This window comes from Ranitomeya variabilis, chromosome 7 (genome assembly GCF_051348905.1).
Source record: "Ranitomeya variabilis isolate aRanVar5 chromosome 7, aRanVar5.hap1, whole genome shotgun sequence".
NCBI lineage: Eukaryota > Metazoa > Chordata > Amphibia > Anura > Dendrobatidae > Ranitomeya > Ranitomeya variabilis.
The window spans coordinates 23607167-23867897 of NC_135238.1; the positions used below are offsets into that span (position 1 = coordinate 23607167).

The window sequence follows — 260731 nt, forward strand, 5'->3', positions numbered from 1 at the left end:
GTGGTCATAAATCAGCCGACAAATGCTCAGAAAAAAAGAAGTTACAGGGTGTCCTGGCCGAAGGAGCTCGCTGACGGATTCTCAGTTAGCTCGTGTCGGCAGCACAGAGGCTTTGGAGGCAGAGCGGGCGACATTTGTTAATGTATGCATTGTCCTCAGAGGTGGATAATCCCTTTAAGGGGTTAATGGTGGGGAAGCCGCTCCTAATCCACGAGCCCTGGATAGATGTGCGTCATTAGGGGACGGAAATGGTGGGGGAATCTCATCCGCGCGCTGTGGAAATTGTCCTGCAGGTCGGAGGATTTCCCATAGAGTTCAATGCAGAGGTGACAATTTATAATTAAAGGGGTGGTCCGAAATACAAAGTAATTTTCCTCCTAAATCCCGATCTAGTCAATGCCATAATCTAAACTAATTTCTAATACGCTAAAATTAAAAATTCCCTGTGTTTCCCTAACTGCACTATCTGTGTTGTTTTTCTTTTACTACTTCCTTTTTGATAAAGCTTCCTTTGAGAATCCCCAGTGCATGCTGGGATACTCACACTAGGCGTCAGGGCAGAGGCTGCGCTCACTGTCACAGCCCCTGTAACGATGCATTATCATTGACACTCTGAGCAAGGATAGTCTGTGCGAGATGTGCACAATGACAGTGCGCTCTGTTGCCAGATCAATAGTAATTATTAGAGTTGAGTGAATTTGTTTGGGTCCCCTCTTTTTTGGCAATCTATAGCGCTTACCGAATAAGCTGCAGAGGGAACCTGGATACATGGAGCGCGCCGGCTGATCGGCTCCACAGCTACATGTGTCGTGGCTGTGTGACAGTCACAGCACATGCATGGAGAGCCTGTTTGTTGGTATCTCCATGCATGTGCTGTGACTGTGACACAGCCGCAACACATACAGCTGCGGAGCCGATCAACTGATCTGCCGGTGCGATCCAGGAAGCCGGGTTCCCTCTGCAGCATATTCGGCAATCGCTATAGCTTGCCGAATAAGAGGGAACCCGAGCAACTTCGCTCAACTCTAGTAATGAGTCGGCAACAGAGCGCACTGTCAGTGCAGGATGTAAGTCCTGGTTTGCAGAAAAAAAGAAAGTTAATCCCCAGCGTGAAACTTGGATAAAAGTTCAATTTATTTAGAAAAATCCATTAAAATCCTTGTTTCAAAGTGGTACAGCAAATAATGGAGTACATGATGCGACCAACGCATTTAGACCTGTTAAGGTCTTAATCACGGTTTGCAGAGTGACATCTCTTACGGGGGCGGCATTAGTCTCTGCAAGCCAGGTATTTGTTTTGCAAAGAGCACTGACCATGCGCTCTTAATTACATAAGAGAAAAGAAGCAAAAAAAAAAAAGGGATCCCTTTTAAAAATACACAAGTTTATTAATAAAATATCAAGAGTAGAGACAGGACCACATTTAAATATAAAAAACAGTGCGCTCTGTTTCTGTCCTGTTACTATGGATCTGAGCCAGCGAGAGAGCGCACTGTCATTGTGCACAGTGACAGAGAAGGGACTGGCCCAGGTTACCTGTGGATCTACAGGTGTGGAATATTGGCATAAATAAATACTCAGTATAGTCGCCTTCTGCTGCTCTTGCGGTGAAGTTTCCATGTCCGGTCTCGGTGTTCCAGACTTTTCAAGCATATATAAGGTGGTCACATTCGGGTCCGGAGACCTGTGGACAGTCAGTGCATCACTCTGCATCATAAATAGAAAAATGTGAAGAAAAGAAGTGTGTGAAGGAGGCATTTTTTTTTAAAGGGGTTGTCCAATCACGCAATATTAGTGACCTATCCTTAGGATAGGTAATCAACCTCAGATTGGTGGGGGTCCGACTGATCAGCTGTTACAAGTCCCCCCTCTTGTATGTACACATGCTCCTGTTCTCAGAGCTGATCGGTGAGTGACGGACCCCAACTGATTTCATATCCATGGATAAATCATCAATATCCTATGACAAGACAATCCCTTTAATTTTTTTTTACCTGAGGCCTATGGGAAAAGAACCTACATGCATTTAATTGTGCGCCACATTTTATAGTTTATTATCTTGCACATTAACTGACTCCCCTTTTCAGACTAATACTGCATTAACCCGTGTGAGAAATGAAAAGTTTATAAAACTTTTTGCGTGTTCTGTCCTCAGGCCTCCGGAAATAAAGTGAGCCGGCAGTCTGTGTTGTGCGGCAGCCAGAATATTGTCCTGAATGGCAAGGTGAGTGATAATGTGTTAGCCACTGCCCTCGTACCTAATCTTATATTTTCTACGGCAGTCTAAAAATCCAAATTAAGCCTGTGTGCACACGTAGCAGATTTTTCGCGGTTTTTCGCTATAAAACCGCAAAAAAAAAACGCTCACATTAAGCATCCTATTTAATAGAATGCAATCCGCATTTTTTGTGCACATGCTGCGCTGTTTTCCTGAGCGGAATCGCATTCCAGAAAAAAACGCAGCATGTTCATTAATTTTGCGGAATGGCGGGGATTCCGCACACCTAGGAATGTATTGATCTGCTTACTTCCCGCATGGGGCTATGCCCACCATGCGGGAAGTAAGCAGATCATGTGTGGCTGGTACCCAGGGTGGAGGAGAGGAGACTTTCCTCCACGGACTGGGCACCATATAATTGTTAAAAAAAAAGAATTAAAATATAAAATAGTGATATACTCACCTTCTGATGGCCCCGGAGTCTTCCCGCCTCTCAGTGGTGCACGCTACCGCTTCCGTTCCCAGGGATGCTGTGTGTGAAGGACCTGCGATGACCGTGACGTCATCGCAGGTCCTTCACACACAGCATCTATAGGAACGGAAGCCGCTGAGGAGATTGGGGGCCATCAGAAGGTGAGTATAACCATTTTTTAAATTATTTTTATTTTTAACATTCTATCTTTTACTATTGATGCTGCATAAGCAGCAGCAATAGTAAAAAGTTGGTCACAGTTGTCAAACACTATGTTTGACAAGTGTGACCAACCTGTCAATCAGTTTTCCAAGCGATGCTACAGATCGCTTGGAAAACGCTAGCATTCTGCAAGCTAATTACGCTTGCAGAACACTAGTTTTTAGCGGGAATACGCATGCCAATTCCGCATGCGATATACCCGCGGCAGGAGTTGCAGAATTGCCGCCAAAATTTCTGCTGCAATTCAGCAAAGTGTGCACTTAGCCTAAAGGGGTTGTCCTCTACTGGACAATGTCTTCTGAAGAGCGGCGCAGGTCCAGGAGCATAGTATGAATTTTTTATTTTATTTTGTCCTGCACGTTGGGGTTGTCTAGCAGTGAACGACCCCTTGAAGGGGTATTTCTTGTAATAACAAGCACTTTTGCAATTTACTGCATGTGAACATATTCAGCCGTTCATGAGATATTAACACTTTTATTTCGTATATGGTTTGTTGCCTTGGAGACCGACCACCTCTGCTATAGACAGCAGAACATGCACATTGTTTACAAGCTCTTTTTTTATTGAACTTGTAAGCACCGTTTTGAAGCTGAAGCCCGCTGTTACCTCCTAATCGCAGCCAGCTTCAGCACAGTGCTTACAAGTTAGACAGCAGCGGTGGTCGGTGTCCTAGGCAACAAGCTATAAGCAAAAGGAAAGCGTTAATATCTCAAGAACGGTTGAACATTTTAACAGGCAGTAAATTGCAAAAGTGCTTGATTTTTCAAGTGCTGTCTGACACTATCCATCTATGAAGACGGGGAAAACCGCTTTAAGGGAAGTTTCCCAAACATATGAACAGGCGACTGTTGTGTTACTAATTTTTTATGTACCGATTGCTTATAATTTAGTGGATAGAAGTAAGGAAATTACAAGAGTTTAATGGCAGCCACATTGGAAGTCAACCCACAATTAAAGGTCTTTGGTACTGACGATGAGAGCCATGTACTGCGCTCAGTTATCTGTCAGGATGCGCACACGATCAGCAGGCACCATGAATATGTCCCATTTATCAGACTAGGACAGGCACACGATACCGGCCGATCATGCACAGATCCTGAAAGGGTGAATCACTGTGCTAATTGGCCTATTCGTAAACTGTTTAGCGTGCAGTTCTTCATACCACCTGTCTACCTGGGGGCGCTGTTGCTTTAGATATAAACCGACTCTAGAAAACGTCTCTATGAGAAGCGCTGAACGTCTAGCAATCCGAGAAATGGGAGGAATGAGAACGTGGCTTTTTTCACAGTCATACTCCCAGGCCATGTGATCCCCTCGATTCCTTATTATTTGGTCACAGTCTGACCCCTCGTGAGGTGCAGGGACCATCATCGAAGAATATATTTTATCGGTGCGGTAATAAAACTGTACAGAGTCTTACCTAGTGAAGAACACTCTGGGATCTGCAGAATCAAACCTGCAGATCTGGAAGACTAAATAGAGGACTTATTGGGAAGTATATTTACAGCTGCCAGAGGGGGAAGGTGCCCGACTTAGGAATAAAGTTTGCTGAAATATCTGATATAGGCAGGAGTGTCTGACAGTCTAATGTGTATTGGAGAGTCAGATTGCTGTTGTCGGCTATCTAATATGTACGGAGGCCTTTAGTGAGGACTGCAATTCCAGCTGCCAGTGGGGAAAGGAAAGTGACAGAAGTGTTTACTGGGGACTATATTTAGAGCTGACAGAAGATGATGGAGACAGACTAGGGAGCTTACTGTGGAAATTGATTACATCTGCAAGAGGAAGAAGGAGAATGACAGTGGAACTTACTGGAGACAATTTTTTACAGCTGCCAGAGGTGGAAGGAGATAAACTAAGAAATGTAGTGGGGACTGCATTTCCAGCTTCCAGACCGTGAAGGAAACAGTCAGAAGAGATTACAGGGGCTATATTTAGAGTTGGGAGAAGGAGACAGACTAGGGAACTTACTGTGGACTGTGACTACAGCTGCAAGAGGAAGAAGGTAGCCACAAAAACCTCTCTGACATCCTTTTTGTCAGAAGCCAGGCTGTGGTCAGCCTATAAATACAAGAGTATACCCACTCAAACTAACATGATAATACGAAGAGAAAAACGAGTTTTGCCAGGTATATATATGGAAAAAGTAGTACAAAGTTTATTAACAATAATGTATAACCAAAACAATTTACACACAGAAAATAAAGTGATACATGTGCAGAGGGCAACCCAGCAAGGTGTAGAAACCCTCCAAAGAATCCCCACCCTCTCACTGCCAATCAGTTCATTAGTCTAAAGTGCACGTGCATATTAACATGGCACAGGTGGGCATGCCTATCGCCACCCTGGACCCTGACACAGACGTAATCCTAAAGTAGGGTGATAGTGAGACCATGGGGGGCTAGCAGGCACTTACCACAGGCAGGGGTATGGAGGAAAACGAGACCGGGTGTCCAAGAAAAACCTCCCTTTTTTTTTTCTTGGAGGTTTTTCTTGGACACCCGGTCTCGTTTTCCTCCATACCCCTGCCTGTGGTAAGTGCCTGCTAGCCCCCCATGGTCTCACTATCACCCTACTTTAGGATTACGTCTGTGTCAGGGTCCAGGGTGGCGATAGGCATGCCCACCTGTGCCATGTTAATATGCACGTGCACTTTAGACTAATGAACTGATTGGCAGTGAGAGGGTGGGGATTCTTTGGAGGGTTTCTACACCTTGCTGGGTTGCCCTCTGCACATGTATCACTTTATTTTCTGTGTGTAAATTGTTTTGGTTATACATTATTGTTAATAAACTTTGTACTACTTTTTCCATATATATACCTGGCAAAACTCGTTTTTCTCTTCGTATTATCAAGAGGAAGAAGGTGTATGATTAGGGAAACTATATTTACAGGAGACAGAGGGGGACGGAGATGGATGAGAGAAGTTAGTGATTACTGCATTTCCAGCCGCCATAAGGACAAGGAAACTGACTAGAGCATTTACTGAAGACTATTGACTGATTCGATGTGAAGCTGCTCCCTGATCTCCCATTTATCAGGTTTGCTCCTTGATCCAATGTATTCTTTCCTTATATCCCCTCTGCAGACAATAGTCATGAATGACTGTATTATCAGAGGAGACCTGGCAAACGTTCGAGTGGGACGACACTGCGTCATCAAAAGCCGAAGCGTGATCAGACCACCGTTCAAGAAATTCAGCAAAGGGTGAGGCACCGGTGTAATGCAGATGAGGCTTCTTTTTTTTTTTGTTTGTATGCATTTAATGAAAACCTGTAGAAAATCCTGGTCTTGGTACACGCAACCCCTACAGCAAGGTCAGACTGCTTTTAGTGCACAAACTGGTCTAATATGTCCTAGAACGGTCCCGATACTCACATTCTGTAATAGCCATCTACTCTTTTTCAGTGGGCGTTTTTTTATTCAGCATCATTCTAACAGCATTTTAGGAGCTAGAACTGCCATTCCCCACGTATTGTAGGGAGATAAAGACCCACCTCCACTTATTGCAGGGAGACAAAGACCCACCCCTGCTTATTATAGGGAGAAAAAGAGCTGCACTTGCTTATTATGAGGAGACAGAGACCCACCCCCGCTTATTGTACAGAGACAAAGACCCACCCCTGCTTATTATAGGGAGAAAAAGAGCTGCACTTGCTTATTATAAGGAGACAGAGACCCACCCCCGCTTATTGTACAGAGACAAAGACCCACCCCTGCTTATTATAGGGAGAAAAAGAGCTGCACCCGCTTATTATAAGGAGACAGAGACCCACCCCCGCTTATTATAAGGAGACAGAGACCCACCCCCGCTTATTATAAGGAAACAGAGACCCACCCCCGCTTATTGTATGGAGACAAAGGCCCACCCCTGCTTATTATAGGGAGAAAAAGAGCTGCACCCGCTTATTATAAGGAGACAGAGACCCACCTCTGCTTATTGTATGGAGACAAAGGCCCACCCCTGCTTATTATAGGGAGAAAAAGAGCTGCACCCGCTTATTATAAGGAGACAGAGACCCACCCCCGCTTATTATAAGGAAACAGAGACCCACCCCAGCTTATTGTACAGAGACAAAGACCCAACCCTGCTTGTTATAGGGAGAAAAAGAGCTGCACCCGCTTATTATAAGGAGACAGAGACCCACCCCTGCTTATTATAGGGAGAAAAGGAGCTGCACCCGCTTATTATAAGGAGACAGAGACCCACCCCTGCTTATTGTATGGAGACAAAGACCCACCCCTGCTTATAAGGAAACAGAGACCCACCCCCGCTTATTATAAGGAAACAGAGACCCACCCCCGCTTATTGTATGGAGACAAAGACCCACCCCTGCTTATTATAGGGAGAAAAAGAGCTGCACCCGCTTATTATAAGGAGACAGAGACCCTCCACCCGCTTATTGTAGCGCATCAATGACCCAATCCCACTTCCTATAATCCGTCTGGATGCCATTTATAAATAGTGATTTGCACTTTGCCATCCATTATCTCTACAGTACTGTCCCCTTTGTACAGTATGAACAGGTACAAGAGATGGGCCATCTCCCGGAGTTGTATAAGTGTTTGTATAGCCTCATGACCCCAGTTACACCAGTAATTACTGCTCGCCACCCATTAAGTGTACTGACCCTGCCTCCCCATTACATGCTGCTATACTCAGTGCTTTCTTATTGTCCCTAATTGCCCAAACAGCTTCTGCCTTTTCACTCTGTTCCATTCGCTGCCAGTGGAAAAAAAAACAATCACCTCGCGAAACGCCAATTATCACATTCACATCTAAAGAAAATTAGGTCACCGGTATAAAAAAGTCTCTTTATATGGCGGTAAAGCTGTGGCACGTAATTAGACTGAGGGCCTGAAGTGTGTGTGCCCCCAGCTATGATAGCAGCACCTTTCTTGGGCACACGTGGCGACACAAACAGCGCCGCCGCTCATGGCTTATTAAGGACATATACGATTCTGTAAGATTGGTAAATTCGGTGACTTTTTCTCTTCAGGGTGGCGTTTTTCCCCTTACACATCGGAGACCACGTCTTTATAGAAGAGGACTGCGTGGTGAATGCGGCACAGATAGGCTCCTATGTGCACATAGGCAAGAACTGCGTCATTGTAAGTAGCGCAGATTTAAAGGGAACCTGTCCGGGTATTATTAGGGATCTAGCACCCTCCAGCCACATGACACATGCATCACATTTAAAATTGTGAAAAAGTATATAGATTGTGGTTTATCACTCTCATCACATCTTGTCTTGTCTCCAGGGCCGGAGATGTGTCTTAAAGGATTGCTGCAAAATATTGGACAATACAGTCTTACCCTCCGAAACGGTGGTCCCTCCATTTACTGTGTATTCTGGCTGCCCTGGTGAGTGCAGATTGTCGAGGAGATTAGTGCTGGTTGAATGAGGTTTTGAGGGAAACTGGTTCTGTCGCTAAATGCTATTAATCTGCATATATTGGGTTAATTTGCTGGTTAATAGCGTTTCAATGCTGTCTGTCCGACACGGCTGCAAGGAGAAAATGAGGTTTATTCATCCTGGGAGCCGCCGGCTTTCAGTCTTAGAAACTGTTCCAGACCAGCTACAATCCCGGGACTTAAATTGACCGCTGGTTGTACAGCATGTCTGTACAGAGTGAGCTGTCAATCAAAGTGCTGGGACAGTAGCCACTCCGGACACGCCTTTATGACTGAAAGCCGGCGGCTCCTGGGAGGAATAAATCTCATTTTCTCTCGGTAGTCAGGCTTTCAGGCGGCATTGGAACGCTGTTAACCTGCAGATATTGGGTTAATTTGCAGGTTAATAGTGTTCCAATGCTGTCTGTCCGACGCGGCTGCAAGGAGAAAATGAGGTTTATTCCTCCTGGGAGCTGCCGGCTTTCAGTCATAGAAGCGTGTCCCACAGCAGCTACAATACGAGCACTTTGACACCTGGTTGTACAGCACGTCTGTGCAGAGTGAGCTGTCGATCAAAGTGCTGGGAATGTAGCCGCCTCTATGACTGAAAGCTGGCAGCTCCCAGGAGGAATTAATCTAATTTTCTATAGGTTTTCAGGCGGCATTGGAACACTGTTAATCTGCAGATATTGGGTTAACTTGCAGTTAATAGCGTTCCAATACCGTCTGTCCGACACTGCTGCAAGGGGAAAATGAGGTTTATTCCTTCTGGGAGCCGCCGGCTTTCAGTCATTGAAGCGTGTCCCAGGACTGCTACAATCCTGGCACTTTGACAGCCGGTTGTACAGCACGTCTATGCAGAGCGAGCTGTCAATCAAAGTGCCGGGACGGTAGTCGCACTGGAGGCGCCTCTATGATTGAAAGCTGGCGGCTCCCAGGAGGAAAATACCTCATTTTCTCTAGGTAGGCAGGCTTTTAGGCGGCATTGGAACGCAGTTAACCTGCAGATTAACCCTATGTCTGCAAGATAATAGTGTTTGGCAATGGGACCGGATCTCTTTAAGTCCCCCATACACAAAAAATAGCTGTCAATCAATGCTGTGTGAAAGGGGCCTTAAAGGGGTTGTCCAATGCCGTTTCACATTAGCGCTGATGATGTCGTACCTTCCAAGACACATGCATGATCGTCCGGTATCGGGAACGTACCCTATTCGTTAGGACACATGCATGATACCCGCCGATCGTGCATCCACCTGTACGTTTGCCTCTGATCCCCGGCCTCAGTAGTAGTAACGCCTAATAAACTGCAAACTTTTGTTGTGAACTATGATTTTGTCTTTCGGCTTTTAGGACTGTTCTCGGGAGAGCTCCCGGAGTGCACACAGGAACTCATGATCGACGTCACCAAGAGTTACTACCAAAAGTTCCTACCTCTGACACAGATTTAGAATGGATCGCCCGTCCCACCCGGCTGGTTTATTGTTTTGTTTTTTTTATTATTATTTTGTATATGTATATATTAACACGTCCCCGCCATTCCCTTTTATGTATTTATTGAAGACTTTTCTGTATCCTCTCCACTCCATGGCATCTGTCCCGCTCAGCATGGATCAGAATGGGATCCAATCAGAAAATTCAGCATTGCCGCTACCTTTCTGACAAGTAGGTGTACGAGCTGTCGGTCTGCGGGAAATCACTGACGTCACTTTGCAATAGATTAGCACTTGCCGATAAAATAAATATCCGCCTTCTGCATTGCTTCAGTTTTCCATTTCTGTCCAGTCGGATGTTCTTGACGCAGAATAGGCCTCGAAAAACAGACCCCTGTCCCTTGTGTGGTTTGCACGGGATAATGGAAGAATGATGCGCTTATTACATGTGGTCCAAATGGCCGTTTCCCAGCATAAGCAGTAGCCATTTACAATACAATGCACATTTATCCTACCCCTTTAAAGGGGTTGTCTCATCTTAAAGGGAATGTGAACAGCATTTCAAACCACCCCCAGACTATTTATATGCGCATGTAGCTCTTTCAAAGACAAGTCCAGCAATAACTTTACATGGCCAGTCCATTCCTCCATTACTGAGAAATTGGTTTTTGGATTGATACGCAGGCTGAAGAGCTATGGTAGATCTGAAGCCTCTGTCAGTCCAGCTCTATTCCCAATCAAGCACCACGTCCTCCTGCTTGACTGACGGACTCTTTGCTCCTCCAGCTTGATTGATAGCATGGAGGCTGTTAGTCAAGCTGAAAGAAGTGGTGCTGAGCAGGGAATAGAGTTGGAGTGACAGAGGCTTCAGATCTACCATAGCTCTTCAGCCTCATTTGCATATCAGTACAAACGCCAACTTATCAATAACGGAGGAATGCCCTGGCTGTCTAAAGTTGTTGCTGGCCTTGTTTTTGAAAGAGCGACATGCAGATAAAAATAGTTTTGGGGTCAAATCCTGCAGACGGAGTCCCTTTTAAATGGGTAAAATTTGCTTGTAAAAACAAAAAACTTTGTAATTTATCGCTTATTAAAAATACACTCCGTTCCCCAAAACTGGAGAGATTTTATAGTTCTCTTGTATGTTTCTTGTTGCCTATGTTACCGGCCACTTTTGCATTTTATCAGAGGTGGCCGGTTTCCAATGCAAAAAGCACCAACTTTCATACTATAGAACCTGCACAGACGCGACCATCTGGAATAATTTTCCCATCGATGTCTTCTGGATTCTATTAATCCTCTCCAGGACGTGTGCAATAAACCATGGGTGTCAGAATCCTATTTTTGGGGATTCCAGCAGAAACCTTAATGAAGAGCTCTGTGTGAGTGTGAAGCAAGCCCTAACACCGGTGAAGGTGCCGTGTACCCGGCCGGCGTGCTCGGCACTGGTAGCGTACAAATAGCAGGCGAGTAATGGCAGGTGATAATTTATGGCTTCCGAGTAATGACTTCCGTGTGTGGGTGGATTTTCACTCGCAATCACACAATGTTCTGTTTTTCATAAATGCCAGCTTTGGTTTTGCTTTTCCCTGACGGACGCAAACATGATTTATATCACAGGAAAAAAAGATGTGTGCAGGGAAAGCATCGCTTATAGATGAGGATTTTAGCTTCGTCTCCTGTTGAATATGCAAGAAGCGTGAGGATGAAATTCAGGAGTGACTGCATCCGCCGCCATCATCCCCCTTCTTTCGTCAGGCCGCGATCTGGTCCTCGCATCGTGCACCGGCTTTACCTGCTCCTTATGTCTGGTAGGGAACATTGTGGTCACCCATTGTTTTTTCTTCCTTTATAACTATGGCTCCAGTGGAGGTATGAGGCTGCCGTCACACTAGCAGTATTTGGTCAGTATTTCTCCTACGTATCATTGGGGGACACAGGACGAATGGGTGTTATGCTGCTGCCACCAGGAGGACACTAAGTTAAACACACACAAAAGATTAACTCCTCCCCTGCAGTATACACCCACGGCTGGACAATCCGGAGCCAGTTCTTACTTAGTGTCTCAGGAGGCACTTGGGTCCTCAGGACCCCACCAATTTTTCTTTTTGATTTAACGGAGAGAAGGGAGCGACAGGCAAATTTTCAGCCCTGATCTCTCCCGCACCAACAACGGGCAAGTACACGGAGCGTTCCTCCTGTATCCTTTCCCGCGACGATGGATGCCAGCCCTGGCTCACCTTTCAGTGTGGCGACGGTTCCCTAGCGTTCCGATCTCCCTCCCTCCTTTTCAGGCGACCATGGGGACTAATCATCCACCTAAGTCTCCTGGAGCCAGGGCACAGCCGGACAGATTGACAGGGCGTCCGTGCAGCCGTCCACTGCATCACCACTGTATATAGCGGTTGACACATGGCGGCAGTAGCTCTCCACCCTCTCCCTATCAAGGTGAAGGTGGATGGAGCATCGGTCCCATCGCACAAGGTAAGTGCGGGGACCGACGAGCTGGCAGCAGGGGGGGCCCCCTTACTCTCTTCCAATGCGGCTCTGCAGCCGCGGGGCAGCGTGCGGCTTTGCAGCCGCGGGGCAGCGTGCGGCTCTGCAGCCGCGGGGCAGCGTGCGGCTCTGCAGCCGCGGGGCAGCGTGCGGCTCTGCAGCCGCGGGACAGCGTGAGGCTCTGCAACCGCGGGGCAGCGTGCGGCTCTGCAGCCGCGGGGCAGCGTTATTCCTCTGTGGGGGCTCGGCGGCGCCCAGGCCCGGGCCGGACTAGCGCCCGCCTACAAGCACGCCGCCGCCCGCCCACGACACGCCCCCTCCCTGGGCGCTTCTCGCTCCCGAGAAGCGCCCTTCTCACATCTCGGCGGCCATCTTGGATCAGGAAGTGCGCTGACGGCTCTGCAGCACCGCAGCGCACAGGAGGATCTCCCTGCCAGCCACCGCAGAACTTAGGTGAGACGCACCCAATAGGATTGTCTCCCCCCCTGCCAGTACGCTCATTTAATCAGAAACATGTCACAGTCTAGGCATAAACAGACTGGAAAGACCCACTCTGTTATTTTTGCTGTGTGCACCTCCTGCAAGATATCTCTGCCCCGAGGTCACACTACCCCGCTGTGCTCCGCCTGCGAAACGCCTGCGGCACAGGATACTCCGGCCTCTGACCCGGAATGTACCGAGCCTAGTACCCCCGCATGGGCGTCCTCCCTCGCTCGCTCTGTGGCATCTTTGGAAAGGACGATACAGTCCCTCCGTGACCCGTCCCTTACTCAGGGAACTTCCACGGAGGTTGTAACGCGGTCTAAGAACCCTTCGCGGTCTAGAGGTCGTACTGTTTCTAGAAGCCCTCACTCATCCAAGAAAAGGTCCAGAGTAATGTCTCCGGTCCGTGATCAGCCCTCAAACTCAGAGAGCGATGTCTCTCGTCACTCTTCCCCGACTCATAGCAGGGAATCCCTCCTGGATGACGCATCCGACGCGTCCTGTTCTCCAGAGTATCGTCACGATCAAGAGACTCTAGATTCTCTTATAGATTCTGTTAGTCAGACGCTTCAGTTAGAGGATGAAATCCCGTCCATGGCGGCTCATCCCGTGTCATTTGGGCGAGCCACAAAGGCTCATAAATTTTTTCCTACGCACCCTCAGTTCAAGGATATTGTAGATCAACATAGAGTCCGTCCGGATAAACGTTTCTCAGGTCAGAAGGCTATGCAATCAAAGTATCCGTTCGCTCAGGACCTAACTAAGGAGTGGTCTCAGTCACCCTCCGTGGACCCGCCAGTGTCGCGGCTAGCCACCAAGGCGGTTCTATCCTCCTCCGAGGGTGCGTCCGTCAAGCATCCCACTGATAGACAAATTGACCAGATGGCTCGCTCGGCTTTTGAAGCCTCCTCGGCTTCTCTCTTTCCCTCTTTTGCCATCACGTGGGTCGCAAAAGCCATGTCCCATTGGGCAGAGTCTTTATCCTCTACGGCACTACGGGCCGACTTACCCCCAGAAATTTCACACCTGGCCACTCAGATCGCCAGAGCGGGGGACTTTGTAGTTTCCGCGTCCTTAGACGCGGCCAACTGTGCCTCACAGGCAGCGGCCAATGCTGTCACGATCCGCAGATCCCTTTGGCTCAGGGACTGGAAAGCGGACTCGGGATCCAAAAAATCCCTCACGTCTCTTCCATACCAGGGCGAACGTCTATTTGGGGATAAACTAGACAAAATAATCGCAGACTCCACAGGAGGAAAGAGCAAATTTCTTCCCCAGCAACGTACTTTTCGCCCCTTTCGCAATCAACAGGGCCGAGGCCGATATTTCCGTTTCGGCTCCAATTGGTCCAATCCCTCCTCCGCGCCACCTGGCGTCGGGAGAGGTCAGCGCAAGGACAGAGCCTCCCAGCCGTCTTACAAGCCTTCTCCCACTTGGAGAGGCAGACCCAGACAACAGGGATCCCGAGGGCCCAGACCTGGCAGGTCCCCACCTCAATGACTTTTGGCAAACACCGAAGGACACCGACAAAGTAGGCGGCCGCCTACTTTTCTTTCGGGACGCGTGGCTCTCGGTAGTTTCCGACCGATGGGTCCGCGACCTAGTGTCCTACGGTTACAGGATAGAGTTTGTCTCTCTTCCCCCGCCTCGTTTCTTCCAGTCCCCCCCTCCCAGGGCAAGGGTCGGTCAGTATTTCCAGGCTATAAGGTCGCTATGGGAAGATGGGGTCATCATCCCGGTACCTCAGAACGAGTGGTACCAAGGTTTTTATTCCAACCTTTTCATCGTACCAAAAAAGGACGGCTCAGTACGTCCAATACTAGACCTCAAACTACTCAACAGGTACGTACGCGTACATCATTTCCGTATGGAGTCCCTCCGCTCGGTGATTGCCTCTCTGGAAGAGGGCGAGTTTCTTGCATCTCTAGATGTGCAGGACGCTTATCTGCACATCCCCATCCTACCGTCTCATCAGCGGTTCCTCCGCTTCGCGGTCCAGGGACACCATTTTCAGTTTGTCGCCCTACCCTTCGGGCTTGCCACTGCCCCTCGGGTATTCACCAAGGTCATGGCAGCTGCCGTGGCCATTCTCCATGCTCGAGGTATAGTGGTGTTGCCCTACTTGGACGACATTCTCATAAAGGGTCCCTCTTTTCGGTCCTGCTCAGAAGCAGTAGATGTCACGATAAATACCTTTTTGCGCCTGGGTTGGAAGATCAATTTCAAAAAATCTTCTCCAGTCCCGGCTCAAACCATATCCTACCTGGGGATGATCCTAGATTCCTCTCGGGGTCTAGTACTTCTACCTCCGGAAAAGGTATCCACTCTGCAGAGAGAAGTCCGAAAGCTTACCCAACCTCTCCCTCACTCCCTACGTTTCTCCATGAGGGTTCTCGGCAGGATGGTGGCGGCAATGGAGGCAGTGCCCTTTGCGGTATTTCACCTCCGTCCCCTACAGCACGCCCTTCTAGCAGTATGGGACAGGAATCCTGCCTCGCTAGACCGCCGTCTCCTGCTCTCTCGATCAATCAGGCAGTCCCTCAGGTGGTGGACCAAGAGGTCCTCCCTGACTCGGGGGAAGTCCTTTCTTCCGGTGCACTGGTTGGTCGTCACAACGGACGCCAGTCTCTTCGGCTGGGGCGCTGTGTTCCGATGCCACTCGACTCAGGGTCGCTGGTCCCCGCAGGAATCCCAGCTGCCCATCAACATCCTAGAGATTCGGGCAATCCGACTGGCACTCCGCCAGTTTCAGCCGTTTCTTTCCGGCCGCGCGGTCAGAGTCCAGTCCGACAACGCCACTGCGGTAGCCTATATCAACCGGCAAGGGGGCACTCGCAGCAAGGCGGCCATGGTCGAGGTATCGCTCATTCTCCGCTGGGCCGAGACCAACCACTCCATACTATCAGCAGTTTACATCCCGGGCGTGGAAAACTGGGAAGCGGACTTTCTAAGTCGCCACAGCCTCGATCCCGGAGAGTGGTCTCTCCATCCCGCAGTCTTTCACCAGATATGCTCTCGTTGGGGGACTCCGGACGTGGACCTGATGGCATCTCGCCTCAATTGCCAGGTTCCCGTCTTCATGGCCAGGTCTCACGACCCCTCAGCCTTCGGAGCCGACGCTCTAGTCCTCTCATGGCAGGGTTTCAGACTCCCATACATTTTTCCCCCAATTCCTCTTCTGGCAAAGGTAATCAGGAAGATCAGGGCAGAACGGATTCCAGTAATTCTCATCGCCCCGGACTGGCCGCGCAGGACGTGGTACGCCGAGATGGTGCAACTGGTCTCAGACGTACCCTGGAGGCTGCCAAGTCGCGCAGACCTTCTGTCTCAAGGGCCCATTTACCACCCGAACTCAGAGGCCCTATCTTTAACGGCGTGGCCGTTGAGTCCTGGGTACTGAGGCAGAAGGGTTTGCCCCAGACGGTTATATCTACCATGCTCCGCGCACGCAAGCCTTCCTCCATGCGCATCTACCACCGCGCCTGGAAGGCTTACTTCGCCTGGTGCAGAGATCGGGGTCGGTCTCCCCTCCAATTTTCTATTCCTCACATTTTGGAATTCCTCCAATCAGGCGTAGACTTGGGCCTTGCTCTCAGCTCTCTTAAGGGCCAAATTTCTGCTCTCTCGGTTCTTTTCCAGAGAAGGATTGCAAACAAATTGCAAGTCAAGACTTTCATCCAGGGAGTTTCTCATATGGTTCCACCTTACAAGATGCCCTTGGAACCATGGGATCTGAATCTGGTCCTCTGTGCTCTTCAAGAGCCACCCTTTGAACCCTTGCAAGAAGTGTCCTTGCGGTTCTTATCGTGGAAGATTGCCTTTCTCGTGGCTGTCACGTCTATTAGACGTGTCTCTGAGCTAGCAGCCCTGTCTTGCCAACCTCCTTTCCTCGTGTTCCACCAGGACAAGGTAGTTCTACGGACATGTCCGACTTTTCTTCCGAAGGTCGTTTCCTCATTCCATCTTAATGAGGAGATTGTTCTTCCCTCACTGTGCCCTGCTCCTTCTCACCGCACGGAAAGGGCGCTCCACACTCTGGACCTAGTGAGGGGTCTCAGACGTTATGTCTCTAGAACTGCGTCTCTCCGTAGGTCAGACGCCTTGTTCGTTCTTCCGGAAGGGCCTCGGAAGGGTCTACCCGCTTCCAAGGCCTCCATTGCCAAGTGGATTCGTTCCGCCATCCAAGAGTCCTACCGTGTCAAGGGTCACGCCGCACCTCCGGGGATCAAGGCTCATTCTACCCGGTCAGTCGGCGCGTCCTGGGCCATCCGGCATCAGGCATCGGCAGCACAGGTCTGTAAGGCTGCCACATGGTCCAGCCTACATACGTTCACGAAGCACTACCATGTGCACTCTCAGGCCTCGGCAGACGCGTCCGTCGGTAGGCGAATCCTACAAGCGGCAGTGTCTCATCTGTAGCTCGTAGGCACGCACAGCATTTATAACTTCTTGTTGCCCACCCAGGGACTGCTTTGGGACGTCCCATTCGTCCTGTGTCCCCCAATGATACGTAGGAGAAAAGGAGATTTTTGTGTACTCACCGTAAAATCTCTTTCTCCGAGTCAATCATTGGGGGACACAGCACCCTCCCTGTTAGCCTAGTTTGGCTTGGTTATTCTTTTCAGTCTGTGTTTTTGACTATAACATGTTTTCTGTTTTTAACTGGTTTACTCCTACTGCTTTGTTACCGAACTGGCTCCGGATTGTCCAGCCGTGGGTGTATACTGCAGGGGAGGAGTTAATCTTTTGTGTGTGTTTAACTTAGTGTCCTCCTGGTGGCAGCAGCATAACACCCATTCGTCCTGTGTCCCCCAATGATTGACTCGGAGAAAGAGATTTTACGGTGAGTACACAAAAATCTCCTTTTTACATCAGTATTTGTAAGCCAAAACCAGGAGTGGAACAAATAGAGGAAAAGTATAATAAAAACATATGCTCCACTTCTACATTTATCACCCACTCCTGGTTTTGGCTTACAAATACTGATGTAAAATACTGACCAAATACTGATAGTGTGACGGCAGCCTGAGGAGTCATTATAATCAGGATTACAAAAACATGGCTGCTTCCTTCCAGAAATAGCGTCTCCCCCGTGCATAGGTTGTGTGCGGAATAACAACTCCGCACATTCACTTCAATAGAGCTGAGCTGCAATACCTGACACAACCCATTGGACAAGTGTGGCACTGTCTCTGATCCTTGACATCCCCTTTAAGGAGTGGCGCACCACCAGTCTTCCAATATAAGGAACAAACTGATTCCCATATCTCCTCTTCCTGTTTTTATAATGACCAACTCACTAAGCAGATCAGAGGTTTTTACATCTGATTCATTTTTTTGATGCTTTTTTTTTTTCTTTTTTTTTTCCCAAACGTTTTTGCCTTAAATGTCAAGTTTTCAGCATATTTCTCGAGGAATCTGCAACACACGAGGGACACAGATTTTTTTTTTTTTGTCCACAGCGAGGTTTTAAAAACCTTGTCTCAAATTTTTTTTTGCATAAACAGCAATGTGTTCAGTGTTTTGAGTTCCCACTTCAGGTTTTGAAAAACGACTGGTGGTAAAAGAAGAAAAAAAGTGCACGACACTTCTTCCATGCTGCTCCTTAAAGATAACAACCCAAATTTGGTGTTGTCCAATGAAAAGTCTGCAAAAAAAAAACACTTCCGGAAGAAAAACTCTTCCAAACAAATTCTTCCAAAACTTCTTCAAGAAACGAAAAACTCCAAACCAGAGAATCAATTTGCAGACACGGTGTTTCGGGGGTGTTGCCCCTCATCAGTGCAAAGTATGAGCTTTGATTTGGCTAGGTGAGAGGCTCTGGACTGGGAATAAGGGGTAACATTTCTCCTTCTGGAGAGTGACAAGCCTGGCATATCAGAGTGAGGAGACTTATGAGGCATGCATGCTCCCCTGGGAAAGTAAATTGTCTCTTCAGAGAGGACTAGAACTGCAGCGCCACCTATTGGAAGCAACGATCCTAAAAGTCAATCTCGATCAATGGACACTGAAATGGTGGCGCCGTTGAGGAATTAAACACTCCTGGGTTCCACCACAAACTCCAGGATCAGAACACCCCATAATCAGCTCAAACTTTGTATCAAACCCTTTAAGCGGAATCGATCATCATGTTTCTGACGCCTATCTGACGGCATCGCTGAGCACCTATTCTAGTTGGACCTCTGTGATGGCCACCAATCAGCAGAACAAGAAAACATTTCCCAGATACGGGGATTGTAGCTTTTTCCCACTCACCGGGAACAGTTTATGGACATTAGCGACCAGATGGGGTGAGATGGAGCTTTATAAGGGCGCAGCGAGACCTCCTATACAGCTTCCCAGGTGGGAGATAAGGCCGAGCTTACGGGAAAGGTGACGGCAGAGCAGCTCTATTTATAGGAAACTGATTATTCATGGCGATAACCCGAAATCATCTCTATTCATTATGAGATTTCTCGGCACAAACTGAGCAATGATGGATCAGATAAAACTAAGCCGGAGGCTCAGCGTAAGTGCGGGGACAGGTGACATGGAGAGAGCTTCTAAGGCTGAGCAGAAAGCGGGACTTTCTATGGTCAAGTCCTAGGATTAGATGAAAACGTGGCTGATGTGTAGGGTTTGTTTTGTATATAGTTACTAAGCATATCCACAGAAAATAATACAGACCAGGTGCAGCTGAAGACCTCAAATCTTATACTGGTATTTGGTGTACTTTTCTCAAACCTCGGTGTGAGGGATGGCACCGGAGAGATCACGCAGAATCCCACTGCTGCCACCACATGTGAAGAACTTGCCACCACGCCCAATGTCACTTTTCCGTCAGAAGGATCACGCAGTATGGTCTCCTCACTGGCACCGTGATGTTCCGCACCCCCTGGCGACATGTAAGGTCAGTTTGGCACAGTTTTACACAGACACCCCCTGGCCACACGGGACCGGGAAGTGAGGAAGGGTGGTCTACGCAGCCGCTGATGTGGCACCACACTCGCTCACAACCCTGAGAATCCCCTTTCACTAGCACCAGTCAAACAGCGCTCTGCCAAACCCGGCAGGAATGCCACCAGTTTTTTACATATAATCCTGGTACGTTAATGGGATTATATTGGGCCAGAAACCAGCCCCGGTAGCATGGAAAGTTAAAGCTGAGAACACGGACGTGTGGATCGAGATAACAGGAGCACAAGATTAAATTATATATTTAATCATCTTAAGGGCACACTAGATGATACACCATATACTCAATGGTTATCCATATGCAATGGTCAGATATGCAAATATAAATAGTGGTAGTACAATAGTATGCAGAATATAAGTCAGGTATCCGTTACCAGTCAGATGAAATACCTGGCTTATGGGAGAGGGGCTGCCACATGGGAGGCTGGTGGTCCCCTCTGGTCCTCAACTTCTCCCCACACTATCTTGTTGCGACTTCCCCAGAGAAAAGTAATAGGCCATGCTTTACTCAAGCATTTAATCCATTGGGGTCCCTGCCCCCTGGGCTGGACCTAAATCCCCTCCCCTTGCAGCTAAAAGCTCCAAAACCTAAGATGAGTCATAACTGCTTAATGAGCGATCCTAGGGAGGCGGTTTTTGTGCCATTGGATCCGGCCAGGCCGCTGCTACGTGTTGAGACCAAACATGGCTTTGCTACCTTGCTCCTACTAGCCACTCAACATTATTCCCCACCTCTGAGTGCTAGAACAGATTGAGACCCTGGAAGGCGTTCGCCCTGTTCTCAGGATCTCAGAAATATACACAATGTACAGCTAGAATGTATAGTATCTCTATAACTTCGTATAGAAGTATGTTTCTAGAATGTCCTAGAAGCTTTCTTGGTAGCTTCGATTCAGCATGACTGTAAGCAAGCCTTTGTCCTGAGCTTAGCTGGCAAAAGGTGTGAGATCTGTCACAGCCTTTTGAGGCTTGTCCAACAGCTGAGCTACGTGCCAGTTTTCTCATTGATGCATTGAGAATGCTGGACAACCTGCTGAGCCAGGTTTCTTGCCCCTGCTCCACAAAAAATCAGGAGGTTTATAATCCCATGCCAAATAGGATACCACTGATTGACATAAAATTATATTGCCAATATTCTTCACACTCGGGTTTTGCTGTAAGGCATCTGACTCCAGGAGGAGATCTTCCCCCACTCTTCTATTTGTCATAGAAGCCCCACTAAGATAAAAATAGGAGGGCTCAGGAAGAATTGTTTTCAATCAAGTATCAAGAAATCCTAAGAGAAAACGTCATGCCGCCCGTGAAGGAACTGAAACCTGGGTGTAATTGGACGTTGAAACAGGACAATGATCCCAACCGTTCCACAAAGTCCATCAAAGCTTGGTGTCAGAGGTCATGGAAGACTTTGGAGTGGCTGACTTGAACCCCATAAAAAAATCTCTGATGGGATTTGACGGTGGTTGCAGTCACAAACCGTTACTGAACTGTTTGGCCACACCAAGGGTGAGGCCAAACCTGGAGGCCATTGACCTTGAGGAATGGGCTAAAATTCCTCAGGAACCTTGGCAGGAGCTGGTGATGTATCGTGTTTACAGCAGGTTGTAACAGCCAGACGAGCTCGACACTTTTCATGAATTGGGGGAATAATTCTGAGACTGCCGTAGTCAGTAGAAAGATTATTTTGCTCTGAATTAGGAGAAACCACTTGATACCTTAGTTGGATTTAGCAATTTGCATTGTTCTTCTTTGGTTTATTGACAATTCGCAGAAAATTTGTACATTTTTCAACAAAATTGAATTTACATTGAGGGATTGAATACTTTTTACTACAACTGTATCTACTATGCATATAAATACTACAAACCATGGGCAGAGAAACTGATGCTGCGCTCTTATAGTCACGTCACTGCTGCAACCACTCACAGGCTGCAGCGGTCCCCTGACTTCTGAATGGATGAATACTGCTTCCGAAGTAGTTGCAGACCCTTGAAGCAGCCTGTGCCGGATCTGCGGGACTGCCACAGATTTTTAATTTAAGCATATTTATTTTATATATTGGACAACCCCTTTAAATTTATACAATATCCTGAGAAAATAAGTCCCAGCAAAGTGGAGTCAGGCTGAAAATACGGGACAGATGTTATGTGTGTAGTAGCAGCGTGCCACCATAAAAAAACGACAACCCAACCTCCATTCACGAGAATCGGTGCGGTTTGTTTGTATTGTGCCGTCTGTTATAAATAGGTCACTGCATTTTTTTTTATTTTATCGTGCCAGTTATAGTCATTTTTACAACAGTTTTTTTTATTACGGCCAACACCTTGTGGTGTCACGTGTACCTACTAGATATGTACACACCTGACACAAGATATAATCCTTGGGCAGGGTAAAAAAAAGATATCCCAACTGATCGATAAAGCACAGGTAGCAGAGGCGTAATATCAATAAAAAAATGTTTGGTATTAGATATACTCGTAGATGCGACAAAAATTGGTGGGGAAATAATTAATAGTAGAACATTTATTAAACCAATTAGCGGCAACACAGTGCTGCACGCTAAAAGTACAATAAAATCTATACCAATCGGGGAATTTACAAAAGAAACTGTTTCAAGGAAGAGGATAGGATTATAGAATTTGATGCCCTTGAAAATAAATTAATAAAACGTAAATACCCCAAGTGGTGCCTTGATAGGGCTCGCAAAATAGTGGATAAAAAGGAGAGGGCTGATTTGTTAATACAGAAAAATAAGAACAAAACTAATATAGACAAAAGAAAAGAAAAACCATTTGCGTGCCTTCAATTTAGCCCCCAATTTTCAGACATTAACCCCTTTCTGACCTCGGACGGGATAGTACGTCCGAGGTCAGAACCCCTGCTTTGATGCGGGCTCTGGCGGTGAGCCCGCATCAAAGCAGGGACATGTCAGCTGTTTTGAACAGCTGACATGTGCCCGCAATAGTGGCGGGTGAAATTGCGATTCACCCGCCGCTATTAACTAGTTAAATGCCGCTGTCAAACGCAGACAGCGGCATTTAACCGGCGCTTCCGGCCGGGCGGCTGGAAATGAGGCATCGCCGACCCCCGTCACATGATCGGGGGTCAGCGATGCTTCTGTATAGTAACCATAGAGGTCCGTGAGACCTCTATGGTTACTGATCCCCGGTAGCTGTGAGTGCCACCCTGTGGTCGGCGCTCATAGCACACCTGCATTTCTGCTGCATAGCAGCGATCTGATGATCGCTGCTATGTAGCAGAGGTGATCGAGTTGTGCCAGCTTCTAGCCTATTGAAGCATAGCAAAAGTAAAAAAAAATGTGAAAAAAGTAAAAAAAAATGTGAAAAAAGTATACAAGTTTAAATCACCCCCCTTTCGCCCCATTCAAAATAAATTAATTAAAAAAAAAAATTGAACCTACACATATTTGGTATCGCCGCGTTCAGAATCGCCCGATCTATCAATAAAAAAAAGCATTAACCTGATCGCTAAACGGCGTAACGAGAAAAAAAATCGAAACACCAGAATTACGTTTTTTTGGTCGCCGCGACATTGCATTAAAATGCAATAACGGGCGATCAAAAGAACGTATCTGCACCAAAATGGTATCATTAAAAACGCCAGCTCGGCACGCAAAAAATAAGCCCTCACCCGACCCCAGATCATGAAAAGTGGAGACGCTACAGGTATCGGAAAATGGCGCAATTTTTTTTTTTTAAGCAAAGTTTGGAACATTTTTTCACCACTTAGATACAAAATAACCTAGACATGTTTGGTGTCTATGAACTCGTACTGACCTGGAGAATCATAATGGCAGGTCAGCATTTAGTGAACCTAGCAAAAAAGCCAAACAAAAAACAAGTGTGGGATAGCACTTTTTTTGCAATTTCACCGCACTTGGAATTTTTTTCCCATTTTCTAGTACACGACATGGTAAAACCAATGATGTCATTCAAAAGTACAACTCGTCCCGCAAAAAATAAGCCCTCACATAGATCTCTTATTAGGTGCTAACCGCATCCCTTTCTATATCTATGTTAAAGTGACTTGTGTATAAATGCAATGCATAAGGTGCAGTAATATTATAAAATGCAGTAACGTTGTAATCCACATATAAACATGACTCCAATATCTCAGGACCAGTAATGTGTACCCAAGCGTACAAAGTTACCTATATGTGGATATCCCGTGGCGTCCGTAATCCCGCAGTTTCCCCAGCGCCCCGACGCGCGTTTCGCCCTTTCTGCTTCTTCCGGGGGCGTGTCAGTGTCGCACGCTTCTTCCCTCTTCAATGCGGTCAGCTGTATTGGCTAAATGCCGATACAGCTGACCTTGCGGTGACGGGCGGGGGACACGCTGCTGGCATAGAAACAAACCCCCCCCGCCTGCTCAGGGGCCCCATAGCGGCCGGGCAGCAGAGCAGGGAGATCGATTCTCCCTGCTTTGCCGCAGAATGTAACTATCGTCCCCCCGGTAGCTACGCTACTGACAGGCAGGATCCCCAAACTGTGACCATGATGTAGCTAATAAAATTAATGGGGCTTCCTAGGTGAGTATTAATCATTTTTATTTAATGACTGTTCAAACGAAGCACAGGCGCTCGGTGCACCCTTGGTGGGGCCAAACAGTTCAGTGCATCTTCCACCTACTTGTTTTCCATCATTTTTGCCTTCCTGTCCATTAATTGACAGGTATGTCATTAACAGAAGCATGAGCATGTGAGAGATAAATGTAAAACCAGTAGATGGGAACTGTTTTGCCACACCAAGGGTCCACCGTGCGCCTGCCCAAGCAGATTCCCTTTAAAGAGGTGGTGCACTCACTTTGGACAGTACTTTGTTGGAAAAGTATCAAGTGAATCAACTGTAATTTGACAGAAAACCTGTAGAATTTCCAGACAGTGCCTCCACTGGACAAATGAAGTACTGAAGGGTGAAGTCCTCCAGCGTGACAGACGCACTTTGTAGCCACTCTTACTACTCTGACTAATGGATAAATAAATAGAGGACCACCCTCGTGTTTAATATCCTTGTTTCCTAATTATTTTGCACGTTTTTTTAACTAAAGAATCCCTTTAAATCTGCGTTCTAGAGCATTGATTTGAGAAATATCGCCGTTTTGGTGCCTGGCCTTGACACAGTGCACACCGGGGATGGTAGGAATAGGAAACAGTTACATCACTGGACTTGTGCGCAGATCGTGACCCTGCTGCCGGCCCTGATTCACATTCATGAGCCGTGAACGATTGCGCCGGCTGCCTCTGTCGGGGAGTGTTGGGTTTCATGCACAGATGTAGCTGACGTCAGTTCCAAGTCTATGGAGAATATCTCGCCTCAATCTATCGCGTCTTTCCGAAAAAAAAAAAGAAGGGGGTACTATTTAAGGTTTGTTTATCTGTGCTGAGCATCGTATGCTACATTAATTCTGGGAAAGAAAGAAGACAATTGTAAACTACAAGGTACGTCATATAGAACCAATGGGAATAGAGAAGGGTGAATGTTGGGGGATTTCTTTACAATTGGGCTTAGATTTGTTCAGTTAATGGTGTCCGAATACAGTCCGATTTCCACAGACTGGCAGAATAGAGAAGATGGAGAATTTTTTTCCCCATCTTCTTATCTGAGAGATTCAGGTCACACTCTGATCAGAGTGTGATCTGCACAATCGGCCCGATTATCTTGGATGAGAGAAAATACGCTGGTGTGACCTTAGCTTGAAAGTGAAAAATGGGTAGGTTATTCACCTGTCCTGGCTCAGACACCCAGCTTTGTGTCCTTTCCTATCATCCAAGGCCATCTTAGGCGGCCATGTGCTGCCTGAGTATTCAGGAAGCATAGATTTGGTATGATGTTCCTTTTCTGAAATGCTGTGTTACTTCTACGCTAGATGTAATGGGACATACACCTTCCTAAAAGTCCAACTTTTGTCTCGTCAGTCCACAGAATATTCTCCTAAAAGTCTTGGGGATCATCAAGACATTTTCTGGCAAAACTGAGACGAGCCTTTATGGTCTTATTGCTCAGCAGTGGTTTTCATCTTAGAACTCTGCTATGATGGCCATTTTGCCCAGTCTCTTTCTTATGGTGCAGTCATGAACACTGACCTTTACTGAGGCAAGTGAGGCCTGCAGTTCTTTGGATGTTGTGGGGTCTTTTGTGACCTCTTGGATGAGTGGTCGCTGCTCTCTTGGGGTAATTTTGGTCGGCCGGCCACTTCTGGGAAGGTTCACCACTGTTCCATGTTTTCGACATTTGTGGATAATGGCTCTCACTTTCGTTCGCTGGAGTCCCAAAGCTTTAGAAGTGACTTTAGAACCTTTCCCAGACTGACAGATCTCAATTACTTTGTTTCTCATTTGTTCCAGAATTTCTTTGGATCGCAGTATGATGTCTAGCTTTTTAGGAACTTATGGTCTACGTCATTTTGTCAGGCAGGTTCTATTTAAGTGATTTCTTGATTGAGAAAATGTGTGGCTGTAATCAGACCTGTGTGTGGCTAGGGAATGTGAACTCAGCTTCCCAAAGATGTGATATCCCACAGTTAATTTATGTTTTAAGGGTGGGGAGGACAATCACTTTTTCAGGCAGGGCCCTGTAGGTTAGGATTTCTTTTTCCCTTAATAATAAAGACCTTCATTTATAAACTGCATTTTCTGTTATCTTTGTCTAATATTTAAATATGGTGATCTGAGACATTTAAGTGTGACAAACATGCAAAAGCATAAAAAAACAGGAAGGGGGAAAGGACTTTTTCATACATCTGTAATGTGTGACCTCAATTCCGCAGTTACAGCCAATAAATGGAATATAGGTCACCGATAAAACAGAATAACACGATGATGGACTGAGAGCAATGTGCGAATGGTACGGGGGTAATAAACCGATACCAGACCTACTGGTTAACCATTTAATTTCCGCAATTAAATACGTTCACAAAATATCTCTGGTTGGAATAAAGGCTATAGACGACTGAGCCGCCGAGGGAATGCGCAAAGGCGTTATCATAACTATGACCCATAATCAATATTATCTTATGGGAAGGACCACTCTCACTCCGCCGCTGCCCCTCGTTGGACAAGTGAGCATGTCTATTATGTCAATAGGAGGATGAAGACCCTTCTCTGTTCCCCCAGTGCACAAGCTCCATAGAGCACGGTTGGGGGTGTTTGTCATGGAAGGGCATGATTAGTTTTCTACATCTTTTGCATTATCTCCAGACGTGAACAGGTTACCATAAAAAAAACGAGTAGCACAAATTACACCTACTTAAATCAAATAAACCAGTATTGATCCTTAATGCGCATCAACGTGAGATTAGCGGCTCTATCTCTCGCAGCTTCTGTTTCCCCTCCCTCCACAAACACAGACTTGTGCCGCTGATTACATCCCCAAATACCATCAATCTCCAGCACCTGTCAGCGAGGATCATAGTAACAGTGCCCCGCACCGGGCGCCTGCCAGCTGTCTGCCGCCTGAGCATCCATTTCTCCATAATCCGTGTGCCCCGTAATATGGGCAATAAAACTCGCCCACGTTATGACTTTAACCCGTGATCCCTGGACAGAGGTGGCATAATTTTTGGGCAAAAATTAGCCAATCACTTATTACCCCATTTCAATTTGGGCTAATAAGAGGGACTAAAAACAAGCAAAGCGAGCACCAAATAGCCTCGCGATATAGCATTACGCCATGAACCAGTTGCAGGTATACGAAGCAGGCTCAGGACCTGAGCCTGCTCCATACAGGTCAGATGCCGGCTGTGTTATACAGCCAGCACCTGCCTCTAACCGCTGCTCTTTAACCACATGAATGATGCTGTGAATCTCTAACAGTGGCATTAAAGTGGCACGATCCTAGTGGGCATCTCGGCATACCGCGCGGTGCCATGGGAGCTGAGTGCTTGCTAAAAACCCCCTCTGAAACTTGTTTGTACTAATGTAAAGCCCACCCACATCGGACAGCGTGATTTTTACAATATACTGCTATAATAAACTATGGCGGTATATAGTACAAGCGATCAACCGAGCAAAAATTCAAGTCCCCTAAGGGGACTACAAAAATATTTAAAAAAGCAATAAATAAATAAATAAAAAAAAAAAATTAAATACATTAAAAAAAAAGGTTGAATCACCACTGTTTTCACCATAAAAAAAGATAAAAAATTTGATATCATAAAATTAAATATGTAAAATATAAAACTTTTTGACTCATAAGAAATAAAATCTCAAACCCTCACGTCGAAAGAAAGAAAGAAAAAAATAAGTCCTTACAGAGATTTATTATTATATATATATATATATATATATATATATATATATATATATATATATAGTGCCTTGCGAAAGTAGTCGGCCCCCTGGAACTTTTCAACCTTTTCCCACATATCATGCTTCAAACATAAAGATGCCAAATGTAAATTTTTGGTGAAGAATCAACAACAAGTGGAACACAATTGTGAAGTTGATCAAATTTATTGGTAATTTTACATTTTTGTGGAAATTCCAAAACTGAAAAGTGGGGCGTGCAATATTATTCGGCCCCTTTAACATAATACTTTGTTGCGCCACCTTTTGCTGCGATTACAAGTCACTTGGGGTTTGTCTCTGTCAGTTTTGTACATCGAGAGACTGAAATTCTTGCCCATTCTTCCTTGGCAAACAGCTCGAGCTCAGTGAGGTTTGATGGAGATCGTTTGTGAACAGCAGTTTTCAGCTCTTTCCACAGGTTCTCGATTGGATTGAGGTCTGGACTGTGACTTGGCCATTCTAACACCTGGATACGTTTATTTGTGAACCATTCCATTGTAGACTTTGCTTTATGTTTGGGATCATTGTCTTGTTGGAAGACAAATCTCCGTCCCAGTCTCAGGTCTTTTGCAGACTCCAACAGGTTTTCTTCAAGAATGGTCCTGTATTTGGCTCCATCCATCTTCCCATCAATTTTAACCATCTTCCCTGTCCCTGCTGAAGAAAAGCAGGCCCAAACCATGATGCTGCCACCGCCATGTTTGACAGTGGGGATGGTGTGTTCAGGGTGATGAGCTGTGTTGCCTTTACGCCAAACATATCGTTTGGCATTGTTGCCAAAAAGTTCGATTTTGGTTTCATCTGACCAGAGCACCTTCTTCCACATGTTTGGTGTCTCCCAGGTGGCTTGTTGCAAACTTTAAACAACACTTTTTATGGAAATCTTTGAGAAATGGCTTTCTTCTTGCCGCTCTTCCATAAAGGCCAGATTTGTGCAGTGTACGACTGATTGTTGTCCTATGGACAGACTGTCCCACCTCAGCTGTAGATCTCTGCAGGTGATCCAGAGTGATCATGGGCCTCATGGCTGCATCTCTGATCAGTCTTCTCCTTGTTTGAGATGAAAGTTTAGAGGGACGGCCTGGTCTTGGTAGATTTGCAGTGGTAGGATACTCCTTCCATTTCAATATGATCGCTTGCACAGTGCTCCTTGGGATGTGTAAAGTTTTGGAAATCATTTTGTATCCAAATCTGTCTTTAAACTTCTCCACAACAGTATCACGGACCTGCCTGTTGTGTTCCTTGGTCTTCATGATGCTCTCTGTGCTTCAAACAGAACCCTGAGACTATCACAGAGCAGGTGCATTTATACGGAGACTTGATTACACACAGGTGGATTGCATTTATCATCATTAGGCATTTAGGACAACACTGGATCATTCAGAGATCCACAATGAACTTCTGCACTGAAAGTAAAGGGGCCGAATAATATTGCACGCCCCACTTTTCAGTTATTGAATTTCCACAAAAATGGAAAATAACCAATAAATTTCGTTCAACTTCACAATTGTGTTTCACTTCTTGTTGATTCTTCACCAAAAATTTACATTTGGTATCTTTATGTTTGAAGCATGATATGTGGGAAAAGGTGGAAAAGTTCCAGGGGGCCGAATAACTTTCGCAAGGTACTGTATATACACCGTGTATATATATGACTTTTGCAAAATTATAACATAAACCATTTTTCTTGCAAAATTTTGTATATTTTTTTTAAAGCCACTTAAGTAGGAAAATAAAACTATAGAAGTTTGGTGTCGTTGGAAACGTTCTGACCTGGAGATTCAAGTTAGCAAAAAAAATTTTATAGCACAATGAAAGCTGTGAAAACAAAACCCAAAAAAGGATTTTCTTTTTTTCTCACAAATTAACCTAATTTTGACCGCAGCTTTATATGGTAAAATGAATGATGTCAGTTAAAACCCCAACTCGTTCCGCAATAATACCGAAGCCCTCGTATGGCGATGTCGGTGGAAAAAAAGTACGGCTCTGGAAGAAAACAAAACCGCTCGTCAATAATTATTAGGGTGTCCTTGTTTGCTTTGTGCAATGTTTAGGGTCCAGTCAGGTTCCTCTGATTAGCAGTGTTGTGTATGGAGTGATCACTAATACTTTCCCCACCCCCAGAACATAAGTCACCGCACATCGGACCATTAAAATGGATGTTGACTCTGTCCTCCAAGTCTGATAACATCTCCCACCTGCTGTATATTTCTGGGGAAGATGAACCATAAGGGCGCTGCAAGGGCGTCACTTCAATTTAGAAAAACCCTCGACCCTTTGTAGATTGTCAGCTCATGTGCACCGTCATCTGATACCTTAGTGCATTGCTTATATACGGTATATACTGCGTCCTATCATTGTGTAGTATTCTGTCAGTTATATTCTGCACCGATATCCTCCATCCATAATAATTAGCTGCTGTACACACGGGCTCCGTATCCTCAGCTCTCATCCTGGGAATCAATATAGATGAGAACAAAATGTAATACCGCAATAAAAACTGCTTCTATTATGTGGTCTCCTGTGTATCCTGTCATAGGATACAGGAGGCAGTATTATAGTAGTTATATTCTTGTACATAGGAGCAGTATTATAGTAGTTATATTCTTGTACATAGCGGCAGTATTATAGTAGTTATATTCTTGTACATAGGAGCAGTATTATAGTAGTTATATTCTTGTACATAGGAGCAGTATTATAGTAGTTATATTCTTGTACATAGGAAGCAGTATTACAGTAGTTATATTCTTGTACATAGGGACAGTATTATAGCAGTTATATTCTTGTACATAGGGGCAGTATTATAGTAGTTATATTCTTGTATACAGGGGAAGTATTATAGTAGTTATATTCTTGTATACAGGGGAAGTATTATAGTAGCTATATTCTTGTATACAGGGGCAGTATTATAGTAGTTATATTCTTGTACATAGGAGCAGTATTATAGTAGTTATATTCTTGTACATGGGGCAGTATTATAGTAGCTATATTCTTGTATACAGGGGCAGTATTATAGTAGTTATATTTTTGTACATAGGGGCAGTATTATAGTAGTTATATTCTTGTACATAGGAGCAGTATTATAGTAGTTATATTCTTGTACATAGGGGCAGTATTATAGTAGTTATATTTTTGTACATAGGGGCAGTATTATAGTAGTTATATTCTTGTACATAGGGGCAGTATTATAGTAGTTATATTTTTGTATACAGGGGCAGTATTATAGTAGTTATATTCTTGTACATAGGGGCAGTATTATAGTAGTTATATTTTTGTACATAGGGGCAGTATTATAGTAGTTATATTCTTGTACATAGGGGCAGTATTATAGTAGTTATATTCTTGTACATAAGAGCAGTATTATAGTAGTTATATTTTTGTATACAGGGGCAGTATTATAGTAGTTATATTCTTGTACATAGGGGCAGTATTATAGTAGTTATATTCTTGTACATAGGGGCAGTATTATAGTAGTTATATTTTTGTATACAGGGGCAGTATAAGGGTACCGTCACACTGTGCAATTTTCGTCGCTACGACGGCACGATCCGTGACGTCGCAGCGTCGCATGAGTATCGCTCCAGCGTCGTAGACTGCGGTCACACTTTGCAATCACGGCGCTGGAGCGATGCCGAGGTTCGCTGGTAACCAGGGTAAACATCGGGTTACTAAGCGCAGGGCCGCGCTTAATAACCCGATGTTTACCGTGGTTACCAGCGTAAAAGTAAAAAAAACCAAACCGTACATACTCACCATCTGATGTCCGTCAGGTCCCTTGCCGTCTGCTTCCCGCTCTGACTGAGTGCAGCCGTACAGTGAGAGCAGAGCGCAGCGGTGACGTCACCGCTGTGATCTGCTCTCACTTTCCGGCCGGCGCTCACAGTCAGAGCGGGAAGCAGACGGCAAGGGACCTGACGGACATCAGATGGTCAGTATGTACGTTTTTTTTTTTTTTACTTTTACGCTGGTAACCACGGTAAACATCGGGTTACTAAGCGCGGCCCTGCGCTTAGTAACCCGATGTTTACCCTGGTTACCAGCGAACGCATCGCTGGATCGCTGTCACACACAACGATCCAGCGATGACAGCGGGAGATCCAGCGACGAAAGAAAGTTTCAAACGATCTGCTACGACGTACGATTCTCAGCAGGGTTCCTGATCGCTGCTGCGTGTCAGACACAGCGATATCGTATGGATATCGCTGGAACGTCACGGATCGTACCGTCGTAGCGATCGTAATTGCACTGTGTGACAGTACCCTAATAGTAGTTATATTCTTGTATACAGGGGCAGTATTATACACAAAACAACAGAACGGAGTATACAAGTCCCAATACGCATTTTATTTAAAAATTGTATAATTTTATTTATATTATCAAAATATATAATTCAAACTGAGTAATCAAATATAAATACAATACATATAAATAACAGGATTAGTGGAGGAGGAAACACTATAATAGTGGCGGAGCGGATGACAACACCTATCACATCATATCACAAGGACTGCTATTGTGGGAGCCATAGTATGAAAAAAAAAAAAAAAAAAAAAAAAAGTTGCAACAGTGCAGGTTATATCACTAGCTAAAGTGCCATAGTGCCTACAGGACTCATCACCTCATATCATATAAAGCAGCTTACCCATTAGGTCTGAGATGTCTCACCACGCTCCACACACCACCCCCTTGACGCACGTTTCGCGGTCGCTTTCTCAAAAAGGGGTTTGTCAAGGGGTTTTGAGAAAGCGACCGCGAAACGTGCGTCAAGGGGGTGGTGTGTGGAGCGTGGTGAGACATCTCAGACCTAATGGGTAAGCTGCTTTATATGATATGAGGTGATGAGTCCTGTAGGCACTATGGCACTTTAGCTAGTGATATAACCTGCACTGTTGCAACTTTTTTTTTTTTTTTTTTTCATACTATGGCTCCCACAATAGCAGTCCTTGTGATATGATGTGATAGGTGTTGTCATCCGCTCCGCCACTATTATAGTGTTTCCTCCTCCACTAATCCTGTTATTTATATGTATTGTATTTATATTTGATTACTCAGTTTGAATTATATATTTTGATAATATAAATAAAATTATACAATTTTTAAATAAAATGCGTATTGGGACTTGTATACTCCGTTCTGTTGTTTTGTATTTATTGGGGAGTTTCCTAGACTGTCCTATTGTTTCGGACAGAAATATTGGGAGAGAGATAACAATCCTTGTCTCTCGGCCACGCATATGTATTAATTTTTGTGAGTTTTGTATTGGGGCAGTATTATAGTAGTTATATTCTTGTACATAGTGGGCAGTATTATAGTAGTTATATTTTTGTATACAGGGGCAGTATAATAGTAGTTATATTCTTGTACATAGGAGCAGTATTATAGTAATTATATTCTTGTACATAGGGGCAGTATTATAGTAGTTATATTTTTGTATACAGGGGCAGTATTATAGTAGTTATATTCTTGTACATAGGAGCAGTATTATAGTAGTTATATTCTTGTATACAGGGGCAGTATAATAGTAGTTATATTTTTGTATACAGGGGCAGTATTATAGTAGTTAGCATTAGGCTATTTGTTCTCTTATAAGAAACAGGTCTTGGCGTTGAATCCTTGTTTCTCAGCCTTTGGGCACCAGAGCATGGTGACTTGTATTACACTTGCTTGTTTTGTTTGCACGTGATCATTTAGCGATAAGAAGCACATCCTACAGCAACAGGATTAGCGGTACAATTACTCTTCATGCCCATGACGGCTTTTGTCTCACTCATTAAATGTTTAACTGCTTAATTACTGTGTGTCTCATTGAAAAAAAAAAATAGCCAAAACGCTTGTTTGATCCGTTGAGCATGAACGTTACCAGGTATGGAGAGAGGGGCAGGGATGGACGGTCACACCAGAAAAGTCTCCTCTGTATAGGTAATGGGGCTAGCCATATGGGGTGCAGTCACGAGTTGCCATATTACAAGGCACCAATAAGGGGACCTGTTACAAATTTTGCATTGGAGGTCAGGGGCACTTCTAGAAGCCGGAAAGACTTTGGGGGTCTCTCATACTCACTTTTTGAACCATAGGGAGAGTTTTCGAGGGATCGAGTCATGACAAATCTTTTCCAAATTTTGCTTTTTACACTTTAAACAAACCAGTTCTTACAATTTAACATAATGACCTTTTACCCAAAGCTATGACTTTATTTTGTAACAGTGGGGACCATAAACATGGAGGATTTTGTGCCCCGTGACACCGTGGAGTAATTAAACACCGGCCAGATGCTTTAATTTTCTACTGCAAACACCAGATCTGTAAATATACGAGGAGAAGGTGGAGCCGAATATTTATGGAAAAACCAACAGGATTTCAGCCAACGCTGCCAGTCCGCTGGCGGACAATGGGACAATGGAACAATGGGAAAGGGTTAATAGTGCCAAGAGGCAATTGGAAAAATGATGTTAACCCGTACTTGTCAACTCTCCCACAGGCTCCTGTGAAAAAAGGTGAGACCTTCCGGACTCCCCCCAAATCGTTCCTGCATCTAGAAGGGTAAGATTTATAACAAGTCCTCCCGTTTTGGTAGCAGGAGGGTTTTTTGGGTGCCCTCATTTTGATCTTTACTACAGACTATTGTATGTCCACTCTGGTAATGTGAGATGTGTTTTCTACCACCTACAGGTCCTTCTCAAAAAATTAGCATATAGTGTTAAATTTCATTATTTACCATAATGTAATGATTACAATTAAACTTTCATATATTATAGATTCATTATCCACCAACTGAAATTTGTCAGGTCTTTTATTGTTTTAATACTGATGATTTTGGCCTACAACTCCTGATAACCCAAAAAACCTGTCTCAATAAATTAGCATATCAAGAAAAGGTTCTCTAAACGACCTATTACCCTAATCTTCTGAATCAACTAATTAACTCTAAACACATGCAAAAGATACCTGAGGCTTTTAAAAACTCCCTGCCTGGTTCATTACTCAAAACCCCCATCATGGGTAAAGGTACCGTCACATTAAGCGACGCTGCAGCGATAGCGACAGCGATGCCGATCGCTGCAGCGTCGCTGTTTGGTCGCTGGGGAGCTGTCACACAGACCGCTCTCCAGCGACCAACTATGCCGAGGTCCCCGGGTAACCAGGGTAAACATCGGGTTGCTAAGCGCAGGGCCGCGCTTAGTAACCTGATGTTTACCATGGTTACCAGCGTAAAAGTTAAAAAAACAAACAGCACATACTCACCAGCGCGTCCCCCAGCCTCTGCTTCCTGACACTGACTGAGCTCCGGCCCTAACAGCAGAGCGGTGACGTCACCGCTGTGCTTTCACTTTCAGTTTAGGGCCGGCGCTCAGTCAGTGTCAGGAAGCAGAGGCTGGGGGACGCGCTGGTGAGTATGTGCTGTTTGTTTTTTTAACTTTTACGCTGGTAACCAGGGTAAACATCGGGTTACTAAGCGCGGCCCTGCGCTTAGTAACCCGATGTTTACCCTGGTTACCAGTGTAAAATATCGCTGGTATCCTTGCTTTTGCTGTCAAACACGGCGATACACGGCGACCTAGCGACCAAATAAAGTGCAGACCTTCTAGCAGCGACCAGCAATTTCACAGCGGGCTCCAGATCGCTGCTGCGTGTCAAATACAGCGATATCGCTAGCGAGGACGCTGCAACGTCACGGATCGCTGGCGATATCGCCTAGTGTGACGGTACCTTAAGACTAGCGACCTGACAGATGTCAAGAAGGCCATCATTGACACCCTCAAGCAAGAGGGTAAGACCCAGACAGAAATTTCTCAACAAATAGGCTGTTCCCAGAGTGCTGTATCAAGGCACCTCAATGGTAAGTCTGTTGGAAGGAAACAATGTGGCAGAAAACGCTGTACAACGAGAAGAGGTGACCGGACCCTGAGGAAGATTGTGGAGAAGGACCGATTCCAGACCTTGGGGAACCTGAGGAAGCAGTGGACTGAGTCTGGTGTGGAAACATCCAGAGCCACCGCGCACAGGCGTGTGCAGGAAATGGGCTACAGGTGCCGCATTCCCCAGGTAAAGCCACTTTTGAACCATAAACAGCGGCAGAAGCGCCTGACCTGGGCTACAGAGAAGCAGCACTGGACTGTTGCTAAGTGGTCCCAAGTACTTTTTTCTGATGAAAGCAAATTTTGCATGTCATTCGGAAATCAAGGTGCCAGAGTCTGGAGGAAGACTGGGGAGAAGGAAATGCCAAAATGCCTGAAGTCCAGTGTCAAGTACCCACAGTCAGTGATGGTGTGGGGTGCCATGTCAGCTGCTGGTGTTGGTCCACTGTGTTTCATCAAGGGCAGGGTCAATGCAGCTAGCTATCAGGAGATTTTGGAGCACTTCATGCTTCCATCGGCTGAAATGCTTTATGGAGATGAAGATTTCATTTTTCAGCACGACCTGGCACCTGCTCACAGTGCCAAAACCACTGGTAAATGGTTTACTGACCATGGTATTGTCAAGGTGAAAATATACTTTCTTATATATACCTTTGTACTTTTATACTCTTATACTGTGAAACAATAAGTTTTTCCTATCTGCTAGTTAATGCAAATGTAATTGTATTTAAAGATGGCCGCCAGGGTTCAGTTTCGTTTCTGGTTTGTGTCTGGAGGGATGATTCATTTCTTCAGAATCGAAACTCAGGAATGTGGAGAAAGGGAGGATTCACCAGAAGACGTCAGAACAAATCAGAAAGACTGGATGCTAGCTTAAACCCCGCCTAATGCACACCTTCCCCTAACACTCAATATAGTATTGTGTATTTTAGAATAAAGCCAGTTGGTGTGACCGCTGCAGACATGTGTGGATGCACGGGGCATTAACTAAGTTTGAACCAGCTACCTGTCTGATTTATTCTTATCCGGTACCAGATGCCCTGCACACATATTAATTTGGAATGACTGGTGAAGGAAGGGTAATTGTCGTATTACGACCCCGACAATTTGGCGTGACCAACGGGGGGCGTGGCCAGCGATCCGAGGCCCCCTGGACCCATGCCTGGATGTCTGTGGATGATACCCGTAGTGGCTGACCTCGAGGACTGATCACCCTCCGTACGCGGTAAGTGGCGATCATGTACATTGTATATGTCACACTTGCTAGTGTCTCAGCCGTTATTGGTTTGTCTGTAGTCTCCTTGGGTCCGGGAGGTGAATGATCGAGTGGTGAGATCAAACGTGATCCTGTGCCACGCTCTGAACCAGCAACTGAGAGACGTCGCATCCTGTGCGACCTCTGTACACCACACCTCCCTCACTGGTCATTGTACTCCGTTCAACCACCCTACCCGTGACTATTGTCTAGTAGTGAAGTGGAGTGATAAATTGAGCTAGTTGTAGATTGTGGGGCGGCTTAGAGAAGGGATAGGAGACGCAGCCTCTGTGATATTGTACCAGCTAGGTAATTAAGACGTCCCGGAGGGGGACCACCTGTATTTCTGTGGAGGGCTCTCATTAGGAGACCGCCTCCCAACGGTTTGGAATATCGTAGCAGGATAGTCTGTTAATCACTGGTGTTCAGGTTAGGGACAGAGAATATTGAGCGCGAGGCTCTTTTTCTTATACGTTGAGCGAGAGGCTCCGTGTTTTTAGAACGTCAGTGTTGAAGATCGCTGCTAGTGGCCTACTGCAGGAGGACATAGTATTCTGTGAGCCAAGCTGCGTATCTTAAAGTAGAAGTCTGTGCCCCACAAGTTAGATGAGGATGCCGTGGAAGTCAAGACAATGGTCACGGGAGGGCAAGAGACAGTCAAGAAGCTTATCTGCGAGTTGCGCGAAGCTTAAAGAACAAAGGATGAGAATAGGTTGATGGAGGGGAGGATCAGATAATGTAGAGCCCGTGTTTGGTTATAAAATGCCTGTGAACTGTGATCTTACAGATTGTAAAATGGCCGCCGTGCCACTGATGATGAAAATGTAGTCCCAGCCACCGCCCTGTAATGGCGGCGGAAAGAGCTCTCCAGAAGTGTAGGTGTGTCCTGTTTGTGTTGTGCAGAATCCAACCTGGGCGGAGACCTGCCTTGTGTGTGCGTACGGACCGTCCTTGGGGCTCCGCCCAGACCACGGAGGATTATAGGAAAGTTTTGTAGAAATTAGGTCTGAAAACTGCTGTAATTTGTGACTGTAGAAGATACGGAGCTTTGTATCAGTGCTATGTAGTGTAGGGGAGGGGCTGTGTGTGCCCCTGCGCGCAATTTTTCCCCTCGGTGCTGTGGGCTACAGAAAGGGGGGCAATGTGTTGCATTCCAAAGTTTTCTCTGTCCTTGGTTTAGTACACACTGAGAGATTTAAGTACTGTATGAAATTGAAAGTGAAATAGACCTGCCTAGTCTTAGATGAAAACTTGTAAGTAATTGAAAGATTGGTAAAAGGCACCAATATATCCTGGACTGCCGAGAAGTTCTATGGGCGTCTTATGGTAGTGTTTGAAGATCTGGGATTCTCACTGTAACAAACAGCCCATTCATACCTTTTTTGTAGTAGACCCGATATTGAGATTTCCACTCCGGATGATATATTGAAAATAGTAAAGAGTTTTTTTTTGTTTTTTTTTCAAAAGAATTTAGCCCAGCAGGAAAGACAAGGATTAAGTCACTAGCTGTAATAATTCTTGCTCGCTCACTGGCCCCCATCGCTGCAGCTGCGAGATCAGTGTTTCTTATCTCCATGTAACAGACTCCAGTTTCTGCCCCCCTCCTTTGTACATGTGAGTCCAGCTTCACACTCCAATACGCCTTTAACCCTTTATAGGAATCTAACTCCCTCCCAGCTTCCTTATGTCAATTTTCAGACCAAGAGCTTGCTTTAATCGGTGTAAATGCCAGACCCCCCTAGCCCGGAAAGGCCCCTACATCTCCTCTTCCCGTGAAACCTTCACACTTACAAGGCCAGACTTTCTAGGAATCTGAAGTTTGTTTCCCTGTCATTCACGCTACTATATCACACCTCAGGAATCCCAGGTCCTTTTCTCAGTGGGGTATGGGGACATAATTACTCACCAGATAGGAGCCATAGTGAACCCAGCTAACTCTACCCTGTCACATAGAGGTGGTTTGGCCCAACAGATAGCAAAAAAAAAGGGGGGCCCATCCATAGCCCAAGAGTGTCAGGCCTACCTTGCCACTTATGGCCCCTTGCATCCAGGAGACGCTATGTCCACCCAAAGAGGGAATCTGCCCTGTGATATAGTGTTACACACTGCAGGCCCTATATATGATTACAAGACACCCGAGCCCTGCCGTACAGTATTGCAGACTGCCTTGCAGACAGAGCTCACCTATGCAGGACATGCTACAGGTGTGCTGATTCAGCTTCATAGAGACAAATAGAGACCTGTTGCTTATTACAGCGGCCGCCTGGATACGGTGGCAAGAGGAAGTCCCTTCTGTGTTCGGCCCGTGTTGTCTGTCCAGCTGTTGCTACACAAGTCTTCAGAGATTGTTTTGGATTACCCACTGATGGTCCACACCCCACACGATGTACATAGTATCCCTAACCAAGTACAATCTAGCCACATGTCCATGGCTGGACAGCTGCGACTTCGGTGTGCTATTCTCATGCCTACTAATGTGACTTTGAAAAGGTGCACTGTCCTGAACCCCGCTACTTTTCTCCTAGTTCCCCTGGATCCAAAGGGGGGAGGAGTAGGTGACATGAAAAAGGACACTCTTTTTCTTTCTAGAATGGATCCAGAGGAACAAGATTAGGTTTCCAAACCCCATGATTGTCTAGAATTGATGTCTCAGGAAACGGTTGGTCTCTAGTGTGCCTATTCTAATGCTGATTTTGAGCTTTTTGTAGATGGATCCCGTCACCAAGATGACCGAGGATGCTACTGTACCAGATATGCTGTGGTCTCAGAACATGAGATAATCAAGGCAGAGTCAATGCCAGCTCATATGTCTGCACAAGAAGCAGAGCTCAAGGCGCTCATAGAAGCGTGCAAACTAGCAGAAGGTAAGACTGTAAACATCTACACTGATTTCATGTATGCTTTTGGCATTGCACACGGTTATGGGCCTATCTGGAGAGCCAGGGCTTTCCTGACAGCAAATGGCCACCCCTTTAAACGTGCTGAGGCAGTCCAGCAACTTATGAATGCACTACAGCTTCCCACCTAAGCAGGCATCATAAAGGTAAAGGCACATAGCAAAGGCACTGATGGACGGACAAAAGGGTAACGCACTGGCAGACCAGGCTGCGAAGAAAGCAGCAAGCACTCCTGTAGCCTCTCAAGTACATCACCTAGACACCCCACCATCTCCACTTGTGTTGAAAGACATCTTAGCCCGGTTACAAGAACAGGCAAGTAAGGAGGAGAAAAATAGGTGGCAAAAGATAGGGGCTTGCTCTGATACCGTTACCGGACTATGGGGGAGGGGTGAAAAGGTCTGCCTACCACAGGTACTGTACCCAATGATGGCACAGGTTCTGCACGGGAATGTGCACCACTCGAAGACGGCCATGTGTGACACCCTACAGAAACAATGGATTGCCCCCGGGTTTTCCACCTGCGCAGAAAGGCAGGTACAGAGCTGCATGATATGTGCCACACATAATCAGGGTAGGACAGTGAAAACCCCATCCAAACACACTCCCCGGCCCTTTAACCAATTCCAGAGACTGCAGATTGATTATATTCAGTTACCCAGGGTAGGGACGTATGAGTATGTGTTGGTCTACATTGATTTATTTTCAGGTTGGCCAGAAGCCTACCCAGTTGCCAAAGCTACGGCAAAGAAACTGATGGCTGAGATCATATGCAGGTATGGAGTTCCTGAAGTCATTGAAAGCGATCAGGGTTCCCATTTTACTGGAGAGATCATGTCAGAGGTAATGGCAGCACTGGGGGTAAGTCAAGCATTGCATACTCCATCCGCAGAGCAGTGGAAGAGTGGAGAGACTAAATGGAACTCTTAAGCTTAAAATCCAGAAGGCAATGACAGAGACTGGTAAACCATGGACAGAATGCCTTCCTCTAGCTTTGTTTTCAGTAAGATATACCCCAAACAGGAAGACAGGACTGTCCCCGTATGAGATTCTGTTTGGCAGGGGCCCCAATCTTGGATGTTTCTTTCCACAACAGTTGCAGCTCAAGTACCAGGACTTGACTAGCTATGTGCAGGCCTTACATGGACACCTTGCCAAAGTGCATTTAACTGTCTTCAGTTCTCTTCCAGACCCAGACAAGGTTCCTGGACACCATCCCTTTGTGCCAGGAGACCTGGTGTATGTGAAAAAGTTTGTGCGCAGAGATTGTCTCTAGCCGAGATTTGAAGGACTTCACACGGTGATCCTGGTTACCCCCACTGCAGTAAAACTTGAAGGAAAGAGCACCCGGATCCACGCCTCACACTGTAAAAGAGACCGAACCAGTGTTTAGTCACAGTAGTGACTGAAGGGAAATGTTGCTGTTTTTGACCTTGGGACTGGGGGCCATCCTCGCCCCTACCTCTTCGGCCCCTATTGTAGATAAGAATTCTGGCCCCACTATTCTCTGGGTAAATCTGACAGCCCCGGTGGATATCTGGCGATTTGATTTCTGTGATGTAGTCAAGTGCCTTGAGACTGAACGGATAGTAGAGGGAACTATCCAGTTTTATATGTGTGTTACCAGAAATGACAACAATAACTGTTATTATTGGACAGATGCTGCTTGGAATACGGGAGATGATTGGGGATATAAATCTAGTGAAGCCATGTTCCCAAGGATGGGACGGGTAGGAGTCTTCGTGGGAGAATGCATCTAACAGCCCTTCTGCAACCACTTAGGGGCTGTAAATGGGGTAAAAGTTGTTACCCCCCCTCCTAAATCTGGAGAACGCCCAATCTGCTGATCTGCAGACGTTTGTATTGGGAAGGAATTATAATTATGTATTTAGTGCTGGACCCCATGCGTATTTAGGCCATATACAGCTCCAGGATATTAGCTCTAGACCAACCAAGGCCCCTGTTACCAGTACACCTAAAACAGGCCCAAGTGAGCGTTTGCAAAGTGTAGTCAATAAAGTGATCCCCATTCCAGCTCTCAGTTGGCGAGAGGTTTTCTCCATAGAAACACAAACAGCCCCAAGGAAAAACCTATGGTTAGAATGGGTAAGATACAATGTAAGAGTCCAGAACATCTCTGTAGGATGTATTGCTTGTGCTGCTGCGAATACACATCTATACACGCATGTATTGCTTTTTCCTGATGACACCACTGCCTGTGTCATGAACTTGTTGAAAGGTTTGAAGTCCACTGATTGCCCAGATTATGTCCCACTAATTCATAAGGAACCTAGACTAAAGGTCCCAGGAGAAGTAACCGTATTAGCTGACAATTACACCTGCTATAATTCCCACGACACCACAGGTACACCAGTAGGGATCTTCGAGACAGGTTTCTACAAAGAGAACAGTTCTCTAGATACTGATTTGCTAATTAAACATACACAATATATGTACACCAAAGATACCTGATGAACCTACCAGAAAGAGGAGAAGTTTTGATCAGCTCCATATGAGTTATGAAGAAGATCCACTAGTATATATATTGAAGCCATTGGAGTGCCAAGGGGGGTGCCTGACCAGTTTAAAGCCCAGAACCAGATTTATGCCGGCATTGCTTCTATAATCCCACAGGTGCAGATTAATAAAAATGTTGAATGGATCAAATATATATATTACAGTGAACAAAGATTTGTCAATTATAGCTGTGATGCCTTCCAGGGTATAGTTGAGGATTTGGGCCCTAACACTTGTATGACCCGTGCTGCAACCCGACCTAAAGGTACCTTCACACGAAGCGACGCTGCAGCGATAGCGACAACGATGCCGATCGCTGCAGCGTCGCTGTTTGGTCGCTGGAGAGCTGTCACACAGACCGCTCTCCAGCGACCAACGATGCCGAGGTCCCCGGGTAACCAGGGTAAACATCGGGTTGCTAAGCGCAGGGCCGCGCTTAGTGACCCGATGTTTACCCTGGTTACCAGTGTAAAAGTAAAAAAAACAAACAGTACATACTCACCAGCGCGTCCCCCAGCGTCTGCTTCCTGACACTGACTGAGCTCCGGCCCTAACAGCACAGCGGTGACGTCACCGCTGTGCTTTCACTTTCACTTTAGGGACCGGAGCTCAGTCAGTGTGATGAAGCAGACGCTGGAGGACGCATGTGAGTATGTACTGTTTGTTTTTTTTACTTTTACGCTGGTAACCAGGGTAAACATCGGGTTACTAAGCGCGGCCCTGCGCTTAGTTACCCGATGTTTACCCTGGTTACCAGTGTAAAACATCGCTGGTATCGTTGCTTTTGCTTTCAAACACAACGATACATGGCAATCGGACGACCAAATAAAGTTCTGGACTTTATTCAGCGACCAGCGACATCACAGCAGGATTCTGATCGCTGCTGCGTGTCAAACGAAACGATATCGCTAGCGAGGACGCTGCAACGTCACGGATCGCTAGCGATGTCGTTTCGTGTGAAGGTACCTTAAGAGAATTACACTGAATCCTGTCCAGACAAGATCACATGTAGTGATATAAGAAGCTGACACAGGATTGTGGTTGGTGGATAGTGGGGACATTAACTTTTAGGAGTAGGCTGACAGTAATCCTTTTGGGAAGGAGCTGTAGACCAGCATGTCAAGTCGCCCCCACCACCAGAGAACCAACCACATCAGGTAGGGTAAGACAGATACAGGAGTATTATCCCTGGAGGCCCTCTGACCAGCTAGCTATGCAAAAACATTTGGCTGACCCTGAGAACCAACCTTTCTCATTCTACAGACAAATAATGACAATATGATGGACGTATAAATCCACCTAGGCAGGCCTAGGGAGTTGGTGAGCACAAAAATAGGTGACGTGCTAAGACGTAAATTAAGATTTTCTACAGATGTGACAAAGGAGAGAGTGTAGAGCTATACTTTGGACGGTTACAGCTGAAATGGGAAGACATGGAGTACAGTCCCATAAACCCACTTGATGTTGGAATATTGGTAAACACATTCATTGACGGTATGACCAAAGACATACGAGATGAAATATAGACAGCCAGACCTGAATGGCAAAATGTAGATCCGAAAGACCTGAAGGTTTCTAAAGAAGTTGAACAAATTAGGACAATAAGACGACGTGTCATGTATGCTGGAGCAGACACATCTTTCTTCTCCAGTTGGTTAGGTGGGATCAAGAGATTCCTTCAATAAGTTTGTTTAGTACTAATTGCCCTCCTTATAATTGGATCGATAATTTTCTGTTGTGTTATTCTTTGTACAAAAAGGTTATTGCCAAAGCAACTCCGACTGGCACCGTCCTCAATCAAGAAATAGATCCACCAGAGTACGATGGTACTGATCCAGGGGAGATCCCGAAGTACATTCCTCTCAAGAGAGTAGACAAAATCCCCCATTCTCAGATGATGCTAAGAGATTTAGTTTAGGGACAGTGGGAGAACTCCATGTGAGGTTAGTGAAGGGTTCAGCTGCCTGGAGGCCTCTCGCAAGGGGAGAGTTTCTGAGGTGTCTGGATGAAGAAATCCACCTCCCCTTTTCCCATCACATGGACAGTCTCGAAGGATCTTTCTTTAAGGGAAAAACTTAGTGTTTAGAGGGGATTGTCAAGGTGAAAATATACTTTCTTATATATACCTTTGTACTTTTATACTCTTATACTGTGAAACAATAAGTTTTTCCTATCTGCTAGTTAATGCAAATGTAATTGTATTTAAAGATGGCCGCCAGGGTTCAGTTTCGTTTCTGGTTTGTGTCTGGAGGGATGATTCATTTCTTCAGAATCGAAACTCAGGAATGTGAAGAAAGGGAGGATTCACCAGAAGACGTCAGAACAAATCAGAAAGACTGGATGCTAGCTTAAACCCCGCCTAATGCACGCCTTCCCCTAACACTCAATATAGTATTGTGTATTTTAGAATAAAGCCAGTTGGTGTGACCGCTGCAGACATGTGTGGATGCACGGGGCATTAACTAAGTTTGAACCAGCTACCTGTCTGATTTATTCTTATCCGGTACCAGATGCCCTGCACACATATTAATTTGGAATGACTGGTGAAGGAAGGGTAATTGTCGTATTACGACCCCGACAGTATTACTGTGCTCAATTGGCCTGCCAACTCTCCTGACCTGAACCCCATAGAGAATCTGTGGGATATTGTGAAGAGAAAGTTGAGAGACGCAAGACCCAACACTCTGGATGAGCTTAAGGCCGCTATTGAAGCATCCTGGGCCTCCATAACATCTCAGCAGTGTCACAGGCTGATTGCCTCCATGCCACGCCGCATTGAAGCAGTCATTTCTGCCAAAGGATTCCCGACCAAGTATTGAGTGCATAACTGAACATTATTATTTGATGGTTTTTTTGTTTGTTATTAAAAAACACTTTTATTTGATTGGACGGGTGAAATATGCTAATTTATTGAGACAGGTTTTTTGGGTTATCAGGAGTTGTAGGCCAAAATCATCAGTATTAAAACAATAAAAGACCTGACAAATTTCAGTTGGTGGATAATGAATCTATAATATATGAAAGTTTAATTGTAATCATTACATTATGGTAAATAATGAAATTTAACACTATATGCTAATTTTTTGAGAAGGACCTGTAAATGCCCACATGTACTTAAAGGGGACCTGTCATCAGGTCAAAGGTACTTAGTTTTTTTTTACTATTATTTTATTCCCCATGTTCCCCTGAGCATGTTGTTTTTTGTTTTTTTAAAATCCGCCATATAGTCCCAGAGATATGGGCCTTTTTGTTTAGTGCTAATCTTTATGGTCCTTCCTCAGGGGTGGGTACTAACGAGGAAATTATGCAGAACACGCCCTAGAGCATCTGTGAGCCACGCCCCCTCTGTAGAGACCATAAAAAGGATCACTAAATAAAAAGGCCTATATCTCTGTAACCAGTTGGCGGATTTAAAAAAAAATATAAATGGGAAACGGCAGTAATAAAAAAAAAAGAGCAAAAACGGGCCTCTTTTGACTTGGTGACAGGCCCCCTTTAAGATGCCAAAATACAAGATAATGGTTGGCTAAATGTTCATTTAGGAGATAGCTGTCTCTCCTGACTTCCCTATGGGAGAGAACTTGGCGGAGGGTTCATATGTTTTCATGGTGGAGGGAGGAGAAAGCTTTTACCTCCATTGTTAACAAAAATTTCAATTACAGTCCAACCTCAGGGGCTGGACACTCGCTAACCCTGACTACTAGACCAAATATTGATGGGGGATGTCTTATACCAGATGATCCGGGAATCGGAGCCTCGGACGACCGCTCAACCGCGCACGCCGTCCACAATTCTCGGTCACAGAATTTTTTTTTTCAGATTTTTCTTCAGGTCCTTTGACTTTCCTGCCATTGCAGTCCTGTAAGTCGCTCCCTGAACACGTCCGCCCTTATCTTGTTGTGCTCCTGTTATCGGCGGACACGCCGCTCGCTCACATGTTCTGGTGTTTTGCCGCGGGTCCATTTAGCTGCGCTTGTTGTTATTTTGATCTGCAATGAAAGGAGGAAAATGTCAGCGTAAAAGCCACAACAATCCTATCGCCGCCTGGACATCTTCCACGCTGATAAAAAGCCGCAGCGCCGAGGAGGCCAAGACTTGTATAAGACTCCTCTGCTTACAGTACACCGTGCTGCTGGCTGTATCATGGAGATTACGGCCTTGGAAGGAGACAAAAGGTGAAAATCCATGTGGTGACCTCCACCGGAGCTCCTGCTGTAGGCGGAAAGTCACTGTACAGGGCTGCGAGGCTGTGGTGTCCTCAGCGGCCTCCATCTTGTGTACTCAGGGGCGGTAACCCAAGGTGCCACAGTCTGCGGGGAGCAAACCATTGCCCCCATCCTCCACCGTCAATGGGCCTCAGTGACTGCCGGTGATCTAGATGATGAAAAAGATTACGTAAGGTAATTGAGATGAGTTTGTCATTGGATGCTGCGCTCTGCATAGGCAGCGTCTAAGATATCAAAGCGCTCAGTAAGATGAAGTGAGCTTTGTCATCTCAGTCGCTGCCTTTGCAGAGCACAACAGCTGATGACATACTCATCTGGACTGCTGCTCTCTGCATAGGCAGTCAGTGAGATAACAAAGCTCGCTTCATCTTGCTGAGAGCTTTGTTATCTCGGTTGCTGCATATGCAGAGCACAGCAGCTGATGACAAGCTCATTAGGACTGCTGCGCTCCGCATGGGCATTCACTGAGATGACAAAGCTCACTATCTTACTGAGAGCTTTGTTTTCTCGGTCGCTGCTTATGTGAAATGCATCTGAACTACTACGCTCTGCATAGACAGTGATTAAGATAACAAAGCTCACTATCTTACTGAGAGCTTTGTTATTTTGGTCGCTGCCTATGCAGAGTGAAGCAGGCGATGCGAATTTTATCGGCACAACAGCGATCTGCATAGACTGATTGAGATAACAAAGCTCACTTTATTTTACTGAGAGTTTTGTTATCTTGGTCGCTGACTATGCAGAGCACAGAAGCTGGTGTTAAATTCATTTAGACAGCTGCGCTCTGCATAGGCAGTGACAGAGATGACAAAGGCTGCACTGTGCTCTCCCACAGCTCCCTGCCTCTTCTTTTAAAAACTGTCCCTAAAAAAAAACAAAAAAACAAAACATTAACATTATAATAAACGTTAAGTGCCCGATTCATCATTTGCAGGATTTTCTGACTCTGTTTTCCGTTCTCTGCTCCAAATTCTTCAAAACGGTGCACATGGCTCATGAATTTTGCGTAAAGTAAAAAATGCTCTGTAGTTTTGTTCTTTACGTTTTTGTGTCTTTTTAAAGCAAAAAAAATAAATAAAATCACATATTTTGCAAAAATGTCTCAAAAGTTTGTGCAACAATTTCAGGTCTACGTGACATCATTCTTAGCGGGGAGGATGGATATTTGAGCAAAAATGAAGCAACTTTTTAAAAAGTTGGAGTTGATGCATCGGCCCTAAACATCCGAAGACCCCCAAATCTCAGCTACAACGGCCAACATAAAAAACAACAACAAGTGAACACGTAAAACAGGCGTAAAAATATACTGCGCTCAGATCGTGTGTTTGGTGCCCTCTGGTGGCACGGCTTGGCCTTGCAGCGCTCGCAGCCGATCACCTTTGGGTTCGTTTTTCCTGTAACTCTCAAGTACTGGAAACGACGTTTCATTGATAATTAGTGTGGATGACATTTCCCAGCAAAACTTGTAAAAAATCCACACAATTCACAGTATCTGACTCCCATTGCAATAATAAAAGTATAATTTTATTTTAATTTTTTTGACACTCATGTATTATTATGTCTGTATGGAGCTGGTGCACTGGGCACAGTCATGGGGAACAGAAAAGGGTCTTCACCAAACTGTTCCCACAAATCTGAAGCTACAATTATCCTCAATGTCTGGTGCTGGAGGACTGAGATTTCCCGTCACTGGAACTGAGGGTCCGAGGCCGCCCCCTGATAACAGCCCATAGCATTATCCTCCTCCACCGTCTGTACAGGGAGCACAATGTAGTCAGGGGGGACGTTCTCCTGGAATCACCAAACCCAGACTCCTCCATTAGACGCAGATAGAGAAGTGTGATCCGTCACTGCACAGAACACGTCTCCTCCAGAGTCCAGTGGTGGCGGCTTTACACCACTCCATCCGACGCTCGGCATTGTGCTTGGTGATGTACGGCTGCATGCTGCTGGGCCATGAAGACTTGCAGATCTGGTTATTACTATCTGGTTTTTTTTATCACAAGACGCGCACAGATCAGCGCCTGGAGACCTGGTATATAGACACTGACACACACGATGGCGGCTCGTACCCTCCCAGCTGTCACACACGGTGACCGCCTATTGTCTTTCTGTCTTCACTTTCATCATACGGTGTAAAAATAGACCTGTCTGGTCAGATTCTCCAGAAAGGTAGAAGTAACATCCCCCATCACCAGCGTCAGCGTCGCAGCCTGTTCCCTGCACCCGACATACTCCCCAATTCATGGTAAATCAAGTTATGGCCGAAAAAATTCCTTCATCCAAATAAAAAAACGAATGTAACGGGGGTTAGAAACGCGTCGGGTTTTTAATTTGAATCGATCTGATAGATTTTAATGTCTAGATCTCTATATTTGTCCTCATTGTGGTCCCTGTAGGTTCCCGCAGTGAGGATCAGACTTCATATAACTGGATAGTGACCGGTCGTCCGTGCTTTTTATTTCCCTGGATTACTGTTTATGGCAGCCCGTGGTGCACAGACTTTTAGGAAATCTCCAGCGTCCTCTTCTGTGCACCAGGGTCTGGGTGCGCCTCCTGTTGCAGCTGCGCCTCTGGGCGAGAAGGCTCCTCGGTCACCTGTAGATATCTGCAGCTTTGCTTTCGCAGCCTGCACCTCCCCACATCTTTTGTGAACACAGGAGACACGTGTATTGTGTAGAAAAAAAAAAAAAAGTGCAATAATCTTGGCACATGGCGTTCGCCCAGCCTCCCAGCCGTCTGATTGGCTGGAGCTGTGGGGACTCCGGTATAAAAGTAGGAGCTGCAGATGAGAAGGGACAGGTTGTGCGAGAAGCATCGAGACGTGCACAGCAGCCTTCCCATCCAGCGCGGCAGCCGGTTCCTGGAGATCTGTAGAGCATCCAAGTCTGCAGCACATCACCACTGAGGGTCTCCTCAACAGGTCCAGCCAAGAAGTGACCGCCATGTCCATCTCGGTGCAATCCAGCGGCACAGTGCGCCTGGTCTTCATGGGTGCTGCCGGCGTGGGCAAGACTTCCTTGATCCAGCAGTTGTTATATGACCGTTTCGAACCCCGACACCGGTGCACGGTGGAAGAGGTCTACTGCCTGGAGCCCAACGCCCTCCAATTACGCATAGAAATTGTGGACACCAGCGGCAGCTACTCCTTCCCCGCCATGCAGAAGCTTCGCATCCAACAAGGTGATGCCTTCGCCTTGGTCTTCTCGCTGGCCGACCTAGAGTCCTTCCAAGAAGTGGAGAGGCTACGAGAAGAGATCCTCCAAATCAAGGGGGAGACCGATGTACCCATCGTGGTCATTGGAAACAAGACGGACTTGTTCCCCGGCGTGGAATCAGACGCTGGGCAGCTCATGGCGCTACAGGCTGCTGCAACGGCAGAACTGGAATGGGACAGCGGCTACGTAGAGAGCTCAGCCAAGAGCAACCAAAAAGTACAGGACGTTTTTGAGGAACTCTTACGCAGGGTTAACCTGCCATGTCTACTGAGCCCTGCGCTAGAGCGACGCAGAGCCAGCGCACAGCCAGAACCCCGGAGGAAGCAACCTCGCCGGAAGCAGCAGAACTGTATCTTGTCCTAGAGGAACCCAGAACCCTAAAACTGCTGGAGAAGAATATTTAGGAGACGCTGGTCGCTCCGTAGCACATTTTGTGAGGACCACGGGACATGTCGTCTCTTCTGCATCACTGGTCACCGCTGGTGGCTCTGGTGAAGGACTCAAAGCACCAGTATATTGTGCCAACCAGAACCTGATCTGTGTTGCTGGGACTTGTGGTTTCACATCGGTTAGAGAGTCTTCGGTTGCCTTAAGGACTTGTGCACACCACCTAGGTTTTTTTTTTTTTTTTACAATTATTGGGGGGTAAATATATATATATATATTAATATTAGTATTATTTATCTCACTTTTGGTGGTCTCAATCTAAAACGTTCATGCAAAATCCTACTTCTCGGTCCCATAAAAAAAAAGTTGATGTGATCAGATTTTGTGTAATTTTTATGTAAAAAAATGCAAAAAAAGTTTTTGAAATTGTTGCAGAAAAAAAACAACAAAAACATAAATCAATGTAGTGTGTATGTTACCGTATGGGTGCCGGCGGAGACGTGGTACGATGGGCCGGGGTATAGGCTCCGGTTATTGAGGACTGTGTCAGGATTGTAAGAACTGATCAAACTGAAAAAAAAATGTAAAAAAAAATATTATTGATGTTTGTAAAGTGTAAATGTACAGATAATATTGAGAGGGAAGCGTGAAGCTCCAATCCCAATCTAACCCCCCCGCACCCCCAGAGTTACACCCCTTCTTGTCTCGGTTCTAAAAAAAAAATCATTATATTGTCTTCTGATTTATTGATTGTCCTGGGAAGAATGAAAATATTTGCAGAGTGCGGACCCAGGAGCTGATTATAGACCCGGGACGTAATGAGTCAGGCACGTTCCCTTATCGGGGCGGTGGATCGTGGAGAGTTTGTTTTTTTTGTTAGTGTTTTTGCATTTTGTGTGCAGCGTTACTCTCCCATCATCCGCTGTGACAGTGGTCAGTATGGAGGGTCACCTGTCAATCATGCCGTGCGGGGGAGGGGATGTCTGCACTTTACTGATCAGCCACCGAAAGCATCAAATGTTCTAGGAACGAGGATGAGAAATCAATAAAATATGTGAATTTCATCATTTGTGTGTTGTGTGCTCTATATAAATATATATATGATAAAACATCACTGTATTATATCTCCGAAGTATAAAAAAAGAGTAATTACTGAAGAAGCTACTATATAAGTTTCCATCTGTCCATGTACAGTGTCTCCCGGAGCAGAAGACCACCCCTCTGAGTGACTCTTTTTGCCCTGGTTAATACAGGGGTCCTAATTAGACATTTCTTCCCTCCCACCATATTACCTTCTTCATATATCCTGATACTAGAACATATATAACCCATTTCCCATCCATTTCTTGCTTCCTCGCTCTGTGTCGGTCTTCACTGTAGTTCTGGCATTCCGTTCATGAACCAGCAATGTAACACTCAGGGCAGCCATTTATGGGGACCACTGCGATCAGAGTCCTCTGTCACTGATATGGCCCGAGGCGCGGACCCCTGGAAGATGGGTCTTCACAAACCCCAGGGCCCAAGTCAGACTGTTACCTCTGTGCCCCCCTTATCTACTATCCCGACTATGGCCCTATCCTTCCCCACTGTTGGGGGGACCTAAACTGTGCACCCCAATATCTACAACCCTGACTATGGCCCTATCCTTTCCCATTATTGGGGGGACCTCTGTCTCTGCACCCCATTATATACTCCCCAGACTATGGCCATATCCTCCATCTTAGGGGGGACCTCCACCTCTGCACCCCATTATATACTCCCCAGACTATGGTCCTATCCTCCATTTTAGAGGGACCTCCACCTCTGCACCCCATTATATACTCCCCAGACTATGGCCATATCCTCCATCTTAGGGGGGACTTCCACCTCTGCACCCCATTATATACTCCCCAGACTATGGCCCTATCCTTCATCTTAGGGGGGACCTCCACCTCTGCACCCCATTACTCCCCAGACTATGGCCATATCCTTCATCTTAGGGGGATCTCCACCTCTGCACCCCATTATCTACTCCCCAGACTATGGCCCTATCCTCCATCTTAGGGGGATCTCTGTCTCTGCACCGCATTATCTACTCCCCAGACTATGGCCCTATCCTTCATCTTAGGGGGGACCTCCACCTCTGCACCCCATTACTCCCCAGACTATGTCCATATCCTTCATCTTAGGGGGATCTCCACCTCTGCACCCCATTATCTACTCCCCAGACTATGGCCCTATCCTCCATCTTAGGGGGATCTCCACCACTGCACCCCATTATCTACTCCCCAGACTATGGCCCTATCCTCCATCTTAGGGGGATCTCTGTCTCTGCACCGCATTATCTACTCCCCAGACTATGGCCCTATCCTTCATCTTAGGGGGGACCTCCACCTCTGCACCCCATTACTCCCCAGACTATGTCCATATCCTTCATCTTAGGGGGATCTCCACCTCTGCACCCCATTATATACTCCCCAGACTATGGCCATATCCTTCATCTTAGGGGGATCTCCACCTCTGCACCCCATTATATACTCCCCAGACTATGGCCCTATCTTTCATCTTAGAGGGACCTCCATCTCTGCACCCCATTATCTACTCCCCAGACTATGGTCCTATCCTCCATCTTAGGGGGACCTCCACCTCTGCACCCCATTACTCCCCAGACTATGGCCATATCCTTCATCTTAGAGGGACCTCCATCTCTGCACCCCATTATATACTCCCCAGACTATGGCCCTATCCTCCATCTTAGGGGGATCTCCACCACTGCACCCCATTATCTACTCCCCAGACTATGGCCCTATCTTTCATCTTAGAGGGACCTCCACCTCTGCACCCCATTATCTACTCCCCAGACTCTGGCCCTATCTTTCATCTTAGAGGGACCTCCATCTCTGCACCCCATTATATACTCCCCAGATTATGGCCCTATCCTCCATCTTAGGGGGACCTCTGTCTCTGCACCCCATTATCTACTCCCCAGACTATGGCCCTATCCTCCATCTTAGAGGGACCTCCACCTCTGTACCCCATTATCTACTCCCCAGACTATGGCCGAATCCTTCATCTTAGGGGGGACCTCCACCTCTACACCCCATTATCTACTCCCCAGACTATGGCCCTATCCTTCATCTTAGGTGGACCTCTGTCTCTGCACCCCATTATATACTCCCCAGACTATGGCCCTATCCTTCATCTTACAGGGACCTCCACCTCTGCACCCCATTATCTACTCCCCAGACTATGGTCCTATCCTCCATCTTAGGGGGACCTCCACCTCTGCACCCCATTACTCCCCAGACTATGGCCATATCCTTCATCTTAGAGGGACCTCCATCTCTGCACCCCATTATATACTCCCCAGACTATGGCCCTATCCTCCATCTTAGGGGGATCTCCACCACTGCACCCCATTATCTACTCCCCAGACTATGGCCCTATCTTTCATCTTAGAGGGACCTCCACCTCTGCACCCCATTATCTACTCCCCAGACTCTGGCCCTATCTTTCATCTTAGAGGGACCTCCATCTCTGCACCCCATTATATACTCCCCAGATTATGGCCCTATCCTCCATCTTAGGGGGACCTCTGTCTCTGCACCCCATTATCTACTCCCCAGACTATGGCCCTATCCTCCATCTTAGAGGGACCTCCACCTCTGCACCCCATTATCTACTCCCCAGACTATGGCCGAATCCTTCATCTTAGGGGGGACCTCCACCTCTACACCCCATTATCTACTCCCCAGACTATGGCCCTATCCTTCATCTTAGGTGGACCTCTGTCTCTGCACCCCATTATATACTCCCCAGACTATGGCCCTATCCTTCATCTTACAGGGACCTCCACCTCTGCACCCCATTATCTACCCCCCAGACTATGGCCCTATCCTTCATCTTAGGTGGACCTCTGTCTCTGCACCCCATTATCTACTCCCCAGACTATGGCCCTATCCTTCATCTTAGGTGGACCTCCACCTCTGCACCCCATTATATACTCCCCAGACTATGGCCCTATCCTTCATCTTAGGGGGACCTCCACCTCTGCACCCCATTATCTACTCCCCAGACTCTGGTCCTATCCTCCATCTAAGGGGGACCTCCACCTCTGCACCCCATTATATACTCCCCAGACTATGGCCCTATCCTCCATCTTAGGGGGACCTCTGTCTCTGCACCCTATTATCTACTCCCCAGACTATGGCCCTATCCTCCATCTTAGGGGGACCTCTACCTCTGCACCCCATTATCTAAGCCCCTTTCTATGGCCTTATCCTCCATCTTAGGGGGACCTCTACCTCTGCACCCACATTATCTAAGCCCCTTTCTATGGCCTTATCCTCCATCTTAGGGGGGACCTCTGTCTCTGCACCCCATTATCTACTCCCCAGACTATGGCCCTATCCTCCATCTTAGGGGGACCTCCACCTCTGCACCCCATTATCTACTCCCCAGACTCTGGTCCTATCCTCCATCTAAGGGGGACCTCCACCTCTGCACCCCATTATATACTCCCCAGACTATGGCCCTATCCTCCATCTTAGGGGGACCTCTGTCTCTGCACCCTATTATCTACTCCCCAGACTATGGCCCTATCCTCCATCTTAGGGGGACCTCTACCTCTGCACCCCATTATCTAAGCCCCTTTCTATGGCCTTATCCTCCATCTTAGGGGGACCTCTACCTCTGCACCCCATTATCTAAGCCCCTTTCTATGGCCTTATCCTCCATCTTAGGGGGGACCTCTGTCTCTGCACCCCATTATCTACGCCCCTGTGTTCTTACCCTCCCTGTTTGGGTGATTTCTTCCTGACGATTTCTTTTCCACGTGAGCTCCCTGTTTACTGCGCTGTGTTTTCTGGATATGGGTGAACACACGGAGAACAATGCCCGGCACAGTATGTACAAAGTGTTTACCCTCACTAAATAACCCTGTGCACCCTGATCCGCTCACATGCCGACAGTGAGACATGGACTATGTAACAAGGGTAAAACCTCACTGCACTGACGAGTACGTCCACACCACTGGGGGCGCCACCAGTGACCAGGTCAAGTCCAGACCAGTGAGGAGTTACTAACTTTCAGGGTCCTGGTGGGCTGTCGTGTGGCTGTTCATCTCCATAGGATGTGGTTGTGAAAGATGGACGAGGAGGAGCAGGGGACAGGAAAGTTAAGGCGCCCATACTCAGTTATTACTCCATACCTCCACAGTACACATGGACGCTGTGCATGATTGAGCGTGCCTGTGTTCTCAGCAGGGAGAGGGGATTAGACGTTTCTAGACAGCTATGGATAAGGAAAGATGTCAGAACTCGCAGCTTAGCCAAAGAGATGGGGAGAGAAAGCCCTAAAACACTGAATAAACTGTACAGACAGTGTGTGACAGCACAGAGAGAAGGGCTATGGCTGTGTCTGCGCTCCAGAGCAGGGGCCGGATACAGTCCTAGGAGACCTCAGAGTGTTACACACGTCTATTTTAGGGTAGATGGATTATTTGCATTTGGCTGTGCAGGTAATGAGACACGTTACTCCTCACCGATACCCTGCGGAATACAGGACGGTCCTGACTGTGGTCTATTAGTCACTGACTGCCAAGGTCCTTAATGGCATGAAACTCACAATGACATCATATGCCCAGAAACACTGAGCAAACACTAACGATTAGGAGCAGACGGAGCCCCAAGTATGGAAGTAAAACAATCAGCGATCACACGTGATGACAAAGCCACGAAGATAGCGACATCCGGAGAGCAAAGCAATATTCCAAATAAACAGTCACTAATAATCACCATATTATCTAAACGGCTTATTACACCCCGGAATGATTCATTCCTCATCCTGCTCAACACCGGACACATTTTGGGTTAAGATCTCTCATTTTACTCTCGTTTTTCCACTTATTTTATTATTATTTGATTGGTACGTGGGGTCTAATCTGTACTGAAAATAAATTGTGGTCCCCATTCTGTAATATTGTAGTTGGAGGTAGAGGGATGAAAACAGCATCTTTCTTTCTTTCTTTCTTTCTCTCTCTCTTTCTTACCTTCTTTCTTTCTCTTTCTTTCTCTCCTTTCTTTCTTTCTCTCCTTTCTTTCTTTCTCTTTCTTTCTTTCTTTCTCTCCTTTCTTTCTTTGTTTCTTTCTTTCTCTTCTGTCTTTCTTTCTCTCTCCTTTCTTTCTTTTTCTTTCTCTCCTTTCTCTTTCTTTCTTTCTCTCCTTTCTTTCCTTCTCTTTCTTTTCTTAATTTCTTTACATGTTTCCTTCTCTTTTTTCCTTCTTTCTTTTTCTCTCTTTGTTTTCCTTCTCTATTCTTTCTTTGCTTCTTTCTCCTTTTTTCCTTTTCTCTTTTTTCTTTCTTTCTTTTTTTGCTCCTTTTTTGCTTTATTTTCTCTTTCTTTCTCTCTCTTTCTTTCATTCTCTCTCTTCTTTCTTTTTTTCTATCTTTCCAGTTTTCCTACTGACTTTTTTCCTTCTGCCTTTAGTCACCACTAGAGGGAGCTTAGGAGCTTTCTATATACTGCATAAACATTGAAATAAATTATAACTGTATACAGTAACCCCTCAGGGATTTGGGGCGTAAAAACGACAAAAAAAAAAGTAGAAAAGGACACGTTCTGCAAAGGGGAATTCCAGCATGTGATATGCCATCATCAACACGGGTCAGTTTGATATTTGATAGACTCATCATGAATTGCTAACATGACCTCAGGATCTTAGGCCCATGAACCTCCATCAGGGTAAGAGGAGCAGGCAGCTGTCTAAGGCGCCACTCTTTAGAAAAATGTAAAAATGTTAAAAGTGCGCCCACCACGCCAATGCAGACACCAAAAGGACTCCTTTCTGGCCTCATTTGTGTGAATTAAGCCCTATGAGTGCATGTGGCTATGCTACGATGATTCAAGTACAACTCGATAGGGTACATAGAACCAAAACGATCCATCACCCTATAAACATCTGAATGCGAGTCACTTATTACAAAACATAAAATAGCCATCTGCATTACACATAGCGCAAAAAGTCCAACTTGTGTTTCACTATTTTGGCTTCTTCTGGGGGCGCCAACACGCCAGAAAAAGCCGACATGGTGAAACTCGAGTTTAGCATTGAATAGCTGTTTGGAAGATCAGAGAATTCGCTATAGGATTATATAGGATTCCATCTGATCCGGATTGTGTGAGTCCATCTCGGCGTGCGTCATCCAGTCCTATGGCTGCCCAGGTGTATACACCAAACATGCAGAGCTGTGCTTCTGGCTCAGTGTGCAGATCACGTTTTGGGTGGCGGCTTTGGTTGTCTTCCAGTTCCCTCTCAGCCTCACACTTATTGTCAGTCCTCTTTGCTCACCACATACTCCTCCTGGGCAAAGTCCTCAGCGTTGTTCCTTGCGGTCATTGACTCCTGACAAGTGTGCGGTGGAGCCGCTATCTGTGTGTGCTTTCTAGGTGGACCCGAACCATTGGAGTGATGGGAACCATTGAAGGTCTATGGGCCAGACGCTGGCGCCTTGTGCAAACGGTGATCCGTCCACTGTCAACAGTGCGGTCAGTGAGAGGGGGTCACTGGGGTAGCGGGAATTAGACGGATCATTTAGGAGAAGTTTAATAAACCGCATTGATGTCAGCGATGATGTTCCCACGAGTATTGGGTGAGTGACCTGAATAACCTCCATTGTGTGGAGACCCCACATCGCGGGGACGGTCCTTATCAAGAAGCTGACTCCACAAAGAGGATAAAGAGGAGCTTGTGTCCAGATGCAGCTGCTGTCTCATATAGTGCCCAAATAACGCCGTATAATGCCCAAGTAACGCCATATAGTGCCCAAATAACGCCATATAGTGCCCAAATAACGCCATATAGTGCCCAAATAACACCATATAGTGCCCAAATAACACCGTATAGTGCCCAAATAACACCGTATAGTGCCCAAATAACGCCATATGATGCCCAAATAACACCATATAGTGCCCAAATAACACCATATAGTGCTCACACCATATAGTGCCCAAATAACACCATATAGTGCCCAAATAACACCATGTAGTGCTCACACCATATAGTACCCAAATAACACCATATAGTGCCGAAATAACACCATATAGTGCCCAAATAACCCCATATAGTGCCCAAATAACACCGTATAATGCCCAAGTAACGCCATATAGTGCCCAAATAACGCCATATAGTGCCCAAATAACACCATATAGTGCCCAAATAACACCGTATAGTGCCCAAATAACGCCATATGATGCCCAAATAACACCATATAGTGCCTAAATAACACCATATAGTGCCCAAATAACACCGTATAGTGCCTAAATAACACCATATAGTGCCCAAATAACACCATATAGTGCTCACACCATATAGTGCCCAAATAACACCATATAGTGCCCAAATAACACCATATAGTGCCCAAATAACGCCATATAGTGCCCAAATAACGCCATATAGTGCCCAAATAACACCATATAGTGCCCAAATAACGCCATATAGTGCCCAAATAACACCATATAGTGCCCAAATAACACCATATAGTGCCTAAATAACACCATATAGTGCCCAAATAACGCCATATAGTGCCCAAATAACACCATATAGTGCCCAAATAACACCATATAGTGCCTAAATAACACCATATAGTGCCCAAATAACACCATATAGTGCTCACACCATATAGTGCCCAAATAACACCATATAGTGCCCAAATAACACCATATAGTGCCGAAATAACACCAAATAGTGCCCAAATAACACCATATAGTGCCTAAATAACGCCATATAGTGCCCAAATAATGCCATATAGTGCCCAAATAACACCATATAGTGCCCAAATAACACCGTATAGTGCCCAAATAACGCCATATGATGCCCAAATAACACCGTATAGTGCCCAAATAACACCGTATAGTGCCTAAATAACACCATATAGTGCCCAAATAACACCATATAGTGCTCACACCATATAGTGCCCAAATAACACCATATAGTGCCCAAATAACACCATATAGTGCCCAAATAACGCCATATAGTGCCCAAATAACGCCATATAGTGCCCAAATAACACCATATAGTGCCCAAATAACACCATATAGTGCCCAAATAACGCCATATAGTGCCCAAATAACACCATATAGTGCCCAAATAACACCATATAGTGCCTAAATAACGCCATATAGTGCCCAAATAACGCCATATAGTGCCCAAATAACACCATATAGTGCCCAAATAACACCATATAGTGCCCAAATAACACCATATAGTGCCTAAATAACACCATATAGTGCCCAAATAACACCATATAGTGCTCACACCATATAGTGCCCAAATAACACCATATAGTGCCCAAATAACACCATATAGTGCCGAAATAACACCAAATAGTGCCCAAATAACACCATATAGTGCCTAAATAACGCCATATAGTGCCCAAATAATGCCATATAGTGCCCAAATAACACCATATAGTGCCCAAATAACACCGTATAGTGCCCAAATAACGCCATATGATGCCCAAATAACACCGTATAGTGCCCAAATAACACCGTATAGTGCCTAAATAACACCATATAGTGCCCAAATAACACCGTATAGTGCCCAAATAACGCCATATGATGCCCAAATAACACCGTATAGTGCCCAAATAACACCGTATAGTGCCTAAATAACACCATATAGTGCCCAAATAACACCATATAGTGCCCAAATAACACCGTATAGTGCCCAAATAACGCCATATGATGCCCAAATAACACCGTATAGTGCCCAAATAACACCGTATAGTGCCTAAATAACACCATATAGTGCCCAAATAACACCATATAGTGCTCACACCATATAGTGCCCAAATAACACCATATAGTGCCCAAATAACACCATATAGTGCCCAAATAACGCCATATAGTGCCCAAATAACACCATATAGTGCCCAAATAACACCATATAGTGCCCAAATAACGCCATATAGTGCCCAAATAACACCATATAGTGCCCAAATAACACCATATAGTGCCTAAATAACGCCATATAGTGCCCAAATAACGCCATATAGTGCCCAAATAACACCATATAGTGCCCAAATAACACCATATAGTGCCTAAATAACACCATATAGTGCCCAAATAACACCATATAGTGCTCACACCATATAGTGCCCAAATAACACCATATAGTGCCCAAATAACACCATATAGTGCCGAAATAACACCAAATAGTGCCCAAATAACACCATATAGTGCCTAAATAACGCCATATAGTGCCCAAATAATGCCATATAGTGCCCAAATAACACCATATAGTGCCCAAATAACGCCATATAGTGCCCAAATAACGCCATATAGTGCCCAAATAACACCGTATAGTGCCCAAATAACACCGTATAGTGCCCAAATAACACCATATAGTGCCCAAATAACACCATATAGTGCCCAAATAACACCGTATAGTGCCTAAATAACACCATATAGTGCCCAAATAACACCATATACTGCTCACACCATATAGTGCCCAAATAACACCATATAGTGCTCACACCATATAGTGCTCAAATAACACCATATAGTGCCCAAATAACACCATATAGTGCCCAAATAACGCCATATAGTGCCCAAATAACACCATATAGTGCCCAAATAACACCATATAGTGCCCGAATAACGCCATATAGTGCCCAAATAACACCATATAGTGCCTAAATAACGTCATATAGTGCCCAAATAACGCCATATAGTGCCCAAATAACACCATATAGTGCCTAAATAACACCATATAGTGCCCAAATAACACCATATAGTGCTCACACCATATAGTGCCCAAATAACACCATATAGTGCCCAAATAACACCATATAGTGCCGAAATAACACCAAATAGTGCCGAAATAACACCATATAGTGCCTAAATTAGCCGGATTACTTACGGTAATGCTCTTTTAATGAGTCCATGACAGCACCCACTGGAGAGATAGGGATCCGCCCCAAGGAACAGGAAACCTACAGAGACATAAAAGGGGGCGGTCCCCCTCTCCTCCTCAGTTTAATTTCAGAGTACCCGGAGGACCGCCAGTGTTAGTCAATCATCACAATGTATCATCAGAATATAAACTTCATAGAAGTAATTACATTGGCTTTTATTAGGGAGGGATGTGACTGGGTGCTGTCATGGACTCATTAAAAGAGCATTACCGTAAGTAATCCGGCTATTTACCCTTCGCCATGACAGCACCCACTGGAGAGATTTCCAGAGACCAACACCTAGGGGGGGACCACCGTGCTGAGGATAGTCCTGCCAAAGTGTAGGTCAGAGTCAGAAGACAGGTCGAGCCTGTAGTGATTATAGAAAGTGGAAGGAGCCAACCAAGTTGCAGCCTTACATATATCTTCGATTGGCACGTTCCCTTTTTCGGCCCAGGAAGAAGCCATGGCTCTGGTGGAATGTGCTTTGATGCCCTCCGGAGGTTCTTCGTTTTTCATGGAATAGGCCAACCGGATAGCGTCTCTTATCCACCTGGATAATGTTGCTCTTGTGACTCCATATCCTTTCTTTTTGCCCTGGAAGGATATGAACAGAGCCCTACTCTGCCTCCAACTACTAGTTTTCTCAATATATTGCAAAACTACTCTCCTGACGTCTAGAGTATGGAATTTTTGTTCTTCAGGAGTAGAGGGATCTTTAAAGAAAGTAGGAAGATGTATCTCCTGTGACCTGTGGAACTTCCCTGCTACCTTAGGAAGGTATAGGGGGTCCGGTTTTAAGATTAGTCTGTCATGAAATGTGAGAAGGTAAGGTTGATCTATCGACAAGGCCTGAATGTCGCTGACTCTTCTAGCCGATGTTAAGGCTACTAAGAAGGCTGTTTTTAACGACAAGTGTTTTAAAGATGCTGTGTCTATAGGCTCAAATGGGGATTCTGTTAGAGAGTCTAAGACTAGATTTAGATCCCACGGAGCTACTCTAGGTATGTGGACAGGAGTAACTCGCTCACAGGCCGTGATGAAGCGGGATACCCATTTATTACCAGCAATATTATGGCCATAGAGGGCACCCAGAGCGGACACCTGGACCTTTAGTGTGTTAACTGACAGACCTAACTCTTTCCCTTTCTGTAGAAATTCTAGTATAGATTTTATTGGGACTTCAGAGGGGTTTGAACTAGTATGGAACTGAAGAAACTTCTTCCATACTTTGGTGTAAATTTTTGTTGTAGATGGTTTCCTGCTAAGCAGGAGTGTATCAATTAGGCCTTTTGAAAACCCCCTGGAATTTAATATCTGCCTTTCAAATTCCAGGCCGTCAGGTGGAGGCTGTCCACCTGAGGGTGGAAGAAAGGTCCCTGGGAGAGAAGGTTTGGGATTGAGGGAAGGACCCAAGGATCCGTCACCGACATCGATCGCAGGCACGAGAACCATGGTCTCTTGGGCCAGAATGGCGCTATTAGTATTATCCTGGCCTGCTCTTCCCTGATTTTCCGTATTACTTGTGGAAGCAGAATTATCGGAGGGAAAGCATACGCCAGCTTGAATTGCCAGGGTGTTTGAAGAGCATCTAGAATGTCCGGGTGATCTGCACGGGACCGAGATGCGAATTTCTGGACTTGTTTGTTTTGTTTTGTAGCGAACAGGTCTATTTGGGGTTTGCCCCATAACAATGTTATCTTGTGGAAAATGTGAGGATTGAGACACCATTCTCCTTGATGAAGAGTGTGTCGACTTAGGAAGTCCGCTTGTTGATTGTCCTCTCCTTTGATGTGGACTGCCGAGAGGGACAACAGATGCTTTTCGGCCAGGATTAAGGTACTGTTTGCGGAAGACATTAGAGCGTCTGATCTTGTGCCGCCTTGTTTGTTTAAATACGCCACTGTCGTAGTGTTGTCTGAACAGATTCGGACGTGGCTTCCTCGTAGCTGTGGGAGAAATTGACGCAGTGCATAGTTTACCGCATTCAATTCTTTTAGGTTTGATGAATATAAATCCTCATTCTTATCCCAGGTTCCCTGGCAGAATCTATCTCCCATGTGTGCGCCCCACCCGTGGGGACTAGCGTCCGTAGTTATCGTGTGGGATGGTGATATTACCCAAGGGACACCCCCCGCTAGGTTGTCTTTATTTAGCCACCATTCTAAGGAGGATAAGACTTTCTCGGATAAAGTTATTTTCGATTCAAGGTGCCCCAGAAATTTTCTCTGTTCCCGAAGTATCTGATGTTGTAATGTTCGGGTATGAAGTTGTGCCCACTGAACGGCTGGAGTACAGGAGGAGAGGGATCCTAGCAAGGACATTCCTGCTCTCAGGGACATTTGAGGTTTGTGAATGGCCGCCACAACTTTACCCTCTATAAGAGATATTTTTTCTTGGGGAAGTAGACATTTTTGCTTTATGGAATCTAGACTAAATCCCAAAAATGTCTGAAGAGAAAGTGGGGTGAGTCTGGATTTTTTATAGTTGACGATCCAGCCCAGGCTTTCTAAGGACGAGACAGTGTCAGCTAATCGTTCCGCACACTGAAGGGATGAGTTTCCTACAACTAAAAAATCATCTAAGTAGGGAATGATTAATGTGTCTCTCTGGCGAAGGTAGGCCATTACTTCTAACATTACCTTCGTGAAGATCCTGGGTGCCGTGGAGAGACCGAAGGGCATGGCTGTATACTGGAAATGATGAATCTCCCCCTCAAGAGTTACTGCCACTCTTAAGTATTTTTGATATCTACTATGGATAGGGAGATGGTAGTAGGCATCTTTTAAATCAATGCCGCCCATTCTACAATTTGGAAAAAGGAGCTTAATGGCCGATCTAATAGACTCCATTTTAAACGTATAATTTTTAATAAACGTATTGAGTTTTTTAAGATTTATAATTGTTCGAAATGAACCATCGGGTTTAGGGATTAAAAATAACGGAGAGTAGAACCCTTTACCCTCTTGTCCCTTTGGCACCCTAACTAAAACATTTTTAACTATAAGACTTCTAATTTCCAGTTCAAGGGCCTTCTGTTGCACTGGTGAGGAAAGGGCTGTTAAAATAAAGGAATCATGGGGAATTTGGAGGAATTCTATTTTCATTCCTTCCTTAATAATATTTAGCACCCAGGAACTTGACGTGATTTTTCGCCATTGGGGAAAGAAAAATTTTAACCTGCCCCCTACTGGGGTGTCTGGTGTTTCAGAATTTGTTGTCTCTACGGAAGGGGGGGCCTTTGAACATAGTGCCACCCTGTTTTCCCTCTCTTGTGGCCCATCGTGACGATCTTTCATTTTGTGTTCTTTTTCCGAACGGCCTCTTCCTAAAGGTCTTCCTATAGAAAGGAATTGAGGGGTCAGGGAAGGCTTTTTTCCTCTCTTTTGCTTTTTTGAGGATCTCGTCTAATGCTTTCCCAAACAAAAACTCACCCTCACACGGAATAGCGCAGATTTTAGCCTTTGACTGCGTATCCCCCTTCCAGCTCTTCATCCATAACGCACGTCTGGCATTATTAATTAGACCGGCTGACCTTGCTGCAAGGCGAAGAGAGTCAGCTGAAGCATCGGCCATGAATGCTGCTGCACCTCTAATTAGTGGTATCGCATCCCGCAATTTTTGTCTGGAGACCCCGTGTTCGATCTGTTGATCCAGCTGATCAATCCACACAAGCATGGATCTAGCTGTGCACGTGCTGGCAATTGATGGCTTAAATATGCCCGTGGAAGCCTCCCATGATCGTTTCAGTGACGATTCTGCCTTCCGATCTAGAGGATCAGAAAGTAGGCCCGCATCCTCGACTGGTAGGGCTGACTGTTTTGAGGTGGAGGCGACTGCAGCGTCCACCTTAGGGATTTTAGTCCATGAAATTAACTCCTCATCATTAAAGGGGTACTTCCTTTTGGAGGCTGACGGGAGAAAACCTCTCTGGTCCTGTTTCTCCCACTCCCTCTTTATCAGAGCCTTAACCGCCGGAATTACTGGGAATGCTCTTCTCTTCCTCTCCGCCAACCCTGCAAACATGATGTCTTGTGCAGTTTGGTCGTCTTTTGTATCCTCACAACCTATAGTATTCCTGATGGACTTTACTAGGTTGTCCACCCCATCAAGAGGAAAACAAGCTCGACCCTCAATGTCGGAATGTGTTGAGGAAGAGGATGACGCCTGCGAGGAGTCTGAGTGGATAACGCCTTCCTCCTCGGACTCAGAGCTGGATATAGCCTTTTCTTTCCCGGATTTTTTAGGGGGGGTACTGGCTTGTGAGATGGCCTGTAATTCCTCTCTAATTATGGCCCGTATATCTGTGACCGACATAGATGGACTCTGCATTGTTTCCGCCATACACTGATTGCAGAGTTTTTTGGGGTGGGAATCTGGGAGAGGCTCGTCACATAACGCACATTGCTTGTGCTTAGATTTCTGTCTCTTTTTGGCCTGGGAGAAGAAGACATTTGTGGAAAAGAGTGTCAGCTTTATAGGCAGAGGGGAAATCACACTCACCCAGTGAAGCTGTACGGTACCGAAATAGGAGGCTGCGACTTTCTGGATCTTGAATCCTTGGTCTCACTCCTGTGGCTGGCATCTGAGGACCTTCTGCTGGCTGGCTCACCTGCTGGGTCCACAGTCTTGCCTGGGGACGACATGTTGCATCGCCTGTGCGTTTGCAACTTCCCCCTTTTTATAGGCCAGGATCCGGTCAGTAAACTTTTTTTTTTTTTTTTTTTTTTTTTTTTACTCTGCAGCGGTGCACTGCGCATGCGCGAAACCGCGCTTTTCCCTCCACCGCTGTGTGAGTGACCCGGAAGTGCTCCTCTACTTCCGGGTCATTCTGGGGATTCTTACACCGCTCCACGCATGTGCGGCCGCCATTATCCCGGCCTGCGCTATGGAGCGGTGTACCGGCTGCCGCTGCAGCTGTGCCGCAGATCCCGGACCCTTTTACCTGGTGGTCCGCGTCTGGAGCCTGTTCAAGCCGCACCTCTGCAGCGCTGCTCCTGTGGAATCGGCGTCATCTCTCCCGGACTCAGCCATCCCACATGCCGGCCAGACGAGGGGGGAGCCGTCTAACGGAATCTCCCCCGACGCTGCATCTGGACTGCATCCCCTGCCGTTCGCGCAGAAACCGCACAGGCGGATGCTCCTAGCCCAGGTATGATTTCTGTAGTCTTCAGAGATCCTGTCCCCTGGGAACAGGAAACCTAAACTGAGGAGGAGAGGGGGACCGCCCCCTTTTATGTCTCTGTAGGTTTCCTGTTCCTTGGGGCGGATCCCTATCTCTCCAGTGGGTGCTGTCATGGCGAAGGGTAAAAATGCCATATAGTGCCCAAATAACGCCATATAGTGCCCAAATAACACCGTATAGTGCCCAAATAACGCCATATATTGCCCAAATAACGCCATATAGTGCCCAAATAACACCGTATAGTGCCCAAATAACACCGTATAGTGCCCAAATAACGCCATATAGTGCCCAAATAACACCATATAGTGCCCAAATAACGCCATATAGTGCCCAAATAACACCGTATAGTGCCCAAATAACACCATATAGTGCCGAAATAACACCAAATAGTGCCGAAATAAGGCTACTTTCACACTAGCGTTAACTGCAATACGTCGCAAATGCGTCGTTTTTGCGAAACGCCGCATCCAGCAAAAGTTTTTGCTGGATACGTTGTTTCGTCATAGAGTAACATTAGCGACGCATTTGCGACGCATTTGCGACGCATTTCCAAACGGTGAATGCGTTTGGCGGCGTTTGGGCGTATGGTAGCGGTCCGTCGGGAAAACAAAACGCTACATGTAACGTTTTTTGCTCCCGACGGTCCGCTTTTTCCGACTGCGCATGCGCAGTCGGAACTCCGCCCCCACCTCCCCGCACATCCCCGCACCTCACAATGGGGCAGCGGATGCGTGGAAAATATGCATCCGCTGCCCCCGTTGTGCGGCGGAGACCACACTAGCGTCGGGAACGTCGGCCCGACGCGCAGCGACGGGTTGTTCCCGACGCTAGTGTGAAAGTAGCCTAACACCATATAGTGCCTAAATAACGCCATATAGTGCCCAAATAACGCCATATAGTGCCCAAATAACACCGTATAGTGCCCAAATAACGCCATATATTGCCCAAATAACGCCATATAGTGCCCAAATAACACCGTATAGTGCCCAAATAACACCGTATAGTGCCCAAATAACGCCATATAGTGCCCAAATAACACCATATAGTGCCCAAATAACGCCATATAGTGCCCAAATAACACCGTATAGTGCTCAAAAACCGCGGTATAGTGCCCAAATAACGCCATATAGTGCCCAAATAACGCCATATAGTGCCCAAATAACACCGTATAGTGCCCAAATAACGCTGTATAGTGCCCAAATAACACCATATAGTGCCCAAATAATGCCATATAGTGCCCAAATAACGCCATATAGTGCCCAAATAACGCCATATAGTGCCCAAATAACACCATATAGTGCCCAAATAACACCATATAGTGCCCAAATAACACCGTATAGTGCTAAAAAACCACGGTATAGTGCCCAAATAGCGCCATATAGTGCCCAAATAACGCCATATAGTGCCCAAATAACACAGTATAGTGCCCAAATAACACCATATAGTGCTCAAGAACAGCCGTATAGTGTCCAAATAATAGTGCCATATAATGTCCAAATAACGCCATATAGTGCCAAAATAACACCATATAGTGCCCAAATAACGCCATACAGAGCCCAAATAACACCATATAGTGCCTAAATAACACCATATAGTGCCCAAATAACACCATATAGTGCTCACACCATATAGTGCCCAAATAACACCATATAGTGCCCAAATAACACAATATAGTGCCGAAATAACACCAAATAGTGCTCACACCATATAGTGCCCAAATAACACCATATAGTGCCCAAATAACGCCATATAGTGCCCAAATAACGCCATATAGTGCCCAAATAACACCATATAGTGCCTAAATAACGTCATATAGTGCCCAAATAACGCCATATAGTGCCCAAATAACACCATATAGTGCCTAAATAACACCATATAGTGCTCACACCATATAGTGCCCAAATAACACCATATAGTGCCCAAATAACACCATATAGTGCCGAAATAACACCAAATAGTGCCGAAATAACACCATATAGTGCCTAAATAACGCCATATAGTGCCCAAATAACGCCATATAGTGCCCAAATAACACCGTATAGTGCCCAAATAACGCCATATATTGCCCAAATAACGCCATATAGTGCCCAAATAACACCGTATAGTGCCCAAATAACGCCGTATAGTGCCCAAATAACACCATATAGTGCCCAAATAACGCCATATAGTGCCCAAATAACGCCATATAGTGCCCAAATAACACCATATAGTGCCAAAATAACACCATATAGTGCCCAAATAACGCCATATAGTGCCCAAATAACGCCATATAGTGCCCAAATAACACCGTATAGTGCTCAAAAACCACGGTATAGTGCCCAAATAACACCGTATAGTGCTCAAAAACCACGGTATAGTGCCCAAATAACGCCATATAGTGCCCAAATAACGCCATATAGTGCCCAAATAACACCGTATAGTGCCCAAATAACACCATATAGTGCTCAAGAACAGCCGTATAGTGTCCAAATAATAGTGCCATATAATGTCCAAGTAACGCCATATAGTGCCCAAATAACGCCATATAGTGCCCAAATAACACCGTATAGTGCTCAAAAACAGCCGTATAGTGTCCAAATAATAGTGCCATATAATGTCCAAATAACGCCATATAGTGCCAAAATAACACCATATAGTGCCCAAATAACGCCATACAGAGCCCAAATAACACCATATAGTGCCCAAATAACACCATATAGTGCCCAAATAACGCCATATAGTGCCCAAATAACACCGTATAGTGCTCAAAAACAGCCGTATAGTGTCCAAATAATAGTGCCATATAATGTCCAAATAACGCCATATAGTGCCAAAATAACCCCATATAGTGCCCAAATAACGCCATACAGAGCCCAAATAACACCATATAGTGCCCAAATAACGCCATATAGTGCCCAAATAACACTATATAGTGCCCAAATAACGCCATATAGAGCCTAAATAACACCATATAGTGCCTAAATAACGCCATATATTGCCCAAATAACGCTATATAGTGCCCAAATAACGCCATATAGTGCCCAAATAACACCATATAGTGCCTAAATAACACCATATAGTGCTCACACCATATAGTGCCCAAATAAAACCATATAGTGCCCAAATAACGCCATATAGTGCCCAAATAACACCATATAGTGCCCAAATAACGCCATATAGTGCCCAAATAACACCGTATAGTGCCCAAGTAACGCCATATAGTGCCCAAAAAACACCGTATAGTGCCCAAATAACACCATATAGTGCCCAAATAACACAATATAGTGCCCGAATAACACCATATACTGCCCAAATAACGCCAAATACTGCCCAAATAACACCATATAGTTCCCAAATAACACCGTATAGTGCTCAAATAACACCATATAGTGCCCAAATAACACCATATAGTGCCCAAATAACACAATATAGTGCCCGAATAACACCATATACTGCCCAAATAACGCCAAATACTGCCCAAATAACACCATATAGTTCCCAAATAACACCGTATAGTGCTCAAATAACGCCATATAGTGCCCAAATAATGCCATATAGTGCCCAAATAACACCATATAGTGCCAAAATAACGCCATATAGTGTACAAGGTATGCCATACAGTGGATAAAGAATAGTGTTATAGAGTACCCAAATAACAGTTCCATATAGTGCTCAAATAACAATAGCATGCAGATCCAAGCCTGATTTAAAGGTATAGTCCAAAATAGAAAACATGCCTACTTTCTTTTAAAAGCAGCGCCCCTCTTGTTCATGGCTGTGTCTGGTACTGCAGCTCAAATACATTGAAGCGAATGTGTCTGACCTGCAATACCACACACAACCTGTACACACGTGTGGCGCTGTATGTGGAGGATTTCAGCCATTATTGTTTTTTTAATCCAGACACCAGCTCTCACAGATAAGATCGGCCATGTTGGAGGAGATGGCAGTTTTGGACGCCATATTGCGGTCTGGGTACTGAGCTCGGTTCTAGCCCGTCATCCCTGTGGTAATTAGCGCAGGGGCTGTGAACACTTATCACCTTGTGACTGCTGCGCAGCTGCCGGCGCCGGGAAACATGACAACCCGAGACCAACTCCGCGACTTCTCAGCGCATCTCGTTACCTTGATTTTAATGTATGCGCTTGTTGCCGTGGTAACACGGTTACTATATCCGGACCTTTAATAAAAACTGTGCCAAAGCGAGAGGCTAAATATTATAATGTCGCCCACCGTACACACGCCCCGCCGACCCCCGGGTCATGACCTTCATTCTCATATCTGTGGCGGTGTTGCTATGGCGATTTACATACAATTATCTCATCGGAGATACTCCCATCATCCATGTGATATGCCATAAATGCCTGACAGGTGCATGACAGGAGCGGGCCCGACCTGTGGGACCCTTACTCATCACAGCGGGGGGCGTTGGCGCTTTAAGCGAGACCCTATAGAAGACAATGGGGGTGGGTGGGGGGAAGGGTCGGACATTTCTCTTGAGGTCTATGGGAAGGAAAGATGTCTGATTGCAGAGTGCAGGCTGCTGTTAATGAATGCGCTCTTCTGGTCCGTACACGATGTAAACCAGGGGAAGACATGTTAATTCAGCAGGTTTCAGAGCTGAAATCAGCTGGCATTGTCTGCATAGAGTTTACCTTCAAGATTTCAGTTTTTACACCAAAAAACTGTAAAATGGATCTGCTATGCTATGCTTGCAGTTTTAATAACAACCAGCAGAATAGTGAGTGCAGCTCTGGGGTATAATACAGGATGTAGCTCAGGATCAGTAATGTAATGTATGTACACAGTGACTGCACCAGCAGAATAGTGAGTGCAGCTCTGGGGTATAATACAGGATGTAACTCAGGATCAGTAATGTAATGTATGTATACAGTGACTGCACCAGCAGAATAGTGAGTGCAGCTCTGGGGTATAATACAGGATGTAACTCAGGATCAGTAATGTAATGTATGTACACAGTGACTGCACCAGCAGAATAGTGAGTGCAGCTCTGGAGTATAATACAGGATGTAACTCAGGATCAGTAATGTAATGTATGTACACAGTGACTGCACCAGCAGAATAGTGAGTGCAGCTCTGGGGTATAATACAGGATGTAACTCAGGATCAGTAATGTATGTACACAGTGACTGCACCAGCAGAATAGTGAGTGCAGCTCTGGAGTATAATACAGGATGTAACTCAGGATCAGTAATGTAATGTATGTACACAGTGACTGCACCAGCAGAATAGTGAGTGCAGCTCTGGAGTATAATACAGGATGTAACTCAGGATCAGTAATGTAATGTATGTATACAGTGACTGCACCAGCAGAATAGTGAGTGCAGCTCTGGGGTATAATACAGGAGGCAACTCAGGATCAGTAATGTAATGTATGTACACAGTGACTGCACCAGCAGAATAGTGAGTGCAGCTCTGGAGTATAATACATGATAATGCTGATTACCATGCATTGTGCTATTTGCGGTGTGAGGAGGGTGACGTTCCTATTTAGGTTCGCCCATCTACATTACACATGACCCCGTCACAGTTATCTCAGGGGACTAATAGATGGGGCTTGTAGGAATATTGTTATACTCGGCACTGAGACGTTCTGGGATATTCGCTGGTGTCATGGTGAATTATATAAACCACAAATAAGGGATGGGTGGAAAAATTGCTTTCTCCACACTATAATGTGATAAAATGGCCACCTCCCATGTAACAAAAGATGGGCTGTGATTATGTAAGAAGATTAGATAACACTCGCCCTATAACCAGTGTCCTCCATCTTGTGCGTCCTCATGCTTTACACTGCAGCGCTGCTTTGTGGACTGTCTACTTGACGGCAGAAGCCCATTAGGAAGGTCAGATTATTGCATGATCATTCTCATATTTTCATTCCCAGTATGGTGTAAAGCTCTGTAGTTTGTGCTCTTCACCATTGTCAGAACCTCTGCTTGCTGTCAGTGAATTCATCCATTTTTCCATGTATGTGAACCCCAGTCTGATAATCCAGAAGTCCCATTGCTGCCGGATTAAAGGGATTTTATCGTGTATTGCGAGGTGTATACTTTCATTTATTTGTAAGCACAGAAGGTGACGTTTTTCAGGTGTTTTTGTCGCCCTGATGGAGGCCTGGAGGAGTCGCCTGGAGGTGCGCCTGGTCAGGGCCGGTCGGGTGGGTCTGGGGTCCGGTGTGACGTGGGATTTGGTAATTGTTCTCAAATCGACCAAAACGGAGACACCTGCTGATTGTATAACATAAAGCGCCAAAAAAAAATCACAGACGTTCCCCTCCCCCGACTGTCGACAGGTCCGCAATGTACAATAGTGTTGACATAGCTAAACAAACCCGAGAAGAACATATTGTAAAAAGGTCTCCCCTACTATAAATACTGCAGGTGGTGTAACCGCCAAATACTAGAGCCCAGAGGGGGCCGATCACTGTGTGAGGACCCCTCATCAATATAGAGAATAGCTGCAAAAACAACAACCTCATACATTATTTAGAATAGCGCCATCATGAGCCACATAATACCGCCACATACTGTCAGAACAGTGCAATATCGCACTGAGAAGATGCCATGTAGAGCTGGGCATGGTCCAGAGTGATGGATTCTTCTTTCTCTATGGCTATGGTGTCCCAGGACTGGTCTGTGCAGTAGTCAGGGGGGCGAAGTTGCCCCATTTACCTCTTTTATACGTGCCCAGCAGTCCTTTACGTGTGCCCAACAGTCCTTACATGTGCCCAACAGTCCATACATGTGCCCAACAGTCCCTACATGTGCCCAACAATCCTTACATGTGCCCAACAGTCTTTACATGTGTCCAACAGTCCTTTACATGTGCCCAACAGTCCTTACATGTGCCCAACAGTTATTACATATGCCCAACAGTCCTTTACATGTGCCAAGCATTCCTTACATGTGCCCAACAGTCCTTACATGTGCCCAACAATCCTTACATGTGTCCAACAGTCCTTTACATGTGCCCAACAGTCCTTACATGTGCCCAACAGTCCTTTACATGTGCCCAACAGTCCCTACATGTTCCCAACAGTCCTTACATGTGCCCAACAGTCCTTTACATGTGCCCAACAGTCCTTACATGTGCCCAACAGGTCTTACATGTGCCCAACAGTCCTTTACATGTGCCCAACAGTCCTTACATGTGCCCAACAATCCTTACATGTGCCCAACAGTCCTTTACATGTGCCCAACATTCCATAGATGTGCCAAACAGTCCCTACATGTGCCCAACAATCCTTACATGTGCCCAACAGTCCTTACATGCGCCCAACAGTCCTTTACATGTGCCCAACAGTCCTTACATGTGCCCAACAGGTCTTACATGTGCCCAACAGTCCTTTACATGTACCCAACAGTCCTTTACATGTGCCCAACAGTTCTTACATGTGCCCAACAGTGCTTTACATGTGCCCAGCATTCATTACATGTGCCCAACAGTCCTTACATGTGCCCAACAATCCTTACATGTGCCCAACAGTCCTTTACATGTGCCCAACATTCCATACATGTGCCAAACAGTCCCTACATGTGCCCAACAATCCTTACATGTGCCCAACAGTCCTTACATGCGCCCAACAGTCCTTTACATGTGCCCAACAGTCCTTTACATGTGCCCAACAGTCCTTACATGTGCCCAACAGTCCTTTACATGTGCCCAACAGTCCTTTACATGTGCCCAGCATTCCTTACATGTGCCCAACAGTCCTTACATGTACCCAACAATCCTTACATGTGCCCAACAATCCTTACATGTGCCCAACTGTCCTTACATTTGCCCAACAGTCCTTACATGTGCCCAACAATCCTTACGTGTGCCCAACAGTCCTTACATGTGCCCAACAGTCCTTACATGTACCCAACAATCCTTACATGTGCCCAACAATCGTTATATGTGCCCAACTGTTCTTACATTTGCCCAACAGTCCTTACATGTGCCCAACATTTCTTACATGTTCCCAACAGTCCTTACATGTGCCCAACATTCCTTACATGTGCCCAACAGTCCTTTACATGTGCCCAACTGTCCTTACATGTGCCCAACAGTCCTTTACATGTGCCCAACATTCCTTACATGTGCCCAACAGTCCCTACCTGTGCCCAACAGTCCCTACAAGTGCCCAACAGTCTTTTACATGTGTGTAACATGCATGCAGTGTGTGTGTCAGGTAACATGCAGTGTGTGTGTGTGTGTGTGTCAGGTGTATGTGCAACATGCAGTGTGTTTCAGCACTTGGGGCCCCACTTCTCTTTTTGTCCTGCACCGTCCCTGTATTTCCCCTGTAGTGCCCCCTATGGTTGATCCTAGATATTATCTGTCCCAGAGGAGATATTTTTGCTTCTTTGCCTTCAGGTCGGAGCCTCCATGTAGTTTGGTAGAATAAGTGGAAGATTACATTAACCTTTTACTTACCCACCACATGGTCAGTCCTTTATATACTGCATTTTTCGTTTTGAAACTTTTAGAATTTTTTTTAATGCTAATTTTTTTATAGTTAATTTATTTTTTAAATTACATTTTGTTCCGGTGACGATTTTAAACTGCAAATATAATGATCACCAATCTCCCAAAATCTCTACAATGTAAAGACGACAAATAAACAGTGCCACCAGGTGGTCATATTATGGCATTTCATCTTAAAGATATTATTTACATTCATTTCAGAAAGTGAAAAGGAATGGTTAAAGGATATACGCTAGACAATTAAAGGGGTCATCCATCCATGAGGACACTTTTTTTTTTTTAACTTAAATGCATGTTGTTGGTGCTAAGAATAATTTTTGCAATTGGATTTCATTCAAAATTTTGCACCTTTTGCCTGCTATAGCCTCTGTATTGTATTGTCTGTTGCTAGTTACAAGGTGATCTAACTGACAATCCTTCAGTGAGCTTGCTAGTATTTCATTTAGGCCTCGTTTCCACCTCCATTCATCTTTTTTTCCTTTCGGCTTGGCAATGAAACGGTAAAGTAAAACTGCGAGAATAAGTCCCATACTTTGCTATGGGATCATTCACATTCATCTAGAGCATTAGCCGTCAAGCTGGATCAGAAAATGTTACATGTAGAAGCTCTGAAAAAGACAGATAAAAGAGTCAGAACGAGCTCACTGACCGAAACTCAGTTAATTAATTAATCCCAACGTAAGGCCAAAATGATCCCAGAGGTGTCATTGCCTTTTAAACTTCCTACATGGGTCATATTACCTTTTTATTATTATTCTTGGTTCACCCTTAGATAAACTTTTTTTCTAAATAAATCCCAAATTTTGGTTAACTTTTAAAACTGCTGAATACGGTAATTACTTAAAATATCTTTATAGTGGTCAAAGTTCCCAGCATAAATGTAGACATAACATTCTGGTTTCCACCACTAGAGGGAGCTGAGGAGCTTACTGCATACAGTTTATGAATGAATATGCAGAGAGCTCCCTCAAGTGGTGGCCGAAGGGGAAAAATGTTACTATCTTTTCTCTGTGCAGGAGATTTGGAGCTCTGTATGGGAAAACTCTCAGGCGCAAAATTACCACAAAATTCTGCATATAAAAAGGCCATGCTGTTAATTTGTGAAGATTTTTGCTATTATGAAATTTCTGCCACTTCCCTGAGTAATTTGCTTTTTGTTTTTTACAAATCCGCCATACGGTTCCAGAGATACGGATCTTTTTAATTTAGTACTAATTTGTATATTTCCTAAGGGGGCGTGGCTCACTATGTTTTCTGGGGGCGTGTCTTCATGCTGCTTTGGAACTCCACAGTAAAGACCCCCAAAAATTAGCTCTGCATAAAAAAGCCAATATTTCTGGCACCGTATGGCGGATTTGAAAAAAACAAAAAGCGGAATACTCAGGGGACCAGCGGAAATAAAATAAGAGTAAAAACTGGCCACTTTGGAACTTTTGAGAAATCCCCTTTAAGTTTAGAATCTTCAAATATATGGGTCATATGCTGGATCCCTCTTACTGATGATGTATCTATCAACTCCTCACATCAATAAGACATCGCGGTGGGTTTAGGACAGTAGACCTAGAGCTTTTATTACATGTATAAGCTCCTGACATTAACGTAAAAGCTGGGAGCACTGGGTCTGAAGTCTTTATGTGCCGACCCACTTTTCACCTGTCCTGGGTGGTACCGCCAGGTGATTGTCAGCCCATTTCTGGGCATGTTCTTTTCCAGGATCGCTGATAGCCTCCGTCTCGGCAGGACCTTAGATCTCTCTTTTCCAAGAATATAACATTTTTTTTGCAAATATTATTGTAAGATTGAACCTGTGAAGGAATTTCATTATGTCCCCTCCCGGGCGTAAAATCTATATATAAACATCTATGGGACAAATTTGCACTTTCATTCTTTAGGTTTTGATGATATAAATAGTTTTCTACATATAATTCAGAGGATCTGACGTTTACACTAAAAGAACAGGTTCCACCAGCCAGAAAGCGGAAGAACTGCCTGGGGTCTTAAAGGTACAGGCTACAAATTACTAGACGCTAACCTGGGGTGAGGTCATCAGGGGGGTGATGATGTCACAGAATAAGAGGGCGGGGTTTTCTAGGAATGGCTAGTGATATCACTGATACTTCCATGCTTTGAAAAGAATCCTTCCTTTGCTGTCAAGAGAGGGTAAAATCAGTCCGATGGAGGTTGTCAAACAACTTTTGAAGTTTGGGATTTTTTTTGCGTTGGGGCTAAACATCTATTTTGCATTTGGGTTTCATTACAAATTTGGCCCAGTTTGTCTTCTGTGTCGCATTCTCCATTGGTGGCTGCAGAATGAGGAAACTGAGGATCCATCAGTGAGCTCGCTATGATAGGAGAGTTTGTAACTCTTCGATCTTTTTGTTTTCCTGAGCTCATCTCTGCTGATTTATGACCACAGAACACATCAAATTTTTAATGAAACCCAATTGTAAAAATCTATTTTAGCCCCTAATGCATGAATTTAAGAAAAATATTTTAAAAAAAGTCCCTAAAGGTGGATAGATGAGTGACCCACATATATCTCTAGAACTGTCCAACATTTGCAGAAAGTCTGTGATGCTTTGGAAATAAGGGAGACTTTTGGACTTGTGGAAGGACCACGAATCCTCCGGGACCAGTGGAGAATGTAGGAGACCTCCCGGAAACGAGCAGTTTGGTGAACCTCTGTAGCAGGGGCAGCGATGTGGTGGAGACAGAAAAAAAGTTTAAAGGAGGAATGACCACTAAAAAGAATATGTGGCTATGGCAAAACAAAATTGCAGCGTTATGTCTCACCCTAGTCCTGGATTCACAACTTTACTTGCTCAATAATGCAGTATAATGTGCTCAATCCTGCTGCTTTCTAGTATGTGCTATATCTGAGCCTAGTCCTGGGTTCACAGCTTCAATGCTCAATAACGCAATATAATGTCCTGCATTCTGCGGCTTTCTAGTTTGTGTTATATCTCACCCTAGAACTGGATTGACAACTTCACTGCTCAATAATTCAGTATAATATCATCCATCCTGCTGCTTTCTAGTTTGTGTTATATCTCACCCTAGTCCTGGATTCACAGCTTCACTGCTCAATAAATCAGTATAATATCATCCATCCTGCTGCTTTATAGTATGTGTAATATCTCACCCTAGAACTGGATTCACAACTTCACTGCTCAATAATTCAGTATAATGTCCTGCATTCTGATGCTTTCTAGTATGGGTTATATCTCACCCTAGTCCTGGATTCACAGCTTCACTGCTCAACAATCCAGTATAATGTCCCCCATTCTGCTGCTTTCTAGTATGTGTTGTATCTGACCCTAGTCCTGGATTCACAGCTTCACTGCTCAATAATTCAGTATAATGTGCTCCATCCTGCTGCTTTCTAGTATGTGCTATATCTGACCCTAGTTCTGGATTCACAGCTTCACTGCTCAATGATGTAGTATAATGTCCTCCATCCTGCTGCTTTCTAGTATGTATTATCTCTCACCTGAGTTCTGGATTCAAAGCTTCAATGCTCAATAATGCGCTATAATATCCTCCATCCTGCTGCTTTCTAGTTTGTGTTAAATCTCATCCTAGTCCTGGATTCACAGTTTCACTGCTCAATAATGCAGCATAATGTCCTCCAACCTGCTGCTTTCTAGTATGTGTTATATCTCACCCTAGTTCTGGATTCACAGCTTCAATGATCAATAATGTGGTATAAATATCCTCCATCCTGCTGTTTTCTAGTTTGAGTTATATCTTATCCTAGGCCTGGATTCATAGTTCCACTGGTCAATAACGCATAATAATGTCCTCCTTGCAGCTGCTGTTTGTGTTATACTTCACTCTGGAGCTGTAATCACAGCTACACTGCTCAGAACTGCTGTATAATGTAAGTGGAACCCAGCAGGGGTGAAAACAAGTAAATCATGGTATGCACAGAAGGAAGAGCAGACCAAATATAGATGGCAAGAATCTCACTCCCAAGACACAAGTGGGTGCCTTAATGGGTCTCAGACTGGCCAAGGGAGATGATTTCAATGAAAGCCCAACGTGGAGAACAACAGAAGTCCCACAAAGCGATAAGCCATGAAGAACCTGGAAATGTGGGTGTGACACTCCAGACGTTGGTAGACACGTCTTGTCTTGGTCTGAGGTAGCTATACGATACGGCCCTGGTCCTATGTGATAGGAGGTACCGGAGGTAATGGAGTACACGATGTGCCACCGACCAGGACTGGGACATCGGATTAACTGGATCTTATCACATTGACAACATCTCAGGCCAGATAAGACCCAGGACCGGCTGCGCCTTGTGTTCTGCCATCATGGGAAAGTTTATCAAAGGAGGCAAGAAGCAGGAAACAAAACATTGATATTGTATGATCTGGCGGGAGTGTAGTAACGCCATGTGCTCCGCACTCGCTGACACATCATAGTGTGCGGAGACATTTCTGCATGGCTCCCATGTACACCGGGGCTGCAGAGGGTTCACATCCAGGGAGAAGACGTCGGAAAACACACACAGAGAGAAGAACGTCAATCCCCTGTTATTTCATCAGGAAAGCAAATATTCATGTACTCCGGAGACGCAATTGTCCTTCGCACTGTGTGCTTTTCCGATCACCCCTTTAAGAAGTCATTTTCAAGGATTTCCTTTTTTTTTTTTTTTGCATTTACCATTCTTAAAGGGGAAATTCAGTGAAATGGATATCATAGATACAAGGGAGAAGGACCCTGAAGTATGTGATCTTGGTACCACTACCGAGCTCTAAAGAGATGAAACCCCTTTGAAAATCTAACAAAAGCATTAAATGGCCACTGTCTCTTTAAGAAATTTTGCCTAAATCAATAGTACAACCAATATAAGCGTGCATATATCTTATTCAGAGAAATCTGCTTCTTTCTCCACTTAAGAGCCATTTCTTTATCTCCCTCATTCCCCTGCATTCATCACTGCTGAAATCTGTCTTGCTCAAGACTAGACAGATTACCAGCTCACTGAGGAATCAGATTACAGCTACCTATGAATGAAGATCAATATAAAGAGAGAGAAAGGCAAAGCCACACAGAGACATGTGCTGCTACTAGTAAGGATTTCATTACACTGAAGAACTGGTTTCACAGTTACATTGCACAGTACTGATGTTCTCCATGCTGCTTCTGCTGTTTTCTAGTGTAATATCTCACAGCTTCACTGCTCAGTACTGGGGTATAGTATCCGCCATTCTGCTGCTGCATTGAAGTGTTATATCTCAACACAGAGCTGGATTCACAGCTTCACTGCTTAGCACTGCTGCATAATGTCCTCCATGCTGCCGCTTTAAAGAGTTATATCTCACACCAGAGCTGGATTCACACCTTCACTACTCAGTACTGCTGTATAATGTCATCCATGCTGCCGCCGCTGCTTTAAAGTGTTACATCTCCCACCAGAGCTGCATTCACGGCTTTACTGCTCAGTACAGCTGTATAATAGTCTTCATGCTGCTGCTTTCTAGACGTTATATCTCACCCTAGGCCTGGATTCACCGTTTCACTGCTCAATAATGCAGTATAATGTCCTCCATACTGCTGCTTTCTAGTTTGTGTTATATCTCACCCTAGTCATGGATTCACAGCTTCACTGCTCAATAATGCAACATAATGTCCTCCACCCTGCTGCTTTCTTGTTTGTGTTGTCACCCTAGTCCTGGATTCACAGTTACACTGCTTAATAATGCACAGTAATGTCCTCCTTGCTGCTGCTTTCTAGTTTGTGTTATACTTCAGTCCAGGGCTGTAATCACAGCTACACTGCTCAATACTGCTGTATAATATCCTCTATGCGGCTGCGCTTCAGGAGGCAGATATGCTATATAGACACAGAAGAGCAGGCATCTCTCATGTCTATTTGTGCTGTTTATAGGAGAAATCATAACAGGTAATCAATCATCCATCCAGAGTCTGCAGAGGGGAAAACTGGTGAAAAATACAGAATCCAAGGTATATAATGGTCAGAAATAGTGTTATTCCTTATGTGCACACACAACCGCTCATTCTGAACAGTCACATGAAATGGAAGGTACAGATGATAGTTGGTTTTAAATGGTCAAAGGGGTATTTTTTGCCTTTCCACTAAATAGCTGCTAATCGCTGGATAGGAGGGGGTCCGACAGCCGGGACCCACATCGATCTCCAGCCCCAGGTATAAGGACAAGAATGGCGCGGCAGCCAGCCATCATTACATATGGATGTGTGCGAAACTTCACTTGGAAAGTAAGAATTCTGGATCTCACCTTTCACAATAAGAACGTACACGATACAGTTTTTTTTTTTTTTTGGCTGCGAACGACGAACATCACGAAAACAATGGAGCCGATCCAGGAATCGGCAGTAAATGCTGGGAAGCAAATGTCTTTGGACGCGGTACACTCCGAATTTTTAATTAAACCTGCTCAAACATTGCGCCCGGTGCCAAGTGCTCATAGACACAGGTGCATCAGCTAAAACAATGGGTGACATCAGCGGACCGCCACCAAGATGGCTGTTTGTTTTCGTGACACTATTTTATGAAATATTAAAATCCCCATATTAACATATAGATCACGGCGCACGGGCCGCGTCCACGGAGCCACGTGAGCCGTCACTCACCATAATAATCCCTGCAATGTAGACGGGCGAGAGCAGAATTAACATTCTACAACAAATCTGCCAACGTGCGAGAAATGAATCGAGCAGATGCCATTTTGCTCTTTTTTTCCCTCCTCTTGTTCCAGGATCCATAACTTTTTTTTTGTGGGATGAGTTGTGTTTTTGATTGACGCCATTCATTTTACCGCATAATGCACTGAATAAAGGGAAAAAAATTAAATGGTTGAAAAAAAAAATGCAGCTTAGCCATTGTTTTGTGTTTCGTTTCCTTTTGACATCTTTCATTGTGTAGAAAAAATGACCGGACAGCGCGATTCTTTAAGTCAGGACAAATATGGCAATTCCCAACTTTGTAGAGCTAATTTTTAAAAATATTTTAGGGATTAAAAAAAAAACTAAAGTTCGGCAAAAAAAATATTGAGTTTGTATTATTTAAATATATATATATATATACTTTTTAAAACTTTTTTTCTTGATTAATTTTTATCTTATTTTTTTAGCTCCTCTATGGGATTACAGACTGAAATAGGAAACGCAAGCTGGGCTTCATATAAGAACCAAGATGGCAGGGATGGCAGCCTACAGTAGACACCCGGTGACCATGGCAAGCCATCAGCACCTCACCATCATGTCACGATTGGCAGGAGATTAGCACCCCATAATCATGTCATGATTGGCAAGTCATCGACACCCCACCATCATGTCATGATTGGCAAGCCATTGGCACTCCACCATCGTGTCACGATTGGCAAGCCATCAGCACTCCACTATCATATCATGATTGATAAGCCATCAGCACCCCACAATCATGTCATGATTGGCAGGACATTAGCACCACATAATCATGTCATGGTGGGCAAGTCATCGACACCCCACCATCATGTCACCATTGGCAAGCTATCAGCACCCCACCATCATGTCACCATTGGCAAGCTATCAGCACCCCACCATCATGTCACGATTGGCAAGCCATCAACACCCCACCATCATGTCATGATTGGCAAGCCATCAGCACCCCACAATCATGTCACGATAGGCAAGCCATCAGCACTCCACTATCATATCATGATTGATAAGCCATCAGCACCCCACAATCATGTCACGATAGGCAAGCCATCAACACCCCACCATCATGTCACGATTGGCAAGCCATCAGCACCCCACCATCATGTCACGATTGGCAATTCATCAGCGCCCCGCGATTATGTCATGATGGGCACTGGTGTATGCATGCACTGGCAACCAGACCATTTACATGCTGCTGTCAGTGACTGGTTAAACCACTAGATCCACCAGCTTAGACACAGGCGCTGGCTGTATAACACAGCCATCATCTGCCCGGCATGAGGCAGGTTCATCTCCTAAGCTTGCCCCCACACAAGTGCACCCAGTCAGGGCCAGCTGCAGGTCTGTATGTAAGGCTCGGGCAATAGAGTCTTGTGGCCCCTTTATTCCAATAGTGGCTCTTGAATTTGGCCAGCATTTAGGAAAATCGGACGATCGGTTCCTTTAAGATTGGCCAAAAAATTACCCGAGAAAGACATTATTACAGGAAATGGCCCAGCTGTATTGTGACAGTCACTTGTAAAACATTAATCCTCGGCGCACGTGGAACTGCGGATAAGGATGAGACCCAAGGACACGACTATGGATGTAAGACGTCTAAACAAACACCGAGGACATTTAACAGCAAAGTCGAGAAGGAAGCTGGATCCCAGACACGAGATCATGACGCGCCTGTTTACTCATCATAATAAGTATTAATTACTGGCAAACTCCACACGCGCTGGTCAAAGACGAGACTGATCGGCGATGCCGGCCTTGTGGAAAGTCACAGGTTGGAGACCACTGACCTCGGCCATGATGGGTAGTTGGATATAGGCATGCCCAACCACATGGATCACCAGTCCTACCAACCATCCAATGGAGGGGTGGGCTAGAAAGTGGGAATCCATGTTAGAGGATATGTGGTGCCCAATTTCCTCTTGAGTCACTATGGCCGGTATGCCCCAAATGGTAAAGTCCTGTAATCGTCCATGTCAGGGGTCCACAACCTGTGGCCCCCAATGAGCAACTCAGTGTTGCCTTCTTGGAGAAGCTGCACGCTCAACTCTATCAATGTTCCCAGGACGACTTTGGGTTAGGTGAGGATCATTTTTTTCTCTGGGGCATTTTAAATAGACACCCAGGGGGCATTATTACCGTTTTTGGGTGGTCTCATTATTACTTTATAAGGCGTATTCAGGTAATTAGGGGGCATTATCACTTTTTTGGTTATCGCTCTGGTCTCATTATTACTTTATAAGGCGTATTCAGGTAATTAGGGGGCATTATCACTTTTTTGGTTATCGCTCTGGTCTCATTATTACTTTATGAGGGGCACTCAGGTCATTACTACTTTATAAGGGGGCATTAATACTTTTCAGGGGGCACTGAAGGAGCATTATTATTTTATACGGCAAAGGGAAAGGCTTGACAAGATGGGACATCCCCTTTAAAGGGGAAAAGGAACATAAATCATCTAGATGGGTGATAACCATACAACCACTGGGGGGGGGTACAACCACTAGGACCCCCATGGATCGTTAGAACAGTGCTCCTAAAGTCCTCAGTGTGACTGAAGTGTTACTGAGCATGTGCGACTGTTATAAGAGTGGTGGTCGCACATGCTCATTCACTACCTCTCCATTCACACAGGGGATTTCGGCACCCCCGATCTCTGCTGGACCCCCTATAATATAATAAACGATTATGGGACATCTCCTTATCCAACATTTATATCAGGAGGGAAGAGGGAAATCTCTGTTTCATCTCTGTAGACTTTTTAGGTCAAAATGAAGAATTTCAGTACAATTCATGTTCGGCACGAGCCTCGTGAGACGTTAATCTGCCCTTCATGCGCTTCTTCCGGACGGATGAGACCGAAATTAAACAACAGCTTGAAATGAAAAATGTAAAATATCTAAATAAACAGAAAGGGAAATTCTAGACGAGACGCGAGAAGGAAGCTGGATCGTAAAAATAGCAAATATTCCCTGACCTCATTAATAACGAGCATTAATTACCGCCAAAGCCTTGAGGGAGAAACTGGAGGGAGCGGGACGTAGAGTCATAGAGGGAAAGACTGGGGCCATTGTGAGAGAGCCAGATACTGATCGCGAGGGGAAGGTGCAGACATCCAGGGATTTTCCTGTTGCGCCCACTACAGGGCAGGTGTGGTATTATATGACAACTCTCCCGAGCGTTTGTGCTTTTAGGAGATTCTTACTCAAATGCTAAGATGCTTTGTAGTCAAATCGGGGCCCTAGTGACCAATCCGAAATTCTGGGGGGATGAAACGGACATGGAAGGGGAATGGTCTGTAAGCGGGGGAGGAGATTTTTTGCACTCTCTGGAACGGTTGTACATAAACTGGGGCCCCTCAGGATATGGGCCCCACAAGAGCCTTGTGGCTAGCCTGGCCCTAGAGTTTACGCAGGACATGTTGCTCATAGCTCAAGAGCTGGACTACAATACTAGACACAGTCCATGGACACAGGGGTGCTGACCCGCAGACTATACACAGCCCCTGTGGGGCCGTGAGTTGGGGGCCCCGTGTTAAATGGTTCCTGATGTTTGGATTTGACCCGTAACTACATCTTCAAGATGTGGATACATTTTAGTACATTGGTGGAGGAGAGAGCCGTCAACTTCCTGCTCCACCATTCCGCAGAGGAGTCTGAGTCTCAGCGCAGCAGGCGAAATGACATCACTAAACGGCACCTGCTGCGCAGAGTCTCAGTCCGCACACAACCTAAACCAAAGCAGTGCACCAGGGGAACTGAGCTAGAAATGGGCTTTTATTTGTTAGTCAGTATTTGTGGGGACATCATACTGTTTGTTGGGTGCTGTGGGGATCACACTGTGTGTGGGATGCTGTGGGTGCACCATACTGTGTGTTGGATGCTGTGGGGGATCATACTGTGTGTGGGATGCTGTGGGGGATCATACTGTATGTGGGATGCTGTAGGGGATCATACTGTATGTGGGATGCTGTAGGGGATCATACTGTGTGTGGGATGCTGTGGATGATCATACAGTGTGTGGGATGCTGTAGGACATCATACTGTGTGTGGGATGCTGTGGGGGATCATACTGTGTGGGGGATTCTGTGGGGGATCATACTGTGTGGGGGATCATACTGAGTGGGGGATGCTATGGGAGCACCATACTGTGTGTGGGATGCTGTGGGAGCACCATTCTGTGTACAATGCTGCAGGGGATCATACTGCGTGTGGGATGCTGTAGGGGATCATACTGTGTGTAGGATGCTGTGGGGGATCATACTGTGTGTGGGATGCTGTAGGGGATCATACAGTGTGTGGGATGCTGTAGGACATCATACTGTGTGTGGGATGCTGTGGGGGATCATACTGTGTGGGGGATTCTGTGGGGGATCATACTGTGTGGGGGATCATACTGAGTGGGGGATGCTATGGGAGCACCATACTGTGTGTGGGATGCTGTAAGGGATCATACTGTGTGTGGGATGCTGTAGGGGATCATACTGTGTGGGATGCTGTAAGGGATCATACTGTGTGGGATGCTGTGGGTCTCATACTGTGTGTGGGATGCTGTAGAGCATCATACTGTATGTGGGATGCTGTAGAGCATCATACTGTATGTGGGATGCTGTGGGGGATCATACTGTGTGTGGGATGCTGTAGAGCATCATACTGTGTGTGGGATGCTGTGGGGATCATACTGTGTGGGGAATGCTGTGGGGGATCATACTGTGTGGGGGATCATACTGAGTGGGGGATGCTATGGGAGGACCATACTGTGTGTGGGATGCTGTAATGGATCATACTGTGTGTGGGATGCTGTGGGGGATCATACTGTATGTGGGATGCTGTGGGAGATCATACTGTGTGTGGGATGCTGTGGGGATCATACTGTGTGTGGGATGCTGTGGGGATCATACTGTGTGTGGAATGCTGTGGGGCATCATACTGCATGTAGGATGCTGTGGGGGATTATACTGCATGTGGGATGCTGTGGGGATCATACTGTGTGTGGGATGCTGTGGGGGATCATACTGTATGTGGGATGCTGTGGGAGATCATACTGTGTGTGGGATGCTGTGGGGATCATACTGTGTGTGGGATGCTGTGGGGGATCATACTGTGTGTGGGATGCTGTAGGGGATCATACTGTGTGTGGGATGCTGTGGGGGATCATACTGTGTGTGGGATGCTGTAGGGGATCATACTGTGTGTGGGATGCTGTAAGCGATCATACTGTGTGGGATGCTGTGGGTCTCATACTGTGTGTGGGATGCTGTAGAGCATCATACTGTATGTGGGATGCTGTAGAGCATCATACTGTATGTGGGATGCTGTGGGGGTTCATACTGTGTGTGGGATGCTGTAGAGCATCATACTGTGTGTGGGATGCTGTGGGGATCATACTGTGTGGGGAATGCTGTGGGGGATCATACTGTGGGGGGGATCATACTGAGTGGGGGATGCTATGGCAGGACCATACTGTGTGTGGGATGCTGTAATGGATCATACTGTGTGTGGGATGCTGTGGGGGATCATACTGTATGTGGGATGCTGTGGGAGATCATACTGTGTGTGGGATGCTGTGGGGATCATACTGTGTGTGGGATGCTGTGGGGATCATACTGTGTGTGGAATGCTGTGGGGCATCATACTGCATGTAGGATGCTGTGGGGGATCATACTGCATGTGGGATGCTGTGGGGATCATACTGTGTGTGGGATGCTGTGGGGGATCATACTGTATGTGGGATGCTGTGGGAGATCATACTGTGTGTGGGATGCTGTGGGGATCATACTGTGTGTGGGATGCTGTGGGAGATCATACTGTGTGTGGGATGCTGTGGGGATCATACTGTGTGTGGGATGCTGTGGGGGATCATACTGTATGTGGGATGCTGTGGGAGATCATACTGTGTGTGGGATGCTGTGGGGATCATACTGTGTGTGGGATGCTGTGGGAGATCATACTGTATGTGGGATGCTGTGGGGGATCATACTGTATGTGGGATGCTGTAGAGCATCATACTGTATGTGGGATGCTGTGGGGATCATACTGTGTGGGGGATTCTGTGGGGGATCATACTGTGTGGGGGATCATACTGAGTGGGGGATGCTATGGGAGCACCATACTGTGTGTGGGATGCTGTAAGGGATCATACTGTGTGAGGGATGCTGTGAGGGGGCATCAGTGTGTGGATGACTTTGGGGGTATCGTACTGTGTGTGGTAGAACTTTGGGGACATCATACTGTGTTAAGAGTCACTGTGGGGGCTTCATCATTTGTTGGGGGGCATGTGGGGCATTACAATGTGCTGGTGGCTCTCTAGCAGCATCATATTGTCTTGGGGCAATGTGGGATATAATACTTCATTGGCATGGACCATGGGACCATGGAAAGGGTATAGTAGTGTAGGGTGAGAACACTTAGTAGCTTTAGTAGGGGCACAATTACTGTGCAGATGCCGCTATACTTGTTCCTCTCCCTTCAAAAATTGGAAGATACGCTCCTTTGTGATTGCACCTATGTACCGTGACTCTGCCTGCTCCGACAAATATGTTTTTATTGAGAGTGTTGACAGGAAATGGGAGAAGGCCCAATTAGGACTTTAGCTATGAGACCCCATGATTTCTATGTACGCCCCCGGTGCTGACCCTTTAAAAATGGACTCTCACCTTTATTCAGCACCAACTTTTCTGTCACTGTCTTGAGCTTTCAGAAACAATTTAAGAAAACTGGTCATGTACTAGTATGTAAAGGGGTAGCATCTTCATAGATATCACTGACATGTTTGAGCGTTCCTCGGGGGTGGTCCTGGGGGGGAGGGAAGAACTTAAAGGGGACCTGACACTTGCCATAAATATGTCATTGTTTTACCTGCTGTAAATGCCGCTTTTCTCCTTTACGCAGTGATGTTTTTCTTTTAATTCCTGCTCCGGAGATATGACTATGTATACATTTCACCACGCCCACTTGACTAAAAAGACTAGATTTATATGCAGTGAAGAAGGGGACATATCTCAGGAACGGAGCAGCGCAGGAAGAAAAGAAAAACAACGCCAGATTCAGGAGAACCGCGGCATTTACACCGGGTTAAAAAACAAACAAACATATTTATGGTGATTAGGGAACATGGAAATCATAGAGGAGGGTCTGGGGCTGGGAACAGCTCTAATTTAATTTCTACTGTGGGGCCACATTCCAATATATCAGTGAAAACACAAAGGTATTTAAAAATCGCAATAAAGACAAACAATGAAAACCATAGTAAATAAGTACGATGATATCAGTTACTCAGAAGACTTTTTGAGGAAAAAATAATCCTCTGCTAAATGCAGAATACATACAGGGATCAGCACCAAAAATGCAAAGCCGCCAAGAAGAGGTGAGCCGGGTGACAGAGATCCGGCGTGTTACTGGGTCATTAGTACAATATACTGTATATATAGACTGTATATTTGACCTGAGCAAAAAGATGGACAGGAGCCTGGTCCATCATAAGTCCGCAGCTGCCGGGCCAGTTCTCTCCGAACGTCTTCCTACCTGCGGCATTCCCGACTCCTCTACTGATTAGTAGGCCACCGACACATCATTATGTCACGGCTCAATGCACGTGCGGGCCTACTTACCATAGGGGCACCATAAATTCCAAAGATAGTAGTAAGTTGACAGGGCTCTGGTCTGGTGTCCATTTAGTTAGTTTTGCAAAAAAGCCCTATACCGAGGGTTGCCATATTTGGCTTTTGGTTTGGAGATCTTCAGATCTCTGACTTTACCTATAGTGCTATGATTTATAATACCAGAAGAGCCCTTTAAGATGAACATGTCACACTCACTGGCCAATATGGATGATTAAAGGGGATGTGTCACTTGCCATAAATATGTAATTTCTTTTACCTGGTGTAAATGCCGCTGTTCTCCTGAATCCGGCGTTGTTTTTCTTTTCTTCCTGCGCCTCTCCGTCACTGAGATATGGCCCTCTCTTCCCTGTATGTAAATGAAGTCTTGTTAGCAAAATGGGCGTGGTCTTTAGAACTTTTTTGCCCACTTGGCTAAAAAAGACTAGATTTATATACAGGGAATAGGAGGCCGTATCTCAGGAACGGAGAGGCGCAGAAACAAAAGAAAAACAACGTCGGATTCAGGAGAACAGCGCCATTTACACCAGGTAAAAGAAATTACGTATTTATGGCAAGTGACAGGTCTTCTTACGAACTCTTACTAAGCATTACAAGGATGAAGGTAATGGCTCCTTTTCCCTTGCCATCTGCCGCTGTGTGGCACCAGGTGTGGTGAAATATCAGGTGGCTGCATTGGACTACTACGCTGTGCCAGAATGAATCTAGGTCACTTGGAAAGAGATGGAAGGAGGAGATGTTTGCATCCCCAGCTAGATTGCCGTGTGCCAGCTGGTGCCTGCTCGCCTTTCAATGGCTATGTAAGGCTACGGTCACACACATGGGCGCCGGACAGGTGAGATGCCGTCATGTTGCATCCAAAAACCATGTACATTCCAGCGCATATCAAACTGATCACTTTTAATAAATTGTTTATCAATTATTGGTTGTTCAAATGAACCTACCACTTGTCACAAATATGTCATTTTTGAACCTGATGTAAATCCCTCTGTTCTCCTGAATCCGGCGATGTTTTTCTTTTGTTCCTGCACCTCTCCGTTCCTGAGATATGGCCTCTTCTTCCTGGTATAGAAATCTAGTCTTGTTAAACAAGTGGGCGTGGTCCCCATGAAGACACCCCTACTTGGCTGAAACGACTAAATTTATAGCCGGGAAAGAAGGGGCCATATCTCAGGAACAGAGAGGCGCAGGAGCATGAGGAAAACAACACTGGATTTAGGGGAAAAGCAGCATTTAGACTGGGTAAAAAAAAGTGACATATTTATGTCAAGTGACAGGTTGCATGGTTTTTGTGGACATTAACAAATAAACGTAAATTTACGATAAAATTATTAAAAAAAAAACAGAGATTGTGCTAAGAAAATAAATTTATAGTCACCTGGCTTTTATTTATTTATTTTTTTTAAACAGGAAAGATCATTAAAATAATACATTTCTGGCTGCATGAAACCACCACCAGGGGGAGCCAGATCTACATGGATTACACAGCTAGTGAAAGCTGAAAAACCACTTTGCTGTGAGCTCCCCCTAGTGGTCGATGCCAACAATTACCAGTAGAGTGTAAATGGAGGCAAGGGAATGCCAGGTCTCCATGACCGTCACTATATGCTAAAGTATCAGTCCAGATATACAATTCTGGATCCTATTAATTTCTCGATTGTAACCATATGGTCACCCAAGAATGTAACACCCCCCAGCATAAGTACAGGAATAATACTTTCATTTTTGAGGGTTTTAAAAGGTATTTTTTACTAACTGATCCCATTCTTCTTGGTCAACAAGTACAAAAAGTTTCCATTTCTCAAAACTTACCCATAAAGCAATTTCGCCCGAGGAATCAACAGGAATGTAACTTTAACTAGGAAAAGTCCTCGGGTGACTCTTCCTGGGAGGTTGAATATTTGCGCTTTGAAAAAGAGCCAATAATGACACTAAATCCATTTATCATACGCCTGTTCTCACACTGTATACAAGCTGTAAAAAGGGATGTGGTGTTCCGAGGTTCCAACACACGTGCCTCATGTATGCTACAGCAACCAGCGCTCACATATACCGCCATACAGTGTTATATTCTACCTTGGAAGTCTGTTAGCTTCAGACACTGTATCTTTTTATGCAAAAAAAAGCACCACCACTGTCTGTACCTGGTCTTGGAGCACAGACACATTGAGCTCCTTTCTCAGTTGTAGTCTGGGGGTCATGAGGTTTAGTAGTTCCTGGAAACTGTCTTGTTTAACAAGTTCAATTTAAGAAAAAAACAACTCTGCAATTCTCCTTTTTTACCACTAGGCGACCTCATGTAAAAATCCCATTGCATGGAGCTCCCTCTAGTGGCAGTTGCAGGAATTTTATCATTATACATTCTCGTGCCAGTGGATTTGGATCCCTATCTAAAACAAAACCATAATTCTGACCATAATTATAAATATATATATTAAATAAAATTAAATTATCATGAAGTGTTAACCATTTTAAGCACCATAGACCTCCAGGGATATTATATATTGTAGCAAAAAAAAAGGGAAAATCCAGCTTCCAAAAAATTTCCACATTTATTGTGAATAAAACATGAAGTCCAGTAGGATGAGTTCACATGATAATGAGTAACAGAAATTATATATTACCCATAAACACCCAGAATCCCAACATATAATGCATATGCACTGGAGCTATTAAATATCCGCCGCTAAACCCCTTTAACTCGTATAATTGAGGGGGGGCATGATTGCAAACTACATACATCCTGCTGCTTTAGGAAATAATGCGAGGTGGCAGGACGACGTACACAACGATGTGGCAATGCCAGTGTCACCCGGGCACACGCCAGTCTAGATTTTATTTTATATACACCATTCAATTCTCATAGCTCAATACTGCCCTCTGGTGGAGTTGCAGAGCATCGACACTACAAAGAATTATTACTGCTTTATAGTGTCATAAACTTTTTGTCTGTCCAATATTGTGCAAAAGTTTTAGGCAGGTATGGAAAAAATGGTGCAAAGTAAGAATGAAAAATGGAAGTGTTAAGAATAAGATGCAAAGTGAACGAACAAAAGAGAAATCGAAATCCCATCAATATTCGGTGAACGCCCGTCACCTTTATTTTTAATTTGCACTGTTTTCTCCGCACCTGCCTAAAACTTTTGCACTGTCCTGTGGCTCCAGCATATTCGGCAGCACAGGGTACGTGCATAAGGAAAATCAGCCACTATAAACCCGCAAATGCTAACATCCCCCGCGGTGTCGTATAAAGTAAAAATAATGTATACTTGGATTATTATAACGTATTGTGCTCCATAAATTGTCCTCCTCCTTCCAATGTCCTCCTCCGCCTACCCGTCATCCCTGCCCTGGACATGGGAGCACCACTATATGCCACCAGGACCACAGACATGGCAGTCAGGGTTGTGCAATGTCGTTCTACCGCCACCTAGTGGTACATTGCAAAATAAGCAAAATATGTGAACAGGATGGCGCACCTTTATCGAAAGAGGCCCAATCACTTCATCTACTCCAAGCCATAAGATATGAACTGCTCCTGTATGCTGAATGTGAAGCAATCAGATCAGGAAATTGCCAATAAAGAGTCATGTGGGCAGGGAAATATATATATAATAGCAGGAAGAATCAAGCAGTCAGGACCCAAACCCTGCCCCATCCAGGGAGCAGTTCAATTTATTGGCTGTCATGTGTTACAAGAATGGCTCCAATCCATCAGAACGGAAGACGCTCATGACCATGTTCTGGATTGTAGAGCAATAGTAAGATTGTGAGAAAGAGGTTCTTTTTATAGATTAAAGCTAAATAAATCTGGAGGAGGTGAGCTGTGACATCACCTACTGTGTATGGTGGATCCTGTGTTATCTACTGTATATAGAGGTGTTATCAGTCATTGTACAAGAGGAGGAGGTGAGCTGTGACATCACCTATTGTGAATGGTGGATCCTGTGTTATCTACTGTATATAGAGGTGTTATCAGTTATTGTACAGGAGGAGGAGGTGAGCTGTGATATCACCTATTGTGAATGGTGGATCCTGTGTTATCAGCTGTATATAGAGGTGTTATCAGTCATTGTACAGGAGGAGCAGGTGAGCTGTGACATCACCTATTGTGAATGGTGGATCCTGTGTTATCTACTGTATATAGAGGTGTTATCAGTCATTGTACAGGAGGAGGTGAGCTGTGACATCACCTATTGTGAATGGTGGATCTAGTGTTATCTACTGTATATAGAGGTGTTATCAGTCATTGTACAGGAGGAGGAGGTGAGCTGTGATATCACCTATTGTGAATGGTGGATCCTGTGTTATCAGCTGTATATAGAGGTGTTATCAGTCATTGTACAGGAGGAGCAGGTGAGCTGTGACATCACCTATTGTGAATGGTGGATCCTGTGTTATCTACTGTATATAGAGGTGTTATCAGTCATTGTACAGGAGGAGCAGGTGAGCTGTGACATCACCTACTGTGTATGGTGGATCCTGTGTTATCTACCGTATATAGAGGTGTTATCAGTCATTGTACAGGAGGAGGTGAGCTGTGACATCACCTATTGTGAATGGTGGATCCTGTGTTATCTACTGTATATAGAGGTGTTATCAGTCATTGTACAGGAGGAGGTGAGCTGTGACATCACCTATTGTGAATGGTGGATCCTGTGTTATCTACTGTATATAGAGGTGTTATCAGTTATTGTACAGGAGGAGGTGAGCTGTGACATCACCTATTGTGAATGGTGGATCCTGTGTTATCTACTGTATATAGAGGTGTTATCAGTCATTGTACAGGAGGAGGAGTAGGTGAGCTGTGACATCATCTATTGTGAATGGTGGATCCTGTGTTATCTACTGTATATAGAGGTGTTATCAGTCATTGTACAGGAGGAGGAGGTGAGCTGTGACATCACCTATTGTGAATGGTGGATCCTGTGTTATCTACTGTATATAGAGGTGTTATCAGTCATTGTACAGGAGGAGGAGGTGAGCTGTGACATCACCTATTGTGAATGGTGGATCCTGTGTTATCTACTGTATATAGAGGTGTTATCAGTCATTGTACAGGAGGAGGAGGAGGTGAGCTGTGACATCACCTATTGTGAATGGGGGATCCTGTGTTATCTACTGTATATAGAGGTGTTATCAGACATTGTACAGGAGGAGGTGAGCTGTGACATCACCTACTGTAAATGGTTGATCCTGAGTTATCTACTGTATATAGAGGTGTTAGCAGTCATTGTACAGGAGGAGGTGAGCTGCGATATCACCCAGGGCCGGACTGGCCATCGGGCAGTTCTGGCAAATGCCAGAAGGGCCGGTGCCAGTAGTGGGCCACTGAGCGCTGACTCGCCCCCTTCCCCCACCAGCGCCACCGCATTCAACTATACCGGTGTCTATGACGTCGGAACAGTTGAATGCAATGATGGAGGAGAGAGCGTTTGCTGATGCTCCCTCTCCCATCATTCCCCGCTCTGACTCTGACACTGCGGGTGTGCACGCACTCACTGTGTCCCAGGCAGTGCAGCGGCAGCCGCCGAGACAGGAGCAGCGAGCAACGCGGGCACGAGGAGAGGTAAGGGGTGTTTTTTTTTACTGGACTGTGGAGCCATTCTCGGGGAGGGGGGAGGAGAGATGCTGGCTGTGCTGTATACTACTATGTGGGCTGTGCTGTATACTACTGTGGGCTGTGCTATATACTACTATGTGGGCTGTGCTATATACTACTATGTGGGCTGTGCTATATACTACTATATGGGCTGTGCTGTATACTACTATGTGGGCTGTGCTATATACTACTACGTGGGCTGTGCTATATACTACTACGTGGGTTGTGATGTATACTGCTACGTGGGCTGTGCTGTATACTGCTACGTGGGCTGTGCTGTATACTGCTACGTGGGCTGTGCTGTATACTGCTACGTGGGCTGTGCTGTATACTGCTACGTGGGCTGTGCTTTATACTACTACGTGGGCTGTGCTGTATACTACTGTGTGGGCTGTGCTGTATACTATGTGGGCTGTCCTGTATACTACTGTGTGGGCTGTGCTGTATACTACTACGTGGGCTGTGTTATCTGCTATGCGGGTTGTGCTATATGCTATGCGGGTTGTGCTATATACTATGCGGGTTGTGCTATATACTTTGCGGGCTTTGCTATATGCTATACGGGTTGTGCTATATACTATGTGGGCTTTGCTATATACTATGCGGGTTGTGCTATATACTATGCGGGCTTTGCTATATACTATGGGGGGTATATTATATTCTATGGGGAGGCCGTGTTATATACTATGTGGCTCTGTTATATACTATTGTGGGGGTATATTATATTCTATGGGGGAGGCTGTGTTATATACTATGAGGGGTATATTATATTCTATGGGGGAGGTTGTGTTATATACTATGAGGGGCTGCATTATATTCTATGGGGGCTACATTATATATTATGGGGAGGTGGGCTGTATTATATTCTATGGGGGGCTGTATTAGATTTTATGAGGGATGATTGCATCATACTCTTTGATGGGGCTGCATTATATTCTGTGGGGAGGTGGGTTGTATTCTATTCTATTCGGGGCTACATTATATTCTATGGGGGGCTGAATTATATTTATATTCTTTGAGGGGTGATTGCATCATACTCTATGAGGGGGCTGCATTAAACTATGAGGGGGGCTGCATTATATTCTATGGGGTGGCTGCATTATACTCTGGGTTGGCTGCATTATACTCTGGGGTGGCTGCATTATATTCTGTAGGGTGGTGGCTGCACTATACTATATGTGGGCTGCATTATACTGTATTGAGGACTATGGGGAATACGTTATACTATATGAAGAACTATGGGGAGCATTATACTATAGGAAGTGAATTGTACTACATGGATTACTATGGCGGTGCATTATACTATATGGAGCACTATGAGGAGTGTATTATGCTATATGGAGGACTGAGCAGTGTATTTTAATATATGGAGGACTATAGGGAGTGTATTATACTATATGGAGGACTGTGTTGCACATTATAATATATAGAGGACTATGGGGTGTATTTTACTAAACAAGCAAAATGCGGCATATTCAGATTGTTTCTGCTGGAACAAAAACCATTGTTCTCAGCAGCACATCGCCGCTGTAAACTGTAGATGTGCTGCTGATAACATGATACTGTATGGGGATCTGTTAGTGATCTATTAGCGATTGTTCTGTCCCATCATTATTCCTCAGCTGGTGGACAGAGGCCGGGAAACAAGCGAACGACTTCAGTATTGTCGATCAAACTCATTTAGCGGCCTGAGATCAGTGCATGTAAATACAACCTAAATGCTTTTGTGTGATGTGCAATATGTTAGCATTTGGGGCCCCATTTTAAACTTTGCCTAGGGCCCCACTTTGCCTAAAACCGCCCTGCCTACAAGTAACAAAGATATTATACAGTCACCATGTGACAAGTGGGCCTGTGTAACTTCAAATGCCAGGGCTAAATATTAGTCCCAGTTTGGCCCTGACATCACCTATTGTGAATGGTGGATCCTGTGTTATCTACTGTATATAGAGGTGTTATCAGTCATTGTACAGGAGGAGGAGGTGAGCTGTGACATTAACTATTGTGAATGGTGGATCCTGTGTTATCTACTGTATATAGAGGTGTTATCAGTCATTGTACAGGAGGAGGAGGTGAGCTGTGACATTAACTATTGTGAATGGTGGATCCTGTGTTATCTACTGTATATAGAGGTGTTATCAGTCATTGTACAGGAGGAGGTGAGCTGTGACATCACCTATTGTGAATGGTGGATCCTGTGTTATCTACTGTATATAGAGGTGTTATCAGTCATTGTACAGGAGGAGGAGGTGAGCTGTGACATTAACTATTGTGAATGGTGGATCCTGTGTTATCTACTGTATATAGAGGTGTTATCAGTCATTGTACAGGAGGAGGTGAGCTGTGACATCACCTATTGTGAATGGTGGATCCTGTGTTATCTACTGTATATAGAGGTGTTATCAGTCATTGTACAGGAGGAGGTGAGCTGTGACATCACCTATTGTGAATGGTGGATCCTGTGTTATCTACTGTATATAGAGGTGTTATCAGTCATTATACAGGAGGAGGAGGTGAGCTGTGACATCACCTATTGTGAATGGAGGATCCTGTGTTATCTACTGTATATAGAGGTGTTATCAGTCATTGTACAGGAGGAGGAGGTGAGCTGTGACATCACCTATTGTGAATGGTGGATCCTGTGTTATCTACTGTATATAGAGGTGTTATCTGTCATTGTACAGGAGGAGGAGGTGAGCTGTGACATCACCTATTGTGAATGGTGGATCCTGTGTTATCTACTGTATATAGAGGTGTTATCAGTCATTGTACAGGAGGAGGAGGTGAGCTGTGACATCACCTATTGTGAATGGTGGATCCTGTGTTATCTACTGTATATAGAGGTGTTATCAGTCATTATACAGGAGGAGGTGAGCTGTGACATCACCTATTGTGAATGGAGGATCCTGTGTTATCTACTGTATATAGAGGTGTTATCAGTCATTGTACAGGAGGAGGAGGTGAGCTGTGACATCACCTATTGTGAATGGTGGATCCTGTGTTATCTACTGTATATAGAGGTGTTATCTGTCATTGTACAGGAGGAGGAGGTGAGCTGTGACATCACCTATTGTGAATGGTGGATCCTGTGTTATCTACTGTATATAGAGGTGTTATCAGTCATTGTACAGGAGGAGGAGGTGAGCTGTGACATCACCTATTGTGAATGGTGGATCCTGTGTTATCTACTGTATATAGAGGTGTTATCAGTCATTGTACAGGAGGAGGAGGTGAGCTGTGACATCACCTATTGTGAATGGTGGATCCTGTGTTATCTACTGTATATAGAGGTGTTATCTGTCATTGTACAGGAGGAGGAGGTGAGCTGTGACATCACCTATTGTGAATGGTGGATCCTGTGTTATCTACTGTATATAGAGGTGTTATCAGTCATTGTACAGGAGGAGGAGGTGAGCTGTGACATCACCTATTGTGAATGGTGGATCCTGTGTTATCTACTGTATATAGAGGTGTTATCTGTCATTGTACAGGAGGAGGAGGTGAGCTGTGACATCACCTATTGTGAATGGTGGATCCTGTGTTATCTACTGTATATAGAGGTGTTATCAGTCATTGTACAGGAGGAGGAGGTGAGCTGTGACATCACCTATTGTGAATGGTGGATCCTGTGTTATCTACTGTATATAGAGGTGTTATCAGTCATTGTACAGGAGGAGGGGGAGGTGAGCTGTGACATCTCCTATCAGGAATGGTGGATCGTACCTAGCAGAGATGCTGCTATTCCCACAGGACGTGGCCTCTCTTCCAGTCTGCTCCTAGGTGAACTATATGGGATAGCATCTGGATTCCTCACTGGCCATGGAGAACAACTTCTCATCCTCACAGATGTGGCACCTCTCTGTCTCAGCATCGGCAGCACACAGTTTTCATTTTGTGTTTTCCTTTTTTCCTTCCCTTCTTCCACGGGCCATAATTCTTTTAGTTTTCCGCTGACTGTATGAGCAGAACCATAGCTAGAGTCCGATGGGCCCTGGTTAAAAATTTGGACCTGGGCCCCCTTGTGCCTGTTGGTCAGATTTATGGGTCTTTGTGGCTGATTTCTTGAGACTGTCCCATGATGCTACACAAAGAAGCAGTGTGTTTCAGGTGTCCAAACACCTGACATCATCATATGGGCAGTCCAGATTATGGTGATACAAAAGTAGTTTTTCTTATTATTTGACCTTGTTCACACTACCGTACTTCTTGTCCTAGTGCTATTATTGTTATTCAGCTGCGCAGATGAGCAATTTTTTTCCACGGACCGAATCTGCGTGTGAAAAGTAACTGCAGACATGAACCTCAAGCCTGGACAACCCCTTTAAGGAATAAACATGTAGTTGAATGTTGTGGCCATATCAGCAAAGAGAAAAAAAATACATGCATAAAATACAAAAATGAAAAAAAAAAAATTTAAATAAATATAAATTATTATATGATAAAAATAAATAAAATACAAAAATGCATAAAATACACAGATATTTGCATTAAGGCAAAAGTATGACGGGACCCACATCACGGAGCAATGAACAGTCGTGTCTGCTGCCATCAGCTCTTCTGCTCTCATTATCACCCTCTGTGAGTGGGAGGACGGTACGTGTGCACATGACGTCTTTTTCAGGAGGCCAAAACCCATCAAGTTTTTCAAGAGAAAAACACTTAGGAAACACCCGTGTTTTTTTTTTTTGTTTTTTTACTGGAACAATTTTTTAGTTTTTTTTGGTTTGTTGTTTTGCTGTTTTCTTTTATATCGCTTTTTCAATGGTTTTTTTAGCGTTTTTTTCCAGCATTTTTGCGGTGTCTTTTACACTGGCATTTACAAGTCGTTTTTATTTTTTTCAAGCAAGATCGCTGGCAAAGCGCCCCAAAATACGCCCAGGTGTCTGCTGAGCCTCCCTAATAACTTCTATTAAAGGGTAACCGTCATTTTCATTTTGATTTCATAATATAATAGAAATGAGGAAAAGAATAAACTTTGTCATATATCTTATCGGAGAGATTTGCCTCCTTCTCTACCAAAACTGATCAGTCCTGAAGCGCTGCTTTGTATAGCGCAGGCGATCGCAGGTTCAAGTCCCCTAACAACTACAATAAAAAGTGAAAAAAAAGTTTTTCAAAATCTGAAAAAACAACAAAACATAATAGTTCAAATCCCCCTCCCCTTTGGCCCCATTAAAAATAAAATAATAATAAAAAAATACACATAATTGGTATCGATGAGTTCAGAAATGTCCGATCTATCAAAATATAAAATAAATTAATCAGTAAACGGCATAACAAGAAAAAAAAATCAAATCTCCAGAATAATAATAATATTTATTATTATGTTTTTTGGCTGCCCCACATTCCAATAAAATGATATAAGGGGCGATCAAAACATTGTATTTAACCCAAAAGGGTATCAGAAAAAACATCCACTCGGTGCGAAAAATAAGCCCTCACCCGGCCCCAGATCCCGAAAAATGAAAACGGGGACAAAGGCAAAATTTATTTTTTACAAATTTTCGAATTTGTTTTCACCACCTAAATTAAAAAAAGCAAAAAACTATACAGATGTGCGGTGTCTGCGTACTTGTATTTTACGCACCAAGTACGCTGAGTAAAATATGCGGCAAAAACGCCGCGTGTGAACATGTCCGTACCCCGCGTGTGAACATGTCCGTACCCGCGAGTGAACATGTCCGTACCCCCGCGTGTGAACATGTCCGTACCCCGCGTGTGAACATGTCCGTACCCCGCGTGTGAACATGTCCGTAGCCACGCGTGTGAACATGTCCGTACCCCGCTTGTGAACATGTCCGTACCCCGCGTGTGAACATGTCCGTACCCCGCGTGTGAACATGTCTGTACCCCGCTTGTGAACATGTCCGTACCACCGTGTGAGAACATGTCCGTACCCCCGCGTGTGAATATGTCCGTACCACCGTGTGAGAACATGTCCGTACCCCGCGTGTGAACATGTCCGTACCTCCGCGTGTGAACATGTCCGTACCCCGCGTGTGAACATGTCCGTAGCCACGCGTGTGAACATGTCCGTACCCCGCTTGTGAACATGTCCGTACCCCGCGTGTGAACATGTCTGTACCCCGCTTGTGAACATGTCCGTACCACCGTGTGAGAACATGTCCGTACCCCCGCGTGTGAATATGTCCGTACCACCGTGTGAGAACATGTCCGTACCCCGCGTGTGAACATGTCCGTACCTCCGCGTGTGAACATGTCCGTACCCCGCGTGTGAACATGTCCGTACCCCGCGTGTGAACATGTCCGTACCCCGCGTGTGAACATGTCCGTACCCCCGCGTGTGAACATGTCCGTACCCCGCGTGTGAACATGTCCGTACCCCGCGTGTGAACATGTCCGTACCCCCGCGTGTGAACATGTCCGTACCCCGCGTGTGAACATGACCGTATCCCCGCGTGTTAACATGTCCATACCCCTGCGTGTGAACATGTCCGTACCCCGCGTGTGAACATGTCCGTACCCCGCGTGTGAACATGTCCGTACCCCGCGTGTGAACATGTCCGTACCACCGTGTGAGAACATGTCCGTACCACCGTGTGAGAACATGTCCGTACCCCCGCGTGTGAATATGTCCGTACCACCGCGTATGAACATGTCTGTACCCTGCGTGTGAACATGTCCGTACCACCGCGTGTGAACACGTCCGTACCCCGCGAACCAGGAGAGGGGGAGAGAGATGCGATATTATCAGGTATGTATGGGGGGCTCTGCTGACAGTGTTACTTTGGGGGAACACTGCCGGCGTTAGCCCCCTGCTACTATTAATGGGCTGCGCTGCCGGTGACATTATTGAGGGGGGTTCTCAGTGGGGGGCAATATCGTATATGGTGGCACAAAGTATTATAGAAAAGGAAGGTTGCTGCCGGTATCATTTATTGGGGGTAACTTCATCTTGGGGGGCATTTTGATGCTGTCAGTTTCATTTACTGACTTATTTATGGGGTCACTCTGCGGGTAATTTTATTTATGGGGGCCTTTTGTTATCTGCATTATGGGGGGACCGCTGATATAATAGATCATTGGGGGAGGGGTGACTTTCTTATTTATGGGGACACTCTTACGATAATTTTATTCACTGGGGGGCATTTATAAGGGAGACACTGATCCCAGCAAATTAACCCCTCAGATTCAGCTGTCAGTCACAACAGCAGCGTTTATGCGCTTGGAAATGGGGGCAAGTGCCCCCCCGACACCCATCGTCGCCCCACAAAGCCTGATTGTGGGCTGATGAGGGCATTATCATGGCAGGGGGCTACTGAAGACCCCTGTGTCTGCCATGTGTTCTCTCCATAGGATATCAGTCTTTTACTATTGCAGTATAATGCAGGAGCGATCGCAGGTTCAATTCCCTCCAGGGGGAGAAGGGAAAATGTCAAAAATAAGATGAATGAATGAAAAATGTGGGTTTTTCCCCCCTCTGGAGGATAAATATCTATTTATTGATCGGTCCCCGTGCGCCCCTCACGCTGCCGCAGACCCCGAGCCGCCGCCGCCTCCTCCTCGCCCGATCACTATGGCTCTTGGCTCTGCGGCACGATTTTGTCCGTTGATCCGCATGACAGTTACTAATAAAGCTTGTTGAAGCTTCCCCCCCCCCCCCCGTCCTTTTAAATCTCCAGCCTCCCATGATGCTCTGCGGCAGGCGGCTTTGGAATTTAAATCCTACCAGCCAATGGGGAGAGCACATTCCGCTTCAAAACCAACGGCGGCTGCAGGGCCGGGAGCAGAGGGCTTAAAGGGCCGGGAGGAGACGCACGTACAGCCGGTCAGCAGCGCCGCGGTATCCCGGAGGTTCCGTACGGTACTCACCGTAGTCATGGCTCAGGTGGACGGCAAGGCGGCGGCACAGCAGGCGGCAGCGAAGCCCCCGGGGGCGTCCTCGGTGAAGGAGATCCCCGAGATCCTGGTGGATCCCCGCACCCGGCGCCGCTACCTCCGCGGCCGCTTCCTCGGGAAGGGAGGTTTCGCCAAGTGCTATGAGATCACGGACCTGGGGAACCGGGAGGTTTACGCCGGGAAGATCGTGCCCAAGACCATGCTGCTGAAGCCGCACCAGAAGGACAAGATGACCATGGAGATCGCCATCCAGCGCAGCCTGGCGCACCGGCATGTGGTCGGCTTCCACGGCTTCTTCGAGGACAACGACTTCGTCTACGTGGTGCTGGAGCTCTGCAGGCGGAGGGTAGGAGAGGGACTACAGATCCCAGCACGCCCAACTGACACTGGCGGCTCTAGGAGGGGCCTAGTAGGGTGGGAACTACAGATCCCAGCATTCCCAACTGACACTGGCAGCTCTAGGAGGGGCCTAGTAGGATGGGAACTACAGATCCCAGCATGCGCAACTGACACTGGCGCTCTAGGAGGGCCCTAGTAGGATGGGGGACTACAGATCCCAGCATGTCCAACTGACACTGGCAGCTCTACGAGGGGCCTAGTAGGATGGGGGACTACAGATCCCAGCACGCCCAACTGACACTGGCAGCTCTAGGAGGGGCCTAGTAGGATGGGGACTACAGATCCCAGCATGCCCAACTGACACTGGCGGCTTTAGGAGGGACCTAGTAGGATGGGGGACTACAGATCCCAGCAGGCCCTCACTATCTAATAGGAGGGAACTACAGATCCCAGCAGGCCCTCACTATCTAATAGGAGGGAACTACAGATCCCAGCAGGCCCACACTATCCCCCTAGTAGGATGGGGGACTACAGATCCCAGCAGGCCCTCACTATCTAATAGGAGGGAACTACAGATCCCAGCAGGCCCTCACTATCTAATAGGAGGGAACTACAGATCCCAGCAGGCCCACACTATCCCCCTAGTAGGATGGGGGACTACAGATCCCAGCAGGCCCTCACTATCTAATAGGAGGGGACTACAGATCCCAGCAGGCCCTCACTATCTAATAGGAGGGGACTACAGATCCCAGCAGGGCTAACTGATCCTTTCCCATCTGCACTTTCTCAGCTCCCTCTATGGGATCACTGCTTGTTAATGTCGTTGGGTTGCCAGGGCTGCGTGATTGACAGGTTGGTGCTAAGAAGCGATGTAGCAGCTCCGGGCCCTGTGCAGGGAGAGGTCACGTGCTATATGGGGGGGGGGTGTTGGTTCTGGAACTTAGAATCTCCGGATCCAGTTCTTGGCCTCAGGCTCCATAACAGTCCACATACCGAGGAGCTGCCCTCTGCTGCCACCTGGTGGCCGCTGTCTTGTACTGCATCCCTGGACCGTTTGTGCTTTATTTCTCTTCCTCCTGGCAGCAGGGACACTTCTGCTGTGGAGTCTAGAATATTGTTTTTCCAAGGTAGATTATAAAATCTACAACTTTTTTTTTTTTTTTTTTATTTAACTCTCCTATTCAGTAACTAAAGTTGAAGTGCAGGTGATCAGTGCATGCTGGGAGTTGTAGTGTTCATTTCCACTGACCTTGAGATTTGACTTCTGTATATATTATGTTTTCTTTTCAGTCCTTACTGGAATTGCACAAGAGGAGGAAAGCGGTGACGGAGCCGGAGGCGCGCTACTACCTGCGGCAGACGATCCAGGGCTGCCAGTACCTGCACAGCAATAAGGTCATCCACAGAGACCTGAAGCTCGGGAATCTCTTTCTGAATGACGACATGGAGGTCAAAATAGGTAACGGGACTGCTGCATCCTTGTCTGCCAGGAGGAGTTATCCAGGGATGTGATCTCCAGCCTCTGCGGCAGTTTCACAACTACAAATCCCAGCCAGTCTGGAGGCCAAGGCATGCTGGGACTTGTGTCCCTTCAGCTACCAGAGACCCCTGCTGCGTAGAGGGGATAACTCAAATTTAGAAATATCGCTAACCCCACTGTACGTGTAGCGGGCTTGCTGGGATCGTTAGTGATTGACACCCATTTACCTTTTCAGGTGACTTCGGATTGGCTACCAAAGTGGAATTTGATGGGGAGCGAAAGAAAACCCTTTGTGGGACCCCCAATTACATTGCACCAGAGGTTTTGGGCAAGAAAGGGCACAGTTTTGAAGTGGACATCTGGTCCTTAGGATGCATCATGTAAGTTCCAGCAATTCCTTGAGTCATTAGGAGTAGACTGGGAGTTATACTCCAGGGGTCTGTCTGCATTTGGCTACTAAACAATGCGGCATTGGAGCCGTGGGTGGCAAGTACCCTGGCACCAAACTGCCTGATGGTTTACATATAGGTGGTGTCGCCACCTTGTGGCTAGTGGTAGCGTTACACTTGGATCTGCAGGTTGGTAAAGGCTGGCACACTGTATATACGGCTGTGATTAGATCTCTGTATCTCCCTCAGGTACACGCTGCTGGTTGGTAAACCTCCCTTTGAAACGGCGTGCCTAAAGGAAACTTACTTGAGGATTAAAAAGAATGAATATTCTATTCCAAAGGTAAGAATGGCAGCCGGGGTGTTTGCGCTGTACGTTGGCTGTCAGCATTGTGCTGCGGTCTGGTATGTTGGCAGCGCCAGGTTCTGTCGAGCAAAGTTTGAGAGCTCTGGGCAGAGGGTCCTCCAGCAATAATGGGGATGCATCATCCTGCTATGGAGATCTGTGTGAATATCGCCATGTATTCCAAGTGTTCGGTTCTACAACCTCTCTATAGGGGAGGATAAAGGGCTAGTCACATCTCGGACATTTATGGTGTCATCCTTATCGCAAAAGAGGTTTGGTCTCAGGTTTCGGGCTCTTCATTGACCTCTATGGGACTTATGTAAGGAGAAAAAGGGCTTTAGGTGTTCCTTTTATCAGTCACTAGGGAGTGTTGGGCATACACGGCTACTCTTGATGGGGCCCTGTGCTAAATGCATATGAGGCTGACATCTGGCGCCCATATTGATCAGACCTTTACTGAATATTCCATAAATATCTGAGATGGGAGTACCCTTTTAAGCATTTTTCTGTTGACATCCCTAACAGATGGATTTACATGAGTGTTCTGAACAGATGAGTGGGGATATTTAGTGGCAGGGCCCTAGTCCAGCGGGCCACACCAGTAGTCTGAGGACATGGGACTGGAGCCCTGAAAAACGTCCTCTCCTTAAGTGGGGTCGCCTCTTTGGGCTAGTGGGGTCGCCTCTTTGGGCTAGTGGGGTCGCCTCTTTGGGCTAGTGGGGTCGCCTCTTTGGGCTAGTGGGGTCGCCTCTTTGGGCTAGTGGGGTCGCCTCTTTGGGCTAGTGGGGTCGCCTCTTTGGGCTAGTGGGTCGCCTCTTTGGGCTAGTGGGTCGCCTCTTTGCACCTACTAATCAGAAGTCTCCAGAGAATTTGCCAGCACTGACTTAGTGGCTGGACCAGGATCCTGCAAATCAATCTGCTTCTCTAGTTAGGACCAGAGTCAGGTTCTTCACAAGACCTCCCTTTGTGTGGGTAGAATTGACACCTTTTGTATTTCCTCCCCCCCAGCACATTAACCCAGTCGCTGCTGCCCTCATCCAGAAAATGCTGCGCTCGGACCCCAACACCAGACCCACAATAGACGAGCTGCTGACCGATGAGTTCTTCACCAGCGGTCACATTCCCAACCGCCTGCCCACCACCTGCTTGACTGTAGCCCCTCGGTTCTCCATAGCACCTAGTACCATCGACCCAAGCTTCAGGAAACCACTTACTGCTATAAATAAGGGTGAGTCCCCATCACAGCAGATCAATAATGTACATGCGTTCCATTGATTAACGCTCGGTGTCCGGTTCTAGGCCAGGACTCTCCCATGGTAGAGAAACCTGCACCTACCAAGGATGAGGAGATGGTGCCATCGGAGTTTATGGAGCCCGCTGACTGCTACCTGTCTGATATGATGCAGCAGCTCAACAGCGTCAATGCTGCCAAACCATCAGAAAAGGCTCTGGTTCGTCAAGGTAAGATGCTCCACATGGACAATGAATGTATATATTTGGCAATCGGGAGGCAAATGGGGACCAAATGTGATCTTTCATATTGCAGAGGAAGCCGAGGATCCAGCTTGCAATCCCATCTTCTGGGTCAGTAAATGGGTGGATTACTCTGACAAGTATGGCTTGGGTATGTAACCCTCCGCAGCTCGCCCCACCATTGTGTCCAGTCACGCCGGATTATATAATGACCCCCATTTTCTTCCCTCCCCCCAGGTTACCAGCTCTGTGATAACAGTGTTGGGGTCCTCTTCAATGACTCCACCCGGCTGATAATGTACAATGATGGCGACAGCTTACAGTACATAGAAAGGAATAATTCCGAGTCTTACCTGAATGTGCGCTCCTACCCGTCCACCCTAACCAAGAAGGTAAGCCTATGTTATAGCAGTGATTTACAATGGTGGCCTTCTCTGTTGGACCAACGCTGGAAGCTTTGGTTAGATGAGTCCAGTTGTCCCGGCATCGGATAAGCCACCATTGTATCTCCAGATTGGATAGCCCAATGTCAGCATTTGGAAGCTTCTCGGTAAAGCCTGGCCGGGCGATGACGCTTGCACCGATCGGGCTTCTAATAATGCAGGAATGGTTTCTATTTTTGGATCCTGAACCTGAAACTCATTGCAGATCACACTACTGAAATACTTCCGAAACTACATGAGCGAGCATCTCCTTAAAGCTGGCGGCAACATCATCCCCCGAGAGGGAGATGAGCTCGCTCGCCTTCCCTTCTTGAGAACGTGGTTCCGGACAAGAAGCGCCATTATCCTTCACCTTAGTAACGGGACAGTCCAGATCAACTTCTTCCAGGTAAAGAGGGGGAGGGTATGTAGTCAGATGAGCCAGAATAAGGGTCACCCAATGTTGTACCCTGGTGGGCATCTCTAGGATATGCAATAGTTCTGATCATTGGGTGTCTAAATCTGTGAACATGGGGACCAAGATGGTCTTTGGTGACAAGACCATTCTCACGGGGGGAACTGACTACTTCCAATTAACAAGCCCAGGACCTTGTGTTAAACTTTTGCCCACCATGTTGATTCTTGAGCAGCATTGCACCCACTTGGCACACTGTCAGATATTGATTGCAAAAATTGTCGCCCCCTGCAATCTGGGAAATGGTGGCCCTAAAATCACGGTGTTGAAAGCCATTGACTGTTTGTCTCCTCTTCCAGGACCACACAAAGCTCATCTTGTGCCCCCTCATGGCTGCTGTCTCCTACATTGATGAGAAGCGGGAGTTCCACACATACAAGCTGAGCCTGATAGAAGAATTCGGCTGCTGCAAAGAACTGGCGAGCCGGCTCCGTTATGCCCGCACCATGGTGGAGAAACTGCAGAACACGAAGTCTGGAGCCGCCGTACATGTCAAAGCCCCGGCATAGCTGGTCTACAGAAACATGGATGCCGTCTCCTCTGCTAGACCACAGGCGTCTCCTGTATTCTAGTGGGAGGTAACAGACTTTGGGGGTTTTTCTTTTAATCCAGACTGGAGAAGTGCCAAGTCCCTTATTAAACTCGTCTAACTTGCCACCCGCCTCATTGCCAGTGCAGAGGGCGACTTATGTGCCGGGTGGTATCCTGACTCTTTCCTGTCCGTCACTTCTCAATGTTGTCAGGTTTTAATGTAAAATAACAAATTTATAACTTTTGTATATTAATATCAGATTAAAGGTCTTTGTATACGTACGCAGCTCCTCGCCTCGTATCTCGTAAGTCTTGACTTGTACTTGAAACTTTTCAGGTGCCACCTAGGACAAAGTGTGCACTATATGGGCATGTTGAGCCTCATTCAAGTGGGTGTCAAGTGCCCACCACCCCCCAGCCATCAATTGCTCGATTTATGGAGCCACGTAGAGTTCTGTGCTCATTTGGCTCTCCTAAAATGGCAGAGGGGTACAGCCTCAATTTTTAGCCCATAAACTATGCCAGGGGCATCACTTACAAATGGGTCATTGATGGTCTCTGCACCCAGCCCCCCTACTGAGCTAAAATGTGAGAAATCAAGTTGTGAAACTTTCCAAAAGTTTATGGTGGGGAAGGTCTGTGCATGTATACTTCCTACCGGAGGGGTGCAGCCACAGCGTACAAGGTTGGTTCTTCACACAATGTCAGATTGGCTGGGAACATGACGGGTTCTCCAGTGTCTGCCCATGTTTTTTTGTTTTTCCCATCCTCCCCATCACTCAATCTTTGATGCAGTATGGGACAGGTAGCCTTGCCTGCTGTGAATGTTGTGGCCTCATAGAGCTAGTCATAATGTTGGTGGCATGATGAGCTGTAGGCTTATTCTCCCTATAAACCGTCATTTCGATATGGAAATCTCCTGACAAAGCCCAATGTGGCGAAACTCCATGTTTATCTTTAGAGCATCGATATGTCCCAAGATATTAAAACACTTTTTAGATGAGAAGGAAAAGCCCTAATAATAATTCACTTTCTATTCCATTGCAGCTTGGCACATAGTATCCTGCAAAATAACAATGTGTTCCATTAGTGTGAATTGGCAATTTTGCAATTTGGTACAGAAATGTGTTTTTTTTTTTTTTTTTTTTCTCTCCTAAATCTTGGTCTTGAACTGACTTGAATGTGACTAGTTTGTTGTGCTCGGGTACACGGTATCTCAGCTGCTCGAGTGACATCTTCGAATTCCCACAGCTGCATGTATCACGACTGTTGGCCACAAAACATGGGGTTTGTCGGGCAATCCCTGCATGGGTTGTGGTTGTGGGAACTCTTAACGTGTCACTCAAGCAGCTGCAATACTCGGTGCAAACTCTACTAACGGAACAGTTGCGCTCCTGAGTAGTCACTACATATTTTGGGGACGCCGATCATGTTGACTTGTGGCAGGGATTGTCAACTAGTTTCAGGTTTGACTGGTGTTTGCCTTAAAGGATCTTCTCGGTGAGTGACCACAATGTTACTCTGGTTTGTCCTCCCTACCCCCTAAATTTTTTATTTTTTTTCTTCATCCCAGCATGTTTATGTAATATTGCATTGTGTAGAATGGTTATTGATGGATTGTTTTGATATATAAATAAACTTGTCACATTTGCCTCATCTTGGTGGTTTTTTTTTTTTTTGTTTTCTCTGCTAGTTTGATTCTTAGTATTAGTAGATTTGAAGCTTTTGCTCTGGGTCAGTCAATTTTGCTAGCAGAACGCGCGTCGTGGTCCTGCTTGCCTTTTAAGACTACAGACTTGCTGGCCGGTCTCCTGTCTAAAAACGGACATCCTCAGGCAGACTTCACTGTCAGGTTTTTTTGGATCAGGAGACCCACAGCCGGTCCATAAAATCACTTACCGAAACACTCCTAGATTTCTATGTACTGGGAAAAGAACTGGCAATGTCCCTACTTGGAGGCTATCAAGTTTTCTGCCCACTTCATACTAATGCAGTAACAACTTTATTCCAAAGCTTGGTACAAAAACAAATCAATTTTTTTATTTTCAAAGCAGGTTTTAAGTGATAAGTCATAATAGCACATAGTTCAGTTTCTTTTTCTAAAATGAATATATACAGTACCCAGCAAATATAAAATAAATTACTTAAAAAAAGTTTCTTAATCTTTCAGGGGAAAAATAAAATTTTATGGTTTTGAGAAAGTAATTTCACCTTCTTAAAATATCAAACTCTGCAGAGAAGGAAGGTAGGATATCAATTGAGAGGCAATCCAGCGGATTTGGCAAAAATGGCCGTGCATATAGGCCTGTGGTTTGCTCCATCTGGATCAATCCCTCTAAATGGCAAATTTTGGCAATCGCTGAGTGCAATAGTTAAGTCTCTGATCGGCTGTTAATGGGTGTCCTCCAATAATGCCTTTAGTGCCAGGTTCTCATGGTGGCATCTTTGGGTTGCACCAACCTGGATAATGATCCCATAAGATGACCCTTCCTTTTGCACTGTTGTATTATGGGTATTCTCAGCATGGTACTACAACTCCCAGCATGGTTTGTTGGTAGTTGTAATTTCAGAACAGTTCAAGTGTTAAATGGTTGAAGACCTCCAGTGATCAAGGGATGTGTGATGAGACCCCTTAGCTGGGTCTGATCAGTAAGGACACCTCTTGGGTTCACACATTATCTAAAAGCCAAGTTTCTGATAAAACAACGGTGCAGCTATTCTGGCAGTGCAAGTGACTGTATAGAAACAGCGGTCCTGATGAATCAAGTGCCAGCAATAATCCCGGCATCATCGATGTCCTGGTTCCCAGTGATAATAATGGAGGAACGGTCTCTCGTGTGCACACTGTTCCAGAGCCCGATGTGTATGTAGGAGCAGAAGTGGGAAACGGGATGTAAAGTAAGCCACAAACTCCTCGGGGATGGAGCCGAGGGTCTCCTGGACGTCAGCCGGCAGCTCGTGATAATGATGTTTCTGGGGGAGGAGAAGCCAATATTAACCACATCGCTAAAGACCTTTTATTCTACATGAAATTGCTTAAAAATACATCTACCGTTTTGTGTATACAGATCCATGTGGACTGATCCTGCAATTAGACTCCTTCCTGTGGCACAGTTCTCACATTCAGGACAGGGTGTGCTTATTTTGGGGGAAATCATTCACACCCCCAAGTAAATATTATCTGGGGGCTACGGTTTGTGTTTTCTTTAAAAGGGGCACTCTAGTTTCAGCAAATAAGATGTATTCTACATCTTCTGTAGAATACAGAATATTCTGTATAAAAACTACAATTTTCTGATGCACTTTTCATCATGCTTTGGAAAATGTTTCCTTGTAGTCATTAAATGGAATTCTCTAAGGGATTATTGCACCAATGCCGCCTCTACACAAGGGATAATAAGTGTTCTGACCGACATTAATCCGACTTCTGGAACGTGGATCGACCATGAAAAAGGAGTTACTGTGCATGAAATGCTAGCTCTCAGGTGTGATCACTGCTCTATTCACTGTCCATAGGAGTGGAGAACACAAGGGGTTCTGCAGCTCCCATAGAAGTGATGGTCACATAGGAGCACACTAGGACCCCATTCTTAGGCTATGTGCACACGCTGCGGATCCGCAGCGTTTCCCATGCATTTACAGTATAATGTAAACCTATGGGAAACGAAATCCGCAGTGCACATGCTGTGGAAAAAAACGCACGGAAACGCAGCGGTTTACATTCCGCAGCATGTCAATTCTTTCTGCGGATTCCGCTGCGGGTTTACACCTGCTCCAATAGAAAACTGCAGCAGTTTTGACCTGCGGTTTTCCCAAATCCCCTGCGGAAAAATCCGCAGTCCTCCACAATACGTGTGCACATACCCTTATGGTTAGTGGGGGTCCCTAGCACTGTTCCTGTGAATGCTGCCGGTGGCATTAAAGCCATGCTCAGAAATGGGCAGTTTCAGGGAAGGTTGGTGGCGTGGTGGGGGGGGCTACAGCGTCCCCTCAACTACAAACGTACTATTACACTGTTACCTTACGATTTACACAGAGTCTGCTGCGACGTGATCTACCTTGTTTCTCATCGCTCGGAGTAAATCTCGTACGGAGTTTCCACGATATGAACGGAATTTCCTCAAGTCTAGAAATGTAAAATAAGAAAATGTAGAAAAAAAACTCCCATTAAATGCACAGGACAGGTGCACCAACATGCCAGTTACTTTTTTTGGACTATATGATGCACAATTCTGCTAAGAATTCCCATATATTCCATAATTCCGGGGGGCCTGGCAGACCGCCTCTTGTTCGCACTCTGTCTAATCATTAAAGGGGTATGCCCATGTCCAAGACCCTATCCCCATATGCAGTAGGTGTAATAACAATAATGCCTTGCTACCCAATGTGGAGTAATGTTAGGCTGAGGACAGCCGTGATGTTACCTGTCTGTAGAGGAACGGATATGTGTAATCGCCAATTGACCCGGACGACACAGCGAGCATTGCCCTCCAGGCAGACGATCAGGGGGCTCTCCTGGGGCTCCTTCTCAATGCGGTCACTGACATCCTAAAAAACAAAAAAAACGCACTGTTACTGTTTGTCACTAATATTCAAGTAAAACTGTATATTATTTTGCATGATATATATTTATTAACGTCATATTTAGGGGTCAGAGTTTCATGATTAGATGGAAGAAAATATATATTTTGTGATAGGTTGTGGAAATGGGACTGCACTCAGATGTCATCCGAGTGCAGTCTCATGTTTCCTACTCACTCATTGACTTGCATGGCTTAGTGAATCAGAATATCAGATCAAACTCGTGTGTAAAAGATTCTGTCTGATTAAAAAAAAAAAAAAAATCAGACGTATGCATAGCACCACTTCAGTCCGTGTGCAATTCGATGTTTTGACGGATCAGACTTGGGACAGCGAATATGCTCATCTGCACATCCCCCAAGGATAGGCCATCATTATAGACAACCCCTATAACGATACATCTCTCTCCCTGCCGCCTCTCAGACCTGGAAAAATTGCAGCTGTTTCTCAGGGGCCCAGAAGAACGGATGTCTCAAAACGCGCGGTGCTGAGGGCCGGAGATTTGGGTCACCGCTGATCATGCCTTCAATCAAGTCCTTCGCTACCACGTTGTCTGCAGAAACGAAATCGGGCAGGTGCACAGTTAGTAACTATAGAAGGTCCAGGTACCAAATATATTGATTCGCATGGATAAATCCAATAGTTAAAGAAGTATTCCCATCTCCAAGGTCCTATCCCAATACGTAGTAGGTGTATTAATAATAATATTAGCAAATACCTCCAATTAAAAATGTAGTATAGTTCTTCTGATTCGCTATATCTCTTTCCTAATGTGCAGGCATTGCAGCAGCTTAGGTATCCATGGTTACAACCACTCATATAGTAACCATGGATACCTAAACTACTTCAATGCCCTGTACATGGGGAACGTGACATAGCTTATCAGAAGAACTATACTAGATTTCTAATTGGAGGTATTTGCTAATATTATTATTATTACACCTACTAGATATTGGGATCTGATCTTGGAGATGGGAATACCCCCTAAAGGCTACATGTGCACTTGGTTCCTTTGCTCAAGATCCCAGTATCCAGATACATGGCGGCTTCTTACCGTACGTCTCCTCCTGGAGCTGCGGCAGGCTGTACGACCCATTTAATATGTTGCTTTGTCTTCTCAAGTTGTCTCCAAATGGATGCTGTCCACTTGCCAGGACATAGTAAAAGACACAACCAGCAGAGAAAATGTCCACCGCTGCTGTCTGAGAACACAGAACAAACCTTTCTGAGACTGCTCAGCCACGATCCATTACCAGATCCATCCTCAGGGATCACTTACTGGATTTTGCGTCCTTCCGTCACGTAGAACCTCCGGAGCGATCCAGCCCTCGGTCCCGGGGATTCCTGAGCGCAGGCTGAAGCTGTTCCTTCCCACTCCCAGCTTCTTACAGAGCCCAAAGTCGGAAATGACGGCCCTCTGTCTGCCCTGGGCATTGGGCAAGGAGATGAGGATATTACACGGCTTGAGATCTCGGTGCACTGCAAAGAGACCGACAAAATACTCCACATTGGACAAAGCTATTCGTGAAGTCATGGCGCTATAATATTGCATTATTATGTAGGCATTATATCGATCTGTTATATGCATATTGTGGTGCCATTATTTGTCCACTTGATATTATGTATCTGTACCTTTAAGGCTTAGGCTCCACCCACTAATAATCGCACCATAAGCCACACCCCTTTTTGTAAATCCGTAACGATATAAGTTATAGAAACCCAATACTTCTCACCAATATTGAGAGAGTGCAGGTGGGCGAGTCCAGACATAGTTTGATGAAGAAGGGTCACATGATCTAGGCCGAGTCGTGGAAAAGCCAAATTCTCCACATACTGCGGGGAAAAAAAATGTTGATAATAGATGTTATCCAAGTCTTTCATCAGCCAGCCACCATTTTTATTTTGTTCTCCCTTACATTTTAAGTTTGGATGGGATGGATACATACTTACACGGTTTCTGGAAAGAGACCGGGAGCCAGTACTATCTATAACTACACCACGTACAGAAAGAGACAGGGAGGCAGTACTATCTATAACTACACCACGTACAGAAAGAGACAGGGAGGCAGTACTATCTGTACCTACACCATGTACACAAAGAGACAGGGAGGCAGTACTATCTGTACCTACACCACGTACAGAAAGAGACAGGGAGGCAGTACTATCTGTACCTACACCATGTACACAAAGAGACAGGGAGGCAGTACTATCTGTACCTACACCACGTACAGAAAGAGACAGGGAGGCAGTACTATCTGTACCTACACCACGTACAGAAAGAGACAGGGAGGCAGTACTATCTGTACCTACACCACGTACAGAAAGAGACAGGAAGGTAGTACTATCTGTACCTACACCATATACAGAAAGAGACAGGGAGGCAGTACTATCTATAACTACACCATGTACAGAAAGAGACAGGGAGGCAGTACTATCTGTACCTACACCACGTACAGAAAGAGACAGGAAGGTAGTACTATCTGTACCTACACCATATACAGAAAGAGACAGGGAGGCAGTACTATCTATAACTACACCATGTACAGAAAGAGACAGGAAGGTAGTACTATCTGTACCTACACCATATACAGAAAGAGACAGGGAGCCAACTACACCACGTACAGAAAGAGACAGGAAGGTAGTATTATCTATACCCAAAACCATGTACAGAATGAGACAGGGAGGCAGTACTATCTGTACCTACACCATATACAGAATGAGACAGGGAGGCAGTACTATCTATACCTAAAACATACAGAGAGAGACAGGGAGGCAGTACTATCTATAACTAACACCATGTACAGAAAGAGACAGGGAGGCAGTATTATCTATAACTAACACCATGTACAGAAAGAGACAGGGAGGCAGTACTATCTATAACTACACCATGTACAGAAAGAGACAGGGAGGCAGTACTATCTGTACCTACACCATATACAGAAAGAGACAGGGAGGCAGTACTATCTGTACATACACCATATACAGAAAGAGACAGGGAGCCAACTACACCACGTACAGAAAGAGACAGGAAGGTAGTATTATCTATACCCAAAACCATGTACAGAATGAGACAGGGAGGCAGTACTATCTATACCTAAAACATACAGAGAGAGACAGGGAGGCAGTACTATCTATAACTACACCACGTACAGAAAGAGACAGGGAGGCAGTACTATCTGTACCTACACCACGTACAGAAAGAGACAGGAAGGTAGTACTATCTGTACCTACACCATATACAGAAAGAGACAGGGAGGCAGTACTATCTATAACTACACCATGTACAGAAAGAGACAGGAAGGTAGTATTATCTATACCCAAAACCATGTACAGAATGAGACAGGGAGGCAGTACTATCTATACCTAAAACATACAGAGAGAGACAGGGAGGCAGTACTATCTATAACTAACACCATGTACAGAAAGAGACAGGGAGGCAGTATTATCTATAACTAACACCATGTACAGAAAGAGACAGGGAGGCAGTACTATCTATAACTACACCATATACAGAAAGAGACAGGGAGGCAGTACTATCTGTACCTACACCATATACAGAAAGAGACAGGGAGGCAGTACTATCTGTACATACACCATATACAGAAAGAGACAGGGAGGCAGTACTATCTGTACATACACCATATACAGAAAGAGACAGGGAGGCAGTACTATCTGTACATACACCATATACAGAAAGAGACAGGGAGGCAGTACTATCTATAACTACACCATGTACAGAAAGAGACAGGGAGGCAGTACTATCTGTACCTACACCATGTACAGAAAGAGACAGGGAGGCAGTACTATCTGTACATACACCATATACAGAAAGAGACAGGGAGGCAGTACTATCTATAACTACACCATGTACAGAAAGAGACAGGGAGGCAGTACTATCTATAACTACACCATATACAGAAAGAGACAGGGAGGCAGTACTATCTGTACCTACACCATATACAGAAAGAGACAGGGAGGCAGTACTATCTGTACCTACACCATATACAGAAAGAGACAGGGAGGCAGTACTATCTGTACCTACACCATATACAGAAAGACAGGGAGGCAGTACTATCTGTACATACACCATGTACAGAAAGAGACAGGGAGGCAGTACTATCTATAACTACACCATGTACAGAAAGAGACAGGGAGGCAGTACTATCTGTACCTACACCATATACAGAAAGAGACAGGGAGGCAGTACTATCTGCACCTACACCATATACAGAAAGAGACAGGGAGGCAGTACTATCTATAACTACACCATGTACAGAAAGAGACAGGGAGGCAGTACTATCTATAACTACACCATGTACAGAAAGAGACAGGGAGGCAGTACTATCTGCACCTACACCATATACAGAAAGAGACAGGAAGGCAGTACTATCTGCACCTACACCATATACAGAAAGAGACAGGGAGGCAGTACTATCTATAACTAACACCATGTACAGAAAGAGACAGGGAGGCAGTATTATCTATAACTAACACCATGTACAGAAAGAGACAGGGAGGCAGTACTATCTATAACTACACCATGTACAGAAAGAGACAGGGAGGCAGTACTATCTGTACCTACACCATATACAGAAAGAGACAGGGAGGCAGTACTATCTGTACATACACCATATACAGAAAGAGACAGGGAGGCAGTACTATCTATAACTACACCATGTACAGAAAGAGACAGGGAGGCAGTACTATCTATAACTACACCATGTACAGAAAGAGACAGGGAGGCAGTACTATCTATAACTACACCATGTACAGAAAGAGACAGGGAGGCAGTACTATCTATAACTACACCATGTACAGAAAGAGACAGGGAGGCAGTACTATCTGCACCTACACCATATACAGAAAGAGACAGGAAGGCAGTACTATCTATAACTACACCATGTACAGAAAGAGACAGGGAGGCAGTACTATCTATAACTACACCATGTACAGAAAGAGACAGGGAGGCAGTACTATCTATAACTACACCATGTACAGAAAGAGACAGGGAGGCAGTACTATCTGCACCTACACCATATACAGAAAGAGACAGGAAGGCAGTACTATCTGCACCTACACCATATACAGAAAGAGACAGGGAGGCAGTACTATCTATAACTACACCATGTACAGAAAGAGACAGGGAGGCAGTACTATCTGCACCTACACCATATACAGAAAGAGACAGGAAGGCAGTACTATCTGCACCTACACCATATACAGAAAGAGACAGGGAGGCAGTACTATCTGTACGTACACCATGTACAGAAAGAGACAGGGAGGTAGTATTATCTATAACTAACACCATGTACAGAAAGAGACAGGGAGGCAGTACTATCTGTACCTAAAATATACAGAGAGAGACAGGGAGGCAGTACTATCTGTACCTGTCAGTGCTCAGACCAAACGCATTGCTGCAAAGGTTACAGGGGTGGGAAAGGGGGGGGGGGGGTAAATCAGTCTGTCAGCGCTCAGACCATACACAGTGCTGCAGAAGTTACAGGGGTAAGGAGTCCGCCTGTCAGTCCTTGGACCATAAGTAGCACACTGCATCAAATTAAATTAGTCGGCATGGCTGTCGTCCCAGAAGAAAGCCTCTTCCAAAGATTATGCACAAGAAAGATCGCAAACAATTTACCAAAGACAAGCAGACTAAGGATATGGATTACTGGAACTCTGTCCTGTGGTCTGATGAGACAAAAATAAACTTATTTGGTTCAGATGGTGTCAAGCGTGTGTTGCAGCAATCAGGTGAGGAGTACAAAGACAAGTGTGTCCTGCCTACAGTCAAACATGGTGGTGGAGTATCATGGTTTGGGGATGCATAAGTGCTGATGGCTATAGTTCATTGAAGGAACCATGAATGCCACCATGTACTGGGATGGAACATCTTGAAGAGCATGATCCCCTCCCTCCTGAAACTGGGCCGCAGGACAATATTCCAACATAACGACTCACACACCTCCAAAACCACCACTACCTTGCTAAAGAAACGGAGGGTAAAAGTGCTGGACTGGACAAACATGTCTCCATACCTAGAACCTATTGAGCATCTGTGGGGCATCCTCAAAAGGAAGGAGGGGGAGCAAGGTCTCCAACATCCACCAGCTCCATGATGTCGTCATGGAGGAGTGGAAGAGGATTCCAGGGGCCACTGGTTAAGCTTTAGTCACCTCCGTGCCCAAAAGAGTTAAGGAAGTGCTTGAAAATAATGGTGGCCGCACAAAATATTGACACTTCGGGCACGATTTGGCCATTTTTACTTAGGGGTGTACTCTCTTTTGTTGCCTGTAGGTTAGACATTAATGGCTGTGTGCCGAGTTATTTAGAGAACACCAAATTCACACTGTTATACAAGCTGCACACTGACTACTGTACAGTGAATACAAGTGTCAGATCTTTGGAATTGTCCCATGAAAAGATATAAAAAAATATTTATCACAAAAGTGAGTCCACCGCTCACATTTTTGCATACTGTGCATCATTTATAGTGAGGGATGAGAGAGAGAGAAAGAGAGAGATTATTTTAATTATGGTTTGTCAAACCACAGAAGGTGGTCCGCAGGTGCTTGCCGTGCCTACCCTGTGGTGGTCCTCTCACCTCCTGCAGGGTGGCGGCGCACAGCTCCAGGGCAATGTAGTAAAACAGCCGGTCGCTCTCTGTACAGTAATAGCGGATCACATTGGGGTGCTCGTCAGACTCTCGCAATAATTGCACCTCCCGATCGGCCAGCATAAAACTCTCGGGCAGGATTCTTTTCACAGCCACTGATCGTCCATCAAATCTGCCCCTATAAGAAAACAAACCTTATCAGTAAAGTGGATATGAGCAAGTGGAGGAGGGGGAGATCATAACAGATCAGTCAGAGCCAGCGGGGATCCTGTAAAAATATCCATAAAGGGGCACAGTGTTCAACTGCGCACTTCTGTCTCTTCATTTCAGCAATCAGTGGGGCTCTCGGACCCCAGACACCCACTAATAAAAACTTTAGAGATGTCACTATGACACGTCAAAAGTTTCTGAAACTGTAGGTGAACTTTAAACAATATGGAATCCGTACTTATATATTGCAACAATATTATTGGAAAGTCGCAGGACTTTACGCCAGGTTAATACATTGATTGATTTCTACTCACCTAAACACAAATGTTCCTCCAGCTCCATGACCCAAAACTTCTTTGGGAAAAAAGGAAATTTTACCGACTTCTATTTCCTCTTCATTGAATGCTGCAAGTGGAGAAAAAAAAAGTGAACAAGTCAAGGTGACTATAAGCTGTTAATTACACATGACGTGGAAATACAGAAACATGAGCATCAGGTAGAAAAACGAGCCTCTAGTAGAAAAAAAAACAAACAAGAAAAAAAACAAAACACAAATCGGGACTCTGGTAGCAAAGCAGATCTCAACTAGAAATAAAAAAACAGGCCTCAAGAAGCAAAGCAGGCCTCAAGTAGGAACAAAAACAGGCCTCAAGAAGCAAAGCAGGCCTCAAGTAGGAACAAAAACAGGCCTCAGGAAGCAAAGCAGGCCTTAAGTAGGAACAAACAGGCCTCAAGAAGCAAAGCAGGCCTTAAGTAGGAACAAAAACAGGCCTCAAGAAGCAAAGCAGGCCTTAAGTAGGAACAAAAACAGGCCTCAGGAAGCAAAGCAGGCCTTAAGTAGGAACAAAAACAGGCCTCAGGAAGCAAAGCAGGCCTTAAGTAGGAACAAACAGGCCTCAAGAAGCAAAGCAGGCCTTAAGTAGGAACAAAAACAGGCCTCAAGAAGCAAAGCAGGCCTTAAGTAGGAACAAAAACAGGCCTCAGGAAGCAAAGCAGGCCTCAAGTAGGAACAAAAACAGGCCTCAGGAAGCAAAGCAGGCCTTAAGTAGGAACAAACAGGCCTCAAGAAGCAAAGCAGGCCTTAAGTAGGAACAAAAACAGGCCTCAAGAAGCAAAGCAGGCCTTAAGTAGGAACAAAAACAGGCCTCAGGAAGCAAAGCAGGCCTTAAGTAGGAACAAAAACAGGCCTCAGGAAGCAAAGCAGGCCTTAAGTAGGAACAAAAACAGGCCTCAAGCAAAGCAGGCCTTAAGTAGGAACAAACAGGCCTCAAGAAGCAAAGCAGGCCTTAAGTAGGAACAAAAACAGGCCTCAAGAAGCAAAGCAGGCCTTAAGTAGGAACAAAAACAGGCCTCAGGAAGCAAAGCAGGCCTTAAGTAGGAACAAAAACAGGCCTCAGGAAGCAAAGCAGGCCTTAAGTAGGAACAAAAACAGGCCTCAGGAAGCAAAGCAGGCCTTAAGTAGGAACAAACAGGCCTCAAGCAAAGCAGGCCTTAAGTAGGAACAAACAGGCCTCAAGAAGCAAAGCAGGCCTTAAGTAGGAACAAAAACAGGCCTCAAGAAGCAAAGCAGGCCTTAAGTAGGAACAAACAGGCCTCAAGAAGCAAAGCAGGCCTTAAGTAGGAACAAAAACAGGCCTCAGGAAGCAAAGCAGGCCTTAAGTAGGAACAAACAGGCCTCAAGAAGCAAAGCAGGCCTTAAAGGGAACCTGTCACCTGAATTTGGCGGGACCAGTTTTGGGTCATATGGGCGGGGTTTTTGGGTGTCTGATTCACCCTTTCCTTACCCGCTGGCTGCATGCTGGCCGCAATATTGGATTGAAGTTCATTCTCTGACCTCCGGAGTACACGCCAGCATAAGGCAATATTGCCTTGCGCAGGCATGTACTCCGGAGGACAGAGAATGAACTTCAATCCAATATTGCGGCCAGCATGCAGCCAGCGGGTAAGGAAAGGGTGAATCAAACACCCGAAAACCCCACCCATATGACCCAAAATCGGTCCCGCCAAATTCAGGTGACAGGTTCCCTTTAAGTAGGAACAAACAGTCCTCAAGAAGCAAAGCAGGCCTTAAGTAGGAACAAACAGGCCTCAAGAAGCAAAGCAGGCCTTAAGTAGGAACAAACAGGCCTCAAGAAGCAAAGCAGGCCTTAAAGGGACCTTCATCAGTCACAGTTGATAAATGTGAGGGAGCGAGTGGACCCACAGAATTGCTGATTGTGGAATGAAATCACACTTGTGACTAGCGGTGGATTCCACGTCCCACACAGGCACTGCACTTACATCCTGATGTTTTTAGGTAATATCGCTTCATTTGGGGCTATACTGCCCACATACAGGCAGCGCTCACACACAAGTGTGATTTCATTCCACAATCAGCAATTCTGTGGGTCCACTCGCTCCCTCACATTTATCAACTGTGACTGATGAAGGGCCGGATGTGGGACCGAAACATTTCTGTTATTTTGTGGACACCATTAAATCACCTGTCTTACGTTAAGTTGAGTGCCGAGTTTTTGCTATAAACTACGGTGTGGCAACCTACTCTGGCACCTCTTTACGGCTGTGCACACGTCTACTTTTTCAGGAAGCAAAGCAGGCCTCGGGTAGCAAAAAAAAAACAAACAAAAAAACAAAACAAAACAGGGCTCGGGTAGCAAAGCAGGCCTCAAGTAGGGAAAAAAAAAAAATGCAAAAATCAGGTCTCGGGTAGCAAAGTACGTCTCGGGAAGCAAGGAACGCCTCGTTGCCCGTATCAACCAATCACCACAAGACTTTCATTTTACATGAGCAGTTAACTAAATGAAAGCTGTACTGTGATTGGTTGCTAGTAGCAACAAGGCCTATTTCCATCTGTAAGTTTTGATAAATGAATTATGGCTGCTACATGGTTTATTTTAAGATTTGTTTCCTGCTGACAAAAAGTGGAGAACCCAGCCTTCTATGTGTGATAAATCCGGCGCACGCATGTCCCACCAAAGTTACGACCCCTCCCTGTACAATAACGACAGCAAATACACTATACGCATAGTAATATACGATTGATGCTGGGGTAGATTTCCTTACACTCTGTGTTCTGCTGTCCCTCTGTTATTCCTCCTGGAACTATAATAATAAATTGCCACGTGTGAGTTACCATTCCTCTTCTCAGTAGGTTATGGTCAGCACAGTATCCTTCTGTAGGGGGTGCACTCAATTCATTCATTGAATTCCAGGAGGAATAACGGAGGAATATCTGCTTCATTCACCTTCTGGCTCACTATTGCTCCATCTCTTTGTGCCATTGGCCTGGCCATATTCCTGCTCTCGGCTCCTCCGCTTGCCGCTCCCGGAGCTTTGTTCTCCTGCGGACACGTTGCCGTCTGGAGCCGCCATTTGCTGCTGATGCTGGATCTGCTGAAGCTTCTCCTCGAGCTGCTGCTGTAATTCCTGTTGCTGCCTGCGCTGCTGTTCCCACATCTGAAAAGTACGGATACCATTATCATCCCTTCATTGCACACATATACTCCAACCTGCTGTGTGGAACTACAGCTCCCAGCATGCCCTGATGGCCTTGGACTGGGAGATGTAGCATCACTGACATCATAGGTTGGAAACCATTGTCCTATAGTAAAAGTCCAGTTTCTACAAGGGACCTGCATCCAAATGGCTGATAACAGAGAACAATAGACTGCATCCAAGCCGCTTACCTTGGGAAAAGTGAACCCAAAGAGCACCCATCCTCCAAGGAGCAGCGTGATGATACCAGTGACCAGCAGATGTGTTATTGTAGAGTCGGGAAGGACAATGCCCGATTCTTCTGTGGTCGTTTCCACTTTTATCCGCCCTTCTGTGTCGCCCTGAGGGGATTCTCCTTGATTTTGAGGGGTCAGAAACTGCGGAGAGATAAGACGATGGGTGACATGACAAACATGTCTCAAAAGAAAAAAAATGCAAATTGTCTCTTCAGAGAGGAAGAGGACTTGAACTCTAGCGCCACCTATTGGAAGTAGCAATCCTACAAGTCAATATCGACCCTTTAACGACCCGTGGCATAGGACTTAAGATAAAAGCCAAAGCAGAATCTCAATTTGCAGACACAGTGTTTCAGCGTATTGCCCCTCATCAGTGCAGAACATGCATGGCGTAAAAGTCTCCTTAGTCTGACATTCCAGGCCTAGCTTGTCACTCTCAGCAAGGAGGAGCATTACCCCTTAGATGCCGGTTTTAAGCCTCTCCCCTAGCCAAATCAGATCTCATACTTTGCACTGACGAGGGGTAATACCACAAAACACTGTCTGAAAATTGAGATTCTGTTTTGGCTTTTATGCTAAATCATATGGCAAGGCTCGTTAAACGGTCGATATTCACTTTTAGGATTGCTACTTCCAATAGGTGGCGCTAGAGTTCTAATTCTCTTCCTCTCTGAAGAGGCAATTTGCATATTTAATTTCCCAGAGGAGCATGCACGGTGTATAAGTCTCATTACTCTGACACACCAGCCCTGGCTTGTTATTCTGTGCAAGGAGAAACATTACCCCTTAGATCACCCCCCAAAAAATGAAAAGAAAATTCACCTGCTGATCCCCCTCAGTACAGCTCCCAAGTCCCCCACCTTTCTTTGTATCGCCTCTTCTGGTGGGCAACATCACCGATTGTCTGCAGCAGTCACATAGCAACTTTGCCACAAAAGAAGTGTCGGAGACTGGTGGTGGACATAGGGGGCAGTACAGAGAGTAATGGACAGGTGTTTTTTTTTTTTTTGTTTTTTTTTGGGGGGGGGGAAGGGGAATGCTGGGGCAAAGCAAAAATGGACCATACAACCCCTTTAACAGATGGACTACCAATGTTCTGGAATACACTCACATCGTCAAATAGGGTCCTAGGTGTAGGTCCACGAATGATCGTCTCTGTGTCCCTCCTCAAGGTCTCTGGAAACGCTCGGAGCATGGTTGTGTGAACAACATGAGGAACTTCATGATGTCCTTGGTGGAAAGAATGAGATATTTTATTAGGAAGGTTTGATTAAAAAGTTTGTATAAGGTCAGTAGAGACTAATATCTACAAATATGGGGAAAACGTCTGTGCAGGCTTCGGGATAAGCATAGGAGGGTGCCCATGCTTTATGTAAAGGAGCGAAATGGAGAATAGTGCTGCCCTAAAAAGTATGAAAATAATACTGCTATACAATGACTATATACTACTTCCATAGTGTGCATATATAATAGTGCCATACTGGGAACACATAACTGTAATACCACCCTTATGTAGTGTTCATGTAATAAATGTTCACATCTGCCCATACCCCCTTCCTTTACCTATAAGTAGCCATTGATTTGCAGACACTATGCTCCCAAGTGGGTACTTGACATCTGTGGTGGGCGTTACATCAAACTCCGTAGATTCTTTCAAGGTGACATCCTTTGTGGTGGGACCATCTATCCTGGCCAGAGTGATTCCCCGTGGCTAGCAGTTATACCAAGATATGATATATTACAAATAAGAATAGTAAAAGAAAAATGTAAAAAATAATTCAACGTACATAAAAAATGTAAATACAAACTTTCAATGGAAGCCCCATGACAACACTTACTAGCTTTTTGTTGGCAGTGATCAATTTTATGATAGGGACAATGTGGAATCACATCAATGCCTACATCTTATGTGTTATATATTCATTTAGATGAATTTAAATCCATGCAAGTTTAACTCAGTAGAAACCATTGTGACTCTAAAGACCCTGGTCCTGCCATGGGCACGAACTATAGTCCTGAAATTCACAAACACAACACATTTACTACTGCACGTAACTCATATTATATCAGTGACAATCTTGCAGGTCAATCATTTGAATGCTGGATGGATAAATATTTTAGATGTACACGTTTCTGGACCAGGGTTTGTACCCATAGAGGTACCCCCAGGTGAAGAATAAATGCACAATAAATTGCCACACTGTGACAGACCTACACTTACACAATAATAAGACTTGTACTTACCATGAGAAGCCGGAATTGTTTTCATAAGTATATGACAACTGAATATAACTTTATCCTTGTACATTATAACCCATAATGCAACAGATATCAACATATCTTACAAATAAAGTGCATGGAAAATATTCTTACCACTACAGAAACTCCCTCATGGATCAGTGATGTGGAAGCATAGAATCCACTATCGTGCTTCCCCACGTACAGAGACGGCCTGTAAAAAAAATAAGTGCCCAAATGTTAATCCAGTTCATACAATGTAAGCAAAAAGGAGCTACTGGAACCACCATTGATTAGCTGTGGGAGAACCAAGCAGTTTTTGTTCAGTTTCCCTGCAGCACCCCCACAGGTGAAATTAAGCATTACGTGACGCATAGAAATTAATAGGCCCTTCATACAGTGGCATTTTGTGCCGAGTCCTCCAGACAGATCAAAGTTCTCAAGCAGAGGTCTACCTGCTGCACACCCTCAGTAGGTGTGAGTACTTACAGCAGATGGGTCTTGGTGCTGCTCAGCTCCTGCACCGCCTGGTAGTTCCATTTGAGAAGACGCATGTCCTGGGAATTAAATGTCAAGTAACGGAGAGTTTCCAGTGCAACATTCAGATGCGGGATTCGTCTCAAGCTGTCCTGGTGCCACATGAAAAGTCCGACTACTGGGGAACCATAACTCTGCATCCATAACACTTCTCCACTCCCCTGGTCGGCAGTCACCAGCATCCCATCTCCAGTGGAGGCAAAGTGAGCCATCTCTATAGTAAAAAAGCAAAACCCCCAATCAGTGAATTTCCAGCTCTTCAGAGACTACAACTTGCAGCACGCTGAGAGTTGTAGGTTTTTTTTTAGAAGCTGGAGATTCACCTTGATGTATATGGTACTCACTGTATTCGTAGCTGTCATCACAAGGAGGAGCAGAGTAGTCATGGAAGGTGGCGTTCCAGCGCAGTTCCCGGGATTTTGTATCAAACATCGTGATCATGTACTCTGCACGGTAAATATTGATGGTTTTCATCAAAAAAATGTTAAGCAGTATGACACAGCAAGCAGCAGTATGTGTAAATTTGGTGTAGGCGTTTGGGTGGGGTCTTAAAATTAAAAGTTAGGAGACTTTATAACAAACTTTTTTTTTTTATAAATATTTCACATTTTTCAAAATCTTTGAAAAATGGGATAGGAAAGTTCCTTGTTTGAATGAAGCGACAATGAAGATGCTCCACCACTGCGCCATTCATTTCTATGGGACCGATGGAAAGGGCGGAGGTCACGCCTGGTCACTCACAAAGAAGACTTTGCTACCCCTGTTCTTGGAACTGATCAGAGACCCTGCCATCATGTCCTCAGCGAGAATGTGCATAGGTGATACAAGTATTTAGTAGGAAAACCCCTCTAATATATATATGACATAAATCTGCAAAACTCACGTGTCCGTCCTATGTACAGGAGTGGACTGGAAGGACACAACCCATCAGACGAGTCCGTGGACAGCGTGGTCTGCTTTTCTCCTGACTTTGGATCCAACACAAACCAGGAATCCTGTTTCTTCCCTGGTCAGAATCAATTGTAAATGGATACATAATGATGACCAATATCAACCACCAATATGGCCCTAAATGTGTCAGGACATTGCTGGTATACATTGCACAGATGCATATACCTGGCTGGTATTACCTGTATACAGGATTCCATCAGAGCTACGGCAAGGAGAGGACTGGACTAGTTCCTGGATGGTGAATGGTAATTTCTATGGAATATGGAAACACAAAAGTCACTGACACAATAAAATCCCCTCTACCTTAGTAGGATGTTTGTAGGATCTTTATCAATACTGGCCTCAACCCATAGCTAAATGTTCAATTAAAATTGTATTTAGGACCACAGAATATTCCCTCATCTTTCTATACTCTTGTTAAGCTGTAAGTCTGTAAGAAACCATTGTGACTCTAAAGATACTGGTCCTGCTATGGGCACCAACCATAGTCCAAAAATTCCAATTGCAAGAAGTTTACTAGTGCAAGTAACAAGCATCATAGCAGTGCTAATCTAGCAGGTGTCTTTGGCATGATGTGTGGGTAAATATTTGGAGGCAAAACCTTCTGGACCAGAGATAGTGCCCATAGCGGTGCCCTTCAACTGAATAAACACACAATTGTCACATTTTGACAGATATATCATTACACACCAATAAAACTTATACTTACCATGAGACCCTCCTTATTCCTTCCCCCCAAAATGTACAAGCTGCCATCGCTGGGGTCTGGTAGAAAGGCTGGTCTATAAGACAGATTACATCTTGATTAGTTATCATGTGACTTGTTGGCAATTGAGGGGCTATAATGTTAAAATGCAATATAACATCCATCCTGTCATGCAATACTAGTAAGGCAAAAACCTCTGATACTGTGTATATCTCAGACTATGGAGAAAGGTAAAAGGGAAACAAGAGTCGTGTGACTGTTGGACTTACTCTGACACATAGAGCGGTACTTGAATCACAGGATCTGAAAGAGAAGGGGTGGGTCAGACATCATTAGAAAGGGCTTAACATACAGATTTCTACACTAATGGCACAACAGAAGATAGCATCAAATACGACAGGTCCCCCTCCGAGGAGCGCTCACTGCAGGGGGATTTATACAAATAGCTCCATCTAGTGGTGAATATAAACATAACCTTCTAATTTAATCTGTACATTCACCCTATTCAAGTGAATAGGAGCTATGCTGCCGCTGCCATTGGCAGAGCTAATAACAGCTCATCATTGGGGGCACCAGGTGTCGGGCCCCCACAAATGAAAACCGCTCCTTATGTATCCAGCATTTGTCCAACTCTGGGATTTTTTTTTTACTGAAGTACGAGCATTTGGGGGTAAAAATAATAATTTTTGCACTTGGGTTTCATTAAAAATGTTGCACCAGTTTGCTTTGTTTTCCTGCATGTTTACCTTTGATGTGGTCTGTGGTCATAAATCAGCTGAGGAATCAGCAAAAGACAGATAAAAGTTACAAACTCTTCAGGAAGACTGTCGGAACGAGCTCGCTGACGGATTCTCAGTTAACTCATTCTGCAGCCAGCAATAGACAATGCAGCTCAGAGGATACAAAAGGCAAACGGTGCAGGGTTTTTAAAAGTTCTCAATTGAAAAAAAAAATATATATATATATATATATATATATACACACACACAAGTTGTGCAACGCCTTAAAGTACATTTATGCCATCCCAGCTGCAGTCAGTCAAGATAAGCAGTTGCACCCTTCGTTGGCTGCGGCTATGGATACACAGAGTCGGGAAACCATGGAGCTGTTCAGGAGAAGCTGAGGAGGCAGTGACCGTCGCTGTGGTGAATGGAGGCGACGCATTGTGTGTATTGTTCTCCTGACAACACAATGGAGGAGGCGGTGAGACAGCAACAGTGTGCAGACATCCAAGAATGAATGGGCCAATGGGGCTCATCCACACAGAGCAGCACAATATAAGGGAATGGGACTAGGCTGCAGTACCAGACACCACCACACTTGTCTATGGGGCGCTGTGCAGAGGCTCCTTTAGCCTGCTGACTAGAGGGGTCTCACCACATAATAATAGCCTGTATCATAAGGCTTATACAGAGTATGTCTGTACTGTATACAGGAAGACCCTTTTAGGTTTTGATGCATAAACGTCTGTGAAAACCAATAGTAAGACGTTATTTACCCCCAGATGACTCACCGTCTGTTAAGGTCCACAGGACATCGCCGGACTTCTTACTCACTGCATGAAATTTCCCATCCAGAGTAGAAACAAAGAGCATAGATTCCGGCAGTGAGACTGATGGTCCGCCATCACACTGCAGGACAAAACATCACTTAGTGGGTGAATATAGGCTAGTGAGCGCAGCTCTGGAGTATAATACAGGATGTAACTCAGGATCAGTAATGTAATGTTTGTATACAGTGACTGCACCAGCAGAATAGTGAGTGCAGCTCTGGAGTATAATACAGGAGGTAACTCAGGATCAGTAATGTAATGTATGTACACAGTGATTGCACCAGCAGAATAGTGAGTGCAGCTCTGGGGTATAATACAGGAGGTAACTCAGGATCAGTAATGTAATGTATGTACACAGTGACTGCACCAGCAGAATAGTGAGTGCGGCTCTGGGGTATAATACAGGATGTAACTCAGGATCAGTAATGTATGTATACAGTGACTGCACCAGCAGAATAGTGAGTGCAGCTCTGGGGCATAATACAGGATGTAACTCAGGATTAGTAATGAAATGTATGTACACAGTGACTGCACCAGCAGAATAGTGAGTGCAGCTCTGGGGTATAATACAGGAGGTAACTCAGGATCAGTAATGTAATGTATGTACACAGTGACTGCACCAGCAGAATAGTGAGTGCAGCTCTGGGGTATAATACCGGATGTAACTCAGGATCAGTAATGTAATGTATGTACACAGTGACTGCACCAGCAGAATAGTGAGTGCAGCTCTGGGGTATAATACAGGAGGTAACTCAGGATCAGTAATGTAATGTATGTACACAGTGACTGCACCAGCAGAATAGTGAGTGCAGCTCTGGAGTATAATACAGGATGTAACTCAGGATCAGTAATGTAATGTATGTACACAGTGACTGCACCAGCAGAATAGTGAGTGCAGCTCTGGGGTATAATACAGGATGTAACTCAGATTCAGTAATGTAATGTATGTACACAGTGACTGCACCAGCAGAATAGTGAGTGCAGCTCTGGGGTATAATACAGGAGGTGGATCAGTAATGTAATGTATGTACACAGTGACTGCACCAGCAGAATAGTGAGTGCAGCTCTGGGGTATAATACAGGAGGTAACTCAGGATCAGTAATGTAATGTATGTACACAGTGACTGCACCAGCAGAATAGTGAGCACAGCTCTGGAGTATAATACAGGATGTAACTCAGGATCAGTAATGTAATGTATGTACACAGTGACTGCACCAGCAGAATAGTGAGTGCAGCTCTGGAGTATAATACAGGAGGTAACTCAGGATCAGTAATGTAATGTATGTACACAGTGACTGCACCAGCAGAATAGTGAGTGCCGCTCTGGGGTATAATACAGGATGTAACTCAGGATCAGTAATGTAATGTATGTACACAGTGACTGCACCAGCAGAATAGTGAGTGCAGCTCTGGGGTATAATACAGGAGGTAACTCAGGATCAGTAATTTAATGTATGTACACAGTGACTGCACCAGCAGAATAGTGAGTGCAGCTCTGGAGTATAATACAGGATGTAACTCAGGATCAGTAATGTATGTACACAGTGACTGCACCAGCAGAATAGTGAGTGCAGCTCTGGAGTATAATACAGGATGTAACTCAGGATCAGTAATGTATGTACACAGTGACTGCACCAGCAGAATAGTGAGTGCAGCTCTGGAGTATAATACAGGATGTAACTCAGGATCAGTAATGTAATGTATGTACACAGTGACTGCATCAGCAGAATAGTGAGTGCAGCTCCGGAGTATAATACAGGATGTAACTCAGGATCAGTAATATAATGTATGTACACAGTGACTGCACCAGCAGAATAGTGAGTGCAGCTCTGGAGGATAATACAGGATGTAACTCAGGATCAGTAATGTAATGTATGTACACAGTGACTGCACCAGCAGAATAGTGAGCGCAGCTCTGGAGTATAATACAGGATGTAACTCAGGATCAGTAATGTAATGTATGTACACAGTGACTGCACCAGCAGAATAGTGCGTGCAGCTCCGGAGTATAATACAGGATGTAACTCAGGATCAGTAATGTAATGTATGTACACAGTGACTGCACCAGCAGAATAGTGAGTGCAGCTCCGGAGTATAATACAGGATGTAACTCAGGATCAGTAATGTAATGTATGTACACAGTGACTGCACGAGCAGAATAGTGAGTGCAGCTCTGGAGTATAATATAGGATGTAACTCAGGATCAGTAATGTATGTACACAGTGACTGCACCAGCAGAATAGTGAGTGCAGCTCTGGGGTATAATACAGGAGGTAACTCAGGATCAGTAATGTAATGTATGTACATAGTGACTGCACCAGCAGAATAGTGAGTGCAGCTCTGGAGTATAATACAGGATGTAACTCAGGATCAGTAATGTAATGTATGTACATAGTGACTGCACCAGCAGAATAGTGAGTGCTGCTCTGGGGTATAATACAGGATGTAACTCAGGATCAGTAATGTAATGTATGTACACAGTGACTGCACCAGCAGAATAGTGAGTGCAGCTCTGGAGTATAATACATGATATCATTTTCATGACAACTCCAGGCACCCATCTAACACCACCAGGAGGGCACCTGAACCCAACACTACTGCTGCCGTCTTTACATATTAACGCTCGGTTTCTGGAGGACATTCCTTAGTGCCCTTCCCAGACACTTACTCGTTGGGAGCTGTGTTATAAGTCTGCCGCCCGCTCCCTGCCCACCTGTAGGACACACCTTATGCACAGGGAGCAGAGCTACAACCGCTCCCCGATCTGAAAACATGGAAAACGTTTTCTACCCCCCGGGCTCTAGGTTACACACTATCTGCATTGCCAACTGTGCCCCTTGTAATGATCAGGGAGGACTCGCCCCACTGTCTGCTCTATGGGGCGGTGGGATGAGCTGGCGTATACAGTGCCGGCTGCTCACCTGCCCGTTGTAATGTTTGCACAATGGGTGGATTAATCCAGGCGCCCGAAACAAAGGAGAAGTCACATGATGGAAGGCGACAAGCGAGAAACTGGACGGGTGCAACACACATGACTGACAACATGGTGAAAGCATGAACAGCGTGAGCCCCGAAGCCCCCGCCAGGAGGGACAGTCAGCGACTCGGTCCAGTCCATTCTCCAGGAAAAGCCACAATTGCTCCATCGTTAAGCAGCGTTCACACACAGCGATAATGCTGCAGCTTTTGACACACAGCAGCCTGCAGGGAAACAGGGGAGCTGTGCTTATAAGCTGCAGGTGTGAACACTGCCCTTAGGCCGGGCATCCAAATATTGCAGTCATATTTTTCCCGCTTTTTTTTTTTTTCATGTGAATGCATGAAAAACTCATTCCCACTGTGTATTTAGAGATTTTGGGGAACGGTGAGTGGTTTTTCTTCCAAAAAAATAAAAAATAAAAGCATGTAAAAAAAAAAAATTTTAAAAAATAAAATTTGTGCTTTTAAGTGCAGAATCCGTACACAATACTTGTTTTTTTTTCCAAGCCTTTTTAACTCGTGTTCAATAAATGCATCAGGTCAAAGCTTTGGCATTTATTCCATACAAAAAATTAAATAAATAAAATCGCTGGAAAAAAGTTCATTTTTGGCAAGGTTTTAGCAATGTAAATTTACAAAAAAAAACTACCTACTAATGCCCCCCGAAAGGATAATAAAAAAAAGCGCCAAATCTACACATAAATCCACATGGATTTCAGCCAGAAAAATACACATCAAAAACCACTGTGGGAACATAAACGTTTTAGACATGACCTTGGCACAGATTCTGCACCAAATTCCGCATAGAAAATAAGTCGATTCAAATCTGCGAGTAACAAGTTCTCCATTCACTTGGATGAGAAACCGCGGCTGTAGTGCAGCTCACTTATGTCCACATGGGTTTTAAACGCCTTTTTAAAAAAAAAAAAAAAAAAAAAGTGTCGCGTCATCTCCTTTTTGCGTTTTCCTTGCGTAAATCTTGTAAACGTTTTTTGGGGGGGTTAAGATTTTGCAGCAGAAAAGTGTAAAAATAAATAACAAAAAAAAAAATATATATATATATATATATATATACACACACATGCACACACACCTCTTTGCTGCTACTCCTGTGACTTAAAAAAAAACAAACAAAAAAAAAAAAAAAAACCGTCAGAGACCTCAATGAAAAGAAAAGTGTTTTTCCTGGTCCGTACAGCTCTGGTCTGGCGGAAGGTTTCCCGACTCCATCTTACAGCCTCATATGTGTCTACAAGGCAGTGAGGTCGGGAGACTCTCCGTCAGACTGTGACAAACGCCCGTCTGAGCCAACTGCAATACCAGAACCAACCTCAGGATAAAAGTGGCGCTGTTTCAGATTGTAATACATGTTTTCTAGTCTGTAGAACTCTAGATCCTGGCTGTATGTACAGACAGTGGTGTAGGTGGAGTTCCCCTTTAAGGAAGGCTTTATTCCACTAGGTCACATCATATACACCTGTTACTGACGGGAGCAAATATTGATTTGGGCAGGAGCGTTTCCATGAGGGAACCGGATCCTATTTGTATTAGACGGGAATTAGTGGCGCGATGGACGATACAGCGCTGTGGAGTAAAACAATAGGACGGCATATAGGATGGGGGGGGCTACTACCGACATTAAAGGTCATTCATTATATGACGGTATGTAATCAATGACGCCGATCCCCTATGTACGGTCTATGTCACTTCCTATAAGTTTTCCGGATCTCTGCTTGCGGTCAGTGAATAGGAACCGTCATTGTTTTCAGCCCCTGCCATGTGCTGGACACACAGGTGAGAGGCTGTGGGAACTCTGCGAACCCCGCACCTGAGTGTCCAGCACACGACCGGACAGGAGACAAAGGGGTTAAACAAGTCCCCACCAACATCAATCTCTGGGCCGCCAAACGGGCAGGAAAGGGACAGGTGAAGTATCATCCCTCTACCTGCAACCGTGTTTTGGTGGAACTACAGATCCCAGCAATTATATAGATGCAGAACTACAGATCCCAGCAATTATATAGATGCAGAACTACAGATCCCAGCATTTATATAAAAAACTACAGATCCCAGCGATTATATAAAGAACTACAGATCCCAGCAATTATATAGATGCAGAACTACAGATCCCAGCAATTATATAGATGCAGAACTACAGATCCCAGCAATTATATAGATGCAGAACTACAGATCCCAGCATTTATATAAAAAACTACAGATCCCAGCGATTATATAAAGAACTACAGATCCCAGCGATTATATAAAGAACTACAGATCCCAGCAATTATATAGATGCAGAACTACAGATCCCAGCAACTATATAAAAAACTACAGATCCCAGAGATTATATAGATACAGAACTACAGATCCCAGCAATTGTTTAGTTGTAGACCCAACACTGTCAGTATAAGGCAGGTGTTACTGCTTTTGAAACTACAGGTCCCAGCATGTCCTTTCCTGATAACCATGCTGGGAGTTGTGATTTCGCCCCTCAGATGCCCAGTGTCCCAGATGTCAGTAACCCACCTGTAGGACCCGTGTGAGGCACAAGCCCAGTGCCAGCCACAGAGCAGGGAGCATCCTGGTGGGGGGTCTCTGGGGGTCTTGTCATCCTCTTCTTCAGTAGACGCCGCCTGCGGGGCAGTGGGTGAGTCAGAGCCCCTCCTCCATCGCCGGTGCAGTGTGTGCGGTGCGGGGGGTGCAGTGTGTGCGGTGCAGTGTGTGCGGTGCAGTGCGGGGGGTGCAGTGCGGGGCGCAGCTGTCAGTTTCCGGGTGTCAGGCGGATCCAGGACAGTGGGACACAATAATACTTCTCCACCTGCAAAAGTCCAGAGGATTCCCCTCCTACGTCACTGCGCGCCCTGCCCAATCACAGAAGCCCACACATTATTTTTAACCAATGACGATACGAAGAGGGCGTATCCGAACAAACCCGGAAGTTAGACTTCGTGTTGTTGGTGGACACGTGGAGGTGAGAGGAAAGGGGAAGCGGTCGGATCGGTCACTGTCTGCTGCGTTATCGGCACAATCACATCGTGTGTGAACAGTGCGGTGCAAAATTCCTAAAGGTAAAAGGTACCTTTAGGCAGCTGCTGCAAAAGTGCTGCAAAGTGAGATTTAAAAATAATAGAAATGTTTATTTTTCGCAATAAAATATAAAGACCTTGTACCCCGAGCCTGGACAACCCCTTTAATGGGAAACTTGTACACCCCTAAAACCATTTCTATGACTGTAGGACCCCAAAATGCTGCTCCAGCAGCTAGAAATCCCATTTAGGCTTTGTGCAGATTTTTCCGCACCATTTTTGAAAAATCTGCATGTAAAACGCACTGTGTTTTACCTGCGGATTTCCTGTGGTTTTTTTGTGCGGATTCCACCTGCGGTTTTACACCTGCAGATTCCTATTGTGGAGCAGGCGTAAAACGCTGTGGAATCCGCACAAAGAATTGACATGCTGCAGAAAATACAACGCTGCGTTTCCGCGCTGGTTTTTCCGCAGCATGTGCACTGTGGATTTGGTTTTCCATAGGTTTACATGGTACTGTGCACAGCATGGAAAACTGCTGCAGATCCGCAGCATGTGCACATAGCCTTAGGAGTTCTGTAGATGTGTCCGGAGGTGCATTGGAGGGTGACGATGCACTTACAGCTCCTCAGCTTCACACTGTATTCCCTGCTGTGTATCAGAGCCAATGAGCTGTCATCCAGTGGAGAGAGGCGCCAGGCCGGGCATCCAGTGGAGAGAGGTCAGGGCTGGCATCCAGAGGAGAGAGGCGCCAGGCATCCAGCAGAGAGAAGTGCCAGGCTGGGCATCCAACAGAGGCCGGGCATCCAGCGGAGAGAGGCGCCAGGCCGGGCATCCAGCGGAGAGAGGCGCCAGGCCGGGCATCCAGTGGAGAGGTCAGGGCTGGCATCCAGAGGAGAGAGGCGCCAGGCATCCAGCAGAGAGAAGTGCCAGGCTGGGCATCCAACAGAGGCCGGGCATCCAGCGGAGAGAGGCGCCAGGCCGGGCATCCAGCGGAGAGAGGCGCCAAGCTGGGCATCCAGCGGAGAGAGGCGCCAGGCCAGGCATCCAGCGGAGAGAGGCGCCAGGCCAGGCATCCAGCAGAGAGAAGCGCCAGGCTGGGCATCCAACAGAGGCCGGGCATCCAGCGGAGAGAGGCGCCAGGCTGGGCATCCAGCAGAGAGAGGTGCCAGGTTGAGGATCCAGCAGAGGCCGGGCATCCAGCGGAGAGAGGTACCAGGCCGGGCGTCCAGCAGAGAGAAGCGCCAGGCTGGGCATCCAACAGAGGCCGGGCATCCAGCGGAGAGAGGTGCCAGGCTGGGCATCCAGCAGAGAGAGGTGCCAGGTTGAGGATCCAGCAGAGGCCAGGCATCCAGCGGAGAGAAGCGCCAGGCCGGGCGTCCAGCGGAGAGAGGTGCCAGGTTGAGGATCCAGCAGAGGCCGGGCATCCAGCGGAGAGAGGCGCCAGGCATCCAGCAGAGAGAAGTGCCGGGCTGGGCATCCAGCTGAGGCCGGGCATCCAGCAGAGGCCAGGCATCCAGCGGAGAGAGTCACCAGGCCGGGCATCCAGCAGAGAGAAGCGCCAGGCTGGGCATCCAGCAGAGGCCGGGCACCCAGCGGAGAGAGGCCCCAGGCCGGGCATCCAGCGGAGAGAGGCGCCAGGCCAGGCATCCAGCAGAGAGAAGCGCCAGGCTGGGCATCCAACAGAGGCTGGGCATCCAACAGAGGCCGGGCATCCAGCGGAGAGAGGCGCCAGGCCGGACATCCAGCAGAGAGAAGCGCCAGGCTGGGCATCCAACAGAGGCCGGACATCCAGCGGAGAGAGGCGCCAGGCCGGGTATCCAGCGGAGAGGGGTGCCAGGCTGGGCACCCAGAGGAGAGAGGCGCCAGGCCGGGCATCCAGCAGAGAGAAGCGCCAGGCTGGGTATCCAGCAGAGGCCGGGCATCCAGCAGAGAGAGGCGCCAGGCTGGGCACCCAGCGGAGAGAGGCGCCAGGCCAGGCACCCAGCGGAGAGAGGCACCAGGCCAGGCACCCAGCGGAGAGAGGCGCCAGGCCGGGCATCCAGCAGAGAGAAGCGCCAGGCTGGGCATCCAGCATAGGCCGGGCATCCAGCATAGGCCGGGCATCCAGCATAGGCCGGGCATCCAGCGGAGAGAGGCGCCAGGCCGGGCATCCAGCGGAGAGAAGTGCCAGGCTGGGCATGCAGCGGAGGCCGAGGAGCTGTAAGTGCATCGTCTCCCCCCCCCAAAGCACCTCCACACACACAAGCTGGAATAAGTCTATACATCTAAATTCATATATATATTTTTTTTTCTTGGCAACCTAACCTTTAAAATGAGTTTTCCTGTACTTTTTGCTTGCTGAACTTAATCTTCTTAAAGGGATATGCTCAAGTTTGAAAGTTATGCCCCTGATCAATGGAACAATAAAATAGGGGATAACTTTCCAATTTCTGGGGGTCTGACGACAATTCAGAGCTGAAGTTCAGTCTCAGTAGAGCGATGGTTGATTCTGTGCACTGCCGCTCTATTCATTCTAATAGGGCTGCTGATCACCAGCCGAGCGCAGAACTCAGCAATCTCCGGCGCTCCCATTAAGAGTGAATGGAGCTGCACAATCAACCAACGCTTTATTGAGCCGGAGCTACAGCTCGGAATCGCTGTGGGGTCACACTAGTCGGACCCCCAGCAATGGGAACATGCCGTTGGAATGGAGCTATGGCTGCCCATGCTTGTCACCGCTCCATCCATTGTTAATGGGACTGCTGGAAATAAACGGAGCGCCCCCTCTGGCCAGACCATAAACAATGACTATATTAACTATAGGTGCTACAGAAACATCATCTCTGGCCTTTATTTGTATTTCCTCGGTCAGTGGAGCCGATCCCAGAAGAAACTAATTACCCTATTTACACAAGTCTCAGGTTACAAATAGGATCTTTTGTAAGAAAGTGAAGGTAACCGGATCCTGCAGGCGACACTCCCTGGAGTAATGGTCGGGTACACGACATCCTGGTTGGTGCCGCTGACTTCTAGATTTCCATTGTTCTCTAGACATCGTATTGATTTTCTTCCCAGGTTTACTTTGAGATTTATTATTTTATTTATTTAATTTTTTTTTTTTTTTTTTTAAACCCTCATCATAAGCCGGCTTCACTATAAAGTTCGACAGAAACACAGACAAGATTAATCACAGCCGCTCTAGAGAAAATGTGAAATTCTATAATTTTCTTTCGGAATGATCACAATTAAAAATGATACAAAATAATCTATTCACAGACATCATTAATTAAAAGAGGAATCTGCATCGGGGTCGATAATATAAGACGTAAAAACAGAAATACGGGAATGATAGTGGGTAAATCAGTAGTATGAGGACGAGGGTTATCGCTTACGTTTATTGGCTCATTCAGACTTTAGCGACTTTTCTCGTACGAGTAAAATCACTTTGCGTTTCATCAGAGTTTTATTAATTTTTCTCGGATGGAAGGTACGAGTGAAGTGTGGAAAACACGGCTTGCACACGTACGGAGGTGTGAATGAGCCCTAACACAGAAGTATGGGGTGATAACGCTCAGACTAATCATAAGGGATCAGGAAGAATAATAATGATGATGAACTTGTAAAAGGAAAAAAAAATAATCCGCTCCTGAGCTCGGTGCAAAATCCGTTTCAGCGCTTAAGTTAGGAAAGGTCAGTCTGGAATGCACTATCTAATGTAACGGAAATCGCACAGATTTTTTTTTGTACAATGGCACCTTATGGGTGATGTGTCCTTACACTGTGACATATATCGGGAGCGTACGCCTCAAAGACAACGTGCACAGAGCCTTAATCCAGCGCTGAATCACACCTCAGTCAATAAATGATTTCCCTTATTATCAGATTTCTTATTTTTTCCAGTCGCAAGGAAACATATGCACGTCCAACCACATAAAAAAAACTGTGAGGGTTTCACCATAATTTGAGAATATTGAAACATTATGTTAAAATTTACAAAAAAGAAAAAAAAACAAAACAAAACTGAGTATCATTTTTAAAGAAAAGTTTTGGACCTAGTTTTTAAAGGGGTTGTCCACTCGGATAACCCCTTTCTCAATCCGTAGGTTCCCCCCCTTTGGAATAACAACACCTATACTCCCCTCCGGTGTCAGCGCTGTTCCAGCAGTGTCGGTGTTGTCTCTCCCGGCGATCGTGTATCACATACATCCAGAGGAATAGAGGGAGCAGCAGCGCTCACTTCCTCCAGATATAAGAGATTTGTCTGAAGGCGGGAAGAATGAATCGGACGCTGATTGTTACGCAACTGCCAGGAGAGACAGCATCAACACTGCTGGAAAGGCGCCAGCACCGGAGGAGAGTATAGGGGTTATTTTAAAAGGGGGAAACATACGGATTGAGAAGGGGGTCACCAAGTCGTGGACAACCCCTTGAAGTTATGCCCTATCGGAAGGATAAGGCTGTGCTACTGATCCAAGAAGGTCTGACCTCTGCAGTCCCTGGATGGAGTGGGAATCCAGAATGCGCACCTCCGCTCCACTCACTGTACATGGGACTGCCGAAGATAGAGCGCTGTACCTGACGATCCTATAGAGAATGAATGGAGCGAAGCTGCCTGTGCCCGGCTTTGATTTAGAAGCCCGGTTTACAGGACTGATGGGGGGTCCCAATGCTTTGGACTGGGAGGATCGCTCTCGTGAATGCTGGTTTGCCGGTTATTTGCATGTATAAATTGACTTTTACAAGATCCCGGTTACAATGTCCATCTCATAAAATAAGGGGGTGTCTAAACTTAGCTGGAGCTTAAATATTCTGTGGCACTTCCGAACCCTTCACTTTGGCGTACATGTCACCCTCGTACACATACAGCTCCCCATCCTGCCGTGTCGGCTCTGCATAGCTGCCATCTTCTAATATTTAGGATAGCAAAAGTCTTTATGACAAAAAAAAATAAAACTTTTTAGAAACTTTCTCCCTGACCTTTGCAGAACTATTACCCTTTCATGTACAGGCCTGTACATCAGGTAATGCTGACTAAGCTGCAATACCAGATACAGCCCATAATACAAGAAAGGCGCCGTCTGTGGAAAAACAGCAGGTTGTGTTCTTCTGCTCACAAGCAGAGAGGTATTACCATTCTGATCACCAGAACTTGCGGCGGTTTTGTCTGAAAACAAGAAAATTTAGCAAGAGGGTTGGCACGTTCCTTTGCAGATTTTTCTGTTGGGTCCCTGCAAGAGAGGTTTTCTGATTTAAAAAACACTATTCCTCAGGTCTTTTAAAAAAAAAAGTCACCCTCCCCTGGTCCAGCACTGAATCTCAGTCACTGCTCCGTGTCTGTTATTGTCTGCAGTACTGCCGATGACACCGCTGCAGCCAGTCAGCAAGTCTGAGCAGCTTGTGCAGGCTACTCAAGCAGAGCCGCTGAGCTCACTGATTGGCTGCAGCGCGGCCGATGTGTTGTCAGTGCGGGCAGCGGTGGAGACTTGGTGCTGGACCCGAGGAGGGCGAGTAAAGCACAGGTCGTTTTTTAAAATCATATCGCAGTCGGGGGAGAGAGGTTTTCTGAAAACGGAGGTCCTTTAAGAGACGCCATGGTGTACGGCAACACTGATGTTACATAGCTATTGCTGTTTATTCTTCTTCTGTTTCCAGGGGTAGATCACTTCTCCAAAGAACAGTTTTTTGCATAAGGAACCCCAGGAATCTTTGGGGTAGCATCTCCTTGATGGCAGCCGGTACGTCTCCAGCACCTGCCCATATGGTAATGGGTTGATCTATGGTAAAGACAGAACAAGATAAAAGAAATAATGTGATTTATACCCACAGCTGTCAAATGTTTTAGGGCTTGTTACATAGTTACATAGTTATTAAGGTTGAAAGAAGACTGTAAGTCCATCTAGTTCAACCCATAGCCTAACCTAACATGCCCTAACATGTTGATCCAGGGGAAGGCAAAAAAACCCCATGTGGCAAAGAGTAACTCCACCATGGGGAAAAAAATTCCTTCCCGACTCCACATACGGCAATCAGACTAGTTCCCTGGATCAACGCCTTATCAAGGAATCTAGTGTATATACCCTGTAACATTATACTTTTCCAGAAAGGTATCCAGTCCCCTCTTAAATTTAATTAATGAATCACTCATTACAACATCATACGGCAGAGAGTTCCATAGTCTCACTGCTCTTACAGTAAAGAATCCGCGTCTGTTATTATGCTTAAACCTTCTTTCCTCCAGACGTAGAGGATGCCCCCTTGTCCCTGTCTCAGGTCTATGATTAAAAAGATCATCAGAAAGGTCTTTGTACTGTCCCCTCATATATTTATACATTAACATAAGATCACCCCTTAGTCTTCGTTTTTCCAAACTAAATAGCCCCAAGTGTAATAACCTATCTTGGTATTGCAGACCCCTCAGTCCTCTAATAACCTTGGTCGCTCTTCTCTGCACCCGCTCCAGTTCAGCTATGTCTTTCTTATACACCGGAGACCAGAACTGTGCACAGTATTCTAAGTGTGGTCGAACTAGTGACTTGTATAGAAGTAAAATTATGTTCTCCTCATGAGCATCTATGCCTCTTTTAATACATCCCATTATTTTATTTGCCTTTGTAGCAGCTGCCTGACACTGGCCACTGAATATGAGTTTGTCATCCACCCATACACCCAGGTCTTTTTCATTGACGGTTTTGCCCAGAGTTTTAGAATTAAGCACATAGTTATACATCTTATTACTTCTACCCAATCACACGATCCTTTTTTCACTGCGGATTTTTCATGTCCTTTTTTGGGAAAATCCGCAGTGAAAACCGCGGTGCTTTTCACCGCGGATTTGTGTCCTTTTTCTACTGCGGATTCCACTGCGGGTTTCCAACTGCAGTTTCCTATTGGTGCTGTTGGAAACCCGCAGCGGAATCCGCAGAAAGAATTGACATGGTACTTCTTTTTTTCTGCAGGCAAATCCGCGCGGATTTGCCTGTGGAAAAAAGGATCGTCAGCACAGCGGGTTTTGTTTTCCATTGGGTTACATTGTACTGTAACCTGCATGGAAAAAGGATGCGGATCCGCAGCTGCAATTCCGCTGCGGATCCGCAGCAAAAACCGCACCGTGTGAACATAGCCTAAGGCCATGTTCATGGTCAGAATTTTACATCAGTATTTGTAAGCCAAAAGCAGGAGCAGGTGAAAAATACTATTTGTGGGGAACATATGACATTTTGATTGCTTATTTCATTGCAATTATTTATTTAAGTTCAGAGACTGAAAACTAGCAATTCTGTCGTTTCAAATGTTTTTTTCTGGACATCACAGAAATATATATATATATATATATATATATATATATATATATATATATATATATATATATATATATATATATATATATATATATATATATATATATATATATATATATATATATATATATATTTTATATCTCCCCAAGGTCTAAAAAAAAAAAAGAAAACCAAAACCCTCTGATTGTTCCATCGCTTATTCTATATGCTGTAATAACAAAATATTGCAGTGTTTAGCAAAATTGCAGTTGCTCTATGAAGGCCAGTCAATAGCTCAGTTTCACAGGAGAATAAACATGGCAGTTACGGGGGCGTTCAGCAGGCTCCTGGCTGCCATGGTATCCCATCGGTTCCCCAAAATCGCACTCTATGCGAAATGGCAATGATGTAATTAAAATGTCGATGTCAGAGATTGATAGAGGGTATTTCAATGGTGAAAATGCAGCGATCTGAGCTAGCTCTGGTTGCTGCAGTTACAATCAGATGCCGGCTGTCTAATACAGCCGCCATCTGATTGGTATGAAGCCACCAATATACTTTGTGTGTGTGTGTTAGTGCAGGGAAGATCTAACAGAGGCCACGTAGTGCCGGACATAAAATGTCCAAGTTTACCTGCATCAGTAATCTAAGAGGTTTTCCACTTTTTTGCTCCAACATCTGGAATTTTACACCGGCTGAAAGAGGCAAGAGAGCGGCGTCAGTACCGTCGGCCGACCGCACAGTGCGCATTGTATACTGGAGCTAAAAACGTACCGGCTAATCTGTATGATCGACAGAGGCGCAGCAATAGTGCATAGAAGGGGATGGTGCTCAGGAGGTCTATGGTCATCTGGATCACGCCCTGCACCACGATTATGATGAGCCGCAACTGATAGGAGAACAAAGCAAGAAATATCATGTATCCTGCAGTAAAGAAGTGGAGGTGGGGATGATGTGTCACCAGGACAGGTATGATCTCTGTATAATATAGTACTGTATGCAAATCTACACCCCCCTACCCTCAAATGTTAATCAGGGGGCTAGGCGAGGAAAACCGGGCCACTTGTACGAAGGCTTGTGGAGCTCAACTTCTACACAGTTACGGAGTGGCGCTCCTCTTTTCTTTTTTTGCACTGTAGTTTTATGACTCCGTCACTTCCTTCTTACAATGAGATAACTTCTCACCAGTCACTAAACCACCAGCACCGGTAATATACTGGTTTATGAGCGGTGACTGGGCTCTCCAACTTCCCGTTTAGGAGGCCCCGTGCGGATCTTTGTCACAGGGCAGACTCTTTGCTGAACCACAGCATCCAGCACATACATACATACGTCAGCACTAAATGACTGCTCAAACAAAGCATCGGCGCTTGGTGCACCCTTGATGTGGCCAGAAAGTTCAGTGCAGCTTCCCACCTATCTCTGTCTTTCTTTTGCTCCTCAAAAGACAGAGCTGTCAATCAAGAAAAAGAAGGGCGGAGATAAGATGGAGAACAAGTAGATGGGAAGCTGCACTGAACTATTTGGCCACATGAAGGGTGCACCGAGCATAGAGTGTCTGTGCTTTGTTTGAACAGTTATTTTGTGCTGACAGAAGCCCTTTAAAAGTGATCTCCACCTTCCACCTCCATGTCACGGTAGAAGTCATACCCATCTTACAGTTATCCCGTTCCAATTGCTCCTGGTTCCCCCACCAGTCTCTGCGCTATCTGCTCCAGTGATGCCGACGTGGCATGGTGACCGCTGCAGCCAGTTACTGTCATGGCACATCGTCCCAGGTAGTACAGGGACCAGTGGAAGCATCAGAATAAGTGCAGCGGTGGGGAATCAGGTAAATACTACCGTACTTTATTCAGTTATTATTTAAATGGGACGTCTAACCTAATATTTTTCACGGGGCGCAAGAAAATTAAAAAAAAAATAATAATTCTGTGCCCGCTTCATGTATGCAGTGTGCACATCCATTGTACGTGTATTGTGGAAATCGGGGCCCTCCGGCCGACCCCGGGAATTAACTTGGATTTCTGATGACTAGTTTGCTGAACGATATAAAACATTTTTCCTATTATTAATAAATGCATTTTCAGTTCCCGTCAGGCCACCAATGTAGAGGATGGCATCACTGTGTTAGTATGTGTAAACGGGCTCAGTGCCACCCATGACGCTGCCAGCTCCATAGACATCTATTTACTTATGTTCAATCAGGCTTTACAAATCTAATATTTACATATCTGTTTAATGTCAGGACGCTTCCCGTGATCAGGAGATATATGAATTTCTGTCCGCAACTGTTAGCCACAAGACATGCAGGGACTGCCTATCGAACAGTGGCGAGGCATGCAGCCACGGGGATTCTAACACATTTTTCGAGCACGCTGAAGTCACTCAGCACCCGAGCATGCTCATATAACACCTTATCCGAGAATGTTCACTCATCACTAATAAGTAGCATCATGTTAATGGGTTTCCCATCATGTGTAAAGAGGTACAGGGAAGGGAGAGAGGATGTCACCAGTACTGATAAGGCATGGCAGTGTAGGTGGTCACCTTCCTCTGGCGTTGAGAGTTTCTACTATCCTAACTTAAAGGGAACCTGTCACCCCCCCAGGCGTTTGTAACTAAAAGAGCCACCTTGTGCAGCACTAATGCTGCATTCTGACAAGGTGGCTCTTTTAGTTCTTGTTCCTGGCACTGCAGAAATAATAGTTTTTGAAATTTGTCCCTCATACCGTGAAATCGTCCCGGGGGCAGGTCTTTCCCCCATAAAACAGACGCACCACAGCCGTCACTCATGGCCTCTGCGCGCCGGGCGCCGCCTCCTCTTCCTTCATTAGCGACACCTGCGCAGTTATTTTTTTCGGGCATGCGCAGTTGCGCTGCCCTCTGAACTTACAGTACAGGCGCTGGGGACACCAATGAAGGAAGAGGAGGCGGCACGCAGAGGCCATGATTGACGGCTGTGAGGCGTCTGGATTAGGGGGGAAAGACCTGATCCCGTGGCAATTTCAAGGTATGAGGGACAAATTTCAAAAGCGATTCATTCAGCAGCGCCAGGGACCCGAACTAAAAGAGCCACCTTGTCAGAATGCAGCATTAGTACTGCACAAAGGTGGCTCTTTTAGTTACAAACACCTGGGGGGGGGGGGGGGTCACAGGTTCCCTTTAAGGATTACTGGGGGTCTGACAACTGGGACCCCTATGATTCCATTCATCTCCTATGGCCTATGGGGCTGCTGGAGTTAGATGAGCGCTGTACTCGCATAGGGTGAAATTCGCGGCAAACTCCAGACTTGACATGTGGATTTTGCAGCAGAATCACATCACGATTTAAGGCTGAATTTTTCATCCACATCTAAACTTGACCTTAGAATTCATTCTGAACACCCTGTCGTTTTGGAGACAATACCTGTAGTTACTGACTGGCCAGTGATCAGTACGTACCAGAGTAAAGACGAGGTAATAAAGAGCTGTGGTCGGCAGTAGAAAGAGCAGGATTGTGAACAGCAGGGTCCCAAGAAACAACTACAGGAAAAAAATATATGTATAAATAATACACTACTCAAAAAAATAAAGGGAACACAAACAACAGAATATAACTCCAAGTGAATCAAACTTCTGTGAAATCAAACTGTCCACTTAGGAAGGAACACTGTTTGACAATCCATTTCACAACATGCTGTTGTGCAAATGGAATAGACAACAGATGGAAATTATTGGCAATTATCAAGACCCCCTCAATAAAGGAGTGGCTCTGCAGGTGGGGGCCACAGACCACATCTCAGTACCAATGCTTTCTGGCTGATGTTTTGGTCACTTTTGAATGCTGGTTGTGCTTTCACACTCGTGGTAGCATGAGATGGACTCTACAACCCACACAAGTGGCCCAGGTAGTGCAGATCATCCAGGATGGCACATCAATGCGAGCCGTGGCAAGAAGGTTTGCTGTTTCTGTCAGCGTAGTGTCCAGAGGCTGGAGGCGCTACCAGGAGGCAGGGCAGTACACCTGGAGATGTGGAGGGGCAGTAGGAGGGCAACAACCCAGCAGCAGGATCGTTACCTCCGCCTTTGTACAAGGAGGAACAGGAGGAGCACTGCCAGAGCCCTGCAAAATGACCTCCAGCAGGCCACAAATGTGCATGTGTCTGCACAAAGGGTTAGAAACCGACTCCATGAGGATGGTCTGAGGGCTATATATTATATGTAATAATAAACGGATATTTCCATCTCATATCTCTAGGATATATCATCACTTTATGATTAACGGGACTCCAACCTCTGGGACCACCCCTGAATGAAGGGGCCACAGCATAGTTCTTCCTTTATACAGGGGTATATCCCGGCTACTCTCTGCACCGTGGCTCCATTCAAGTGAACAGAGCGGCTGCAGTTCCCTGCACAGATGAGGTCATTCATTGTGAAGGAAAATCTGGGAATCAGTGGGGGTGCTAACGGTGGGACGGCCACCCATATCCTACGTCATTACTTACCGAGATGGGAAAAAATATATATATATCAGTACTTGATATATTACCAACCAGAGAAGAGCACGGTCTATGCACTATGATCCGAGTTCTCTATGCTCTTTGCTTAGGGAAATCAAATGTCCCGAGTTCACAAATCTATTGCTTTGATATGAGATGTCAAACATACGTTTTTCACTACAAAAATAATTCAAGCTATAACGCTCCACCGCTGTACGAGTCTTGTACCTACGTGTGGCTCTGAGCTGCCACCATTGGAGCTTATACACATGCATTGCTACACCGCCCTCTGCTGGCAGATCAGCAGTAGTGCAAGTGCATGCGCAGAATGAGTACCTGATCCAGGTCGTACGAGCAGGAGTCCACCCTCTGTCGCAGGACGTTCCACTTTTTGCCCCGAAACAGACGCCATAGAGAAGACAGGCCGTGCATCTTTAGGCAGTATAATCTGACAGAGGAGGGCAGAGCAGACAAAGGACATTTAGAAATGTCTCACGGCGCTTTAAAATGACATGCATTGGTGCAAAAACTATAGAAATGAATATGATTCAAGATGGCTGGCGACAAGCGACCATGATGGCTAAAAACAGCATGTCAGGAGGGTAACGTATCCTTTTTATTAGTGTCAGTGATGTCTTGTGGGTGGTTTTTGCTTACCTGGCCCCATATACATAAAAGCAGTATATGTGGAAGGTGAGGAGTGCAATGATATCGGACAGAATGGACAGCGCCACGGACAGCCCGAGACAGGCTGACAGTCCGATGTACCACAGGATAACCTCAATGAATGGAGACATCAGGCGGATGTAACCTGCAAGCAGTGAACTAGGGTCAGGTATGGGAGTGAGGAAGCCATGAATTACATGCTGGCTCTGTGCCATTAACACACGGGGTGAACTGGATTAGTGTGATCTGAATACGCAGTTACACGGTGGTTATAAAAAAAAAAAAAAGCCAAACCTTATAGAAAACATGCACTCAAAACCTATAAATTAAAAAAAAAAAAAAAAAAAGTGAGACAGCTGCCGTGTAATATCAGAGCTGTAAATGTCACTTACTGATCCACAGGTGGATATGATACATGAAGAATCGCCCCAAGACTTCATCCAACGCCCGGTTCATTTTCAGCCCAGCCGGAGCGCCCATCAGCCACTGCAGGAGGCCTTGCAATTCCAAAGCCACGCGCTATTGTGGGTACAGGACAAAAAAAATACAGACATAACCGATTATTACACAGGGGCGAGACCCTCCTCAAGGACTTTATGAAGACTTGACGGGGACTTACGTCTGCCACCGGCATGAGAGCATTGGCCAGCTGACCTATGCGGTTCCCCTGATAGAGCCAGGACATGAGGACGACCCCGAGTACGACATCTATAAGCAGCGACAGGACGATACTGGCCTTTCTGGAAAACAAAAAAGGAAACTGTCAGCAGAGAAATACCTGTAGCAGAGCCCGGTAAGGAGAGATGGGGGTCACAGGAGAACATGCTTATTACTTCTGTGTGGTGGATACCTCATGAACGCCGGGTGGTCCGGGGCTTTCTCCGGTCTGCTGATAACATGGAGGTTCTCCAGGCGTTTCCCCAGTTGTTCACAAGTAGAAAGTTTGTTCCACAGGAAAGAGAGGGGCTTCCCACTCAGGACCCTGCAAAAAGGAGAGGTTTCATATATGTAGACCACCCTACAGGACTGTGGGTGCATTTTAACCATTTAATGGCTCCTCTAAAGCTACTGCAATTGCTTTTGGAGCAGGTCAGTTGGCTGCTACCTGCTTCTCCTTTAGCTAAGGTAAGAAAAAAATAAAAAAAAACATGGTACACATAAAAAAAAAGCTAAAATAAATAAAAATATTTTGATATCCCAACACATAAAATAAGGGCTGTTAAAGGGGTATTCCCATCTTGTACGCTTTGGGTAGGTTCACACGGCTGATGTCTCTACACACGAGAATAATTATTCTGATCAGACCGGCATTTATTTTTCTAATAAGTGGAGAGTTGACAACCCGCTGCGCACACAATACAGGGTTATTCCCCCCCCAAAATCAAGTTATCTCCTGTCCATAGGTTAAAAGAAAACTGGCTGATTGTGGGTCCCAGCGGCTGGACACTTAGCAGAGATCCTGAGTGGAGCGGAGGTGAAAATGCGCAGCCTCTGCTCCTTTCATTGTCTGCTGGACTGCCAGAAATAGCCAAGCACTGTACTCGGCATTTCCATAGACAATGAAGGTAGTGAAGGCAGCGCATGGTACTCCAGCTCTACTCAGGAGAGGGCTGCAGAATTTTTGTGGAATAACCCTTTAATTCTACAAGCTGCCACCATTAGAAGGCGCTGTTAACACACTGTAGTTCTATGTACTGAATGCACAGTATGCTATATGCTCCCTCTACTTGATTTCTATATAAGTGATTCAATAATCCGGTTCTAAATTATAGGGCCACATCTTGGGTCCTGGATACAGAGACAAACCGTATAATAATCCCCGGCTTTTGCTCTTAGCGGAGTAGCAGGCTTAGTCCAGATGCAGACTGGGCTACAAGTGAACTACACAACACTGAGCCTTTTGCACAAGACTTTCATCAGATTGCTCAAAATTATTACCTGAGGCTACAGATGGTGGTGATCACAGCCACGAAAAATGAAAGAACAGCGCACACCGGCACAGACGCCTGCTTCATCAGCTCCACAATAATACTGGCCTCCATGCCCTCAGATTGCCAATGCGTTAACTTCACCGGCCCCTCATCGTACTTATCATTGGCAAAGAGGAGCTGGTTCTTGGCCACTGTATTAAACATGGCAGCGATCTCGGAGTGTTCAGATGCAGAGTGCAGCTCGGATAACATGACCTTCATCTGATCATAGTAGACTAACACTACGTCCTCCGAGGCGCCGTCCTCCAGTCTCTCAATCCGACAGTCCCAGAACTTGCTGGTGGACTCCCTCGCCATCCGAAGCCAGGGGCTGTGTCTGAAGATGCGGCTCAGCTCCCCCAGGAAGTTTTCCATCTTCTCATCTGCCTCTGCTTTACTATGGCTCCAGGTGCCCAGGACAGAGAGGCTCATGCCCGTCGCTCGCTCCAGCTGACTCAGGTATTCCTTCACATTGGCGGGAATGAATGGAAACTGCAGCGTGGCGAGGATGACGGCGCACCTGTGCTCTTCCAGCCAGCGTCCGATCAGGAGTCCATTCTCCGCTGCTGAGCACGAGGTCGGAAAGAAGATTTTTATAGCCATGACTGCAAGTAGACAAAAGAGGGTTATACTGTGCCTTCAACAAGAGATAACGGGGCCGTCGCCTTCCAGGATTTCCTACAAAAGGATATTCTGGCCAAAAGCAATTATCTCCTATCCAGTGATTAGATCGGAGGGGTCCAACCGTTGTCCTTCGTTCCGCCCACCACTCCAATGAAGCCCTGAGCACCACACTGCCAGCGAGGCCCCCTTCCCCGCTCTATGTGCCATGGTCCCGGGGCGGAAGCCCTTCCCCAAACGCCTTGGTCCCGGGGTCAGAAGCCCTTCCCCTCTCCGGACGCCTCGGTCCCGGGGCTGAAGCCCTTCCCCCTCCCCGGTCACCTCGGTCCCAGGGCAGAAGCTGTTCCCCTCCTCGGTCCTGGGGTCAGAGGCCCTTCCCCTCCCCGGTCGCCTCGGTCCCGGGGCAGAAGCTGTTCCTCTCCTCGGTCCCGGGGTCAGAAGCCCTTCCCCTCTCCGGACGCCTCGGTCCCGGGGCTGAAACCCTTCCCCCTCCTAGGTCGCCTCAGTCCCGGGGCTGAAGCCCTTCCCCCTCCTAGGTCGCCTCAGTCCCGGGTCTGAAGCGCTTCCCCCTCCTCGGTCGCCTCAGTCCCGGGGTGGAAGCCCTTCCCCGTCGCCGTGGTCCCAGGGCGGAAGCTCTTCCCCTCCCAGGTCGCCTTGGTCCCAGGGCAGAAGATGTTCCCAACTTCCCCTCTGCGTTCCCGGGGCAGAAGCCCTTCCCCTTCCCAGTTGCCTCGGTCCCAGGGTGGAAGCCCTTCCCCTCAGCGGTCGCCTCAGTCCCAGGGTGAAAGCCCTTCCCCCTCCCCATCGGTCCCAGGGTGGAAGCCCCTCCCCGATCGCCTCGGTCCCGAGGCAGAAGCCCTTCCCCTCCCCGGTCGCCTCGGTCCCAGGGCGGAAGCCCTTCCTCTCCCCGGTCGCCTCGGTCCCAGGGTGGAAGCCCTTCCTCTCCCCCGTCGCCTCGGTCCCAGGGCGGAAGCCCTTCCTCTCCCCGGTCGCCTCGGTCCCAGGGTGGAAGCCCTTCCTCTCCCCGGTCGCCTCGGTCCCAGGGTGGAAGCCCTTCCTCTCCCCGGTCGCCTCGGTCCCAGGGCGGAAGCCCTTCCTCTCCCCGGTTGCCTCGGTCCCAGGGCGGAAGCCCTTCCCCTCCCCGGTCGCAGGACGGAAGCCCTTCCCCTCCCCGGTCGCCTCGGTCCCAGGGCAGCTCCTCCATCAAAGTAAATGACTTTGCTTTTAAGCAGGGCACTCTCAGGGTGACCCCTATGGTACAGACTTCACCCATTCATTGATGCTTTCTGGTTTGGGTGACCCCATAAAGTGCCACATCGTCAGGGTGACCCTGTAAATGCCCCATCTAAGACTCAGACCCTAAAACCATTACATTAATAAAAAGCTTCTCCCGCCACATTTGGGGTCTGCAGCGCCACCTTATGCTGCGAGCTGAGCGTTGTCTGAATGCTCACATAGACGTGAGATGACAGCGGAGCCGCCATACCTGAAGACCATGACAGACAACCCTGCCCTGATCAGAAGTGTCTCCCAAGCAGTGGTCGAACTACAAATCCCAGCATGTAATATTACACTGATACTGCACGGCATGCTGGGAGTTGTAGTTGTTTTCTCCATTGCGCTCTAATAGACCGTAAATATCATCGTTAATGAGCGGCTCACCTGCCCGGTATAAGCAGCTCTTACATCCGTCTCATGACTGTGATCCCGCTGTAGGGGTTAATTACCCTCATCGGGAGGTCATTTTCTCCATAACCTGTCATTTAAATTCACTTCCGGCTTTCCCGACTTCCGTTACTAAGCGACGCTGTGCACTCGTGTAATGAGACCGGGAGGAACAAGTGACCGCGATATATAGTTCCTAGGTCAGTGCAGCTCAGAGGTGGCTTCCATATGTGTGGATTACTATAATGAGGGGCTGTGATAACAGAGCTCCTAATCTGGGGCATGTGCACCTCCTTATTACCACCCTATTTTAGGACTCTGCCATCACTCCTGCCCATTTCTCCTGGGTCCAATTTTATGTCATCTATTTTTTCCAGGAAAAATATTCCAACTGCGGTTAAATTGTGTTTAAAAAAACCTACTAAATATGTTTATATTATATTAAAGGGAACCTGTCACCCCGTTTTTTGAAGATGAGCTAAAAATAGCGTTAAATAGGGGCAGAGCTGGGCGTTACATTAGTGTCTTTGTGTGCCTTTATTACCCACCTATGCTGCCGAAATACCTTTGTAAAGTCGCCGTTTTCTGCTGTCAGTCACGCTGGTCTGGTCCTATGGGCGTGGTGACAGCGCTGTTTCTCCCCCAGAATCCTGCTCATCATTACGTTGGTGGCGTAGTGGTGTGCGCATGTCCAAAGAGAATATCCACTGCCCAGGAGATGAAAAACAGCGCGATCTGCGCTATTCAGCCGTTTACCGGTGGGCGCGGCCATCTTTCCTGTGGCCGCGCGTGCGCAGAGGGAGCGCTCTGCTGCCCGGGGCTTCAGGAAAATGGCCGCCGCGATCTCCATCTGCGCACGTGCGGAATCCCGCGGCCATTTTCCTGAAGCCCCGGGCAGTAGAATGCTCCATCTGCGCACGCGCGGCCACAGGAAAGATGGCCGCGCCCACCGGTAAACTGCGAATAGCGAAGACCGCGCTGTTTTTCATCTCCTGGGCAGTGGATATTCTCTTTGGAGATGCGCACACCACTACGCCACCAACGTAATGATGAGCAGGATTCTGGGGGAGAAACAGCGCTGTCACCACGCCCATAGGACCAGACCAGCGTGAGTGACAGCAGAAAACGGCGACTTTACAAAGGTATTTCAGCAGCTTAGGTAGGTAATAAAGGCACACCAAGACACTAATGTAACGCCCAGCTCTGCCCCTATTTAACGCTATTTTTAGCTCATCTTCAAAAAACGGGGTGACAGGTTCCCTTTAAAGATGGGGCAATTTGAATAATTTCTAATATTTTTTTTCTATATTTTTAATAACCTTTGTTTTATTTTCTTGTATGTATTATATGCATTGTATGTATTTATTGTTTTTATTTTGTAATGTCGGCACTCCGATATTGGAATATTGGATGTACCAGTGCGCTCGATGTTGGGAAGGGGTTCAGGTGCTGGAAAAACAATGATCACATTCGCTTGGATCTGTCCTAACTCTGTGCCCGTGCCCCATAGTGCCACTCCTGTTATTGTAGGAGTCTGCCAAAATCCCTGGACCATTGCCGGCACCTTTGGCGCGTGCCGTGGGTCTTCTAGCACCAGAAATCACCATATTCAGTTCTATGTGTGCCCTGCCCCATTGCCACAACCCCATCTATGATCTCAAGGGGGTGTACGCCTACTGAAGATATCCCATCACTGCCTAAAATATCGGATATCATTGCATTAGTAGCTTGCAGTAAGAAATAATGTATATACTGAATGCAGTGAGGTCGTATGACGGCACAGTAGAGTGATATAAAATATGGGGCTGATAATAGTGTGGAGCTAAAGCCATAATAGAGCAGTAAGTAACCTTATTACAGGCCTAACAGTATAATGACCCTTTATAGTGATTTAATACCGCACGGTGGAGTCATCTAATACTACCGAACTCCTCTACACAACGCTGAACTCCAATCTTGCAGCTTCTAACACAATGTTATAATTGGCGCTTGTAATACAAGTACAGTATACATTATATACTCACAGAAAGCACGCGGAATGTAACGGCATAACAGTCCTGGGCTACTACTGATAACAAGAAAACCGCCCTCCTTCCCGGGCTACTGAGTCACCGCCCAGAGCTGCTGATGGCAGAAAAATGTCACACTACCATATAATCATATAATAACAAATATTACTGCATTTACACCTCCTGGCAGAGAAAAGGACAAGTCCCACACACAATCCCGCGCCACAGGTTGCAAAAGCACTCAGGGAAAATGTACAGGGGCACACTAGCAGGCAGGTACCATTTACTCAGGGGGCGCTGTATCAATACTAGCCGGTGATGCCTATCTGGGTCTCTCACCGAATCCCTTTGTCAGGCCCCGTTTCGCAGCCTATGAATGTCTGTTTGGATTTGCGGGGCTCCATCATGACGGATCTTGGCACTTGAAGCCTTCCACCTTGTACTGGATTTAGGGAGGGTGGAGGTTTGCCAACTCTCCGAAGACATCTCCACTTTTTATAGACATTTTGGAAGAGTTAGCAAGTATACACTATAGAAGGGGAAAGTCTTGATGTCTGTGTTCATGGGGAACTCTGAAGTTGGCCATATACGAGGTTACTTTTGGCCGGATGATTGTGTTCGCTCTCCCGAATCCCCCATACATATGAGTGCTCAGCTCAGCAGAGCGTTCATGTATTTTGTTTTTTAACTGGGAGAGAGGAAAAAGTCGCGGAAAGACACCTCTATCAGCAGCTTACCTCCCAAAGCAAAAGGATCGGGTGCTGAAATTCCAACTCCCGGATTCTTCTCTCCTTGGACATCACTTGTCCAACTACCTGACTGGGTTCCAGGATCAGTACATGGGGGTAATCCGGTTGGCATGATTTTAGTGTCCAGGGTTGGGGTGTGTATATAAATTCCCTTTTTTTCCCTTAAAATTGCCACAAGTGTTTATGCCTGTCACTTGTATATATATAACTTATTCCCATTGGTTTATCGTAGACACAAAACATATGAAGATAAAAAAAACAAACATTTATTGCTGCACCCAATTAGTTGTAAAAATACACAAATCAGTAAAATACAAATTATATATGATAACTGAGGCTGCAAAACAGTAAATGGAAATGTAAATATGTATAAAATCAAGCAATATATTATATATAGTTTTGTATATGCAGTGTACAATGGCTCAGTATCGTTATCCAACTATTTAAAGGGAACCTGTCCGTAGGATCACCCCTCAAAGCCGTCTATATGGGCTTGTAGGTAATAGGAAGCTGAAAAAATTGATACCTTCATATCTGCGATCTGATGTCTTATTCCAGAGAAATGCAAGTTTTTCTTAATATGTAAATGAGCTGTTAAGATGTATGGGCCGGACATAGATCTCCCTGAGAATCTGCCTCCAGAGATTATTTTAAATAAACTAGTGTCAGACATGTAACAACAGACAGTCTGCTGTCCTGATCTACATGTCTCACACTGGTAATTCATACCCTTTCATTTAAAATAAGCTCTGGAGACAGATTCTTCAGGAGATCTATGTCCTGCCCATAGATCTTTGCAGCTCATTTACATATTAAGAAAAACGTGGATTTCTCAGTCATAAGATATCAGGTCGCAGATCTCAGGGTATCAGTTTATTCAGCTTCCTATGACCAACATGCCTATGTAGACGGCTTGGGAGGGTAAATCCTACTGACACCTTTCTTAGGGCTACACAGCAACATGTGTTGTGCGACATTGAGATCGTAGTGTCACAGTGTGATCTCGGACACAGAGATGCAAATGTTTCCAAATGTGTTGGATCGTTTGTTGCTGTTTGCATCTCACTTGCCATAGGCGTCAATGCAAGTTGACTTGTCCGTGATTGGACTATTCTGATATAATCACACAACAGCAAATTGTACAAATGTTTTTGATCACACACCTTGTCTGGGGACTTCTGTCACACGACACATCGATATGTAGCCCCAAAATAATGTTTGGTCACTGATAAAAGAACCCTTTTGATATCGGTGTCGTAGTGAACACGGTGGCATCTATGACGGGGCTTCTCCTGATCTACGAGGGCTGGTAGGAGCATAGAATGGTTTTGCACGATACTTATAAACTTTTATACAATTATCACCAGAGTCAGCAACATACAAGAGCCCAAAAGGGGTACATGTTATCCCTGTTGGTTTGGACAAACCCTGTGAAACTATGCAAATGGGTGACCCACTGGGTGGAAAGAGGGTGATGTTTCTATTCTGGGCATCTGCTACTAAAATGTTTCCTTCGGAATCGGAGCATATTCCTGTAGGGTTTCCAAACTCATGATGGTACGTTTTTGAAAGGGAACCAGAAAATTTAAAGTTTGATGTAAATAACTTGACATCTCCGCACTCTTCACTAACTGCAAAGCCACCCTCTGGCATCGAGCAAATGTACTGAGGCCCTTGGAGTCCTGACACTTTTTTGACTCCATGGATGCGATAGGTTCGGTCAACATGGAAAACTTGCACTTCCCCAGAAGTGTATTCTGCAACTAGCATTCGTCCAGACGAGTCCACAGCTATACCCTTTGGAGATTTGAAGTTACCACCTATTTTAATCCAAGGTGGATGTGAATTTGGACTGTAAATTCGGACTGTACCCTCAGCTATGTCTGTGACTGCTACCGCATTGAAACGAGTCACGGTAATTCCATCTGGCAGAAACAGAGTATCATCACAGCAATGGAAGGTCTGGGTGGATTTCCCGTGACTATTCAGTAAATGGATATAAGGACTGTTATCTCCACATACATAGATTGTGCTATCTGAACACCAGTGAAGAGAGGATGCTCCCCCATTTTTGGGCACCGATATTTTTTGAGTAAGTTCATCCTGGCGGAACAAGAGCAGGTTGCCGACATCTTCGAGGTCTCGGCATACTTGGGTGGTCTTTTTGGAGAGTTGCTGTACATGTGAAGGCTTCAAGAGACCAAGTCCAGGCTGAGAAGTAAGAAGAGGGACGGTTTTTTGTAGAGTGTTCTGTGAAGCTACTTGAAGACTCCTTACTGTGCGGACAAGGTCTTCCTTTTGACGTGAGAATTCTAGAGAGCTGTCCATTATTCTGAAAAAGATATAGAATTCTCTTAAAGATCAATGACTTCCAGGCCAAAGCTAGTCACAAGTTATATTCATCAATATGTAATGTTCTCACTGATCTCTACTTCTTGTGTAAGGTTCTTCCTCGATTATCAATGCACTGCCATAATTCTAAAAAAAAAAAATGTCTAAAGTCAGTAATGGCATATTTATTGCTAATTTTACTATCGTCAGTCAGTCTCCAGACTCTCAGACTCAGGGTTGCATTGGCCTGCCAGAAACCTGGAGGTGCCTTATATAGCCTAGGCTTCAACATTAAAGGGACCATCATAAGGAAGAACAAAAAAATTCAGCAGAAGACAATCACTCAGCCATATAGTCCACTTCTTTAGGGATTATTCCCAAATACCTTATTTGACCTTATTAATGATATACTATATGGACAGAAGTATGTACTTCTTCCACATTACACCTCCAGGAGCTTTTCTGACCTTCCATTCTACATCCGCAGACTTTATTATGGAGTCGGCCCCTCTGCAGATATAATGGCTCCCACTATTCTGGGTAGGATTTCTACAAGATTTTGGAGGTTTCTGTGGGAATTTTTGCTCCTTCATCCAGAAAAGCATTTGTGAGGTCAGATACTGATGTTGGGGAGAGGTAGGGCTCACAAACTCTGGTCTAGTTGTTGGATAGGGTTGAAGTCTGGGCTCTGGGTCATGTTCTTCCCATCCAACTCCCCCAACCATGTCTTTATGGATCTTGTGCATAGTCATTGGGAACAGAAAAGGGTCTTCACCAAACTGTTCCCACAAAGTTGAAGGCTACAACTAACCAAAATGTCTTCTATGCTGGAATATTAAGATTTACCATCACTGTATCTAAGGGGTCGAGGCTGAGCCTTGAAATACAAGCTCATAGCATTGTCCCTCCGGCAACAAACTGTATGGTGAGCAGAATGAAGTCAGGCGGAAAATGGCATTCACCAAACTCGTCCATCAGATGCCAAATAGAGAAGCGTGATCTGTCACTCCACACGAGCCTTGTTACCCCGGTGGCACCTATTATAGGACCACGCTTGTATTAGTGACCTCTGCACCACCAGCAGTGCCGTTACACTTTAGTAAAGTCAGACAACATGGCGGAGGCCGCATATTATACACTAATGTACAATGGGACTGAACTATAAAATTTGAATTTAATATTGGGGGGCCATATTCTCCATATGTCCTAACATTCCAATGCAATTGAATCTGATTATACTTGATGGAGGTTGGGTCTTCAGAGTCATTTCCTCTGGTGAGCTCAAGGAACACTGCTTAGACCCCAGCGATCGGGCGCGACGGTCCAGTCCCCGTTACTAAACCTTGCCGTCGGTAACTATTAGTAATCAGTAGGGGTGACAGCTTCCGGACTCCAAACTATGGCGTATTGAGAGATTCCCTTTAAACCTGTAATTCCTAGTAACTAATATCCTTCTGTAAGTAAAGATATAAAATGATTCCACTTCAGTACTTACAAGTGGTGGATAATTCAGCTCCACGTCCGCCCGTGTCCTTCTATGCGATATAAAGGCGAGTGATAAATCTGACTCCTCCAATCTAATCTAATATACTGAAGTCCCTGGATATAATGTTGTTAGAGACCAAGATTGTGTAACGGCTATTACCACGGCACTGAACAAACATGGTGGACATTAGCTCCGTGGTTTATTAGCATTCCTTCAGTCGCTCTCTGATATGAGGATATAATACTGAACGTCCCTTGAACTTTTCAGTATTGATTTACCGTTTCATTGTAGAGATCCCATACACTGCTTTACGTATTGTTTTCTTGTGCTGAGCGATCAATGGCTTCCGCTGAGAACAGCTTCTGTGTCTCTCGCTCCATGACAACACTTCTTGTTCAGATGTGTTAACATAGGAACCTTGCACCTGTTCCAGTAGTTCTCCTTGGCTTGGACAATATATGACCGCTAAGTTATAGATACAGGAGGTAGTATTCACCAGTCTTCCAACCCTTATTGTCGTATTATGTGTGGTGTATGGTACGATGGTGGCATTTTACACTCATAGCGGAGTTATTCCTTGCTGAGATTCTCATCTCAATTGTCCCTGGAAAATCTTGTTTTAGGAAGTCACAACAGATATTCCCCCAGTATCTGCTATGATGGGTCTGTTGAGTTGTCCCATACATAGTCGATCCTTCCACTGAAATCGTCATGTTTGTCCTCAATCAACAACCTGTTGGGTGGTTATTAGTGATGAGCGAGTGTACTCGTTGCTCGGGTGGTCTCCAAGTATTTTGGCGTGCTCAATTTAGTTTTTGTCAACGCAGCTGCATGATTTGCAGCTGCTAGACAGCCTGAATACATGTGGGGGTTCTATAACAACCAGGCATCCCCCACATGTATTCACAGCTATCTAGCAGCCATAAATCATGCAGCTGCGTCGACAAAAACTAAATCTCTGAGCACTCACAAATACTCGGAGACCACCCGAGCAACGAGTATACTTGCTCATCACTAGTGGCGATGGTAACATATGCTGTGGTGCGGTACACTTTTTTTGTATACCCTTTTTAAGTGTAAGAAATGCCAATGTCTTTATAACAAAGAACCAGTTATAGAACCCCCATAACAATGTGCCTGCCACAGAAGCCCCCTTAACAATGTGCCAGTTATAAGAGCCCCCAAATACATTCTGCCCCGCAATCTTTCAGATATGAAGTTATATTGAGCCATGGAACAAGTCATGTCTCAACAGGGGGATGGTTGAAGTAATATCCAGGGTCATACATGTGCCAAACATGATGCCCTTGGAAACTAGAGACTGAACAGAGACCAGTTTCCACACCCACAGTATTCATGCCAACACATTTGCTTGGATTTCATTGAACTAAACAAGTGTGAAGGGAAAAAATACCGTCTGGTGGTGATCATTAATGCCTTCACCGAATGGATAGAGGTGTTCCCTACGGCTACTCTAGATGCCATCAAGGTAGACAAAGCATTGATAAGAGACTATCCCTAAGGCCCCGTCACATTTAGGCTAGGTTCACATTGCGTTAGTGGGTGATCGCTAACGGACAGCGTTGCACGGCGAAAATGTCGCAATTAACGCCTGCAACGGGTCCGTTAGCGCACCCATTGACAGCAATGTAAATTTCGCCTGCAGCGCATCACTAGCGCGTGCCTTTTTCGGCTCGCGCTAGTGATGTGCCGTTCTTCTGTGACGCGCCTCGGACGCTGCTTGCAGCGTCCGCGGCGCGCCCGAGGTCCGCTCCCCGCTCTCGCAGATCGGGGATCTGCGAGAGCGGGGACGTTAACGCGACCCCTGAACGCGACCCCTACAAAAACATTGCGTTAGCGCAATCCGCTAGCGCTAGCGCTAAACGGATTGCCCTAACGCAATGTGAACCTAGCCTTAGCGACGCTAAAGCGATCCCGACAACGATACGACCTTTCAGGGATCGTTGCTGCGTCACTATGTGGTCGCTGGTGAGATGTCAAACAGTGAGATCGTCCCAACGACGCAGCAGCCATGCGGCGACCTGTAGCGACCTGTACAACGAAGCGACCACCAATCGGAGCAACGCAAATGCCGGTGTCGGTGTCGTCAACGAGGTCGTTGGTAAGGTGTCAAACACAGCGATGTGTGCTACCCAGCAGGACCTCAACGATCAAAAAAAGGTCCAGGCCATTCCGACACGACCAGCGATCTCACAGCAGGGGCCTGGTCGCTGCTACGTGTCAAACATAGCGAGATCGCTACTGAGGTCGCTGTTGCGTCACAAAACTTGTGACTCAGCAGCGATCTCGCTAGCGACCTCGCTTAGTGTGATGGGGGCTCTAGGTTCGGAATAGCCAAAGAGAATATATAGTGATAATGGATCACACTTTGTAAATAATGTAATATTTATGGTAGCACAAAACTTCAAAATTGAATAAAAAAAAAATTGTGCTTACCACCTTCAATCTGCATGGATAGTAGAGAGACACAATGGAATACTTACCTAAAAAAGACAATGGATGAAATGGGGAAACATTGTATCTATTGCCTACCACTGATTATCCTTAATATGCATGCAACAGCGACGACACCACCATGACTGACCATTCTGAAATGTTGTATGGCAGAAGTTGTGATTCCTCAGTTAAAAATGTTTGAGGTCAGATGTAGAAGCTGATTTTACTCCAGCTGATTGCATGGTTAAAATGCTAACTACCAAAGAAGTTTCTGTTCTAAATGTCATTCCAGGAGAACCATTGGCCAAATATACCACTGTGAAACCAGGAGACTGGGTCTTGATAAAGGTCATAAAAAGGAAAAATTGGCATCAACACCGGTGGGAAGGTCCAGACCAAGTCCTACTATCCAGATTCCACCCCCACTGCAGTTAAAATAACTAAAAAGACCTCTTGGATCCACGTCCCACTGCAAACTGGTGAAATGAGAACAGGAAGGGACAAGATAGAATTCAAAGCTAAAAGTCCTTTCAAAGGGGGCATTTGACATGGGAAGGCTTGTCTCAAACCTGGTAAAGATTACCAATCCCGGGCAAAAGAGTTGGATTTAGGATGAAGTTGGATGGAATCCTTATCTATGTCCTATATCTATTGGGAACTGTGGATCCTTCACCCAGAGTTGGGTACAGAGGATTTCGATTTTCTGACCCCTCCAACTGGGAAGGCCCTAGAAACTGGGTATGATGAAAAGAATGGATAGTTAGAATGGATAAGATAAACAGCCAAAATAAATATGACTTTATAGCTTCTGCCGATCCAAGACCTCAACTAGGGTCAGTGCCATTCCCTCTTAGTAACTCTGCTGATAATGTAGGTCTACAGCATATTGTACAACCTACAGGGTAAATGCAACCTTATCTTTGCTCTTTCCACCCATCAAAAGACTAGACATTTCATCCCATTTGGCCGCCTACCCGGGTAACTATACTTGTTTTGTGCTTCCAGGAACGGGAATCGACTATGGAAAACTTCAAAAGGACTACTGCAGCGCCCCCACCCGCCGCAGGGCCGAAGGGGTACCCGGTACCGGGCCTCTGAGTCTCTGTTCTGGGGTTGTCACGGTGGCTAGACCCGGTCCGTGGCCCTGCCTGCGCGGGGGCGTTCAGTGAATGAGTGGTGAATGGTGGTGTAGTCGTGAAGTGCCGGTCGCAGTAATAATGAGGACACCAGGTTGCAGTCTCTTTACCTCTTTACTGAAGGTCTCTGGGTCCTCAGTCCGGAATACGGTCAACCAGGCTGCGCAAGTCCGGCCGGTCCGATGGCACCTCCAGAGTTCCCTTTGCAGGTGGAAATCTGTGCCTTCCTGGTAGCGCTATGTGTTGTGGTCCTCCCCTGCTGTGCTTACGGGATAGTCCCCACAACTGTTGTGTCTGTTTCTGATGTTCCCTCACAACTCGATTAGATGATGTTCTACTAATCCGTCCCTCCCTGATGTTACGGTTGGGACGCACCCGTATGACGGGTAGGCTCGGAGCTCTTCCGGGACCCTAGAGTCGCCCCTCTCCACAGGTTGCCCCATATGTCTTCTTAGGTGATTTGGGTGAGACAGCCCGCCTATGACTGACTGTCCTGCCGTTGGTTTGAAGTATTGCCTGGAGCTATATATAGAAATACTTCCTCGGCGTTCCGGCCGCCGGTTGTGCGCCTCAGTAGGATGTTGCCTCGGTCTTACAGCACGACTCCTACTGGTATTCTCCTTCTTGCTTTGATCTCGTTTCTCACTCAGCACAATAAATCTCGCTTCTCGTCCTTTCTTAGGGCACCGCCGCTATACTGTGCAGGCACGGTCCCGTAACCTTCTTTCTCATTGCCAGGCCTCTGTCAGGGTCCCACCCCTGACAGGGACCCTACCGAATCTTCCCCCACAACACCCTCTGCCACAAGGTGTTGCCTGGTTCCAACCCAGTCAGCTTTCTCTCTAACTTCCTGCCTGACCCCCAGTTTTACCAGTATGTGAGGAGTGGCCTAATGAATAGTACCCTTAGCTCCCCCTGGTGGCCCGGCTGTGAAATGTATTGGTGTATGTGATACCTGGTCAGATGAACTCCTTCAGTGCCATCAGACGTAACATCACTCCCCTTAGTGGCAGAGCGACATTACTGCAACGACCAGGACTCTGGGGCGCTGCACTACCGCACAGAAAGAATTGACATCTCCCAACATGAAAACTACACAAATATTTGGGTAAACCAGACTACCGTGAGAGTGGACTTATGGTGGCTATGTGGTGATGGCAAGATAAGAGCCCGATTGGCTATGGAGTGTGCCATAATCCAGCTAATAATTCCTTTGCATCTGCTGTCTACAGGGAAATGGTTGTAGAAAGCCCAAATACGTTCCTGCATAGGAAAGGGGTCTCTGAAAGGATCCTTTGACTCTGGCATCTATTTGGATGGGATGACACTGGAGTGAATGGGGGGGGTGCCGAATGAGTATAAAACCCGTAATCAACAGCTGGGTGGGAGTCCATAATTTAAACTAAATCTACAATAACTAGCAGAGACTTGTTAGTTACCCAGAGATGTTATTAAAGGGACAGCTGAACAATTTGGACCCAACTCTCTGAAGGCTTGACAGAATAGGATGGCTTTAGATATGTTGTTCGTAGAGAGGGGAGAGGTCTGTAAAATGGTTGGTGGATTTTGTTGTACTTTTATTCTCAATACCACATCATCAGATGGAAGCATAATCAAAGCAAAGGGATTACCGCTACTTTCTGAAGAATTGGCTAAGAATTCTGGCTTCAACAACCCACTCACCTCCTGGATAGAGTCATGGTTTGGAAGGTGGAAGCAGTTGATATGTCCATAGCTATTGTGGCCAGTGTACTAACAGTTTGTGGGTATTGCTGCATCCCACGTACCATGGACGTCACTGCTCTCTACAGTAATATTCAGCACAATATAGGCTTCCAATGTGTAGAAGCAACAAGCAAAGAAGACAATGAAATCACCAACTTATAAAGGAACCTTCTCATCAACAGTCTAAAATTAATCTTGGAAAGCAATTATTTTTCATACAATGGTGACATTTATCACCAAAACATCGGGACCGTGATGGGCACAAAAGTAACACCGGCTTTTGCAAAAAAATTTATAGGCATTTTTAGCAAAATTTTATAACCACTAACAAATACAATGAAAACATCATTTTTTATCGCAGGTACATAGATGACATTTCTTTTTATATGGAATGGAAATTGGTTACCGTAAGTGGCAGTAATTTCTGCAAAGAAATCAACAGCAATGAATGGGACATCCAACTAACCTTAAATATTCAAAAAGAGCCCATTGAGTTCCTAGACATAGTCATCAGTCCAAGAGATCATGTCATCACCACAGACAAACTTTTTCAAAACTTATGCACACTTTAACCGTTGTAATCACAAATAAATGGCTAAAAATCATCCCTCTCAGCCAATTTAAGAATTCAAAGAAATTAGATGTGCTGCCAATTATAATTTATTTTATACGAGCATGAAAACTGTGAGTGATGACAAATGTTTTATTGAGAAATTATTGATGTTTGCACCAGGCAATGATCGGGAATGAACATTAATACAATTAATTCTTTGTGCAATCATCACATCATATAAATGATACTTTAGTCAGTTAATAATAGAACTTTACTACATTCCTTACAATTTGTATTGGATTTTTTATTTTTCTTTATTTTTATTTTTAGATTTAGATAAATGTAACACAGGTAAAAAAAATTAGGTTTATGAAACATTTTTCAACTATATTGACTGATTCTTATGCCCTGATTTTACAAAAATACTGCTATTTTTTAACCATTGCGTATAGATTTTTCACTCACAAGCTAGATGAACTAGAAAAATCTTTGCTGTGGCCAAAAATGTACAAAATATTATATATATAAAAAAGTATTGAACATTCATTCTGTAAGTTTATTGGAAATTAACCCCTTCATGACCGGAGCTTTTTTTTTTTTAGTTTTTGCGTTTTTTCGATTTTTTGCTCTCCTCCTTCTCAGAGCCATAACTTTATTATTTTTCCGTCAATATGGCCATATGAGGGCTTATTTTTGCAGCACACGTTGTACTTTAGAACGACACCATTGGTTTTAGCATGTCGTGCAGTCGAAAACAGGAAAAAATTCTAAGTGTGGTGAAAATGCAAAAAAAGTGCAATCCCACACTTGTTTTTTTTTGTTTGGCTTTGCGTTTTTTCGATTTTTTGCTCTCCTCCTTCTCAGAGCCATAACTTTATTATTTTTCCGTCAATATGGCCATATGAGGGCTTATTTTTGCAGCACACGTTGTACTTTAGAACGACACCATTGGTTTTAGCATGTCGTGCAGTCGAAAACAGGAAAAAATTCTAAGTGTGGTGAAAATGCAAAAAAAGTGCAATCCCACACTTGTTTTTTTTTGTTTGGCTTTTTTTGCTAGGTTCACTAAATGCTAAAACTGACCAGTCATTATGATTCTCCAGGTCCTTACGAGTTTATAGACACCAAACATGTCTAGGTTTTTCTTTATCTAAGTGGTGAAAAAAAATTCCAACCTTTGGTAAAAAAAAAAAAAATTGTGCAATTTTCCGATACCCGTAGAGTCTCCATTTTTCGTGATCTGGGGTTGGGTGAGGGCTTATTTTTTGTGCGCCGAGCTGACTTTTTTAGTGATACCATTTTTGTGCACATACATTCTTTTGATCGCCAATTATTGCATTTTAATGCAATGTCGCGGCGACCAAAAAAAAGCAATTCTGGCGTTTTGATTTTTTTCACACTACGCAGTTTAGCGATCAGGTTAATCCCTTTTTTTATTGATAGATTGGAGCGATTCTGAACGCGGCAATACCATATATGTCTATGTTTGATTTTATTGTTTTATTTTGAATGGGGCAAAATGGGGTGATTTAAACTTTTAGATTTTTTTCATATTTTTAATCACATTTTTTTTTTACTTTTGGCATGCTTCAATAGCATCCATGAGAGAATAGAAGCTGCCATAACTAGATAGGCTCTGCTCTATGTAGCCGAATTACCGCCCCTATGTAGCAGAATTACAATATTGCTATGAGCGCAAACCACAGGGTGGCGCTCATAGCATTCAGGCATCCACAACCATAGAGGTCTCAAGGAGACCTCTGGTTGTCATGCCGATGCACCACTGACCCCCGGTCACGTGACGGGGGTCAGCGGTGCTCGTATTTCCAGCCCGATGACCGGAAGACCGCGTTAAATGCCGCTGTCAGAGTTTGAGAGCGGCATTTAACTAGTTAATAGGCGCGGGACGATCGCGATTCTGCCAGCACCTATTGCGGGCACATGTCAGCTGTTGAAAACAGCTGACATGTCGCGGCTTTGAGGTGGGCTCACCGCCGGAGCCCACCTCAAAGCGGGGCTTCTGACGTCGGACGTACTATTCCGTCCAACGTCAGAAAGGGGTTAAATCTTGCGCCTTTTCCTTTTCTTTAAAAAACTTCTCTTGATACCTTTTCTCTTATAGAAGGCGAGTGGATCTTCTCTGTGAAGCATCAGCAGTAGTCCCCCATCATGTTCACGTTCCATCTACGTTTCTATCGACGTTCCATCTCCTTGAGATCCTGATGAAATCTTTCTCCTTGCTCTTCGCTACCAGCACCAAAGTTTTCAGGAAAGTAGCCGAAATGAGAATGTAGAAGATGTAAGTTCAAATTCATCAAACAACCCAAGGCTTTGAAACGTTTCAGCATGTTCTCCACGATGGGCTTAAATTTTGGATTTGTATTGTTACCTAGAAACTTCGTCACTACTTCTTTAACATGAATCCCAAGCCCTTTTCTCAACAGCTTTCATTCAAACACGTTTTCCTTCACGAGTTTCCAAATAGCCGAACCAACAAAAATGCCTTCCTTCAGTTTTGCTTCAGACAGTCCCTGCCACTTGGTACACAGGTAATTAAAAGTCTCTACTTCTTTCCATAGAGCTTTCACAGACTGCTTCATCGGTCCAAGTCTAATGTGGAGTGGTGGCAGGAGAACTTTAGTGGGATCAACTAAACTTTCCACAACTATGTTCTTGAGTCCAGGTTGCAAAGATGTTCTAATTGGACAACTTTTTTGACTTCAGTGATGATTCCTTTCCCATTCACAAAAAGCATGGGTACTTAGTATATCCTACTTGCTGCCCAAAGAGCAAAGAAAGGACTTTCAAATCTCCACATATTGACCATTCTTGATCCTCGTACTTAAGTTTCTTGAGAATAAAGTCTACATTCTCATACCATTCCTTCAAGAGCACAGAAAATCCTACAGGCACTGAGCATACGTACTGCCATTGTGCAGTAGCAGCTTTCACTTTTTTTTTGATGACTCAATAAAGGGTCTCTACTTGCTCACAGTGTTCAATGTAAAATGTTTCCATCAGCCGGGGAACTTCACGGCAATACACTAGAGCACCGTCTTCAGAAGAGTATGAAAGGAAGACAGGACGCCAAGCAGTGCTCCATCTACAACCTCTACAGCCTCACAGCTATCGGCCTGTGGGGGGGTCACTTGGTAGGGGCGGGGCTGCATGGAGGCGTGGGGCCAGAGTCAACCAGGAAGAAGGAAAGAAAGCAAAGAGGGAAGAAAGAAGAAGGAACAAGAGACGGAAGATGAGAGGGAGACAGACAGGAGGGAAGAGAGAGACAGGGGGGAAGAGAGACAGGAGGGAAGAGAGAGAGACAGGAGGGAAGATGAGAGACGGGAGGAGCAGGAGAGACGGGAGGGAAGAGAGAGACTGGAGGGAAGATATACAGAAGGTGAGAAAGAAAGGAAATAAGAGAGACGGCAGATGATAGAGAGCCAGTAAGAGAGACAGAGGGTAAGAGACAGACAGGCGATGAGAGACAGGAAGCAAGAGAGAGTGACATCTACATTATCTGTACTCGGAGAGTTATCACTGTGTTATCTGTGATGTTCCATTATTTGTTTGGGTTGGAGCATAGGTGGCAAAACATACCTGACCCTGAGGCTATATGCACACGTTCAGGTTTTTTCGCGATAAAAACGCTATAAGAACTCATTAAAAACGCATACATTATGCATCCTATCATTTAGGATGCATTCTGCATGTTTTGTGCACATGGTGCGTTTTTTTTCCGTGAAAAAAACGCATCGCGGTAAAAAAAAAAGCAGCATGTTCATTAATTTTGCAGATTTTCTGCGTTTTTCCCACAGTTCTATGCATTTAGAAAAAAAACGCACAAAAAAACGTGTCAAAATCGTGGTAAAAACGCATGCAGATCTCTGGCAGAAATGTGCGGTTTTTGTCCGGAAAATTTCTGCCAGAAATCCTGACGTGTGCACATAGCCTGACTCTACAAGCGCAGTTGACAGACCCTATTGCAGAGGTGGGCTTGGCTGGGAATGGGGGGGGGGGGGGCAGAGGGACAGATGCCTGCTCAGTAGGTTGTCTATCAATTGTTTAGGGCCACATGACCACATGTCGGGGCCAAATTCATCAGGGACTTCTTCCTGATCTCGGAGTTCTCGGAGCAGGTTGGGCCGCAGCCTCTTCCACATGTACTGCAAATGGAGGCTGTATACAGAAGGGCTGAGGGGCAATGTACTGCATATGGAGGCTATATATAGAGGGACTGAGCAGTGACGTACTGCAGGGTAGGATTGTATATAGAGGGGGCTGAGATGAGTAAATCATCATTCATGTCACAATCTTTTAGATGTGGCCACGCAGCAGGATGCTTCCCACTGCAGGTTGTTGAGCGCTGCTGTCAGTCAGCCAGTCATCTGGTTATGTACAGTATTTAATGAAGCAAAGTGGCTTGCTGTGCTCTGAACCTTTTGGGATGGGAATATAGCAATTGATTTAGGTAAAATGTGTGTGCGTGTTATTGTAATTTTTGGTATGGGGTGATTAAAGGGTTATTCGGCCCCAAAATGCACCTCTACTATTCTTAGAATATCGCTGGTGGTCTGACCATTGGGACCCCCACCGATCCCAAAAACGATGCTCTGCTTCACCGTCCTGAATAGAATGAAGGTGCACATGCTCAGGCTCTGGTGCACTCATCGTCCATTGGGACTGCCAGAAATAGCTGAGCTCTGTCTATGGGATTACCAACTACAAAGTGTGTAGCTGCATATTCACTCCTACACTCTATTGAGGACTGTTCCGGGACCCACCCCAGCAATCAGACTCTTAGCAATCAGCGCCCTATAGTTAGGAGATAACTTAATTTTTTAGGAATAACCCTTTAGTATACTGCAGGAGATGTGAAATCACAGAGGGAGGTGAAAGAATATCGCAGGGGGTAGGTTATAATTATGGGGGGGTGTTGATGAATTATTATGCAACATGGGGTATGTGGTTGTAAACTGAGGGAAATGGTGTATGATTAGGGGTGAGGACATGTTATAATTTGGGTGGGAGGATTATTATACTACAAGTAATTCCTGCACAAGAGTGTGAATTTATAATCGGGGGTGGGGATGGATTTATTATTATACTATGAGGGAGCGTTATTAGGTCTATGTAGTGCTGATGGGGGAGAGAGGTTCCTCAAACCGCAGTGTTTTAATAAGTCAAATTAGAAATCAAGTGTAAATTGTCTTATTGTTAGTGGCTGAAAAATGTTGTTAAAATAGTGCAGCTATTAACAAGGAGTGCACCATTTCCTATCAATTTCTGACGGATGATACATGACACCAAAGTCTAAAGGAGGGACACGCCGCTCATGTTCCAGCACTTTGGGCTTGCCATCCAGGCTAAAATTTGCCAGCTCTGCCCTATGGCTACTGTAAGTGGAATCATATTGAAGACTTGTCCCTGTTTCTGCTTTCCCCAAGCACTGGATAAAATACAAAAAAAGTGAGTGGCGATGTCACCATCGAATGTCGGCTCAGGTGCCACATGAGCTTGTAGTAAAAGAATCTATATAGATCATTCCATATGAGTTTCCCTTCAGTCTATGACTTTTACATTATTATTATTTTTACAGTTTTGAAATCCAGGCAAAAACTTGAAGAATATTAATACTGAAGCCATAATTCAGAAAGAAGAAAGTGATGTGCGGGGAGATGAGTGGCGGTGCAAAGAGGAAGTTCCTACAGGTAACCGTCCTGATAAGGAGTCTCCATGAAATAAATCAGAGAAAATTCAAATTCTCCTTATTCACCGCACTGGACAATTATGGGCTAGAGGTTTATGTTTTAGGTTTTTATGGCTGTAGATTTCCCCATTCAGCTAAAATATAGATTATATATGTAAACAACCCTGCCGGCATCACTGCATGGCCTTCCATCCCTCACCTGCCTGATACATCAACTCACTCACCCGGGCCATGTTGTGAGTTCTGTCTGCTGCCGGCTCCATGCCGTGTGCCTCATGGCTGCTTGCTCTGTGTACACTTCCTGGCTGTGTGCATAGGGGGGCGGTGAAGGCAAATCCAGATTCTTATTGAGTTTGTGTGCACCTCCCTATGGTGCGCCGGCCAATTGCCTAGAGGCCTCTGATACTTAAGCCATCCTCACCCATTGGAGGATGCCTGAGCAAACTATTTCCCTCAGTTAGTATTTGCTGCTGAGCTGCCAGGTCGTGTTCTGTTTCCTGTCTCTGAGGGCTACAATACGCAGGCCTATCTGTGTCCAGTTCCAGTATCCGTGTCTGTTCCTGTCTGAACTCTGGTCTATGTTTGTTCCTGTTGTTTCTTTGTTTGTTTGCCATTCCCACTCTGATGTGCGTACCTCTGTGTTCACTCCTCTGCTCACCACTATCCGTGGCTCTGCACTTCTCCGCTCTGCTCGCCACTACCTGTGGCTCTGCGCCTCTCTGCTCTCCACTCAGCACTCTGGTCTCGGCTCTGCACTCTGTGGCTTTGCTCTGCTCTCGGCTCCGCACTCTGTGGCTTTGCTCTGCACTCTGTGGCTTTGCTCTGCTCTCGGCTCTGCACTCTGTGGCTTGCTCTGGACTCTGAGGCTTTGCTCTGCTCTCGGCTCTGCACTCTGTGGTTCTCTCTGCTCTCGGCACTCAGTGAGAACAATTTATTGTTCAATATTCAAAAAATGGAAAAAGAGGCACAAAACAGCCACCAAAAACAAAGGAAAAAAGAGCACAATGTAGGTATGCACAGGCATACGTCATCCCCGACGTTTCGGCAACAGAATGCCTTTTTCAAGCCAAATCTGTATGAGGAGGTTTATGCAGCGTGAGAATAACCATAGCTGTAAAGCCTGCTAAATCTATGTGCCCTGGTGTCTTCCAGACATTGGCGTGATACAGGGAGCTGTAACAGACACTGCTCAGAGAGAGACGGCGGCTACAACCATCTACTTTCCCTTAAGACCGAAAGTGAGCGGCTGTAAGAGAATATAACTGATGATAGAGGAAGTTGATTGAGGCTTATTATCTTTGACTAGATGGTGGCCCGATTCTAAAGCATCGGGTATTCTAGAATATGTGTGTACATCGCGCTGTGAGTGGGGGTTAAATTCCGCGCCAATATCGCTGATTGGTCGCGGCCAGCCGAGCGCAACCAATCAGTGAAGCGTGGTTGAAATCCAGCACCAATTTACGTCCGGACTGCGATTCGCTGATTGGTCGCCGTTGGCCAGGCACGACTAATCACCAAAGCGGTGTTTAAATCCCGCGGCAATATTGCTGATTGGTGGCGGCCAGCCGCGTAGTATACAGCACAGCAACATAGTATACAGCACAGCCACATCTTTTACAGCACAGCCACATACTATATAGCACAGCCCACATAACAGACATCCACGTAGTATATAGCACAGCCACGTAGTATATAGCAGCCACTAGTATATAGCACAGCCCAGGTAATATATAGCACAGGCCACGCAGTATATAACAGGCCACGTAGTATATAACACAGCCCACGCAGTATATAACACTGCCCACGTAGTATATAGCAGCCAGGCAGTATATAATACAGCCACGTAGTATGTGGCACAGCCCACGTAACACAGACAGCCACGTAGTATATAGCAGCCACATAGTATTTAGCAGCCACGTAGTATATAGCACAGCTCACGAAATATATAGAACAGCCCATACAGTATATAACACAGACCATGTAGTATATAACACATCCCATGCAGTATATAACACTGTCCACATAGTATATAGCAGCCAGGCAGTATATAACACAGCCCACGTAATATATAGCACAGCCCACGCAGTATATAACACGCATCGGGTATTCTAGAATATGTATGTCGCGCTTAGCACAGCCACGTAGTATATAGCACAGCCACATAGTATATAGCACAGCCACGTAGTATATAACACAGCCACGTAGTATATAGCACAGCCACGTAGTATATAGCAGCCACATAGTATACTGTATAGCAGCCACATAGTATATAGCACAGCCCATGCAGTATATAACACAGGCCACGTAGTATATAACACAGCCCACGCAGTATATAACACAGCCCACGTAGTATATAGCAATGTGGGCACCATAACCCTGTTAAAAAAAAAAAATTAAAATAAAAAATAGTTATATACTCACCCTCCGTCGTCCAGCGAAGCTGTCCCGACACGCGAGATGCGGCCGCCAGTTTCCGTTCCCAGAGATGCATTGCGAAATTACCCCGATGACTTAGCGGTCTCGCGAAAGACGGTGGACGTCGGAAGGTGAGAATAGCACATTTCTTTTTTTTTTTTTTTTAAATATTTTTAACATTATATCTTTTTACTATTGATGCTGCATATGCAGCATCAAAAGTAAAAAGTTGGTCCGGGATGGGGTGACACACTGGCACTGACTGGATGGGAGTAGGGAGGGGGCACTGACTGGAGGAGAGTAGGGAGGGGCCAACTCGCAGGCCAGACTAAGCCTGTCGCTGATTGGTCGTGGCCTGTTGGCCGCGACCAATCAGCGACGCCGGATTTTTGTTACAGACAGACAGACAGAAGTACCCCTTAGATGATTATTTAGACAGATTGTGATGTAGCAATGATGGTTTCTTTCTGTTCTCTCATGCATTTTTTTTTATTGCAGAACATCCTCTATTTACACAAAGAAATGCGCTGCAGACAATAATTTTTATGCTTGTATAAAATCTGCAAAAAATTACAAATGTTTTATCCTTTGACATTTCATATTTACACTGGGGAAGGAATATTAGTACAATTGAATCTTTTTGCAATCATCACATCATGTAAATTACACTTTAGTCAGTTGTTACCTATCTTTCAATTTGTATGAAATTTTAAACTTTTTCCTAAATTTGTCATTTTCATATTTAGATGAATATGATTTTAAAGATTATTTTGTTAAAAAATTAAATCTGTTTTATTCTTGGCAGATGAGTATACCAGCAGCTCCAAAGGACATCTGATATCTTCACATTTTAAAGCAGAAGGTGGTAGCATAGCACAAGATACATATGAAGAGCATAGCAACATCTCAGATATACGCTCAGCCCTTCATATTAAAGAACTAGATCTTAATTAATCACAGACTGTTATACAAAATAAACGTCGCATAACTAGTGTGAAAGATCAAAGAGCACCCTCATGGAAGAAGCTAATTTCATGCTCAGAATGTGAGAAATGTTTTACAGATAAAAGGAATCATACTAAACATAGAAAAATTCACACAGAAGTGAAACCATTTTCTTGCTCAGAATGTGGGAAATCGGTTGCTCTGAAATCAAATCTTGTTGTAGATGAAAGATCCCACAGAGGAGAGAAACCATTTTCATGCTCAGAATGTGGGAAACGTTTTAATCATAAATCTTATCTTGTTGTACATGAGAGAATTCACACAGGAGAGAAGCCATATTTATGTTCAGAATGTGGAAAATGTTTTGCAATTAAATCTACTCTTTTTACACATCAGAGAGATCACACAGAAGATAAACCATTTTCATGTTCAGAATGTGAGAAATGTTTTGCTATGAAATCACATCTTGTTGTACACGAGAGATCCCACACAGGAGAGAAGCCATTTTCATGTTCAGAATGTGGAAATGTTTTATTAAGAAATATCATCTTGTTACACATGAGAGAAATCACACAGGGGAGAAGCCATATTTATGTTCAGAATGTGGAAAATGTTTTGCAATTAAATCTACTCTTTTTACACATCAGAGAGATCACACAGAAGATAAACCATTTTCATGTTCAGAATGTGAGAAATGTTTTGCTATGAAATCACATCTTGTTGTACACGAGAGATCCCACACAGGAGAGAAGCCATTTTCATGTTCAGAATGTGGGAAATGTTTAATTAAGAAATATCATCTTGTTACACATGAGAGAAATCACACAGGGGAGAAGCTATTTTCATGTTCCGAATGTGGAAAGTGTTTTAATTTCAAATGTCATCTTATTATACATGAAAGAATTCACACAGGAGTGAAGCCATTTTCATGCTCAGAATGTGGGAAATGTTTTACAGATAAATCATCTCTTCTAACACATGAGAGAATTCACACAGGAGAGAAGCCATATTCATGTTCAGAATGTGGGAAATGTGTTTCTAAGAAATCAGATCTTGCTAAATATGAGAGAAATCACACAGGAGAGAAGCCATTTGCATGTTCAGAATGTGGGAAATGTTTTACTGCGAAATTACAACTTGTTAGACATCAGAGAATTCACATTGGGAAGAAGCCATTTTAACCCTTTGGTAACAAAGACCAATTATTTTAAATCTGACATGTCACTTTATTGTGGTAATAACAAAGAACTTTTCATCATAAATCCCAGTTATCTAAGAATGTTTTTCCCAACACGTACAGTACAGACCAGAAGTCTGGTGGATACACAGCTGATAGTCCTATTGAACAGACTGTAAGAATTTGTATTATGGCAAGAAAAAAGCAGCTAAGTAAAGAAAAATGAGTGGCCATCATTACTTTAAGAAATGAAGGTCAGTCAGTCTGAAACATTGGGAACTTTGAAAGTGTCCCCAAGTGCAGTGGCAAAACCCATCAAGTGCTACAAAGAAACTGGCTCACATGAGGACCGCCCCAGGAAAGGAAGACCAAGAGTCACTTCTGCTTCTGAGGATAAGTTTATCCGAGTCACCAGCCTCAGAAATCGCAGGTTAACAGCAGCTCAGATTAGAGACCAGGTCAATGCCACACAGAGTTCTAGCAGCAGACACATCTCTACAACAACTGTTAAGAGGAGACTTTGTGCAGCAGGCCTTCATGGTAAAATAGCTGCTAGGAAACCACTGCTAAGGACAGGCAACAAGCAGAAAAGACTTGTTTGGGCTAAATAACACAAGGAATGGACATTAGACCAGTGGAAATCTGTGCGTTGGTCTGATGAGTCCAAATTTGAGATCTTTGGTTCCAACCACCGTGTCTTTGTGCGACGCAGAAAAGGTGAACGGATGGACTCTACATGCCTGGTTCCCACCGTGAAGCATGGAGGAGGAGGTGTGATGGTGTGGGGGTGCTTTGCTGGTGACACTGTTGGGGATTTATTAAAAATTGAAGGCATACTGAACCAGCATGGCTACCACAGCATCTTGCAGCGGCATGCTATTCCATCCGGTTTGCATTTAGTTGGACCATCATTTATTTTTCAACAGGACAATGACCCCAAACACACCTCCAGGCTGTGTAAGGGCTATTTGACCAAGAAGGAAAGTGATGGGGTGCTACGCCAGATGACCTGGCCTCCACAGTCACCAGACCTGAACCCAATCGAGGTGGTTTGGGGTGAGCTGGACCTCAGCGTGAAGGCAAAAGGGCCAACAAGTGCTAAGCATCTCTGGGAACTCCTTCAAGATTGTTGGAAGACCATTCCCGGTGACTACCTCTTGAAGCTCATCAAGAGAATGCCAAGAGTGTGCAAAGCAGTCATCAAAGCAAAAGGTGGCTACTTTGAAGAACCTAAAATATAAGAATTTTTTTCAGTTGTTTCACACTTTTTTGTTAAGTATATAATTCCACATGTGTTAATTCATAGTTTTGATGCCTTCAGTGTGAATGTACAATTTTCATAGTCATGAAAATATAGAAAAATCTTTAAATGAGAAGGTGTGTCCAAACTTTTGGTCTGTACTGTATATTATGTTAGTATTAAATTTAAATCAATGTTTCACTTTTATTCAGAAAAAATGACAAAATAAAATAGCAAAATTCAAACTTTGAATGTTTATACCCTTAATCTTAATAGACATACTACACAAAAAAAGTTAATAAGTAACATTTTCCTTATGTTTACAATGTCAAAATAATTATAGTTTTTGTCACATTAGTTAAAAGTTTAGCAGCAAGTTTTCATAATTTTTGGGCAACTTACTAAACTTATTTTAGGCACTTAAACTTTTAAGTGCCCTATAAGGCTATATATGGGAAATTCCCCTGAAGGGATATTACTTTAAAATTATCAACCCACAAAGTATACAAAACTGCTTTTAGGATGTTTGTTAACCCAAAAGGTGGTTCATAATAAATAATGGAATTATTGGAATTAAAAATTGTGAGGCTATCATGTGGGGAGGGGCGTGCATCGTAATCATACTATGGGGTTCATCATACTGTCTTGGTGGGCTGTGGGTGCCATCATCAGACTGTGTATGTGTGTGTGTGGGAGGCTGTGGGTGCAACTGTTATACTATGGGAGGCCATCACATTGTGTGTGGAGGAGCTGTGGGGGCTACAAACATACCATGTGATGGGACTGTGGGGACCACCATCAACTGTGCAGGGGCCACTATCAAACTGTGTGAGTGGACTGTGGGGATCACCATGAACTGTGTGTGGGGCTATGATCATATTGTGGGAGGTGGCTTTGATGGCCACCAGCATGTTGTATTGGGAGCTGTGAGGATATCATACTGTGTGTTGGAGGAAGTGTGTCTGATGTCGACATTTACTAAGCCCCATAACGTTTTAATTTTTTATGTCTATGGAGTTACTGTACATGATGGCTTGTTTTTTTGTGCCCCGAGATTATATTTTATTCATAACATTGTGGGGTAGATATGATGTTTCGATTGCTTATTGGATCATACTGCGTTGTTGCAGAAGCCAAAAAATCAAAACACTGGTATTTAGATTTTTCTCACATTATGGCATTTAGAGATGGATATAATCAATTTTATATTTTTATGGATCAGACTTTTACGGATTTGGAGACGCTAGATTTTTGTGTATTTTTTATTTCTCTATTTTTAATAGGAGAAAAAGTGGATTCAATTTTGTTTTATTTCTTTTTACTGTATTTTGTAGTCATCCCAAACAGAGTGATCTATTTTACGTGTTTATTTCTGTTAATTTTGCTGATTATGGCTTACAGCCAATGAAAACCCAAAAGTCATTATCTCAGTAAATTAGAATACTTTATAACACCAGCTTGAAAAATGATTTTAAAATCCGAAATGTTGGCCTACTGAAATGTATGATCAGTAAATGCACTCAATACTTGGTCGGGGCTCCTTTTGCATCAATTACTGCATCAATGCGGCGTGGCATGGAGGCGATCAGCCTGTGGCACTGCTGAGGGGTTATGGAAGCCCAGGTTGCTTTGATAGCAGCCTTCAGCTCGTCTGCATTGTTGGGTCTGGTGTCTCATCTTCCTCTTGATAATACCCCATAGATTCTCCGTAGCGTTAAGGTCAGGCGAGTTTGCTGCCAATCAAGAACAGTGATACTGTTGTTTTTACACCAGGTATTGGTACTTTTGGCCGTGTGGACAGGTGCCAAGTCCTGCTAGAGAATGCAATTGTCACCTCCATAAAGCTTGTCGGCAGAGGGAATCATGAAGTGCTCTAAAATTTCCTGGTAGACGGCTGCGCTGACTTTGGTCTTGATAAAACACAGTGGACCTACACCAGCAGATGACATGGTTCCTCAAACCATCACTGATTGTGGAGACTTCACACTAGACCGCCAGCAGCTTGGATTGTGGCCTCTCCACTCCTCCTCCAGACTCTGGGACATTGATTTCCAAATGAAATGCAAAATTTACTTTCATCTGGAAACACTTTGGACCACTGAGCAATAGTCCAGTTCTTTTTCTCCTTGGCCCAGGTAAGACGCTTCTGGCGTTGTCTATTGGTCATGAGTGGCTTGATACAAGGAATGTGACACTTGTAGCCCATGTCCTGGATATGTCTATGTATGGTGACTCTTGAAGCAATGACTCCAGCAGCAGTCCTCTCCTTGTAAATCTCCCCCAAATTCTTGAATGGCCTTTTTCTAACATTCCTATCAAGGTTATCCCGATTGCATGTGCACTTTTTCCTTCCACTCAACTTTCCATTAACCCCTTTCTGACATCGAGCATAATAGTATGCCGACGTTGGACTCCCTCCCTTTAATGTGGGCGGCGGCGCTGAGCCCACATATTTTCCAGCACATGTTAGCTGTTTTGAACAGCTGACATGTGCATCTAACAGCTGCGGGTGGAATTGTGATCCACTTGTGGCTGTTATCTAGTTAAATGCCGCTGTCAATCTCTGACAGCGACATTTAACGTGCCGGAAATCCGGCCCATCGTTGACCCCGTCACGTGATCACGTTGGTCACCGATGGGTCAGCATGACAACCCAAGGTCTCCAGCAGTTTGTCAATGCCGGATTGCCATGAGCGCCGCCCGGTGGTCGGCGCTCATAGCAAGTGAGCAAATCTGCTACATATAGGCGATCTGATAATCGTTTTTATGTAGCAAAACCGATTGGATTATGGCAGCTTCTAGCCTCCTATGGAGACTATTGAAGGATGCCAAAAGTAAAAAAAAACGTTTTTAAAAATATTAAAGAAAATGTAAAAATTTAAAAGTTCAAATCACCCCCTTTCGCCCCAATAAAAATAAAACAATAAAAAAAATCAAACATACATAATTTAGTATCACCGTATTCAGAATCAACTGATCTATCAATATAAAAAAATAATTAACCCAGTCGCTAAATGGCATAAGGAGAAAAAAGTCAATACACCAGAATTACATTTTTTTGGTCGCCGCAACATTGCATTAAAATGCAATAACAGGCGATCAAAAGAACATATCTGCACCAAAATTGTATTAAACATTAGCTCAGCATGTAAAAAATAAGCTCTCACCCAACCCAAGATCCCGAAAAATGGAGACGCTAAGGGTCCCTTTCCACTTGCGAGGAAAACGGACGCGTGCAATCCGATAAAAAATCGGATTGCACTCGGACCAATGTTAGTTAATAGGTGTCTTTTGATTTGCGATTTTTTTCTCAGCCGAAATCGGACTGAGAAAAATCTGGATCGGCTGAGAAAAAAATCGCAGCATGCTGCGTATTGCTGCGATTCTCGGACGAGACTCGCCAATGCAAGTCAATGGGTGCGAGAAAAAAATCGCACAGCACTCGCACCATGCGAGTTCTGTCCGATTTTTACGCACCGGTGTCCTTTGAAAAGCCGGTAATTCAGCGCGGTGTACAGTAAAATCACACTGACAGGTTAGAATAGAGTAGATATATACACATAGAATGTGTATATATACATATATATATGTCAGTGAGACACCTATATATGTATATTTATATTTAATGCAGCACTAGATAGCATTAAAGCCGCTAATTCAATTGCCGGCTTCTCATTTCTCCTGCACAAACCCGACAGGATATGAGACATGGTTTACATACAGTAAACCATCTCATATCCCCTTTTTTTTGCATATTCCACATTACTAATGTTAGTAGTGTGTATGTGCAAAATTTCAGCGCTGTAGCTGCTGAAATAAAGGGTTAAATGGCGGAAAAAATTGGCGTGGGCTCCCGCGCAATTTTCTCCGCCAGAGCGGTAAAGCCAGTGACTGAGGGCAGATATTAATAGCCAGGAGAGGGTCCATGGTTATTGGCCCCCCCGTGGCTAAAAACATCTGCCCCCAGCCACCCCAGAAAAGGCACATCTGGAAGATGCGCCTATTCTGGCACTTGGCCACTCTCTTCCCACTCCCTGTAGCGGTGGGATATGGGGTAATGAAGGGTTAATGCCACCTTGCTATTGTAAGGTGACATTAAGCCAGATTAATAATGGAGAGGCGTCAATTATGACACCTATCCATTATTAATCCAATTGTAGGAAAGGGTTAAAAAACACACACACACATGATTTAAAAGTAGTTTAATGAAATAAACACAGCGGTTGTTGTAATAATTTATTGTTCTCTCAATCCATCAGGAAACCCTCGCTTGGCAAAATAATAACCGCACAAGATACATACCTTCTGATGTCCGATCATGTCCCACGAGGTAATCCATCTGAAGGGGTTAACTAATATTACAGGCACGAGCTGCGATAAACCACTCACTGGTGCCTGTAATCCCCGGGTGCTGAAAGGAAAGCTGGATCTGTACTTACATTGAGTCGCGGTGAGGCGCCCTCTGGTGGATGTTCTCATAAACTGCAGCCTGGGAACTTTTTCCCACGCTCCAGGTCATATGAGGACATCCACCAGGGGGCGCATCACCGCGACTGAGGGAAATGTAGGTCAATGACCTACATTTCATTCATTCGCAGGGGAATTACAAGCACGGAGCACAGCTGCATTTAGCAGGGCTCCTGCCTGTAATATTAGTTAACCCCTTCAGATGGATTACATCGTGGGACGTGATCTGACATCTGAGGGTATGTATCTTGTGCGTTTATTATGTTGCCAAGCGAGGGTGTTCCTGATGGATTGAGAGAGCAATAAATTATTACAACAACCGCTGTCTTTATTTCATTAAACTACTTTGTAATCATGTGTGTGTGTGTTTTTTAACCCTTTCCTACAATTGGATTAATAATGGATAGGTGTCATAATTAACGCCTCTCCATTATTAATCTGGCTTAATGTCACCTTCCAATAGCAAGGTGGCATTAACCCTTCATTACCCCATATCCCACCGCTACAGGGAGTGGGAAGAGAGTGGCCAAGTGCCAGAATAGGCGCATCTTCCAGATGTGCCTTTTCTGGGGTGGCTGGGGGCAGATGTTTTTAGCCACGGGGGGGCCAATAACCATGGACCCTCTCCTGGCTATTAATATCTGCCCTCAGTCACTGGCTTTACCGCTCTGGCGGAGAAAATTGCGCGGGAGCCCACGCCAATTTTTTCCGCGAGTTAACCCTTAAATTTAATAGCTACAGCGCTGAAATTTTGCACATACACACTACTAACATTAGTAGTGTGGAATATGCAAAAAAAAGGGGGATATGAGATGGTTTACTGTATGTAAACCATGTCTCATATCCTGTCGGGTTTGGGAAGGAGAAATTAAAAGCCGGCAATTGAATTAGCGGCTTTTATGCTATCTTGCGCTGCATTAAATATAAATATACATATATAGGTGTCTCACTGACATATATATATGTATATATACCTATTATATGTGTATATATCTACTCTATTCTAACCTGTCAGTGTGATTTTACTGTACACCGCGCTGAATTGCCGGCTTTTCAAAGGACACCGGTGCGTACAAATCGGACAGTAATACGGATGTCATACGGATGATGCGATTATAAAAAACGGATGATGCGATTAAAAATCGCATTGTACTCGCATGACACTCGCATGAAAATCGCATACGTTCCATCCGTTTTTTCGGTCCAGATTACGGACCGTTTTTTATCTCGCAGGTGGAAAGGGACCCTAAGGGTATCGAAATAAAGGCGCAATTTTTTTTTCTGTTAAACTTTGGAATTTATTTTCACCACTTAAAAAAAAAGAACCTAGATATGTATGGTGTCGATGAACTCCTATTGACCTGGAGAATCATAATGGCAGGTCAGTTTTAGCATTTAGTGAACATGGTAAAAAAAAAAAAAAAAAACAACTGTGGGATTGCACTTTTTTTTGCAATTTCACAGCACTTGGATTTTTTTTCCCTCCATTTTCCAGTACATGATACGTTAAAACCAATGGTGTTGTTCAAAAATACAACTCATCTTGCAAAAAACAAGACCTCACATGACCATTTTGACCAAAAAATAAAAAAGGCTTTGAGAAGAAGGGGAGCAAAAAATGAAAATGGAAAACCAAAAATACCTCTGGTCGTTAAGGGGTAAATATGCTTGGATACAGCACTCTGTGAACAACCGGCTTCTTTAGCAATGACCTTTTGTGGCTTACCCTCCTTGTGGAGTGTGTCAAATCTATCTATCGTCCAAAAGAACGAAGGCAGCACTCCAATAGAAAAAAATAAATGTGATTTATTGGCCCATGTGCGACTTTCCGGTCCAAAGATGTTGACCTTTCTCAAGTCCACATCTTGGATCGAAACGGCGCACATGGGCCAATAAAATAACATTTAATTTTTCTATTGGAGTGCTGCCTTCGTTCTTTTGGACTATAGCATGAGGTTTGGTACATACCTGGAAGGATTTTTTGCACCCTTTGTTTTCTTTTTCCATATCTATCTAGCTATCTATAGATCTATCTATTATCTATCTATCTATTATCCATCTAGCTATAGATATATTTATTTATCTATCTAGATATAGATATATCTATCCATCTATAGATATATCTATGTATAGATAGATATATCTATAGATAGATAAATACCAAGCCCGATGTTTAGTAATAAACATAGTAAAATGGTACATAAAGAGTTAAATAAAGACACACACACAAAATCTGCGTTAGGCCGGGGTCACACTTGTGGGAAACTCGCATGAGTCTCGCTCCTCAGTACCCGACACTGCAGCCGGCACTTTGGACCGAAGCGTTCAGCTGCATAGAAATACATGCAGCCACACACTCCGCAATATGTTTAATTTATAAAAAAAATGGAAAAAAAGGCGTGGGCTCCAGCATAATTTGCTGCGCCAGAGAGGGAAAGCCAGCGACTAGGGGCCAATGTTTATAGCCTGGGAAGAGGTTAATACCCATGGACCTTTCCAGGCTATGAATATCAGCCCACAGCTGTATATTTAGCCTTTACTGGCTATTAAAAAAAGGGGGACCCCCCAAAAAATGACGTGGGGTCCCCCTATAATTAATAGCCAGAAAAGGCTATGCAGACAGCTGCGGTCCGATATTTGTAGCCTAGGAAGGGACCCTGGTTATTGCCCCCCCCTCCCGGCTACAAACACCAACACTCAGCCACCCCAGAAATGGCGCATCTGTAAGATGCACCAATTCTGCACTTAGCCTCTCTCTTCCCACTGCCCTGTAGCTGTGGCATATGGGGTAATAGGGGGTTAATGTCACCTTTGAATTGTAAGGTGACATCAAGCCGGCTTAGTAATGCAGAGGCGTAAATAAGACACCTATCCATTACTAATCCTATAGTTGTTAATGGGTTAAATACACACACACACATGCAGAATAAAGTATTTTAATGAAATAAAACACCACACAGTTTTGCCATCTTTATTTTTCTGCCAATCCATGCGATGCCTTCGATCTCGTGGAAAAAAATAAAAAATAAACCAACACAAATAGTCCCTGGTCTGACGCAGTCCATTTAATAATGATTGTCCCACGACGATCTCCCCTATAGAGCTGTCACATCAGGAGATGTAACAGCTCTATAGGCCTCCAGTGACACACTGACAGGAGACAATGGCTCCTGCAGTGTTATCACTGAGGGTTCAATGGCCTCTCGCTTTACGGCACTGCTGCGTGAGAATTTTCCCACACAGCGGTGATGCAAGTGACAGTATGAATTATACTGTACTAACAGAGGCGGAGGGATACAGTGTGGAAGGATACCTTCCGTCATTGTATCCCGGAGCCCCTGGAAAGCGGTTGTATCTGCCGATGTGGCAGCTCTCCAAGGGAGATCGTCTCTTCATGGGACACTCGTTATTAAATGGATTACATCGGATCAGGGAGTATACTATTGGTTTTTTATTTTTATTACAGGTGATCGAGGGCTTCGGGGACTAGGCGATTGGTGAGTATATACTGTATGTTGTATGTACTGTATGTCTACATGTTTGTATGTGGTTTTTTTTACACTTGAACACAGTAGCCAGATGATGGGACTACTACTCTCCCATCATTCAGCTAGCTGTCACTGTAGCAGGCATAGCCGTATGGGACTAGTAGTCCCATCGGACAATGCCTGCCTACACACAGACCCGCATGCACACACACACAGCCCCTCACACACACACAGATACACAGAAACACCCGCACACAGCTCCGCACATCTCGGCTCACACACAGTCTCCACCCACACTTTCTTCCCCCTCCTGATCTGCAGCGTTTCTTACAGGCACATCCTAAGCAAATCCACATATCTTTTTTAAACCTGTGGTTTAGCTACGGAGTGGCCTGACACAATGGAAGTCAATGGGTGCAGAAACACTGCAGATCTGCAAAAAGAATTGACATGCCGCGGAAAAAAAACACTGCGATTCCGCATGTTTTTTTCCGCAGCATGTGCACACCAAATGTCAATTTCACATAGACTAACATTTCTTGTGCACTACACTGTGAATTTGATGCAATTCCGAGTGTCCAAAAACGCTGTGGATCCGCATCGTGTGCACATAGCCTAAGGGACCATTTTAAACACTTATGAAGCCTTCGCAGGTGTTTTCTGTTAATTATTCTAATTTACTGAGATAATGACTTTTAGGGTTTTCATTGGCTGTAAGTCATAATCATCAACATAAACAGAAATAAACACTTGAAATAGATCACTCTGTTTGTAATGACTCTATAAAATATATGAGTTTCACTTTTTGTATTGAAGAACTGAAATAAATTAACTTTTTGATGATATTCTAATTTTGTGAGACTCACCTGTATATATCACGAGTACTTGTGTATCAGTATATCAGTGGTGATAGTAATATACAGTATGTACCTGACAGGGGCCCATACATTCTGATATCATCACTAATATATATACCTGACGGGGCCCACACATTCTGTATCATCACTAATATATACCTGACAGGGGCCCATACATTCTGATATCATCACTAATATATACCTGACAGGGGCCCATACATTCTGATACCATCACTAATATATACCTGACAGGAGCCCATACATTCTGATATCACTAATATATACCTGACAGGGCCCATACATTCTGATATCACTAATATATACCTGACAGGAGCCCATACATTCTGATATCACTAATATATACCTGACAGGAGCCCATACATTCTGTATCATCACTAATATATACCTGACAGGAGCCCATACATTCTGATATCATCACTAATATATACCTGACAGGGGCCCATACATTCTGATACCATCACTAATATACACCTGACAGGGGCCCATACATTCTGATATCATCACTAATATATACCTAACAGGAGCCCATACATTCTGATATCACTAATATACACCTGACAGGAGCCCATACATTCTGATATCATCACTTATATACACCTGACAGGGGCCCATACAGCCTGATATCACTAATATATACCTGACAGGAGCCCATACATTCTGATATCATCACTGATATATACCTGACAGGAGCCCATACATTCTGATATCATCACTAATATATACCTGACAGGGGCCCGTACATTCTGATATCATCACTAATATATACCTGACAGGAGCCCATACATTCTGATATCATCAGTAATATATACCTGACAGGGGCCCATACATTCTGATATCACTAATATATACCTGACAGGGGCCCATACATTCTGATATCATCAGTAATATATACCTGACAGGGGCCCATACATTCTGATATCACTAATATATACCTGACAGGAGCCCATACATTCTGATATCACTAATATATACCTGACAGGGCCCATACATTCTGATATCACTAATATACACCTGACAGGGGCCCATACATTCTGATATCATCACTTATATACACCTGACAGGGGCCCATACATTCTGATATCATCACTAATATATACCTGACAGGGGCCCATACATTCTGATATCATCAGTAATATATACCTGACAGGGGCCCATACATTCTGATATCACTAATATATACCTGACAGGAGCCCATACATTCTGATATCACTAATATACACCTGACAGGGGCCCATACATTCTGATATCATCACTTATATACACCTGACAGGGGCCCATACATTCTGATATCATCACTAATATATACCTGACAGGGGCCCATACATTCTCATATCATCACTGATATATACCTGACAGGGGCCCATACATTCTGATATCACTAATATATACCTGACAGGGGCCCATACATTCTGATACCATCACTAATATATACCTGACAGGGGCCCATACATTCTGATATCATCACTAATATATACCTGACAGGAGCCCATACATTCTGATATCATCACTAATATATACCTGACAGGGGCCCGTACATTCTGATACCATCACTAATATATACCTGACAGGAGCCCATACATTCTGATATCATCACTAATATATACCTGACAGGGGCCCGTACATTCTGATATCATCACTAATATATACCTGACAGGGGCCCGTACATTCTGATGTCATCACTGATATATACCTGACAGGGGCCCGTACATTCTGATATCACTAATATATACCTGACAGGAGCCCATACATTCTGATATCATCACTGATATATACCTGACAGGAGCCCATACATTCTGATGTCATCACTGATATATACCTGACAGGAGCCCATACATTCTGATATCATCACTAATATATACCTGACAGGAGCCCATACATTCTGATATCATCACTAATATATACCTGACAGGGGCCCGTACATTCTGATATCATCACTAATATATACCTGACAGGAGCCCGTACATTCTGATGTCATCACTGATATATACCTGACAGGGGCCCATACATTCTGATATCATCACTAATATATACCTGACAGGAGCCCATACATTCTGATATCACTAATATATACCTGACAGGAGCCCGTACATTCTGATGTCATCACTGATATATACCTGACAGGGGCCCATACATTCTGATATCATCACTAATATATACCTGACAGGGGCCCATACATTCTGATATCACTAATATATACCTGACAGGAGCCCGTACATTCTGATGTCATCACTGATATATACCTGACAGGGGCCCATACATTCTGATATCACTAATATATACCTGACAGGAGCCCGTACATTCTGATATCATCACTAATATATACCTGACAGGGGCCTGTACATTCTGATATCATCACTAATATATACCTGACAGGGGCCCATACATTCTGATATCACTAATATATACCTGACAGGGGCCCATACATTCTGATATTATCACTAATATATATACCTGACAGGAGCCCATACATTCTGTATCATCACTAATATATACCTGACAGGAGCCCATACATTCTGATATCATCACTAATATATACCTGACAGGAGCCCATACATTCTGATATCATCACTAATATATACCTGACAGGGGCCCATACATTCTGATATCATCGCTAATATATACCTGACAGGAGCCCATACATTCTGATATCATCACTAATATATACCTGACAGGAGCCCATACATTCTGTATCATCACTAATATATACCTGACAGGGGCCCATACATTCTGATACCATCACTAATATATACCTGACAGGAGCCCATACATTCTGGTATCATCACTAATATATACCTGACAGGAGCCCATACATTCTGTATCATCACTAATATATACCTGACAGGGGCCCATACATTCTGATACCATCACTAATATATACCTGACAGGAGCCCATAGATTGTGATTTCTTGACTAATATAAAACATAAGTAATGACTATAACTGTAATCACTTTATTAGTGAACCTTACACATTCTCATGTCCTCACTAATAAACATCTGCCAGGGTTCCCATACATTGTACAGACATACATCTATATCTGACAGGAGCCCGCACAGTCTTATCATTGTCAGCAGTGAAGCAGCTGCAGTGTGAGGGCTGCAGTGTAGTCAGGAGCTGCAGGAGCCCGGACATTCGGGACACAACCCTTCCTGCTAGCCGGGCCTCACTGACTGGACTACTGAAAGAGGCCCCGCCCCTTCCGGTGACATCATTCCCTCAAAAAAAAAAAAAAAAAAACATTAGTCCCTAACTGAGAAAGAAGAGGTAAGGAGAGAAGGAAGACAAGAGAGAGACCTGAGGTAAGAGAGAGACAGGAGGGGAAAGAGAGAGGAGGGAGAGAGACAAGAGGGAAGAGAGAGAGACAGGAGGGAAGAAATAGTCAGGAAGGAAGGTAGACGAGGAAAGAGAGACACAGGAGGGAAGAGACAGGAGGAGAGAGGGACAGGAGGGAAGAGAGAGACAAGAGGGAAGAGAGACGAGGGAAGAGAGAGACGAAGAAAGAGAGACGGGAGGAGAGAGAGACGGGAGGAGAGAGAGACGAGGAAAGAGAGAGACGGGAGGAGAGAGACAGGAGGGGAGAGAGAGACCGGAGGAGAGAGAGACCGGAGGAGAGAGAGACCGGAGGGGAGAGAGACAGGAGGGAAGAGAGAGACAGGAGGGAAGAGAGAGAGACAGGAGGAAAGAGACAGGAGGAAGAGACAGGAGGGAAGAGAGAGACAGGAGGGAAGAGAGACGAGGAAAGAGACAGGAGGGAAGAGAGAGAGGAGGTAAGAGAGACGAGGGAAGAGAGAGAGAAGAGGAAAGAGATAGGGAAGAGAGAGAGGAGGAGAGAGACAGGAGGGAAGAGAGAGACAAGAGGGAAGAGAGTGACGGGAGGTAAGAGAGTGACGGGAGGTAAGAGAGAGACGAGGGGAGACAGGAGGAGAGACAAGAGGGAACAGAAGAGACGAGGAAAGAGAGAGACAGGAGGTAAGAGAGAGACGGGAGGTAAGAGTGAGAGGAGGTAAAACAGAGATGGGAGGAATGAGAGACAAGAAGAGAGACAGGAGGGAAGAGAGACAGGAGGCGTGAGAGACGGGATTTTTTATCTGATTGTTCTCGTGCATTTTTCTCGCAAATGAGTCTGAGCCGTTATTCAAACAGTTTGATATTTGGGGTTGAAGTTGGTTTCTTATTCTGCCTTTTTTCTATTTTTTATAGATTTAATGCCAAAAAATACAATGATAAAATACAAATTAAAATGGTTAAATTAATTTGGGTCAGTGATCTCACAATGCAGACACACAGATAGTGATGCCCCTCATCTAACTCAGGTAACTCCAGCCTGGCCCAAATGGGTTCTGGGCATCAGATCTGGCATCCAAGTGGGCAAATTAGTCAATTTTAACTATTTGAGTAAGTAACGTGTTTTTAAGGGGTTAAATGACTTTGGGCCACTAATCTCACACCACTATTACATAGATAATCATGCCCCGCATCAAACTCAGGTCATTTCAGCCTAGCCTAAACAGGTTCTGGGCATCAGATCTGGCATCAAAATTTCATGTTTGCCCTCTTTGATGCAGGGTATCACTATCTATGTAATGATGGTGTGAGATCAGGGGTCCAAAGTCATTTAACCCCTTAAAAATACCAGATGACATCTGCAACTTTGTATTTACTCAGTTATCACTGTGCCATCTGTGGTGTTACATAGGACTGCAGGTCACATCTACATTCTCACAGTTTTCTCTGGCATATGTGGTTTTGCATAGGACTGCATGTAACATCTACTACATTATCTGGACTCCGAGAGATATCGGCAGCACGCTGATATACTGTAGATAAGCTCTGATGTGGACCAGACATGTTCTCCCCACACTACCGCTCTCTGTTCTCTAGACCACTGGTCACTTTTAGCCTGCAGTCTATAGAACAACAGGGTGATGCAGCGGCCAAGGTTCTGGTGCGGTGAAGTCATTGCATGGCTGTAATGCTTTGGTCCGTACGCGCTTTAATGAGGGTCTCATCAGAATCGTGGATTAGGAGTTTTTTATTTTAATTAAAATTTGTAGTGTGACTGGCATTATATACTACGTGTGTGGGGTGAACGGTCACTCATACATTGTAGGGGCTACTGTGGGGTCCATTATACAGCATGGCAGCTATTGTAGGGGCTACTGTGGGGTCCATTATACAGCATGGCAGCTATTGTAGGGGCTACTGTGGGGTCCATTATACAGCATGGCAGCTATTGTAGGGGCTACTGTGGGGCCCATTACACAGCATGGCAGCTATTGTAGGGGCTACTGTGGGGTCCATTATACAGCATGGCAGCTATTGTAGGGGCTACTGTGGGGTCCATTATACAGCACGGCAGCTATTGTAGGGGCTACTGTGGGGTCCATTATACAGCATGGCAGCTATTGTAGGGGCTACTGTGGGGTCCATTATACAGCATGGCAGCTATTGTAGGGGCTACTGTGGGGTCCATTATACTGCATTGCAGCTATTGTAGGGGCTACTGTGGGGTCCATTACACAGCATGGCAGCTATTGTAGGGCTACTTTGGGGTCCATTATATAGAGCGTGGCAGCTATTGTAGGGGCTACTGTGGGAGGTTCTCAAAATGTGGGGGTCATTATACAGTGTGATATACCAGAAGGAAACAGCCTTACCAACACCAGTCAGATCACAAATGCACAGGCAGGATGCAGCAGACCCCCATTATAAATGCAGGGTCAGAACATGTGCAAACTACTGATAAAAGCAGCCACTCACACACCTACCAGATTATTGAGGTGATGGCTGCCTAGTAGAAAAAATGTACACAAATGAGGCTTGAGTAGAACACCAGTCACACAGGTAGGTGTGATGCACAGTGTCCGGCTTACAGCCAATTAATGACACCCGTAATATTATGTCAGGCGGGCTGTCCAGCACTAAGGCCGACGTCACACTACCTTTGAATACGGACGAGAGCTTTGCAATAAAAAATCGCATAGCACTCTGACTAGTATTCATCTATGGGGCAGCTCACATCACTGTTTTTTTTCTTGGCCGTTTTCAGTGTGTGAGTGAAATCGCAGCATGCTGTGACTGTCACCGACACTTGGCCGAGACTCGGCTCACTCGCACCCATATAAGCCTATGGGTGCGAGGGAGACAACGAACATCACTCGGATATCATCCGAGTGATGTGCGTTATATGCTGACCCCGGCAATGGAGGAGATGGAAAAATTCATTTCTCCGCCTCCTCCGCAACTGTGCTCCGATCCACTCTATGCGAGAGGCTCGGAGCACAGACGCATGACAGGGTCATTAGCATATCACATCGGATGCAATACGCTAGTGTGACTCCAGCCTATGAGTGAACCTCACAAGGACAGACTCCCCAGTACACCCAACCAACAAAAAGGGGCCTGACTTATTCTTGCAAAAAAATGGTAAAAAGTACAATTTAAGATGAAAAAAATAATGCATATGATAAATACCGTATATACTCGAGTATAAGCCGAGATTTTCAGCCCATTTATTTTAGGCTGAAAGTGCCCCTCTCGGCTTATACTCGAGTCATTGTCCCAGGGGGTCGGGGAGGGAAGGGGAGCAGCAGCTGTCACATTATACTCACCTTCCCGGCGGGGTCTCTGCAAGTCCCTGCTTCTCAGATTGTCTCCGGCTCTGGCAGCTCTTCCTGTGTTCAGCGGTCACGTGGTACCGCTCATTAAAGTAATGAATATGGACGTGACTCCACTCCCATAGGCGTGGTGCGCATATTCATTACTTTAATGAGCGGTACCATGTGACCGCTGAACACAGGAACAAGCTGCCGGCACGTGCCGGAGACCATCCGAGAAGCAGGGGCTTGCAGTGAGACCGCGCCAGGAAGGGATGAGTACGACGGGAGGGAGAGCCATACTATATTCACCTGTCCCTGTTCCACCAACGCGCTGTCTTCCCATCCTTCCAGCTGTGACTTTCAGGTCAGAAGGAGCAATGACGTGGTTAGTGCGTGCTTTTTGCCTGAACAGTCAATGCAGAGACCCGGAAGACAGCGTCGCGCAGCTGTGGAACGGGGACAAGTGAATATCGCAAGTGCCGGGGGCCTGAGCCAGCGACGACTCCGGCACCTGGCCCCCATAGCCCGCCAGTGTCCCCGCCTGCCCAGGACCCCGCACTCGGCGCCCAGTGATGAGAGGTGAGTATGTCATTTCTATTTTTTTTAATCGCAGCAGCAGCAGCAGCATGGGGGGCATATTATGCTATGGAGCATCTTATGGGGGCCATCAACCTTTATGGAGCAGCATGTGGGGCATATTATGCTATGGAGCATCTTATGGAGGCCATCAACCTTTATGGAGCAGCATTTGGGGCATATTGTGCTATGGAGCATCTTATGGAGCCAGCATTAACCTTTGTGCAGTATTATATGGGTCATATTTTAATACGGAGCATCTTACGGGGCCATTATTAACCTTTGTGCAGCATTATATGGGGCATAGTTTTGTATGGAGCATCTTATGGGGTCCATCATGAACTTTATGGAGCATTATATGGGGCTCCTGATTCAAAATAGATATTCAAAAACATTTAACCTACTGATGTCTCAATCAATTTTACTTTTATTGGTATCTATTTTTATTTTTGAAATTTACCAGTAGCTGCTGCATTTCCCACTCCCAGTTTTTTTGTGGCAAAATTAGGGATCTCGGCTTATACTCGGGTCGGATTATAATCGAGTATATACAGTACATTAAATGAGGTATTGGTTGATATTTTGGCCAAAATAGATAAGCTCCCAACCCAATGCAGGCCTGGCTGCATCCTGCGAAAAAAAATTTCTATGTTGCTGTTTTTGAAAATAGTGTTAGGACTCGCAAGTATGAGGACACTTGATGCTGGGTTGTGAGCTTATCTATTTTTGCACCGCCCGACGGTAGGATTGGAGCACTACCAGCTGTTCCACTACTTTGTCCCAGATTTTGTCAACCCTATAAAGTAATTCCTGGTTGACTGCTATGCGCAGGAATACCGCCTCCACACCCGGTTGCTGTGCCACCCCATTTCCCTCTATCGATCTTTTCCGTGCCTTGGTCGGAGTGGGATCCTGGAGCTGGGCTGTCACAAAAGTCCCCCAAGGCACTTCCATCTCAAGATGTGTCAGAGTCTCCTCGAGCTCTCCTGCCATCCCCTCTAGGGGAAACCTGTCAGGTTCTCATTTTTTCCCTATGGGGGTGACCTCTACGGCAGGAATCCCTGTCTCAAAATCTTCGGGCTCTGCATCCGGAAAAATATTTGTCCTGGGAGGTTTAATTTAATTCTTCCACAGGGACCAGAACAGGGGCAAGTCCCTTCCAAGAACAGCCCAGTAAAGAAGGGTCTTCAGCACTCCCACCACATTTTTAACCTCTTCGCACGGAGTAAAAAATGTAACGTCCACTGTTGGATATTTGTGAAGTTCACCATGAATGCATACAACCCCAACTTTTTTCCCAGTGGGTTGTGACCTAGAGATTAATGACCCATGCACAAGTGTCACTAGGCTCTCTGAGTCCAGGAGAGCCTCGACCTCATGTCAGTTAATGCGCACCTGGCACAGATGGGGTTCACCCACTGGGACGAAAAGGATCGGCGGTGAAGACGGCCTGGGCGTACATCGATACATGGTGAGTAAACCTGCAATCCATGGTTTCAGCCATCAGGGGGCAGTTGGTAGCCACATTTCATGGCCCTTGGCATCGCCAACACTTAATAGCTGTGGCACAGCTAGTCCAAGAAACCGGTTTATGGGAAACGGGTCTCTTGTCACTCTCTCTCTGGAGTGCCCCCTCAGTACGGGCTCGGTCCCAACTGTCCCCAACAGAGGGTCGTGTCCTTTCTCCAGGGTCCTGGGCTGGCGGTGCCTCGCGTGATAAACGTAGTGGAATAGAGCCCCGTATGAAGTCCTAAGTAGCCGTATAACACTTGATCAGGCTAACCACCTGGTCTAGGGTGCCTGAATCCCCTTGGCCCACCCAGTGCTAAATAGCAACTGGCAGAGTTCTCGCCAGCCGGTCGACCACCACCCTCTCTACCATCTGGGAAGGAGTCAGGGTCTCAGGCTGGAGCCATTTTTTTACTAGCTGCAGCAAGTCATATGCCTGAGACCTGACAGGTCGGGCCTCCACGAAGGACCACTGAAACACCCATTGTGCCCGTACATAAGGGTTAAGCCCCAGTCGGGCAAAGATCTCGCTTTCTAATTTCCCATAGTTCTTGACATCCTCCCTGCTGAGGTCAAAGTAGGCCTTCTGGTCATCTACCATCATGAACAGGGCCACCACTTTAGCCCACTGGGAAATCGGCAGGTTTTTCCGCTGAGCTGTGGCTCAAACACAGTGAGGAAAGCTGCCATGTCGTCCTCAAGACACATCTTCCTCAGCGCTGACCGGACCTTGTCCCAGGCCTCAGAACGGATCGGGGTCGGTCGTGAGTGCGTCTCTCACAGGGCCGCAATTTGCTGCATTAGGAGGTTGTTCGTCTTCTGCTGGTACAACTCCATTTGTTGCTGCTGACTGAGAACCAACTGCTTCAACAGCTCCTCCATTTTATCGGCCGACCTCGGCTGCAGTGTGGCGGGCTTAATTACTGACATATAACTTGCTTTGGGTATGCCTCAGTTTATACTACCATCATTCTCCTCCATATGTAGTGCAGCAGGGTTTACACAGTGTGATAGATAGTCAGGGACCACAGAAAGTTCAGCATAAAGTGTATGTATTCCAGAAGCTCACATAAACAGGAAAACTGTATCCTCCGGTTCACAGCCAGGTCCACAAAAACAGTCCGAGTTCCAAACCGTTGCCATCGTCAGTGGCACTGCCGTGTCATCCGCTTTGAAGTCCCTGGCTCTGTGTTAGCTTCACACAGGCCTGGGTTGCACAGAGTCTCCTGATTTGCAGCTTGCAAAAACCAAAGTGACACACCCAAGAAAAATCTGAGAGTTTAAATGGGAATCATGGACTTAGAGCCACTCCCAAAATTCGGAGTGGAGGGAGCGATTTGTCCCACTACCAAACCTACAAATCCTTCCAAAAATAAAAACCCATGTTAGGTTTTCCTAAAATCTGACTTGGTCAACTACTTTGACCAAATCCACACATTTACTTTGCCTTGTAATTCACAGACGTTTTGCTGTAAAAACAATGTGCTCCAGCAGGTTTAATATGTCTATATGCATCCTGGTGGACGCATAATGGCCCTCGTGTATGATCCCCCTCACTGCCTCACAAGAATAATACAGATATTGAGAATTATATCCAGCATATAGGATGTCATACCCGCTGCTGCAGCTCCTGCTCCTGTCGGCTCTTCCCGCTGCAGCCGCCGCTCTCTGCGCCGCACCGGTTCTCTGGTTTCTCCTGCTGTCTCGCCCGCTGCTGCGGCTCCTGCTCCTGCCGGCTCTTCCCGCGGCAGTCGCCGCTCTCTGCGCCGCGCCGGTTCCCCGGTTCCTCCTCTGTTGTGAAATTGGATTCTGGGCTCCCCCGGTGGCCACTTGTGGAATTTAACTTGTGTGCATCATCCCCTCTGTTCACCTGCTCCTATCAGGATGTGGGAGTCGCTATATAACCTTGCTCCTCTGTCAGTTTCATGCCGGTCAACAATGTAATCAGTAGCCTTTCTGTGCATGTTCCTGCTACTAGACAACTCCCAGCTAAGTTGGACTTTTGTCCTTGTGTGTTTTTGCATTTTGTTCCTGTTCACAGCTGCTGTTTCGTTACTGTGTCTGGAAAGCTCTTGTGAGCGGAAATTGCCACTCTGGTGTTATGAGTTAATGCTAGAGTCTTAAAGTAATTTCTGGATGGTGTTTTGATAGGGATTTCTGCTGACCATGAAAGTGCCCTTTCTGTCTTCATGCTATCTAGTAAGCGGACCTCGATTTTGCTAAACCTATTTTCATACTACGTTTGTCATTTCATCTTAAATCACCGCCAATATATGTGGGGGCCTCTGTCTGCCTTTTGGGAAAATTTCTCTAGAGGTGAGCCAGGACTGTCTTTTCCTCTGCTAGGATTAGGTAGTTCTCCGGCTGGCGCTGGGCATCTAGGAATAAAAAAACGTAGGCATGCTACCCGGCCACTTCTAGTTGTGCGGCAGGTTTAGTTCATGGTCAGTATAGTTTCCATCTTCCAAGAGCTAGTTCTCATATATGCTGGGCTATGTTCTCTCGCCATTGAGAATCATGACACTCCTCCTGCTGTCCGGGGATTCCGGCGTGGTGTCCGCGCTTCCTCTCTCCCTGCGTCTGCCCCGCACATGCGCCTTAGGACGCGGGCGCCCGCTCCTCACTCCTCTTAACCTCTTCCACGCTTCCCCTCCCTCCAATCAGGTACCTCCCACGGCTATATCAGGCGGCTCCTCCATAACGGAGGCGCCTGATTACTATTGTGCTTCTTGTGCTCTAACTCAGGTCCTTGTGGTTCGGTCTCTTGCCCGTTCCTGTCTATTCAGCTCTTCCAGTCCTACTCCCTGGTTTTTCCCTTCCTCCATCTCCCTTGCCTTCCTTCGGTTCTCTCCACCTCCCTTCCATTTGTTTTCTGTTGCCATACCCTACCTGCCTCTCCTCGAGCCGTCCCTCTTGGCATCAGCTGTTGCGGTACTCGACCTCCTTTGGCCTGCTCCCAACTGTCCCTGTATAGGGGTAGCCCCCCGGGCCCGCTCGCCCTTGGGTGCGTCAGTACCGTGACCCAGAGGGTCCACTCTCTGTCCGTCACCTCGGACACCACAGTATAATCAGGCCATGGACCCCGCTGGTGCCTCTGCGGCAACTCAGAAAGAGTTGTTGTTCTTACGGGAGAATCAGACCCGGATCATGTCGGTCATGAAATCTATGGACTCCCGTTTGACAGCCCTGCAGACTTCTGATCCTAGTAACGCTCCACTGTTGGCTGGTCTCCAGCAGGAGCTTGCGCAGCAGCGAGATACCCAGTCCCATATCCTCACTTATATGGCGTCCATTGACGACCGTTTACTCTCTCTACAATCTACTACCGCTGCTTCAGTCTCACGCCGTGACTCAGTACCACTTCCCCCTCCTCGTTTGGGAAAGCCCCCTAGGTATAGCGGTGACCCCAAATTGTGTCGGGTTTTTTTGAACCAGTGCCGTCTTCACTTCGAGCTTCTACCACAGCAGTATCCATCAGATCGTGCTAAAGTGGCCTTCATTGTGTCTCATCTGGAGGGGGAGGCCCTAGCCTGGGTAAACCCGTTATGGGAGCGGGATGATCCGGTAGTAGCCAGCATTCAGATTTTCTTAGATACTTTTCGGAGGGTCTTTGATGAGCCAGGTCGGGTGGCTTCTACTACAGAATCCCTCTTTAACCTGCAACAAGGAAATCTCACAGTTGGGCAATATGCAATCCGCTTCCGAACTCTTTCCTCTGAGCTCGGATGGAATAACGAGGCATTGGTAGGGGCTTTTTGGAGAGGGCTTTCGTCCAAGATTAAGGACGAGCTCGCTGGCCGGGATACTCCCACTACCTTGGAGGATCTTATATCTCTGGCTACGCGTATTGATTTACGCTTCCAGGAACGCTCTCGGGAGTTAGTCAGGGAAAGGAGGCCTTTTAAAACCAATTTGGCATCCGGGTCTCCTTCTTTCAAACCCTCCGCTTTACCTGCCCCGGAGCCGATGCAGGTAGATCGTGTTAAATTGTCGGAGCAGCGACGTAAGGAGAGGTTGGCACAGGGCTTGTGTCTCTACTGCGGAGGGGTCAATCATTTCCTACGTTCCTGCCCAGAGAGGCCGGGAAACTCCTCCACCTAGGCCAGGTAAGAGAGGCCTTCCTAGGTGACCCTAACCCCTCTCTACCCTTAACCATCTCAGCTTTGATTTTCTTAGGTCGGGAGCGCAGGTCTGTGGAGGCATATGTGGACTCGGGTGCGGCTGGTAATTTCATTCGTGAGGACGTGGTGAACCAGTTTCAGATACCAGTGGTTGCTCTTGAGACTCCGCGTCAAATCTCTGCAGTAGACGGCAAACCGCTTTCTGTCCCCATTAAAATGGTGACCCTCGAGTTGGAGATGCAGATTGGAGCTCTACACCAGGAGAAGATAGCATTTTATGTTTTGCCCTACCTGTCTCATGCTCTGCTTTTGGGTTTACCCTGGCTCAGGTCGCACGAGCCAGTTCTGGATTGGCGCTCTGGGGAGATTCTCCGATGGGGGCATGGTTGTCATGAACGTTGTCTGCTGCTCGTTTCCCGTTCTGTCCACCCTCAAGCATCCGTCAACCCTCCAAATCTTCCTTCTGCCTACCTTTCGTTTGCCGATGTCTTTGATAAAAAGGATGCAGAGATCCTTCCTCCACATCGAACTTTCGACTGTCCAATCGAGCTAATCCCTGGAGTTTCTCTTCCTAAAGGAAGAACCTATCCTTTGTCTCCAGCAGAGACCACAGCCATGTCTGAGTACATCCGAGAAAATCTAGCCAAGGGTTTCATCCGAAAGTCGTCTTCCCCGGCTGGAGCCGGTTTCTTCTTCGTCCGGAAGAAAGATGGATCCCTTCGGCCTTGTATTGACTACCGGGGCCTGAATGCCATCACGGTCAAGAACAGATATCCCCTACCTCTGATCCCTGAGATTTTCGACCGTTTGAGGGGAGCCCGAATTTTTTCCAAACTAGATCTTAGAGGGGCCTATAATTTGGTCCGAATTCGCGCTGGAGACGAGTGGAAGACCGCCTTTAACACTCGAGACGGTCATTATGAATACCTAGTCATGCCTTTTGGTCTCTGTAATGCCCCAGCAGTCTTCCAGGAATTCGTGAATGAGATCTTCCGTGACTTACTGTATTCCTGTGTAGTAGTATACTTAGATGACATCCTTATTTTTTCTCCCGACTTGTCTTCCCACAGGAGAAGCGTCCGTCTGGTTCTACAACGTCTTCGGGAGAATCGTCTCTATGCGAAGATTGAGAAATGTTTATTTGAACAAACTTCCTTGCCCTTCCTGGGGTACATTATCTCTGACTTGGGGTTGAAGATGGACCCAGAGAAATTGTCTGCTGTTCTCAAGTGGCCCCGTCCCGTTGGGGTCAAGGCCATCCAACGATTTTTAGGCTTCGCAAACTACTACAGACAGTTCGTCCCGCATTTCTCTTCAGTAACTAAACCTCTTGTCGTCCTTACCCGGAAAGGAGCAAAACCAGACGTTTGGCCTCAGGAGGCTGAAGACGCCTTTCTTTCCTTGAAACGGGCCTTCGCTTCCGCTCCTGTTCTTCATCGGCCTGTAGCCAGCAGACCCTTCGTCCTCGAGGTGGACGCCTCCTCTACTGGTGCCGGGGCGGTCCTCTCTCAACGTTCTCTCTCTGGTCGTCTGGTTCCTTGTGGGTTCTTCTCAAAGTCGTTTTCTCCTGCGGAATGCAACTATTCTATTGGAGATCGAGAGTTGCTGGCTATAAAATTGGCTCTACAGGAGTGGCGCTATCTCTTGGAGGGAGCCATTCATCCCTTTGTAATTTTCACTGATCACAAGAACTTGGCCTACATTCAATCCGCTCAGAGACTCAATTCCAGGCAAGCTAGGTGGTCTTTGTTCTTTTCTCGTTTTGATTTCAAACTGCATTTTCGTCCCGGAGACAAGAACGCTAAAGCAGATGCACTCTCTCGGTCCTTGCAATCTCCCGAGACGGAGGAAGTTCCTTCTCACATCATCGATCCTGCTAAATTCATTATGGTAGCTCCTTCGAATCTCCACTCAGTTCCGCCTGGCAAAACTTTTGTCCCGTGTGACAAGAGAACAGAGGTATTACATTGGGGACATTCCTCTAAGATTGCTGGACATGTCGGTACTAAGAAGACGTTTCTTCTTCTCTCCCGATATTATTGGTGGCCATCCCTACGACAAGATGTTTCAGAGTTCGTAGCCTCCTGCATGACCTGTGCTAGAAACAAGGTACCCAGAGAACTACCTTCTGGTCTTCTACATCCTTTACCCGTTCCTGAAGCCCCTTGGCAACAGATAGCCATGGATTTTGTCACAGATTTGCCTCGCTCCTCTGGATGTACAACCATCCTTGTAGTTGTGGATCGCTTCTCCAAGATGGCCCATTTCATTCCCTTACCGGGACTACCTTCAGCTTCAGAATTGGCAAGAATTTTTTTCCTTCATATCTTCAGATTACATGGACTTCCTCTGCGAATTGTGTCCGATCGGGGGGTTCAATTTACCTCCAAGTTCTGGAGAGCTCTCTGTAAGCTCTTAGGCGTATCCCTGGATTTCTCCTCCGCCTACCATCCGCAGACCAACGGGCAAGTGGAAAGGATAAATCAAATCTTGACCTCCTATCTACGCAACTTTACCAATGCTCATCACGATGATTGGGTGTCTCTTCTCCCTTGGGCTGAGTTTGCCCATAATAATCATCCTAGTGAGGCTACTTCTAAATCTCCATTTTTTGTGGTCTCCGGTCTAAACCCGGGAGTACCCCTCCCTATGTCTTCTTCTTCGGGTGTACCTGCTGCGGATTCTCTCTCTTCTGAATTTTCTCAAATCTGGCGAGAGACAAAGGAGGCACTCGTTCGGGCCTCTGCCCAAATGAAGAGACACGCTGATAAGAGGAGAAGAGATCTTCCACCATACCGTCCTGGTGATAAAGTCTGGCTTTCTACTAAACATATCCGTTTGAAGATCCCTTCTTACAAGTTGGCTCCTCGATACATCGGCCCCTTCGAGGTTCTGGGACGTATCAACGACGTCGCTTACAAATTGAGGTTGCCGGCTTCGCTCCGAGTCCCTAATGCCTTCCATGTCTCGCTCCTGAAGCCCCTCGTCCTTAATCGGTTCTGTCCTGCACCACTTGACTCTCCTTTGCCTCTAAGCAGTGACAACGATTTCGAAGTAAGGGATATTCTGGCCATGAAGAGGATTAGAGGGAGAGTCTTCTACCTTATTGATTGGAAAGGGTTTGGTCCTGAAGAGAGGTCTTGGGAACCTAGGGAGAACGTTAATGCCCCACGGATTCTAAATAGATTCTGGGCCAGCCTCAGAGGGGGGAGTCTTAAGAGGGGGGGTACTGTCATACCCGCTGCTGCAGCTCCTGCTCCTGTCGGCTCTTCCCGCTGCAGCCGCCGCTCTCTGCGCCGCACCGGTTCTCTGGTTTCTCCTGCTGTCTCGCCCGCTGCTGCGGCTCCTGCTCCTGCCGGCTCTTCCCGCGGCAGTCGCCGCTCTCTGCGCCGCGCCGGTTCCTCCTCCTGCTGTCCGGGGATTCCGGCGTGGTGTCCGCGCTTCCTCTCTCCCTGCGTCTGCCCCGCACATGCGCCTTAGGACGCGGGTGCCCGCTCCTCACTCCTCTTAACCTCTTCCACGCTTCCCCTCCCTCCAATCAGGTACCTCCCACGGCTATATCAGGCGGCTCCTCCATAACGGAGGCGCCTGATTACTATTGTGCTTCTTGTGCTCTAACTCAGGTCCTTGTGGTTCGGTCTCTTGCCCGTTCCTGTCTATTCAGCTCTTCCAGTCCTACTCCCTGGTTTTTCCCTTCCTCCATCTCCCTTGCCTTCCTTCGGTTCTCTCCACCTCCCTTCCATTTGTTTTCTGTTGCCATACCCTACCTGCCTCTCCTCGAGCCGTCCCTCTTGGCATCAGCTGTTGCGGTACTCGACCTCCTTTGGCCTGCTCCCAACTGTCCCTGTATAGGGGTAGCCCCCCGGGCCCGCTCGCCCTTGGGTGCGTCAGTACCGTGACCCAGAGGGTCCACTCTCTGTCCGTCTCCTCGGACACCACAGTGGACAGGAGTAGTGCTACTGTACAGTCTATATATACACAGTAATACAGACACTGAGAATTATGCCCGATATACAGGACAGGGGAAGTAGTACTGGGCAGTGTATAGGTACAGAATAATACAGATATTGAACTTTGTGAAGAATACTGCAGACACAATTCCATGTCAATCATCTGTATACAATGGGCATGGAATTATAAAAAAAAATCCTTCGGCACATGCTGTGGTAACATGACACCTGGCCAGCTTCAATCAACAAAGGATTCACAACCCCATTAGCAGCTGGTATGCAACCTACAGGAAGACCCCCTGTGGATCCAAGCCATGTGGCCTTAAAGGGAGGGTGCCGTGATTTTAGTTTTTGTATTAATAATTATTGATTATACAATCAATTATTTTTTAATACAAAAGTAAATGTACCTCTTTCATACTTTTTTATTTATTCACTTTTACATTCACCACTGGAGGCCGCCATTTTCCTTAGTGTGGGTGTAAGTGTCTGCGCACGACACTTGCACACCTCACTTACGGCAGCCATGTACATAGGAGCCAACGGTCGGGCTCCGACCGCATCTCCTGCCTCTCAGCTGTGACTTGGCCACGCCCACTGAGCTGCCACGTCACAGCTGTGAGAGGAGATCGCGGCCATTTTGTTTATTTCCCTCTGCCATCGCACACACAGCTCAGTGCGTGCGATGGCAGAAGCTGCTGCCGGGAGAAGCTGCTGCCGAGGATCCAGGGTAAGTATCTGCATCGAGGAGCTGTGATTGCAGCCTGTACTTAGTATTACATTACAGGCTGCAATCACTGCCGACCTGTTTAGAGCACAGCAGGGAAATCGTCACACTGCTCTGCCCTGAACATGACTCGGCACTTCCTGGTAGAGGAAAGAAGGTAAGTACAGCGTTTTTATTTTCTTATGCATCTACCACTGCTACCAGCCCCTATATAGCACCTAGCACTGCTGCCTGCCTCTGTATACCACTGCCTGCCTGCCTCTGTATACCACTGCCTGCCTCTGTATACCACTGCCTGCCTCTGTATACCACTGCCTGCCTGCCTCTGTATACCACTGCCAGCCTGCCTCTGTATACCACTGCCTGCCTCTGTATACCACTGCCTGCCTCTGTATACCACTGCCTGCCTCTGTATACCACTGCCTGCCTCTGTATACCACTACCTGCCTCTGTATACCACTGCCTGCCTGCCTCTGTATACCACTGCCTGCCTCTGTATACCACTGCCTGCCTCTGTATACCACTGCCTGCCTCTGTATACCACTGCCTGCCTGCCTCTGTATACCACTGCCTGCCTCTGTATACCACTGCCTGCCTCTGTATACCACTGCCTGCCTCTGTATACCACTGCCTGCCTGCCTCTGTATACCACTGCCTGCCTCTGTATACCACTGCCTGCCTCTGTATACCACTGCCTGCCTGCCTCTGTATACCACTGCCTGCCTCTGTATACCACTGCCTGCCTCTGTATACCACTGCCTGCCTCTATATACACCTACCACTGCTACCTCTGTCCTGGGTAGCTAATCCTGTCCCGTGTACTGTGTCCTCAGCAGTCAGTATCACACAGGACAGGATTAGATACACGGCTCAGCAGTCGGTATCACACAGGACAGGATTAGATACACGGCTCAGCCGTCGGTATCACACAGGACAGGATTAGATACACGGCTCAGTAGTCGGTATCACACAGGACAGGATTAGATACACGGCTCAGCCGTCGGTATCACACAGGACAGGATTAGATACACGGCTCAGCAGTCAGTATCTAATCCTCTCCTATGCACTCCTCTCCCCCCCGCGTGTCTTTCCTCAATGTGGTTTATTATTTTTGTTGTGGGAGATGAGGGAGTCGAGGATTATGCATTCGGTCTGGTTTAAAAAAGATTAATAAAGGACTTTATTCTGGCCGAGTCTTTATTTACAATACAACTATAGGATTAGTAATGAATGGGTGCCTTATAGACGCCTCTCCATTACTAAGCCGTGGGCTTGATGTCACCGGACAATATGAAGGTGACATTAACCCCACAAATATGAACCCCACTTGCTACCGCTACAGGGCAAGTGGAAATTGCCAGGCAAAGCGCCAGAAAAGGCACATGTAAAATGCGGCTGAGAGCTGATGTTTTTAGCCTGGGGGGGGACAGTATCCATGGCCCCTTCCTAGGCTATTAATGTCAGCCCGCAGCTGTCTGCATAATATTTGATGGTTAATTAATTAATTATAGGGGGCCCCACATCTTTTTTTGGGGGGTGTCCCCCATTTTAATAGCCAGTAAAGGCTGCAAGTACAGTTGGGAGCGTGTGAGTGTGAGCACACCCTCCCACCCACAGACCAGTACACTGCTCTCCTGAAATACTGTGCTCCTGTCACCCTGCTCCTTCCACCATACGTCTCTCACCTCCCTAGAGCAGCACAATACCATATGGATCACGTATAATGCCGCTATATATATATATATATATATATATATATATATATATCACATAATACTCCCATAAAGACCACACATTATGCCAGGATATTATAATCTAATATATAAAGCTGAATGTGTGTGTGTGTGTATGTATGTATGTATGTATGTATGTCCGGGATTGGCATCTGAACCGTAGCAGCTACAGCCACAAAATTTTGCACAGTCACACGTCTGGACCCCGAGAGCGTCATAGGCTATGTTGTGAGGTGAAATTTTAACCCCGCGCTTTCCAATTCACCAAACAATTTTGCCCCTATCTACATAATGGGGAAAAAGTGAAAGGAAAAGTGTTGGAGGCGTCGCAGCTACAGGCACAAAATTTTGCACAGTCACACGTCTGGACCCTGAGAGCGTCAAAGCTATATTGTGAGGTGAAATTTTAACCCCGCGCTTTCCAAGTCACCAAACAATTTTGCCCCTATCTACATAATGGGGAAAAAATGAAAGGAAAAGTGTTGGAGGCAAATTAACAGCTGCCAGATGTGAACAAGGGGGACTTAAAGAATGACAGCGATGGCACCAAAGAGTATATACTGTACAGTTGCTAAGGTGGGGCCCCAACATGGGATAATCACACCACCACGGGGATATGAACACACACACAAAATGCGCCACACACTACCACGTGCTCGAACACATATACCACCCTCAGTGCACATTTCACCACACATACACCAACCTCGCCACATAAAAGTAGAAACACAAAAGTCGCCGCTCAAAACTCGCCACGCGCAAAACTCTCCACATGCAAAACTCGCCACACGTGCAAAACTCGCCACACGCAAAACTTGCACACGCAGAAAAATTGCCACACGCAGAAAAATTGCCACATGCACAAAAGTTGCAACACATGCAAAAGTTGCCTCACACAAAACTTGCACATACTCAAAAGGCACCACACATAAAACTCGCCACGCGCAAAACTCGCCATGCGCAAAACTTGCTGCACACAACTTGCTACACTAACCTGTCACATGCAACTCGACACACAAAAAGTTGCTACACGCATGTCGCCACACAAAACTCATCTCACAAAAGTCCCTACATGCATGTCGCCACACGCAACTCAACACACACAACTTGACACACGAAACTCGCCCTAAAACACACACAAGTCTGGTATCCTTCAAAAATAAAAATCTGATTAATAAGCAGACAAACTACAAGAGCAACAAATGTACCATATAGGAATCCGGCAGCTGTCAGTCACATGACCAGTCTATTATGTGTATGTGTGAGCTAATATATACTGCCAGGGGGTGGGCTTACTGTTGGCTGGGGATTTATCAGGCTGCCATTTTAGCTTACAAATACTGAGGTAAAAATACTGACCAAATAACGTGTGAACGAGGGCTAATACAGGAGGAGATGGCATACAGCTATATACTATATACAGGAGATGACACACAGGTATATACTATTTACAGGGGAGATGACACACAGGTATATACTATATACAGGAGGAGATGACACACAGATATATACTATATACAGGAGAGATGACACACAGGTATATACTATATAGAGGAGGAGATGACATACAGGTACATACTACATACAGGAGGAGATGACATACAGGTATATACTATATACAGGAGGAGATGACACACAGGTATATACTATATACAGGAGCAGATTACCTACAGGTATATAGTATATACAGGAGGAGATGACACAGGTATATGCTATGTATAGGAGGAGATGACATACAGGTATATACTATATACAGGAGATGACACACAGATATATACTATATATAGGTGAGATGACACACAGGTATATACTATATACAGGAGATTACATACAGGTATATCTAATATATAAAGCTGAATGTGTGTATGTATGTATGTGTGTATGTCCGGGATTGGCATCTGTACCGTCGCAGCTACAGCCACAAAATTTTGCACAGTCACACGTCTGGACCCCGAGAGCGTCATAGGCTATGTTGTGAGGTGAAATTTTAACCCCGCGCGTTCCAATTCACCAAACAATTTTGCTCCTATCTACATAATGGGGAAAAAGTGAAGGGAAAAGTGTTGGAGGAAAATTGACAGCTGCCAGATGTGAACAATGAGGACTTAAAGAATGAGAGCGATGGCGACAAAGAGTATATACCGTACAGTTGCTAAGGTGGGGCCCCGACATGGGATACTCACCACACACGGGGATATGAACACAAACACAAAATGCGCCACACACTACCACGTGCTTGAACACATATACCACCCTCAGCACACATTTCACCACACACACACACCAACCTCGCCACATAAAAGTCGAAACACAAAAGTCACCACTCAAAACTCGCTACATGCAAAACTCGCCATATGCAAAACTAGGCTCACGCAAAACTCGCCACACGTGCAAAACTCACCTCATGGAAAACTCACCTCATGCAAAACTTGCACACACAGAAAAATTGCCACATGTACAAAAGTTGCACCACATGCAAAAGTTGCCTCACACAAAACTTGCACATACTCAAAATGCACCACACATAAAACTCGCCACGCGCAAAACTCGCCATGCACAAATCTTGCTGCACACAACTTGCTACACTAACCTGTCACATGCAACTCAACACACAAAATGTTGCTACACGCATGTCGCCACACAAAACTCATCTCACAAAAGTCGCTACATGCATGTCGCCACACGCAACTCAACACACACAACTTGACACATAAAACTCGCCCTAAAACACACACAAGTCTGGTATTGTCCTTCAAAAATAAAAATCTGATTAATAAGCAAACTACAAGAGCAACAAATGTACCATATAGGAAATACGGCAGCTGTCAGTCACATGACCTGTCTATTATGTGTATGTGTGAGCTAATATATACTGCCAGGGGGGAGGGCTTCCTGTTGGCTGGGGATTTATCAGGCTGCCAATAGCAACCAATCACAGCTCAGCTTCTATTTTGCTACAGTTAATTAACCTGAGCTCTGATTGGTTAATATAGGCAACAAAGACATTCTCAGTATAACAAAGCTAATATATGTTGTGAAATGCTTCTATTTGCTTAGTTTTTGCCTTTTAATAATTACATTTCTATCTATTTGTTTTGTGGTTTTTGTGTGCAGAATAAATTTTTGTTAACACATTCTATTTTGCTAACAGCAGTCATTAACCCGGGCGAAGCCGGGTAGTACAGCTAGTATATATATATAATATCACACATTATGCCGCCAAGTATTGTGTGATCTATGTGACGGTATTATATGAGATCTATATGGCAATATTATGTTTGATCAGTGTTGTGGAATGATGTAAAAACTATATGACGGTGGTATATGAGAACTATATTGTGGGATTATGTGTGATCTATGTGGAAGTACTAGGTGAGAATTATATGGCGGTATTTGTGATCTATATGGTGGTATGTGAGAACTGTATGACAGTATTGTGTGATCTATTTGATAGTATTGTGCGTGATGTATATGGCGGTATTATGTGTGATCTATATGGTGGCATTATGTGAGAACACTATGGCGGTATTATGTGAGAACTCTATGGCAGTATTATCTTCAGAAAGCGGACCCATTCTATGGTGGTTCTGGCTGAGCACCTGCACGTGGGTCTGGGGTAATAGAGGGGGCAGCATGACCTCCAGTTAGGTGCAGTCAGGGCTGGTGATGCAGCTGAAGAGAGGGGTCTCATTTTTATCGTTACTATAAGGCTACATTTCCTTCCCAGCATCACCCCGGACTGCGCCTGTCGTCTCGCTTTCACACATCGCCAGGACAGGATGGAGAAGACAGGATCTGAGGAGGGGAATGGGGTCTGCATGCAAAGTCTGGCTCAGAACAGGCCATCAATCTGCAGAAATGTTTCCTGGATTTCTGTGGAGCAGACGGTCCATCCATGTGTATAAAAGACAGCGCTCTATGTGCATACAATCCCTGGCTGCTCCGCGCACTGAACATGGTGCCCCTCCATAGACCAACACACTGCTCTCCTGAAATACTCTGTGCTGCTGTCACCCTGCTCCCTCCACCACATATCTCCCAGAATCCTTGCTGTCTGCCTTCCTCGGTGACTGTCTACTTGTCAGTATAAGGCTGCGGTCCCACTATCAGTATTTGGTCAGTATTTTACCTCAGTATTTGTAAGCCAAAACCAGGAGTGGGTGATAAATACAGAAGTGGAGCATATGTTTCTATTATACTTCTCCTCTAATTGTTCCACTCCTGGTTTTGGCTTACAAATACTGAGGTAAAATACTGACCAAATACTGATAGTGTGACGGCAGCCTTACTCTGCAGTCACCAACAAAATGGCTGCTCACTGGGTTCCTGAATATCATCCTCTCATCCCTTAGCAGACACCCAGAAGGGAAGGAGAGGAGACATCACACACAGGTCAGCAGACTCCGCCCATAATTACTGCAGTGCTGTAATGTGAGCTAGTTGTACACTAGGTTTTTCTGAAATTGTAGCAGCTGCTCCCCCTAGTGTTTAAAAGTGGAAATTCCAAAACTTTTCAAATTATTTTTCATATTTTACTAAATTATAAACAAATGAAAATATTTTTTAAGAAAATTTAAACATTAATTCTTTACATTTTTACAATTGCTGTAAAAATATTTTTTTTATGGCACCTTCCCTTTAAGGTACCGTTACACTAAACGACGCTCCAGCGATATAGACAACGATCCGACCTAAACTAGATCGCTGGAGCGTCGTTGTTAGGTCGCTGTAGAGACGTCAAACACAGCAACTCCAGAACGATGCAGGAGCGATCCAGTGACGTAACGGAGACTCACTTATCGTTCACGCTCCATGTAAAACATTGCTGACATCGTTGCTTTTCCTGTCAAACACGACGATACACGCCGACCTGACGACCAAATAAAGTTCTGGACTTGTAGCTCTGACCAGCGATATCACAGCAGGATCCAGATCACTGCTGCGTGTCAAACTCAACGAGATCGCTATCCAGGACGCTGCAACGTCACGGATCGTTGTCGTTCTCGTTGGAAAGTTGTTTAGTGTGAAGGTACCTTTAGTTCTTTGTTCAGCCACCTAGGATTTCATAAAGGAGTTATTGAAATACTATACGTCCTAGCTGTATGTCGTATGTACTGTATTTCAGATATACCCAGACCAGAGCAAGCACCTGTCTGGGTCTGAAGTCATTCTAACATGCACAGGAAGGGAGCTATATAGAACAGCCACTAGCATCTAGGTAGCAAAATTGTGTTTAGTCTCTGAGTAACACAGGCATGGTCATATCCGATGGCGCCAGAACCGCTGCCCTAGGACCACCCAAAAAGGAGTTATGATCTTTCATAGATTTAGGGAGATTTATTTCCAAACCTCCAGGGGAGGAGATTTAGGTTAAGCCCAGAGGGCAGGAGGGGAGTGACCCATAGGGTTTAATGATTGAGTGCAGCATTTCCTATAGCTTTTTCTCTGGGAAGCTGTGAGGACAAGTCACACACAGAACAAACCACAAGCCTGCGGAAGCCCCTCACCCGCAAGCCAGGCCTTTCATCTAACTGGTAACTGACTATATGTTCTGTTTATACCCTTTGTCCTACCACTATTGTATTTGCATACCTGACCTTATATATGTATAACCATTGTGTATATACACTCACTGGCCACTTTATTAGGTACACCTGTCCAACTTCTTGTTAACACTTAATTTCTAATCAGCCAATCACATGGCGGCAACTCAGTGCATTTAGGCATGTAGACATGGTCAAGACAATCTCCTGCAGTTCAAACCGAGCATCAGTATGGGGAAGAAAGGTGATTTGAGTGCCTTTGAACGTGGCATGGTTGTTGGTGCCAGAAGGGCTGGTCTGAGTATTTCAGAAACTGCTGATCTACTGGGATTTTCACGCACAACCATCTCTAGGGTTTACAGAGAATGGTCCGAAAAAGAAAAAAAATCCAGTGAGCGGCAGTTCTGTGGGCGGAAATGCCTTGTTGATGCCAGAGGTCAGAGGAGAATGGGCAGACTGGTTCGAGCTGATAGAAAGGCAACAGTGACTCAAATCGCCACCCGTTACAACCAAGGTAGGCCTAAGAGCATCTCTGAACGCACAGTGCGTCGAACTTTGAGGCAGATGGGCTACAGCAGCAGAAGACCACACCGGGTACCACTCCTTTCAGCTAAGAACAGGAAACTGAGGCTACAATTTGTACAAGCTCATCGAAATTGGACAGTAGAAGATTGGAAAAACGTTGCTTGGTCTGATGAGTCTCGATTTCTGCTGCGACATTTGGATGGTAGGGTCAGAATTTGGCGTAAACAACATGAAAGCATGGATCCATCCTGCCTTGTATGGAGCATCTTTGGGATGTGCAGCCGACAAATCTGCGGCAACTGTGTGATGCCATCATGTCAATATGGACCAAAATCTCTGAGGAATGCTTCCAGCACCTTGTTGAATCTATGCCACGAAGAATTGAGGCAGTTCTGAAGGCAAAAGGGGGTCCAACCCGTTACTAGCATGGTGTACCTAATCAAGTGGCCGGTGAGTGTATAGTGTATTGTCTAGTATGCCCTTAAGGTGAATAAATATATAATTTAACCTTGGGCTGCTCTTTTATCTTCATCCACGAATCCACACATCTGCTCCTCGGCCTAATCTCACGTGCTACTGAGGGCGGCTTTCTGGTCCGATATAACCCTGTTAACGGACCAGGCGTGTATCAAAGGTGGAACTGGTGGCAGTCCTCCCGGGCTGATCAGGTTCTGTTTCACTGGGGTTGTGAAAGGGGCCTCTCAGCCTGTCAGGGTTGTGGCCAAGTGTAGTGTCACGTCAGTGACTGCGTGGGCCACCTTCTCACTCCCCGTACCTCCCTGGGCCCATCTGGACAGGAGGGGCTCTGTGTAAATCTGTGCCAAATTGACCTTACGTGTTCCTAGGGGATGCAGAATGTCACTTTGGTACAAGTGGGGAGACCTTGCCACATAATCCTGCTGATGTAATATTGACATCAGACGGGGTGACGAGGTGTGGCTCCTTCACGTTCCCTCACATAAACATGTTTTATTTCTATGGTTTTAGAATAGACCATACTGTGCTGTGTGTAATTATTAAAAAGGGACAGACAATTTCTCTAACATGACATTTATATCATAAGTGAATGACATAATATAGTGTGTACCCCAAAAATATAAAACTTCCAGACGAGTCAATCTTAATCTGATGAAAAAATTAATAATGTTAGGGCACCCGAAATGTGAAGACAAATTAATGAAGGAAATAATATTGTGTAATGTAGTGCACTTAGCGGACCCGGCTCCAGTGACCCCTGCTTCCATCACTATGCGTTGCTGTACTGACGCTGAGGGCAGCCCTGGTGATATTGGTGGTAGTGATCTCGCAATCAAATGTCGGCTCAGATGCCACTCGAGTTAGTAGTTAAGGCGTCTATATTGAACATTCCATGTGAGTTTTCCTTCTGTCTGTGACTTTACATTATTTTCACAGTTTTGAAATCCTGGGAAAATCTGCTGAGAAATCATCCTAAAGCCGTAATGGAGAAAGGAGAAAGCGATGTGCGGGGAGATGAGTGGCGGTGCAAAGAGGAAGATCTTACAGGTAACCGTCCTGATGAGGAATCAACACAAAATAAATAAGAGAAGAGTCACATTCTCCTCATTCACCAGAGTGGACAATTCTAGGCTAGATGTTTTATATTATGTGGGTTGTTTTTTTTTTTGTCCGTAGTGTCCCCAATTCAGCGAAAATTCAGATTATACATGGCGCTGTGTGTGATAACACCGGCTGTGAGTAGTAGTGTAGCATACCTATTACTCGTCACATCTAATCTGACAGGTGCCTCGCCCCCTATCAAAGTGTATAAAACGGTCTAACCCCTCCCCTCCGCAGTGTGTAACCCCTCCTCCACAGTGTGTAACCCCTCCCCTCCGCAGTGTGGAACCCCTCCCCTCCGCAGTGTGGAACCCCTCCCCTCCACAGTGTGTAACCCCTCCCCTGTTATATTTTGTAGTGTTATTAGTGTATCTATTAACATTGATAGGAGCGTTATCAAATCATTAAATTTGTTTGATAATGTTGCTAGCAATTAAATAGTTATTACTATTTTGTGTCTGTACGGCGCAATGATTTTGATAGTGACACGATCAAAATAGCTTTGATAGTCAATTAATGTCAGACTTATTACCATGTTGTGTTACACAATGAATTTGATATTGTCATATTATATATGTCTCTATCAAATGTGATTACTTGGCCTCTATTATATGATAGTATATTTCTCAATATTATGAAAAAATTACAGACATTGTATGAGTTTTAAAGATTTTATTAAAAAAAAAGTATGTATCAAACACAGCACATTTCTGCCGGATTACAGCATGATATGTAACAGCATACAGCGGTGTTGAATATAATATAATATAGTATCACTGGTATTTTACAAATTTAGAATGAAGTGTTGTCAGCATAATTTTTCCGCATCCTCAGGGTCTGTGTTAGGAGGTGATTGCCAAATAGATAACAGATACCAACAGATAAAATAACCAGAACCACAGAGGCGCCACATCCTGTCCAGATGGTGTCCAGTGATAGTATCTGATAGAGTGATGTAACATTGTCAGCTAAATCTCAATATTACATGATGGTGACAGCAGAAATTATCCAGTTCTCGCATAGAGCCAAGCATCGCTGCTTATAAAGTTACCTGTCCTTAAGGTAGTGTATGCCGGACATAAGTTATATGGAGTCTGTCAGCAGTTCCTGCAAGATGAAGGCATTGAAGCTATGGCCTGGCCCACCCGTTCCCCAGACCTGAATCTGATTGAACACATCTGGGACATCATGTCTCGCACCATCCACCAACGTCACGTTGCACCACAGAGTGTGCAGGAGTTGGCGGATCTTTTAGTCCAGGTCTGGGAGGAGATCCCTCAGGAGAACATCCGCCGCCTCATCAGGAGCATGCCCAGGCGTTGTAGGGAGATCATACAGGCATGTTGAGGCCACACACACTACTGAGCGTCATTTCCTTGTCTTGAGGCATTTCCACTGAAGTTGGATCAGCCTGTAACTTCATTTTCCACTTGGATTTTGAGCATCATTCCAACTACAGACCTCCGTGGGATATTAGTTGTGATTTACATTGATCATTTTTAGGTTTTATTGTTCTCAACACATTCCACTATGTAATGAATAAAGATTTACAACTGGAATATTTCATTCAGTGATATATAGGATGTGGGATTTTAGTGCTCCCTTTATTTTTTGAGCAGTGTATATTCTAAGTAACTTATTTGATATGCTAAACCAGTCAGAGCTTTTTTTTTAGAAAAAAAACAACAAAAACCTGTTTTAAAGTAATTGCATCATAGACACAACCAAGAGTACATTATACCAGAAAGTAGAATAATTCCTGGGGTTGTCTAATCATATATTTGCGCCAATGCTTTGACTTCCTAATTTGCGACCATACGGCTCCTCCCCCCTGCATGTAGTTGTCAGGGAGTGTGTGAGACGGACACCACCTAATAGCACTGACTCCGGAGCATTTCTCTAGACACGTGTCAGGAAATAGGAAAGTTCTGATTACTTCACTTACACATACAGAGCTCTCAGCTGCAGTTTCCTCTGCCTCCCAACACAAGGCTGGATTTCTAAGCCACTCTTTCTCTTTCTGCCTGTGTGTGTAATCCTATACATTCCCCCCCCCCCTCAAGAATTTTTATGGCTTTGTGCTGCAAACAGGTCTCCCTACACTCCTCATTCCCCCCTCCCAACTGATACTAGCTAAAACTGGTATAGAAAGCATGAGCTTCTATTGTTCTTTTAAGGTTATATATATTGGCACCGATCAGGGCTAGAGATATAAGGATTATATATTCCGGATGTCCATTGAGGGATCTATAACTCCTTGAAATCGCTAGAAGCTAAACCCAACGAGTGCAAAGAGCGAGTTTCTCCGTAAGCGGGTCGTGTAACTACGCCGTGTTTACACTTAAAAGAAATGCCCCGACGTGATGCACCTCCTGATCATTATGTCTTTCATATACGAGGTATATACATACAGCAAACTAGGCATAAAATGGTTGCCTTAACTCTAAGAAAAGGGGAGGATTCAGCCTCTAAGTGAGGTCTCCACAGGGGGAGTGCCTTGGTTTTAGGCTAGGAAATAAGTGAGTGAAGCAGCAGTCTTCACGTGTCTTTGTCCAGGGTCTAGCTACTATACAGATGCGTGCTATGTATCTAGATGTGTCCCCTCCTCCACAGCACACGTCAGTCATGAGATATGATATAACGAAATGTAAGTGTTTTTTTCAACTTTAAACCCATTTTATTTGTAATTGTACTGTACATACGATACTTGTCTTCATTCTAATATCTTTTATACCTCTGTAAACACTGCCTACTTTTTTTTTGGAGTAAAATATAAAATTACTAGCTTGTCTCCCCTTGCTCTATAATGAACTGTCAAGTCCTATGAGGTGAATTACGCTACTAATCTGGGTTGGCTCCGGACCCGTTAATAATTAAGAAATCTTAGCTGGTGCCAGCAGGATTTGTCCTGTGCAATTGAGAGGCTTTGTAGCGACTGGCGGCGTTGATAATTATTGTTCCCACCTGAGTGGGAGTAGTTATATCGCCCTCACTGCAGTGTGCCCATTTGCGAGAACAAAGTAAGGCAGCCTTTCTGGCGACTAATTATCCTAGGTGCAGTACCCGGTCCGACCTGAGGGTAAGAGGGGCGCCAGAGAGCACAAGTTCCAAACCAGAAGTGGGATATAGATAAATCCCCTTCAGAAAGAACTAGGGGCAACCAAACAACCCCGGTTCATGACAAATTGGTGTGAGTGGCGAGGAAGATAAAGGTATCCTCCCTGTGAACCGTGACAACACGATTATATGAGAGTATCCAATACTCTGTCACATGAAAGATGGGGTGCTAGTGGGCAACTTGAGGTAGTCACTGAACAATAAACATAATTTTGACGCCGTTCACTCCAGGGTATGCAGTATATTGAACTCGATTATTCATTATTCAAGAACAGTCCAGGCCACAGACATAGACATATAATTAGTGATGTTACCATAAACCTACAATTATACCTGAGGTTGGTGCCTCTCCCGAATCCTCCGTAGACATGAATGTTTGACCAAGTATTCATCTGTGCTCTATGGGGAGAGCGAAGAAACATGCTCCCATATTATCAATCAGTGTTCATCACAAGCCAATATCTGTCTGTCTAAATGGACCCTTAAAAAGTACCTGTCAGCTACAAAATAAATATTTACCTGCAGTTATAATGGTAATCTGAGAGTAAATGGCATTTAAAGCATGTTAGACAGTTTTACTGGAAGAGTGGCTGCAGGGAGAAAATGAAGTAATGTTTTCTCTTTAGCCGCTCACTTCCAGTCATTGAGGTGGTGCAGGGAGCTGTAACTGCTCAGAAAGAGGTGAATGTTACAGCCCACTGCTTCACCTGAAAGAGAAAAGGTAGTGGCTTCAAGGAGAATACAACTGATTGACATAGGAAGTTAATTGAGGCTCATTGGCTTTCATTTTGATGTAGAGATGATAGTTTGTTTCCCCTCTCTCATTCATTTTTTATTATTGCTGAACATTTTATATTTATACGAGGGATGCGCTGCCGACAGTGAACATTTGTATGCTCGTATAAAATATGCTATCGATGACGAATGTTTTATTTGTTAACATTTGATTTTTGTAGTAGACAATGATCAGGAATGAACATAAGAAAAATTGATTCTTTGTGCAATCATGACATCATGTAATTGACAATTTAATAAGTTATTAACCGTTTCACCCTGAAGGCTGTTTTCACCTTCCTGACCAGGCCAATTTTTTCAATTTCGACCAGTCACTTCATAATAGCTATGAAACGCTTCAACGGATCTCATTGATTCTGATATTTATTTCGTGACATATTGTACTTCAGGATAGTGGTAACATTTGTTCGATATTACTTTATATGCATTTATTTGTGAAAATATCGGAAATTTGGCCAAAATTTAGCAATTTTCAAACTTTGAATTTTTATGGGTTTTTTTAGGCAACGTAGCACATTTAAAATGACTTTGAGAGGCCTATTTGTCAGACAATATGCAAAAGTTACACCTTTCTACAAACAGCATCCCCCAAAACGTTCAAAACTACATTTGAGAAATTTATTACGGTAACTCTTCAGGTGCGTCCCAGAAATTGATGCAATGTGGAAGGAAAACATGAAATTTCTACTTTTACCCACAAAAATGTTACATTAGCCCCAAATTTTCATTTTCTCAAGGGTATAAGGAGAAAATGCACCACAAAATCTCTCCAGACCTGGTCATCCTCGCCAGTGAAAGTTTACTTGCTGATTTCATGGACGTGGAGTTGCTGAAATTGATGTGCTGAAGTTGGAGTTCGTTGTTGCTGCTGGAAATTGTCGTATGCTGTTTTGGGTGTATGCTTTCTTCATTATCCTATTTCCATTTGGTTTGTACATTTCTATCTTTTCCTGTATTCCTCTCTACCTTTGGTGAGTGTTCCATTTGTAAGTTGTTTTTTGTTATGCCGGTTTGTATTATGTGTTTATACACCAACATTTCTGTCCCTGGCAGCTTAGGGTATTACAGGAGAACAGTAAGGCTGGTGGCCCAAACCTCCTCACCTTTAGAGGTACCTTTGGCAGCAGGGATAGTTAGGTCTTCAGCCCTAGGGACGGTTCAGGGCCCCTTTCCCTAATCATGTTCTGTCACAGTGTGACATTTTCACAGGCCTTACTTTTTTGGATTTTGAAATGGAACCCTTCGTCAACCTTGTGAGTAGTGTTGAGCGATACCGTCCGATACTTGAAAGTATCGGTATCGGAAAGTATCGGCCGATACCGGCAAAGTATCGGATCCAATCCGATTCCGATACCCGATACCAATACAAGTCAATGGGACTCAAGTATCGGACGGTATTCCTGATGGTTCCCAGGGTCTGAAGGAGAGGAAACTCTCCTTCAGGCCCTGGGATCCATATAAATGTGTAAAAGAAAGAATTAAAATAAAAAATATCGCTATACTCACCTGTCCGACGCAGCCTGGACCTCAGCGAGGGAACCGGCAGCGTTGTTTGTTTAAAATTCGCGCTTTTACTTGGTTACGTGAAGTCCCGGCTTGTGATTGGTCAGGGCGGCCATGTTGCCGGGACGCGGACCAATCACAGCAAGCCGTGACGAAATTACGTCACGGCTTGCTGTGATTGGTCCGCGTCCCGGCAACATGGCCGCCATTAACCAATCACAAGCCGTGACGTCACGGGAGGCTGGACACGCGCGCTTTTTAAAAAGCGCGCGTGTCCAGCCTCCAGTGACGTCCCGGCTTATGATTGGTCACGGCGCCATGTTGCCGGGACGCGGACCAATCACAGCAAGCCGTGACGAAATTACGTCACGGCTTGCTGTGATTGGTCCGCGTCCCGGCAACATGGCCGCCATTAACCAAACACAAGCCGTGACGTCACGGGAGGCTGGACACGCGCGCTTTTTAAAATGGGCGCGTGTCCAGCCTCCCGTGACGTCCCGGCTTGTGATTGGTTGCGTCTCCCATGTGACTGCGACGCAACCAATCACAACGCCGGAACGTAATTTTAAAATCCTGAAGGACCTGAAATTACGTCACGGCTTGCTGTGATTGGTTGCGTCGCCCATGTGACTGCGACGCAACCAATCACAACGCCGGAACGTAATTTTAAAATCCTGAAGGACCTGAAATTACGTCACGGCTTGCTGTGATTGGTTGCGTCCCGGTCACATGGGCGGCACGCAACCAATCACAAGCCGGGACTCACGTAAAGGAAAGAAAAGCGCGAATTTTAAACAAAGAACGCTGCCGCTTCCCTCGGTAAGGTGCAGGCTGCGTCGGAGAGGTGAGTATAGCAATATTTTTTATTTTAATTCTCTCTTTTACACATTTTTACATTAATGTTGTTTCGATACCGATACCCGATATCACAAAAATATCGGATCTCGGTATCGGAATTCCGATACAGCAAGTATCGGCCGATACCCGATACTTGCAGTATCGGAATGCTCAACACTACTTGTGAGACATCTGCAGGGTTTGAGCTATCAGACCTACGGTCTAAGGTTTCTTCACACCAGATACTTGAACCGGAATCTAAAGTATCACTCCCAGATAGCTTTTTATTTTTGAGGGGGGGGGGGTCAGAATAAATTTATCGCATTCTGGTAAGCCCGTAAGCTGTATTTCATATTTTGTCCGCAGTCATCTGGGAGTGAGGTACAGAGGATGGGAATTGTTGTCTCCCTCCTTCAAGGAGACCCTCAATCTTGGGCCTTCTCACATCCGATTCATAGTCACTCCAGTTTGTGGATGGATTTTTCAGGGCTCTTTGCCTCGTTTATGATGACCCGCACCGAGTCTCCCTTGCGGAATCTAAAATAGGTAAGATCCAGCAGGGAGACCAACTGGCGGAGGAATTTTGTTTAGAATTCTGTAGATGGGCCACTGACACCCAGTGGAATGACCCCGCCCTTAGGAGTCAGTTTTGATAGTGCCTGTCTGAATGGTTAAAAAACACATCTGTGGAGTCCGTCAGATTCGTGGCCAGGAACAGAACCTTATCAAATGCTGTCCGGCGGGCTATCTGGTTAAAAAGATGGTCAGGGGATACACAATCTAAAAAAGCTGTGTTCCATTCCCTTCTCGGGTGCCAGAGTGTTTGGCCCGGTTCTAGATGATATTCTAGAGAAGCCATCTGACAAAAACATGGAGTTCCCAGAGGACAAGCCAAAACAGTACCAGCCTTTTCGTAGACCCCCAACTCTCCCGGAGGTCAGGCTACAAAGGGAAGGGAAAGTCGTGCAGGTGGAGCTACCCCAAAGGTGGTAGGGGTAAGGAGTCTATCTTTGGTTCAGGGTCAGGAAAATAATGATGCTGTGAGAGTGGGGGGATGACAAAGATCGTACTTGAAAGGTTGGCAAGAGATCTCGGAAAATCAGCATAGAGTTTACCCAGACCCCACCAGGAAGGTTCATTCTAACAAATTCCCATCTCCATTTTTCCGCTCCCCCATGTGATCCAATGTTCAGGATTTTCTAAACATTGGAGCGATAGTTCCGGTTTCCGAGGAAGAAAGGTTCAGAGGCCACTACTCCAGTCTCTTCTCTGTCAAAAAACCCTCAGGAGAAAGTCACACAATAATAAATATGAAACCCCTAAACCGCTGTGTCAGGCACAAAAAATTCCCTAGCTGGATGGCTTCCTTATGGCCAGCTTCAGGGAAGAGCTTATGCAGCGTTGTAAAACCTCAGAGCGCATGCTTTAAGATCTAGGCTGGGTGATAAATTGGAGGAAGTCGGTTCTCTCTCCAGAATCCAGGAAAAATTTCCTGGCGTTCTCCTAGACTCTCACCTATGAACATCCTTTTTACCAGCAGAGAAGGAAGCCTCAATATGGGGCAGGATCCATCAGTTTTCAGAGAGCCGTTCCATCAGAGAGGCGATGAGGATCCTGGGACTGATGACGTCCTGTATCCCCTGTGTTCGGTGGAGTCTGTTCCACACCCAGGGACTCCAGGAGGCCATTTTATCTGCCTGGGACAGACTCTAGCTATCCCCGGATACCGTAGTGCCCCTCTCCTCCTCAATTAGAAGATCTCTAGTCTGGTGGACCATTCCAGAAAACCTCCATTACCATCAATGCGTGTCAATTAGAATTGGGTGGTCATGTGGAAGGAAGATTCTTCCAGGGAACGTGGACTCCAGAAGTCTGAGCTAGGTCCTCAAATTACAGAAAACTGCACGCGGTATGGGAAGTCCTGCTCCAGGTCCAGTCCGTAGTCAAAAACAGGCATGTGAGAATCCTGTAGGACAACACGACTGTGGCCATCAGGGAGGCCCAAGACATCCCTCTCTGCAGCATCTTACAGTTACAATCTTTAGGTGGGCGGAGAAGACAGTTCTGTCTGTTTCAGCGGTTCACCTAGAGGGGTCCCAGAATCAGGTGGCAGACTTCCTAAGCAGGCAGAGGATATCACCCACAGAGTGGGAGGTGAGGGTTCCAGTGTTTCTGAAACTGATAGTGCCCGTATTGTCCATTTTCCAGGAGAGATTCCCCAAACAGCGAAGAAAGGAAGATCACAAAAACGGTGCAGAGTATGCTCCAAGAAAGGAATCCGAAAGATAATTTACCATTGTGAAATCTGCCCTGAGAAACCTGGACTTTGCATGAAGGATTGCTTCAAAGAGTACCACACATTCACAAATTAATTAAAGGGAATCTGTCACCCCCCCCCCCAGGCGTTTGTAACTAAAAGAGCCACCTTGGGCAGCACTAATGCTGCATTCTAACAAGGTGGCTCTTTTAGTTATGCTCCTTGCACACGCTGAAATAAACACTTATAAAATGTGCCCCCTCATACCGTGAAATCACCAGGGAGGCGGGCCTTTCCCCTCTAATTAGACGCAGCACAGCCGTCAGTCATGTCCCCTTGGTGCCGGGCGCCGCCTCCTCAGCCTTGTTTCAATCTGTCCCGGAGCCTGCGCTGTTATGTTATCCCTTGGGCATGCGCAGTGAGCGCTGCCCGTCTTCTGTCATCATTTGATGTCAGGCTTACTGCGCCTGTGCGGCCGCGCTGCTCGAGATCCCGCCCCGCAGTGTCTTCTGATTTATTCACACTGCGAGACTGGGATCCCTAATCACATGCCACGGCATGAGGGGGCACATTTTATAAGTGTTTATTTCAGCGTGTGCAAGGAGCATAATTAAAAGAGCTCTTTTAGTTACAAACGTCTGGGGGGGGTGACAGGTTCCTTTTAAATTTATTTTTACCCTGTTGACACAACACACTTTTATAATCTTATGTACTCAGCACAATTTACACATAACACCACATTTTAAATTCGTACTCCAGTAAAACCAAAAGCATTATAATCATTACCATAAAACGATGCCTCTAGATAAATTACTTCAGTGGTGTAGTTTCCAAAATAGGGTCAGTTGTGGGGGATTTCCACTGTTTAGGCATATCATGGGCTCTGCAAATGCAACATGACGCCCGCAGACCATTCTTTCAGGCTGGGGTCACACATGCGAGTTTTACGGACGTAAGAGCGCAGAAACTACGTCCGTAAAACTCGCATTACATACGGCACAATTATTCTCAATGGGGCTGCTCCTATTAGCCGTATATTACGGTTCAGTATTATACGGCTTTCTACGGCCGTACAAAATCGCAGCATGCTGCGTTTGTCAGCGTACTGCGCAAATAATACGCCAATGAAAGTCTATGGGGGCGCGAAAAATACGGATTCCACACGGACCTGCAGTGTGACTTGCGAGAAATACGCAGCGCTGTTAGTGAAAAGTCGGTAATTCAATTGCCGGCTTTTCATTTCTCCTGCACAAACCCGACAGGATATGAGACATGGTTTTCATACAGTAAACCATCTCATATCCCCTTTTTTGTTGCATATTCCACACTACTAATGTTAGTAGTGTGTATGTGCAAAATTTCAGCGCTGTAGCTGCTGAAATAAAGGGTTAAATGGCGGAAAAAATTGGCGTGGGCTCCCGCGCAATTTTCTCCGCCAGAGCGGTAAAGCCAGTGACTGAGGGCAGATATTAATAGCCAGGAGAGGGTCCATGGTTATTGGCCCCCCCGTGGCTAAAAACATCTGCCCCCAGCCACCCCAGAAAAGGCACATCTGGAAGATGCGCCAATTCTGGCACTTGGCCACTCTCTTCCCACTCCCTGTAGCGGTGGGATATGGGGTAATGAAGGGTTAATGCCACCTTGCTATTGTAAGGTGACATTAAGCCAGATTAATAATGGAGAGGCGTCAATTATGACACCTATCCATTATTAATCCAATTGTAGGAAAGGGTTAAAAAACACACACACACATGATTACAAAGTAGTTTAATGAAATAAACACAGCGGTTGTTGTAATAATTTATTGTTCTCCCATTCCATTTCCAGGACCTCGCTTGGCAACATAATAAACGCACAAGATACATACCTTCTGCTGTCAGATCTCGTCCCACGAAGTAATCCATCTGAAGGGGTTAACTAATATTACAGGCAGGAGCCCTGCAAATGCAGCTGTGCTCCCTGCCTGTAATCCCCAGCGAATGAATGAAATGTAGGTCATTGACCTACATTTCCTTCAGTCGCGGTGATGCGCCCCTGCTGGATGTTCTCATGAACTGCAGCCTGGGAACTTTTTCCCACGCTCCAGGTCATATGAGGACATCCACCAGGGGGCGCATCACCGCGACTGAAGGAAATGTAGGTCAATGACCTACATTTCATTCATTCCCCGGGGATTACAAGCACGGAGCACAGCTGCATTTGCAGGGCTCCTGCCTGTAATATTAGTTAACCCCTTCAGATGGATTACTTCGTGGGACGAGATCTGACAGCAGAAGGTATGTATCTTGTGCGTTTATTATGTTGCCAAGCGAGGTCCTGGAAATGGAATGGGAGAACAATAAATTATTACAACAACCGCTGTGTTTATTTCATTAAACTACTTTGTAATCATGTGTGTGTGTGTTTTTTAACCCTTTCCTACAATTGGATTAATAATGGATAGGTGTCATAATTGACGCCTCTCCATTATTAATCTGGCTTAATGTCACCTTACAACAGCAAGGTGGCATTAACCCTTCATTACCCCATATCCCACCGCTACAGGGAGTGGGAAGAGAGTGGCCAAGTGCCAGAATTGGCGCATCTTCCAGATGTGCCTTTTCTGGGGTGGCTGGGGGCAGATGTTTGTAGCCACGGGGGGGCCAATAACCATGGACCCTCTCCTGGCTATTAATATCTGCCCTCAGTCACTGGCTTTACCGCTCTGGCGGAGAAAATTGCGCGGGAGCCCACGCCAATTTTTTCCGCCATTTAACCCTTGATTTCAGCAGCTACAGCGCTGAAATTTTGCACATACACACTACTAACATTAGTAATGTGGAATATGCAAAAAAAAAGGGGATATGAGATGGTTTACTGTATGTAAACCATGTCTCATATCCTGTCGGGTTTGTGCAGGAGAAATGAAAAGCCGGCAATTGAATTAGCGGCTGTTCACAGATATCGCGCTGAATGAAATCTAAATACAGAATATATATATATGTGTCTCAATGACATATATATATATATATATACTGTATATATGTTTTCCCTAACATTTGAGCACATAAATCCATTAGATGTCGGTTTTGCAAGCCTGCGCGAAAATCTCGCAGTACGGATGCCATACGGATTACATACGGAGGATGCCATGCGCAAAATACGCTGAAACACCCTGACTACGGATCAATATTTTGGGGACATTTCTCCGTATTACGGCCGTAGTACGGACGTATAATACGTGGCGTATTTTCTTACGCCATGTGTGACCCCAGCCTCAAAGTTTGCATTCCAAAATGTCACACCTTCCCTTCCGAGCCCTGACTTGCGCCCAAACAGTGGTTTTCCCCTACATACTTGGTATGGGCGTACTCAAGAGAAATTGCACAACAACTGTTGCAGTCCATTTTCTCCTGTTACCTTTGTTAAAATAAAAAATTTTTGGCTAAAAGATAATTTTTGTGGAAAAAACGTGATTTTTTTTTTATTTTTCACTTCTCTGCGTTCTAAACATCTGAGAAGCACCTGTGGGTTCAAAGCTCTCACCACACATCTAGATAGGTTCCTTGAGGGGTCAAGTTTCCAAAATGGGGTCACTTGTGAGGGGTTTCCGCGGTTTAGGTACATTAGGGGTTCTTCGAACACAACATAGGGTCCGATCTCTATTCCGGCCAATTTTGTGTTCAAAAAGTCAGATGGTGCTCCTTCCCTTCTGAGTCCTGCCGTGTGCCCAGACCGTGGTTTTCCCTCACATATGGGGTATCTGTGAACTCAGGAGCAATTGCACAACAACTTTTGTGAACCATTTTCTCCTGTTATCCTAGTTAAAATAAAAAACAATGGGGCTGAAAGATGATTTTTGTGGAAAAGAGGTGATTTTTTAAAAAAATTTCACGGCTCTAAGTTATAAACTTCTGAGAAGTACCTGTGGGTTCAAAGTCCTCACCACACATCTAGATAGGTTCCTTGAGGGGTCTAGTTTCCAAAATGTGGTCCCTTGTGGGGGTTTCCTCTGTTTAGGCACATCATGGTCTCTCCAAATGGGACATGACGTCCGCTAATGATTCCAGGAAATTTTACATTCAAAAATTTCCACTGTTTTAGCACATCAAGGGCTCTTCGAACGCAACATTGTGTCCAATCTCAATTTCAGTCAATTTTGCTCTCAAAAAGTCAGATGGTGCTCCTTCCCTTATGAGAAAATACACCAAAGAGATCAAAACTATATCATAATCACTATATCATAATCACTGTGTGATCTAGCCTCTTAGACCTACTCTAAGCAATTGCATGCCAATTTTCCTTGTGATATATGATTATGACTATCATGGTCAGGAATAGCTATTGAGACTAAAAGGCTGGAGCGACTGCCCCAATGTATACATTCCCTATTTTGGACCAGTCCAGCAAGACTAAAGTCTCATCTGATAGATAGATCACGATATATAGTTTTCCTCAAAAGTCAGAACCTAGGGGCATCATAGACAGTTTAACTGTATGTTTGATGCATGTTGATTTATTACTATAGCTCTTTACAATAGGGGCAGGCAGGGTTTCTGAGGGACTACCGACGTTGAGCGGGGACGCCACATCGAACTTTAGGGTGCCAACCTCCGCTGGTAGGTAGTACTACAGCAAATAAGGGACCTACTATGGTCAGTATAGGATTGGCAATATACTCCACTCAATCCCTGCTTTATAATTGTCGTTTTTTGACATTCCCTCCCCTATCTAAAGAGCTTGGGAGGTGTTTTCTATAACTTTTTTTCTCATTAATTTTTGTATTATTACTCTTAGTTAAATTTGATAGGGTTTTTTGTTCTCTTTGGTGTATTTTTTCTGAATATTTACCCATTAAATATTACCTGGTTTTCCCCTTCCCTTATGAGCCCTGCTGTGCATGTAAACAGTGGTTTTCCCCCACATAAGTAGTATATGCGTACTCAGGAGAAATTGCACAACTTTTAGGGTTCATTTTCTCCAGTTACAATTGTGAAAATAAAAATATCGGGGCTAAAATATCATTTTTGTGACTAAAAAGTTAAATGTTCATTTTCCTTCCACGTTGCTTCAGTTCCTGTGAAGAATGTGAAGTTTTTAGAATGGTGTTACTTTTGGGTATTTTCTGTTATATAGACCCTTCAAAGTCACTTCAAATATAATGTGGTCCCTAAAAAAAAAATGGTGTTATAAAAATGAGAAATCGATAGTCATCTTTTAACCATTATAACTTCCTAACAAAAAAATAATAATTGTGGTGATGTAAAGTAGACATGTGGGAATTGTTACTTGTTAACTATTTTTGGTGACACCACTCTGATTTAAGGGCATAAGAATTTAAAGTTCGAAAATTGCTAAATTTTCTAACGTTTCGCCAAATTTCCTATTTTTTTTTTCAAAAATAAATGCAAATCATATCGAAGAAATTTTACCACTATCATGAAATACAATATGTTGTGAGAAAACAGTCTCAGAATTGCTAGGATCTGTTGAAGCGTTCCAGAGCTATTACCTCATAAAGTGGAAAAAAAAATGGCCTGGTCAGGAAAATGAAAGCAGGGTTCGGGATGAAGGGGTTAAATATGTATTTATAGGTGTGTATATATATATATATATATATATATATATATATATATATATATATATATATATATATATTTTTTTTTTTTTTTTTTTTTTTTTTGTTGTTTTTTTTTTTAAATGTATACCTTTTAAAAAAAAATTCTCTTAGCCCCTCTATGGGACTTTAACTTTATAAACCCTGATCTCTGTTATAATACATTGCAAAGCATCACAGCTTCAGTTATACACTGACCCAAGCGCCATAGACCTTGCTCTTACCATGCTCTTTGGAGCTTGTTGTAGCCTGGTGACCCAGATGTCATCATGACGACCCCAGTCATATCTTTTTGTGTTCTAAATGCTGCAATCAGTATCGATAGCAGCATTTAGGGGGTTAAAGTGAAAGGAGCGGCGCAGGCACTGCTCCTGGCACTTACTGCTGGGTCTCGGTTTTATGTAGAACATTGCTACATACCTTAATAGAACATTGCTGTATACCTTACAATCTGTATGGTATTTTATACTTTTACTTTTTTTTTTACATTTTTAAGTTTCAGATGTAAATTAATGTAATTTTTATGTTTATTTTGTTCTTGGCAGATGATTGGACCAACAGCTCTGCAGGAAATCTGATGTGTTCTTATTTTAAAGCAGAAGATGATGGCTTCAAACAAGAAACCTATGAAGAGCATAGCAACATCTCAGATAGACCCTCATCCCTTCATATCAAAGAACTATCATCTGATTCTTTTAAAGTACTATCTCCTAATTCAGCACAGACTTTCAAGAAAAATAAAAGAGAGCCCACAAGAAAGAAGACAATTTCATGCTCAGAATGTGAGAAATGTTTTACAAATAAAAGGAATCTTGCTACACATAGAAAAATTCACACAGGAGAGAAGCTATTTTCATGTTCAGAATGTGGCAAAAGTTTTACTAAGAAATCTCATCTTGTTACCCATGAGATTGTTCACACCGGAGAGAAGCCATTTTCATGTTCAGAATGTGGCAAATGTTTTTCTTACAAATCAGTTCTTGTTAACCATGAGAGACGTCACTCCGGAGAGAAGCCATATTCATGTTCAGAATGTGGGAAATGTTTCACAGATAAATCATCTCTTGTTACACATCAAAGAATTCATACAGGAGAGAAGCCATTTTCATGTTCAGAATGTGGGAAATGTTTTAGTGATAAATCTCATCTTATTAGCCATGAGATTGTTCACACCGGAGAGAAACCATCTTCATGTTCAGAATGTGGCAAATGTTTTACTAAGAAATCTCATCTTATTAGCCATGAGATTGTTCACACCGGAGAGAAGCCATTTTCATGTTCAGAATGTGGCAAATGTTTTACTAAGAAATCTCTTCTTATTAGACATGAGAGATGTCACACCGGTGAGAAGCCATTTTCATGTTCAGAATGTGGCAAATGTTTTACTAAGAAATCTCGTCTTATTAGCCATGTGAGACGTCACACTGGAGAGAAGCCATTTTCATGTTCAGAATGTGGCAAATGTTTTACTGAGAAATCTCATCTTGTTACCCATGAGATTGTTCACACTGGAGAGAAGCCATTTTCATGTTCAGAATGCGGCAAAAGTTTTTCTTACAAATCAGTTCTTGTTAAGCATGAGAGAAGTCACACCGGAGAGAAGCCATTTTCATGTTCAGAATGTGGCAAATGTTTTTCTTACAAATCAGTTCTTGTTAACCATGAGAGACGTCACATCGGAGAGAAGCCATATTCATGTTCAGAATGTGGGAAATGTTTCACAGATAAATCATCTCTTGTTACACATCAAAAAATTCATACAGGAGAGAAGCCATTTTCATGTTCAGAATGTGGGAAATGTTTTAGTGATAAATCTCATCTTATTATCCATGAGATTGTTCACACTGGAGTGAAGCCATTTTCATGTTCAGAATGCGGCAAAAGTTTTTCTTACAAATCAGTTCTTGTTAAGCATGAGAGACGTCACACCGGAGAGAAGCCATATTCATGTTCAGAATGTGGGAAATGTTTCACAGATAAATCATCTCTTGTTACACATCAAAGAATTCATACAGGAGAGAAGCCATTTTCATGTTCAGAATGTGGGAAATGTTTTACTGAGAAATCTCATCTTGTTACCCATGAGATTGTTCACACTGGAGAGAAGCCATTTTCATGTTCAGAATGCGGCAAAAGTTTTTCTTACAAATCAGTTCTTGTTAAGCATGAGAGAAGTCACACCGGAGAGAAGCCATTTTCATGTTCAGAATGTGGGAAATGTTTTTCTGACAAATCAGTCCTTGTTGACCATGAGAAACGTCACTCCGGAGAGAAGCCATTTTCATGTTCAGAATGTGGGAAATGTTTTACTAACAAATCTAATCTTATTAGCCATGAGAGACATCACACCGAAGAGAATCCATTTTCATGTCCAGAATGTGGGAAATGTTTTACTAAGAAATCTCATCTTGTTACCCATGAGATTGTTCACACTGGAGAGAAGCCATTTTCATGTTCAGAAGGTGGGAAATGTTTTACTAAAAAAATCACATCTTGTTAGCCATCAGAGAACTCAAAGTCGGAAGAAGCCATTTTAATCCCTTCATGACCAAGCCCAAATATGACATGTATCACGTTATTGTGGTCAAAACATTTTTTTCAACATATTAGTTTTTGCAGAATGTTTTTCATTCACATCATACTTTGTTATTAACTTTGGGTGTGGTGGGTTTCCCCTGGTTATATCCTCAAGGTAACTGTACCATTTGTATACCTATGTCCATTTAAAGGGACTCTGTCCCCTGATTTTGGCGGGCCCTGTGTTCGGTACGATGGGCGGTGTTTTCTCTTGTTTCATTCACCCCTTCCTTTCCCGCTGGCCGCACTATTTTCTCGAATGTGAGTTGGTTTCCTCCGTCGTGCACGCGTGCGCAATGCAGTCTTGCCTTGCGCACGCGCAGTATGCTTTGCCCAACTGCGGGCAAAGCCGAAAAGCATTAGTGCGCATGCGCTGCCGCACTATGTCCCGGAACACAGTGAAATACTTCCAGGACATAGTGCGGCGGTGCATGCGCACTAATGCTTTTATAGGAAGCTCAGAACCAACTGTGTTTGGATGTACGGTAATTAAAATCACAGCATGGTGAAGGGCGGGACGTTCAAGTCAGAAAAAATAGTACATAGTAGATATAGAAAAACTGACTGAACAATCATCTAGTCTGAACTGGTGCATATCCAAAAAAGTAATATAGCAAATAGATCAATGGCTGCACTCAAAATTTACTTGTGCTAAAGCAAAGAAATGTGCAATATATGAAACGTGAATAGCATAATGGCTTGTGAAATTTATGAAAAAACACATGAGATTTTTAGCACAAGATTTGGCCAAAAGTTGTGAGCCCATCCACCAATTGTCAAGGTAATCTCAAAACGGATGGGTACCTGAGCTGACTGCCTAGTGTGAACACTTACCTATGGCTAATAACATGGTAAAGCCTGCTTTTATAGGAAGCTCAGAACCAACTGTGTTTGGATGTAATTAAAATCACAGCATGGTGAAGGGCGGGACGTTCAAGTCAGAAAAAATAGTACATAGTAGATATAGAAAAACTGACTGAACAATCATCTAGTCTGAACTGGTGCATATCCAAAAAAAAGTAATATAGCAAATAGAATTTCACAAGCCATTATGCTATTCACGTTTCATATATTGCACATTTGCTTGCTTTAGCACAAGTAAATTTTGAGTGCAGCCATTGATCTATTTGCTATATTACTTTTTTTTGGATATGCACCAGTTCAGACTAGATGATTGTTCAGTCAGTTTTTCTATATCTACTATGTGCCCGCAATAGGCGCGGACTGAATCGCGATCCGCCCAACCTATTAACTAGTTAAATGCCGCTTTCAAACTCTGACAGCGGCATTTAACAAGCACTTCCGGCCATCGGACGGATGTGGACGGCGCTCATAGCAATGCTGTAATTCGGCTACATAGAGGTGATCTGAGAATTGCCTCTATGTAGCAGTGGTGATCGAGTTGTGGCAGCTTCTAGCTTCCCGGGGAGGGTATTGAGGCATGCCAAAAGTTAAAAAAAAAAAAAAAAAAAAAAAAGTGTTTAAAAATATGAAAAAAAAAAAATACATGAGTTCAAATCAAACCTCTTTCGCCCCATTCAAAATAAAACATTGAAAATAAAATCAAATATACACATATTCGGTATCGCCGCGTTCATAATCGCCCGATCTATCAATAAAAAAAAGATTAGCCTGATCGTTAAACGGCATAGCGAGAAAAAAAAAAATCAAAATGCCAGAATTACGTTTTTGTGGTCACTGCGACATTGCATTAAAATGCAATAACGGGCGATCAAAATACCGTAATGTATCTGCACAAAAGTGGTATCATTAAAAACGTTAGCTCTGTGCGCAAAAAATAAGCCCTCCCCCAACCCAGATTCCGAAAAATGGATATAGTACGGGTATTGGCAAATTGTGCCTTTTTTCCCCTTTTTTTTTTTTACAAACTTTGGAATTTTTTTTCACCACTTAGATAAAAAAGAACCTTGACATGTTTGGTGTCTATGAACTCGTAATGACCTGGAGAATTTAGTGAACCTAGCAAAAAAGACAAACAAAAAACAAGTGAGGGATTGCACGTTTTTTTCAATTTCACCACACTTGGAATTTTTTTTCCCAATGTCGAGTACATGACATACTAAAACCAATGGTGTTGTTCAAAACTACAACTCGTCCCGCAAAAAATAAGCCCTCACATGGCCATATTGATTCAAAAATAAAAAAGTTATGGCTCTGGGAAGGAGGGGAGGAAAAAACGAAAACGCAAAACCGAAAAAAGCTCCGTTCATGAAGGGGTTAATGATCTTTTGTGCACTATTTTTATGGTTGATAGTATAACACATCACATTGATATGAGAATATGGATTTAAGTGTAAGGGTGTATCTTTTTTTGTGCGGCTTTAAGCACATCCTCACACACCCCACACATTGATTGCAACTTTGCCTAAGGCCAGTCTCACACGTCCAGATAATTCCGGTACCGGAGTTATCCGTGTGTCCGTGTGCTCACGTGGCACATCAGTGTGGCACATGTGCGGCAGCCGTGTGCCGACTGAGGACCACACGGACCGTGCAGAAGACAGCGCTAGAGTTAAGCGCTGTCCCCCATGCGTGTGGTGCTGAAGCCGGCATTCATTCCATCTCCCCAGCAGCGTTCGCTGGAGAGAAGGAATGACAAATCAAGGTTTTTTGGGTTTTTTTGTGTTTAAAATAAAGTTCGTGGTCACCTCCCGCCTCCCACTCCCTGTGCGCCCGCCCGCTTGCATTAAAATACTCACCCAGATCCCGCGATGCTTCCTCTCAGCACCGGCAGCTTGTCCTGTGTGAGCGGTCACGTGTTGCCGCTCATTACAGGGATGAATATGCGGCTCCACCTCCCATAGGCACTGACATGTCTCCGTGTTTTGCAAACGGACACACGGTCCATGAAAACACGCTGACATGTGCAGAGATACATTTATTTTAATGTGTCTACGTGAGTCAGTGTCTCCGGTACGTGAGGAAACTGTCACCACACGTACCGGAGCCACAGATGTGTGAAACAGGCCTAAAACATTTGGGATTTTTATGCGTGTTTGGGTGTGCTCTCGCCTGCACTGAACAATGATGTATGATGTACCTGATCTTGTATGTGCATAATAGGATAAAACAATCATATCTTTAGGTATACACATATATACCTGTATGTGTATGAGGTTTACTGTCCGGTTATACCCACCTCTTTTTTTTTCTGTATTTGTGGCAATCACCCCATGTTTTTATCAATTTTATTATATTTTTCAATAAAGATCATTACTGTTATTTAACGCATGGCTGTGAGTAAAGTTTTTTCTTCTTTGGTGTAATACTATGTTTCTGCTTTATGGCCCTATATGCAAGATAATATTTGGTGTATTTTTGTTATTAACCCCTTAACGACTGGGGGTATTTTTGGTTTTGCATTTTAATTTTTTGCTCCCCTTCTTCCCAGAGTCTTAACTTTTTTATATTTTGGGTGAAAATGGCCATGTAAGGGCTTGTTTTTGCGAGACGAGTTGTACTTTTGAACGACACCAGTCGTTTTACTAGTGGTCGTGTACTAGAAAATGGGAAAAAAATTCCAACTGTGGTTAAATTGCAAAAAAAGTGCAATCCCACACTTGTTTTTTGTTTGGCTTTTTTACTATGTTCACTAAATGCTAAAGACGACCTGCCTTATGATTCTCCAGGTCATTCCGAGTTCATAGACATCAAAAAAAAAAAAGGCCATTTTCCGAGACCCGTAGCGTCTCCATTTTTCGGGGACTGGGACGTTTTTTATACCATTTTGATGTAAATCTGAACTTTTGATCACCCGTTATTGCATTTTATTGCAATGTTTCAGCTACCAAAAAAGCTTAATTCTGGCTTTTTGTTTTTTTTTTTTACATTCTTTTTATATATTGATAAATTGAGCGATTTATGAACGCGGTGATACCAAATATGTGTATATTTGAATTGTTTTATTTTTGCTTGATGCAGCGGTCATGTGACCGTCACGTCATATGGGGCTGTACATACCAAGTGCAGAGGAGGGGCTGGTAAGAGGCAGAGAGTTCAATCCATGTGGGGGCATATCAAAGTGGATAGCAAGTGAGTACAGATGAGAAGAAAGAGGAAAAAGAAAGAAAGAGAAAGGAGAATGTGTGTGTCATGTAGAAGAAAAATGAAAATACCAAAATAAATTGAAATTAGAATACTGTATAACATCAACGTGAAAAATTATTTTAAAATCCGAAATGTTGGCCTACTGAAATGTATGTTCATTAAATGCGCTTAATATTTGGTCGCGGCTCCTTTTGCATCGATTACTGCATCAATGCGGCGTGGCATGGAGGCGATCAGCCTGTGGCACTGCTGAGGTGTTAATGGAAGCCCAGGGTGCTTTGATAGCAGCCTTCAGCTCATCTGCATTATTGGGTCTGATGTCTCTCATCTTCCTCTTGACAATACCCAATAGATTCTCTATGGGGTTAAGGTCAGGCGAGTTTGCTGCCAATCAAGCACAGTGATACTGTTGTTTGTACACCAGGTATTGGTACTTTTGGCAGTGTGGACAGGGGCCAAGTCCTGCTGGGGAATGAAATCTCCATCTCCAAAAAGCTTGTCGGCAGAGGAAAGCATGAAGTTCTCTAAAATGTCCTGGTAGATGGCTGCGCTGACTTTGGTCTTGATAAAACACAGTGGACCTACACCAGCAGATGACATGGCTCCCCAAACCATCACTGATTGTGGAAACGTCACACTAGACCTCCAGCAGCTTGAATTGTGGCCTCTCCACTCTTCCTCCAGACTCTGGGACCTTGATTTCCAAGTGAAATGCAAAATTTACTTTAATCTGAAAACACCTTGAACCATTGAAGAAGAGTGCAGTTGTTTTTCTCTTTGGCCCAGGTAAGACGCTTCTGGAGTTGTCTATTGGTCATGAGCGGCTTGACGCAAGGAATGCGACACTTGTAGCCCATGTCCTGGATACGTCTGTGTATGGTGGCGCTTGCAGTAATGACTCCAGCAGCAGTCCACTCCTTGTGAATCTCCCCCAAATTTTTGAATGACCTTTTCTTAACAATCCTTTCCAGGCTACTGTTATCCCGCTGGCTTGTGCACCTTTTTCTACCATACTTTTTCCTTCCACTCAACTTTCCATTAATATGTTTGGATACAGCACTCTGCTAAAAAAAGCTGGCTGTTCATAATGACCTTTTGTGGTTTACCGTCCTTGTGGAGTGTGTCAATGACAGTATTCTGGACATCTGTCAGGTCAGCAGTCTTCCCCATGATTTTGGGGCTACTGAAACAGACTAAGGGACCTTTTTAAATGCTTAGGAAGTATTTCTGGGTGTTTTTTGTTAATTCTTATATTTTACTGGGATAATGATTTTTGGTGATGCAGCGTTTTTTATCCGCGCATGATGGCAAAAAATGCAGTATTTGCGCTTTTTATGCGCATGCGTTCGATATTTCCAGGAGGGCGTCTCAATGGGCATGTCTCAAAACAGTTCCTGGACATGCGCAGTCCGTAGTACGCAAGCGCATCGAACGCATGCGTACACAAGGACATGCGTACACATGGGTTCCCATAGAAAGTAATCAGTTTTTTTGATGCACTCATCCGCATGCGCATGTCTGCGCATAGTTGACAGATTTTTGACGCCTCCAAAAATGCAACATTGTGCGTTTGCCACGCTCAGCCGCACACCGTGAAAAAAAAGCATGCAAGCGCATACAAACGCATGTCCATGCGTACACCATGTTAAAGATGGGTGCGCATGACGCATGCGGATCGTACGCAGCGCGCACAGACGCAAATGTGAAACCAGCCTAAGCCATAATCATCGACATTAACAGAAATATACACTTGGAATAGATCACTGTGTTTGTAATGACTCTAGATAATACATTAGTTCCACGTTTTGTATTGAAGCACTGAACTAAATTCACTTTTGATGATATTCTAATTTTGAGAGAAGCACTTGTACATGTGTATATATAAAAATACATAATGTGAAAGACCGATGATGTGAAGGGGTGTTATTTTGTGCATAAATAAGCAATAAAAGTGCACAGTACATAAAGGTAAGGATATGAGTGCACAGAACGTGTGCAGAAATAAAAAATTATTTGAGAATAATAAAAAAAAAAGCAATTATAAAATAAATACTGAAATAAAAATCAAACAAAAAAAATGTAAAACAACATTTTTCAAACACGAAAGATCGGAGAAGCAGCGTGGCTGGCTTTATTCTTCCCTGCACTCTCCGTCAGGACCTTACACTCCACCCAGCGATCTCTCATTGACTACAGTCATCACGATTCTGCTCTTCCTCACCTCGGGCAACAGAAGCTGGAAATACAGATTTGCTGACAAGAGAGAACTGAAGGGATCCTAGGTAATAAGAAAGGATCTGCATGGGGTTATTGGTACCTAGTGGGATATTATTTCCTTTAGGACAGTTTTTGGTGGGAAAGTTTCCCGCCACAGAAGGTCTGGACTTTCCCTTTGTTGGTGGATTAGTTGTTTAAGGTAGCGACAGATAGTAAATGGGTGATGATTTGACCAATGACGTTGCTGTTGCAAGGGAATTTAGTTCAGGTAGCAACGGGCAGCGATTGGCTGATTGTTTGACCTATGAGGGTGCTGTTGCAGGGGTGTACCTACTTAGTAGACACTAGAATGTATGGGCTGCTTCCAGGTATGATGTCATTTCCGGGGGCGTGTTCTGACTTATCAAAGGCAGGAAGAGAAGCCGCCATTTGTTTCAGCCAGGGCCGGACTGGCCACTTCTGGCAAATGAAGGGCCGGTGGCAGTAGTGGGCCGCTCGCCAGCGCCGACTCACCCCCCCAGCGCCGCCGCATTCAACTATACCGGCGTCTATGATGCCGGTACAGTTGAATGCAACCAATGATGAAGGAGAGAGCGTCCGCTGTCGCTCCCTCTCCCATAATTCCCCGCTCTGCCTCTGACACTGCGGGTGTGCGATGACGTCATATCATCGCGCACCTGCTGTGTGTCGGGCGGGCAGAATGCAGCTGCCGAGGAGAGTGTTTTTTTTTTTTTTACATATATCAATGAGTGATAACTGGATTGTGGGGCTATTGGGGGGCTGTATTACATTCTATGGGGGCTGGCTGCATTACATTCTATGGGGGCTGGCTGCACTACATTCTATGGGTGCTGTGCTGCGTTACATTCTATGGGGGCTGTGCTGCATTACATTCTATGTGGGCTGGCTGCATTACATTCTATGGGGGCTGGCTGCATTACATTCTATGGGGGCTGTGCTGCATTACAATCTAAGTGGCTGGCTGCATTAGATTCTATGGGGCTGGCTGCATTACATTCTATGGGGGCTGTGCTGTATTACATTCTATGGGGGCTGGCTGCATTACATTCTATAGGGGCTGGCTGCATTACATTCTATGGGGGGCTATATTACATTCTATGAGGGCTGTGCTGTATTACATTCTATGGAGGGGCTGTATTACATTCTAAGGGGGGCTGTATTACATTCTCTGGGGGCTACATTATATTCTATGGGGGGCTGTATTATATTGTATGGGGAGGTGGGCTGTATTACATTCTATTGGGAGCTACATTATATTCTATGGTGAGCTGCATTATACTATATGAGGAGGGCTGCATTGTATTCTATGGAGGGGCTACATTATATTCTATGGGGGGCTGCATTATGCTCTATGAGGGGACTACCATATATTTTATATGCAGGGGCTGCATTATACTATATGAGGGGGCTGCATTATATTCTCTGGGGGTTACATTATACTCAGGAGGTTACAATATATTCTGTGGGGTGGCTGCATTATACTCTGGGGTGGCATCATTATACTATATCGGGGCTACATCATACTGTATCAGGAACTATGGGGAATACATTATATTATATGACGAACTATGGGGTGCATTATACTATGGGAAGTGAATTGTACTACATGGATGACAATGGCGGGGCATTATACTATAAGGAGCACTATGAGTAATGTATTATACTATTTGGAGGACTGAGGAGTATATTATACTACTTGGAGGACTGGCAGTACATTATACTATATGGAGGACTGTGGGGTGTATTATACTATATGGAGGAATTGCAGTGTATTTTAATATATGGAGGACTATGAGGAGTGTATTATACTATATGGAGGACTGAGGAGTGTATTATACTACATGAAGGACTATGAGGAGGACATTATACTATATGGAGGAGTGTATTCTACTATATGGAGGACTGAGGTGCACATTATAATATATGGAGGACTATGGGGTGTATTATACTAAACAAGCAAAATGCTGCCTATTCATCGAGTGATTGGATTGTTAATGCGGGAACAGAAATCCTTGTTCTCAGCAGCACATCGCCGGTGTAAACTGTTGTGCTGCTGATAACATGATATTGTATGGGGACAGATTGATCTAATAGTAATTGTTCTGTCCCCTTCATTCTTTCTCAGTTGGTGTATAGAGGCCGGGAAACAAGCTAACGACTTCAGTATTGTCTCGTTTAGCGGCCTGAGATCAGCACATGTAAATACAGCAGAAATGCTTCGCAGGGAGACCAGGCAAGGATGATGACAGTTGTAGTTAGCACCCGGTGCCTGGGAATAGCACTAACTCTACTGCTTTTCAAAGCCGCCAGAGCATTTAATTCTGGTATGTGTAATGATTTTTAGGGTTGATGTCAGCTGTGTAATGTCAGCTGCTATCAATCCCTGGTGTAAGTAATGGAGAGGTGTCTATCAGACACCCCCAGTACTAGCCCAGACCTGGTGAGATCCAGCGACTCTGAAGAGCGGTGACGGTAGTAACAATACCGCTCTTCACAGTCGCCGAGCTCAGCGCAAGACCCAGAATATCTAAAGAGCGGTGACGTTACTGATGTCACCGCTCTTCAGAGTCACCGGGTCTCATGCTGCACAGCGGAACCAAAAGTGGCTGTAGGCAACATTTATGGAGCATCAGAATGAGGTTCCATAGCCTTTGGTTGTCTCAATCCCTTCATTATCTACGAGATCCAGTTATGTAGGTAAAGTAGCGGCTTTTCTTGGTACTGCAACTAAAAGTAATAAATAGGACTGAGCTGTAATGCTGGATACAGCTGTAATTATATGTTATACTAGATGGTGGCCCGATTCTAACGCATCGGGTATTCTAGAATATGTATAGTAGTATATAGCACAGCCCATGCAGTATATAACACAGCCGATGTAGTATATAACACAGCCAAGTAGTATATTCCACAGCCCATGCAGTATATAACACAGCCCACGTAGTATATAGCAATGTGGGCACCATATCCCTGTTAAAGAAAATAATTAATATAAAAAATTATATACTCACCTTCCGGCGGCCCCCGGATCCAGCCCAGGTGTTTAGCGATGCTCTTTGCAACGCTCCAGTCCCAGTAATGCATTGCGGCTGTAACGGGGTCTACTGTGCTGGAGTACCTCTTTCAGTACCACCCCGTGTTTCAGGAGGTCCACTCTGCTTTGGCTGGAGTCTGAATGAAGGACGCTGGCTGGAATTGCTTGGTTACATGGGCGCATATAAAAGATCACTGCTTCTCCACGTATTTCCAGTGTGACAACACTTTACTCACAGGACACAGAATATATCACACAGATACAGAGGGCAGGCCAATTGAAAAGCGGCAGTCCAGACATACATTACAATAGCCGCAGGTGGCCGGAGCCTGCCGATATTTACTGTGGGAATTACAAAGGTGAGGGAGGTCAGAAGGGGGATATCTTGTCCCCTCTGCCCAGGGGCGCAGCCTGTGGGCTGATGCATTAGGGACATGCATCTCACATGGAACCTATTATACATACATATAACTGCACAACATATTCTGGGTGCTGGTGGGTTCCGTAACACGGCTCCCCTTTTCAGCAACGCGATCGGCATACACAGTCTGATCCTTAACGGATCGGTTTGGGGATGACCGAAGTTTATGGGGTTGGTACAAGTTCTGTTTGTCGACTTAGTCCATCGGCGTTACCGTTTTTTTTGCCGAGTCTGTGGTGGATGGTGAAGTCCAGAGGTTGTAGGGCTATACTCCACCGCAGTAATCTGGCGTTGTCTCTGGAGACCCGATTAAGCCAGACTAGGGGATTATGGTCCGTTAGGAGGGAAAACTGTCGTCCATACAAATATGGTTGCAACTTTTTGAGTGCCCATACTACCGCCAGGCACTCCTTCTCGATGGCCGCATAGCTTACTTCACGGGGCAGTAGTTTCCGACTCAGGTAAGCTACCGGGTGTTCTTGGCCGTCCGGCCCGACTTGGCTCAGTACTGCCCCCAATCCAAACATAGAAGCATCTGTGTGAACAAGGAAACGTTTAGTTGGATCGGGTGCGGCCAATACAGGGGTATTGGTGAGGGCGTCCTTTAGCTGGTGGAAGGCTTCCTCACACTCTGAGGTCCAGGTTACCTGGTGGGGTTGGTTCTTACGGGTCAGATCAGTGAGGGGCTAGGCTACTCTGCTGTAATTGGGGAAAGAATTTCCTGTAATACCCCGCTGTCCCTAGAAACGCCATGACCTGGGTTTTAGTGCATGGGGTGGGCCATTTGGCTATGGCCTCAATCTTGGCTGGTTCTGGTCACTGTTTCCCACTTCCCACCCAATGCCCTAAATACTGAACCTCTGCTTTGCCCACGTGACACTTGTTTGGGTTCAGGGTGATTCCGGCCTTGTGGATCCTGTCCAATACTGTCTCTAGGTGATTTAGATGCTCTTTCCATGTCGCGCTGTAGATGGCGATGTCATCCAGGTAGGCACAAGCATAGTCCTGGAGACAATCCAGCCGGTCAGCCAGCCTCTGGAAGATCGCCGGGGCATTCTTCATCCCGAATGGCATAACTCAAAACTGGAATAAGCCGAACAGGGTGACAAATGCTGACTTGGGAATAGCGTCAGGACTAAGGGGAATCTGCCAGTAGCCTTTGCATAGATCGATGGTGGTCAAATACTTTGCCCCCGCCAGCCGGTCTAACAACTCATCCACACGCGGCATGGGATACGCATCCGTCACCGTTTTCTCATTGAGCTTACGATAGTCTACACAAAACCATGTAGTCCCATCCTTCTTGGGCACTAACACTACAGGGGATGCCCAGGGACTATCTGACTCTTCAATGACCCCTAAACGCAACATCTCTTGTATCTCTTGTCGCATCCCTTCTCGTACAGACTCAGGGACGCGGAAGGGGGGTTGTTGCAGGGGGGTCTGATCCTGGGTCTCAACCTTGTGTTGTGCCAGGCGAGTGTACCCTGGTCTCCCTGAAAACATCCTCTGTCGCTGCCTCAACAACGCCTCCACCTGCTGTCTCTCCCAGGGACCTAGGTCTTCACCCAAGTGTACCTGGTCCCATGTTTTAGACTGAGTCCTTTCCCCTAAGACATCAGGCAAGGGAAGTCCGGCTAAATCCTCTGCTTCAGGTGCACAGATGGCCACTACCTCTTCAGGGCGCTCCCGGTAGGCCTTCAGCATATTCACGTGGAACATGCGGATAACCCTGGGGTCGTCACAATCGGCGACATTATAGGTGGTGTCGGCTATTTTCCCCACTACCTGGTAGGGCCCCTGCCATGCAGCTTGGAACTTGTTCTGCCTAGTGGGCTCTGACACCAGGACCTTCTGTCCTATTTCCAAGGTGCGTTCTCTGGCCCTCCGATCGTACCATACGCGCTGGCGCCTCTGAGCCACCTGCATGTTCCCACGTACAGCCTGGGTCAGCTCCTGTAGGTGGTCCCAGAATTCCAGCACATAGGGTACTATAGGTACCCCTTCTATGATGCCCTCCTCTTTCCAGTGTTCTAGCACTAAGTCTAGGGGTCCCCTTACCCGCCTCCCGTATACCAGTTCGAACGGGGAGAACCCTGTGGATTCTTGGGGCACCTCCCGATAGGTAAACAGGAGGTGTGGAAGAATTTCTCCCAGTCCTTGTAGGTCCTGGTAAAATTCCCAATGAGTTGTTTTAACGTCCCGTTAAAGCGTTCACACAACCCATTGGTTTGCGGGTGGTACGGGGCGCTTCTAATGAACTTTACGCCGCACAGCTTCCACAGTTGGTTGGTCACCTCTGCTGTTAGCTGGGTACCCTGGTCCGAGATAATCTCCCGAGGAAATCCAACCCGTGAGAAAACCTGGAGCAGGGCAGCCGCCACCGTCTCTGCCAGTATGTTACGTAACGCAACCGCCTCTGGATACCGTGTGGCATAATCTACCACTGTCAATATATACCTTTTCCCTGACGGACTGGGTTTGGCTAATGGCCCTATCAGATTGACCGCAACTCGGCTAAATGGTTCCTCCACAATGGGGAGGGGGCGTAATTTGGCCTTGCATCGATCTCCCCTCTTGCCAATGTGCTGGCAACTGTCACAGGTCTGGCAGTACTGACGAACATCATAGGTTACCCCCGGCCAAAAGAAGTTTTGTGTCAGACGATGCCTGGTGCGACTGATGCCAAAGTGCCCAGCCAAGGGCATATCATGAGAGATTCGCAGTAACTCCTGCCTATACTTCTTGGGAACTACCAGCTGTCGTTTTATAGTGGGGCTCGTCCCTGTGTGGTGCTGCTCTGTGATCCGGTAGAGGAGTCCCTGCTTCCATACAAACTGTTCCCCTTCCAGTACCCCTCTCCCCTCCTGTGCCTTCCCACGATATCCCTCCAATGAAGGATCCTCAAGTAACTTCTTAAATTCAGCTGGGATGGCCCAAGAAATGTGTCTGGCTATGGGAATATGTGTAGGGCTGGGATGTCTTACCTGGGCCTCCTCTGAGTGTGATTCTGCCTCCGCAGCTCGAGCTTGTCTCCGAGTGGTCACAGGATATGTCTCAGCCAGAGGGGCAACCGAGAAGGCAGACAACATGGGCCCCAAGTCATTTCCCAGCAAGACGTCTGCAGGCAAATCCTCCATCAAGCTGACCTCAACAAGGCTATTCCCGACTCCCCAGTTCAGGTGAATCCTGGCAGTGGGCAGTCGATGTATGGCTCCCCCTGCTACACGGACTGCCACTGTCCGGTCCGTCTTCTCTTGGTCCCGGACGAGATGAGGCTTCACAAGGGTCAAAGTTGCCCCGGAATCTCTTAGTCCCTGCATACGTTTCCCATTAACCCACACGACCTGTCGATGCTGTTGTCGATTATCTGCCCGGGCTGCCTGCACGGGGTCTACTTCATGCAGCACTTCCTCTATCTCTTCCACCCCCTAGTTAGTCGTGGCCCCCAATGCCGGGTCAGCTTCGCATTGGTAGTGTACAGTGTACAGCGGCCCGGCTGAAGGTAGCTGTTCCCGCCTTTGGCCACTGGGTATGCAGAGTCCGGTTGGGACATCGTCTTTGCAGGTGGCCCAGCTGATGGCAGGTGTGGCATCGCGCCCCAGGGTGACTGTGGTAGGCTGGGTTTTTAGCTGGTCCCCCTACAATCTGTGGTTTGGGGGCCTCCAGGTCCATGGGCGGACCCCTAGTGACCATCTTTGATCGGGACAACTGAGGCCTCCTGGCATCATGATGTTCATCGGCCAGACGAGCGGCCTCATCAAGAGTTATTGGCCGCCTGTCCCGAAGCCATTCCTGTGTCTCGGGAGTTAGTCCATTAAAGAATTGTTCTAACAAGAAGAGCTGGAGGACGTCCTCCTTAGTGGTTGCTTGGCTCCCTTGTACCCACTGTAGCAGTGACCACCGTAATTTACAGGCCCATTCAGCGTGGGTATCGGTTACACATTTTATAAGTCCGCTGAACTTTTGGCGGTATGCCTCTGGTGTCAGCGCATACCGGGCCAAGATCACTTATTTGATCCGCTCATAGTCCATACAGTCCTCATCAGGTACCATGCAATAGGCGTCCGCTGCCCAGCCTGTCAGCTTGCTGGCCAGAATCTGAACCCGTTCCTCCGGCTTCACTTGATGAAGGGCACACTGCCGCTCAAAGTCCTGCAGAAAGCCATCAATGTCTTCCTCTGCCTCCCCCAACTGTCGGAAGGCATTATACTGGATCTTTTTGTGGCTTACTGTTGAAGGTACCTGGGCAGAGGCCAGAGCTCCCCCTGCTCGCTGACTCTCCGCTCTGACATCTCCATCTTGGCCAGCTCCACTTTGGTCCGCTCTGCCATCTCCATCTTGGCTAGCTCTATCCTGGTCCGCTCGGCCATCTTTTCCTTCAGATCAGTACACACATCAGCCATCACCTCTCGTATGATCTCTACTGCAGGGTTTGGGCCATAGAACGCCAGTCTGTTCTTTACCTCCCTCTGGAATTCAGTCTCCTCCACATTCACATTGGGGGCGCTGCACTGTCGTGTTCCATGATGGCTGCTATCAAATCCGCTTTTTTTTTGTTGTTGCTGGCGATTAACCCTCGGGCTTCCACCAGATCTTTTAATGTAGTCCTTCTGGTTGTTGTTTTCCATTCATTCCTTTCCTTCTGTAGACGGGGTATCACATCCCGCTGTCTGCCACCAGTGTAACGGGTTCTACCGTGCTGGAATACCTCTTTCAGTACCACCCCATGTTTCAGGAGGTCCACTCTGCTTTGGCTGGAGTCTGAATGAAGGACGCTGGCTGGAATTGCTTGGTTACATGGGCGCATATAAAAGATCACTGCTTCTCCACGTATTTTCAGTGTGACAACACTTTACTCACAGGACACAGAATATATCACTCAGATACAGAGGGCGGGCCAATTGAAAAGCGGCAGGCCAGACATACATTACAATAGCCGCAGGTGGCCGGAGCCTGCCGATATTTACTGTGGGAATTACAAAGGTGGGGGAGGTCAGAAGGGGATATCTTGTCCCCTCTGCCCAGGGGCGCAGCCTGTGGGCTGATGCATTAGGGACATGCATCTCACATGGAACCTATTATACATACATATTATTATTATTATTATTATTTATTGTTATAGCGCCATTTATTCCATGGCGCTTTACAAGTGAGGAGGGGTATACATAATAAAAACAAGTACAATAATCTTGAACAATACAAGTCATAACTGGTACAGTAGGAGAGAGGAGCCTGCCCGCGAAGGCTCACAATCTACAAGGGACGGGTGAGAATACAGTAGGTGAGGATAGAGCTGATCGTGCAGCGGTTGGTTGATCGGTGGTTACTGCAGGTTGTAGGCTTGTCGGAAGAGGTGGGTCTTCAGATTCTTTTTGAAGGTTTCGATGGTGGGCGAGAGTCTGATGTGTTGTGGTAGAGGGTTCCAGAGTAGGGGTGATACGCGAGAGAAATCTTGTATACGATTGTGGGAAGAGGAGATAAGAGGGGAGTAGAGAAGGAGATCTTGTGAGGATCGGAGGTTGCGTGTAGGAAAGTACCGGGAGATGAGGTCACAGATGTAAGGAGGAGACAGGTTGTGGATGGCTTTGTACGTCATGGTTAGGGTTTTGTACTGGAGTCTCTGGGCAATGGGAAGCCAGTGAAGGGATTGACAGAGGGGAGAGGCCGGAGAATAGCGGGGGGACAGGTGGATTAGTCAGGCAGCAGAGTTTAGAATAGATTGGAGGGGTGCGAGAGTGTTTGAGGGGAAGCCACAGAGCAGGAGGTTGCAGTAGTCAAGGCGAGAGATGATGAGGGCATGGACTAGGGTTTTTGCAGATTCTTGGTTGAGGAATGAACGGATTTGTGCAATATTTTTGAGTTGAAGTCGGCAGGAAGTGGAAAGGGCTTGGATATGTGGTTTGAAGGAGAGATCAGCGTCAAGGATAACCCCGAGGCAGCGAGCTTGTGGGACTGGGGAGAGTGGGCAGCCATTTACTGTAATGGATAGGTTCATTGGGGGGGTCACTTGAGATGGGGGAAAGATGATGAATTATGTTTTGTCCATGTTAAGTTTCAGAAATCTAGCGGAGAAGAAGGATGAAATAGTGGACAGACATTGAGGGATTCTGGTTAGTAGGGAGGTGATATCTGGTCCAGAGATGTAGATCTGTGTGTCATCAGCATAGAGGTGATACTGAAAGCCATGAGATTCTATGAGCTGTGCAGCACCCCAGAGTCCTGGTTGTTGCAGTACTGTGGCTCCGCCACTATGGGGAGCTATGGTACGTCTGATTGCACTAAAGGAGTTTCTCTGACCAGGTAACACCTCACTACACTTCACACTCCGGCCACCAGGGGGGGTGGTCCTATCTAGTAGGCCACTCCTCACACTATGGTAAAACTGGGGGTTGGACAGGAAGACAGGGAGAAGTAGCTGGGAAGAGCTAGTGAGAGGACCTGTCAGGGATGGGATCCTGGCAGACTCCTCAGAACAGAACTAACCAGTGCACAACGGGAATACAGTAAAGAAGTATTGGGACCAGAAGGAGTCGTGCTGTTAGACCGAGGCAACATCCTTCTGAGGCGCAAACAGTCGGTGGCCGGAACGCCGAGCAAGTAAGAGACTTTAAGTACACTGCAAACCACGGCCGGACAGCTAATTATAGGTTGGCTGTCTCACTTAACACCTAAGCAGACAACGGAGGCAGTTGTGGGAGAGGGGCGACTCTAGGGTCCCGGAAGAACTCCAGGCCTACCCCGTCATACGGGTGCGTCCTACCATATCATCTGGGGGACGGAGAGAACGAACATCAGAGACAGACAGAAACAGTTGTGAGGACTATCCCGGGAGCTCAGCAGGGAAGAACTACAACATCCAGCGCTAGAAGGTAGACACTGATTCCCACCTGTAAAGAGAACTCCTGATGTGCCTTTGGACCGGCCGGTCTCTGACAACCCAGTTAACAGCGCTCTGGACTGAGGTCTCCAAAACCTTCAGTAAAGAGGTAAAGAGACTGCAACCTGGTGTCTTCGTTATTTACCGCGACTTGCACTCCACAACTGCACCATCATCATCACTTATTGCACCGGACGTCCCCCACTGACAGACAGGGCCACGGACCGGGTCTAGCCACCGTGACAACCCCAGGACTGAGACCCAGAGGCCCGGCTCCGGGTACCCCTCGGCCCTGCGGCGGTGTGGGGGCGCTCCAACTTGGCGTCACGAACAGGATTTACTTAAGCCTGAAGAATCAGGTCATGTGTGCCTTGGAACTGTGATTTATTGTGCTTGGACTGTACTTTATTGAAAAGACTGTGTGCTGTGCCATTTACCGCCAAAATTCGCCATTGCCGCGCACGGAGGGAGGAGCCCTAGCTACGCGGGCGGAACCAGCCAAAAGAAGCGCGGAACGGAAAGCGCGGTAAGGCGCCAATCCCGGAAGAGGAACCCCGACCTCCAGCAGGTTAGTGGGAGGAAGGGACAGCCATGTCTGAGTCGGGAGGAGAGGAGGTGGCGGTCGCAGCCGCGGACGTAGGGGCAGCTCCGGTCCACGCAGCGGGCGAAGCCGCGGCCCTAATACCACCACCGGTTGCCGCAGAACCCGCTGTTCCCCTCAGCCAGCCGGACACTGCCGCTAACACAAAAGCCATAATGCCCTTTTCTATGCCGTACCTGCCCGGAGCGGCCTGGCTCCCACGATACTCTGGGGAGTCGCATACATTCACTGACTTTAAGGAAGGGCTCTGCAGCCTGCTCGAGTTCTATCCCCTGACAGAGCCCCAGAAGGTTCATATGATAACCGGCCAACTCTTTGGGGCGGCTCTGAGAGAATTGAAATCCTGGCCCGCTGAGGATAAAGGAACTGCACAACAGATTTTTGCCAAGCTTAAAGCCACCTTTGATACTCGCACTGCTACAGAAATTAAACTGACTTTTTATGGATGCAAACAGAGGCCACAGGATAGCTTACGGGACTATGCCCTTAATCTCCAGGAGGCTATGCGGGCCATTAAGCAGAGTGACCCTGGCAGCATGCAGGATGAGGATAAACTTCTGAAGGAGCGGTTCATTGAGGGGCTCCTGTGCAGTCACCAGCGGGGCCAATTGCACTTCCTGGCCATGCAAAATCCAGACTTGACTTTTGCGCAGTTCAAAGATAAAGCTATCCAGGCATTGCAGGAGCGACAGCCCAGCCGCGCAATACCACCCAGGCGCCCCGCTCTCACATACCACCAGGAGGTGGCATCGGATACCCCAGTTGCTGCGGAGGCCGACGCCCAGAGCTTCGAGGACGACTCCCCTGCAGGACTCCGTCTTCAGATGCAGGAGCTGACCAAGAACGTTGCTGCCCTAGCCCGGACGGTGCAGTCCCTACAGGAGGCCCCCAAGAAAAAGATCCAGCTAGCCTCCGGACCAGAGGATGTTCCCTGGATGCGACAGAAGAGGACCCCACCGACCAGAGGCCGGGACAGCGATCGTTTCCATCAGGACGGACGACCCATCTGCCGCCGATGTCACCAGGTGGGCCATCTTGCAAGGTATTGTCCTTTAAACGAGCAACCCCTGGGGCAAAGGGCCAACCCCCAGGAGTAGGACGGTCAGGCCCGCAGCATTGGAGAACCAAGTATATTGGAGGACGACCAGTTCTCCCTGTAGTGATTGATGGAATCCCCTTGAATGCTTTGCTGGACACCGGTTCTCAGGTGACAACTATACCTTACGTGCTCTACAAACGGTATTGGGAGGACGCTGATATTACTCGTGGCCCTGACGATGATTTCACCATAATCGCCAGTAATGGTCAGCCGTTGCCACAAGTGGGGTATAAGGAGGTCACCATCAAAGTGGGGCGGGTGGAATTGAAAGCCCAAGGGATTGTGATTGTTGATATTGATCGTCGAGAATGTAATCCCATGATGACTCTTGGTACTAATGTTATAGAAAATTGTCTTGCAGAAGTGATTGTTTTGTTGCAACAGGTGGCAGAAACCGCTGGCCACAGTGAGCAACGTGCCCTGCAGAAGGAAATCAGAGCTCTGATGCAGAGACAGCAGGTAGAGCTGACTGGTGGTGAGATTGGTCGTGTCACTGTGAGTGATTCAAACCCCATCGCGATACCCCCCAAGAGTGAAATGTTAATATGGTGTCGAGCAGCCATAGGCCTCAGGGGTAAGGACTACCAGGCCTTGGTAGAACCCGTACATTCAGACAATAGGCCTACTGTTCTGACAGCCCGGGGGGTGGTCGACGTCCGTCAGGGGAGAGTGCCCGTACGTGTCCTCAATTGTGGGGAGGAAGAGGTTCACCTCACCAAGTATACCACGCTCGCCAAATTGTTCACTGTCAATAATAATGTGATACAGACACCTGAACCCTTGGTCCCGTCAAACTTGGCGGAGAACAAAGGTTCTGCAGAGCCCTCGAAGGACTGGTGTCGGGAATTGCATGTGGGCACTGACTCTACCCCATCCCATCAAAAACAGGGGGCCTACAGGGTGGTACACGAGTACGAGCAGATATTCAGCAAACACCCCTCAGATTTTGGGCAGGTGAAAGGGATCCAACATCACATCCCCACGGGAGATCACCGACCCATAAAAGAGAGATATCGCCCTGTACCCCCAGCTCATTACCAGTGTGCCAAGGACATGTTGCAGGAAATGAAGGAGGCTGGGGTGGTGAGAGACAGCTGTAGCCCCTGGGCAGCTCCGTTAGTCCTTGTTAAAAAGAAAGATGGTACAATGAGGATGTGTGTTGATTACAGGCAGTTGAATCGCATTACACATAAGGACGCATACCCACTGCCTAGGATAGAGGAGTCTCTGGCTGCCTTAAAATCTGCTAACTACTTCTCTACCTTAGATCTCACCAGTGGGTACTGGCAGGTTCCTGTAGCGGAGGCGGACAAAGAGAAGACGGCCTTCACGACGCCAATGGGTCTCTGTGAGTTCAACTACATGCCCTTCGGATTGTGCAATGCTCCCGGAACGTTCCAGAGGATGATGGAGTGCTGCCTGGGACACCTGAACTTTGAAACCGTGCTGCTATATTTGGATGATGTCATTGTCTTCTCTAAGACCTACGAAGACCACCTGAAGCACCTGGCCGAGGTGTTTGAAGCCCTATCCAACTTTGGCTTAAAGGTGAAACCGTCCAAGTGTCATCTGCTGAAACCTAAAGTGCAGTACCTGGGCCATGTGGTGAGCGCTGAGGGAGTGGCCCCAGACCCCGACAAGGTCACAGTGATTAAGGACTGGCCAAAGCCCAGTGACCTCCACGAAGTCCGGCAGTTCCTCGGGCTGGTAGGCTATTACCGGAGGTTCATTAAGGACTTCACCAAGAAGGCCGCACCCTTGCAAAACCTGTTGGTGGGCCAACCAAAGAAGACCAAGGGGAGGAACACCCCCTTTGATTGGAACGAAGAGCTGGAGGAATCCTTCACCTGTTTGAAGTCGGCACTGACGGGAGAAGAGGTACTGGCTTACCCCGAATACGACCAACCGTTTGTGCTGTACACAGATGCCAGTAATGTGGGACTAGGAGCCGTGCTGTCTCAAGTCCAGAAAGGCAAGGAAAGAGTGATCGCTTACGCCAGCAGGAAACTCCGTCCCACGGAAAGGAACCCTGACAACTACAGTTCCTTCAAACTGGAATTCCTTGCCCTTGTCTGGGCAGTGACAGAGAGGTTTAAGCACTACCTGGCCTCCGCGAAATTCACCGTCTTCACGGACAACAATCCGCTAACGCATCTGGGAACTGCCAAACTCGGGGCTTTGGAACAGCGGTGGATGGCCCGGCTGTCCAACTATGATTTCACCATCAAATATCGGGCAGGACACCAGAATGCCAATGCCGATGCTCTGTCCCGAATGCCCAATTTACCAGAAGTGGGAGAAGACCTGGAGGCACTTGAAGAGGTGGAGCTGCCTGCCTTCCATCGCCCCAAAGCCACTCAGAACTCTCACCATGTGAAGAACAGGCACAAGAACCAACCGGATGCCACGCTGAATCCCCTGCCCCACCACGGATGGGCAGAAACCCAGGATAGTGACCCCGCGGTCCGTCAGGTGAAGGAGCTCTTGACGCAGGCTGGGTTGCACCCTGGCCCAGATGATCCACAAGAAACCCAACAGCTGTGGAAGGGGAGAAGCAAGCTGTTTATCCATGATGGCAAGCTGTGCAGGAGGAGCATCGACCCACGTACTCATGAATTGGTGTGGCAGATAGTGGTGCCAAGGCGAGATGCGCCCATGGTTCTGGGAGCCTACCATGATGGAGCCGGACACTTCGGATGGAGGAAGCTGGAGAAGCTACTCCGAGGGAGGTTCTATTGGATTGGCATGAAGAGAACCATTGAGAAGTGGTGTCGGGAGTGTGGTCCATGTAGTCTGCGCAGAAAGGACCGTGACAGTCAACGGGCTCCCCTGCGGCCTATCATCACCAAACGGACGCTTGAACTGGTCGCGCTGGATCATGTGAAGCTGACACCTAGCCGGTCGGGCTATATCTACGCCCTTACCATCGTGGACCACTACTCCAGGTTTTTGGTGGTTGTGCCTGTTAAAGATCTAACGGCCAGGACTGCCGCCAGGGCCTTCCAGCAGCACTTTTGTAGGCCCCATGGCTACCCAGAGAAGGTACTGACCGACCAGGGACCTGCCTTTGAAGCAGAAGTGTTCCAAGAATTCTGCCAGCTGTACGGGTGTAAGAAGATCAGAACCACCCCGTACCACCCTCAAACCAACGGGATGTGCGAGAAGATGAACCAGGTAGTGATCGATTTATTGAAGACCTTGCCTGTGGAGGAACGGAACCTGTGGCCGACAAAGTTGCCTGACCTGGTGGATATGTACAACCACATCCCAGTAAGTTCCACCAACTGTACTCCAGCGTACCTGATGCGAGGAAGGTCTAGTCGGTTACCCGTTGATCTGGATATGGGGGTCCTAGTACCCGAAGATACCTCGCCGGAGGCAGATTGGGATACAGAAAGGCAGCGAAGATACCGCGAAGTACAGGAGTGTGTAGAGAGAAGTCTTGCCCAGGCTAGGCAGAAACAAGAAAGGGACTACAATCAACACGCTCCTGCGATTCCCCTGTCACCTGGTGAGCAAGTGCTTAAACGAAAGAGGAGGTTACACAAGCTCGATGACCAATGGGAAGCGGAACCGTATACCATCTTGCCATCCGACTTCGACAACACTAAGGTCTGTCTCATCAGCAAGGACAGAGGGGAGACCTCGACAGCGGTATCCAGGGATCACCTTAAGGTCTGCCCCGATAAGTTGAAAGAGAGGGGCACGGCCCCAGAAATCTCCCCGCCGGTGGAAAAGGAGAAAATGTTCCATACTGTCCTTGGTGACTTTCCCCAGTCCTGGACTCAGATAAACCAAGCCGTTGTGGTACCTGTCGTAATGTTTCAACAGCCGGACCCGCCAGAAACAATGGTGGTACCAGATCATCTGGCTCCACTACCTCAACAAGCCTTACCTGATGAAGCCCTGCCAACCGTTGAACCGGCAAGTCCTCCCTCTGCTATCAGTGAATCTGCTGTACCCACTGTTGATAACTGCAGCTCTGAGAGCCCCAACCTGCCAGTGCTACCCAGACTCACTAGAAGTGTAGTTAGAAGACAGCGCACTACACCAGCGGTAGCAAGCATAGCGGGCCCTGTTAGGCCAATAGCAACCCCTGCTGTTATGACCCCAATGGCGAGGGTCTCAGAGGAACGTGGAAGTCTGCAGAATACAAAAATCCAGCTCATAGGGCAGTGGTAACTGGGTTGACCATATATCTACTCCTAACGCCAACACTAGAAGTAGCCGGGGATCATTCCTACGTTGATTCTAGATGACACGCGCCAGCCGGAGAATCTAGCTACCCCTAGTAGAGGAAAACAAAGACCTTTCTTGCCTCCAGAGAAGGGGACCCCAAAGCTGGATAGAAGCCCCCACAAATAATGACGGTGAGGTAAGAGGAAATGACAAACACAGAAATGAACCAGGTTTAGCACAGAGAGGCCCGCTTACTGATAGCAGAATAAAGAAAGGTAACTTATATGGTCAACAAAAACCCTATCAAAATCCACACTGGAAATTCAAGAACCCCCGAACCGTCTAACGGTCCGGGGGGAGAGCACCAGCCCCCTAGAGCTTCCAGCAAAGGTCAGGATATAGATTTGGAACAAGCTGGACAAAAATACAAAACCAAAACAAATAGCAAAAAGCAAAAGGCAGACTTAGCTGATATAACTGGAACCAGGATCAGTAGACAAGAGCACAGCAGACTAGCTCTGATAACTACGTTGCCAGGCATTGAACTGAAGGTCTAGGGAGCTTATATAGCAACACCCCTAACTAACGACCCAGGTGCGGATAAAAGGAATGACAGAAAAACCAGAGTCAAAAAACTAGTAACCACTAGAGGGAGCAAAAAGCAAATTCACAACAGTACCCCCCCCTTAGTGAGGGGTCACCGAACCCTCACCACGACCACCAGGGCGATCAGGATGAGCGGCATGAAAGGCACGAACTAAATCGGCCGCATGAACATCAGAGGCGACCACCCAGGAATTATCCTCCTGACCATAGCCCTTCCACTTGACCAGGTACTGAAGCCTCCGCCTGGAGAGGCGAGAATCCAAGATCTTCTCCACCACGTACTCCAACTCGCCCTCAACCAACACCGGAGCAGGAGGCTCCGCAGAAGGAACTACAGGCACAATGTACCGCCGCAACAAGGACCTATGAAATACATTGTGAATAGCAAACGACACAGGAAGATCCAGACGAAAAGATACAGGATTAAGGATTTCCAATATCTTGTAAGGCCCAATAAAACGAGGTTTAAATTTGGGAGAGGAGACCTTCATAGGAACAAAGCGGGAAGAAAGCCATACCAAATCCCCAACGCGTAGTCGGGGACCCACACCGCGACGGCGGTTGGCAAAGCGCTGAGCCTTCTCCTGTGACAACTTCAAGTTGTCCACCACATGATTCCAGATCTGCTGCAACCTATCCACCACAGAATCCACCCCAGGACAGTCAGAAGGCTCCACATGACCCGAAGAAAAGCGAGGATGGAAACCAGAGTTGCAGAAAAAAGGCGAAACCAAGGTGGCGGAACTAGCCCGATTATTAAGGGCAAACTCAGCCAACGGCAAGAATGTCACCCAATCGTCCTGATCAGCAGAGACAAAACACCTCAAATAAGCCTCCAAAGTCTGATTGGTTCGCTCCGTCTGTCCATTAGTCTGAGGATGGAAAGCAGACGAAAATGACAAATCAATGCCCATCCTACTACAAAAGGATCGCCAGAACCTGGAAACGAACTGGGATCCTCTGTCTGACACAATATTCTCAGGGATACGAACCACGTTCTGGAAAAACACAGGAACCAGATCGGAAGAGGAAGGCAGCTTAGGCAAAGGAACCAAATGGACCATCTTGGAGAAGCGATCACATATCACCCAGATAACGGACATGCCCTGAGATAGCGGAAGATCAGAAATGAAATCCATGGAGATATGTGTCCAAGGTCTCTTCGGGACAGGCAAGGGCAAGAGCAAACCGCTGGCACGAGAACAGCAAGGCTTAGCTCGAGCACAAGTCCCACAGGACTGCACAAATGACCGCACATCCCTTGACAAGGAAGGCCACCAAAAGGACCTGGCCACCAGATCTCTGGTGCCAAAAATTCCCGGGTGACCTGCCAACACCGAGGAATGAACCTCGGAAATGACTCTGCTGGTCCACTTATCCGGGACAAACAGTCTGTCAGGTGGACAAGACTCAGGCCTATCAGCCTGAAATCTCTGCAACACACGTCGCAGATCCGGAGAAATAGCTGACAAGATAACTCCATCTTTAAGAATACCAACAGGATCAGTGACTCCAGGAGCATCAGGCACAAAGCTCCTAGAAAGAGCATCGGCCTTCACATTCTTTGAACCTGGTAAATACGAGACAACAAAATCAAAGCGGGAGAAAAACAATGACCAGCGGGCCTGTCTCGGATTAAGGCGTTTAGCAGACTCGAGATACATCAGATTTTTGTGATCAGTCAAGACCACCACACGATGCTTAGCACCCTCGAGCCAATGACGCCACTCCTCAAATGCCCATTTCATGGCCAACAACTCCCGATTGCCCACATCATAATTTCGCTCGGCAGGCGAAAACTTCCTAGAGAAAAAGGCACAAGGTTTCATAACAGAGCAACCAGGGCCTCTCTGCGACAAAACGGCCCCTGCCCCAATCTCCGAAGCATCCACCTCAACCTGAAAGGGAAGTGAGACGTCAGGCTGGCACAAAACAGGCGCCGAAGTAAACCGGCGTTTCAACTCCTGGAAAGCCTCCACGGCAGCAGGAGCCCAGTTAGCTACATCGGAGCCCTTCTTGGTCATATCCGTCAAAGGTTTCACAATGCTAGAAAAATTAGCGATAAAACGACGGTAGAAGTTAGCGAAGCCCAAGAACTTCTGAAGACTCTTAACTGACGAGGGCTGAGTCCAATCAAGAATAGCTCGGACCTTGACTGGGTCCATCTCCACAGCAGAAGGGGAAAAAATGAACCCCAAAAAGGGAACCTTCTGTACACCAAAGAGACACTTTGAGCCCTTGACAAACAAAGAATTTTCACGCAAAATTTTAAAGACCAACCTGACCTGCTCCACATGCGAATCCCAATTATCAGAAAAAACCAAAATATCATCCAGATAAACAATCAAAAATTTATCCAGATACTTCCGGAAAATGTCATGCATAAAGGACTGAAAAACTGAAGGCGCATTGGAGAGCCCAAAAGGCATCACTAACTACTCAAAATGACCTTCGGGCGTATTGAATGCGGTTTTCCATTCATCACCTTGCTTAATGCGCACAAGGTTGTACGCACCACGAAGGTCTATCTTGGTGAACCACTTGGCACCCTTAATCCGGGCAAACAAGTCAGACAACAGCGGTAAAGGATACTGAAATTTGACAGTGATCTTATTCAAAAGCCGATAATCAATACAAGGTCTCAAAGATCCGTCCTTTTTTGCCACAAAAAAGAATCCCGCACCAAGAGGGGAAGAAGACGGACGAATATGTCCTTTCTCCAGAGACTCCTTGATATATGAACGCATAGCGGTATGTTCAGGTACCGACAGATTAAACAGTCTTCCCTTAGGAAATTTACTGCCCGGGATCAAATCTATAGCACAGTCACAGTCCCTATGAGGAGGCAGTGCACTGGACTCAGACTCACTGAAGACATCCTGATAATCAGACAAATACTCCGGAACTTCCGAAGGCGTAGAAGAAGCAATAGACACAGGCAGGGAATCCCCATGAATACCACGACAGCCCCAACTTGAGACTGACATAGCCTTCCAGTCCAGGACTGGATTATGGGTCTGTAACCATGGCAGCCCTAAAACAACCAAATCATGCATTTTATGTAAAACCAGGAAACGTATCACCTCGCGGTGTTCAGGAGTCATGCACATGGTAACCTGTGTCCAATACTGCGGTTTATTTGCTGCCAATGGTGTAGCATCAATACCCCTAAGAGGAATAGGATTTTCTAATGGTTCAAGAGTAAAACCACAGCGCTTAGCAAATGAGAGATCCATGAGACTCAGGGCAGCACCTGAATCTACAAACGCCATGACAGGATAAGATGACAGTGAGCAAATCAAAGTTACAGACAGAATAAATTTAGGTTGCAAATTACCAACGGTGACAGGACTAACAACCTTAGCTATACGTTTAGAGCAGAGGTCCCCAACCTTTTTTGCACCAGGGACCGGCTTTAAGCAAGACCAGTTTTCCATGGCCCGGTGGGGGCGGGGCAGGGGCGGGGCTTTGGTCATATGGGGGTGGGGTTATGGAGGGATGGAGCTTAGTGCATACTTATCATATAATTATGACATTTATAATGAGAATGTGATTCAACTTACCATAGGTTCAGAATGAGTGGGAGCACCATGCTTGTTTCCCTGGTGCTCTGCACCATTATTGCCCCATAGCTGTGCCATATAGTGCTCTGCACCATTATTGCCCCATAGCTGTGCCATACAGTGCTCTGCATCGTTTATTATTGACCCATAGCTGTGCCATACAGTGCTCTGCACCGTTCATAATTGCCCCATAGCTGTGCCATATAGTGCTCTGCACCGTTCATAATTGCCCCATAGCTGTGCCATATAGTGCTCTGCACCGTTCATAATTGCCCCATAGCTGTGCCATATAGTGCTCTGCACCGTTCATAATTGCCCCATAGCTGTGCCATATAGTGCTCTGCACCGTTGCCCCATAGCTGTGCCATATAGTGCTCTGCACCATTGCCCCATAGCTGTGCCATATAATGCTCTGCACCATTGCCCCATAGCTGTGCCATATAGTGCTCTGCACCATTGCCCCATAGCTGTGCCATATAGTGCTCTGCACCGTCCATTATTGCCCCATAGCTGTGCCATATAGTGCTCTGCACCGTCCATTATTGCCCCATAGCTGCTGCTGCTGCTGCAATAAAAATAATAAAACACATACTCACCTGTCTTGCTTGCAGCTCCTCGGCGCCATCTTCCCGGCGTCTCTCTGCACTGACTGATCAGGCAGAGGGCGGCGCGCACACTATATGCGTCATCGCCCCCTGTGCCTGAACAGTCAGTGAGGAGAGAGAGACGCCGGGAAGATGGAGACAGCGCCCGGCGTGTGGAACGAGGATAGGTGAATATGCGATACTTACCTGCTCCCGGCGTCCCGCTCCTTCCCCCGGACAGCTGGTCGTCAGTGCCGCAGCCTCTTCCTCTGTCAGCGGTCACCGGCACCGCTTCATTAGAGAAATGAATTATGCGGCTCCGCCCCTATGGGAGGTGGAGCAGCCTATTCATTTCTCTAATGAGCGGTCCCACGTGACCGCTGAACAGGGGCGCCGCGGACCGGCTGAAAAACCCCAACGGCCCGGTCCTGGTCCGCGGACCGGCGGTTGGGGACCTCTGGTTTAGAGCATGCTGAGATAACATGTGTAGAATCACCACAGTAATAGCACAAGCCATTCTGGCGTCTATGAATTTTCCGCTCATTTCTAGTCAGGATTCTATCATATTGCATTAAATCAGGTGTCTGTTCAGACAACACCATGAGGGAATTTGCGGTTTTTCTATCACATTGCACCGAATTAGGTGTCTATTCAGACAACACCATGAGGGAATTTGCGGTTTTGCGCTCCCGTAACTGCCGGTCAATTTGAATAGCCAGTGCCATAGTATCATTCAGACCTGTGGGAATGGGAAAACCCACCATAACATTCTTAATGGCTTCAGAAAGGCCATTTCTAAAATTAGCGGCCAGTGCACACTCGTTCCAATGTGTCAGCACGGACCATTTCCGAAATTTTTGGCAATACACTTCAGCCTCGTCCTGCCCCTGAGACATAGCCAGCAAGGCCTTTTCTGCCTGAATCTCAAGATTGGGTTCCTCATAAAGTAAACCGAGCGCCAGAAAAAACGCATCAAGATCAGCCAATGCCGGATCTCCTGGCGCCAGCGAAAAAGCCCAATCCTGAGGGTCGCCCCGTAAGAACGAAATAACAATTTTTACTTGCTGAGCAGAATCTCCAGATGAACAGGGTCTCAGGGACAAAAACAATTTACAATTATTCACGAAATTCCTAAACTTAAACCTGTCTCCGGAAAACAGTTCAGGAATCGGTATTTTAGGTTCTGACCTAGGATTTCTGATAACATAGTCTTGTATGCCCTGCACACGAGTAGCCAGCTGGTCCACACTTGTAATCAAGGTCTGGACATTCATGTCTGCAGCAAGCATAGCCACTCTGAGGTAAAGGGGAAGGAGAGAAAAAAAAAAACTCAGAATCTTCTTTCTTATAATCCCTCTTCTGCAATGCATTAAACATTTAATACTGGCCTGGCAAACTGTTATGACCCCAATGGCGAGGGTCTCAGAGGAACGTGGAAGTCTGCAGAATACAAAAATCCAGCTCATAGGGCAGTGGTAACTGGGTTGACCATATATCTACTCCTAACGCCAACACTAGAAGTAGCCGGGGATCATTCCTACGTTGATTCTAGATGACACGCGCCAGCCGGAGAATCTAGCTACCCCTAGTAGAGGAAAACAAAGACCTTTCTTGCCTCCAGAGAAGGGGACCCCAAAGCTGGATAGAAGCCCCCCACAAATAATGACGGTGAGGTAAGAGGAAATGACAAACACAGAAATGAACCAGGTTTAGCACAGAGAGGCCCGCTTACTGATAGCAGAATAAAGAAAGGTAACTTATATGGTCAACAAAAACCCTATCAAAATCCACACTGGAAATTCAAGAACCCCCGAACCGTCTAACGGTCCGGGGGGAGAGCACCAGCCCCCTAGAGCTTCCAGCAAAGGTCAGGATATAGATTTGGAACAAGCTGGACAAAAATACAAAACCAAAACAAATAGCAAAAAGCAAAAGGCAGACTTAGCTGATATAACTGGAACCAGGATCAGTAGACAAGAGCACAGCAGACTAGCTCTGATAACTACGTTGCCAGGCATTGAACTGAAGGTCTAGGGAGCTTATATAGCAACACCCCTAACTAACGACCCAGGTGCGGATAAAAGGAATGACAGAAAAACCAGAGTCAAAAAACTAGTAACCACTAGAGGGAGCAAAAAGCAAATTCACAACACCCTGCGCTGCGAAGGTCCACACGCAGCACTCAAAATCAAACCCCCCTCCGCTACAAAACTTGGAGGTATTAATAAGGGCTGCTATTTAATTGTAAATGGTTGTATATATATCTTTTTGTTACAGGTTTTTAAATGGACACTAGAGTAATGGACGGTGAATTGCTCAAAAACTTTCATAAGGGGGACCCCTTTGTTTACCCGGGGTCCCCGCTGTTTCAACCACTGAACTGAGAGTCATAAACTGTGCATGACCTAACTTTTGCAACGTTCAAGAATCCTCACCTCCCATAAAGGGAAGCATTGTTATGTTCAATTGTTATGCTATTTCAAAAATTTGTGTGTTTTCTGTTAACATGTATTATTATTCTTGTTTTCCCAGTCCCGGAGTACTGGATTTAACCGGGGGGGAGTGCAGCACCCCAGAGTCCTGGTTGTTGCAGTACTGTGGCTCCGCCACTATGGGGAGCTATGGTACGTCTGATTGCACTAAAGGAGTTTCTCTGACCAGGTAACACCTCACTACACTTCACACTCCGGCCACCAGGGGGGGTGGTCCTATCTAGTAGGCCACTCCTCACACTATGGTAAAACTGGGGGTTGGACAGGAAGACAGGGAAAAGTAGCTGGGAAGAGCTAGTGAGAGGACCTGTCAGGGATGGGATCCTGGCAGACTCCTCAGAACAGAACTAACCAGTGCACAACGGGAATACAGTAAAGAAGTATTGGGACCAGAAGGAGTCGTGCTGTTAGACCGAGGCAACATCCTTCTGAGGCGCAAACAGTCGGTGGCCGGAACGCCGAGCAAGTAAGAGACTTTAAGTACACTGCAAACCACGGCCGGACAGCTAATTATAGGTTGGCTGTCTCACTTAACACCTAAGCAGACAACGGAGGCAGTTGTGGGAGAGGGGCGACTGTAGGGTCCCGGAAGAACTCCAGGCCTACCCCGTCATACGGGTGCGTCCTACCATATCATCTGGGGGACGGATAGAACGAACATCAGAGACAGACAGAAACAGTTGTGAGGACTATCCCGGGAGCTCAGCAGGGAAGAACTACAACATCCAGCGCTAGAAGGTAGACACTGATTCCCACCTGTAAAGAGAACTCCTGATGTGCCTTTGGACCGCCCGGTCTCTGACAACCCAGTTAACAGCGCTCTGGACTGAGGTCTCCAAAACCTTCAGTAAAGATGTAAAGAGACTGCAACCTGGTGTCTTCGTTATTTACCGCGACTTGCACCCCACAACTGCACCATCATCATCACTTATTGCACCAGACGTCCCCCACTGACAGACAGGGCCACGGACCGGGTCTAGCCACCGTGACAACCCCAGGACTGAGACCCAGAGGCCCGGCTCCAGGTACCCCTCGGCCCTGCGGTGGTGTGGGGGCGCTCCAAGCTGTCCCAGGCCAAAGGTGTAAATGGAGAAGAGCAGGGGCCCAAGGACTGAACCTTGTGGGACTCCGACAGATAGGGGGCGAGGTGAGGAGGTGGTGTGTGAGTGGGAGACGCTGAATGTCTGGTCTGTTAGGTATGATGAGATCCAGGATAGGGCCAAGTCTGTGATGCCAAGGGATGAGAGGGTCTGTAATAATAGGGAATGGTCCACTGTGTCAAAGGTAGCCGACAGGTCGAGGAGGAGGAGAACGGAGTAGTGTCGCTTGCTCTTGGCGGTTAAGAGGTCATTGGTGACCTTAGTTAGGGCAGTTTCAGTGGAATGGTGTGACCGGAAGCCAGATTGTAAGCGGTCAATGAGGGAGCAAGAAGAGAGATGGGAGGACAGTTCAAGGTAGACGTGTTGTTCCAGTAGTTTTGAGGCATAGGGGAGAAGTGATATAGGGTGATAGCTAGATACAGAGGATGGGTCAAGAGAGGGCTTTTTGAGGATAGGTGTGATGGAGGCATGTTTAAAGCTTGAGGGGAAAACACCAGTTGTTAGTGATAGGTTGAAGAGATGGGTTAGGGTTGGGATGAAGATTGTGGTGAGGTTTGGGATGAGGTGGGATGGGAGCGGGTCAAGTGCACAGGTGGTGAGATGCGATCTTGAGAGTAGAGTGGCGAGTTGATCTTCTGTAATGGTGGAGAAGTTGGTTTTGGAGGTGGAGGGTAGGGAAGTTGGGAGGAAGGGCTCTGGGGCTTGTTGACGAAAACTGTCTCTGATGTTATCAATCTTCTGCTTGAAGAATGAGGCAAAGTCTTCAGCAGAGATAAGTGGGGAGGGAGGAGGTGCTGGGGGACGGAGGAGAGAATTGAAGGTGTTGAATAACTGTTTAGGGTTGTGAGACAGGGAGGATATGAGAGATGAGAAGTAGCTTTGTTTAGCTGTGGCGAGTGTGGTCTTGAAAGTAGTGAGGGACTGTTTGAATGCGATTAAGTGGTCGTTGGAGTGGGATCTTTTCCATCTGCGCTCAGCAGCCCTGGAAGCTCGCCTCAGTTCTTTGGTCAGGCTGGTGTGCCTGACATATAACTGACATATAACTGCACAACATATTCTGGGTGCTGGGGGGTTCCGTAACACGTCATCTCCGGTCATTGCCGCAATGCATTCTTGGGACCGGAGCGTCGCGAGGAGCAGGAAAGGCGCCAGAAGGTGAGAATATAATGATTTATTTTTTTTATTATTTTTAACATTAGATCTTTTTACTATTGATGTTGCATATGCAGCATCAATAGTAAGAAGTTGGTCACAAAGGGTTAATAGCAGCGTTAACGGACTGTGTTACACCGCGTTATGTCACGGTGTAACGCAGTCCGTTTAACGGACTGCTAAACCGCAATGGGGGCACTGACTGGAGGGGAGTAGGGAAGGGCGAATTCACGGCCGGACTTTGCCCGCCGCTGATTGGTCTCGGCCGGCCACGACCAATCAGCGACGCTGGATTTCCGTGACAGACAAACAGACGGAAGTGACCCTTACACGATTATATAGATAGATAGTCGTGTTACACTCCTCTCACTTCTTGTAACCTGCAAATGTACAAAGATAATCAAATCAACATGTCCAATAATACCTAGAGCACTTCATCAAACTGTGACAATATATCCCACATCAATACATGTATGGGACAAAGAGA

The 260731-nt window shown here is 45.7% G+C and overlaps 7 protein-coding genes, 1 long non-coding RNA gene and 2 pseudogenes across 10 annotated transcripts in view; 5 read left to right on the plus strand and 5 right to left on the minus strand.

The window, feature by feature from the left end:
- Positions 1-10062, plus strand: part of DCTN5 (dynactin subunit 5) — a 10508-nt gene extending 446 nt beyond the window's left edge. Inside the window, exons 2-6 of the mRNA XM_077274541.1 lie at positions 2156-2224; positions 6001-6119; positions 7913-8024; positions 8175-8277; positions 9658-10062. Of these exons, the coding sequence (XP_077130656.1) occupies positions 2156-2224; positions 6001-6119; positions 7913-8024; positions 8175-8277; positions 9658-9755 (501 nt within the window). The 3' untranslated portion in view covers positions 9756-10062. The remainder of the gene's footprint in view (positions 1-2155; positions 2225-6000; positions 6120-7912; positions 8025-8174; positions 8278-9657) is intronic.
- Positions 10063-49514: 39452 nt separating this feature from the next.
- Positions 49515-51392, plus strand: LOC143785565 (ras-related protein Rap-2c-like). The gene has a single exon (XM_077274542.1). The coding sequence runs from the start codon at positions 49669-49671 to the stop codon at positions 50302-50304; it is 636 nt and encodes a 211-aa protein (XP_077130657.1). The 5' UTR covers positions 49515-49668; the 3' UTR covers positions 50305-51392.
- A 13075-nt stretch (positions 51393-64467) lies between these two features.
- Positions 64468-66569, minus strand: LOC143785566 (uncharacterized). Its single transcript, XM_077274543.1, has 2 exons — positions 65784-66569; positions 64468-65697 (listed from the first exon to the last, which is right to left on the minus strand). The coding sequence occupies exons 1-2, from the start codon at positions 66018-66020 to the stop codon at positions 64468-64470; spliced, it is 1467 nt and encodes a 488-aa protein (XP_077130658.1). The 5' UTR covers positions 66021-66569.
- Positions 66570-75201: 8632 nt separating this feature from the next.
- LOC143784649 (uncharacterized) lies at positions 75202-81729 on the minus strand. Its single transcript, XR_013217859.1, has 2 exons — positions 81539-81729; positions 75202-75525 (listed from the first exon to the last, which is right to left on the minus strand). It is a non-coding gene; the product is annotated as an uncharacterized LOC143784649 (long non-coding RNA).
- Positions 81730-102485: 20756 nt separating this feature from the next.
- On the plus strand, positions 102486-109788 carry PLK1 (polo like kinase 1). Its single transcript, XM_077274544.1, has 10 exons — positions 102486-103027; positions 104311-104479; positions 104736-104880; positions 105139-105232; positions 106244-106463; positions 106535-106696; positions 106782-106859; positions 106946-107100; positions 107357-107539; positions 107905-109788. The coding sequence occupies exons 1-10, from the start codon at positions 102518-102520 to the stop codon at positions 108112-108114; spliced, it is 1926 nt and encodes a 641-aa protein (XP_077130659.1). The 5' UTR covers positions 102486-102517; the 3' UTR covers positions 108115-109788.
- A 334-nt stretch (positions 109789-110122) lies between these two features.
- On the minus strand, positions 110123-135038 carry ERN2 (endoplasmic reticulum to nucleus signaling 2). Its single transcript, XM_077274545.1, has 22 exons — positions 134761-135038; positions 129217-129334; positions 127973-128006; positions 127707-127779; positions 127177-127249; positions 126930-127052; positions 126391-126492; positions 125999-126260; positions 125645-125723; positions 124835-124982; positions 124383-124501; positions 123227-123412; positions 122786-122996; positions 119855-119945; positions 119319-119508; positions 114451-114550; positions 113997-114196; positions 113772-113919; positions 113143-113270; positions 112561-112684; positions 112195-112262; positions 110123-111109 (listed from the first exon to the last, which is right to left on the minus strand). Exons 1-22 carry the CDS (start codon positions 134812-134814, stop codon positions 110924-110926), a joined length of 2817 nt encoding a protein of 938 aa, XP_077130660.1. The 5' UTR covers positions 134815-135038; the 3' UTR covers positions 110123-110923.
- Positions 135039-138447: 3409 nt separating this feature from the next.
- PIGQ (phosphatidylinositol glycan anchor biosynthesis class Q) lies at positions 138448-152055 on the minus strand. 2 transcript variants are annotated; one of them, XM_077274546.1, is made up of 11 exons: positions 151920-152055; positions 149605-150241; positions 148517-148648; positions 148286-148406; positions 148059-148185; positions 147658-147811; positions 147337-147448; positions 145961-146041; positions 143294-143408; positions 143153-143214; positions 138448-141016 (listed from the first exon to the last, which is right to left on the minus strand). In XM_077274546.1, the coding sequence occupies exons 2-11, from the start codon at positions 150237-150239 to the stop codon at positions 140864-140866; spliced, it is 1692 nt and encodes a 563-aa protein (XP_077130661.1). In that variant the 5' UTR covers positions 150240-150241; positions 151920-152055; the 3' UTR covers positions 138448-140863. The 2 variants fall into 2 exon arrangements, with proteins under 2 accessions (XP_077130661.1, XP_077130662.1); XM_077274547.1 differs by lacking the exon at positions 151920-152055 and adding an exon at positions 151744-151832.
- Positions 152056-155017: 2962 nt separating this feature from the next.
- On the minus strand, positions 155018-158579 carry NHLRC4 (NHL repeat containing 4). The gene is made up of 2 exons (XM_077273149.1): positions 158507-158579; positions 155018-157012 (listed from the first exon to the last, which is right to left on the minus strand). The coding sequence occupies exon 2, from the start codon at positions 157006-157008 to the stop codon at positions 155956-155958; it is 1053 nt and encodes a 350-aa protein (XP_077129264.1). The 5' UTR covers positions 157009-157012; positions 158507-158579; the 3' UTR covers positions 155018-155955.
- A 14865-nt stretch (positions 158580-173444) lies between these two features.
- On the plus strand, positions 173445-176328 carry LOC143785579 (uncharacterized; annotated as a pseudogene).
- Positions 176329-187653: 11325 nt separating this feature from the next.
- Positions 187654-228620, plus strand: LOC143785572 (uncharacterized; annotated as a pseudogene). The gene is made up of 3 exons (XR_013218019.1): positions 187654-187983; positions 211381-211491; positions 226196-228620. The product of XR_013218019.1 is annotated as an uncharacterized LOC143785572 (transcript).
- Positions 228621-260731: the final 32111 nt, after the last annotated feature.

Bases quoted from the DNA above. Each gene is read 5' to 3' on its own strand.
- NHLRC4 (XM_077273149.1), bottom strand. From the start codon at position 157,008: ATGGACAGCTCTCTAGAATTCTCACGTCAAAAGGAAGACCTTGTCCGC.
- LOC143785566 (XM_077274543.1), bottom strand. From the start codon at position 66,020: ATGCGCAGTGCACCGCTGCAGAGTAAAAAAAAAAAAAAAAAAAAAAAA. The intron at 65,698-65,783 runs GTACCGTACAGC...TTCTTCTCCCAG, and splicing joins AGTCGCAGCCTCCTATTTCG to GCCAAAAAGAGACAGAAATC.
- LOC143785565 (XM_077274542.1), top strand. From the start codon at position 49,669: ATGTCCATCTCGGTGCAATCCAGCGGCACAGTGCGCCTGGTCTTCATG.
- PIGQ (XM_077274546.1), bottom strand. From the start codon at position 150,239: ATGGCTATAAAAATCTTCTTTCCGACCTCGTGCTCAGCAGCGGAGAAT. The intron at 148,407-148,516 runs GTATCCACCACA...TTTGTTTTCCAG, and splicing joins GACCACCCGGCGTTCATGAG to AAAGGCCAGTATCGTCCTGT. The intron at 147,812-148,058 runs GTAAGTGACATT...CACTGCTTGCAG, and splicing joins TCATATCCACCTGTGGATCA to GTTACATCCGCCTGATGTCT.
- PLK1 (XM_077274544.1), top strand. From the start codon at position 102,518: ATGGGGAGAGCACATTCCGCTTCAAAACCAACGGCGGCTGCAGGGCCG. The intron at 106,697-106,781 runs GTAAGATGCTCC...TTCATATTGCAG, and splicing joins AAAGGCTCTGGTTCGTCAAG to AGGAAGCCGAGGATCCAGCT. The intron at 107,101-107,356 runs GTAAGCCTATGT...AACTCATTGCAG, and splicing joins CGTCCACCCTAACCAAGAAG to ATCACACTACTGAAATACTT.
- ERN2 (XM_077274545.1), bottom strand. From the start codon at position 134,814: ATGCTCCCTGCTCTGTGGCTGGCACTGGGCTTGTGCCTCACACGGGTC. The intron at 127,053-127,176 runs GTAATACCAGCC...GATTCTGACCAG, and splicing joins TGATGGAATCCTGTATACAG to GGAAGAAACAGGATTCCTGG. The intron at 124,502-124,834 runs GTAAAGGAAGGG...CTTTCCACCAAG, and splicing joins AAATCAATGGCTACTTATAG to GACATCATGAAGTTCCTCAT.